General features: G+C 39.4%; 9 protein-coding genes and 1 long non-coding RNA gene across 16 annotated transcripts; 5 read left to right on the top strand and 5 right to left on the bottom strand.

Moving 5' to 3' along the window:
* Positions 1-84298: 84298 nt before the first annotated feature.
* On the top strand, positions 84299-110069 carry vwc2l (von Willebrand factor C domain containing 2 like). Of its 3 annotated transcripts, none has more exons than XM_035951220.2 (5): positions 84299-85336; positions 86051-86555; positions 92080-92193; positions 98063-98192; positions 106118-110069. In XM_035951220.2, the coding sequence occupies exons 2-5, from the start codon at positions 86142-86144 to the stop codon at positions 106267-106269; spliced, it is 810 nt and encodes a 269-aa protein (XP_035807113.1). In that variant the 5' UTR covers positions 84299-85336; positions 86051-86141; the 3' UTR covers positions 106270-110069. The 3 variants fall into 3 exon arrangements, with proteins under 3 accessions (XP_035807113.1, XP_035807114.1, XP_023132530.1); XM_035951221.2 differs by having other exon boundaries at positions 84302-85336; positions 92095-92193; XM_023276762.3 differs by lacking the exon at positions 92080-92193 and having other exon boundaries at positions 84316-85336.
* A 48-nt stretch (positions 110070-110117) lies between these two features.
* Positions 110118-142266, bottom strand: bard1 (BRCA1 associated RING domain 1). The gene is made up of 11 exons (XM_035951219.2): positions 142073-142266; positions 139985-140041; positions 139315-139463; positions 137619-138715; positions 136958-137038; positions 133730-133902; positions 127732-127864; positions 127466-127598; positions 125460-125552; positions 120554-120651; positions 110118-112616 (listed from the first exon to the last, which is right to left on the bottom strand). Exons 1-11 carry the CDS (start codon positions 142162-142164, stop codon positions 112269-112271), a joined length of 2454 nt encoding a protein of 817 aa, XP_035807112.2. The 5' UTR covers positions 142165-142266; the 3' UTR covers positions 110118-112268.
* Positions 113165-114427, top strand: LOC129350055 (uncharacterized). The gene is made up of 2 exons (XR_008603269.1): positions 113165-114092; positions 114207-114427. It is a non-coding gene; the product is annotated as an uncharacterized LOC129350055 (long non-coding RNA).
* A 1155-nt stretch (positions 142267-143421) lies between the features above and the next one.
* On the bottom strand, positions 143422-210649 carry abca12 (ATP-binding cassette, sub-family A (ABC1), member 12). 2 transcript variants are annotated; one of them, XM_035951214.2, is made up of 72 exons: positions 210379-210649; positions 210216-210268; positions 209830-209904; positions 209439-209532; positions 207225-207366; positions 206206-206336; positions 205359-205432; positions 203237-203407; positions 202868-203061; positions 202537-202655; positions 202197-202297; positions 201199-201345; positions 199441-199610; positions 198743-198876; positions 197749-197879; positions 196889-197050; positions 196194-196402; positions 195721-195854; positions 195434-195548; positions 191800-194418; positions 190745-190857; positions 190469-190536; positions 190070-190218; positions 189761-189885; positions 189399-189541; positions 187563-187730; positions 187121-187338; positions 185214-186152; positions 184958-185064; positions 183621-183727; positions 182055-182254; positions 181575-181651; positions 180212-180342; positions 179247-179417; positions 177995-178159; positions 177588-177783; positions 176702-176841; positions 175446-175565; positions 175193-175283; positions 174767-174946; positions 173896-174205; positions 172855-172969; positions 172267-172596; positions 171557-171626; positions 171328-171462; positions 169991-170155; positions 169642-169825; positions 168805-169023; positions 167771-167967; positions 166241-166398; positions 165043-165276; positions 164709-164850; positions 164036-164282; positions 162372-162461; positions 161211-161298; positions 160915-161042; positions 160127-160214; positions 159664-159772; positions 157699-157753; positions 155786-155963; positions 155478-155593; positions 152670-152832; positions 152221-152474; positions 151543-151747; positions 150778-150887; positions 149970-150120; positions 147375-147509; positions 146681-146784; positions 146412-146504; positions 146074-146179; positions 144787-144924; positions 143422-144301 (listed from the first exon to the last, which is right to left on the bottom strand). In XM_035951214.2, exons 3-72 carry the CDS (start codon positions 209893-209895, stop codon positions 144197-144199), a joined length of 13443 nt encoding a protein of 4480 aa, XP_035807107.2. In that variant the 5' UTR covers positions 209896-209904; positions 210216-210268; positions 210379-210649; the 3' UTR covers positions 143422-144196. The 2 variants fall into 2 exon arrangements, with proteins under 2 accessions (XP_035807107.2, XP_023132526.2); XM_023276758.3 differs by lacking the exon at positions 210216-210268.
* A 5548-nt stretch (positions 210650-216197) lies between these two features.
* pofut2 (protein O-fucosyltransferase 2) lies at positions 216198-223092 on the bottom strand. Its single transcript, XM_023276768.3, has 9 exons — positions 222901-223092; positions 221902-222155; positions 221584-221728; positions 221176-221286; positions 220372-220438; positions 219976-220101; positions 219699-219879; positions 219325-219448; positions 216198-218126 (listed from the first exon to the last, which is right to left on the bottom strand). Exons 1-9 carry the CDS (start codon positions 223074-223076, stop codon positions 217973-217975), a joined length of 1338 nt encoding a protein of 445 aa, XP_023132536.1. The 5' UTR covers positions 223077-223092; the 3' UTR covers positions 216198-217972.
* A 1990-nt stretch (positions 223093-225082) lies between these two features.
* Positions 225083-231992, bottom strand: LOC111572891 (tubulin alpha chain-like). Its single transcript, XM_023276765.3, has 4 exons — positions 231831-231992; positions 227351-227573; positions 226919-227067; positions 225083-226379 (listed from the first exon to the last, which is right to left on the bottom strand). Exons 1-4 carry the CDS (start codon positions 231831-231833, stop codon positions 225405-225407), a joined length of 1350 nt encoding a protein of 449 aa, XP_023132533.1. The 5' UTR covers positions 231834-231992; the 3' UTR covers positions 225083-225404.
* Positions 231993-236899: 4907 nt separating this feature from the next.
* LOC111572892 (tubulin alpha chain-like) lies at positions 236900-239553 on the top strand. Its single transcript, XM_023276767.3, has 4 exons — positions 236900-236917; positions 237204-237426; positions 237695-237843; positions 237951-239553. The coding sequence occupies exons 1-4, from the start codon at positions 236915-236917 to the stop codon at positions 238923-238925; spliced, it is 1350 nt and encodes a 449-aa protein (XP_023132535.2). The 5' UTR covers positions 236900-236914; the 3' UTR covers positions 238926-239553.
* Positions 239554-241814: 2261 nt separating this feature from the next.
* tuba8l3 (tubulin, alpha 8 like 3) lies at positions 241815-245286 on the top strand. Its single transcript, XM_023276764.3, has 4 exons — positions 241815-241975; positions 243313-243535; positions 243801-243949; positions 244135-245286. Exons 1-4 carry the CDS (start codon positions 241973-241975, stop codon positions 245110-245112), a joined length of 1353 nt encoding a protein of 450 aa, XP_023132532.1. The 5' UTR covers positions 241815-241972; the 3' UTR covers positions 245113-245286.
* Positions 245287-247886: 2600 nt separating this feature from the next.
* Positions 247887-258318, top strand: dnajb2 (DnaJ heat shock protein family (Hsp40) member B2). Of its 3 annotated transcripts, XM_055015409.1 has the most exons (11): positions 247889-248244; positions 249786-249881; positions 250342-250451; positions 250559-250612; positions 250905-251021; positions 251275-251352; positions 251923-252055; positions 252693-252763; positions 253266-253562; positions 257882-257953; positions 258102-258318. In XM_055015409.1, exons 2-10 carry the CDS (start codon positions 249817-249819, stop codon positions 257908-257910), a joined length of 954 nt encoding a protein of 317 aa, XP_054871384.1. In that variant the 5' UTR covers positions 247889-248244; positions 249786-249816; the 3' UTR covers positions 257911-257953; positions 258102-258318. The 3 variants fall into 3 exon arrangements, with proteins under 3 accessions (XP_054871383.1, XP_054871382.1, XP_054871384.1); XM_055015408.1 differs by lacking the exons at positions 257882-257953; positions 258102-258318 and having other exon boundaries at positions 247887-248056; positions 253266-257236; XM_055015407.1 differs by lacking the exons at positions 257882-257953; positions 258102-258318 and having other exon boundaries at positions 247888-248244; positions 253266-257236.
* A 452-nt stretch (positions 258319-258770) lies between these two features.
* Positions 258771-282671, bottom strand: ptprna (protein tyrosine phosphatase receptor type Na). 2 transcript variants are annotated; one of them, XM_023298541.3, is made up of 24 exons: positions 282210-282671; positions 278743-278793; positions 272111-272221; positions 271704-271821; positions 271396-271543; positions 271094-271289; positions 270804-270956; positions 270527-270652; positions 270330-270364; positions 269973-270244; positions 268945-269031; positions 268739-268818; positions 268508-268572; positions 266398-266607; positions 264946-265164; positions 264677-264824; positions 264411-264484; positions 264051-264128; positions 263689-263808; positions 261984-262150; positions 261079-261132; positions 260876-260940; positions 260003-260076; positions 258771-259884 (listed from the first exon to the last, which is right to left on the bottom strand). In XM_023298541.3, exons 1-24 carry the CDS (start codon positions 282283-282285, stop codon positions 259813-259815), a joined length of 2799 nt encoding a protein of 932 aa, XP_023154309.2. In that variant the 5' UTR covers positions 282286-282671; the 3' UTR covers positions 258771-259812. The 2 variants fall into 2 exon arrangements, with proteins under 2 accessions (XP_023154309.2, XP_023154308.2); XM_023298540.3 differs by having other exon boundaries at positions 264946-265212; positions 282210-282669.
* Positions 282672-288358: the final 5687 nt, after the last annotated feature.

The raw sequence follows: 288358 nt of genomic DNA, 5'->3' as shown, positions 1-288358 counted from the left end.
AGCATGTTTCCAGTTAATGCTTTCCCCTATCTCTAGCTCACAATATACTCACTTCGTTAAATGAAGTCAGGTTTGGTCGGGAAAATTGGAGTGTCTTTGTTCAACTTGTTCCAAAGGGCAGATTTTAGGATTCAGTCTAAAAGAGTAAAAATGCCACCTGTAACCAAAAGCTGAATCCAGATTACAAAAAACAAGAGGGCACGAGAAACACAGTGGTAAGGTTAAGGTAAGAATCCAAAAAAGCACATGAAGAAGAACAAGAACAAACAATTCAGGCAAGGAACTCAGAGCACAGAGAATCTGACAACTGAAAAAGGAAGACACAAAGGAATAAATCACTAATGAAACACCGGGGAAACAGAAAACTGGAAAGAAAAACACAAAGGCAAGAAGTCCATCAAGCGTGATCACATAAGGAAAGTCGTTTTTTAAAATCAAACAGAGAAACACCTACACAAAGAAGAACCAAACGGAATGAAGAACAGTCCATGATAAAACCCCAACAGCATCACGGCAGGTCTGCACACCATCAATAATAGAGAAACAGGAAAACAAATCTGATGCCAGAAATGATTTATTCACTTTCTGGGATATCTTACTGATGTAGTTACAGCTGCTGTTGTTTATGTAAGAAGCATAGTGATGCAGAGTTTGTGCACAGAGGAATTAGGATGTAAATGGACATGTGACAGTATGACTTGGGTTCAACAAGATTTGATATTAAATTCCTTACCAGGTGACATAGTGAAGTGGGGCCCTCTCCAAAGAGAAAAACAGTTTAAAGCCTGTTGACAAGCCCATATGATTTTTTTTTTTTTTTTTTTTTTTTTTTAATATTAACTAGAAGTCACATCATCAATCAACACTATTGCTAAGTGTTTTCTACCGGTGAACTGCAGCATAAAGATGACAGTCTCCAAAACACAGGTTCAGATAGACACATAACAAAGCTCAAGAGCCAATCCTGTTAACTTTGGGAGTGGAGTTCTACATATCAGTGTTCTTCGTGTTCTTCTAACGTGTTCAATTAAAATCAGTTTTATTAATTCAGCACCAATTCACAACCGATAATATCATAAACAGCAAAAACTCTTTGGTGGCAGTGACAAGTGATGTTGTTGTATAAATGTATGGAGAGAGAAAGAGATAAAAGTGAAGGGAAAGTGCTCAGTGCATCATGGGAAGTTCCTCAGCAGTCTAGGCCTATATCAGCACTGGTCATCCAATAACCATAAATAATGGTTAATAAAAAATGTAAACTTTAAGGAAAAGGAAAATTTTAAGCCTCGTCCTAAAAGTAGAGAGAATGTCTGCCTTCCGAACCTAAACTGGGAGCTGATTCCACAGGAGAGCACCCTGATAACTGAAGGCTCTGGGTCCAGTTCTACTTTTGGACACTGTAGAAAATTCTAGTAGACTCTGACAGTTAGTGCTCTGATGGAATAATATTGTGTAATAAGGTCATTAAGACAGTGGAGTTTAATCAGTAATTATTTTGTATACGTATTCTGTTTTGGATTTAACAGGTAGCCAATGAATATAAGCTAATACGGGCAAAATATGTCTCTGGAGGGTTTATGTCAGAATTTATTCTAACATCCTGATAAGAAGGAATTACAACAGTCCAGCAATGAAGTAGCAAATACACGGTCTACTTTTTCAGTTTTACTCTGAGACATGATGTTCTTGATTTTGACGACACTCCCCAAATGAAAGAAGATTGTTCACAAGACTTGTGTATGAGTTAAAGAACTAATCTTGGTTAAAAAGAGCTCTAAGATTCCTAGCAGCAGTACTGGAGGCAACTAAATAAGGTAACTATATAATTAGATAGTATCATATGTATGTCTGAGTTACTTCAATATTACAATTTTGCTTTAGGAAAAAAAAGAGCAAGATAATACAACAGCCACACACTCACTCTCCCTCTCTTCTTACTAAGGACTTGACAATACCAGTTATGATGGAAAATTGAATAACAAAAGGTGAAAAGTAAAGATGATCAGGGGATTTGTTTTTCATGTAAAAGACAAGGGGCAGTCAGATCTTATTAAAATGTGATTCTATTATTCAGAGCATACCTTATTTTTGTAAGAAGATATTAAGTATGCTCAAACCTGTTCTTCCCCACATGCCTACTTATACACTGCCCGTCCAAAGAAAAAGTCGCACACTCTAGTATTTTGTTGGACTGTCTTTAGCTTTGAGTATGGCACACATTCACTGTGGCATTATTTCGATAAGCTTCTCCAATGTCACCGCATTTATTTCTGTCCAGAGTTGGATTAATTTTTCACCAAGATCTTACATTGATGATGGAATAGTCAGACTGCTGCGCAAAGTCTTCTCCAGCACATCCCAAAGATTCTCAATGCGGCTGACGTCTGGACTATGTGGAGGCCAATCCACATGTGAAAATGAAGGCAGTGTATATTGGTGTATGTGTGTCTTGCAGAAATAAATAATCAGCTCAGATATAAGAGAGTAAAACAGACACATATGGTATATATCATGTCTGATTTTTTTTTTTTTTAGTCATCTTTGAAGAGTTATTATGTAACAATATCTTTTTCACTCAAGGCTCTGGAAACAGGTCTCAAAACTCCTTTCCCCTTTGAAAATTGGGGCCTTCCTGCTGTGAAAGTGAATAAGAGGAGAAGTCTCCCCAAAGCTGAAGACTCACTCTGTAGATAGTCGTGGCCCAGGCAAAGACTGCAAGGCAGCAATGATTAAATTTAGAAATTGGTGGGCTTACACTGCCAGGAGTGTTCACATTACCATGCTGCTCATTGAGAAAAAAAAATTCAGCTTTGAAAGATGAAATACGAAATAGTGCTTTTCCCCTTTCCTCAGCAGCCATATGTTCACAGTCCAGAGACAGAAACTGTGGATTGCTGACGGGTGTCAGATTAAAAAAAAGCATTATCTCTGTGCAATATGGCTGTAATTATCTTGACCTAATGTCCTCCTGCTCAGTCGGTTCTTTGGCACAGCATCATGGGGCCACAGTAATGGCTCTCGAATCATTTTCACCTTCACCACTGCCATGCTGAGAATTCAAATCACAAAAAGAAAGCCAAGGCACAGATTGGCTCCCAGATTAGCTGCTTATCCTGAATATCTTCCCTGCAACCTCCACAGGCACCAATCAGAGAAAAACATTATTTCCTTGCCTTCTTCTCAACCCTGCGCTATAAGTGCCCTCAATTTTACATTATCAATCCTGGATGAAATACAGTATTGAAAGATGCAGCTGTTCTTGAGGCCCTTTTCGCTAAAATGCATTAATCATTGATTTGGACAGAAAGCAGTTTAGCTGCATTGCAGAACATAGAATCGTATTTCATCAATGCCTGAACCTACAGAGCTTTGTAAATGTAAAACATTGACAGTTTTTAAATTTTAAAATCTCTCATGGAATAACTGAACCATTTCATTTTCAGTAATGCTGTAATGAGCAGTTTGTGGATATTCCTCAGAAAACTCAACAAAGAAATTATTAGCTTGATTTTCTAACTTGCACATGGAAAAGTAAAAAGTCAACGTTCAAGACATAGTTTATTTTGTTTCTTCCTTTTTTAAATTTGGGGTGGGGGGTGTCCTTGAGAGAAAGTATGGAGTTAATTACATATCTCAGTGGTTTTGCTCTGCACCTTGTGGTTTCTTATTAGAAAATCCAGCGTATGCGCACTGCTTATTTATAAACTTATTTGTTTACAGGACTTAATTTGCTTTATACAAAATTCAATCTAACCAGAGGCTAATCGGCTAACTGCCTGTCCTGGTTGGACTGCTTATTCACCTAATGGCTCCAGTCTATTTTGATTGAACAAATATTTATAATCAATTGCTTGGCAGCAAACCAGGAAATGATCAGATAGGAAAATGAGCTAGTTCGACCTAAAGCCGGTCTCTCATCTCTCCTGCAGGTTGCCAGCTCATTAATCAAGCTTTAATCACCACAGTGTCCATTTCTACTCCTCTTCTGGCTGTCAAAAAGCCATTAGACACTTTTAGATTGAGGGAAGTGTCTGGCCAGTCACTTGTACACTCGGCCACACTATCACATCAGCAGCCCATTTGAACATCTTGTGAATCTTCACTGACAGCCAGTGAAGTAAAAAACACCTGCAGCTGAAACTTGAAATGTCTCTACAAAGGGCCATTTGGAGGTATGGCATTCAAAAAGCTGGAGAGTTCTTGAAATGCTGTAGTTTTTACAGCTGATAACTCTTAAGTGTGACAAAACCATGCACCAGATTTAGGCAAAGCTTAGGTATCCAGTGGATATTTTTTTGTTCATTTTAGTGTAGATTTATTCAACAAAACAAAATGCACTTGAGGCAAGCTTTCATCAGTCTCATTCTACTCTCATCTTTCTTCTGAGCATTTTCAGGCGACAGCTGTCAGCATCCTTGTTGTGCACAGTTTCCACGGTTACAGGTGACATTCTTGTCTATGTTGAGGTTAGTGGAAAATGCACTTTCACAGACAAATTACTGCTGTGCAGTAATACAAGACTGACCCCACTGTCTGGGGTTAGCTAATTGAATAGCATTAAAGAAACTGACAGAATTCGACAACAACACCACTGTGCTTTGAAATCCATTACTTACAATAACTCGCGCTGTAACATGATGGTTTGTTGCCGTGTTGCAAAGCACATACACCACCTCCGATTAGCTGAACTTCGACCATTGTGCACTATGGCGAAAACCCGCCCATTCAGCCTGGCAGAGAGAGCAAAATGGAGGGAAAGCTTCGTGCAGGTGTCTGAAATCTCTGAATTATGATACAAATTTGTATTTGTAACAAGACAGAGGAAGGTGTCTTAATAGTTCAGCAGCTTGTTGGATTGTTCAATATGTGTGAACATAGCTTAGGTTTGTTATGTGTTTCCCCTCAGTAGTTTTACAGGCCTATTAAAGCTCCATAAATGAGGTAATGAGATACAGACATATAATTTTCATACAGTATGTTTTATTCATTAGTAGCAAGTGCAGGACATATCATGTTGCTTCTCAAAGCCCAAAATAAAGGGACATTTCTATCACTAAAAGTAGGGGCAATTTAGATGGACTGACATCTTTAATAGTTAATTATTAATTCATAGTACTGTTAGCAAAGAGCTTGGCAAATAGGTCATTTGTCATTTGTCTTTACCATCAGTAACAAGCAATCTGTAGTCAGGTAGGTCGTCCATGCATGCACCAATGAGTATTTCATATGTGTAAGTGCACAATGAAGTCTAAAAAGAACCTCTGAAATCAAGATTGTAAAACACCATTATCTATTTTTAACAATTACCACATAACAGTCATTATTAAAACACTCTTCCAATAGAATCTCCCAACAATACAGTCCACTGTTTGTGGAAGGAGACAGATGGAGAAAGAAAAAGTATCAGCTTTAGTGACAGAGCAGGGAAAAGAAGAAAAAAAATCCTAACAACAGCCTTATGGGCTGCAAAGATCTATTCATACCATGCACAAGGTTATCGCGACATCTGCTATTGTATAGAGATAATTCAGATCAGTAGCCTTAAAAGGCAACAAAAGATCATGAATATAGACCATGTAGGGCATCACATAACACCCAGTTAGCAAGACAACTACAAGAACAAAAGTCTGCTAAACTTAGATTTCAGCAACAACAATGGAAACAACATTTGCAGGGCTTTAAGGGGCATTTTCTGTGCACTTGTGTGTGTAAGAGGGAGCAACATAGAGTGTTTAGGCTTGATTACTTTTTTTTGAAGATGAAGTCGATGTGAGTAACCTTCGAACAAAGATGCTGATGACAGGATTGCAGCACTCCTGTGTCTTGGCCTTCATTTTTATGAGTCTCTCAATTGATATGTGAGCCAGAACTGAAAGTTTTCTTTGTTCCTTCCTGTTGTGGTTGTAAGTCTTTTTATGCTTTAAGGCAGAAAAAAGATCTTTCCACTGATGCCATGCTGACAGGAATGTTCATCACCACTTTCAGTGCTTTTATTTTCTCTGGAATGTCCTTGTCCTCAACTGTGTGCAAACCATATAAGCCAATGAGATCAGCCTTCAGCCTAAAGAAATTGAATTAACTGCCATATTTAGCCAGGCTGTTGTGTCATCAAAGTGGGCTGACAGCTCATTAAAGTTTTTACAGACAACGAAAGCTACCGACAACTGGTGCTGCCTGTTTCAAGGCTTTGTGTCACTAACACAAAAAGAGCAGAATCCTATGTCCGTTATCTTTGGTCCAGAGAACACCGAACAATGCATCTGTCTCTATAAAAATCACATTTCATACCATGAGAACAAAGCACGTAGAAGCCTTTGAAAGTCTGTCTTTCAATCCAGAGGCCATAGTTAGTGCCTCTCATCCCAGTCATCAGGATTTTCATGAATAAAGTTGAAGGAGCCCAGAGAGGCCTGTGGAGTGTGTCATTTCACCACGTCATCAGGAAGACATTTTGTAGACTTGTAGACTTCTTAAAATAATCTTCTTTGAAGATGTGACAGGATGAGGTTTAGTTTGTGGTTAAGTTTGGGAGTAAATATTGCTTTTGGGACATTTTTCTTTTTTCTGTTAAACCTAGTACATGTAACATATAGTTAGTTGTTGCCATCATTCTCCTGTCATTACTGACATCTTCTAAGTTTACAAATAAGATAATTTTTTTTCTAATTTCAATACCATACAATTTTAAATGCAGACATGATTGAAGTAATGCTTTGGCAGATGCTTTCCTCTGTAATACGTCATGCTTATATTTGTACATTCATATCAAATATGATGCTCCCAAACTATTGCCATCAAAAGTTGCAAATCCTTCTTAGGAAGTCCAGTGTTATTCATTCTAAAACTACCTGTATGTTTAGATTACAAACTGCAGATACTTTTCAAGCAATTTTGCTGCTGATGGTAACAAGTACTTAAGGGAAGCAGAACTTTATAGATGCCTCCAACAGGTGCAAGTGACATCTTTACTGCAATTTTTGAGGGGTCTGAGTGCGAGTCTCAGCCAGAAAAGCAAGAAAATTGCTTGTTAGGTGGTGTAAGATGGTAATGCAGGGAAGCATAATCTCCTGATAACACAGATGCCACTTTTGCTTCCCAATTTGCATGAATCATTGCGTTGTTTTCTCTCCCTTCCTTTCGCAGCGATCTGAAGCCCTAGTTCCTCTACTATTTGCCAATGGCAGGAGGCAGCTCTGGGCAGTGATTTCATGAAAGTTAAAGGTGCCTTGTGGAGTTTATAACTTATGCTGTGGAGACATGTCTTTTTATGCGTTGGTTGCCTTTTTGTTTGTCTCATACACACAAACACCTACATATGAGTGATGTGATACACCCCCACCAATGTTTTCACAGATCTTCAGGTGGTAGTAACCTGCCACGAGCAGTAGCAATGCACAAGAAAGGCAATCAAGGAGACTGCAGGTGAACAAAGATGGAACTCGATTTAAAATACTCAAAAATTCTATTTTGCAAGTTTGATATTAAGAAGAAAATGCGTTCACTATGTTAGTTAGACTTCAAGAGTACACACAATGGCGAGTACCACTGAATGTTAAACAGATACTTTTCTTATGAGAAAACTCCACAGGACATTTTTCAAGCAATGAACAATCTCTAGGTTTTCTTCATTGCATTTTTTTTTAAAACTAACACCAGTTTGTCTACAGTCAAACACTGTGACTTTGGTTTTATCATTAATGACCTTTAATTTCCATTTCTTGCAGAAGTTATGATCTATTGTTTTCTGTAGCCCTTCTTTCATTGTAGACATGAAATGTTGCTATCTACGGACATCAGTAACAAAAGCTGAAAATAGCTATTTATTATGGTGTCATCAAAATAGCCATTCTGTTGTAGATAGTCCTCTAAGTCTTTGATAAATAACGCAAACAACAGTGGCAATAAATTTTCCTATTCCTGCAAAACTTACAAAAATACACCACGTTATTTGATGTTTTTCTACATATTCATTACCGCAACCCAAAATGTAACATTAATACCTGTTTTTAGCTGTCTGTGCCTGAATGCATCCTTCCAAGGTGCATCAACTGTCTTTCTGTAAGCAATCTATTCTATCCAAGCAATCCAAATCAACAATGCATTTCAGTAAAAACATCAACTTTGAAGAAGTTCTCTATCAATTCTGCCTACTGTGGAAGAAAACATCCTCAAACTTTTTATGGTAGCAGAATTACTGACGTTAACCGTAATGTATTTCAGTCATGTCTTTCAATTATCTAAAAATGATGCAGCAACTTATCATATGCTGCTGGTTTCTGTTTGTTTATTCCTCTTTTCAATCCTTTATCTACCATATACAAATAAATGATACAATAAGAATGTGGTGAATAGTATTAAACAGTTGATGCATGTATGTCTAATGGTTAGGGAAAGCTTGCACATTCACAGCAGGTTAATACTGAAATATGGCTGCCCTCAGTGGCACAAAGCCCTGATTGAAGGCATTTGATAGCCCCTATTGATTCTACCATAGCGTGGCATTTTATCAGAAGACAAATTGTTTCTGCAGACAAGCTCCAGGACTCAGACGTGGCTGCAGTTAAAGTGCATCCGTGGAGCTACCTGCAGTAAGTCTATCTGCCTCCAACATACAGTACAGTGTACTATTCACTATCAATTGTAAATGTGTACGTATTTAAACTGTGGTGTTTCAGCATTATTCTTCTATAAGGTTATCTACGTTTAAAATGTAAGCTTGTCAGCTGCAGATTTTCTCATCTAATAAAGGAACATTTAACCCTTAATTTTTTCTGAAAATTTCAAAATATCACAGAAGAAGCCCTTCATCATTGAAAGGCAGAGGAAAGTCAGGTTACTCTTGGCTAGGGATCACAAGGATTGGATTGTTGATGGCTGGGCTAAGGATTTCTTCAGTGATGAATCCAATTTTCAGTTGATGCCCACTCCAGCCAACTTACTGGTTAGGAGAAAGCCTGGAGAAGCCTACAATCCAGACTGTCTTGTGAAGTGTAAACTAAGTTACAAATCAAGGCCAGAGTCTATGACTTGACCGTCTTCAAACGTCTAAAAAGTTTCTTTAAAGATCTTCAAAAAATCATCAAGAGAAGTCAGCATTCGGAGAGCAGCAGGATTTATTTGTCGACAAAATCCAGGAGTAATTCTCAGAAGTGAGTAACACCTCAAGAAGAACTGAAGATACTGAGCTGTGCACCGTCTTTATGCTCTCAGCGTTGGTCATTTTTCCACGCCTATAGGGCGTATGATAGGAGTGGCAGTTTTGACATCATTATACTTTCCTCAATCTACTGGTCAGATCATGATGTCAGGTTATCACATTTCACCCCGAGATCTCACTTTACAGAAGACATGTGCATTATGTTATCATTAGGTCATCTTTTACAGAGAACATGCTCAGACACATTCAAACTTTTGCTCTGCATCTTACCCTCAATATTTTGTGATAGATTTCATGCATATTATGCCATTATGTATTTTATACATATGTTTAACTTCCGATCTTCAGTCTAATAGCATTTGCCATAATTATATCATCTTTTACTTTTAGCACACCATACCCAAAAAATATTACACTACACTTGCCCCTACAGTAAAACATGGGGGTGGATCAGTGATGATCTGGGGTTGTTTCAATATGGGTGGAACAGGGCAAATGCAATTGTATAAAGGGTCAATGAACCAGGTCATGTACAGGGCTACTCTTGAAAACAGTCTTCTTCCATCAATTGGGAAACTCTTTCCTGCCTCCAATGACTGGATTTTCCAACCAGACAATGCACCTTGCCACATGGCAAGGTCAGTTAAAGGCTGGATGGAGAACCAGAACATTCAAATCATGCCTTGGCCTGCTCTATCACCAGATCTAAATCTAAATCTAAATTGAAAACCTGTGGAAAATCATCAAACGCAAAATAGAGAATCACAAGCCCGAAAACAAAGCAAATTTGTTTCAATTTGTGCAACAGGAATGGGCTGACAGCAGAATAATGTTTGGAGCTGGTGGAGAGCATGCCAAGACGCATGGCTACAGTCATCAAAAACAATGGTTATGTAATCAAGTACTAACTCCTGTGTGTATCACGTGACTAAAACAGACAGAAAAGAAAACATGGAATGCCTAAAAGCATTGTTTTTAGTAGTACAATGCCATTGCTATTGACGTAAGCACTTCAGTGATTTTGGTTATTATCAAGAAAACCATGGAAAATGGCTAGATATCAGCTCTTCAATTAAATACTTGTGAGCTATTTTTGTTCTTTTCATGATATTTGTCCAAACAAATGTTCCTTTAGTTGTACCAGGCATGAAAATGAACAAGAAATTGAAGAAAATAAGGATGGTCTAATAACTTTTTTCCATGACTGTTTATTATATCCTCATTATCCTGCACAAATGACAAATAGTTCAGTCAAATGTGTTCTTTCTACTGCACTGGGGGTGTGCCGGGCATATTTTGGCATCTCTTGCATCTTTGGCGGACTTGACAATGAGATGGAATTCAGAAAGAACATTGTCATACATTAGAATTGTCAGAAGCTGTGACCAAAGTCAATCACATTGACTATATTCTTACCCCTCATACACAAGTCATTGTGACACCCTGACAGTTTATGAATCCTCTGGAGATTTTTCCTCTGAGATGTGCAGAGATTGAAAAAATGATTGAAACTATGAACACAGCAGCTTAAATATGCTGCCAAGATGATGTCTCTTAAATTCACTTTCATCCACATTTACATTCATCTTCTCTACAAGCAGTAATAAATAATTCTTTTTCACCATGATCAATAATTTTACATGGAAAAATGATTGCTATCAATACCGTAAAGAAACAGTTGGTTGATTAATCTATATGTGACATAAATGTGACACCAGACATTATTAGGACTCTTTGAATTAGACTATTTTGATTCTGTGTATAAACCTTTAACCTGAATGATCTCCATCACATCATGTTGGTCATCACTGCTACCTGTAAAATATAAAGTTAAACTGCAGAAGTCTGCATGCTACTTTGTCCAGACTTGCAAAAGAGAGAATGTAGGTCTATTTTAACAGTATTTTGGGTGGATGCCGAACGGTTCTGACTAACAAGAACACTCAGCCAAATTCGCTCCAAATGGAAGAATGAAACTTCTGGCAGCAGAGCAAGATTTGTTCCAACTGCTCTCATGACTCTCCATCCTATCAATTTATATAAAATATATGTGGAATATATATGTTTCTGAGTTTTAATGGGAAGCATTGTAAGCTAATGCATCCATTGTGTTTTGGTTCTGTGCATCGTGTATGACCATTATTCTTACACTTAGTTTTGCTTTCACTTGCTGTTTGCTTTTGCTTTCAGATGAAGTTTAAACACCAAAAATGTTTGGCTAGATTCTGGAGAATATCACGCATACAACGATAGTAAAGACATGTTGATTAGAAACTAATTTGTGTCCCGTTGCAAAGAGATGTGATCCAGGAGAAAATACAATTCCCTCCAAACATAACTGAAAATGCAGCTGTACCAGAATGTAATTTTTAGGAGAAAGTGCTCTTGGTGGATGAGGCTTCATCTGTTATGTCTAAAAATAATAGAATCTCTTATTCACTATATATATTTATGTGCAGAGCTGCATGTTTAAAGAAATACTGCATTTCATAAATTCTGCTCATCTGTGTCTTTCCCAGACAATCTACAGCGCTTCTCTCCATCTCACCAGCTGAAATTTATACACTGCCGCAGTCCTCCTTCCATCTGCAGCAACTACAAAGGTAAACAAAGCAGTGGGAGCTGTAGGCTGGTTGCCTGACAATGAGAAAAATAAATGAACAACATGTTTGCCCACCATCTTCACAGCTGCCACCCTCCCACACTGTGAATTAACATGGCATACAAACATTTAGGAAAGATATCAAATACTATTGGAACACCAGTTGATCATCTGTATTTGTACATACATAAAATTGTGGTTTGAGAAGGGTTTAGAGTAGATCAGTCATTCAGCCTATTCAACATTTGAATTACAAATAATGTATATCGTGTGTTTTGATGATCAGACCAACAGCTGGTCTGCTCAGAGTACAGAGGTGGCTGAGAAAATGTGGGTCCAGAGTGTGGATGATTCATGTACCCACACAAATGAGTGGCACATGATTCATTTACAGCCACTACAACCCAAAGCTATTCTGGTGTCCTGTCTCCAAAGCAAGGGGCAGATTTACATTTATACTGACACATCGGTGACATTGAACAAGTTATCATTTGAATTGCTATGCACGTCTCGGTAAGTCAAACAGAAATTTGTAGAAATCATCCTCTGTTGCCTTTGCTCCTGACTGCTCATGCAAAATGCTGTTCACGACCATGTAGACTGAAAGTGTCATGGCGCCACCAAAATGTGCATTGGAGCGGACTGGAATAATATTTGCGATATTGAACATCAGTTAAATTTTGATCTGGTTATGGTAAAATAAGAACACAAATGAAACGCTTGCACTGATTTAGTTGAATGGTCTGTCTATTTAGTATTGACAAAGACATTTGTAGGACACATAGAACACAACTATGCCACTTAAGACCTAAAGAATATACGTTTCTATATGAATCTGCTTAATACACATATATTAGTTTTCTGCATATGTTCCAAAACCCCATCATGCCTGATTGTGATGCAATAAAGAGTTGAATTGATTCACTTATTCATGCAGCAGAGGCAGCACAAAGTGAAATAAAGTGAGTCACTCTCACACGGTTGTAGGTGTGCATTTTTGTGACTGACCTGAGTGGGTAAAATAGAATTAAGGACCAGAACAAGCATACCTTGCTGTTTACATACAGAATGTGCCGCAGACAATCTTTGTTTGCACGTGAGTTGCAGCTACAATGAGCAGGCAAACTGCACATTTGATCCTTATACAGTTCTGGCTCTTGTAAACATGGTAAAAATGTGTTTATTACTAGTATTACTATAAACCCCCATTATCGGTGACATGTAAAGTTACATTAAAACTGCTTTTCTTTCCATTCTATTAAAACCAATAATCATTCGAGTCAAGATTGCAGCAGTTTGCAGATATTGTTCTTTTTATGCATGTTGGAAATGAGTGATTTAGTTAAAAAAAAACTGTATTGAATCAAACAGAAATACTTAACCTTAAGACATAAGCTACATAAGTTTGATGAATTGTGAAATCAACATTGTTTATCGTTATTCAAATTCACTATGATAATTGTATACATGAGTCTCTCAAAAGTCCACAGGCAGCAGGAATCAACAGCAGGCTAAGCTAACAGGCTAACAAGCGCAGAGTCTGCCGTGTCTCTGCTACATGAACAAGTCCGATAGACTACATTCTTTGGAACATGGGCTGCAGTTCAGCATGCACGGGAAGTGTTGAGGGCTCCGAGTCTGTACGAGAGCAGGTGTCAACACGAGCCAGGGTGAGTGGAGCGCTGGACGGTACAGGTTTGTACTACTGAATAGTCTTAGTGGCTTTTTTACTGAACCCTCCAGTAACATCATTCTTAACCCTCAGCATACAGCCCTCAAGGAGTGCCAGCCTCTGCCGTGGCCTTCACACAGCCTTTAAATAAAACCAGGTGACTCCTCTTAGCACCCATACAGGTACTTCACTCTTCACTGGGCCAATTCAACAAGTACCGGACCAGTCTGTCACTTGAATGGTCCTTTACAGTCAGCCAATTTCTGTGTTTGCTTTTGGTCAAACAAATGTTGAAATGATTCATGTAAAACTGTGTTTTTTGGAAAGCAGCTGGAGCTCATGCTAGTTATTCTGACACACTGTTCAGACAATGTCGAGCCATAGTTACAATAGTACAAATTATGTGAATTATCTCTTAAGAGTCAGTGGATTATTATGCATGACAAAGAACTAGCAAAATCCAGTTTAAAGACAGTTGCAGTTTGACTTTTATTGACTTGCAGATATCCTCCAAACTCACATATATTTTCCACTCACAACATGCAAAACACAGTGTTTCTTTGCATGTCTGGTGACGTGAACTGACATTTTTTTTAGGCGCTTTCATTTTCCGCTGACAAATATGTCTTTTCTTGTCTGACGGATGGATCATTGCGAGCCAGAAGATGGAGCAAACTGGAGGCTGTGAGGAGAGTAATGACTTTTCAAGGACCATAAAGAACCTCTGGGGGACAGCTCTGTTGAGGATTATTCAAAAGCGTTTTAATTTATTGGGTAATTCTAACAGAAAGGCTGTCCTTATCAATAAAATGGCTTCAGTCTGAATGTGAGTCTTCTGACATTTAATTTGGTTCCCCCAGAGCTTCTGGTTTTAAATAACAGCAGTAGCAAAACTCTCAGCTGTGAAATCATCATTATGAGCAACATCGTCAGTGGATACCGACGCACATAGGAAAACACATCTCTGATTTTCAAAAGATGCATCAAATAGCGTATATAGGCTCATTGAAAACCTGTCCTGTTTGTGGTCATATTTACTTCGGGGCAGTGCTTTGATCTCAGACTGTCAGCCCCATTAGGGGATAAATATATAAAAGGTCATGGATGTGGCTAAATAACATCTGGAGGGAGTTAGTAATTTACATCAGATACTTTGATTATAAAATAGAGTTAGCAACTTTGGCTAATCAAGTTTGGTTAAGTAGTATATGGAGGGATATTGAAGCTTAATATGCATTTGATTGGAGTTCTTCATTTAACCCTCACAAAACCACAACACAAACCAGAAGATCAAAGATGCAACAAAGTGATTATTTGTGAAATGAAAACTTTACTCTTTTCTGACCCTCAAATTCCCTTGTGGCTTCCTTCAGCTTGTGATAAGTAGTCAAGCTTATGTCTTGATACCACAGACTGTGGTATCACAGCTGGTATGATGGTGCCCCCACTCTTCCATAATTACAGAAGATTTTTTGTTCAACAATGAGGAGATTTGATGTATTTTCTTAGATTGTTTGTCCAAAGCTTTGTGTTTCTAGTTGAGAGCGCACAACGAAATAAGTGAAAGTCTCACCTGAAATTTGAATAATGCCAAGAGAGAGTGCATTAGAGGGTGAAATTAACAACTTTCCAAAGTTTTGGGGGTTTTTTTCTGAACGCACACACTTATTTCGAGAGTATTGGGAAACAAACTATAAAATGTTATATTATTTATTTTTTCTTATTGGCCCCAGTGGATGCTTTTCTACTGGCCTCTTTCTCCCACTTTGCACAACAAAGTGGGTTAATTGTTCTAAAGTAAGTAACTTCTACCCTCTCATATAAATATTTTGTCCCAAGCACATGGTCTATCTATATACACCAATTTTGCTGCATGTCATACGGCTGGAGAGATAATATCAGCACATGAAGTTTTCCATAACTTCTAATAATTCCTGCATAGCACCCATCGTGAACAGACTTCTGATTCAGTCTTATCTTTCTGGCACATATGCATAGATATAAACTTTAGTCACATCATAACGATGTCATGAGAATAAATGGCTCACATAAATGCAAATGTGAGCCTCAGTTTTGCAGTGTCCGTCGTTCTCAGTGATTGAATTTGTATATTATACTTGTGTGAAAATTCTGTTGGATGTATGCAGTAAAATGAGCCTGAAGTCACCAATGAAAAGTACAACAAAACAATGAAGTCATAGAAATCACACATTCAGCCACATACTCCATCAAACATCCATTCTATTCAACTTTGCTGGTGTTACTACAGCAACGATATAACGGGTATACTTGAATATGTTATCAAAATTCAAAATAATATAGAAAGAAATTCAAAAAAACATCAAATTGGCAAAATTAATATTTGATAATGAGAAGGACAAAAAAAAATTTTAAATTTTAAAAAAGCACAACCATGGCTGTCTGCTTTGCGAGCTCTGGGTCTGGCCTTGTGCACTGACAACACAACAGAGCAGGACGGACTGTAGTCACACATCGTGACTTTCACTGATTGAAAATAAAGTGCACATCAAACTGAGAAGAGCAACAAATAAGTGGCAATAATGGCAGCAGGTTCACAACCCAAACCAACCCTGCAGTTGTAGAGAAACTGATTTGCAATCCAAACTATCTAAAAAGTATTGTTTGGAAATATTTAATCTGAGAAACCTTGAGATAAAGTTGTATGCAAATTATTTCAACTGAAGGCAGCCGACTATTCTGGAATTAGCAACCTGAAGGTACATCTCCAAAAAACACACCCAAATGAACATTAGTTATGTTTTTCATTGTGTTGGTTTCCCCTCTCATGGACATAATGTGCAAAAATAGCTATTTAATTGGTTTGAACATAATGTTTTTTTTCAGGAATAATGACTGACCTTCATTTTTGGTCAGTTTTGATTACATATATTACTGAATGCTAAACTGAGAGACGAGAGAAGAGAGGAGTATATTGCACTACCTAACCCTCACCCTGCTGATGGTCAGTTCTACTTCTATGTCAGAATTATTGTGCAAATAATGTAGCATGTTGGTATTGTTTTACAATAAAATGCACTTTCCCCTACCCTGTGGTACTTTTCATCCTTGCACAGCACACATGGTGCAAAACTGGTTGCCAGAATACTGTTTGAGGTAGAGTTGAACGAGGTTTTATATAGCTAAAAAACAATGTCTTTCATTCAAAAAGAACATAGCGACTCATTCCTCTCTAACTCCGTGTCAAAGAACTGTATCACTCCTATTTCATTAATATTTTACATTCTACCTGTCAATCAGATATTAAATGGAAGGAGGAAGTACTTTTCCTGTGATGTAATACCAAAAGTGTCTTTAGTGTCATAAATGCTTTCATAGACTGCAGGTGAGTGACAGTGACCTTGGCACGCCAGAGACAAGTGAAACACCACTCAGAATGAAAATGCCCATCACAGGCCTAATTAGTGAAGGGCAGATGACAACTCTGAAGGAGAGGTCACTTCAGTTCACTTTGGTGGATGAATGCAGTGAATTCTTGGTGATGTGGCTCGGCGCCCTGGGCAGAGATGAAGATCACATTATTTTCCACTAATCATGGTGACTTCTAATCCAGCTTTTGACCTGCCATTTATGTCTGTATTTACAGTCAGGTAATTGGTAGTTTTCTGTCACCACTGAGTAAGAAAAACAAAACCCCATTACCTCTGACAAAATCAATGTCTTTTTACATTGTTGATTAAGTCAAGACACACTATAGTCCCGAATTAATACAGCAATTAATTCAAAGATTTCTCTGGCAAACTAAAATGAAGCTTAATTAAAATGTAACTACTTAAAAGATATTTTCTTCACTTAGATTTCCCCTGTTCAGTCTTTCTCTGCCCTTTTCTCCACACAGCTTCGATCCTTAGAGATGTCAAAGAGATGAGTGGAGTCTCTCACTCCAAAGAAGCATCAGCATCGGCTCAGCAGGTAGGGACTGCCAGGGGGCAGAGGCCGACAAGAGAAACAAGCCCCAGAGCTTGTTGGATGAAAGAGAAAGGGAGTTAATGAGCAGCTACCTGGATTTACTGAGCTTATGCAAGTTTCGTGTTTTGTTTGTGCCCCCACAAACCTTCGCTGCCAGACTACAAGAATTCTGAGAATGACTGAAGAGGTTGGGTAGTTGACAAAGTTGTAAACAAAGGCAAATCTAGTGCTTCAAGACCCATGCTGACAAGTAGATGTTGCAGGAAAAATAATTCAAAGGCAATGCAAAACAAGCACTTAAAATTAACTTGCTGTTCTGGGGCGAAATGATATCTAACGTGTTATTTATTTCAGTAAATAGTTTTGCTACACTGTGCTTGTCCTTTTGTAAGTTCACCTTTGAAGTGTTGACTTATTCTGCTTCCACGGGGCTCGGTTTAGCCTCACTTGGTGTTTTTCCAAAAATTAAATGTTATCCAATTCCAGCCATATGTCACCGTATCTTTTGGAAAACAAGCAAACTACAAATGACTGGAAACGATGGCAGAGAGACAAATGAAGGGACTTTGCAATTAAGCCTGGAGATTCCAGTACACTTTAAGATAATTACATAATTAATCCTCCATCGGTCTCCGGTGAGCTCCACTCGCCCCTTTCTGTCATTGCCTTACACTTCTAAGGCTGTGTTCAAAAAGACATTAGCACTGCATGAAGAAGAAACCCAGACTTCTGATTCATTTTTACTGTTTGAGGCCACTGTTGTCGGCACAGCAGAGCCCTGCAAAGCTCTGGTAAAAAAATAATGTAATTTCTGTCTGACAAAAAAGTCAGACCTCTCTCAATTTTTGTTGCAGCATAGAACAATATAATGCAGTGGCCAATCAAATGCTTACAAGTGCACATGCCCAGTAGATTGATTTCTAATGCGGATGATGTTCTATTCTTCCTGGAAGCACCTTTATTGTGTTTCTTGAAGGTTGCAGTTTGTTGTTGGTGTCAGAAATGCAGCAGAGCAACACATTCAGGCATCTGTGCTGCTGAGCATCTGCTAATGACATACAAGCCTGTGATTTATTTAGCAAATGAAAAAGGAAAAAAAAAATCTTTGTTTGCACTTCCTCTAAATAAACCCACTGTTTACAAATAACAATGTTTCCGGCATTCCTCAAATTTGGTGGCAGAGCTTCTAAATTAGTTTCTACAGTTTTTTTCCCCCATTCAACCATCCATTATCTATACACTGCTTAATCCTCACTAGGGTCACGGGGGCCTGGACAAATCGCAACTCCATCACAGGGCTACACATAGAGACAAACAAATAGACTCACATTCACAACTACGGACAATTTAGAGTTATACAGTTCCTTTGTATATGGAAAGTAGAGATGGCCAAGGTTAAGCAACTAAAAGATGATATTGTTAAATGGTGAAAACTGTCACAGAATACGTTCAAGAATTGCAATGCAAACTTTACATCCCTATCCCCAATTTTCACAATCTGTTCACTACACATAAATGTCACACTGCTTCCTGGAAAGCCACTTATTGTTGTGCTGTTGTCGGTGAAAGTAAACAGAAAATGGACTTTAACTTTTTCCCTTCGTGGTTTACTAAGAACTTCAACTTTTATTCCAAGGACTCTTCAGTATGTGGAAAGAACTGAAAAATCAACAAAGTGATGAGCACACAACTGGCTCGACCACGTGAGCCACAACCGCCCACTGTGAGTATGAATATAGCATGAGAAACTCAATATGAACTGTAATAATGGAAGCAAACGAATAAAAGGCTTAAAGCACAGTTTTGATTTTTAACCCTTAGATGCACAAGTGATTGGACCCTACACTCTTCCATAAGTGGGTCACAAATGACCCGTATAAGAATCAATGTGTTTTTATGCCATTTTTTTTTTTTTTTGCCATTTTGGTTAAGAATAATAATTTGTACTGTTTGTATTATATTTTTTGTCCCACAAGAATGATTTCATGTTAGAAATGTGTTTATACTTCACTTTATAACAGATTTTGAACATTTTGATAACTGACAAACAAGAATATTACACAGAGCAGCAACAGGAAAATGTCAACATCCATTTTGTTGACATTTTCTACTCTTCCAGCTGTTGCTGCTCTCCGTCCCTCCAAGTTTGTGCACTGCATCACCACTAGTATATTATCAGTGATAAAGAGCTTGGGGTCATAATACAAATATTACAATTTCTTTAAAAGTATAGAATTTAACCTAAAATTTTAAATGGAATGGCAAAAAAATACATGTTTTTTTGAGGAGTAGCTGGAAAATGAAATGATAAATGTTTTTCATTACAAAGATATTGGAAGAAAACAACCTCACCGGACCATTTCTGACCCACTTATGCATCTAAGGGTTAAGGCACTTCATCAGGTTGTGCTACTGTCCGGTGTCAACTCAGTAGAAACAGGTGTGATGCCATGAGATCTAGGTCCATATAGGCAGACTGGTACACACATACTAAATGAGTATTTCATTTACACACGAGTAAGTGCAGTACAGTGCAGCATGCCAAGAGAAATTCAAGGACCTAAAGCACTATTACCAAACTTATTACCATCACTTCATAATATTTCCCACTTCTGCACGCTCCCAACACATCTCATAACTGCAGCTGATTGTTTTTTGCAAGTGAGACGAATCAGCAGAGAAAGAGAGAGTGAGTGACGGTACGGCAAGTAAGAGAGGGCAGAGTCAAAAATGAGAGCAGCAACTTCACAGCAAATTGACTTCTAACCCAGTTCACAAAAGGCTAAACAGTTCCACATTTTCAAAAACTGGAACATCATTTTTCCCGTGAATAAGGCCAGCCACACAGTGTTCCTGACATCAGCAATTCTGAACAAGCAATTAGCAAGAAACTAACAAACCAAACTTCAAACACTGAGATCAAGCGTTATGTTTTATAATGAATGTTGCTGTCATTTCATCAATAAGCTACCAAAAAAAGTACAAAGCAGAGTTAGTTTTTGTCAGCACATCAGTGATACCCAGTAAAGTTAAGCAACTATGATGTAAACTACACTCACAAGGCAACGATTAGACTTTTTTTTTAAATATGTGAGAATCTAGGCACTTTAGACCCAACTACTGTATTCTATTTGAAGTCCATCTGCTTATCTTTCTTTAAAAACTTGATGACTGTCTTGTCTCTCAAACGACATAAGAACCAGAGATGAAAGCCTTCCCTGCTCTGTCCTGCTGTGGCTGAGAGGAATGCCTTGTTTGTGATGTCAGTGGTTTCATCCACCTTCACTGCAACAAACTGTGCCACACTCAGGCCCTGTTTCATACCTTCCCTCAGAACAACAGCCAGCGTTTAGATCTTTTTAGATTGGTTTGATGTGCTGAAAAGCGCTGCGGATGATGCTATTTTGGGAGGCAAATTACCCTCCTTGTTGTTCATCAGGTGCATCAGTTCAATGCATTTGCCTCCGTTTGAGGAGCGCTGTCATTGTTTCTATGGAAAACGGGCTCCTGTTGACTAGGAAACACACAACATCAATGAGGCTTTTTGTAGATCATTTGGTATTCTCCACCTTTTCATTGTAAATGCTAAATGTAAGAGCCGAGCTGCTACAGATAGATATGGTGGTATTGTATACACACAGAAATGTACAGTGTTATGATGGTATTGTTTTGTAATATAAAACATTAGGGAAAAAAGACAATCAGCACGTTTAGGAAGGGATGACTTATGTCTAGTTTAGGAATCACAGAAAAGTAACTCTAAATTCACATTTGTTTAAACATAATGCATGTTTTCTAACACTTTAACCATACAGTTCTTGACATTTCTGTGTTTGTGAATTCATGTTCTTTTTTGTTGTTTTAGCTAAGAAGAGTCATTCCACATCTTTTGTCTCTGTGTTCAGCATCAACTCTGTCTTTTTGGTGGTGCTCTACATTCCACTCACTTATACACACTAACACAGGGGTCCCCAACCTTTTTGAACCTGAGAGCAACTTCAAGGGTACTCAGTAGTACGAAGGGCACCTTGTTTGATACAAACGTCCTCAACAGCAAACTTGTGCCATCATCTTTAAACAATAATAATAATAATGAAAATAATATGTTAAGAGACTGTCTGATCACATTTATGTTAATTATTCCTTTGAATAATTATTAACAATGATTTCCACAGCAACGGCAGTAGGAAACACACACACACACACACACACACACACACACACACACACACACACGCATATATATGGAAATCTGTTCCAATATTTAAAAGTCAGAGGAATCCCATCTCTGAAACTTTGGTAAATATCTTTCTTGACAGTTTTGTATGAATCAGCATATTTGCAGCATTTTGTTCAAAATCACACCAGTTACATTTCTGTGCAAATTATCACTTCTAACATTTTTAGGAAATCATTAACTGTCATCAAATCATGCTTCATTTGTGCAAACTACTACCTTTGTAACATTTTTGAACAATTCATGAACTCTGTCCCATGTTTGTACAAATTATCAGTTATGTAAGAAAAAAAATCAACTTTCACATTTTGAAATGAATCCTATCACATTAGTACTAATCACCAGCATTTTTCACCAGCATTGCAACATTTTTAACAGATATAACAACAAATCATTACATGTTTTCAACAAATTATTTTTCACATTTTTGTGTAATGGCACGGTGTTTTGAATGACAACATATGTTACCTCTTTCTTTGTAAATGTGTGTTAGTGGGAAGCCTGGCATTGCAGAGCTTATCATGTCTTACCTTTACCTTGCAGCTCACAGTTCAGATGGTTCAGTTTCCCAGTGATGTCCGTTAAAAATGCAAGGGCAAGAATCCACTCAGTGTCCTCAAGCAGCGAGGTGTCTTCCCCTTTGGATTGCATGAACTCTTTGATTTCGGTCAACAGTGACAAAAAACGCTGCAAAACTGTTCCCCTGCTGATCCATGGGGTTTCTGTGTGTAGTAACAGATCACCATGTTCAGCTGACAGCTCCTCCAGCAGCACCTTCAATTCACTGAAACAAGCTTTTCTAATGTTACATTTTTCTCCACGAAGAAACTTTTCGCCACGTAGTAGATGTCAAAGCTGCCGGGTCCCGGGCTTATCCTGTCCGTAGTGCGCATACAGTCTATGTGTGCTACCAGGTGGCTAGTTAGCATGGAAGCTATGTGTCGGCTAAAGTGGCGTCTCTCCACAACGTGCCGCTTTGCTGACGCAATAGTCGCCCCGCAAATAGGACACATACATTTATCTTTCACCGTCGTAAAAAAGAACTCTTCCTCCCAGTCATCGTGAAATCGGTGTTTTCTCTTTCCCTTCTCTGTCATGTTTTGGGGGTAAAAACCACGTCTAGCTTCCCAAAGTGTTTGTGCCCGGACGCTTCAGCGGCGTGACGTGGTCGTTTGACATGCGCAGTGAACTTTGACTCGGACACGGTCAAAGTTCATTTACACCGAAGACGTTTTTGTTTTAAAAAAAATTATAATAAATATTGTAATTTAAAATCTGCATTAATGTAAGTATTTTTGATTTAAAAAGAATAGCAACTATAATTTTTTATAAGGAATTTCATGGTGACTAGTGTTATTTTTAGAACGTGTGGAGGGCAACTCACATGGTCTCTGCAGGCAACCAGGCGCCCGCGGGCACCGTGTTGGCTACCCCTGCACTAACAGCATTGTGGGATGCTATTGGAATCAGACTGTTACAGACACACAAGAAAACTTCGCTGATGTTAAATGTCAGTTCGCGAGTCATGGCAGGTATTACTGTGGCACGCAGATAAGGTTATCTCAGGTTGTGTTTGGAGATTATACTTTCATTACAAACTGGGGTTATCAATTTTGAAATACATCAACAGATATAAGACATGAGGAATCTAACAAAAAATATGCTATTGACTGCACTGTGAGAAATGTGGGATTGATCATTTTTGGAGCTGACAAATACTAAGGTGTCAGCATATGCAACTTTCTTTGATGCTGCTGTATCATTTTTCAAAACTTTTCTCCAAACGTAAGCTAGTGTCTCAGTACATTTTGTTGATTATACATGAGCACATATAGCTATGCAGTATCCTGTTCATCGTGCTTGCAGATGAACCACTGCAGGAGGTAGTATGAAACTGCATTAGAAGGCACAAGTGTTCAGCTCAATTCAATTTTATTTATATAGTGCAGATTCACAACATGCCCTCTCACAGCACTTAGCATAGGTCTGTTGTGTTTTGGTATTGTTAGATCCTTTTGTCTTGTCCTTTTGTATAAATGTAGGTGATTGGTGTTTATTTACTCTAAATCATGTTCACTATTATTATTGCTTATAAATGGTAGTATTTTGAAGAAGCAGGAAGAACAGATTTAGTAGTAAGGAGTAGGGGTGGGATTAGATAAATTTCAATTTCTTCCCACTCCTTTTTGAGCAAGTTATTCATTGTCTTTTGTTGGTGTTTAATTTTTTGTTTTTGTTCAAAACAAACTTTCAAAAATCAAAGAAATGAATAGAAATCAAAAGGTACACACCTTATGAATTATAAACAGAGAAACAAAGAACAGAAAATCCAACAATCCAAAGCTGCCTTTGGATTCCCCATGAGTGGCAGTGAGAAGGAATGAAAAAACTCAAGAATAAGAAGGGAGGGGGAAAAAAACGTCTGACAGAACCAGGCTCAGGGAAGGCAGCCATCTGTCTCAACCAGTTGGGTGAGAGTGGGGATGAAGGGGGTGGGATAGCAGGTGGTGAGCCAGCGGCTGCAGATCTGAAACGTGTCGCTCCAGAAACTCAAAATGCAACAGAAGTATTCCATTTTGAGTTTATGTTAGTGGTGACTGTGGATGCCCTTCTGTGTGCAGTCTGTATGTTGTGCTTTTTCACGATACGGCAGGTATAGCTGATGCACTGATGGATCGTGGTGAATTTTTGAGTTATATGATATACAATATTGATGAAGGTAAATATATTGATATGACAACAAAAGACGAATTTTTGATTTTTCTTGTTTTGCTGCATTTTTTTGCACACTGTTTGTGTTGTCTTTCTGCTGTACACACAACAAAATATGGAAAACACTAACAGGTACTTGATAGTTTAGATCAGACAGCGTAGTATCTATTAGAGAATTTGGCAATCAGCATAGTCTATATTTAGATTAATTGTAAAACTGTGTCGCATGAAGGGTTAAAGAGAAGACTATTGTTCCTCAAGTGGCACACGAGGAACACACAAGAGAACATGACGCATCATGGAGCAAGCAGTGCTCCGCTGTGCAAATGTGATCTGGACATGGCTCAAGAACGCTTGTTGCATCCTACTGACACAATGAATATGCATCAGCAGGATGAAGGTACACTTCAACGGAGCCTCGGTCATCACTTGGGTAGCCTTTATCTTGACAACACAGAATCCTGAGAGTGAAATAATCACAATATTGTTTGATCTCAGCACCTCGGTCAGCATATATTAAAACTGGACAGTCTGGGGAGGGCGGCTGAATGTCACATTGTGATTCAGTATCATCCAAAAGCATGTGATTACTCAGTGATTAGCAAAACAATCATCTCTGATTGAGAAATTAAAGGGCACCAGTGAGTGTGAGAGAGGAAGCAAAATTGCTAGGATACAGTAATTGTGAGGGGAATTTAAGCATGTCAGTAAAAATTATTATTTCGATCATATTAATCATTTCCTATCATATCAGTCATTATTAGTGTGGTATTTTTATATTAATATCAATGCCTATGAAGCATCTGAGATTAAAAAAAAAAAAAAACTACAATTCAAGCTCAGTATCACATTATGGCATTATGTCAGAGCTAAAAAAAATGCTTTTGTCATGTCCAAAATGAGGATCTGTCACACTACATATCACAAAGAATGTTTTGTTCATAACAGTATCACCAAGCAATGTCAGGGTCATTTTAATAATGTTCAGTCATGTCTGCTACTAGTGTCTGTTTTAGAAGCAGCTGACAGTTCAATGGACTTTGGAGAGGAGTCCTGGGAAACTTATCTGATGAAGAAAAGGGAGTTGTAGAGTCATAGTCCACCAAAATGTAAACTTCCATTTGTTAACATGCAGCACTGTTTACATTACCTGCATCTAAGTCCAAATTAAATGCATTAAAACTAACATTTCAGGAATGTACTGAATTTATGTCATTAGGCATCATGTGTAGCCTAAGAAATAAAACTGAGCTGACCTCTAATTTTTAATTTTTATTAGCCATTTATTCTCTAAATATCTTTGCACTCCTCAGACTAAACCACCCAACTTTGTGTTGGTGCATTGTCATGAATTTTATAATTGCATCACACCACACTACTGATATGCATAAAACACAACCTCTGCATACCACCTCGCTGTCTGATACTCTGATAGAGCTAACAGTAAGCATGTTATTCTGGTGGAGTTACTATTTTGGAGCTTTAGCAAAGACCATGCCTTGACCTTCCTTAGTTAATAGAATGGTTTGGCCATCGCTGTGTACATCAGCCCACACTACTGCTCCATTCTCTCTAAGAAAGAAAACAGTTCAGGTGATGACCTCAATAATCTCATGAGCACTACTAGCCCATACCAACTTTAAATGTCAACATTATCGTGTTTCTTTTTTTTCATATACACACAAATATTTGAGCTAGTAGCTGTTTTGCACACAGAACTTGCACATATTGTTAGCAATGCCCATGGCATCTTGCTGTGTACTGTGATTTGTTTAGATGTCGAAAAAGAATCGTGTCAAATCTGTAAAGTCAAGCCGGCATTTGGCATTTGTTGAAAAATATCACTCCCACCAGCAAGGGAGGTAGACATTCCATTGTTGATTAACTAAACAATTTCCTGTCATTTTAAAACAAAAAATGTCAAAAACCATTAACTTCAACAATATAGCCATACCCACAAGTTATGTTAGATGCCATCCAACTACTGTTAAAGCTTAACATTGTAGCCCACAACTCTAATTTCCACTGCGCTGCCCTGTGTGATTGGTATTACCATTGCATGGTTCATACTCAAAACTCATAGATGTCTCTAATCAAATTACCACAAACTGATGCACAGTAAGTCTATATTACAATAGATAGTAGGTCACTGGTGCCTGGGGCCCTCTGGCAAATACAATAGATTATACAGTAAACCCTCAACTAAGTGACGGTATTGTGGGGAAAAAAAGCGACTGATATAGTAGGACCATTAAATATAAAATACATGCAAGCTACAAACCATTAATGCAACTAAAATTACTTAACTCTCAAACAAAATACACTGATTGATGACATGTTACATGACATATTTGTGGCAGTGTACACATTCTCACTCTCATTATATAAATGTGTTTCTGTGTTAATGATTGATTTCCGGGGCAGAATAGGCAGTGCCTTTGTTTTTTTGTTTAAATTTTTTTTTTGCTTGTCTGTTCATCTGGAACCGCACACAAGTTATCCTCCTCTGAACATCCATACATAAACTTCCTTTAATTATTCTGAAATATGCCATGATTTGTGGCTATGTTGAAGTCCCTTGAGACTGCAACTGAAGTGTCTTGATTCTTCTCCACTGATAATGCAAGTGAAAGGGATAATGTGTATTGACATAATGACATAATGCTGAGTGCAGCGCTCACTGTGGACTAATGATTGGCACATCTATGAGTCCCAGTGAAGCTGCTAACTGAGCTTCTCTTCATGGCCAGCTGCACGGATAGATGTCCAGCGGGCATTTAGAGATTCTGCCTTTGTTTGTGTATTCATGTCAAAGTCATTTAGGCCTTCTGATGACAAATAGATGGATCTTTACACTTCAATGAGTCAGGAGAATGCAGAAATGAGGAGAGCATCAAAAACACAAATTTTCAAAAAATGCATATTTAATGTCATACTGAAACCTCCAACTGGGGCTCATTCTTACGGGATCTGTATACACAGTGCAGTATTAAAGCATAGTAGGTTTTATATCAGGCAGGCAGAACATATTTTATCATTTAGTAATTCTAAATGAATGCATATTCTGCAAATTCTCAATCTATGAACCGTTCACTGATGTGCAAAGGTTGTGTAAGGCAGAATTTTGTACTTTGACACGTCAAATGTACAGTGGTGTGTAAAATTATGTCAACATGTTTTCATATTTTCAGTTTAAGTTCTGATGGAAATACCGTGGACATGGCTGTTGTATCACCAACATCGGTCTTTAAAAACCTCCTTCAGTGAAAATCTAGTTTTTTATCTTGTTAACATGGCCTCATGGTGGTTTTTTTTCTGTTAAAAGGCACAAAATAAGCAGTCAGAACTTTACATTTTCACCTTGAAACTGCAGTCTAACAGTTTCTCAAAAACTTGCATCCAGATGTCCAGGGTTTCATATGTAACATACCTCAAGAATCAATCCTGTCAATTAGCAGAGTGTGACGTTCTCTGCCATTTTTCTTCCTTGTTGGTTTCTAGTTCAAACGTGTGACTGACTTTCTCTGATATTACAACTTGCCATTATATTGTATTTTACAGTGTTGGAGGAGTCACTGGTGAGCTGGTTGGGCTTCACCGGTCATGTATGAGGAGGGTTGGGTGGAAACAGAGGCGGGGACTTTAGAGATCTACACATTTTATAGGAAGAAACAGTAACAGAAACAGTTACTGAGTAATATATAAGCAATTTTAAAGCAGGAAGGATCAAACTTTGAAATTTGCCACATAGCGGTGAGTTTTTAGGTGTTAAATCAATAATAAGGCAGTTGATGTGAATGACTTGGCATTTATGACTTAGAGAATCTACCATAATTCAAACAAGAAGTCCTAACCTCATTTTTTTTCTTTTGCATAACTCATGCAGAGTAGAAATATCTTAAAGGCTCTCATTCCTAACTCTGCAATGAGGGCAATCCCTCAGTGACCACCTCTTTAAGCACTTTGCGACAGTCCCTAAAGGCTACAGTCCAGCTTCCACTGAACATTTTACAGCACAGAGTAGAGTTGATTTCAACTAAAGCTGCTGACCTCAGCTCTCTAACCTTCCCCATTAGCAGCCTAGATATCTCTTTGCATTTACCATTCAGGAGCTAGCTCCAGGGTTGGTGCATAAATTTAGCGATGGTGGATGTTTGTTCTAATTAGATTTATGGGTAGGAAATGTTTGGAGAAGCAAGACAGCACTGTTTTATTATTAAGCTCGAAATCAGGTCAGATGAAATGAGCAGCAATGAAATGCACTTTGATATTTATGAGCACTGAAAGCGACACAAGGTACCCCGCTGTAAAAACTGGGGTGTACAGTCATTTTTCAGGATGAATAAAAACCAGTTTGCAAAAGTCTCAGGACAAAACATATGGAGATGATTTATCACTTCGAATTCATCAAACAAACTTCACAAAGGAAAAATCCTGGAAAAACCTATTAATCACCCCACAGTTTTATTAGTGATTATTTAACATCACAGGATATTATTCCTTGCATTTTAATTGCATTTCCTCAAACCATGCCACGACAATGTTTTACAGATTTCTACATCTTAACTGCAGGGTAAAAAAGAGAGAGAATATGCTGCTATACAAGCTTCCAAAGTTTTTCTATGTGTCAGTTTCTTATCTACTGTACCTTCTGTCCAGTAATAAATTCTCAGTATGATCAGACCTCCTGATAGCGAATAAAATCACTAGGAAAGCCTGTCACGCTCCCCTGCTTTTTGTGATAACTGCAAGTGAAAATAAAAGATCTTTGGGAAGAGGGCTTAAGCATAATTATTTTGAGCAGCCGTCTCGCTGCTTCTTGTCGTTCACAATCCCATCGAATTCAGCGCAAAAATGAAGTTTATAGTTAATTGACCTTGTGATTGAATTTAGAATGAAGAAATACGATTAGGAGCTGGAACGCATTCAACCAGCATAAGCTTATCAATTATAACACTCCTAATGAAATATGTGTATTTTAGGCAGGGTCACTGCAGCCATCAATCACCAGCCTCAGTGAAGCTTTCTTTTTCTTATTGGCAAAGATATGTTCTGTTTGATTACCCTGAGCATGAAGAGCATTACTAAGCTATACAACACCTAATTTCTAATAACACGCGGGTGGTTTTGTCACAGTAACTGCGTGCAGTGGGGTTTGCTGTGGTAGACTGAAATAGAATTACAAGAGTCCCACCTGGCTGTTGTGGGACTCAGAGGACTCAGCTAATTGAATAAGCCAAACACTCCAATTGAGTCTTTCAATGTGACCTCGTACAGTCCACGGCGCATCCATTTAGATTCCATCTGCTCTGAATTAAGGATGCGCACATTCTCATTTCTGTTCCGGCTGCTCCAAGCAAAACAACCACTGTTGATCAGAATCACATAAGTGCTGCCAACTGCCTGCATGAGATGAGAACAGCTGCCAGGGAGTTGCAGGTGGAATCAGACTAGATTACGGAGTTTTAGATATCAGTGAAATTTTAACTGTAATCTTTAACATCTGCCATATTATACAGTGCAGTGGGCTACTCATTAAATGTTCATTTATAGAAAATCAAGCAATGAAAACAGATATAGTTACTCATATTTTAACAGAGCAGCTGCAAGGAGAGGAAATCACAAGAAAGCCTCTATGACAGCTAAAGCCTAGGTTTGTTTGTTTACTACGTGTAGTAAGAAGTAAGACTGACAACAAAAAACTAGTCGAAAATCATCTTCTACATCACTCTATGATGCAAGTGTAACTTTTGAACATACAGCAATTATTCATAAATAGTCCATTTTAAGACAAGCCCATGACACTTTCCTATTCTGTTTCTCTACATCATCCACATCTTTAATTCTCTGACATTTTAGTGACTCTTTAGGCTCATTGGGTGTCAGATTCTTGAAATGTTACCATATCATAGACAAAAGACACCGTGCTATGTTATAATATAGATATTTATAGCAGTGTGAAATACTCATTTGAATAACACTGCATTTTCTTTATTTATGTCAGCTACCATCACATATGCAGGGTCAACACAGCATCAATTTGATGCAAGCGATCACATTTCCCTCCAACTGAGAGGAGTGTCACGCTCTTGACTTTGGTACTAGAATTTAGTTTCTTCTTCTTGCAGCTGAGTGCACAAAGCCTAATTACCATTACACTATGAATTATGAATGACCACAGAGTTCTATATAAAGGCTTATGTTATTCGTGAACTGTATTATTAAACAGAAAACTGTTTTGCATGCCAAGCTGAGGCAAGAGGGTTGCTGATTGCTTGAAGTCTTGCCATTATCTATACTACCTCTGCTATATGAATATAATGTACAGAGTAAACTCTCACAGAGCATTAGTAGGAGCACCTGTACACCTGCTCATTCATGCAATTATCCAATCAGCTACTGATGTAGCTGCAGTGCATAAAAAATCATGCAGGTATAGGTTTAGGAAATTCAGTTAATGTACAGAGCAACCATTAGAATGAGAAAAAGCAGTGATCTCAGTGACTTTGGCAGTATCATGATGCCAGACGGGCTGGTTTGAGTATTTCTGAAACTGCTGATCTACTGGGATTTTCACCACAACTATCTCCTAAGTTTACTCGGAATGGTGTCAAAAGCAATAAAAAAACAACTTCCAGGGAGCAGCAGTTCTGCAGATGCAATGCTCTGCTGATGAGAGAAGTCAGAAGAGAATGGCCTGACTGGTTGTAGCTGACAGAAATGCTATCCTAACTCAGACAACTACTCCTCAACTGTGAAAATTATCTGTGAATGCACAACCCATCCAACCTCGAGGCAGATGGGCTACAACAGCAGAAGACCACATCAGCTTCCACTCCTGCCAAGGACAGAAATGTGGGAACAGCAGAAGGAACAGGATCACAAACCTGGATAGTTCAAGACTGTAAAAACACAGCCCAGTCTGATGAGTCTTGATTTCTGCTGAGGCGCGCACATTGTAAGCTCGGAACTTGCCTTCCACAGTATGAAACCATAGAACCAACCTGAATTGTGTCAACAGTCTAGGAAGGTGGTGGTAGTTTAATGCTGTCAGGAATGCTTACTTGGCACCATTTGGGCCCTTTAAAGCCAGTTAAACATCATTTTAATCCCATAGTCTCTCTGATTAGCACTGCTGACCATGCGTATCCCTTTCCGGGTACAATTTAATCATCCTTTAATGGCTACTTCCAGCATGATAATGTATCATATCACAAAGTAAGTCATTTTATACCAGTCTCATGAACATGGATGTGGAACATGAGCTAGAAGCTTAAAGGAATGTTTCCATCACCTCATGAAATTCATGTCACTATGAACTGGGGCTGCTTTGAAAGCAAAGGGAGGTAGTAACCACTATTAACATAATGTTCCTAATGAAGTGTCTAGCGTGTGTACACCCACTACATGAGGAGGAATTTATATTGACTCCTGCTCATGCAAAAAATCGAGCTGACATCCACATCATACAGCTCATTTCATTTTTCAATGGTATTAGACATGGTTAAAAATGCATGTCATACAACCAACAGGTGTGGAAACAGGTTTGTAAGTTGTCACATTTCAAATTGTGCTTGTTTACATGAATTCCGCCTGATTACAAGATTTGTTTTTTTTTTAAATATTGAAAACATCTGATACCAAGGTGGTCCCTTGGAGTCAAAAGCTGAGGTTTAGATGGTTCTGAATACAAAGTTTCCAACATTTTAATTTTTTTATTTTATTCTTCTCTTTGATGTATCTATTTGTTTGTTTGTTTGTTTGCTTGCTTTTTTTTTATTGCTTTCTCTGTACAGTCAAGGCAAAATACACCCTTGAAGATCAGGAAGTACAGCTCAGGATCAATGGCTGCTGCCCCTTAGCAGGCTTCCAGGAGTTGGCCAATGGGGAGAAAGTAGGCTAGGAGAGAGGCCTTAGAGAGACAGGTTCTAAAGTAGCTTTTTTATTTTATTTTTTTGGACAAAGGATGAACTGCATAAGGGGCCAATATAAGATAAATGAGGGTTTTTTCAACTGTGAATCATACAAAGCTACTCCATTGGATTCCCAGAATAAAAAAATATATAGCTGGGAATGAAAATAATAAGCTCCCTTTAAGGCTACTAGCCCAATTAAAGCACTTTGCTACCTTCCCAGTGTCCCTTCTGGATCACTGGAGTCATTTGTCACGCCTGTGCAAACATAAAGGACAGGTTAATTCTTAAAATTACTTAACATTTAATTAGAGGAACAGGGATTCCCTAAAGGTAGTATCACTTTATGAAACCCAAGCCAACAGCTACACATACTGGCTTATTTTAGGAGCTCTGAAAATCATTTAGTTTGAGAGAAAATGGAGAGATTTTTTTGGGGGGGTGTGCCTGGTATCAACAGTCCCTCTCAATAGCTTTTCACAGCAAGTAGGATAAAAAGGCACTTGATAAATTTTAACCTGCCGCATCTTGAAAATTTTCAGGTGTTTTCTTTATACACCATATACTTTAAATATATCTAAGAACCCTTGGGAAAGCCCCATCGATGTGCAGGGCATTTGCACAACAAATGAAGTTGTCTTCACAGAGAGGAGTGTGAGATGGTGTCGCAGAAAGAGAGAGAAAATGGAGACAGTGAGTGGGTTGGTGTTGTCATTTTAATGTGTGGTGCTATAGTTCAAAAGTCCACACTCATATGCGCACACTAAGTTTGAAAGAATGCCACCCACTTACACATTTGGGAGAACGTCTCTTTGACTCATGGTCAAAGTGACCACATGAGTTAGTTGTTATCTAAAACGCAGCTGTTAAGCTACATGCAGACAGTCGTGGAAATGCATGAGGGACCGCATGCCAAAATAGCTGACAACAAACTGGACTTAGAGTTTTGGTTTCACTGGACTCTAGAATGAGAACACAAACAAAGAAACCACTCAACTGTACTGCTCAACTTTAAGGCTCGAGCAAAAATGCAACACAAACTGACAGAGCGTTCCCAACTATCTTGTTTAAAAATGTACAAGATAGACAATGACAGTTTACACTTGTCTTGTCTTCATACACTTGACTTGTGTGTACATCAGCATGACACGTCAGCGAGTGTTTGAACACAACCTCATTACAGAGCTGCTTCTTTCACATGCGCTGAATGCACCTCATGGATCCAAAGACTAACTGAATTAACACATTTGTTTACTCATTTGTACTTAGCTCACAGTGGTCACATTAAACCAGGGTCACTGAATCTTCACTTCTTCTGGGACACGGTGTTGAGCTCTGTTGTCTGTGTGAATGCATTACTATTACAAACTCCACGATTACGCATGCATGATACTCTATCAACTCCTTCCCTACATATATATGACACACTTTACTCAAGAGAAGGCCCAGTAATGGGTGAAACATGGGCAAAAACAAAAACAAAGGAGATCCTAATTAGTTAAGGGGGGATGCAAGATTTTTTTTTTTTTTTAAATTAATAAGAGGTAGAAATATATATATAGATACTCTCATACTGTGCGGTGCATCACATTATGATTCCCTGTTGCGTCATATTCTGAAAATGTCATGAGGTTAGGAAGGTAACAGCTGCACAAAATCAGCACAAACCTCCAAAAGCATGCTGGCTATGAAATAGCATATTCTAATAGTGCTCCGTTTTTGAGAAAGAAGGATTCAGATGACAGCACAGGCTGAGCAATGACAGATAGATTCAGCAGGAGTGAGTGCAAGTCAAGATTGTCTCGAGTGAAACATATCTCCTGCACTGGGAGGTGACTGGAGTCTGCCGTGCTGCAGAAGTGTCTGTGGTTCAGATACTTAGAAATGCTACATGTAGCAGCCCACTTTCAATATACCCAGTGGCTCAGTGAGTATCAGTCCGTTTGTTTTGATGAGAATGATAGATACACCCATATGCATTTCACAAGCTGTGTAATATGTGACTGAAATTTAAGTCACTACCAAATGTTGCACCGGAAATTCATGCTACAGGTGTTTAAAAGATAAATTCTTAGAACTGACCTGAATGTTGAAGTGAAAAAAATATTTTCAATACACTTTTTTACAACAGCTACAGTCCTGTGAGTAATAGTGCCGAGAGTGAGCATATACAGAAAAACTAAAAAGACCCCGAATTGGCCTTTGAGCTACTGAAACTCGTATTTTGGTTATTGAAAGAACATAGTTTTTTGTGAAAGCACAGACCTGTCTATATTTTACAAGACCACTTTAGAGTGATGAAGAAACTCAAAAAGTTACTATATCAGTCCTCTGAATGAATATGTCTCATACAGACACATAAAAGACTTTGAAGACTCTCAGTAGAGCTGTAGAAATGAGCACATTTTCAATAATTAGTGACAGATAATAAGTAGTTAAAAAGGAATTGATAATCAAAAACAGGCAAGGAACAACCAGAGAATGCGAGAGATATAAACTGGTTGGAGAAAAACTATCAAGCACATTCAGCTGAGGGTTGCTGATGGCAACTGAACTGCTTTTGAAGAAAACAATCAAACTTCTTGCAGTCAGAATTACTGGAAGCAGAAATACCCAAGGAGGTTAGAGGTTCACTGAACCACCAGCAGTTTAAAAAAAGAAAAAGAAAAAAAAATCTTGTTGACTGACAGCAGCGAGCTGAGAAAAGAATTATGGCCCAGAATATAAACAATGATGTAACAGCATACTATGCCATTCATTTAGTGCATACGGCACTAAGAGGGTTGCACAAAGACTTGTCACTTATACACTGTGAATCAGAGGGTTTGCACATTTGTCACTGTGCTGGCAGGTTGGGAAGAATGACGCTGAGGTTTGGACTTTGACTTTTGGATCACCTGGCTGCACATCCCTTCTCTGAGGCTGCATGTTGCACAACAGTACAGACAGATCAGGGTGGACTCAGTAGTGTATTATAGCGGGAAAGCGACACATAAAGTTGCTAGACTTGCTGGATTTTGCACACTAGAGATCTTCAGGTGCCAGGACTCACAAGCTTTGGAAGGGATTCATCTTTAATCTTGCCTTCTCAGCAGGTCGCCTATATCCATCACATTGCACCACACTTACAGTGGCATCCTTTCTAAGCAGAGCCATGCACGAGGAAGTCCATTCACTGGGCAGATTTATACTTTTAGAAATGCTGTTTATGTAGAAATGAGAAAATTCAATTAGTTAATGTTAGTCTGCATGCTTTGTATTTGTAGGAATAACATAGCAAACTGTGGGTTTCTCATGTGTTTGGGTTATTTGTAATTTTTGCAGCATAATCGGACCCACTTCTTCTCGTCTGCTCGATTTGGGTGTTTTGTATATTTCTTCTCTTCTCTGCAGTGACAATTCTGTGTGATTTCATTATTGCCCGCTGTGGTTTGTATGCAGTCCTCAGTAGTTCTGATCACCAGACTTTAAGGCAAACACTTTTGATGCACCCAGAAACGAGCAGAACAAACAGCGGAATCAGATGACTGGTGCCTCTGTGGATCTGAGGCAGCTGAGGAAATGTCATTGCTGTTTAAATTACGCATGATCTGATAAATGGAGCTGCTTTGTTGACATTTATGCCTTCTCTCATTTGGATTAAAAAAAAGAAAAAAGAAAAAAGGCAACCACTATTTTTGGAGGAGTAAATATGTCACACCCAAGCTGATGTTTACCAAGATTTTTTCTGCATTTGTCAAAGCTCTGTATCTTACATCTCTTAGTTGGAATCCATCTTCGATCAAATATAATCTGTTCCAACACAGCTCTCATCCCATAAAATAGCCCGTGAAAGACTCATTTTACGAATGAAACTGCACAGTGACAGAGTTTCCAAATTCGGGGTGACTGTAGAGAGTTTTCTGACACGAAGCACTTTTTCTGCTAAAAGTTCAGCACATTTCATCAAGTGCACAAATCAAAGTGGTCCAGAAAGAAAGCTACATTAAATTAGCGGAGTCGTGTTCATGTCTACTGAGCTCTGTTGCAAGTTTGAAATGCAGAAGCACCACTCTACACTTTGGCTGTTGATTAACGTGATTGGCTGGCCGTGTCTAATTGACATCATCCACCATTATGCACAGTACCTACATGAGGCACTGTCATAGATCATTACCACATAAAAAGACTCTTTGACTTTCATGTGTGAACGCCTCCACTGAGAGCACAGCACAAAATGTTCACAGAAGGAAAGCCTTCACCATTCTGAAAGCAACTTAAAACATTACCCTTTTGATGGAATTTAATGCAATCAATCCACTCTTTGGAAGAATTTTAGTGTGTTAAAATATACCCTGCCAGTAAATGATTAACAACTTAAACCACAGTAAATGAAGTGTCTGCAGAAGCATCCCAATGAGCAAGAAAAAAAATCATCTCACACACTCACGTTGATCAATAAACCGATGAATCCCCCTTTATGCTCAACAAGACTAAATTTCCTTTTAACACTGTCTTTGAATCGAAAGGGATTTACTCATTTAATTAAAATGAAGCGAAATGTGATAAGATGCTTAACAATTTCCTTACACTTCAAAAAACTTCCCATCATTTGGAAACGAAAAAAACAAACAAAAAAAAATTGCGATTGGACTTTAATCCTCTGACTCACCTAATAGCAACTTCTAACACGGGGTTGATCGCTGTCTTTGTGTAAGGCGACCTAGTCTCTAAATCTCCTATCACTTATTGTTCAATGGTGAGTCACCACAGTTTCCTTGAGCAGAAAAGCAGGGCTGATGTAGCCAGTCACTAATTATCCTGTGACTACCAGCCCAACGAAGAAGAAGAAAAAAAAAGATCAAGAACGCCACCCCGACCAACACCCAGACACACTTGTATACACACACTGCGATAATTAGCAGTCGTGTGGAAGACATTGCATGCACTGAAACATATCCATGCCTGACATCAGCAGCAACACTTCTCCCTACCCTTGAGCATTGTCTATTTCTGAGTTCCTCTAACAAGCTATCCGAGCGGGTGAGGTGAGGGTGTTGTTTAGATTATAAATTGGTGATAAGTCAGGATACAGTGATAACTGGCCTCTTCAGGCCTCTGCGCCCAATAGTGAGCCTAGCTCTTTGTTGTATTCTGATATTCACAGGAAACGCTAATGGTAACGATGGCAATGTTGAGCTTGTGGTTTTCCCAGTAATCCTAACCGCCATTTGAAAGTGATTACGCGATGCACAGCTGGAATACGGTGCACAGCGGTTTTCCTGCTCGACTTAGTTGACTTAATGTGACTGCTACCCAGCACAGATCCGTATGACCACACAGCAGGTGCTTAATGACATTTGCATGGAAAGGACATTTATTGTTTAAAAAACAAAAAACAAAAAACAGTGGTCACCTTGGAAACAGCATTTCTTGTGGATGGAAAAGCATCTGTTCATGAAAAGTGAGCTGCTGTCTGTCCAAGATCCTTCCCTGTATTGTTTCTTTTAATAACTATGGTATATATTTGAGACTGCTATTTTGAGGGGTATGTCAAAAGAAACATCTTCTAACCTAGTCTCATCTCAAGCGACAGTATGTCTAGAGAATGACATTGCTAATATATGTGAGGGTCATTGTTCAATGGAGCCTCATTGTAAGTAGGTTGTTTGAGACCCTGAGGATAATGGAGATGATTTACCAGGTTTGACAAGTCATTTTTGAGGGGTATTTCTGTTAAAAATTACTTTTGCTCATGTTTTTGACAGCTTAAGTTGAGGACAATATTTCCCTAAGGACCACAAAGGCCTTCATGACATTCTGAAGATTTTCTTCCTTGTCCTTTTAGGGGGAAATATTCCTTTTTTTGCACCAAAGAAGCTGCATTCAGCTAAACCTTTATATATGCAATAACATATTATTATAAACTACAGAATAATTTTTATTCTGTTTTCATGGCATGCGTGATAGGCTTCAGAGAAACTGAATATGGGGTTTTCAAGAACAAACTGTCTTCATAAAAACGTCAACATATCAGTAATTTGAGGAAATAAATACAGCTGGCCACCGCTGTGCTGGGAGAACACTGGTGTGACCAGAGAAAACTGTGCCAACAGTGTGTGTCTGTGAGATAAAACCTCTGCCAAGGAGGAATGGCAGAACTTATAAAACCCTCACATTTGAGAAAAGACACTCATAAAGAGGGTAATGGTCAGAGTCTGCCCTCTTGTTACTGTAGAAATAGAGGTGTTGAGGACAACAGGGGGTGACAGCTACTTGATGGGAAACATCACCTCAACTCTTGAAACAGAGAATACAAAAGAATACAAATGCGACATACTCTTGGATCTACAGTGTGTAGGAGTATAAAGGGAAATTCTACTGTTACATAATGTTAAAGAAGGAGCCGTTGTGATGTTTCTGGGTTTGGGGGTCTGTATTGCTAGAAATTAATGGCAGAGAAAAATTATTTTAGCATCTCCATCTTTAAGACTGACAGCTTTGTATGTCAATGCAACATTATGTTCCTGCACAACCAAACTGAGATGCCATTTACATTTTGAAAAAAACACATTTTCTCACTGAAGGGTAAATCTGTTGCACTGCAAGAAAGGGTTCCGGTTTAAAGTAGCCATAAAGTCCACAAACACAGGCAGGAGAATGCCAGCATAACTCAGCAATAGGCCTTTCACCCATGCGACCAGAGTCTACGTATGGCATGGGACTGTTTAAATTTTGTTTTCACCTTTTTACTTTTCATCAACAGTTTGGAGTGGTCTAGGTACCATCACTACAAGCTCAGGTTTGGGAAATACCATTCTTTGGTTGACACTTTCCCAATGATGTACATGTTACAATCAACTACATGTTAGAAGCTCGATTAAGTTTTGGCACCAAAATTATTTGGTTAGTTTTATCAAATTAGCACAGTCTGGGTAACAAGTACGACCCTTTCACAACATGTTTAATGCATATTCTCCATATTTTCGGTTATCATGTCCACTTCATTTAATATATGGTTGGTTTTGTGAAAAGATGCAACAGTAAAGCAATTTTTAAAAAAGGCAAAGGCATGTTGATAAGAAAGTATTGGTGATATATCACGAACAAATGGAATCTGGCAGAAACTGGCAGTTCTGCTCAAAACATAGGAAGGTAATTTTAGGAGACAGGGCTGGTCAATATAAATCTGTGCATATAGGCTGTAGGCTACACTAGGGAGCTGTCAGTTGAGTCAATTACCAGACCTGAGGTTAATTAGTCAGAGGTTGCTTTGTGCACATTTGATGATGCTTCAAGTCAAAAAAGTAGTTTTCCTCTTCCAGATCTTATTACACAGGGCTCAGTCTGAGTCTCAATAAACTGAGCTTCCCTCATTAATCATTTAGGTGCAGCAATTTGCACGGCACCTGTCCAAAGCAGGAGGCTATTAAGGTCCTTGGTGGAAGAGGAACCACAGACTGAATGGTTGAGGAGTAAAGCTCAATTACAGGGAGGTTTTTCTTACCAGGGAGTGCATTCGCATTAATTCAGTCTTTTATCTGATAAAGTTTTTGCTTAGTCGAGGCACAATGATTGTGGTGGTCTGTTTCACGTTTGAATTGTTTCAAATTGCGTCAGAAAGGCAATGCTGTAGTTGCCTAAATGAAGATCTAATAGTAGCAAAGCTGCATTTTGGTAGTGCAAGGTAGTATTTCAGTCTTTTATACTTGTCATATGGCTTACAAGAAAAAGCGAAGTATAGAATCTGTATTTGCGCAATCATCTCACTGCAATAGCATCATCTATTTTTTGCAGGATGCCAAGTTCGAGGATCAAAGTAATGCATTCAGGATTATGGTACTCTGATGCCAACTCTCTGAGGGCAGAGTGTGTTTCCACTGGTCAGAGTAAGTACACTATATATAGAATACACACAGCCCTGTGTTCACTACAGTCCCACAGTGCCAAACTCTTCTCAAAATGAATTTTGAGTCTTTCAGCTGTGATCTTAATAGCATGATGTCAGACATCCTCCTTTGCAACCATTTCTTTCCACAACGGAAATTAGACTAAAACCAAATGAAAAGGAACATTTAAAAAATCACGATAATAAAACAGACAACTGATCTACTGCTACTACAAATGTTTTAGTGCAAATTGTTACTTAACAACCTGCATGCATCTGCATAATCACACACTTCAGCCCAACTACTCTCTCTTACTAAGAAGATTTGATTCAGTTGCTCAACCTATTACATCTTGTTATCAGTAACATTTTTTTTCTGTCAATAATGTTATCTGGTGCTACTGGCTCCCGGAAGAAATCAATTTTAGGACTGAATTCGTTTACAATCCACTGAGAATTGCTCAAAATGTGGCAACAAAACAGCTGAGACAGACTATGGAAATACAGGCACCTCATTAGCTGATATAATAGTCAAATGCTATGGATGTAATGGTGAGATTACTATCAGTCCTCTCTCTGCTCTGTTGCTATGAAAAGGGACTAATACAAGTTCTACAAGTTATGTGGCAATCAACCATCTAAATTGTCTGCTCCGTGTCTGCAAAAGAAATATCCTCACATTAATGTTGTCCAACAGTGTTGCGTCCCCTCTAACCTAACCACAGACAGTGAGCAGTATTTTAGTGAACAAGTGAGTGACTCAGCTTCCTAATTACTAACCCTGCTGCAGTGGAGAGAACCAGGAGCTGCAGAGAAACACTAGATGAGCAGTAGCAACAGAGAGACTTTTTTCTTTTCTTTTTTCAGCCAGAGTTCAGAAAATGCTAACCTTGAAAATCAGATCATATGAAACAACATTATTATAGAGGGATCGACCTTGGATAACAGTTCAGAAACAGTGGCTCAGGCAGAATGGAAAGTCCAAACATAAGCTGGGTCTGAAAATCGCCGCAACTGAAAGAAACCACAAGAAAATAGAAAACCACATATCAGACAAAAGAAAACCAAGAACCTTTAAGCTGCTCCAGTTTATTGTAACTAACTGAATCACAGGCAACACTCTGAATCCAACCACAACGATGAGGGCTGTTCTGAAAAGTTTTGCAGGGAAGCAGCTGAACTGGTTCAGGCCATGAAAGCTGCAAGAGTTCACTGAGACTGTGCTGTATTCAGTGATAATAGAAATGAAGTGTTGCAAAACAGTGACTAAAGGTTTCCCGAATGTTATCCAAGAACTTTTAACAATTTATGCTCAAGTTCAGGAAAATGCACAGAAAATTTAAAGGTGACGATGAAGAAGGCTTGACGACAAATACAGCAACAGTTACAGGCAAAGTGGCATTTAAAGGAGCCCACAGCATTAATAGCATTAAAAACACCAACAACTTGCTGAAGGTGGAAATGGGCCTCTATAAATACAGAGGAAAGTGATGGGGAAATGGGGAATCGGTGAGTGAGTGGGTGTTGTGAATCAGGTGAGGCAGGATAGGTGGGTAAAACTGATGGACGAGTGAAAAATGTCTCAAAAATGCATCAGATGGAATGACTAGGCAGAATAAACCCAAACAAGGAAGGAATTATGACAAAATATTCTGTATGTGGAATCACTAAAGCATCACAGAAGATAACTACTGATACATAATCACATGCATACCACTGAAATCCTCACTTGTGTTCATACTTGTAGAAACAACAAAGAAGGATCTGTTTCAGTAGACATTTTCTTCATGTGCAGGTGTTATCTTATAAATTGTCTTATGTAATTTAGAGAATCATTTGATCTTATCTTCAAATAGATTCTTCAAGACCGAAGATACTTCAGATTATTGTAGGTGTACAAACCTGATGAATCAATAAATTATTTTCCTCAAACAGTTTGCAGTGTTCTTACATCTAAAGAGGTTACATATTATTATATTAAGGTCATGAAAAAAAGAAGTCCATCTTAAACACATTCATTCCTGTAATATCAAGACAATATACAACAACTGATCATTCTACAGTTTGAATAGAAAATAAATTAACAAATGTTTTTTGAGAATAGCTGCACATCTGGCTTTTTGAAAATTGCAAATCATCATCCTGTTCACTTTTTATCAAAGAAAATGAATGCAAATCCAGAAATAAAAACAATTCTTTTATTTAGAAACTCAGTTTTGCATTAGACCTGGCAGAATGTAGCAAATAATTGGGAGCACCAAATTGCTGATAGCATTTTCCACAGATTTGTTCAGTGCCATGATTAAGTTTTCCTACTGACAGTTAAGTCTAATTTTCAGCAAACCTTTGTTAACTCAAAACACATTTATTCAAAATCCCAGAAAAGCGTGACATTGAACCAGTATGTATAAAAGCAGGACACCTGTGCTTTTCCTGCTTTGACATGTCAAAATGAAAGGTGAGCAATATCAAAAGACAGAGTGAAAAATCTATTTTATGACTTGGAGATTTACAGTCACGCAGGCCAGCCGTGTTCTAAAGTAAACCAAAATCTCAAGGTAACTCAAATAAATTTCTGATGTAAAAATCTCAAAGTTTAAAACACTATTATGTCTATAAAATCCGCTCTCCACAATGGACTGCTGTAAATGCCAAACTGATAATGAAATGTTTCCTTTTTAACAGCAATAATCATAACTTGTTTTGTTTTGTTTTTTTTTTACCAGAGGCACTTAAGATGTCAATTGCAAGCTTTAAAGACTGCAGTTCACCCTTACTTGCTTCAAAGCTGTTAACCTTGAATACCAATAACACATACAAAATTTATACCTCTAATTTCAAAAGTATTCTCCTTTTTTCTGAAATGTAACAATAATTGATTGACATTTTGCTCCGGTAATATATTTGAATCTTCTCTAGTTGAGCCACACGATAAGTTGCTATTTGGCGTTCCCTGCACATCTCTTGTGATTGCATGAATATTGTCTTGCGTGTTAACTTGTCATATTTTTCATCTGACTTTGTTTAATCGCATAACAATCAGGCCACTATTCCCAGGAGACCGGGTTCAGTTTGAAAATGCAGCACTGAAATGGCCAAGGGACAATCAGCGGAGAGTTGTTTGTATGAAGAATGTTCACATGCTACACTACATTGTTTGCCAGGCACAATAGACAAAATAGAAGGGAGGTAAAAAGGAAAAAAAATCCTTTTTATTTATTTCTTACAGCTCATTCCCAAGGCTGGTGTTACTTACTTGTTATTACATGGCTTTTCAGTCTTCTCACAAATCTCATCAATGACACTTTTCAGCGACACTCAGGGACAACATGGGGTTTTTTTTATGTAGAAAAATAAATGAATTATCCTTACTTTTCAGTTGAGACAGAATATATTGTGGATCACAGTTTTCAAGGGCCCCTGAACACATAACCATTAATATAAATCTAATGAATTTCAAAACAAGTAGAAAGAGGAAATCAGCTCAAAATCCAACAAGGAGGGAAAGATTAGAGAAGTATAACCAGCGTGACACGCTCCCTCATTGTAATTGTCTCTGACTTACTTTATATTATATGGCCACTATCATGTTTGTGAAACCAGTTCTTTTGTTAAGAATGTAATTGGCTTTTTAATAAAGAATCAAGGATTGGAGATTTCACTGACTGGGTAATTAAGAGGGAGACAGTGATTTCATAATGTCTCATACAGCTGGAAACAAAAGACAGAGGAAATTAGCAGCTAATAGACTACCACAAATTCTATTGCGCTGTCAGCTCTGAGTGAAGCCAGTCGGAGAAACTGTATAATATCTGTGCAGCCATGTAATATAATAATCCAGTGAGGTCTGCAAACACAAAGGAGGGACTATAAAGTCTCCTTTTTTCCACTTCATTGTCTACAGATTGTGGGAAGACTCTCAGAATGTTGGTGTAAATATGAAACTGAACGGGGTAAAGCTTTAGTTTATGGCCACACATTAGTGTAAATACTGTGTATATACAGAGTAGCAATTAAATATGTATAGGGTGGATATCGGTGCAATGGAGGGGTAGCACAGGGGAAGTATGAGTGACACATCTAGTCTAACATGGCAATGCAAGTGAATTTTAAATTACGCAGTACATTTGAGATAATTACTGGGTATAGACAGGTAACCAGCAGGCCCACGAGGGACAGTTAGACAGTAGCGAGAGAGTTTTCTCAGACGTATTCCACATTTTGTCCTGTTCGTAATGTGTGGCCACAAAAAAAAAAAACAAAACAAAATAACTAAAACACAGAATGGGGAAAAAACAAAAACAGTTAATCACACTAGTCTGTAAACTGTATAATATGTTGTTCAATGAGCGTCTGTTTTCTAGTGAATTCATTTGGCTCCTCGGCTGTGTCTGATATCATGACAGGAGAAGTTTATATCGTTCATTTTGATCAACAGGTAGATAACACATTGGAACCCAGAACTGTATTTCTGTTCCCCAATATTTTATCTCCATTTTTGAAACACAAACATAACTGCTTTATAGCTATTATGTATAATGTATTTGTATCTGTAGCACTGTTCCCTCTGAGCTGCGTGCGTGCGCAATTGCGCACTGCTGACACGGTCTCCGCGCACAGAAAATCTGCGCAGCGCACAAAAAAAAAAAAAATCCAACCTAAATTGTAAATAAAATAAACATGTAACAATTCATTCTGTGCTATTTTTCAGTGTGAGTCAGTGAGTGACCGGTGACTGGCTGCTGCAGCCAATGATGCGATTCACATACGTATTTACCATAGACTGTATATAATGGTATTTACGCAGCTAATCAACGTCAGGCGTCCTTATGTGCAGCCACCTTGTTCTCATAGATATGAATGAGTAGGGGCTGTACAGTGGTGTAGTGGTTAGCACTTTCGCCTTGCAGCGAGAAGATCCCTGGTTCGCGTCCCGGCTTTCCCGGGATCTTTCTGCATGGAGTTTGCATGTTCTCCCTGTGCATGCGTGGCTTTTCTCCGGGTACTCCGGCTTCCTCCCACAGTCCAAAAATATGCTGAGGTTAATTGATCATTCTAAATTGCCCGTAGGTGTGAATGTGAGAGTGATTGTTTGTCTCGGTATGTGGCCCTGCGAAAGACTGGCGACCTGTCTAGGGTGTCCCCTGCCTTCGCCCGAGTCAGCCCCCTCCGCTCCGCCCCCCCGCGACCCTAGTGAGGATTAAGCGGTGTAGATAGGACACGCCCCTTTGAGCTGCGTGCTACAGCGAGGCTAAGCTAGTGGGGGCAAAGTTTCAGTGCATTCCGTTGATGTAGACGGCGTGAAAACGGAAACAAGAAGTATGCCGTCTCACTGTGCTGCATACAATTACACACTGCGTCGTACGATTGAGACAAGGAAACTTGGAATGACTTTTCATAGGTAAGAATAGTTTTTTCATTATGAAATCTTGTTGAGAGCTTCCAGTCTATGAGAGCTAACTAGTTAGCCACTAGCAAAACGCTAAGGCGAGCTAGCAGCTTGACAACCAAATACCAGACGATTAATAGTAGCTGTAGTATAGTTGTACAAGCAGTAGTAGTAATACTAAAAGTACAAGCAGCAGTAGTAGTATAAACAGCTGTTAGAGTCGTAGATAGGGTTGCCACCTTTCAGAAATGAAAATAAAGGACGCCCACCACGGCTGCCCGGGGCCACAGTTCAATAAAGTTGTAAAGATATTCACAGATTCTGACTTCCAGCATCAATAACTCAGATGAATGTTGTCAAAACATAAACGATGCCTCTTTCCCATCACTGTGAGGTAGATAATGTGCTGCAAGCCCAGTTTTATCAACAGTAGCTGTCTATCAAGTTGCAGGAATAACATTGGTGTCAACAGGAGCCAGTTGAAGGCTGCAGTGATTTTGGTGACACTACAGTGTATCAGAGTGAAGTTACTGAATATCTGTGTCTCTCTTCACTGTTGCAGCAGTTTTGCAATTTGCAAACGGTCCCTGTGCACTCCATAGACACCAATGTTATTTGCGCGGCTAGAAAGACAGCTACTTTTGAATAAACTTGGCATGTAGCACATTGTCTACCTTACAACGATGGGAAAGGGGCATTGTTTATGTTTTGACAAAGTATATCTAATGAGTTATTGATGCCAGAGGTCTGAATCTGTGAATATCTTTCCAACTTTACCATACTCGGGGTCACTACCACCCAAGGAGTGATATATTTAATTTTGAAAAAAGCATTTAGCCATACGTAATGCTTTAAGTGCTTTATTAACACGATACTAAGAGTTTTGTATTGTTTTATGATCACAGGTGTTTCTGAAAATAAGTGGCATTATTTTAAACAGTGAAACCAAACTAATGAAATGTCATGAGCAACCAGTGTGCAATACTATATTCTGCAAAAACATTAACAACTGAATGCAGAATACTGTACAAAGAAATTCTCTGCAGACAGTAGTTTTTCATCTAAATCTTATCTTAATACAATAAATGTATTGACATATTTATGTGTGTATGCATGTATTTATTGTTTTATGTAGTACTGTTAGCATATCAGAGTTCTGAATGAGTTTTTCTTTACATAGTCAAAGGCCATTTATTGATTACATATAGGCTATTTAATAAATGTTCATGAAAAACTATGAAAGCATTAAAAAATGATAAACAACTTAGGCATTTATTGAGTCACTAAAATACTGTAGCGTCTGTGGCCACATCAGTAGTATTGTAAGCATACTCTGGTAAATTCACAACCGTATACTGATGTCCCTTACCATACCAACTTCAGGAGAAGATTGGGGGATGGATAAACTGTGACCTGCTGGTTGGGTTCTCTCTGTTCTCATGTTTCTTACATGTTGGTCTCCTGATGCTACCTTACTTCAGCCAGTCCATTAGCAACAGAAAACACAGCTTGTCTCATACCCACTGCCAAGGGTTCGAGTCTTCCCAATCACGTCTGCAATTTTGAAAATGTTTTTGCTTCTCTGAACGTGGTGGAGTTTCGCTTGTAGACATTTTTAAACGCACCGGTGCAGCACTGTCTGTAACCAGGCAACCAGAGACAGGACCGGGTAGGACCGGGCACGCACAGAACTCTGAGATCTATCTGCTGGACCTCGCGGGTCATGCTACATCGGTCCTACGTCGACGAAATTGGCTGCCCTTAATATTTCCTGTGTTTTATTTTGTTCATTAAACAGTTTTGATGAGTGTGTGACTGACGTGTACGGGGCATTTATGAAAATACGGAACAATTTGCATCCCGTATTGATTCAATACGGGATGCAACAATTAATTGTCAAATAAAGGACGATTCCGTATTTTAAGGGACGGTTGGAAACCCTAGCCGTAGAAGTAGTATCAGCATTTGTAATAGTATTACAAGTTGTAGTAGCAGTGCCAGTATCAGCAGCAGTAGTGTACCACCACTACTAGTAGTAGTAGTCACATTGCTATTACTACCACCAATACTACCAATAGTAGTTATAAAGCCTAACTCATATATACCCAGATTACCATCTATGTTCTTCCTCCAAACCCATTTTATGATTGGGATTACAGGCAGTTCTTTAGGACTGCTCTCAAATAATTGAAATGTTACTAAACAAGGTTATACTTATCAAATTAAATAGCTCTGGTCTCCAGTATATTGGCGAATTTGGTTCTTTGTACTTAATTTATTAGCATGATTTCTTTTTTAATACGTTGTGTAAAGACTTAATTACTTCTCTGTCTACTTTTCTTACTCCATGTAGGTTTCCCAGAGACTATGGGTTGAGGAGGAATTGGAAGTTTGTCGGCTTAGACCTGTGTCATTCCATCAGTGTTAAACTTCCCGGCTCATCTTGGAAGAGTACGTGCCAGAAAGACCACAACCAAGCAGCCTTGAGATCTTAGGCAGCGTCTCCCTCAGGTGGGTGTCGACGGTGTTCACGGTCAGGTCTGTGGTAATCCCGTCAAAAAACAAAACAGAAAAAAATCTAGATTATAAATCAACATGTAACCAAAGCACTCTGTGTATAATGCCATAGTATAGGATGTAGTTCAGAAAATGTCAAAGTATAGTATACTTTACTCAAGAATAACATAGTATAGCCTGTAGTTCATAGTACAGCATGTTGGCAAGAAAAAAGCACAAAACATAGATTATTATGTGGTTCAAAAAGCGCAAAATGATAGGATGTTGCCTAAAATTGTCATGTATGATATGTGGTTCAAAAAATGTCATAGTGCAGTATATTGTCAAAATAGTATGCAATTCAGGAAAACATCAGAGTATGTCATCTAAAAAATGCCATAGAATAATAATGTCATTGCACAAGTAAAAGTATAGTAACTTTTAAAACTGTTCGAATTCTTATATGTTGCTAAAAAACCAAAAAAAACTAAAACAAAAAAAACGTCAGTAATATGTCAATTAAAAAAGCCTATAGTATAGCGTGTTGCCCAGCAAACATCATAGTATAGCATGTCGCTCTAAAAACGTCACAGTATAGCCTTTAGTCCACAGCTGTCAGTAGGTGAGGAGCAACACAAAAACAGTCCAAACGCTGGTTTCCAGAGGCTTAGATGAGAATTTATTTGAAAGAGTAACTTTACAACAACACAACATGTGAGGGGGTTAAAAGCAAATGGGTGTTAGTAAAATAAAAATAAATAAACAGAACTAAAAGTGAACTTCATGTTGACATTGATGGGCATTCCAACCAGGAACAAAGTAAAAGATAATCAATACGAAAAAAACTCTTCCTGTTCACCTCTTAAAACCCAAAAACACACTGCAGTAGCACCCTAAACTAAAACTACCAATGGGTTTCCTGTTTTCCTTTCTGAACAATTCAAAGGTTGCTCTCTATCTCCCCACACATCCACCAACCACTGGAACACATCTCCAAAGTTCTGCCGGGCCAGTTCAGCTTCCCCTCAGAAGAAGTTCAACCACCTGCCAGATGAAGGAGCCTTTTGAGAGTCAGCTGGCATCGTGATTGGACTGTACTTTGGTCTGTTCCAATCCAGCTTCAGCTCCAGAGACGGCAGGCGGGACGAGTCAACGGAGGCCGGGTGGACGAAGGCATGCAGCTGAGTACAATCCAGAAAACAACAGAGGAGGAGTGCAGGGCCAGAACAAACAGAGTAGCACATTGTCTCTTAGAAAACATCATATTATAGCCTTTGGGATGAAAAAATGGCATCATATACATCGTAGATTGTACAAATAACAAGTCAAAGGAAAGAGACATACATTGTAGAATTGTTGTAATTGTGGGCTGACTGATTTACTGATTATCAGTATTTTATTTTTTACTGATTTACGGTAATAAATACATTTAAAAATGGTGCTACTTTGGCTCTGAACCTTTATCCACCTGTGGTCGCTCTGTCTTCTGGAGTGATTTGATTGGTTATACGTAACGAATAAAACTCCTTTAACTTAACATCTGTAAACAAAACAAAAACGTATCAACAAAGTTTCCTGTTAGAGTTTGTGTTCTTCTAAGTTTAACTCAAGATTTTAAATACTTTCATTTACTGCAAATGAATATCTACTCCAAATGTCCATCCATCCATCCATTATCTATACACCGCTTAATCCTCACTAGGGTCGCGGGGGGGGCTGGAGCCTATCCCAGCTGACTCGGGCGAAGGCAGGGGACACCCTAGACAGGTCGCCAGTCTGTCGCAGGGCTACACACAGAGACAAACAATCACTCTCACATTCACACCTATGGGCAATTTAGAATGATCAATTAACCTCAGCATATTTTTGGACTGTGGGAGGAAGCCGGAGTACCCGGAGAAAACCCACGCATGCACAGGGAGAACATGCAAACTCCATGCAGAAAGATCCTGGGAAAGCCGGGACGCGAACCAGGGATCTTCTCGCTGCAAGGCGAAAGTGCTAACCACTACACTACTGTGCAGCCCCTATTCCAAATGTCTCACTAATAATCATTATCAGCCTTAAAAACCCACAAAACACCCCTTTATACTCGACCACACTTAGTACAGTCTGGTCCCCCCTTCTATAAATCTGCTTGGAATCGTCCACTTCCTGTTTGTCAAAGTGGCCTTCTACCTGGACAGGTTTTGTTGGAGCTCATGCAACAAACATTTTGGGTAACTGCACTTTAATATGGATGGATGACACTGAATTAGAGTCTGTTTTAATGAGACTTAGTTAAGATGTGTAGCTCTGTCATTAAATAGTAAATTATTTCTCAGAATTCACAGAGAAACGTCTGAAATATTTGCTAGGTTAGCGTCCCACATGTTCTTTGGCTCAGCTAAAGCTAACTCTCTCCAACTTCTGGATCTCTTGAGTTGCTTGTTGTTAAATTATCTTGCTAGAGGTGCTGAAGCTCAGAAAGTCTGAGATGTTTGTTCAAAATGAGCTCATTCTCACATCTGAACTGTCCTCTTTTGTTTGAACTTTCCCTAAACTTAGGAGTTAATGACAGAGCAGCACATCCAGACTCAGTCTCATTTATGTAGAGATTAAACTTCAGTGTCATTCATTGATGTTAAAGTGCAGTTTTTCAAATGTTTGTTGCACATGCTCCCGACCAAACCAGTCCAGGTGGAAGACGATGTGAAGAGAAAGCTCCAGAGGATGAATATCACACATTTACGTTGGAAATAAATGTCCTTTAATTAGACGTTGTCATGCAACAGTTGGATTTCCCTTTAATGATGTTCAAATCTTTGTTGAGTGTTTTGTTGATGTTGATTTCTAAATGTTTTTTGACACTCGGCCCCAAAGATTAAACCTTCTACGGCTCACAATCTGCAACAATTCACACATTATCAACTATCTTTCTGACTAAACTAAGATAAAAAGTGAAAAACTGCCTGATTCCTGCATCATGAATGTAAATCTTTTTTGTTTTTATGACCGTAAACTGAATATATTTGGACTTGACATTTTAAAAACCAAAACAAGAAATGAATTACCGGAGAAAACGACAGATTAATGGACAAAGAAAATGTATTTTCTAACATATATGGCTGAATTACTCCAACATTACAAGATACATACAATTTTAATTTAATTTTATTTATATAATTCCAATTACAGGTCAAATTGTCTCAAGATGCTTTATTTTTATATTTTTTTTGTCATATTTAAAATATGACAAAGTAAGAAATTTAAACCTCTTGACTAATCCAATTTATCATTTAGTTTTTAAGAGACTAATTCACAATTCAAACTTTCTCCACTAAAACTAATAAACATGAGGTCAAATAGAAGGAACAGTTTTAAATACTGCAGTCCCACGATGACAAGAATAAAGTGTCTCAGCAAAAACTAAATCTGCTGGTGGATTCCATTAAAGTCCTAATAAAGGATAATAAAGTGTGATACTAAAGGTTTGTGGTGCTAAAAATGTCAAAGTAAAGATATCAAGTTGAACATCTGGATGGAGGTTGATAAAAGTTGACCTCCCTTCATTTCTCTGGAGCCGACTCCATGGATTTTATGGATGGTGGTTAAAGACCTGCGCTTCTCGTCGTCTTCTTTCTAGTCGCTGTAAAAATTCAGTCCATCCTGGCTGACTTCAACACCTCTTCATGACAGCTTGTTCTGCCTCCGACCTCATGGAAACTCAAGAAACTCGGGAAAACCTGTCGCGACTCGAGGAACTCATCGAGACTCGAAGAACTCGTCGGGCGGGGGAAGGTGTGGTGGGTGGTGGGGGGAGGTGGGGGAGTAGAGGGGGGAGGCCGCCACCCACCTCCCCGCCTACTCTCCGCCCTGACTCCACCCAGACTCCGCCTTGGCTCTGCCCATGTGGTCAGTTCAGGAACTACGATGCCAAAGGGACGACGAATTTATTTCTTTTCATCTGATCTGTAGCTCAGTGAGTTAAGGATTTGCCTATGGAGCTGCAGGTCGCTGGTTCAAGACCAGACACTTCTTAAATTTTTCTCAAAATCCTGACAAAGACAAAGAAAGAAAAGGCCGGTGGCGGGTCTTGAACCGGCTACCTTCCAGTTGGTAGTCCGTCTTCTAACCCCCTGAGCTACTTGCTCAGATACTAATTCTTCTTTTTTTTGCGCATTTATCATCTATTTTTTGTCGTTTTCGAGTTTTTTTTTTAACTCGAGTCTCGACTCGACCGTTTTTCTCAGGAGGTTGGACTTCAGCCTTTGTGCTGGAGGGTTGAACCCTCAGTTCCAAGACTTTCCAAAGCCTCCACACCTCCCGAGTCCTCAGGACCTGAGCTTTCAGAGAGTCCAAGGACTGATATCTTCTAAGTTCCTGAGTAGTTCTCTGTTAGTTTGAACCTTCAGACAGTCTGAGGGCTGATATCTTCTAAGTCCCACAGTAGTTCTCTGTTAGTTTGAACCTTTCGACAGTCTGAGGACTGAAATCGTAAAAGTTTCTCAGTACTTCTCTGTTAGTTTGAACTTTCTGGTTCACAGAAGCCTTAAAACTTGTGACCATGAGTCTTGATTTTACATTTAGACCATCCATCTGAGTTCTTCTCATACCTTCACCTGTGGGTTTTTTAGAAATCCTGAACAAACTTTGATTCTCTTCACTGAACAGTAAAGTTTGTGGAGATCAGAAGGTAACATTAGTTTGATAAATGCCTTCAACTACTAGTAGACTTTATCTGGAAAGCAGTTTTCTGAAATGAGTTCTTAGTAAACCTATCCACAATCAAACCAAGAACACAGAAAGAGGAAATGTTGAATTATCTCATTCAATATTTTGTCTGTTTAATAGAGTTAAACATTAAATACAATTAAATGATATTACACAGACAAAATATTGAATAAGATAATTAAACAAGATACAATACATGTCATTATGAAATTAAACAAAATTTTTAAAATACAAATATTAAAAATTACAGATAAAATATTTTCCATAATTAAACATTTAAAAAATACAATTAACAAGAAGAATATTCAACATTTAAAAAAAATGCAAAATTTAATTAGATTATTAAACCTTTAAAAATACAAAACATTTAATTGAAAAATTAAATGTTTAATTAGAAAATTACATCTTAAATTACTTAAATCTTTTTAATAATAAAACTTCTTAAAAGTTTTACTGTATTAAATTTTTTTCCTTTGATTTAATTGCCGTTTGTTATGTAGTTTATTTCTTTAATCTTCTTTTTCTGTCAATATTTTAACCCCAACCTTAAAAATGAAATAAACCCTTAAATCACAATGAAAATGCTTCTGTTGTCACAATCATGAGTTAATCAATTATTCAGTTTATCAATTCAACTTTATTTGTTTAGCACCTTTTACACAGATGACAAAACTAAACAAGCAAAGAGAAAAAAACTACACTAAAATTATGATTAAAACTCAAAAACATTTCAAAAGAAAGATTTAACATGGTAATAAAATATGTTGTGTCCAGGGGATGGAGGGAGTTTATTGAAGTCTTCTTGGGCTCACATGGTAAATCATTTAAAATATAAACTTGATATTCAGTCTAAGGAAACTGCAGAGCGACAGAAGAACCAACAATATCTCCTGTTGTCTCCTTTAATGAGTCGATTCTTGTGCTTTCAGACCAAAGAACTACAGACTCTTCACAACCTGCTCAAACTCTTGGTACAGGACCTCACCACACAGGTAAAGAAGGTTTCCTTCTCATTTCTACTCTGAAGCTCACTTTCTCCTGCTCAAACTGCTGACAAATGTTTCTGCTGCTCTAAAGTCTGGTCTCCAGAACTTCCTAAAACTCTCAAAGTCTCTTCTGCTGCAGGTTGCTTTGTAGAATTGTTACAAAAAACCTCACTAAACCACATGGAGGGGCCTCAAGATTGTCGTCCAAATGAAACCGTACAAAAACCAAACTCGTACAACCCAAACGCTAAAGTCTCCTGCAGCCTACCAGAGAACCTCTTTAAACAGAGAATCAGGACAGGAACTCTTACCTTCTGGACAACCAACACTGGTTCACAAACAAGAATACAGAATGTGTCTGACCAAAAACCTCTAAAGACTCACTACAGCCAAGATAAAGACACAACTCAGCTGCATCAAACCCACTAATCACTTGTTAGCACCATGTGCTAACTGTGGCTAAAGAACCACATTTACCAAGACAACTATGCAGTACAAAGCCCTAAAACACACCAAGAAACACATTAAAGTCTATTTTACTGCTGGAAGCTGCAAGCCAACGCCTAAAGAACAAACTAAAGCAATGATGCCAAACCCAGTTCACTGGTGAAGAGAAACAGAGGAAATGTTTGCTGCAGCTAAATAAAGCAGGAGGACACTGAGCTGCTCAGGTGTTCCTGATAACACCAAGCAGCCACCTGGACAGCCAATAGGAACACAGCTTCCTGGAAGTCCAGAGGGCTGGCTTAGTGAAGGAAATTTAGTTTAAAGTTGAGGCAGAAAGTTAACAAAGAAAGTTGAAAACCACCTTCTGATACCTGAAATATCTGAGTTTTCACACAAAGAACACCTGAACATGTCAAACTGGTTCCATAGTAGAACCCTCATTGTAAAAATGTCATAGTATGGTGTGTTGCTCAAAAAACATTACGACCCGGCTGTCAGGGGACAAACATGTAAGAAACATGAGAACAGAGAGAACCCAACCAGTAGGTCACAGTTTATCATCATCTAATCATCTCCTGAAGTCCATATGGTGAGAGACATCAGTATCTGGTTGTTCATTTACCAGAGGATGCTTATAATCATGCTGATGTGGTCTGTACTCTACAGTATTTTAGTGACTCAATAAATGCCTAAGTTGTTTTTTTAAAAATGCTTTTTACTTTTTCATAAACATTTAATAGCCTATATGTAAGCAATAAATGGCCTTTGCCTATCTTAAGAAAAATTCACTCAGAACTCTGATATGTTAACAGTACTAAATAAATCAATAAATACATGCATACACACATAAATAAGTTAATACATTAACTGTGTTAAGATAAGATTTAGATTTTAAAAAGTTGTTTATGTTTTTGCAGAATCCAGTATTGCTCACTGGTTGGTCATTACATTTTGTTAGTTTGATTTCACTGTTTAAAATGATGCCACCTCTTTTCAGACAGAACCTGTGATAATAAAACAATACAAAATTTTTAGTTCCGTGTTAATAAAGCACTTAAAGCTTTAAGTATGGCTAAATGTTTTTTTCAAAATTAAATATATCACTCCTTAGGTGGTAGTGGCCCCAAGTTCAGTAAAGTTGGAAAGATATTCACAGATTCGGACTTCCAGCATCAATAACTCGTTAGATATAGGTTGTCAAAACATAAACGGTGCCTCTTTCCCATCGTTGCAAGGCAGACAATGTGCTACAAGCCCAGTTTTATCAAAAGTAGCTGTCTTTCAAGCTACAGGAATAACATTGGTGTCTGTGGAGTGAACAGGGTCCATCTGCAATTTGCAAAACAGCTGCAACAGTAAAGAGAGACAAATATTCAATAACTTCACTCTTATACATTGTAGTGTCACTAAAATCACTGCAGCCTTCAACTGGCTCCTGTTGACAAAGTGTTTTAACAGAAATGTAAATGGTGTAATTTGATTCTTTTAATGAACCATGTAACTTGAATGGATGTGATGCTGGTGTGACCACAGTGCACACGTCTGATGTTGCTCACAGTGGTCCAAGGGACGCTGAGGGAGTTTGTGTGTTTGCTCTGACTCATGAAAAATTAGAGGGAACATTGTGTAGTATGCTCCTTAAAAATATATTGTAATACTGCATTTAAATGTATTGTCATATTCATTATTATCATTTTTATTGCACTATCAAATGTTAACCTAAAATAATCTGGTGTTTTTACTCTGTAATAATATCATTGTACCCTGACAATAAAATGGTGCAATACCTGATTAAAAATGATGTCTTTACTAATTAATAAGGAGGTAATGAAAGCAGTTTTATTAATCAATTTTTACATATGGTAATTTGGATGTTTTGCATAATAACTCTCTGGGCACTAAAGTAATAATGTTTCAGGTACGATTAATCGCACGGACATTTTCTCCTGACTTGCCTCTATAGACCCCAGGTCAGTACAGGAAATATAAATAGGTGTTCTTAATCCACAGAAGCCCTTGTTTGCAATAGCAAGATTTACACAGCAGGATTAATGGTAAATGCACAATAAATAAGGATTAAAGCCTAAAAGGACTGAAAACAGAGACTGTAAGGCTTCTAACAGCTGCTGCTAATTGCAAAGTGTGGATGTTTTCTTTCTAAAACTTTTATTGTGCTTTACAAGAAGAAAAACTCACACACGAGTTGGAATTACCGGAAATGTAAAGCTTTCAATATAACGTTGCCTTAAAAATCCAGCTTTACAAAACACAAATTCCACAGGGGACTTTGTGACAAGGCCATCTTAATGCAGTTTGGTTGTTATTTAACAGCAACGTCACTAATGCACTCACTCGGTGGCACCAGACCCCCTTTTTTGGCATCTGCATATGCTGCTGAGTGCTCCATCGACATTAATATACAATGCAGACGTTGAGTCCAAACTGAGGTTTTGTTAGGCATTAACAGTTAATGCAGATACGCCAGTGTCACATTTTCAGGGATGTCCCTGTCTGCACAGCCAGACCTATCATCTCTTCTGGCAGACAGGAGCCGGACAGAGCCCAGAGGAAGGAGAATATTAATTCACCAGCCATTGCGCTGCCAAGCTGTCATTAATCTCCATGCTGCTCCAATGCTTTGGTATCAAACATTTCTCCCATTTGCATACAAATCAGAATCCCAGAGAAATCTAATGTCAAAGCCAAGGCTGCGGTAAAAAACTTTTCTTTAAGCATCGCTGAGGATGAGGCTGATGTCATCATTCAACGCAGCCAGTGATTTGGAATGAGGTCAGTGGTGTCTCTTGTTCTGTTGAGCCCCCAGCCCCCCACCTTCATCCATCATCTAATGACCCGGCGGAACTTAAAAATGACACACTGAAAGTCAGAATTTTGTTCATGAAATTATAAATGGGATTCAGGATGTTTGTACATAATCACCATCGTCTTTGTTGATGTCCATTAGCACCACTTAGCATGCACAGGTTGATGTATGCATTTGCACTGCTGAATTCAAAGCAACTCACTCACTTCAGTGCATTTCATTGTCTTGGATTCTCTTCCACTCATCACATTTCATTTTATTATTTAGCATATTGTATACCCACATTTGTAGTGACATCCTCCATTACAGATGTACTCAGCTCCCTGATGGATGACAAGTGAAAGGCAGCCTGTCACGAGTCAAGAGGTAGGCTAACGAAGTCGACAGGTCTCCCTGGCGTGTTCACGTTTCCGATCTGCAGTCTCCCCTAGAGGTTGGCTTGTAAGCAGTGGCCTGGTCACGGGAGATAGGGGTGGCAAACATGTAGGCTACCATGGGAGGAAAATTGCGCAAACACAGCAGGACAAACAGAAGCAAAAAGGCTGTGATATTCCTGGATTCTGCTGAAATGCTTGGCCAGTGACCCTTATGAATTGGACATGCTGCTCTCCAAAGCTTTTAAAAAAAGTCCTTTTGGCTTGGTGAACAGGTGAAAGGATCAACATGTTTGCTGTATGTCCTTTAAGTGCAAATCTGCAAAAGCTCAAACTGTTGTAACTTTTTGGGATAAACCGTTGGATTCCGCTTGTTACCGTGAGACAGTTAATTCAGTTTTCCCCCCATCCTGCCCTATAAACACCCTCATGTTTATGTGAAATCAGAACCAGAAAATCTTTCATGTAGCCAAGCAGCGGTTATAATACGAAAAATATCTGAGATTGTGAAGACATCTTGACACAAACCTGTGCCCTCAGTGTTCAAGGCTTGTAAATCCATCCACCCTTAATTGCTGCAGAACAACTTCATGTGAACATAATTGAAAAAAAAAAAGTAAATGAGGGCTTCAGGGTTGTTTTTTTAATTTTAGTTATTTATTTATTTTACCTTGAACTAGAGCATTACCTCTTAAATAAATCCTCCTGGAATAATTTACCTTCAGCAGATGTGTGAAGGTCTAGCTGAACAACACAAACACACACAGAAAAGACTAAACAAATGCTGAATACATCACTCAGTACTTCTAAGAAATTCAAACTTTGCATTCATGTCCCCGTTTGTGTTGCTTTTGCCCAGTTTACGTGGCTGTTGTAGTGGATTTTGGGGGGGATTTCAGAACTGAGGAAAATAATGTTCTACAGTGTCTTCACAGCCCATGGCTAAATCATCAGCGGGCTTAGCACGCTTTGATAGCTGAGGTGAGGCTGAATACAAAAGCAGAGCCCTGAAAGGTGCACACTGATCTCTTAAAGTCATACTGATGTGTTTTTTTGCAGAAGTTCAGCAGCAGTCATTACCAGCAGCAATCCATTTCATTTTATACACTGCTGGTTTCCCCTGTATTTGTTTCCACTTTAACAGGCCTAGTTGATTGGTAGAGAGCACAATGGCATCTGTTTACATGGTTACATGGTGTTTTTGAACTGCCAGCACTGAATCACTTTAAGTATAACTACTGCCCACAAGATACCTCATTTATTCTAAGTTTGCATTGAGAACAACGTATAATTAACAATAAATAAGAAAATTAAATTACTGGGCTAAATGGGAAAGTTCCTCACAAAGTGATTTTAAATGTAAAAATGAAATAATAAATTTTTAGCATAGGATGTACATTATTACTTTATAGAATTAATGATTTGACAAACTATTTCTCCTATCAGTATTAAAGCAATATCATCATGTCAAAACAATATGTGAGCTCCTCTGCACTGACTGACACTTCTTAACCCTTTGATGCACAACTTGGGGCAAATGTGACCCATATTTAGTGGAAAATGGGTATCTCTTGATGCATGTTGTTCATCAAAGGGTTAATGGTTTAGTCCATTGTAGCAGCAGGATGAATGAAAAATAATCCTGCAGGGCTACAGATGAACTTTGAACCAATCATGCCTTATAAACAAATCCCTATTGTGCAGCTACAGACAATCAGTAACAAAACCTATTTTCTTTTTACATAAGTATGCATATTTATTCAGTTTACAGATAATGTCTGTACAAGGCTTGTCTAAGCCTAAAGGAACTGCATTTTCATTCCGCATTCATCGCTTCATACATTTTCTCAAACCCATGAAATGAGTCTCCTGTGTCAACCCTGCCCCCAAATAAAATGAAATATAGATAATTGATTCTTAGAGGTATCAGAATTTCCTTTGTCCTCTCGTTTACTGTCAATTTACTAATATTGCTCATTACAGCTCTAAAATCTTTTGTTTATTTACTTACTTCAATGACTCTCAGATTTGCGCTGCAGCTATCCAATCCACCTCAAAAGGGAATATTAAAATCTCATAGTTTAGCTTTGTTTTGGTTCTCTGTCATTACATAATTAGCTGCAATTCCAGCATTTTGCTCCTTTTCATGTGTTGTACCTTTACTACCTTCTCTGCATTATTATTTAAGCCACTGATTTGTTTCTGTATAAATCTGTGTAATTTCCCCGACACAGAAGTAGTCACACAATAGCATTAGACTTTTTAATCCTCTCCAAAAAAGAGGACCTGAATGACAGCAATTTCATCCTCAGCTCCCTCTCATTAGTGTTTTAATCACAATGTGATAATGAAGGGAGAAGAGAAAAGAGAAGACAGGGTGCAGCGAGTCAGGAAGATAATTTAGTCAACCTCCAAACAGCGTTATTACGCCGTGCTGTCTAAAACAAATTTTTGGGACCAAAAGTTAATAAGCTTAGATGAACAGACTCGGACGAACACGTTTCATGTTCATGCCAGCGACCCATTCAGTGGTTTTATTCAGCAAACAGCACTTCCAAGCAAAAGCCATTCTTGTGTCTTAAAACAAATGTTTGAAGCAACTCAGTGAATTTCACTTTTACATGTTGTGAATCATTTTTTGGTGGGTTAACTGATAACTGCTGCAGGAATAAAGCTCTGGAGACTTGAAATTAAGAATTAACACCATTAATACTCATTTATGTTGATTATTTCAAATGTAAAGTTATGCCCCAGTAATACAAAATCTCTCTAGAGGCATATTTTACGGCTTGGAAATATCTGTATTTGTTAGTTCCTTTTAATGTCCTTTTCAGATTTCGTTTTAGGGTAATGCACATTCATGTATAGCATTATGAATTCATCAATCTACAGCACTTAGAAGCTCCCAGTGATGCTTGTAATTTATAAAATTAGAAGCCCGAACAGAGAATTTTGAATAACCTTAGGCTCGCTATTTTATTCATCCAAATGTGTGCGCCTGCAATTGTCTGGGCATAATGTATGCATGAGGTTCTTTGGTAGGACCAGAATACAAAATATTGGAATACTTGGAACACAAAGGTCTTTGGTGAAAATCACAGTGGGATAGAGCACTTGCAGACACACAGTGATGAGACTTCTAATAAGGGCTGCATGAAGTCAGCTCCTCACTCGGAGCGAAGATGGTGCATGATAAGACAAAGTGGCTTTGACACAAAATAAACAAGGTGATTTTCTCTGACAGTGTTTTCTTCTTTGTATGAGTTAAATCAGGCCTGACTTTGCTGAAACAAGTTGACTTTAAAGACCTAATATATTTATGGACATTCAATTTAAAAGATGATAAGGGATTAATCGTGATGAATGCAGAGTGTGTGGGTTGCACACCAACTTCTAGCTGTGAGAAAAAACCCTCAAAATAGAACTGCATACTGTAAATCTATTCTGTTGGCAACTTTTTAAAAAAAATATAAGGTCTATTCTGGAACTACATGCCCATGGATGCTTGCATTACATGTAGCCAACTGTAGATTTGACAGATGCTTACTTTGACCTTCATGATGACTCAGAGACACTGAAGTTTCTCTGCCCTTTCAGGCTTTGGAATACAATAGGTTATCATTCAGCAAACTCTCAACTTGGTCCCCTTGGCAAATGCTCCAGTGCCTCCTGTGACAAGAATCTTCTTTTATCTAGAGAACCTTATCTTTATGACTCATGCTCTGTAGTGGGGCATTCTCCACACAGTCCATTCAGTGCTGCCCCAAACCCAGTGGGGTCTTCAATTAACGGCCAAGCTCACAGGCATTGTACCTATCTGGAGCTGAGTGGTGTGGAGTCCTGCCACTGTTTGCACTCGAGTTTCTGAGCCTTGATACATTAGAAGCCAATTATTTCACAAAACGCAAAGTATCAGCTCGTCCATTGGTTTCACCGGTGGTCCGAGACACCAGGAGTATTCAGAAAGCTACTTAAGCACACATGTGATCCAAATATTAAGACTACATAATGCAGCCCCCAACGAGGTTTATGCTTCACAAGACTTCCTAAAATGTGAAGGTTTTCACAGATGCATCCCAGAAGAAGACCAATGCAAGATAAAGGCAGTCTGCTGGAGGAGGATGCAGCTGTGCTTTACTGTCAACGCTTCATGTCACATCAGAGTGGAACGCATGTGTTGTGAGGACATACAGCCAGGAAAATGGCATTTCTACATCAAGGGGAGATCTTGAGCTGTTAATCCATTCTCTCAAACTGAGAGCAGAGCCATGAGTTGTCTCACCAGCTGCTCGTGACATGAAAGTACGATGGTATGCTCGAGTACAACGCTTAATGCTGCTCCAACACAGGCTGGTCACCATGCTATTGTGCCAAGTCCTGTCTCCTTGAAGAGCCATTCACTAGATACTGAATGGCCTTGACTTGAAATTTTAATAGACTCAAGAAGCAGAGACACTTAATCCTGAGGGCTTGCCTCCAGGAATGGATGCTGAGTAGGACAGAGTACAACGCCTGCACTCGGGTGTTCTGGTAAACAAAAACACCAAAATGCTGTGTGAGCTTAATGTTGCTCTAACTGACAGAATCACTGAAAACAGACTACTGATTTGATAGAGCTTTATTCAATAAAAAGCATGTGTGTTTAAACAAAATGCCTCTTTAAAAATCCACTTTATGAATGTTTCCACATCATATCATACATTACAGCAGATGTATATGGTCTGTGTCCTGCGATGACATGTAGCATGTAATTAGCACGTAGCACTGGTATAAAGAAACCGTTGTGCAACATCTGTGCATAGCTCGGCAGTCCTGCTGACAGAACTACAGGAGTCTGATTGGCATCTATTCATTTCCTCTGAACTAGGAACAGACTAAATCAGAGTCAATCATTGACCCTTTCAGACTGATACACAGGACTGAATGATACAGAGGATTAGCAATCTCTGCCATTGCCTTGTTTATCTCACGTAAGCCAGAAAACAGTTTCATAAACTGCATAAAACCATTAATAATAGCATGCAAGGGCGTTCATTTCCTGTTCGGTCTCTTAACAGAAATCCAATCAACAGTGGATCATAATTTATTCACACGAGCTGAAAATCCACTTTGAGTGTATGAAGACGTCTCATTATATGAGCACACACACGCACACACACACACACACACACACACACACACACACACACACACACACACACACACACACACACACACACCCACACACACACAAAGCCAAAGTCCACAATATTGTTGTAGTAGGTGACAGAAAGGAATTGCATTTTCAATTTGATTGACAGAGAAACTAGATAGGAGATTAATTGTCAAATTCATGTTCATTAGTCTTATTCTTTTTGTTCTGCAACAAAAGGATGAGGACGCTTGTGTTGACCATGGTTAATGAGGTGACAATGATAACCCACTGAGTCATACATCATAGGTTTTCAAGGCAGCAACTTGTAACATGAATGGATTTAAATGTAGGATATATACTGTTTAAGATGTGGGATAATCGCTGGTGTATTTGCTACCTAGCATGTCAACCAGAATAGCACTTAGTACTGCTTTTGTAACAGTTCGAGGCATGTTTTGTTCATTAGTTTGTTTGTTTTTGGTTGTGCAACAACAGGTATTTTAGTATATTCTCTATGATCATATAATAACTTTTTTTTTTAAAAACATTTTTCACTTGAAGTTGAATAATCGACCATTGTTTATTTCTTTAGCTCTAATTTAATATGACAGCAGTATTATTCAAAGGGGTTTTTAAGTTAGCTCTTCTAAAGAGTTCATAGACTCTTTGCTCTTTTGTGTTGTTTTTGTTTTATAGAAGAAAAGGTTTGGGAACAGAGGGCTGTGTGTTTAGCAGCAATAGCCTCAAACGCAGCAATGAATGGATGGTCTACAAAGGTGACCTGCCAATTATATTACGTGGCCGCCTCCGCTGTTTAATGATACCATCTGCCTGATCCAAAAAAAAAAAGAAAAAAAAAAGCTACAATTTTTAGTGATTGGTACATTTATTTCTATCCTTTTTATTGAATTCTTTAAAGGTTTCAGACTAGATTCTAACCATAGATGCATGAACTGCATATTAGATGCATTAGAGCTTATGTTTGATCATTTTCATGAAAAAACGATAGGTAGTGTGGAAGAATAAACTTAAGAGACAACTATGCTAACCATATGTTCACATATGTTAAAAATGCATGTAGAAGTAAGTAATCACACATGCTAAATGCAGCTACATGCTTCATTTTGACATTGTGCTATGACCCAGTGTTCAGGTCACACAATAGAAAACTCCTGACATAAGGGGAGAATCCCTACCTTTATTAATCCCCAGAGGGAAAATTCTATTTTTCGCATATCCCCCCAACTGGGAGGGTTTGCCATGGTACGGCGTCCCTGGAGCAGGAAGGGTTAAGGGCCTTGCTCAAGGGCCTCAGTGGCTGCATCGGGGTTTGAACTTCTGACCTTTGAAACAGTAGTCCACAACTTAACCGTTGCACAACCACATACACTGGTGAGCATATAAGGCATGTTGGGAAGGGTAAAGAATTATATTTAAGTTAATGCACTTCATGGCCTTAAACGGTTGACCTTAAAACCAACACGGTTTTGATCTAAACCGAACAGTGGACTCTGAGGGTCACTGCTCATTTTGATTCCTTCCTCAAGTGTGTTCAAATATTTCAACAGTAGAATAATCTGGGGAATGTGGTCGTGAGATAAATACTCCACAGCAGTGCTTGCGATGCACTGTGTCAGTGCACGTTGTGGTCCTGGATTCAGCTCTCCTCCTTTTATGTCATGTATTTGCGTTTGTAATACTGTACATTTTCTTCAGTAAAGACTTCCAGGACAAGAAATGATGAGATGTACATCCTTTGCTGAAAATGTGTTTATCACAAAGCAGAGATTTGAAATATCGACAAGATTTTCAGGACATAAAGGTCTTAAAAGTGGAGATGTGTTTTGAAATGTATTAACCTGTGCCCCATTAAAAAAAAATACACACTCGGTGCATTCTGCAAAACAAAGCAATCTTTGTTAATAACTTGAGTGGGGGCTGAGAAAGTCATTTGCTTCTTTTTCTTTCATCTCTCTCTCTCTCTCTTTTGTCCGAGTTGCTCTTCAGCATGAGTAATGATGGTGTATGTGTTTGATAAGCGCATTTAGTGCACCTCTGGTATTAAAAAATCAACTGATGCATGAAATAAACAAAAGAGAGACTATGATATGGCTTCTCTTTCCCAGCAATTACCAAGCAATGAAATGTAGCATCCATAATCAGAAAGATGCTAACATACATCACTAGCGTTCCGTGGAGTAAACTCCCTAACAATCTGTGAGAGATGTGAGGACACCGATCAGGTGGATCAGATGGACACCACTGATTTACTCTGCAGCTCTAATAACTTTATGGACCTGTAAACTGTCCTACAGCAAAACACAAAGACATGCAAACTACATTTAAATTCCCTTGATTTTCAAAGCTTGTCACAGTTTTATAACTATGCCCCAAAACCATGTTTACAATAAGGAAAAAGATACATGCAATGTTCTGATTTTCTTTTACTGAAAGGGTGACACTTGTGGTTCAAACAGTTTGTGATTTAATTGCACTAAGTCTGTTCCAGTTAGTCTAATAATCAACCCTTTTCCAATCATATCCTTAGATTCTCAAGTTTAACGCTGCCAGCCTATGGACAAATGCAGTATGTCTCATTGCACCAGCAACAATGTGAGTATATAGTGTAATGCGTGGCACTGCCTCCACAATTGAATTGTGTTTCTCCTTTGAGCTATGACACAGAGAGAAAGGAAACTGAAAACAGTTTAAACTCACACCTCTATTGATTTATCCTTTATTGCTTGAGATTTATGAATTATTGTAAATCTGATGGTGTCTCTCATAATACTGCCACAGGCTTTTTAAATCAAGCTGACAGGCTTATTATTGAGCTCTGGCAGAGAAGGCAGCGTAGCATGGAGGAATGTACCATCCCTGATCCAGGAGGAGAAAATATTGCCCCACACTCCCTGGTGGTGAGAAGTTGTTGCATCAGAACCACATCCTCACACAATTGCCATGGCACTCTCCATCACTCATATCAATGAAATAGCACGGGCCTAACAATAATGGCATCTCGAGCCACTCTCTATAGATCAGTCCCACCATCTTAGCTGACACTAATACACTAATAAATATTATAACAGTACTCTCACACTTTACCATGGAGCATGAATACTCTCGAATGCGCTTGATGATAATCTATATGGAGTCACGTAAGACATTAATAATGAATGCAAACTATGAGGGAAACAAAGTAAAAGGCAATATGTGAAGTTACGGTCACTTTCCTGCCCACAGTAGCAGTAACAACAATATAAAATAGTGTCTCCTAAGTAGCAGAATTTCACAGGAGAAAAGTGACTCACCACATCATGTAAAAAAAAAAAAAAAAGTAATATTACATTTGACAAAAACTCTCAGCAGGCAAGGGAGAGAATGAATGTTATCAGAAATACATCCAATAATCATCAATGTTTGAACAAGAAAAGAATCCGAAAAGTGACTCTCTTACACAGCCCATTGCTGTGTGCTTGAAAATTCCCCATGCAATGTAAGTGCTCATCTTAACTCCGACGAACAGCCTAAGCTGCATGCTTCATGAATAAAACTGTGGACTTTCAAATGTCCTTCTCTCACTGCTCTCTGTCCTTCCACTCTGCAATTTAGGAAGTATTTTTAAAACCGCCATTATACCGCGGTAGAGGGAATATGCCTTGGATTCTAATGCACCAAATCTACCTTTTATGCTGTATCTCAGTTTTATCTCTGGCAGTACCAAAAATGAAAATGTGTCTGTATTTTTGTGAGCTGCCACTCAGTTTTATCAGAACCACTCAGCTGCCCTGACAACACTCCACCATCCAGACGGTTTGATAGTAAAATGTTATTTTTTTCCCGATTCTAATTCATGAGCTCGGGCTGAGATTAAACAGATTCAAATTGTCCAAGATGCATATTCCAATTTAGGGAAACACTACAGATAAGATGTGGCTGCAAAGAGAGAATAACGATGAATTATTTGGACACAGCTGAGACCCCTCTTCTTCCAACGTGAGCTACCGAACATGGCATATTGATGAATCTAGTCCTAAGATATAAAATGATCACTCGACTTCGGTTGAAACAGGACCAGAATAAAAATATGAATTCATGCAGTTGGAAACATTTGTCTGGTATAAGATAAGTGTGGCATTTTTGATTAATGCTGAGGTGTTCGGTGGTGTCAGTGGTTTGTACTGTGGTTGCAGATTAGGTTACAACTGTGTATCTGTACAGGGTCGCTGTTTCATCGTCCTCATGACGAGCTACAAAGCTGTCAGGGAAAGATATTTGAGAGGTCTGTGCTGCTTCCTGTAAATGGATAAACAAGCATGCAAATCAATCATTTGTCACGCTGATAATATCACTGATGAGATTTCTCTCCTGGGTTTGTCATTTAATTTTACTGAAACATTGTCTGATTTGACTCTTGAGGTCCTAACAATGTCAGCAGGCTGTACTGCAAAAATTATTAATTGTTACAGTCTTGTCTAGCGATTTACTTTTGCAATGTTTGACTTTGTGCTTGATTCTGAGCTCTTTTTGGGTCATTCCAGACATTTCGCATCCCACCCATCAAATTTCAAATAATCCACGTACAAAATAATATGCAGTTGTGTAAATTTACTTTTTTTTTGGACCAAATCTAAAAAATAAAAAAAAAAAATAGGAGAAAATGTTTGAAAATATTTTTTAAAATACCAAATAAGTCCCCCTAAAATGCAGTTTTTCTTTTGTGTAATGTCACAACATTTTGCAGTGACATTCATGGTCCCCACAGGATAAAGCCAAATACTTGTAGATATTTTTCAAATTTTTCTTTCTTGGGCTAACATGATGGATTACAGTGAAACATACATTAATGTCCCAATGAGGATGAACTATAACTAGCAGTGATACTCTGGTGAATTTTCTGTCATCAGGTCAAAATGGTCACACGTGTAACACTTCGGGGCACTTTTTCAGTCATATTGAATATAGATTTGCTCATGCACTCTTTCAGTAACCCTAAAATAAAATGATGGTGAAACTTGGAAATGCAATAATAATAAACAGAATTTTATGATACAATGTTGTATGATTATTAGATTCAATGTTTATGTTTTGTTATGAAGATAAATTGACAATAGTGTGTCATGCATGGGACTGTTGTGCAGTCAAAGTATGATCAGGGCATGGCGTGAGTGTGGAGAAAAGAGCACAAAGACAACCATTTTTGTGGCTGCAGAGAAGCAGTTAGAAGGAGGAGGGGTTTGCAAAGAGCAAGATTTCAGGAGATTGCAGGAGATGCATTCGACTGTAATAAATCTAGAAGACATCTCTATAATATAGTTTTGGATGACACCAGTGTTGTATTTTTAGGGCAGCAACAGCAAGCAGAGCAAGATGTGGCATTTCTACATCTTGAGCCAAATAAATACAACCCAAATCATTTTACTTGAAATCACTGTAAATGCAATAATCAAAATAACAAGTTCACATTTTGCTATGATGGTTGTTTGTTGGAGTAGCTTATTGTTGGGTTCCCCAGTTAATAGTCGTGTGAAAAACATGTTGGTAGGATGAGGGTTAAAGTGTGTAAAGGCTTAAAGTTATGCATCATTAAGAGTGCAGATGCTTTGAATGACGTGTGTTCCTTCACTGGTCACTGAGCTTCAAAACCGCTGCTGGGTAAACCTGTGGGCGACGGTTTGTCCATCTTTATTTACAGCCAGTGTTTATGACCAGTTCGCCTCAGCAGTACTTTGTGTTAGTGCTGATTGTACTCATCGTAAACATGGTAACACACTGTGATAAAGTAAAGCTTCACAGATCTGTTAGCACGGTCGTAGTCTCTTCGTTTTGTTGTGTTTACTGGCAGGTTAAGTAACTAGTCCCAAGGATCGCTATAATTCAACCTGCCATACATCTGCTCCAGATAGCATTTGACCTCTGATAACTGCAGTGTAGTCGTGTTGATTTACAGGTGGAGTGACACAGATGCAGTGATAGAACAGTTTGAAATTTACATCTTAAACAGAACAGTCCATGATATATCCAGGGAGCTCTACACGCTACACTGAAACACAACCTGTCACAGCTGTATTTTTTAATGAAGTATAATTGGTGTTGACTTTTAGAAGGAAGATTGATTGTGCTGCCTTTATCTATTCTTGCAGAGAAATTGTATAAAAAAAAAAAGAAAAACTACGCAGCTATTGAAAGGCCTTCTGTGTGCATCAGTAATCACTCTGTCCTCTTTTTTCATTGGGTCAGCCACAATGCTGGGGGTAGAGCAGCTAAATGCTGATGGGACCAAGCGGTGGCCGCAATCCCATCTGAGCAGTCACTGGTACTTTGCCTTAAATGCTTTTCAATCTGCTGGAGATCACATTAGGCGGCTGCTTCTTATCGACTCATCTAAAGAGTTTATGTCTTCATCTAATTAAGGACAGTGCTTCCTTAATAGCTCCATGCTTAGGTTGAGTTATTTCATAAGTGCGTATCTTGGCGGACAGTCTACTATCTTCTACTACACTGTCAGCTCAGAATCATATTTTAACACTACCTGAGTCTGTCTTGTATCACGGTTGCAAACATAGTTATTGTCATGACAGACAGAGAGCAGCGAAGGATATTCATTGAAATTCTAGTCATTAGAAGCTTTAACAGAGAGAATATTTAACTGGTGTGCTGGTATGAATTTTTAGCCATTCTAATCTGGACATTTGTAATGTAGGTTTACAGCCATGAGAGTCGGTTTCTTGATATATTGCATCTCGCATCTGGGAGGCTTAGTGAAGCTGACAGGATCACAGTTCAGGCATATATTAGATAGATGCAAGGTGTCCACTGCCAAGGCCTGCCATCTCAGTCTGTTTCCCTGCTGCTTCGTGTGTCACGAGGGCAAGCCTCCTATTTAGACAAGGGAATGAAAGATGGGCCGGAGATGTATAATGCATGTGAATGCAGAGGAGGCAGGTATCTGCTCTAACAAGCCAAGTCACTTTCACAGGCCAGCACACTGGCCTGTCTCCCCCCTTCACAAATATAGACTAAACCACTGTATGTAATAGAGTTGATTCCCTCAAAGCACTGCAGGGAACACTCAACACATTTGTTATAGTAATTGTTAAATTCTCAGACGTGGTTAATTTATTAAGGATCCGCCACCAATAAATATGACAAGGGGATTCCACTTTTTGCAGTTATATTGACTTTTCCCACTTAGCTGCATGTGTTGGTATGACAACACGTGGCGTAGAGAGGTAGAAACGTGAGAAAAGAGGGGTGAAAGTGGTGTCGATTTCTTTTGTTCCCAGCCTGCATGTTAAATTCTCATTTTACTTCTGTTAGTAGAGGTGAAATACCATCACTTGAAGCTGTATCGTTCAAGGGGGGCTTAGAGATAACTTATGAACCTGAAGCCAGGGTGCATATTGACGAACAGTAAAACAAACATTACGCACATATTTCACTGGTGGCTTCCATTTCATTATCAGTAATTGAATTTCCTCCCCACACCAGGTCTTAGTTATTTAGTGGAATCCTAATGTCTGCAGGGTTTTTCTGCCAACCACTGACCATCCCAGCTTAGTGAGATTTAAACCACATATCTGTTAGCCCCATTTTGCTGCATTTGCACTGGTTTGCTGTTCTCACATTCTACTGGCACAAGCATCAAAGCACCAACTACCTCTCAGGAATATCTGGATTTCATGCAGCTTATTCAAAAAAATGAATTAATAGATGAGATTATTACCAAAGAGCTTTTACATGTTAGCATAAAACATCTGCATTGGGCACCTTTGCAGTGTGTGAAGTCAAAAGCCTCTGCTCAGCAGGATTCCTTCAAATGGATTTGAGAAGTGTCTACTGTCAGCCAGTTGGGTCCACTATTGTGACTGTTTTGCCTGTGAGGACTTGGTCGGTCATCACATTTATATAATTAATAGCCCTTCAACCGAGCTGAATTCACTTGCAGAGTGGGCTGTGTCCCAACAAAGGCAGAGAATAAAAGCAGCAATAAACCATCCAAACCGTCTGTCTTTAAGAGATTGTTCAGAAGAGGAGCCAATCTTCCCCCCTCTCTCTGTTTGTTGCTTTGATGAGCCTGTTGCTTGTGTTGTGGCCTCAATCAGTTGACTGCAGATCAGCCTCTTTCAAGCCACACTTTCATTTTGGTTCACCTCATCTGTTTGATCTTCATGTTTTATCTATACAAATAAAAAAGGGGGAGAGCTATGCCACTGGAATGTAAGATGACCTACTTTGAAATCTTTTTTTAAAAAAAACTGCTGCTGATGACAGATCATTCTCTTTCAGTGGTCTGATCATACAGTTAATAGACACGACATCCAGTTTCTATTGATAGAATAATTCCAAACCTTCCAGATTGTTATTATCCACATTTACTACTTTTTTATATGTCTACAATGGAGAAATGATGCGAAAAACAACCCAACACAAAAGCTAAGGAGTTTATTATGAGCTATTTACATTTTAACAAGCTGTATAAACATTATTGGATGATGTGAAAACATGGAGATAAATCCTAAATCAACACTGAAAAAACAAGGATATAGGCAGATACATGTGGTGGAAGTGTGAAGACATGTAGCTTCAAACCTGTTGTAAAATTTTAAGGCCCTGTATATTCTTTAGACAGACATTTAATTGCTAAATGATGATTTATTGCATTTGATTTAATGCTGGCTGTGTGTATTGTGTATTTATTTGTGTGTGTGAATGTATGTGTGTGTTTGTGTGTATTTTATTTTATTTTTTCATAACTCATGCAGCCTGTTGTTTCAGTTGCACTCTTCCAAAAATAGGGGAACAGTTGATTCATTTCTTTTTGTTATTACCATATAGAAGGAGCACTGAGCGCTTTATTTCATTAGGAAGATAAAGTTGTGAATAATTAAGCAGTCTGGCTTTTATAACATGCATTCTCATTTCAACCAACTTCAAAACACTAGACTGGCTCTATTCACAGGCAGGCTTCATATTAGAACCCTGTTAATGGTTCTGCATCCATTTATGCAGTGCAAACACAAGACCCGTGGAATGCCAAAATAGGAATTAGGAATTAATTTGCAGGATCATTGTGATGCAAATTAAGGCAGATGTCTACCCCAAAATGAAACTCACTTTTGCTCTTCTTGTGATCTTTGGGCAGCATTCCAATTGCCAAGAGTGATACAGATTATTACTGAAAGAAAAACACCATGTTGTCTAGCATTAGCATCGGTGATTATTAGGAACATTTGGGAACAATTTGTGGACCGGACCAGTTTTAGATTAGAGTCTAAAATGCTGAAAATTGTAGTCTTACCTGAGAAACTGTCTCAGAGATGTCTCAGATTCAAAATAGTTGAATTATATTTTGGAATGGGCTTCCAAATTATTATTCTTGGTTCAAGAGAAAGACATTTTTGTATGGTATTAGTATTCAAGTCATGCGTAAAAGATACACCCCAGGAGACAGCATTAGGAGCACATTGTACAGCCAAGTGAAGAATTAAACTCCATGTCCACTCTGGTAGTGGTTAAATTAACGACTGCATACATTTATTTAAGAAAACATCAGTTAATTCTGTGTTGTGTGGTATGATGATTGGATTATGTATTTAGTAAAATATGAGGAATAATTAGGAACGGTGGCTGTTGAATGAATGATATCAGCATAAATCCATTCTTTAGCTATACTTGCTTTATTCTGCAGAGGATTGTGTGGGTTGGAGCATCTTTTAGCTGACATTAGGTGACCAGTTTATCCCAGGGCCAACAGAAAGTGACAAACAACACGCTTATAATTAGACAAACGGGCAATTTAGAATCACCAATTAAGCTAACACATGCATCTCTTTGGTGGGAGAAACCCCGTGCAGGCAGTGAGAACATGCAACCTCCACACAGAGAGTATGCATCTGACCAGCAGGTTCAAACCCAGAACCTACCTAAAGTAAGGCAACAGTGATAACTACTGGCTCACTGTACTATTTCATATCCGAAATCCGGTATCCTTGTATAACTGAGGCTTCTATTTATGTGGCATCCAAAAGACTAAGATGGCAGCAGGCTATTCGCCCAATACCGTCTCGCTTCAAGAAAACACTGAATCCCTGTATTCACATTCAATAGCAGAGTAATAATAGTAGTTCAAGAGAATGACGCAGCAGCATGCTCCCTTACAAAGGAACAAAAAATAATGTTCTTTCTTTTTGACTTTGTAGGGCACAAAATGCTTCTTGACAAAGCAACTCAAACAGCATGATAGACTTTGACAGTATATTGCTTTCACCATTAGAAAAAATGCAAAGTTTCTCATTATGATGAGGACATGTTTAAATTATAACGACACAAAGATATAAAAAGTCTGAGGACTATACATTGTAGCCTATAAGAAAATAGCACTTGTATAAATGAATCAGCTTTTATTTCATGCTTGGGATGACACATGTTGAGTTTTTGCTAGTTCTGAGCACACTTGATGTAAGTATGCTTTGTCTTGGAGTTTTGAAATAAAGGAGTTTTACCACAGAACATCAGTCTGATCTGTTAGAGGTAGTGTCAGATTTCATTTTTTCAGCAAGAGGGACTCGGATGGATGAAAGTAAATTATCAGGGGTTATTGTATGAACATTATTTTTGATCCTGTGGGACACGTTAAGACCATGTCAGCATCAAAAAATTCAAATGAAAATAAAAATGCTCAAATGTGTATTTTTTTTAGTTAGCTAAAAGCGCTCACAGGAGTGAACATTTTGCTGCTGCATTTTGAATGGCATGTGCCTGGCTACTTATTGTTTGATAGCATAAAGCCTCTTGATTCAAACCGAGAAAAACATTTGAAGATAATACCCCAGCAACAGCAGCAGCAGCAGAAGCAATAGCTTCTTACCTTGTAATGAAAGTGTGCACACAGCAAAACTGTCATCTATAGCGAATCACAATGTATTTTTAAGTGTTAAAAAAAAGAAGAGGGAGACGGATGAAAATGTTATGGGGTTAATGACTTATGTCATCATGATGCATTGGAATGTGCCTCTTTACAAAAGCATTAACTGTAAATCTCATTAACAAATGTAAATTGCGAAAACAAAACAGAAAAAACAGCAACAGTGAATGAATACAGATTAGCATCTTGTGGTATACAAGATAAAGGGATCCCATATTGGTATGTTTTCGTTAATTTTCATTTTTCCAAGACCCTGGCTCATATTTTGTCATGCTGGCAGCAATAACGTGCTGCAGTGGACAAACACTGAGCCAAATTATGAATTGTGACCTCCATCGATTGGGAGCCACAATAATATGTTTGATGTAGTTCACCAACCAAAGCATTATGAGTCATGATATTGGCCTGGACCTCTATAAAAGTAGTGGTAAAAGTTTGAAATCTCACTGTGCTGTACATGAAATCATCAAACCTGTGCTAATGAATAGGAACGCTATTATAATGTTGTGCTATTGTATAAAATGCACAGTAAAAGGACATCCACTAATCAGCTTAGTATCAAGCTGTCAAAACAGCTCTGATCCATTGATGTATGGACTCCACAAGACCTCTGAAGGTGACCAGTGGTTTCAGGCACCAAGATGTTACTAGCAGATCCTTTAAGTCCTGTAAGTTGCAGAGTACATTACATAGATGCTTTGGCAGATTTAAAAATCTTAGACATATAGTGCAAGTCATCACTCCGAACTCTTTGTCATGCTCCTCAAACCATTCCTGAACAATGTTTGCAGCGTGGCAGAGTTTCCTATCCACTAACATCAGGGAATATTGTTGCCATGAGTGGGTGAAGGTTATGTGGTCCGCAGCAATGTTTATGTAGGTAGTACGTGTCAAACTAACATCAACAACAATGCCCCAACCCAAGGTCTTCCAGCAGAACATTTCCCAGAGCTTCATACTGTCTTGTCCGGCTTGCCTTCCCATAGTGCACTTTGCCGCCATCTCTTCCCCAAGGAAACAACCCACACACACCTGTCTGTCCACATGATGTAGGACAAAATGTGACTCATCAGAGCAGGCCACCTAATTTCATTGCTTCCAGTGGTCTAGTTCTGATGCTTATGTGCCCATTACCAGAGCTTTTAGTGGCAGACAGGAGTCAGCATGGGCAGTCCCACCAGTGAGCAGAGTCACAGCCTCTGGTGCAGCAAGCTGTGTGTTCTCACACATTTCTATAAGGACACCTGTGACCCTCACATCCGTTTACCCGTTGTTCTTCCTTGGAACATTTTGGCAGGTTACTGCTTTCCAGAATTTCCCCACAAGACCTGCTGTTTTGGAGATGCTCTGACCCAGCCTTACAACCTTCACAATTCGACATTTGTCAGAGTCACTCACATCTGTACGCTTGCCCAATTTTCCAAGAACCGACTGCTCACATTCTGCCAAATATCTCCCACCTCTTGACATCTACCAGTGCCATGCGATAATCAGTTCACTTGTCAGTGGTTTTAATGTTGTGGTTGACTGGTGTAGGTAGTGAATATTCAGTCAGTGGAGCAGAGAGCTTGCCTTGTTCTCACTGTAGTTAACCCAACATGGCAAGAAGTAAAACCTATAGTAAGCACTGACTTTAACATTTTTTTTTTAGTCAATTGTGCAAAATCATTTGGGGAAAAAAGTATTTGTATATTTGAGCTTTTACAGAGCAACAGCACCATTCATTTGGAGTTGTGTATGTGTTCACCTGCCACATGCAAGACCAATATTCATTCTCTTTCTCTCTGTTGTAGGTCTCTACTGGGATAAATATTTGTCCCTATTGATCTGTAAAGCTGAAGGAAACTGTAGACTCTGGTGATATTTCTCTGCAGGGTCACCGTTATAAGTAATCTTGCCATTTCATACATTATAACTATTAAAAAATCAGCTATGGCCACTTTAATTATTAATTCTACCATGTACACCACACACACACTAACTTACTAATATTGACTCTAATGGTGCCACAACAGCAGTTTGTTCAGTGTGTTTTGTGATAACATACAGCAGTCCAGTAATTATTACCCTACATGTAAAATAACACATAAAGCAGGTTGCCTGTTGACCTTGTTCATTATGGAAATAGGGTATGGCTCGCCTGGGGAAATTCTATTTGTCACAGTTTGCTCTCCAGTTCTTGTCATCGCTCCACTCACTAAACAATTAGTCAACAAGTCAGGAATCAGTGGGTGTGTAAGTTTGGAATGTACTTTCATAAGTGGAGAAGGGCATGAATATTAAAAGCATCCCAGATGCTCGGCTTGCTGCACCTTACACACACTTTACAGTTAAATGGGTTTGCATTTCATTTGCAGGCCCATTTAAAATGCAGCATCTCTTGTGGTGGAACACCTGGTCTTATTAGTATAGCACACAAATCCACATTCTGCCATCTGCAGCAGTGATGTCAGCACCTCAGTGGGCAACTATTCCCACCTCGACATCTCGCCGAATTGGTGATGTTAGATGGAAGAAAGAGAGCTGATGAAGAACGGAATGAGCAGAATGAGGGATAGAGGAAATCCCTGCAGTGAGAAGGGGCTTAATACTGCTGGAAGCTCCCCTGAGAAACAGTGTCTGAGCAGTAGAAAACAGGGAGGATGGAGAGGGGCCATGTGCAGTAACTCTTCTCCATGCTACTGGCTAATTGTCAGTGCAGCAAGGAACAACCAGCTGTTCGCATCCACCACATGCTATTAGACTAATACCACACATTAGTATGAAGAATATTCACCTGCAAACCTGAAAAAGTGAGGTATTTGTAGAAACTAAAGGGTAAATTGACATCAGATGTGCTGAACTGAGGCTAATAGGTGAGATAGCTTGAGAAAGCTCTTGTGTAATAAAAGCAAATAAAAGGGATATTGTGAATATACCTATTTTTAGTTTGGTTCCAGGTGCTTGTTGTTACCGTTTTCAGGCAATCGGCACATTTTAAATGTCAGCTCAGACTCATCCGGTAAATTTTCAGGATTACTTATATTTGTTCTATTTTTTCAGGTCATGTCAGCTCCGGTGAGTTTTTGTTTTGTTTTCTATGTGACATTCATCGATTGCAGTGGCTTCCTGTTTTTCAAATCAATGCGGACGGCTTGTCAACCATAAACAGATACATCACAATACATTGATTTTGTATTTACATTTCCAGGAAGTGGTCTACATGTAGCCCCTGTGGTGGCAAACTGTTGTTTGTGCAGTATTTGCCGACAGAAAAGACACATCTGACGCTGTCATCTTATTAGAGCCCATATGGACTTGGAAATTGATCAGATGCCAGTTCACTGGGAGGTTAGTAACAGCCCCATATGGCTTGTATAGCAATAAAGAAAACATGTAATGGAGTGTAATTGTAGAAAGCACCACATTACACAGTAAGACTAAGTCTTTTTTTATTAGTTCTTATTATTTCTTATGCTAAACATGCTGCAATGTGAGTGGTTTTCAGAGATTTCTATCAAAGTTTTAAATTGGAGACACTACACTGGTGGTTAACAACACTGGAGCTTCATAAAATGCAAAAAGATGCAAAAGTTGCACCCCTGAGTTTTTTTTATTGCAGGCATTGTGTATTTTTTGTGACAACAGAGAGATTTCCCTTTCACAGACACCAAGGCCACAATTCAGTAGTTCACATCCTCAGGGGATAGTGTAATTGTAGATGATTGCAGCTGAATACATTATGCCCGTGACTGACATCCTTTGTATGTAGTGACAATCAATTTAATTGGCTGCCAAATGCCAGGGAAGCACTACACCTCCCCAGTGCCTTATAAGTGTTGTGGAATCAGAGGAAGTTCATGTTGTACCACACCACGTCACTGTGTAAAGCTGACTCAAAGCAGGATCGTTTAATACCTGACTCAAAGCAATTAATACCGGCAATCATGACTTGTCCCCCTGTAGCAGCAGTGCTCAGACTGTACAGTAAGCGGATACAAGGTGGCACACATGCGAATGCTTTTAAGATCATTGTTTGAAATGCCTCACGCAGCTTGAATATGCTATATGTGTAATAGAGGAAAGTCCCCTCAGTGAAACAAGGCTGACTGTGACATTTAGCAATACTACTGTGTGTATATCAGAGTACATGCTGTTCTCTGTTTAACATATACTATTCTCCATTTATTATACTTGCTGCCAAAAAGATTAAATACAGATAAGTGCACACTTTTGGCCAACTGTTTACATGAAGAATTGGCAAATGGTTTTCAAATTGAAACAGAATGGAAGATAAACAAAACCTGGCTGGCGCATATTGCAGTGTGGCCAAGTATCCTCCAAGGACTGGAACAAATACATGTTCAAAATAAGTAGGGAAGAACCTGCACAAAGGTAATACTCTCAATTGTAATGTAATTTACATAACAAACGACCACCACGCTGAATCCTGAAATGACTACAAAGGCAGTACTTCATAGTCCAACTTAAGGATGGAAATATCCTTCAGTATGCCCAACAGTTTGTTCCAGAACAAAGACATTACAACAGTAAAAACACAGAAGGCCATTAGACTTAGACAGACTTTATTAATCCCCAGAGGGAAATTATATTATATTTGGCATTATATTAATGGGCTCCACGGATGAATTAATGATGAAAAAAAATCTCTCCATGATTCAATTGGCAGCCAATAGTTACCTTTAATTTACCTGTTTAGACTTAAAGTGAGCAGCTTTTTTGCCATCATTTGACAGGTTTGTAGAGAGGCAAATAGGAAAGTAGGGGAGAACAATGGGGCAGAAGACCTGCAGCAAAGCCAAGAGCGGGAACTGAACCCATGCCACGGTGTTTATGAGTCTCCCAGTCAACCAGTTTAGCTATCTGGGTGCCCACTATGCAGTTTTTAAAACAAAAAACATGAAGCAATAGCAATTTTTCCACTGATTTCTTTGACTCAGTGCAATCTCAAAACCAGTATTTCTTCCATAGGTTTTTCTAGAAAAAATGAAGCATACTGTAAAGGTTACTGTACACACGACAAATTGGTATCCACTACAGCAGGACAACAACAACAACAACAACAAAAAAAAAACAGGAAAAATTTACAAAACCAGAAGGGTAAGTACTTCCGTCATTATAAAATTCATCAAAGCTTTGTAGTAGATTTATTTTTTCCAGGTTTTTAGTCGTAATTTCTGCAGTAGACTGCTAGTAGACACATCTCTGAGGTAACCTCTCGTGCAAAGCCGCTCTTGCTCATCCATAGTGTTGGTCTCACAAGATTGTAGGGCTTAACGATGCTCATTAAAAGCAACTAAGAATATTTAAAATATTAAAATAAAAACGTTATTGAATAATCTTTTTTTTAACTGCAACACTTACTTAAGCATATGAAGAAAGCTACATGACAACCTGTTGAGAAAGTCCCTGGTTGGATCTTCACTCATTAGCATTGTTCCAAATGTCTGTGGGATTTTGAACAGTTTTATTTCGGGTCGCTATAAAACATTCTTTCTCATTTGGGGGAAAAGTTAATTTCATAAGCTGCATAAATTACAGAACTCTGCATTGCAAAATTCAGTTCATGGGGATCATCAGTTGATGGTGGCTAATGTGTTAGCAACCTTTGAATAAACATACTATGTAACTGACATTACTGCAGCAGTTCACTGATTTTAATTTTTTTTCTTGATATGCTACCACTTAACTATCATATGCTTTAACATCTCTAATAATCCTCATATGAATACTTTTGGGAGAGTACAGCCATTTGCATTCTTTAGTTAGATAACTAAATGGCTCTTATGTCTGTGCTTTGAGTGTGAAGTTGGCACCAAGTGGCAGTTTGTTCAGCATTGCATAAAGAATGGAAGGGCAGACACGACTGATCATTTTCTCCTCTTAGTTACACATCAAATACGTGTAAGACCCAGAAATGTCAAACTATTAAAGGACAAGTGTGCAGAACCTTAGTTAAAGTCCATTGCTAATGCACACACGAACAGCTGCAGACGCCACAGACATGTACCTGTTCTTATTACATAGATGCACATTAAATCAGTGTCTACATGTTCTACATATGCCACTACTGATTTCTACCATGTGCAAAGTATAAGACTGGCCTCAGTGGCATCTAACAGTTGGTTGCAGATTGCCAGCTGAATGGTGGCCACTTCAAAGGCCCATTCTAGAGCCAGTGTTTGGTGTTTCTGTTCTTGGCTACTGTTTGAACATGGCGGTGCAACATGGCAGGCTTTGTGGAGGACAACCTATCCTTTCTGTAGCTATGAAGAATTCATTCTAAGCTAATAAAAATGCAACAATTCTTATTTTCAATTTTTGTACACTGAAAACATAATTCTGAATATTCTATTCTGTTCCTACTAATAGATCCTTGTAAATCCTACACGCTGGTCTTTAAGTCTTGATTTCTATTAGGGACTAGCAGATACCATAGGGTATTATGGTATCAGTTTTCAATTCATTATGGCAGAAATTCATGAAATTTGCGCTAATTAATTTTGCTGCATGAAAAATTTACATAAGCCTAAGGAGGCGAATACCTCTCGCACACGGACGGAAATCTTGCATCATTATTCATGATGAACATCGTTGTTGTTGGTATTCAATTAATGCAGTCATTCATTCATACAACTTAGTTCCCATATTACACTATAAAATCCCATATATTGCATTTGATTCATATGGCAAAGTGTCCCTCCAGGCCTTCTCTCCACTTCAATTCTATTTGCATGTCTGAAGCAGCAGTCTTTAAAAGGCAACCAACCACAGCGACACAGTCTCAGAGCTGAGTATCTCCCTGGAGCTGCTGAAGCATCGACAGACTTTGGAGAAAGCGAATCAGAGAGTCTCTACAGGTCCCCTATGGGAGGAGAAAAGAGCTCTTATTCTAACTTGGTGGAAAATGCCAGCACCCACAGGGGCACTGTTACACACAGCTGGGATAATAAGTATCACAGGGAGACCCACGATCCACCAGCAAACTGAGACCAGCACATGGATTTGTTCCCTATTCACCATTGCCACCAAGCTGACTCATCCCAAAAAGCCAATGAATCTCTTTCCCCTTGCTGTTGCAGGGCTATTTGAATGTCTGAATCAGTGTGCCATGTAATACAGGATGTGGTTTATAGGACCACAGGGTAAAGTGGATGGGGTGAAACAGTGTGGGGATATGAGATGCATAGTCCGGAAGGCAGCCTTGAATTGAAACACTTAGGCATACAATTGAGAGAGACCAGAAAAAACTTAGTAATTTGAATTTATTAAGCTGTTCTACACATTCCTTAACCCCTCAACACGCAATTTTTTGACTTTTATTTCCTCATTACACAGCTCTAAATCTTCTTATACCCTATTAAAATGTTATACATATTCCCCTTAAATGTAGTTTGACTTTTATTGTATATTTTGAAATTTTCAGATCCAGAAATCAAATAATCCTTAGGAATGCTTCTCATTTCCCAAATAATCCTACTCCTAAGGTTTTTTTCTTGTGAATCCTCTGTATACTGACACCAAGTGCAGAACAATGTTGGCGTTTTCGATAAAATCAAGATGATTTGTGTGCTAATGCATTCATCATATTAAGATGACTAAATCACTTCTCTGACTCAAAGCAGATTCCACAAGACTTTTTTTTAAAGTAGTGCGTGGATCAGCCAGAGAGACATGGATTCACATTGTTATGCAGTCAAATCAGCAGGGGATTGCTGAAGCTCAAGCCAAGGATTACATTTGTCACAGTAAAATTGTACTACTAGTGTTAATTTCAAGCCATGAACAGAATACTTAACAAGTGAGAGTCATACTGCATTGTTAAATGTAAAATACCCTGCTAGAGACATTAACACAAAGCCTTCGTTTTATCAAGCATAACCCTTATTTCCATGGAAGAGGAAAAATATATGCCTCACTTACACAAAGGTCTGGTTTCACCTGAGGCTCCCTTCCTCCTCCTTCTCCTGTCCTAGTAGCAGTTTCTTGTCTTTTCCCCCCTTTATTCCACTAGCTCACTCTGCTTTCTCCCTCTCTGGCATTCAGTTTAATAAGTTAGCGTGAATAGCTGTGACCGAATATAATGCCTAAGACCTGCTAGCAGGCTATAAATGCAGCCCTAATGGCAAAACCATTACACATTTGGTACAGACTCCTACTGTAGTGAATGTGTTGCTGCGGGAAAACAGAGGTGGTGGAAGGCAGGAGGCGAGGAGGAGGTGGGGGGATGAAACGCTGCCTTTCCATTAGCTGATTGAATTGGACCTCAGTCTTGTGGGCTGGCAATTGTTTGCCTCACATCAAATACAGCTGAGATGTAAACACCTCAGTTAGGAAAATATCATAAGAGAGTGTCGTCTCACCAACGAGACTACTACTCCAACTAGCAGTAGGACATAAGTAGTCTGTTAATAGAAATGGCAGCTCTAGTCCACTTCTCAGTAGTAGTGATGTTTTGTATCATCCACCTCATGTTTTCTGTGAGCCAGAGTGAAGGCCTAATGGACCATAGCGTGCTGGAGTAGCTGGCCGGCCGTCTTAGACAACACATCTCACATTAGGATCCAACATTTACCCAAGTGCAATGTCAGATTTAATAAATGATATATATACTTTTACAGGCTCTGCTGCGGGGGAGTGGTGTGAGAAGAGAAGGGGAAGATGAGAGGCTTTACAAACCATAAGTGCTCCCTTTTCTTTGTAACCAGGTCAACAGCTGAGATGTTTCTGCACCGATAGTGGGGGGCGGGTTGGGGGGAATGTGGGAAAGAGGTGTGTGGTGCATATTTAAGGACACAGTGGAGTGCATGCTGGAAAATGCTTTTTTTTTTTTTTTTTTAATCCTGGGTGAAGATGCATGTCTTTTGTAAAGTCTGGGAGAAAGTCGTGCATTTTGAAACCACGGGGAGTTGTTTTGTTTTTTTTTTTTGTTTTTTTTTTTTATTTTAAGAGTTTCCTAATCTGGCATGAAACAGATGTGTTTATGGAGGAGGCATGACTTAAAGGAGGGGAGAGCGAGAAAAGGGGAAAAGAGTGAGTTAGGGAAATGCAACCCACATATGCAACTTGATGAAGTCAAGTGTAGACTGATTGATGAGAGAACTGCAGTGAGGGCTAGAAAAAAAAACAAAAAGAAAATGCAAACACCATATGAGAATCTAAGGAAAATACGCCCTTAAAGTTTCTGTTTTTAGCACAGGGACAAAAAGTTATTAGTGGAACCTCAATTTTGTCCTCATGCTAAATGTTAGAGCTGACACACTAATTATCCAGTTTAAGAATGTTAGCAGGAGTTTGACAAACCCCTGCTTGCCACAGGTTTTGTTGTGATGGCAGCTTTGTCGGCATCTGCATTTCAAAAACCTGCCACATTTTAGAGATAACTAACCCCCACATGATCCCTGTCACTGGCTCTGGCTGCACTGACTCACAACCTGAATGACTTAGTGCCGCACTCACATTCTATATTATTTAGTGTAATCAAATACACATTATGAGTCAGATTTTTTTGGAGCTTTTAGATTCTCTAAGATTACAAAATGATTGTTGGAGTTTTGCTGAGAGGAGCTTGCCCACACATTGCTCTAAGGTTATGGAAGTTTTATGTCATCAAGCATGAGACTGTTGCTGAATTTACTTGAGTAATGTTACCAGAGAGCAGGCTTGCTGTGTGTAGCCCAGAATCATATTCAGAGGAGAAAAGGCCCAGGATATGTCGATGCATTAATGAGCATCCACTTCATATATTCACGGCATCTTCTTGATGTTGAGCCATAGCCTTTCAGTTCATATCTTTCCCGTTTTAAACCTTTACTTCGCTAATTTTACAGTTTTTCTTTCCATCCATCTCCCCCATGTGATTAGTGAATATTTAATAAAAGGAGTCTATGGCGGCTGGGAAGTTAAACTAGGTTCACCTCACCAGAGAGATTCATCATAGGATCTGCAGGTAACTCTTGCATCTGTTGATGTCAGAGTGCATATGTGTACTTACACAACGAGATTTGACCTGTATGGAAAATGTACCAGGAAAAAAAAAGCCTTTGTTGTCCAAAAAGAACATTAGAGCCAAGACTACAGTTTGCCAACAGGGAAAGAGCAGCTCTTTTGGAAAAATAGAAAGACAGAATGATGCTCAAAGACAGAGTTGTCTGAAAACAGTGACAGCTGTGGAGCATTGTGGTCAAAATGGGTTCAAATGAGGTCAAATTTTCTATGGTGTTGTTCAGGTATACCATCTTTATCTGTCGGGAATGTTTCAATGTCAAAAAAAGCCAACAATTTCCATGAGATGTTCTTATTTTTTCACCTGCCTATATATCTCATGAACACCTTAACACACATCTATAGTGTGTACTCTCTAGAGCCTAAAACAACACCTGCAGTAAATACTCAACATGCACGCCTTGACACAGTCATTGAATGCATTTTGTTAATTAGGCTGCTTCCGCTGGATTTTGACCTTCCATAGTGGGTTAAGCATGCAGCAGATGGAGATGTGTACTTAAAGTCTTGGAGGTGAGTTTTGAGCCAAGTTACCCTGGGGACTGACAGGCGTTCCAAGCAAAAGAGCCCCTATAAAATAGCAGCCTTCAATTATTAGTGAGAAAAAGACCATGAGTGCATAGTTATACTTGTTTGAGATGGGCCATAAGGCTGCAGTTGATAAGATGTTCATGATTCCTCCTGGGGATATCTAATTAAATGATGGCCTTGTGGGTCTCTCTCAGTCGCCTGTGCTCAGACTTTGAATGTAGTCAGGCAGTGGCCCCTATGGGTTACCATCCGTAAAACAAAGCTGATCTGCAAAAGCCACACTGTCATTTTCTGTTGTTGTAGAGGCTGAGAAGTCAGACTCCCCCTTTTTTGCGTTGCACCACAGAATAGTGCTGCAAATGAGTGACTCGGGGAAACATGCTGCAGGTCATGTGTGGAGACACTGGCACGCACAGGAACACGTGTGCAGGTGCGCAGACACACACTGGCATAATGACACAAACATGCACACGCGGGCACACCCGTTCTGCAGACACAAGCAGGCACTGGCATGTACAGAACCAGCCTACCTCTTCAGGTTACCAGTTGCTCCTGTTGGAACGATTCTGACTACTTATTTAGGCGTTTGGCTCGATTTGAGCCTTGCCAGACGAGTTCCAGATATGCAGTTGTGCTCGGATCGTGGGCTGTGAGTGTTGTTGTGACCGTGGGTGACGGAAGGGGACGTGGGGGGCGCTCTGCTCAGCTCAGCTCAGCGCAGGACGCAGGAGATAGTCGCTCTCCAAGGTGCTGAAGTCGGAGCGCTCCCTCCTCACTCTCGCCTCCCGACGACCAAATGACTGGCTCCAGCCTCGAATGGTCTACATTTTTATACTCTTTAACTTCCTCACACGTGGATTTTTTAAATTATTATTATTCGCTGCGCAACCCACTGGATGTATACGCACATATGTGCAACAAGACTCACTGCTGCTTTCTAATATCCTTCATTGGGAAATACTGAATTGACTCCGGATTCTCAGGGAACGCTATAGAGGATTTTTTCTTTTCTCTCCCAGCAGTTTGTTTTCTCGGTTCTCTTGTCTGCACTGCATGCCCCCGAACTGCGATATTCTCTCAAAAAAAGGTGAGTCCGATGAGGATAATCATGAAGAAGACCTACTTTTACGTGGATGTCATTTTCTTTGCACTGGGAAGGGGGGAACCAAACCTCCAAAAGGCTGGTGTTTAATTGCTTTTAAACCCCATCATCACGACGAGAGAGGAAGACAGAGAGTGTGTGTGGGGGGGATTACAGTATCTGGCTGGAGCCTGGTGAATTTACCTTCTGGATGGAGTGAAGTTTCCAATACGCAAAGGCGACTATCTGTAATCTGCTCTAACCCTCTGTGTGCTGGGTTCCTGGCTTCACACTCTGTGGATATCAAGCAATTTCAACGCGGTGAGTTTTGCTCTATTGCTTCATATACATCACTGTTATCACTGGAATCCCAACAACACGCGCAGATCTAAAAATATCTGAATGCCAGAAAGAAGAATATTTACCTTCAGATGTATTTTAAATGTCTGGATTGTGTATGTATGTGTGTGCGTGGTCCCTCCAAATGCGTTTTGGCTTAAATCGTTGCGCATTCAACAATGTTCTGCATGTTGCACGGTTGGTTTAGTAAGAGCAGATTTTCTCAGGGTCCAATACCCGAGAAGTCGTTTGTGTGATTATTGTATTCACAGGATGAACCTGCATCAGACTAAAGCTACCTGTTGTCGCTTGGTGCTGCTCATAAAGTTTTAAATTGTAATATCTAATCGGTTGGGTTTTTATTTGAACAATGTGGGGAGCCCACTCCACCCACTCCACATAATACATTTTATAACCCTTTCCTGTGTTGTTGGACGTCTGGCTGTTGGTGTGATTTTGGAAGCACACTAACGCACATACAGACCACATGCTTCTTATGTTAACAAGGGTTCAGTAATAATGGCATCAGCCTGTTGAATGAGCTGTAATCCCGTCTGTCCTTGCAGATAGATGAATAACTACATAAATGCACCAGAAAATAACACACACAGGCCTGAGCAGAAATGAAAAGTAGTGGAGGATGAGGTTGGTTTAGGATCACCAGCCATCACAATCTCTTATTCTCTCCCACTGCAGCCTGTTTTCTAATGATGGTGATAATGAAACGCCGGACGCATCTGGAGAGGATACCTGGAGCTTAGGGATGACATCCACAGAATCGTGTTGAATGTGGATGTCAACACCGCGGCGAAGGATGGGCCCTCTCCTCTCGGCCGCCTGCGTCCTCCTGCTGGTCCTGCGCGCCGTGTCCGCGGCCACGGTGGGTAACCCCGAGGATTACGCCGCGGACGAGGCGGAACGGACCGCCGGTGAGAACATCGTCTTCGATGACTACCGGGGCAAAGGATGCGTGGACGACAGTGGCTTCGTGTACAAACTCGGGGAGCGCTTCTACCCGGGACACTCGAACTGTCCGTGCGTGTGCACGGAGGACGGGCCCGTGTGCGACCAACCCGAGTGCCCAAAACTGCACCCAAAGTGCACCAAAGTGGAACACAATGGATGCTGCCCCGAGTGCAAAGAGGTTAAAAACTTTTGCGAGTACCGGGGGAAAACGTATAAAATTCTGGAGGAATTCAAGGTAAGCATTTGTTTATAAATGATCCAGACTCAGATTGAACAAGAAACTCCATGTCAAAAAATATAAATGCCCCTATCAACTATACACCTTGTCTGTCCTATGGGACCAGTGATGAATTTTACTCTTTCCAGTCTGTTGTATTCATCATACAGTTTACTTTTGAGCTCCTCTGGGGACTAAGACAACTGATGCTCATGAGTTGGATCCATGTTGCTAATTTGATTCATTTGGTCTCAATCAAAGCCTAATTGAAGGCTGTTCAGTTGAATCACATTAAATCACATGAACACTCCTAACTGCACTTCCTTGTTCATGATTAGTTGATAACATAATATAACATTGCATGTCACAGTGGTGTAATTCTGACAGAAACAGTTATTTCTCAAAGCAACAAAGCCAGTCTCAGGAAGTCAAACACCTAAATGCTGCTTTTTCCATCTAGCAAAAACTGCTGACAGCATTCCTCTTTGATTATGTTGTTGCAGAAATGGCAAAAGGAAAATAATAATTAAAAAAAAAAAAAAAAAAGCAACAAAACAGCAGCACAGACTTGTGAATCACTGGGAGCTGTTAGGGGTATAGTAATGTTTTGAGTTTTGGTTTTGATCAGGAAAAAAAAGTGTCATCAAAATGTGCTTATTGGCAGAGAGCACCAAGATGGCTGCCTCCCACAGTGATGTCATCCCTCCTCCCTGCCTCATCAACCGAACATTCACCCAGCATTACTAAACTGACAGATGCTCTAACAGCATTTTAATACTCAGATTTGTGGACACTGAGTCATTGCTGGCGGATCCAGTTTCCCTGTGTCTCCTGCAATGGGGTTTCTACCCTTCAGACCAGTGTCTCAGCAGTTGTTAGGAGCATGACAGTACTGCCTAATTATAAATGACACTGGGAGCATGACAACTACAGTCTGTGTTTAAACTGTTGCTGCCCATGAGGAAACCTCCTCGTTCGCATTCCCCACAAGAGGACTGAGGCTGTAAGTGATTGAAATATAATATGACACAGTATAGCCTAAACAAGGGTATATCTCTATGGGTAATCATGACATTTGTTCATGTCTGTGCAAATATATGTGTAACTTGTGTCAGCCTAATGCTAGAATCCTCCAGTGGAGAACTTAGAGAGATCTGAATTGAGAGCATTTAGGTTTGATTGGAGGCTGTTTTATAACAGTTAGAGCTATGAATTTATCCAGTTTTGGATTAAATGATTACATGTTATGAAAAAAGGCTGAAAGTAGGAAGCCTACATCCAGCCAGTTCAATATTTACAAAGAGAGACAAGTCAAAAAAAAAAAAAATGTGGTTATGAGATGACATGACTAATATCCTGGCAATATTTCAAAGCTCTGCCAAAGATGCAAAACAAAGCCTCATTCTTAAAGTACAATAAATGTCCTATTTTATTACAACAGACTTTTCAGGAGCTGATTTATGTGGACAGTTTCCCTCCCCACCACAGAAACAGCTGTTTAAAAAATTAGAGGCAAAGTCCAAAAATAGCTCAGTGAGAAATGGGCTTAGTAATTAGGGAAATCACAGAAAAGGTTTTATGTGAACATGTCAGTGATAGAGAAGATTTTTCAATCACTGAAGCCTTATTTTGCGCAGCCAACTTGAAAGGATAAATGTCTCTTACCAAACCAGAGTAAGGGGTGCAGAAACCCCTTTAAAGAAACTCCAGTGCAAAATACGTGACATTCTGAATACCTGAAAATTAGCCATCTCAAAAATAGCCTACATTGTAAGTGGTAGAGTTTGGTCACTACTGTAGGGATACTGAAGCACCAACAATGCAAAGACTAGACTGAAACAGATATACAATGTTACATCTGCTCGGGAACCTTCATGATTACAAACGGCTTCATCTGATTGAATGTTTCTCATCAAATTTTTACAAATGTTAACACAAAAACGACGACTGTTGAAGTGATTCACATTTGCGCCAAACCCAAGCAACAAGTCTGATTATGCTGCTTCATATAAGCTTTCTTCTGAATTATTGAAGCACAAAGACATGTAAAACTCAAATCACTGCAGCTGTTTACTACTACATATGTTTCGTTAGAAAACAGACTAGATTAAAATATATGTACACTAACGTTCAGAAGTTTGGGGTCACTCAGGCAATTTTGTGTTTTCCATGAAAACCCACACTTTTATTCATGTTCTAACATAATTGCACAAGGGTTTTCTAATCATCAATTAGCCTTTCAACACCATTAGCTAACACAATGTAGCATTAGAACACAGGAGTGATGGTTGCTGGAAATGTTCCTCTGTACCCCTATGGAGATATTCCATTAAAAATCAGCCTTTTCCAACTAGAATAGTCATTTACCACATTAACAATGTCTAGACTGTATTTCTGATTAATTTAATGTTATGTTCAATGAAAACAAAATTGCTTTTCTTTCAAAAATAAGGGCATTTCTAAAAACAGTAGTGTATATATATTTTGAAAGATTAGACAACATTCCATTTGTTCATGTTGCATTCTTTTTTTCATGACTTGGAGGCAGTAAAAGAAGCTGTAAAAGGAATACTAATCATCACCTTATGAATATGTTATTTTGCAAAGTTTCTCTGTAGGTGTGTCACTTTAAACAGCTCCTTTCACATTGCACAAAGCTTTCTGACCCATTTTTCATTAAAAAAATTGATTATAGTTATGGTTAAATAACAAAAAAGTTAAGGGTGACTGCTACTAGTGTTGGAGGAATATTAGCATGACTCACCGGATGTAGATTGTGGGTACAAGTCTGCCATTGGCGACACATTTCACACGGTTTTGTCCTCCACTTCCGCTGTCTACCTGTCACCGTTTTCAAAATCACCTTTACTATAGGAAACAACAGCGAAAACCTCTGGTCCAGCAAGCTACCACATCAACAATATCAAGTTTTGCAATGGATGGTTATCAATTTTCTTTTTTTCTCCCCAGTGAATTAGCTAATTTAATGACAGTGCTCGCCTCCCCACACGCAAATGTATCACCAAAATAATTCCCATGTCACTATTTGTAGGGGGCGCCGTTGCTTCATCCTTTGCTTAGCTCTGCCCAATACCATTGTGATTGGTTTAAAGAAATACATACAAGCCAGAGTGTTTTTTCTTTCCACTGTGAATACTAATGAGGTGCAGTCAGACTATTCTATGCTGCAGAATTGTCTGGCTATGCCAAATGCCTAACTAGAGGAACATGAACCAGAACAGCCTGTGTCAAAGGCGAACACCAATAATGCCTGTTCACAAACTTGCACAGAAAAGTTGCATGTAAACATAATCTTAAGTAAAACATGAGTGGGAATCTAAATAGTTGAGTGTATTGGGTTTTATTGAAAACCTCATTTCAGTGTTGATAGCTAGAAATATATTCCTCACTTACTCCAACAAATGTAGGGAAACCCAAGATAAAGAGACTGTCCTCCCGTGAAAATAAAAACAACTCCATAAGCTGTGCACGCAAACAGCAAATTACATATTACCGTATTTACCATAGTTGCATTTTATCATGACATTGACCTCTAGTGGTCACTGAAGTCATGATATGAGCACATGAGGCAACACAGATAGAGCTGTGCTTTACGCAAAGATCTTCACCATCATATCCTGAATGAGCAAACAATCTGTCACTTGCTGTCTGCTCTTCTTTATCTGTCATGCAAAGCTCTAGCAGCACTTCTTGTCACCTGTAGTGTTTTCACTTTTAGTGTAGCTTCATGATGTCATCAAGATCGAGCAACGAAACTTCTGGTCTAGTTGGAATATTGTGCACCTGTGAATATTAGCATGGACTGTGAACCAAACTGAAGCAGGCAGGGGGCTACACAGTGAGTTAAGCCAAATAGGTAGGTGGACAAGAGTCATTATTTAATATTCTGCTACGGTTTATCTGTGGAAATGCAATGTTTGAGAAATCAGGCAAAACCGGAAAGAACCAAAAAATTGGAGAAAACATGCCCATAGTTCATCCATCAGTTGAAAGCATTAGATGCTTTTCATTTTCACTGGGATGCATCTGTCTTTTCATCTGCATAGGCAGAGAGGTATTGCATCAAGCTTTTCTATTGTGAAGGGTTTTTATGCCTCTAGGAGGGAACATTTCTGAAACCATTAATTAACTGATTAGTCAATCACCATGAAAATGAATAAACGATTTAGAAATGCAACTAATCATCTAGATCCAAATACAAAATATTATTGGTTACAACCAGCCCGATTGCTGATTTTATCATTATTCTAAATAGAACATTAGGATTTGAATTGTTAAATGGACAAAACAAGCAATTTAAAAATGTTCTCTAATGCTCAGGGAAAATGAGGATGCCAATTTTTAGATTTCAACAATGTTTAAATGAAATGATTAGTCAATTAACCCAGAAAAAAAACTGATCATGAAAACAATTGTTAGCTGCATCCCTACATTATGCGCGGGCACATCAGCACAAAAGCGACATGATGTTGCCATTAGTAAGGGGTGTGTGGGATCAGCCCATTCAAAACGTATGTACTTAATCTGTACTGATTGGTGTTTTTGCACGTCAGACAGAATCAAGATCAGTCCTGCATTGGGATGCAAGCCCACAGATTGCATAAGCCTCGCAATTTGATGTGAGATCAAGTCCATCAATAGTGCAGCTCACCCCCATGCTAACCTTGATTGGAGGCATGAGGAGGACATGATGTTTGGGCATTTTTAAAAGAGAAAAAAATAATAGTTTTTTAGTTATTATTACACTAAAAATGGCATGTCAGTAACAAGGAAAGAGGAAATCTGGGATACAGGATGATCACTCTCCTCTATAATGGCACAGGTAGCTGCAATGTCATAGTCCACTTTGTGAAGGTTGGGTCTCTTAAATGAGGATGTGAAAGCCTCAGAACCCTGCAGTGTTCAAGGAAATCAAAAGGCGTCAGTATCTGCTATGCAGACCCCTGTTTAGAGATGCCGACAGGTTAACCTTTGGTGTGGGCCTCATTGGCATTTCCTTTGCAGTGATGGTGTTGCATTGTGCAGACGTTTGCATTTATATTCAGTAGGAGATGATGGAGAAGAAGCACAGAGACACATCATTTCAGAGAGGTAGCGAGAGAGATGTGACTGTTTAGAGCTGCTGGGAAGCTTATAGAGAATTGTTTTATACAGTGCACACAGTACGGCATCTCAAAACACTTGCCAGTTTGTTTATGCTAACAATCCCATCATGCAGTAGGCCAGTCATTAAGTGTCTCGTTCATAGAATATGCAGTCATTGTCTGCCAAATAGTACTGGGCATTCATTAAACACAAAGCAGTGACATGTCAGCCTGTCATTTGTCGAATCTAATGCTGGTTTAACTCATGCATCAGCAACCTGACAAATAAGTCCACACTATATGGTTCAAACCAACTTGTCCACATGAGAGTATTTATTTTTAACAAATAATTTAATGTTGATGAAGAGTTAGCAAGAGTAGATGCAGTATTTTGTTTTGTTGCCCTGTAAGCAAGTCATGCCACTCAACCTTAGTAGGTGTTTCACCTACAGGGTTTCCCATCAGATGAGGAAGGGACCAGTCCACCCAACATGGCTGCCGGTGTGCCTCTGGCCTCAGCGCAGCTGCAATCAAGAACCAGGAGATATAGGGTGAGTTCAGATCCCAGATCTTCAGGCTAGGGCTGGGATGTGAACTCAAATGTGAACAATCCCGTCCACGCTTCCTGCCATCCCCCCTAGGGAAGGGATGCAGAGTTGAAAAAGGTCGGAGGGCTCCAACGTTTTCAGTGATAAAGGTACACACAATAGATTTTAATCACCACTTAAATCATTTCTCATTTAGAGGCAAGTAATGTGAAATGATAAATTTGCAAGTGATACAACAGTTAAACATGCAGCTCAAATGCTTAATTTCTATCCATAATTAGTTCAGTTTGCATGACACAGCTACCAGTCCATCCAGTACAGTGCAGTGCAGTTGGGCTGCACTGCTCCTCAGTAAGCAAATTAATGAACTCTTTGCTTTTTATCAATCTGCACTAGTAATCAATACAGACGATGGAAAAAGCTTGAGTTTTCTTGTGATTTTTGCATCCCTAAACTTCCGCAGCAAACCTCATTGCAGACAATGATTTACTGTAATTATATAAACATACTGTGAGGAAACCTGTACAAGCAATAACAACAAAAACAAACAGCATGCACATAGCGTGAGCTGCCCACACATCACACACAACAGTAGTTAATGGTACTGCTTTTCAACATACCAATGATGGAAAAGAGCTATAAAAGTTGTAGAAATGACAGTCCAAATTGATTTTCCCATCCAATTTGCCACAGGCAACAATAGTCCCAATTAGCAGGAATTGTTAAGTGCAGACAATTTGGCCAGAAAGAATTTTCAAACACATTTTTATGGTTCGAATTTAATTGCACTTGCCGTATTGCTGGACAAATGTCAAGAGTGTTTCAGCTAACAACTCCCCCACACCCCCACACCCTCACACATCCACCCACCCTCATGTCTTGCCTCCTCTCTCTGTATTCCCTGACCACTGGTCAAATATTGTTTTGACTTGGACAACAGCAGCATGCAGTTTGACTGTCAACTCTTTCCTGCTACTCCTATTAACCGCATGGGTGAATTTCCTGTGACCCTGTTGTCCAGCCTCAAAGTATTTTTGCATTACCATTTGCTCCGCTGAAGGTTATTTGACTATTCATTGCTTCCCTGCCCTGTCTTTATTTGTCTCAGTTGGAATGAAGAGCATGACAGTCGATTCACTCTAATACCAAGCCAATAAGATGGGGACAACATGAGTTTTTTCATCACCAAAACATCTGGCAGCATGTCTAAATTCAGTGCTAGTGCTCCATTTTCTTTTGTGAGTCGGGGCTAAGGCATGACTGATCCTCTTCACGGTAGACCTCACACAAAGGAACGCACTGAAAGCACCAGGCGCTGCTGAATACACCGAAGGAGCCTCTGCTATGTGTCATAGGTGCATGGAGTAGTTTTCTTTTCAAATTGCATTTTTAATATACTTCTTATAAAGTGAGTGCACTGGCAAACTTCTACCTGAGCTGCTTCGCGGGCCAATCTGCCAGATTAACCTACAAAGAAATGTCACTTCAGCTTTGAAATGATTTATTTTTTAAAGGCCAGATGTGATAGTGAATAAACACTACTGTCTCTCATGGCCACTCCTTTAGCTTGTGCTTTATCAAAAAATGCATAAATGAAGTGATACCGGTGAAATCTACACTTTTGGATAAAAGAAAGAAAGAAAAAAAACATCTGAATTTGTTTCCCAAGAAGCAAGAAAAAAAGAACGAGTCAGAAAATATGAACACACTCCTCGCCTTGTTGATTCTGGGTACATTCATTTTCAGAAATATTGATTGCATCCCATTCATATTTGTGCTTTATTTTTGATGAAGGTTTGCCATTTCAGATTAACCGACCATCTATTACTATATAAGGGCTTGATTAAGGAGAGACTTTGTTTATCTGTCACTTTTATTATCCCTGAAAACGTGACTTTTTACAAGATGTGGGGTTGTGATTCTCTGCTTAATTCAGGTAACTCCTCCTCTGCTTTCTGAATACTGTGCTCTTTCAGCAACTAAGCATGAATCTATTTTTCTCTCTGGGTGCCAGAATTCTGCTGCATTTTGGTTGCATTATCTCCATCTTATCAGCTATTCTGAAGGATTTGAGAAACAATACAGTTTATCAGACTGTCTTGCTAAATTTCACTTTTTCTCGTTTTAGCATACGGCTGTAAATCATTTCTTACTTGTTTTGCTGACCAACTACTTGAGCTGAAGAGGATATGCTTACATTAGAGACATTGTCTGGCAACTGATATAAGGTGTTTACAATGGCCTTACCTCAGGATTACCCATGTGCAGCTAAACAATTTGTTACTGTGAAACAAAGCAGTTCCTCCCTGCAGGTTTCCTTTCATGCTGCTCTGTGAACATGAGTCAGTTTACAGTATGTGTCAGATGTTTGACATGAACTGAAATTATTGCACTGTTATTACACAATATCTGAAGTCCTGTCTTCCTGACTGGATGTGCACAATAAATCCAGTTAACGTGTATACATAAAGGTATTAAACAATTTTGATCCACATTTGTGCTTAGATTAAGAGCCATTTGTTCTGTCTTTAAATGCGAAGTAAATAAAATTAATGACACCTCATTAGTAAAAAAAAATACAGAAGAAGCCTGCATATCCTCATGTTTACTAATGTCCTTGTGTTTTAATGTCAATTATGAAAACCAAAAAAAAGACTACCAGGGAAATAGAGCGCTTTAGTTTCTATGAAATGCAAATTATGTTATTTTAATTTTTGGTTGACCAGGTTGGGAATCTACTTGATGTTTCAAGGTTGTGTAATGTCATTTGGATTTTGCAGACTACATTAAGTTTTAGTACTTGATGGTACAGAGGAATATATTTTAGTCACAAAGGACTTGAACCCACACTAAAAAAAATACAAGCGGAACAAACTGAGCCATTGTTCAGCAAAGTTCAACCCAAGTCTGCCGAACGTGTCTATAGCACAAGGTCAAAAGTTCTAGCTGGCTTTGGTTGTCCCGTGTTTTTTGCTTTTATTCTATCATATATTTGCTATGTGCTGCTCTGTGCCCATAAACATTGAGCAGCAGTTTGTTCTTTGCATGTAAGTTTTGTCAACTGATTTCACCTCTGCTTGGTGTCTAGGGACTTGTTTCAAAGCTGTAAATAGTTCTGTTGACTTGACTTAAGCTTGCATCTATTTAAACAGGGTGCAGCTCATTATCTCAAACTACTGAGGGTTTAATTCCCTGATGCGACGTATTAATTATTACCTGACATAATCTTGATTCAACCCTGGTTTCTTTGGCTGCCAGTGTCAAAGTTAATTGCATTTTCACCGAAACTGTAAATGTAATGGACTGCAAAGCTACATGTGTTATAAATATCTTTAGTGCCACTATTTTGAGGGGACATGCTTGCTGTATACGTGGCTTAGTTCTGCTCAATATGACTGTGACCGGTTTACAAGAAATACAAACAAGTCAGAGCTTTATTTCCTGTATAGTAGAATGATAATGTGGTGCAGCATCCTGTGCTGCAGAACGGTCTGGCTATGTGAGACTGAGGTGGTGTTAACAGAAGGCAGTGCGAAAACTCACAATAACCAAAAGGCGGCTGGGAAGTCCTACAAAAAATAATCCAACAAAATAAATCCTAAGAAATATGAGGGAACCAAGAGAAAAACAGAAGTTCAGGGGACACAGGGAAAGCACAGGAGTAGGGAGTTAACACAGAACTAACTAAGGCACAAAAGCAGAGGACCTGATGACTGAAAGAGGGAAAACACATGGTCTAAATACACAAGGGAACAGTTAGGAAGGAGCAGACATTCACCAAACACTATGACAACGTGGGCTTTAATGTATTATGTTTGGAATACAGGCAGACTTTCAGGACGCATATGTTATGTCTCTTTGTTATTATGGAAATAAGCTTTGTATATTATGCCCTTACTGTAAATATGTATAGAAAAATGAGATTTCAGTGTTTTATGTGTGCAATTTGACTTGCCAGGACTAAATGGCAGCATATGGCTGCACCCAAAGGAGTTTAACTCAGTCCCAACGTGAACCATAGTTCTCACTGTAACATGGCACTCAGTTATATTTGTAATCATATTTATTCTTCATGTTATTATTATTATTATTATTTAGTGTGAGAATTTGATGTAGTTGTGAGTTTAATGCTACAGAACTTTTACTAACTTTTATGAATTCATTTTATGAAACTTACGTTCATTTTGCATTCACATGGGGTGCTACATTACAGTTAATTATAGTGGTGCTTTTAATCACCCTAAATTGTAAGTCTACCAGATAGTTTTCTGACACATGTATCAGAGAAACCACATGTGATCAAATTTTCCATCACAAGGAAGGAAAGTGAAATAATTGTGGAAATTTTGGATACAGTTAAGTGTTTGATTTCACTATGGATTTTGGAGACTGGACCCTTTCTACATAGGCTCAGGTGCTGATGAAATGGGTTACATTTGCTTTATTTTGTACTGTTTCCCTTCATTTCCTAATGTTGCTCGTATTCAATTCTGTAGTTGCAGTGCATCCAGACTAGTATAAATCCCAATAAAAACACAAGCCTGACCATTTCTTCTTTTGTGCCACTTAATGTATCCTGGCCAAATGGGCTGATAGAAGTCACATTGAATCATCCAGTATTACCGTCGCCCTTTCACTTAACTCTACACAAAACTGGATTATGAACTGTAGAGATGATGCTGTTGTGGCTACAATTTCAATTGGAGCAATATTACTGGAAGTAATGCGGCCGGGATAGTTGATGGCATAACGCCAAACAGAAAAATCATTCATTCCAACTAAGTACAACATCCAGCATTTAAAGGAATCATTTAACAAATTGGGGAATAGACTTAGTCACTTTTTTTGCCGAGAGATTTTATAAGAGCAGCTGGTTAGCTTGACTTAGGATGAAATATACCCAGGATTTAAAAAACTAAAAGTGTGTAATAATATCTGTTTTTCATTGTATGGACCAGCTATGTGCCCTAGACCTACAACTCCCCCGAGTCTCCATCAGTTACCTAGCAACTAAACAAGCAGGATAATAATGTGTTAATTAGTGAACTTTAGAGATGCTGGTAGACCTTTGAACAGATCAAGGCAATTTTCCCTTGAATGTAAACAGCTCAGACCAATTTTCCAAGTCTAGCAAAAAAAAAAAAAAATAGACTGAAAAAGGGGTCATTTGAAACATTTCTACCCTCTAATGTTGAAACACAGCACTGAGTCACTGACCGAGCAGACTCAGCACAGATAGACCCGCAAAAAAGCTGTTTACTATGATGAGCAGAAAGAAAATCTAATATGATGAACAGTTGACCTTTTGTGATTTGGAAACAGTTTGTATTTTTCCACTCCATGTAATTGCATTACAGTTCATTTTCCGGTCAAGAGACTTTGTAAAGACAGAGTCAAGTAAGAGGCAGCGGCACAGAGAGCTGCATAGCACTGATTTACATGTTGCAGAGGTGGTGAGATAAGCCTCTGAACTGTTTCCTGAGGCAGGCCACAGCAGAATGCAGCAAAACACTAAATATCACCAAACCCCACTTTATAGAGTCCCTTATTAGTTATTTCCAGAAATGCTATTCAAAGTCAGCTATATAGGCAGCTTTTGTTATGATGCAAATACCCTAATAAAACTGTGGTTGTGAATAATTTATTGACGTGTTTCTTTGTTTATCAGGGCAGTATGAGATGCATATAAAGATGGTGGTGTTGTTTTTTTTTTTTTGTTTTGCTTTGTTTTGCATAATCAGGAAAACATTAGGGAATGCATACAGCAGCAAACTGGTGCTTCAGCTGGTCGTGTTGGGTGCACATGTAAGGTGACACCCACCGAATCATCTAACCCCAGTTCCCTGTCTCTGTTCCCCTCCTCTGCCCACAGCCGTCACCCTGTGAGTGGTGCCGCTGCGAACCAAATAACGAGGTGCACTGTGTGGTGTCCGACTGCGCCGTCCCAGAGTGTGTCAACCCTGTGTACGAGCCGGAGCAATGCTGCCCCATCTGTAAAAATGGTAAACACTCATCTCCTCTGGAATTCTACGCACATTTTGCAGAAGTTATTAAATTTTAAATAAACCAATGACAGCGAGTTTATCTGTGTTATCACCATTTGATGGCCGCATCTTTAGAAGATGAGGATGTAATTGATGTTTTATGAATTAAAATTATTACCTTGGGCCCGTTGGACACTAATGAGGAGCACTAGTTTTAATTATAAATGACACACTAAGCAGCGTAAACATTAGCCCATTGATTAAAGGCATGGTAGGAGGGTCTAATGGGTCCTCGGAGAGCCTTTTATCTCCCAGTGCCCTGACGCCCTTGTCACACACAGCCAATCCCTAAATTAGAATTATAGGATTCCAATGGTTCATTGACTATTTACAAGGCGAGGTGGGAGATTTCCCTTTGCCAGCACCAATCCTAAGGGACACATGGAGCTTTATGAGTAAAGTACAGTAACTGTACATGTGCTATGTGACCCTGGGTGGAGTGATCAACAGCAAAGAGTCCCTTAGGGTATTATCAAATTCATGGTCTAAACACGATGTTGCGTTTGCTAAACAAAAGATTTTTATTTTATCATTTCTCCTGTTTTCCCAATGATGAATAAAATGCACTCTCATGATGTCTTCTTATTATGTAGATCATCCCATCAAAAATATCTGTAACCCTCACCCTATACCTTTTCATAAAGGGAAAAACAAATGCTTGTGATATTTTTTTTTTCTTTCCAGCAGCAGCTGACCTATAAATACAAAGAGAGCAATTTAGTTTGAGGCAGATGCTAAATGGCCATTTCGCCACAACTACCCACAATTTCTTTCACACCTCCTCCTATTTTTTTTCCTTCTTTATCACCATTGCTGACTTTCTTTCATTACGCCGCACACATACACACACAGAAACACCCACAGTAACAAGGCTGCAGAAGCTGCTAGGAAAGAACTAATCCAGGCTGACAGGACACAGTGACACTCTTGGCATTTCAGGGTAGGCCTGTTGTTTCTATGTTCCCCAAGGGTGGCTGGTCAGGCTCTGGCAGCCAGATAAATCTCTATGGGAGTGGATGGCTGAGGGCTGTGGGGAGAGGACAATGAAGGAATGCTGTTTAGCTCATTTCTGGCCAAGGGACAGGGGATTGTGAAAAGAAGATGTCTAAATGTGCTCCACTCAGACATGCAGTCAGTGGGAGTCATACATTTGTCTTTTACTTTACCTGCTACAAGTTTCACAAAATTAAATGAGACAGAGTTGGGGTGCATATATTGTAACCTAAATCAAAGTCCAATGCACAGAAAATGAAAACTGTAAACACTGTACACACCGTGTTTACTTGGAGTTTAGAACAAGAACTTATACAGACTGGAAAGCGTATAGGTCATTGAACGCAATTTGTAATCTGTAATTCAGAGAAAGCCTGGATTGCAGATATGCATGTGTATATATATATATATATATATATATATATATATATATATATATATATATATATATATATATACACACACACACACATACACACATAGCAATGGGCCTACTACTCATCCATGAGGGACACTGTTGTGTATCAGCTGATTTCAATTATTTAACAAAATGTTGCAATCAACAGGATCAAAAATATCAGATAAAAGTGCAGCAGAGTCTATTTCATTATAATTATTCATATCGAGTTCACAGGATCATCTACAACAGCAGCAGTAGCAAGCAGTTACTGCGTCATGAGACTGATAGGTCATCTGAGCTGATCTTGAATGTTGTGGCTGAAGGACACTATTATCCTCCAGGAAACCAGCAGTGAGTTGACATGTGATTCGAGGATTTCACACCGACAGGACAGCGTGGATATAATTCAATAGATGTTAGGGTCACCACTTTCACGCAATGCAAACACCTAAGCAGTCTTACAAATTGAATGGACTTTGCCTGAAGCAAAACTTTATGTAAATACATGCACAAATTATGCAGTAACAACATGAACAAGAGGTCAAAACCCTCCTCAAAGGAGTTTTTCTGGTGTGTAATACATGCTATACCTTAGAGCATGTGACAAGTCTGACTGAATTGTTTATACTTAGAATAATACTGTGACAGGGTTCTCCTTTTCTTTCTATTTTAACCAGGCTGAGCCATGCTAGTGGCTCTGTGAGCTTGTACTCTGTGCTAAATACAAACGTAAATATGTTGACATACTCGCAGGAACAATATTTACGTGCTGAGATTTAGAGGGTACAATGTTTACCATCTCCACCATCTTAGATTAGATAATAGAATACAAACATGTACTAATTAGCACGAAACACAAAGCACGGCTGAGACTGACAGGTCAAATGAACAGGCCTACTATCTGCCTGCTGTGGCTGAAGGACACTACTGTCCTCCAGGATGCTGCGTTGTAGTGAGCTGATTAATGGTTTTGGGATTTTGGACAGCCAGGACAGGTTGGCTATAGGTCGATGGTTGTTGAGGTCACAAATGTCACTACTCTTATGGAATGGAAGCACCTGACCAGTCAGATTTAGTGAAAGTTACATTAAATATGAAGTGATAGCATGAACACAGATCTGTTGGTCACATTATCATCACCAGGAGGCTTGGTCCTGTTCAAGCAATCAGTGCAGCATATGCCTTTGGGTATGTGACAGGTGTGACTGAAATTTTGCATGTATGAATTGAGGATTGGGGGGAATCGTTTTATGATGTTGGAATGTTACTCCTGACAGAACTATATCATAACATGATGCAGTCACTAATAATAGAAAACATTTCACCTTTAATTGCTGTGGAAGCAGAAGCAAAGGACTTCTTATTTAAGGATTTTACCAACACCCGAAATGCAGTTCTATTTCCACTAAAGGCAGATGGATCATAATCTGTTTACCAGCTGATTGTGGACAACAGTATGTTTGTAACCACAAATACGCCACAGTCACTACCTCACACCAAGAAGCTATATATTGCTACTGCTTTCATTTTTAGTCAGATAATTTTCTTATTACCAAGGCTAAGACTAAATAGGCTCTGTGAGGTTGTGCTTTGAGCTGAATGCTAACATAAGCATGCTAATGTGTATACAAAGTCTAAAATCTGCCATTTTTGATGAAAGTTTTAATCTAATCTAATCCTGAAAACCAGGACTCCAATAAAAGTGAAAAAGAACATTCCCTTAAAAAAAGATGCCTGCAAACATTTCACTTTGAAAAAGATGAGGTCTGCTGTGTATCAAAATGTTTCCTTCATACTTGTATTCTGCAGAGGTTCAGGCTTGTTGCAGAAATCACCTGAAGTCCTGTTCTAAAGTCTGTTGTAGCAGGTTGTTTATTGGTATTCTCCTCTATAGATGGAGTGAGCTTACAGATACAGAGAGTGATTCTGGTGAGATAAGCCGACCCATAACACTGACGAGGGGACAGCCCTTAAAAAGATGATGAAAGGCTGCAGACAGTAAATACCATGATGATCAGTGACTGGAGTATGGTTTGCGTGTAAGTGCTCAGGTCTGGTAGACAGTTTATATTGAAAAAGGATGATGGGATTAAGGTGTCTAACAGACAGGGGTGTCTGAATGAGTGACAAGAATAAAAAGTCAAAACACTAGTGGTTATATCGTCTCCAGGCATATTTTCTAGTTGTACACATGAATTTAAACCTGATGATTAGGAACACCATAATAACGAATGTGTCTTCTTCAATAGTACATACTGTATACATCAGTTAAATGTGTGTTCTTCCTGATGTTACTGGATTTTCAAAAGCAGGAGGAAAAGTACTGAACAAATGAAAAGTTGGGAAAGTTTATTTCATTTCTAAAACAAACTATTAGATAATATTTATAAAAACTGTTTTTATAGGTATATTGTTATACCAGCTCTTATGGTGGGGTAACATGTATCCATGAGCTAAAATGTGTCTTTGAGATCATTTCATAAAATTTTAAGTGACAATATAGCTCCAGAGATGAAGAAGCAAACACTACAATACACTACTGGATTATTCACATTAGACACAGTTTTGTTGTTAAATGAGCTGCTGCACTTGCAGACAACTTTGAGGGAGGTTTGGCTGTATCTCTACATGGCATTTGCACAGGTGACAGGCTTGGCCAAACCCTTCCTAAAATACTTAAAGGTTTTGTTAGGTACTTCAGGTGTAACTTTTGCAACCATTGCATGGCGCTATAGAGCTCCAGGATCTCAGACAACAAATAAAAAGTTACTGTCAACTGAAGTAATGTAAACTTACCTGTCTGTCCTTACCTTTGCTTGTCTCTGTTCCGCTCTGTATGTGTTGGTTTTCATGGTCCATCGAACTGGAGCAGGCAACATGTCCACTCATGGACAGACCAGAGGATGAATGGACTGGAGTAGACCTGTGTGGGTAAACAGACAAACAGAGAGCAGAGTAAAACAGATATATGCGAGAAAGAGCTGCAGAAGAGAACAGCAAAACAGCAGTAGAGACTCTTACACTGAGCTGAAATCGAATGAGTGCACATAAATTATGTAAATGACAGTATTAAATACTTAGTTTTTAAATTCTTTGGATTTTTAGGGCACTGGCTAGACAGCACTTTTGCAGTGCAAGAGTTCACTGTCAGTCCATTTCTAACATTTGGACTGAATGCTACTTAATGTAGTTGAAAACTGACATTTTTTAGCAAGATTAATGGCTGTATTTCAGTGTCCCAAGTACCTTTTGATACCTATAAATGCTTCAGCTAAATGTAGCCTGGTTATTCTCATGACATCTGAATGTCCTTTCACTGTTTATAAGCATGGAAAGGGCCAACTGTTTCAAAGGGAGGGTCTCACATGCACTAATATGCACGTGTCCAGATTAGCTGCCAAACCACAGAAAAGTCAGGATTGCAACACACTCAGAGGGAGTGTGACTTCATTCTCTGCTAAGGACTCCATTACTCCACCATGTCTTTGCATAGCAGACAGCTATTTGTTGCAATACAAATGCTATACATTTGCTATGTTCAAAATCTTGCATATTGTATATGTGAAAAAAAGTTTTAGGGTTATTTAATTTTTAAAACCAATCAGAATTTTCTAGGTCCAACCCTAATTGCTAATGGTTGAAATGTTAATGAGAAATTCTCCCTAATTAGCTTCAATTAATCACTGATTTGGTGATGTTAAATTGACACCTACTTGGGATAGAATGTCTCCTAATGTGGTGGAATGGTGAACAATTCTAACAGGATTAATTACTATATTTCAAAATGCCAAACATATTTTGACATTGAAAAAGTTTTCAACTAAAATCGAGTGCCTGATTATGACATTAATTTCTGGATGTGTTTTTTTCTTTTTACTATGGTTATCAATCTTTTGTCAAAGCTGTACATTATAGATGTAGCTTTTCAGTATGTCTCCTTCTTGGTGTTTCTCCCTGAAAATGCCAACAGAGAGCAAAAGGCAGCACAATAGACTAGTCAGGCAGTGGGAGTGCTTATCTCTGAGCCCCACATTCATTCATTCCAACTGATTCAGCTCTAATCTTTATCGTGAATTATATAGTGTAAATTCATCAGGGAGTATGCAATTACATAATACTCAGGAAGTAAATGATAATGAGTAGTAGCCTGGAAATGGCCAGTGTTTCCTCGGTATAACAGGATTAATCCATTTATAGATCTGGCATGTCTTATCAGTCTCAAGGCTGTCAGTGTGTGTGTTTGTTTTTTTTTTAACAGACATATCATGGAGTAGCAGCGCCATGGAGTTGGTAACATATTCAGTTTGTCATATCCTTTGAAAAAAGCTGCAGTTTAGATTGTAGGTCCTAATGTATATTCACTCCTTAAGCTGTAGTCAGGGAAAGTATGCTGTGCTGAGACAGTTTTGATACGGGACAAACATTTTCTGACTTCACTAAATCGTATTGGCCATAAATTGATCGCAGGCTTGGACGAGGGATTGCCTGTCCTTCTCATGGTGACAGAAAGCTGAAACTGCGTCCTGGTGTCTCCAAATCTATCTGGCAATAAACAATCACACTTGGCAGCGGCAACAGTCACCCTCTTCCCTCATCAACCTCTACTGAGTTTGTCCTGTAACTTGTGCCAGGTGTCCGGAGGTAGATCAATGAGAGTTAAGACTTGGCAGGTGCTCTCAATGTCTCCTCTAAGCTCAGATCAAAGGGCTTTTATCAGGTCCAAATAAAGCATAGGATTCATCTATGCCGAGGCAAAGGATGGGGATACCTGGTAGCCAACAGCTCCCTTTGTCAGTGTCACACAGATATTTATGGCCTCCTGCACCTAATTTTCACTCATAAGCACTGTGGGAAATTGAACCAAATCCCTTAAAAGTCTGTGGCCAAAGCTTCTAAAAATATTGGGAGACATCGGAGAGCCGTATTTGCCTATCTTTATGCTCTTAAAACATTCTGTTAAGCTTAGGTAAAAGCGGTGTTCTTGATGAAACATTGAAAAAGTCACTGTGCCCTGTATTCTGCTGTGAGTCAGGGACTTAAATATTTAACCAAGATCATGATCTTTATCTAACCTTCATCAAGTGCTGTGAGCTGCGGAAACATTACCATAGAAACATTAACAAGCCTTTTTTTCATGGCAGACACAGGTGTTACTAGTAACATTAATGATGGCTCTGCTGAATTCAAGAGTCCCTGAAAGCCATGACAGAGAGACATGAGCCAGCATGCTCAATGGATTTCTGTAGTTATATATTTGATTAACTGTGACTTGTTCTTGCCCTACTCTGACATAAGACAATGCTTTTTCTTTTTCTCTGCATATTCCATCCAGCCAGTGTAGGAAAATGTCCCCTCTGTAGCTTCTCAGGTTGACTAACCATACTGCTTTACATTTTCGTTGATAGCATTAAGTTAGCCCACCCTAAATCAAATTGACTGGGGCACTAAAATGTCTGTGAATATTAGCCGTGAAAGCTACTGTGTCTTCAAGAGTTATGGGACATATGAGTTTTTATGACTACTCATAGAGGAGTCTTGAATCTGGCAGGTTTGACAGCGCTGAATGCTGAGAGCAAGCCAAAGTCACCGTCACACCAATTGAGCGGCTGATTGCTTCATTTAAATCATTAAAACTAGGGTGAATCCGCAGCACCTTCTGCCTCCTCCATCTCAAGAGGTTGAGAAAGAAATAAACTACCTCAAATCTCCCTGAGGCAAAGAGAAACAAATTAGATTTAATAATTTCAGGTGGCATTTACCAGTAACTACACCACATTCTCGCAAAGGTAACAACATTTTTGGCTTCCTTGAAGAAAGATTCAAAATGCATCCAGGGTAATCTGTCTCTGTATCTGCTGCATTTATCAAACAAATGGGTATGAAGTGTTTCAGCGGTACACAACATGTATTAGAGTTAAACGAATCTTACCAACAGAAAGGGATCCTCAAAGTAAATCCTAGTGTTTTAAGGATGAACCAGATGTCAAAATTAATCTGGCTTCTTCATTGATTTGGAAGTCAGTGTGTGTGTGTGGAAAGAAACTGTGTGAGGAATTGCTAAGGAGTTCTGTGGTCTTTTCATACAGACCGAAGTGATTAACACCATCCTCCCTACTGCCTCTCAAAGCAGCTTTCTCTCTCTTCCTCTGTCTCTCTCTGTACTCCAGCCTCTCTGTACTGCCAAGCCAGCGCCTGGCAGGCTTCTCTGCTCGCGGCGCATTAGGATGCAAAGCGCTCCATGTTGAGGGAGAAGGGGAGACTAACAAAAGCGCTTTAGTGTTGCAAAAACAAGCCCATCGGTGCATGCCCGTGAAAAGATCTGTACGTCTGCTCTGACTCCCCTAACTCCCTGCAGCTCTCTGCATCACTCCACCACCCCTCTGCAAAGAGAAGCTCTCAGGAGAGACACATCCATTTGTTGTCGTTCTCATTCCTTCTTTCCTGTGTCTTTCTCCCTCCTTCCCTCCTTCTCTCCCCTCCCATGCGGCAGGTCCAAATTGCTTTGCTGGAACAACGATCATCCCAGCCGGAATTGAAGTAAAGGTGGACGACTGCACCATCTGCCGCTGCCACAACGGAGACTGGTGGAAGCCGGCGCAGTGCTTGCGGCGGGAGTGCCTCAACGGCCAGTCGTTGTCATAGAGAGACTCCACCGAGGAAGGTGGAAAAGCTCAGGCAAGGCTCTGCCTACTGCGCCATTTTGTATGATTGACAGGGCAGGAGCACAATTCCTAAAAAACCTGAGATGGCATAGAATCGAAGAGATGCTCTCACAAGCTTCACACAAATACAGATTTAGCCAGTGAGAAGAAGACGGAACTTGTCTCACGGCTCTTTCCACTCTCCAGTTTTAATCATCCTATATATTTTCAGAAGTTGACTTGCTTGACTTGCTGCTCTCACATGAAAAGTTTCTAAGCTCCTTGAACTCTTTCCTAACCATTGGCAATGTTGAATTGCTCATGTTGATTTCTGTATGTATGTCATCAGCTTGTTGTGTGTGTCTGTCACAATCACGCAGGCGTTGTAAAGTTCCAGTAGCAGGAGAAACAAAACGTAAGCACACTTAACAATGCTTTTTGTTTGTGTTTTTGGATTGACACCAGTTAAAGCATCGCAAATGTGTGTTTGACTTTCACAACTTCACTCGAAGAGCTTGTTTACAAAATGCACATAACACATAAATGTTTGTGTCTTCATGAGACTTTTATTGTTATGGCAAGAGCTCACGTCTAACACTTACATGATGCTACTGTCATATTTTATAAACTGCTATGGAAACCTAAACTCTTCTATTGATCATCACACAGTTCAGAGTCATGTGTCTACACAGCAACAGCATAGGCTGGGTGGGTTGGTATTGTAGAAGTACCACCAGTAGCTTAGGGGCATGAGAGATGGCAGCCAGAATTTATGAGATCTAGCTCCAGCTTAAAAAAAAATGCTGCAATACTGCATCAACAAGAACAACTTTGGGCAACACTTCCCACCTCAATTGGTTTTATTGTATTCTCTCAGAGGTCCATATCCTCCAGAATATTTCCACTAACTAACTACTTGAACTTGTTATCAAAGCAATTAGCGAGCCAAGAGCAGCCTGCTTTAATTTTCCTTAATCAAGGAGTATTCTGTGATAAATCATCCAGCTGAGTGCTTGGCGCTGCTGCAGCCTGCATGCTGGGCACATTCAGCAAGAACCAGCAGACAAAAGGGGGGAATCTGCATATGTCTAAATGCTTTTAAGCAGCATTCACGAGCTTATTGTCCATGTGAGCATACACAGGCACACCATTCATCCACAATCTCAGGCACAGTATGTTGCTCTGCACCCAGTGAGGCACTTAAACCCATAAGGCTTGTTAAGAGACAAAGCTGTTACATTATACCACTCCTATAGATAATGGAATAGATTTTCAGTCCCTCCCTTCTGTTAGAATAGCTGAGCCAGTGTGGTGTGCGACTACGGCCAGTGCTATAATATAGAGACAAGTTAATGTATTGCTGTGACATTTTTTCAGGCCAGAGTGGTCCTCAAGTAGTCCAGTCTAAAAGAAAAAGCATCCAACCAGGGCCCAAAACACGATGTTTTTGAGATGATAAATACTAGCCATTAATTCAAAGGTGAATTTCCGTAAGCTCATGCCATTCATCAGTAGAATTTTTTCCATTTCCAGAAAATCCGCTCCCGTTAACCTTTTAGACCCTATTCCTGGGCGGTGATGGATGGGCTGCTTAATAGCAGCTCCCAGCACTCTGTAATGAGACAGAAATGAACATAGGATAAAGACCAATGACTAAAGAGCTGTATTACCTTAAAAGACACTAAAACTAATTTTGCAAGAATCTCTTAGTCTGCAAAGTCTGCTGCATAGCTGCATCACATGGGCAATGGAGAGAAATCACAGAATTGAAATAACGTGGGTGAAGTTCAATCTTAGGTGCAACAATGGAGTTAGGGTCATTTTCATCATTAAGCTGCAGTGATTTAGTATCTTTCAGTGTAAAAAGACAGACCTCATCTATCTGGCTTGAGGTCTGCAGGCTCATAAAACAAAACTGACGTGAATGGTTTATCAGTCACAGCCTCAGTGCTCCAGACATTTTAGAATTATTAAAGGAGCTTCATTCATCTTAATTACTTTAAATGCCACATAATTATTCAGCCTATACATGTATCCAAAAAATAAATAAAAAAAATTGGAATTACTTTAGTGGGTAGCAACAGAGAAAGACTGAAGTGAGTGTGCCAGTTGACAGGGCTCAAAGGCATTGCTGCCGCCACAGATGCCTTATTGCTACTGTTCCAGATAAGATTCACAAAGCATGGCCTTCGGCATCATACAGTTCCAACAGCCCAGACTGCTTTAAGTGCTACTTTGGTTCACTTCTTTGTGCGGCGGTTTACTGTTATGAATGAGCCAAAACTGTTTATTGTTTTATCCTACGACATTCCACAAACAGCCAGCAGGGTGAAGACGAATACAAGGACAAGTACAGTTCAACATTCACAGCTAAAATGTAGAATTGAATCCACAGATGGCCCTAAAAATACACTGTCACGTGATCGGAGTAAAAGGAGAAGCAACAAAAATGGCAGATATTCAAGCCAAAAAGAAGTACCCTCGCAACTTGATCCTTATAACAATGTGACATTGTAGCTCATTGGACTGGTTGTTCCGATACAGTTTCCTCCATTGCTTTGCTGAAATGCATAGCATTTAGTAAATTTAACTGGGAGAGCCGTGGCTGCTCGTTCTCTCGATTTTTCAAGCTGCTTTCATCACCCGAGTGCGAAAGCAGTAAATGAACAGGGTGAAATGGTTGTCAACAGAAATGTGACAACCTTTTCACAGTCAAGACCTAGATCAACTGTCCCTCCACATGTCAGAGCTGAGTTGTGATGATCCAGGCTGCTAGTGGGAAGCAAAGCATGAGAAATGTGACATCAAAAAGCAGATCATATATTCAAAGTTAGTAGTGCAGTTAAAGAAAATTTTTGTTTCACTGCAGTATGTCAGAAGTAGGACATACTAGTGCATATGTCGCTCTGCATTTTAAGTAAGTTGCCTGAAAAAGGAAAATATTATTACTATGGCTCTCAGTGAGAAGGAAGCAGGAGGGATTTAAAAACCACATGCATTAACATACAGTAGTTGGCTATGTGTGCCGTTAATGAGAACAGGCTGCCTTTTAAAAACACAAGAGGTGTTAATGCAGCACACATCCACTATAGTCCACTGTGCGCATTTCAGAGTCTCTGCTGTGCAAATCAGGGAAAATTACATTTCCCCTTCCAAACACATGAAGCTGCACAGTTTCAAGGACAGATCAGCTGCACAGTCTGTCTTTGTTCAGTTTCTGCCAAGAAACTTGAGTCTTTATGTCTGTCTGTGAATGTCTATTCAAATGACCCCATCTGTCCTCCTATCATTCAAATCACGAGCTTGTACATGGGCTTCTTCCACGAGACACCGACTTACTGTAGCTGGAAACTATGAAAGATTGTTTTTTTCCCCCTTATGTTAGTTTTTTCTGCAACAAAACTGCTACATAAAGTGTGCCTGAAAACCAACACAGAGTACTATCTGGTAAAGGAAGAGAGAATCACTGTTATTATACAATCAACTGTATTATTTTTTGGGGGGGCACCAAGGGTATGTTCACGTGTGACTCAAATATGCGACAATATCATTTCTGTAACAAATCTGAATTTATGTTTGAAATCAAGACCATCTTTGATTGTATATGAATTCACGCTCACACAGGTTCAACCTAAACTGTACAACAAAGGGCCCATAATTCAAACAACTAAACAACCCTTGGTGCTTCACACGCTGTTCATATGTAAATATCTTCAAACGTATAATGTGTATTCTGAAATATGAGGTGGAGTAAAAAAAATGACATAAGAAATAAGGAAATGTGTATTATTCATCGAGACAAAAGTATTTTGTTAAATAGACTTGAAAAGAAGTGTTATTCAGCAAAAGTCAGTGTGGAATTCTTCTTTTTTTATTATTATTAATTATTCCGTTTTGTTTACATCAGATCCTTTGAGATGGAATGAAAACACATTAACAACACAAAAATGTGCAGCATGAAAAGCACAGCATTTCTTGACATCTGCATCAATTGCAGGGGCAAATTCAATTGAAACCAACTCGACAAATCTCCTTGAATTCAGCCAAATGTTCTATGTGACAAAAACAACATACAATTCACTGAACCAGGGCACAGCAAAGCTTCAGGTAATGCGGCTAAAAACAGAGCATTTTAGTATAAATATAAGTACAATACCTTCCTGACTCATGGTTGTGTGAGAGAAAGAATACTGGTGCTTAATGGTTTCGTAATGCTCACTGAGTTCAAGGGCATTACTCACAGGTTCATTCCTCCATTCCATTTCATTACAAGTCAGCCTGGGCTTCTATCTCGTCCACACTGCTAATTGCCTTCTCCCACCTCCCACCATGGACAAGAAAAGGGAAGCAATTTTATGCAGCACATAGCAATCAATAGCAATTAGGTGCATCCCTGACTAATCCCATTGAAAATGGCATCTTGGGAGATAGCCAGTAGAAGACCTTTAAAAGCACAAATACCTGCAAAAGTTTTGCTTTTTCTTCACAGCGGGTGCCAGCACTGTGACGGAACAATTAATTGCTCTGTTTTCCTATTCTACACTTTATATTGAATTTCCATCAATCCTTTTCAGGACCCACCATCTGCTTTTGTGTCAAACAGACATTTTCAATTAGATAATTATCTTTTCCTGGTAAATCCATGCATATTATGTAATGTGATTTTTCTCTAAAACCACTCAGATGTTGCAGCATCCAAAAAAAATGATTTCAGCGTGGTACATATATGACACAAAACAAAATGCCAGATGAAGTTTGTGCAACAGATGAAAGCTCTTAAACCGAGTTGATCAACAGACAGAAGGTTCTTGCATTGGCAGTGAAGCAGATTTTATACTGGAGGGTTGTGAAGAGGGAGCAAATTGCAATCTAATTTCAGTCAATCTAATTTCCCACCATCACCTACGGTCATGAGTTTCCTTTACAGGCTAGCTGGGCTCACCCTCTGAGATAGGGCGAGAAGTCTGGAGCAGAAGTACTGCTCCATCACATTAAAAGGTCAGTCAGTTAAAGTGGTTTGGGGCATCTCATTAGGATTATTCCCAGATGCTTCCCTGTGGAGGTTTTCCAGGCAAGTAAAACTCAATGAAGACCCCAGTGCAGACCCAGAACATGTTGGAGGGATTATATACCACACACAGTCTGGCCTGGAAATGCTTTGAGCTTCCACAGAAAGAGCTGAAGGACATCGGTGAGGCAAGAGGCATCTGAAATGCCTCACAGCCTGCAGCTACTGTGACCCTTGCTTAGACAAGTGGCTGACACCAGATGGATGGTGTTCTTTAAACTGCAATGAAGTGGAAAAAAACCCCAGCATAACGGTGTGGCATAAAGTCATCAGACACGTCAACTAGCCGAGATACCTTGTCTAGTCACCTTACTGTTACAAAATATTAGATATAGCTTTAAATTCAAATAAGCACTTTTTGATTATTATGCATTTGGGTTATACTTGTGGCTCCTAACTGTTTCAACTTGTTACCCCCTAAAATGATTTTGTGTTAACTTGTAAACTCTTGTCGCTGGACTGTAAGTAAGAGACAATTTCACAAAATGCTCTTTTTTTTAATTTCTCCTATTGTGTAATTTAAATAATTTTAACAGGTCAGGTAACGTACACCCATCCAACCTCATACAATAAAGTTGTTGTTTTTTTTTAAAGCCTCCCAAAAACAAAAAATTGTGTAGCAGAATTTTATTTTCTGTTGCTTCTGTCCATTTAATCATGTTGCTACATTTTGTGCCTCTCTGAAGCATTTAATTATGGGTTTATACATAAAATTGTAGTAATGTAGGATCAATCTTGGATAACAAACGTAAAGATCGTCATTCTAAATTTACATTTTAAGCAAAAAGTATTCAAATGAAGGTAAATTATTGCTTTATTTTTCTATATGTGATTTCTTTCAAGTTAATCACCACAGGAATGACGATGTTTAAGGGTAAGTGAAATATTGCTAAAAAAATATTATTTGTTATAGTAAGGGAAAAAGAAAAGGTTTAAACCAACATTTGAGGGTCTGCCACTGGGAGGAGGCGGAAGGCTGCAATGCAGTTGATGATCCAGGTGGAGGGAGCTGACCACACCTTGCCTCGTCTAACCACTGCAGGCTTGTGAGGGCCCTGGGGGTCAAAGATGACGTATTGGGTGCAGAGGGCCTGGTCAGAGCCCGGCAGGGCGTGGTAGGCTGCAGCGCTCAGGGTTTGTGTCACGTCGCTGTCTGGCTTCGGCTGCCGGCTCAGGAGCTGACCTCCTCCCTCCCGGATCAGCCTGGTGAGCTCGTCTTTGGCGGGAGCCTTAAAGGAGCCGAGCAGGAAGAAGAAACAGCCATCGAAGAGCGGCGGAAGCTACAAAACAAAATGAAACTCGTACATTAGTGAGAACTTTGGTGATATTCTCATTGCTTGATGAGCTCCCTGGTTCAAACTAGTACTTTCTTGCATATCAAAAGCCTATCTGAAAGGACCTGTTATCTATCATCTTCAAAAAAACAAAACACGTTCACTCACTCAGTGCCAGGCTGAAACTTCAACCCTTGAAATGTCAGTGGGAGAATAATTAAGGTCCCCTCTTTTGTTTCCGATGAAAATAAACTCGGAATACTATTCTTTGTCACTAAATCTAGGCAAGTGTCTGCGGAGATGCTTTGTTTTTACTTCTTTGCTGCAGAGCCAGAAGACATTTTTATAAGCACCATTCTCCAGACAAACACTGAACCACTTAGCATTGCTGTTTAAAGCAGCAATGAATTATGCCACCGGAGACTGTTCTATTCACAGCATCAATGAAGTCAACTGTTGTGGCGCGTAAATTATGGAGGACTAAAAGTGCCAAAATTAAATAAATAAATACATCATTAAATAATTAATTAAATATGTCATTAATTAATTAAAATTGGAATTAAATATTTCATTAATTAATTAAAATTGGAATTAAATATGTCATTAATTAATTAAAATTGGAATTAAATACTTAAATGTGTTATTAAATAAATATATCATTAAATAATTAAATATGTCATTAATTAGTTAAAATTGGAATTAAATATGTCATTAATTAATTAAAATTGGAATTAAATACATAAATGTGTTATTAAATATGTCATTAATTTATTAAAATAACAATTATTTTAAGTAAAAAACATATTTCATTATTTCACGATTTAATTAATTATTTCATGGTCCTTGTGTTGCAGTGGATCATGAATTAATTTTATCTGTCAACCTCGCCCGTCAAAGTCGGTGGGCGGATCCTAACACCTGATTGGTTACCCTGCACATCAAGTCAAGGCAAATCGATTCCAGATAATGGATTGACGCAGAGCTTGTGAACACATTCCGATACACTGGGTGGCGCTATTCACCTCTACGTTGGTTTGGATACTCAATAAAACAAAACTTTATTAGCAACCGCTAAAGACTCGGTCCTCTTTCCCAAATGTTGATACATGCGGTGCAAGACAAATTTTCCTTTAGCATTTCCTTTAGCATCTACTCGGCGCGCCACGGCTCGTCTCGGTTTAGTTGTTTTTCCATTACATTGAGAACCACCTCATCGTGGGTGGAGTCGTCATAGCACGGCGGTCCGAAAGTCCCTTACCGTCATTTCTGTGCGACACAAACGCAATGCAACAATGTACATGGAGGCGATAGTACACCTGCTGCTCGGTCTGTGGCTTTCTGTCAGATTCAGAGTAATAGAAGAGTCGGAGAAAGCTGAGAGCGACGAGTCGAAACACTGAGGAGACACACAGGAGAGTTTGGGAGGCGATAAAGCAGTATCAAGCCGAAGACAAGAGGATATGAACGAGACGACATATGAGGGTAAGCTAATGCTAGTTCGCTAGCTATCGTGTATCAGTCCTGTGAACGACCCTGTAATGGCTGCAGTTTGTCACTATTAGGTATTAAAATATGTATGCTGTGTATGTGTTTCAGATGCTCTCTGATGAGACTTCATGGGATTTACCTGAAGCAGCAGCACATGAGCCTGCAGTGGCACAAGGTGTAGAGGAGGAGGACAGAGATGTACAGGATGCACTGATGCACTACGTGTCATGCAAAGTTATTCTTCTTGTTATACTTCTGTTTTTCGGTCCCCGGACCGCTATTGTTTTCTTTAATGCAATTCTGACAATAAACTTTTGTAGATGTGTCTATACTATTGTTTGTTTGTGAAGGTTAGCAAGATTAAATAAAAAATTAAACGCCAAAACATTAAAACAGCTGTTTTAAGAAAATTCCAGTTTGATAAATCAGTATTGCTTTGGTGTAATTCAGTCACCGGAATTATGCACCATAAAGGAGTTTGTGTTAAAACATGTTAAATCCCATTAAACACAAATACATTATTAGGGAATATAGAATTGTTTGGTTCAGACTGTTGACTCTTTTTCTACCAGTGTCTTAACAGACAAAATGAGAAGTTATGATGCAATCACATAAGTCACAAAATAGTTTATTAGTCAGCAGCAAAATCAAAACTATTTACAATGTGCAAAGTACAAACTGTGGTGGGCCTCTCCTACAGTGGAGGACTAAAAGTAAAACTATATACAACTACAGGTGCTGGTCATATAATTAGAATATCATGAAAAAAGTTGTTCATTATTTCAGTAATTCCATTCAAAAAGTGAAACTTGTATATTATACTCATTCATTACACAGACTGATATATTTCAAATGTTTATTTCTCTTAAACTTTGATGATTATACCTGAATACTAACAAAAATCTCAAATTTGGTATCTCTGAAAATTAGAATATTGTAGAAAGGTTCAATATTGAAGACACCTCTAATCAGCTAATTAACTCAAAACACCTGCAAAGGCCTTTATATGGTCTCTCAGCCTAGTTCTGTAGGCTACACAATCATGGGGAAGACTGCTGACCTGACAGTTGTCCAAAAGACAAGCTTTTTCATGATATTCTAATTATATGACCAGCACTTGTAAATCTCAAGTCTATGGGAGGTGGACTCGCTCACACTCGCCGGCTGCCCACTGCCTACCCAGCTACCCCAGCACACCCAGGAATGACTGGTTGAAGGCAGTATTCTGGGCCATCTCCTCCCGCTGCAAGGCCGCTTCATTCTCTCTTGCCTCGCTGAGGAGCAACCAGATGTTCTCATCATGCTGGGCATGACTCCACTCCTCCTCAGCCTGCATCTCCACAAGTACGCTAGGAAGGTCCAGTTTTCTGTGGCCCCCTTTCCTCTTGCCTAGACCAAAGACAGAAAAGTGATCAGAGTCAGCTTTAATGGCCAAGTAAGTACACAATATACACGGAATTTGGTTTCGGCTGTTGGTGTCATCCTAGGAATATGGAAGAGAATAATAAAAAATAAACTATAGAAAGAGGAACAGGGAGGAAAAAGAAATAGTAGTAAAATAGAACACAATATAAACAGAAATGTACAGCTAGACTGGAATGTATGAACACATTAGCAAAATGGTAATTGCTATAAACACAGTAGTGGTGATTTTTGTGTACAGGGCTCTGTAGTCCAAATGTCCAGGGTGAGTGGGGTCTCTGATGATGTTTTCTGCAGTCCGTACTATGGGCTGTAGTCTGTTTCTGTCCTGCTGTGTGGTTGATCCAGAGGTGCACAGGACAGATCGGATGACTGCAGTGTAGAACTGGATCAACAGCTCATGTGGCAGGCCATGTCTCCTCAGCTGTTGTAGGAAATACATCCTCTGCTGAGCCTTTTTCAGGAGGTCCTGAGAGATTGTAGTCCCCAGGAGCTGGAAGGACTCCACAGCTATGATGTGATGTGTTTAGCCACCCGTCCATCCATTTTCAATCATGATCATGTCTTTGATACTTTAATAAACTTCTGGCACTCTTCGCTTTAACCAAAGCACAAGCAGTAACTCCTCCACCACAAACAAAAACGACGTGGTGTGAACTTCATTTCATCCTGTGCACATTTTGGAGTTGCTAAGAAGAGCTGTGTTTTCTCATTTTTATGTATATTTTCATTCAGTTTCACAGCTACCTAGTGACTATAAGAAGAATGGTTGCAATACTACACTGCACCAGAACGTAAATTAATTAGAGTGACTTACTTGTTAAGTCAATGGAAAATAAATGCAGCTGCATGTGTTCTGTTTATGTGTCACTGCAGCTACATGTAGCTTTCATCAGGCGTTCCTGAGCTGGCTGCTGCACAGTTTGCATTTACACCTGCCTGAATTCTTGGTCGTTGGTCTCACTGTTCTGATCATGCTTGCAGGCATTTACACCTGTAGTAATAATAATAATGCGAAAATCAACCATGCTCTCTGTTTACCGTGTCTTACCGGTGATAAGACGGTGCTGTTGACAGGGTCGGTGTCGAAGCTGGTGCTGGAGAGGAGCTGCTGCTGGTGGTGGAGAGGAGACAGGGCAGCCGGGGGCTCCGCGACGGAGGTGGAGTAGGCTTCGCATGTGGAAAGGGATTCTTGAACAGAAATAAACACTCACTCTAAGTACAAGAAAAACACGGCATGCTGACTGAAGTATTAGCTTCTGAGAGCTAAACGTTAGAAACAGCAGCACGAAATACAAGCAGAGCACGGAGTTAGCGCCGATGGCTAACTAGCTATCTTATTGTCTGCTCCAGGAGACAACGACGTTACTTTCTAAAAATACTTGTTTGCTTAAAAGAAGCTTGCCACCAATGGAATAAATGATGTATAAGTTTCTTGAAGTCACAAAACACTCACCGTTCTCGAACGTCTCCAACAATGCAGCGGCTGAGTCTCCCTCCTGTTGCTCGCCGGTGCGGTGCCAGTAAATAGCTTCCATTAAACCTCTTCCAACACCTCCTGGTTGACCCACGCCGGCCGTTGTGGTCCTGGGTGGACCGATAGTCACTTTTGAGCTTTTTCAGCTTCTCCCTACACTGCTTCTGTCCTCTTTATATACAGTCTACTGTATATGTGAGCGGCCATCCGCTCAGAGACCTCCTGATAAACTTTCTCCGTCCAGCTCTCTCTGTATTCTTTGGTCCACCACCAAAGACAAAGTCTCGACCTCTTCATTCACCCACGGTACAGGTCTGGCTGTCACATTAAAATTATGAAGAACAGAGAGTTTCGTGAAGAGCAATGCACACCGTCGCTGTTTACAGTCATTTTTTAATGCAGGATTTTGTTTTCGTGCTGAAGTTGCTCTGTGTCGTCACTCCCTGTCCAATCAGTGGCCTGCACTATGTAAACGCCACATTATCGGCTCATCTCAGCTCGCTGGGAACCTCAGCCGAGAAGGTGCTGAAAATTAGTCCGTATGGAAACGCTCGCTAACAAAGATGAGACGAGCCGTACCGTGCCGAGTAGATGCTTGTGGAATCGCGGCTAAACAAAGACGAGCGGAGCCGTGCCGCGCCGAGTAGGTCCTAAAGGAAAAGCGCTCGACACTCCGAGCATCGCTGCAATTTGACAGGCTGGTAATCCACAAAGAACGTGATGTTCCAGAACTTCCCTCGGTATGCCAAACGCCCTGGTCCCTGTGTGTGCTCCTGTTGCACCCTGGTACCAGAAAACCGGCGGAGTACTTCCTCTAAATTTGCAGTCACTCTACGGTCAACATCTTGGTCGGAAAGTGCGGAAATAACTTCAACAACTTCAATAAATTCCTCTGCTTTACACGCTACATGCTCGCGGTCAGCAGGTCCTGCTTCCACATACTCTGCAAGGTCTAAAAGATCTCTCACCAACTCTCTAGAAAGTTCACAGCGACTCTCCCTCTACACAGCCACCATGTTTAGAAAGACTTCTACTTCCGGTTTCAAGGCAGACAAAAGCAGTGGATTAGACTAGATTCACGTTAGTCCCGCCCACGGACTTTGACGGGCGAGGTTGACAGATAAAATTAATTCATGATCCACTGCAACACAAGGACCATGAAATAATTAATTAAATCGTGAAATAATGAAATATGTTTTTTACTTAAAATAATTGTTATTTTAATAAATTAATGACATATTTAATAACACATTTATGTATTTAATTCCAATTTTAATTAATTAATGACATATTTAATTCCAATTTTAACTAATTAATGACATATTTAATTATTTAATGATATATTTATTTAATAACACATTTAAGTATTTAATTCCAATTTTAATTAATTAATGACATATTTAATTCCAATTTTAATTAATTAATGAAATATTTAATTCCAATTTTAATTAATTAATGACATATTTAATTAATTATTTAATGATGTATTTATTTATTTAATTTTGGCACTTTTAGTCCTCCATAGTAAATTAGCTCTCTCAAGAGTTTCTAGTAAGAAGGTTCTTTGACTATACTTTGGCTGAATTTCACTTTCACTGGTGTGTGTATGTGTGTTTGTATCTCCTTATGATTATGATTGAAATTCTCATTGTTTTTCAAGACTGAACATTTATCCTGCATAAGAGGGAAGAAAATTTCGAATCCACAAGAGAACATGATTATTATCATGGCTGTCTATCCAGGATCATCTCAACAACTAGCTCTATATACTACTCTGCTTCTCAATCTTTGCATTGGCACCATCCTTCAGGGAACAAACAGTTAATCACTTTAGCATGTACAGTGACTATAAGCGTATTTACTATTTGTTCAGATAATGTTGTTTTGCTGCACTGCATCTTAAAGAGGCTAATGATTCTTTAATGTCAAACTGTAATCAAATGTGCACAAATTAGACACCTTTAGCAGCAAGCAGAGCCACATGAGTGTGTTAGGTTTGTATCAGCTCTGCCATCTAGGCAACGCGGTGCCCTCATTCTCCGTAAAATGGCACAAGCTCTGTCAAGTTTCACGTCGATTGGCGAGTCAGCTGCAATTTTGAAGCCTTATCGAAACTGTCTTGTTTAGACTGAGGTCATGACTTTGACTTGGCCACTGTTGGACATTTATGTTGCTTTTGAGGTTATTTCTGTGTAATTTAAGCTTCACTTTGAGATGATGCCTTACTGATCTTTTTCACTCTGTTCTTCTGTGTCCATTGCAAGCGGTCGGCAACACAACCAAAAATATGCAGTATACAACAGATGTGAGTATACAGCTGTATAATATCAATTAAATGTCAAATGATTCTAGAGTGTCTCACCTTACAGTAATTGCATTGCTTGTAGGCTGAACAGTAGGGCATTTTCTATCATGTAAAATGTAAAAATGAAGTTTAAATTTACATACCTCGCCCAGTAATGCTTTTCTTTTTTTTCTTTGGAAACTTGTGTTATTTTGGTGGTTTTCTCTGAAGGGCTATCATGCTACAATATTCCTTTTCTACAAAACTACTGTAGACTGGAAGTCATCTTGACAGCAAGTATTTTGGTTTATCGAATGACAACCATGGTGTCACCTATAAATGTCGCCTCCCCACGATCTTTTGTACTCATGCAGCCCCATACCATTACGTTCCCACCTCATTGGTACACTGTCAGGACTACGCATTAACTGTGGTCAGATTCACATTAAACACACACCGAATCTGAGGTGAATACATTTATTTTGAAGATGATCCAACCAAAGAATGTATTCCCAATTCATCAGACTACTTTTAATGTCCTTTAGCAAAGTTTCACCTTGTACCTTTGTACCAAACTGCAGGAAAACGTGTGTTTGATTAAACGGAACCCATACCAGCGGACTGTCATTAACAACTGCCACAGGGTTAAAGACCATGTGCAACTATGTTTCAACTGATCTGATCCTTTTCCATCACTGTGAAGTCTCACAATCATATTTTTCAGTTTGTTTGGCAATTATTTTTCTGTCAAGCACATATGCAGACATGTTGCTAAGTTCTGGTGTTCAGAGGTCATTTTGTACCCATGATCATGCAGTTAGGCTAATTGGAATTCACAGCTCTATTCAGTTTTGTTTCAAGGATCACAGGTTCTCAAACTCGAGTTAGTGATCGTACATGTATTCACTTTTGTTACACTAAGCTTCAAAATCTATTCCTGTATTTTGAATATAATCTTCCTCAAGCGTTTGTTTTTTATTGTTGATGAGAAGAAACACTCTACTTACCAACTTAAAAAATAGTAGTTGGGTGCATAACGGGGAAGAAAGTATTCCTTCAACTCAGTTGAGATCGATTTGCATTTAGGAGCTTTAAAATACACTATTTTGTTTTGATTACTGCCAAAAAAAAGAGCAATTACATCGTGATTTATGATTTCAAAACACAAAAAATAAACAGAAGCATGTGCCACAGCTTGGAAAAAATGAAATTTTCCCAAGGACAATTGATACTCTTCAGTTTCATGTCTTTGTTTGTGTGCTTCTCGCTTACCAAGCTACATCTGTTGATGCGACTGCGCTGGGGGCCTTCTCCTGCTTCATGCTCAGCTTCAGGCATCCATTGCCCTGCCTGCAGACATGCCTCCACCCCTGGCATCAAAGAGAGAGAATGAAAAAAATAAATTAAAGCTACAGCTAATTATGCTGACTTGAAAGAGTGTGACAAGGCAATTGAGAACAGAGGATGACAACGCTCATGTCTGCTTCAAGTTGGACGATTTCAAGTATTGGCAAAGCTGCGGTTGTTGACAGAGAAAGATGCCCACAGCATGATAGAGTTAATGATGCAACCCTCGTTTTAAGTATTAAGCAGAATTCGAGCTTCGTCTCCTTCTGTCTCCTGAGGTTTTACGGAGTCAAATTGGAACTGTGTGACAGCCAGCATCCCGGCATTTTTTGAGTTAGAGAAGAAGCTTTTGTTCTAAATCCTTAAGAAGAGCTTCTCGAAAGACAGAGAAGTTTTGTTTTTTTTTTTTAAAGTAAAGGCAGATAAGAAAAAAACTGCACATTTTAATGACCTCTCACTGTCACAGATAAAATACGCCTCTGAACACAGCGCAGATCACAGTGCCATTGTTGTCAGTAAGCGTTCTATTACTGAGCATCATGTTGGGGATATATTAAAATAATCCAAACTCACATTTAAAAGTGGCACATCTAAACATAGTGAAACAAGATTTTGCTTAAAATCTAACAAGCTAAATGATGTCAAATAGAGCAATACACCTGAGCATAAAGCTTGGCGTGAATAACTACTTTCATTAGACATGCTGAGACGTCTCACAATGTTTCCAGCCGTGTGTTCAGCTGCATCTTAGTCTCCTACCTTCAAAGTATGGTGACATGAACGGATCAGGCTAAATGTGTCTGTATGTGTGTGTGTGTGTGTGCGTGTGTGTGGGTGTGTGTGCGTGTGTGTGTGTGTACACCCTGTCACAATAAGACACGTACATACACACAGTCACTAGTGCATGAGGTGGAGGGTAATTACATTTCTTCATCCCCCTTAATTACAGCTTTCTTCTTAAGGGACCCTGCCAGAGTCTTGGGCAGGGAAGTGAGGGAAGGAAAGATACTGGGGTTAATCGCTCCGGCCGATGGCGCTTAGTGCCGAGGAGTCATTAGCATATTTGCTAATAATGTTCACAAAGAAAGCAGAAAACATCTCAAACCCTTTCCTTCCCGAGTCAATGAATGAAAGTGCAGCAAGATGAACCTGCTTCCTTGATTAACTATGAATCCAACTGGAACTGTGATCTCATTATAAGCACAAGACTAGGATAAGACTAGTCTTTGCCCACATAATGAGATAATCATTGTACTTAAGACTTGATAAAAGTTTTAAAGGCCAACACTGACACTTAAGGAGTGAGACAGGGCACAGCAGCTCATCCTTTTTTGATAGTCAACATCCCCATAACCAACTATTTTCATGCTTTAGGAAAAATAAGAAAACAAGTATTCATGGGCACACAGTAACAAAACACGAGCACTCTTGGATCCAGTCTGTGGCAGCTATGCCTCCGGGCAGCAGCAGTGACAAAATGTGTGGAAAAATTACAATAAAAAAAGAAGGAAAAGGGATGACAGAAGCAAGGATTTCAACTAGGCTTGGGCAGCAGGCCTATCTATTCCATCTTATCTTCATGACATTTCACTATGGTATAGGGTAGGCCATCTGCGTTTAAATATAACGCAAAAGCTGAGCTGCTGGCGATAGAAGTCATTGTAGCATTTCTCATAAGTGCCTTTCTTCCACAGATTCTTGCTGGAGGTTCTGATGACACTGACACTTCAGAGAACTGAAGGGTAAAGATGTGTGACTGGCAGTGGTAGATTGACAGTCGAATGCAATTATGTGGCTAATAAACTGCTTTTGTAGTTTGCAGATGTCAAATAAAGATGAAGCTAGAAAACTTGCACTGACCCCACTGCTCTCAGCTGCTAGTTATACATAACTCAAGGTCAAGTAAGTCGGAATGGCCATGCTTGTAGCGTACTGTGAGAAACATGAGAAAACCATGCCTGAATAACTTCAGTTTGCTGCAGAAAATGTCAGGGTGTATTTAATTATTAGCTACTTTCATACACAGACATAAAAAAATACAATTGTTGCAAGGAGAGAAGAGAGATAACTGGATAAAATTGTACGATGGAATTTTAGAATAAGAATTGTCACAGTCAAGGTTAAGGTGGGGTCAGTTTGAAGTGGTTGATTAATGTGTGTTTCTGCGGGTGGAGTTATGGTTTCACGTGGTAAGGGTGAATATTAAGAAACCCTGCCATGCACATCACTAATCAACAATGTTCATCCTTTGCAGTTTTTTACTAGACCTGTCACATTTCCACCAAAAGAAACTGATATCTGGGGGTGCATGCTGTGCACTAGACTAAATTATCCTAACATAGCATCTAAATATCAGCTGAATAGAAAGAGAATGATCAGTACTAATAATCATATTTTCAAGATTTCTAAATACCGTGGTATACCGTAACACCTTGAAACCGCTCAAGCCTAATTTCACCCTTCATCTCTTTTTCTTAAATAAAAGCTTAAGTAAGGCTTTTAGCTAAAATGGAAACCTTTTAGAAAGGATGAAACAGGAAAGCTGCTTTTCCAAGGAAAATGCAATGCAACAAAACATTCCTGATAAAGACGTAAGCCAGGGCTTGGCCTAGTTGACAGCAATGGCGTACAAAGGCAGGTGACAGGGAGAACTCAGCTGTTTGTGTGTGCTCGCACACATACACAAGGACAGAAACAGATAGGATGCCACAGTGATTGTCATGAGGGAGACAAGCTGTGTCAAGTGCTCAGCCTGCGTGGAGAAAAGAGAAGGGGAGGGGCTGAATCCGGTCCAAACACACAAAATCTTCCAGTGACACAACCACACATATTTAAATTTGAATTGGCTCACTGGCAGAGACAGAGACAAGCAAGCATGGCGTTGTACTCTAAACACACATGCACACACACACACACACACACAGTGAAGTGATGCTACTGACAAATACACCAGCCAAGGGCACACCAAGGTGCCAGAAAACTCTTTGACAGCAAGTCTCTTTTTACTTCCCCTGAAGCTGACTTCTTCTGAATGTCTGCTTGTTGACTTGGTTCAGGGATGCCGGGGAGACTGGCTGAGAATAGTAAAATTTTTGCTAAGTATTCATCTTGGCAAAAATCAAACATCTTTTCATCGGTGGTGATATTGCCTTGTGGCACGCTGATTCCCAGATTCCATCCCCGAGTCATCCACCCACTCCATTTGGCTGTCAGGCATGTAAGCAGGTGTGGGCACACACTGCAGCAGGCACAAACAAATGATCTGAAAATTGCCTGTTGCAAAATATTCTTTTAATGTTTCCCAGGACATTGCACGCTCTGCATGAAGCAAAAGGTACTTAGCATTTAGAATTTCCCATCCCAAAGACAGAGCCTGATCTTACTTGAAAGCTTGCCGAGAGGAGGAAGTATGAAGGTCAGAAGTCTATGTCTCAGAATCGACTAGCAGTGAGGAGGAATTAAGACTGAGGCCTTAGTGGGACTTGATTACAGAGTAGGAAATAGACACACTCCCATGCTTTTTATTAAGAATAAGATAAACAACCAAATAAACTAAAATGTTTTAATTTTTCCTTTAAAGTTTGGATGCCACAGTAACAAACTGCAGTTCTATGGTACTTTTAGAATAAAGGTGGCAGGTAAAATGTTCTTTGGGATCTAGCAGGAAGCATAAAATCCTTAAAATGACCCCAACCAGCTAGTGCAGCACAATCCATTTGTTCTGTGCTGCGGTTCAGTGAATCCAATATTTACCTACCAGATTTTTCATACTTGTCCTAAACTATGCCAAGAGTCACCTACGGTAGCAAACATAACTTCAAATGCAGATGGAAATATTGTTTCTCTGGCTAGAGCGCCCTTGAAAGACTCGGTCAACTGTAAAAACAGACGTATAGCAAGCAAAAAACTCCTGCAAAGGTTAACTTGCTTCCTCCTCCACTGCAGCACAAAGTACCAGTCTACCACCTGATTTTAACATCAAATTTACTTTTTAATAAAAGGTAACTAAATAAATGACAAATTCAATCACGAATGCTCACATGTAATTTAGGAGCTTGTGAGGAACACATGAGCAGCACATTTCTTTTACTGTTTCCAATAACTATGCTGAACTAAGCTCACCAGCTGCAGGCAGTAGCTTTATATTGACCAGATATGACAGTGTTATTGATCTTCTCGGCTAACGCTAGCCAACAAGGACAATCAGTGTACTTCCTAAAATGCTGAACTATTCATTTAAGGCTATGAATAAATGAGGCTAACAGTGCAAATTAAGCCTTATTTCATAGGGGAAATGCTTAGTATTCTACCAATGGAAAATAGACCAACAACTGCTGTTTGTTCTCTTTTGTATAATGATAGTCAAACGATAATAAAGCCAAAACCATTCAAACTATTTAAAACCTGGATTTTCTTAGAGCTAAAAAAAAAGCAATCAGTGACAAAGATTTCTGATGTTTATCCACAGTCATGATGTCATTCAATCTAAAAATATTTTATTCACAAATGACTGTTAAGTTATTCCAGGGCTACAGTGATGGAAGAGAGTATTAAAGCCATCTACGCTGAATTAATGATTGTCATGAATTAAAGGAACTGAGCACAATAGATATCTTAGAACAATAAACATAAGTGCTATATATTGTCAAGGTGAACTCGAATCTCTATACAGAAGCTCTACAATGGAGGAGATATTACATTTAACCTTCAAGAGATTTTGGATAAATTCTGCTTTGGTGCCACTGCAATAGGAAGTTACCCTCATTCCAACAGTTTTATACGGCACTCAAAAATAGCATGTGTTCCAGACGACAGCTCACTCCATACTTACAGCTGTATCTGACAACCCAGCAGCCAGCAAGAACACCCAGGAGGGTGGAGTAGGTGGTGGGCATTTGTCCTTCTGGCACCACAACATGGCTCACTGGAAGGAAGAAACAGACACCCAGACAAAAATTAGTCACGAAAGAATTGTACTATACATGCACAAATAACAGCTGCATGTTGTTGTCCTCCTACAGCGCAACAAGGCAATGTTTTGACAACATTACAACTGGAAGCCTTTAATATGTAGTTGAGATATTTTAGACATTGAAGACCCAAGAACAGCCCAAGCAAGGTCCTAAGTCTGGGATGTGTAATGTGTGTGACATCAGTATCAAGACAGTAGGAAAATAAGAGAGTCAACAGCGAGGTTACATTTCAGCAGTACAGTGTGCTTCATCAGAATAGCTTGACGGGTGATAGAATAGTTTTGGGGGACCCCCACAGCTTTGTAATGCTGGAGGCGGACACTGTGTCCAAACAGTTGCAAAACCAGCAATCTGACATTCACATCTACCTCACACTGTGATTGACCAGCTGTGTGAATGCGAGAAAGTAGCCAGGCTTTTTTTTTTTGTTCATTACACATCTATTTCAGTCACTTTCAGACGTACAGTGTGCAACACTCGGAATGCCCTTAAGGAGGAAACTGTTTGAAAATGTGCACAATTATTAGCGGTTCTCGCTTTCTGCCTTTTTATGTGACAGCAGGCTTTTCAAACTACTTTGAAGTGTTGCAAATTGGAACAACAAGAAAATTAACTCTAATTACTACCACATATCATTATAATAAATCCAGGTATATATATTGTATCTTATGTATTACATTAAAAAAAGCTATTAACATGTGCAGGATGTAACTAATAACAGTTTTGATAAAGGATGACACAACAAAATTCCACTTCAATACCCAAATATTGTTTTACCAACACTCAAACAAATACTGAGAAAGACTAATATTTATGCTTTCAAGTCCTGATTTATCCAAAAAGTCTAGTGCATTTCTCACATTGTTAATAATTTGCTCACGTCCCTCACTTTGAGTGGGTGAGCAGGTATGCTTACTGCAAACCTGTCAAACAATCCATGGCAACACAAGAAAAGGCCATACAGAGGCTTATTTGACAAAAGACAGTGACACATAATTATAGGTTAATTAAAATTTAAATACAAGCTTATTGCCTGTTCATTCAACAAGTGAGCGCAGTTGACAAGAACACAATTAACATAATTATATCTGCAGGGCAAAGCATTCTTATTCTGTGCATTGACCATGGATTTGGGTGGATTTGCAGACTTCGGCTCAAAATGTACAAAACATTTTCCGAAAGCACCAACTTTCACCCCTCCGGCCAGATGAAGGAGAGTTGTGAGCAACACTTCTGTTTTTCATTAGTGTGTATTCATCACCCTGACAGTACCTCCAAACATTTTATGAGGAATGATTTCAATTACTTGCACTCGCTGGTGTTCTTCCAGCCATTACTATGCAACAGTGAGGGAGCTGCTGTATCACAATGATGTATACCGTTCTAAAAGCTGCTGTTAGCTAAGGCTGAACCTTTGTGAGAGATCGTGCTCAAGCACCTACTGTTGGCTTTTACAACACAAACGGGTCTGTGTTAGATAGTACAGGCTATAAAGCTTGGCTCTGTAGGAAAAGGACCATTTTAAATAATAATCACACATGTAAGGTGGTGGAAGTATTGCACAGCGATTCTCATGACAAATATCAGGACCAGGACTAGAGACTACGTCATGACTACTGAGCCACGTTTACCCTTGTAACACTTCTTTCGATTATCTACTAGAGTATTTGGCAGCGAACAAGCTACTAGCAACTGGCGGGTAGTTGCTGTTAATTTGTGAGTTGCTGAGAGCCAGTTGTGACAAACATTAAAAAACAATCATGTGGTGTATTCTAAGGGGCTTTGCCTGGAACACTGAAGAGGTAAAAAAAAAAAAAAAAAAAAAACTCAGAGGAGGGTGGTGTCTGAATCACAAAAGCACTACCTGAGCCAGAAAAAGCATCAGCCGTCCTCCCTCCCAGTAGCGGTCCCAGTTTGGCCAGCTTATGTTGCTCCGCCCGTGACAGCTTAGTGGCCAAAAACATCACGCTTTGATCCCTCCTCACACACTCGTTCACCTAAGACAGGGGATAAGAACACAGGTTAGAAATGCCTAGATTATTTAATGCAAGAATGTCAGTACTCTGGGGTTAACAATTTCAAAAGGAAAAAGAAAACAAAAAGGTTATTCACATGTCCATGTAGACGTACCACAGTTAGGCTGGCTGAAGGGCTACGAGATGTATGAGCATTAGCATACTGGGTTCCTTCTGAGGCTTCTTGGAAAATCTCCAGCATCTCCAGACTCACTGCATAATCTGCAGGGCGCTTTCCATACAGATTGCTATGAAGAGGAACATTCAAAAGATAAAACGTGTCAGTGTCTCACTGTATGTGTACATGTGTATTTACGAATTTGCAGCAAAGCAGACCATCTGGTGACCAAAGGGACAGTCAGACACAACAAAACTGAAAAATATGACAGCACACTATCAAAAAACAAAACAATAACTGATACTTTAACACCAATAGTCACAGAATACGCTGACACACTTGAGAAGTAGGGTAACAATGTGGAGCAAGGTATTCTAGGTTATTTACTCATGGTGGGTTTGAAATGAGTCACTACAGTTTTTCTCTTCAAGCATACAGTTGGTTTTCAATTTTACGGGTAGAGAAGCTGAAATTACAGATCCCTTCCTTTTTGGATTCAGATATATTGAGATGTAAAGCAAACCTGATTTTGCTTTGCAACATATTACATAGAGTAGTAATTATATAACAATCTTTCTATCTCAATTGACCTTAAAGTATTTAAAGCAGAGAAAGTAAGAAAATAGCCCTTTTTGGTTTCTAAAATTTCACTTTGTCAAACACTGTTCCAATTTACAAAAGTCATAACAATACCAGACATCTTATTTTCTGAAAATATTTTTTGAAAAACTAATTACTAAGTGTTGTAAACAAGGTGTCAAACTGACAAATGTTTATAAATACCAAGCAAAGGACTACATGCTAAGCCAATTTGAATAAAATAGATTAGCACAAAATCTAGTGAATGCAAATAAAGACACAAAAAGGAAACTCAAAACTCAAGAATACCATATCATATTCTGTCAAACAGGTTTTGAAAATGACTCAACTGGCCATATTTCTGGAGACTTGACGACCTGCTTTCTTAGATTGCCTGCAGTAGTCTTGAGGAACTTTAACCTCTGGAACAAACAGAAGGTCTCTGTCAAAGGATTCTTGTAATACTTCCATGCTTTGTTTTATTTTGAAGAAACCTGCCTTTAGCTACCTCATAATCCAGTGTTCTGGCTGGTGAGCCAATATTATATTCAAATTCTCTCAAATTACTCTCTACTTGATCTTAGCAACCAGTACCAATCAACCACACAAATGTTTGTAACCCTCTGTGTCCTCATACAAAGAAGCATTCATGTTACTATGTGCAGTTCAAAGAAAAGTCCTCTCAAACAAGATGATCATTCCATCTTATCATCCCATCGCAATCCATGCAAATTGGGGTTGTTTTTATTTCTAGCCAAGCAGGACACTAATATTCAATATTTGCCATTGCAGAGCTCTGAGCAAAACAATCTGGCAATGTCACACCCTGCTCGTTCTGTGAGACTGTGCACCCATGTGTGTCATTCACTTGTTGGAGCAGAATTGTTTGATGAGGTTGAGCTGAAATCTGTGCCCCACTTCATTCAGAGGTCATATAAACTAACCGCATGCAAAAATCCCACTAGGGGGCTGCAAACTTTTCAGAGAAGAGCTTATTTTTTAGAACAAAAGCTTTGTCAATAACATGTGCATACATTTATCTGATGAGAAGACTACATTGCCTTTACAGATTCAGGACTTATTTTAACCGTAAGACACTCTAACCCTTGAGATTCTAGTCTGTAATAGAGGTCTAACGTCATCTCAAAAGTGGCATTATGCCCAAAGACTGAAAGATGATGAAGCAGCAAGAATCTCAAGAATCTTAAAGTATGTATCTTTAAGTTCAAGGAAGCTGCATGAAACAAGAGGTCACCTTCAGGAAAGGAGGGGAGGAGAGAGGATTGAAGAAAGGAGGAGGAGAGGAGACGAAGAGTAGAACCAAGCTCAGCAGGTCGTCTCTAAAAGATTAGGCGTCAGCAAAGATAACACCTGGGGGACAATTAATAGGTCCACTGGTCCATAAAATATTTCATTTGGATTCATACCCCCAGTCCCATACACACACAAATACAAACAAACATAAAATGTCCCTGACACCTTAGACATATGCGCACACACAAGCTGGTTTAAGCAGGAGCATGTGAGAAGAATATCTAAAAAATGTAGAAAAAGTTGTGCAGGTGGTGTAGTCACAAACACTCTCCCACAGGCCGCTGCTCAAGCACAAGTGGGAGGAAGGCGGTGGTGGTTCTAGTGGGTTCCCACTGCATCCATGACTATTCTTCTAACCACGGCAAGAAGACTCAGATGTAATGTTGAGCTGAACACAAAATACAAAATGTTGTATGCCACAACTAGTTTATACCTTACAGCATTTTGAGCTTTTCTAACAATCTTTATGCCTTCTTTATCAGTCCTAACATAACAAAAAACCAACAACGCTGATAACAGAATTAGCTCTTTTGCCTAATATTTGATACACAACTTAAAATAGTGTAAACTACTTTATATGTCCCATCAGATCACACAAATTCCAGTGGTACAGAGTTTAATTCAAAATTCAAACCGAGCTCATGATCACTCTACAGCTGACAGAAATTCTAGATCAGCAGTAAGTCTGAAAAGGATGTCTCATGATAGAAACTCATGTCAAGCAACTGATGAGGCAGCGGGTAAAGCTCGAATGCATTTTTAATCAAAAAGTTAATTAGTTACATTTCCTCTTTAAACAATCCACTCTGGATTTGTCCTGATGCTTGGATCAGCTGAGTGTTACAGCTTATCTTGGTGATATATGACTTAGCCAACACCTCCATTTAGCTTTGGAAAAGTACTCTGGCTGTTGTGCAGATGCCCTTTTTTAATGCCAAACTGCAATCACACATAATGTAGAGAAGGACTTGCAACATTTTGCATAATGCTTCTTGCAATACCTGTATTCAAACTGCTGACAATATTTCACGCTTCATCCCTGAAAAAAATGGATAGTCTAGTGTGTAAGAGCCAAAAATCATCAGGGCACTTTGTTTTGACAAGAGAATGAAACTGCAAAACAAACAGTATACATTATGGAGTACATTTCAAAGATTGGAAGAACCAGGGAAATGACATTCATTGTCTAGAAAATGACACAGCCACATTATCTTAAAGGTGCCCTGTGAGGGTGATTTTTTTTTGTAAACAAAGTTTCTGTTTACACTCAGTCTTACTCATCATTGTGTATATCCTTGAGGTCTAACAAAATGCAGAATAAGTTTCCATCCAATTTTAATGTTTGCAAAGCTGTTTTCTGAACATTTGAACCATGCATAGTTTACATCCATGCTTACCATCTTCTTCACTGCCTGTGTTTTTTCACTGGAACAGCGTAAAAAAAACAATTGGCAAGAATTTAATTCCAGAAACCCACGTGCTCGTGCACATGCGTCTTAATTTGGGTGCACAGGAGGAACAAAGTGTCAGAAATCAGGACAGACTCATTACATATTGCTAATGTGGTCATAAACCCCATAGGGTGCCTTTAATGAAGATAAGATATGCTAAAACCAATTAAATCTTAGGTCGGTGTTTCTTTGCTGCTTTCTGGATCAAAACAGGATGTTCATACAGCCACTGTATTTATGTCGTACCACATACAAAATTGTACAATTAAGTGTTGGTGTTGTAATAACAAACTACCAACATTTGGTGACTGTCATCACTCATTTGCAGGATGCTTCTGTGTCTCGTATAATTATAGCAATCCAGTGTAATGGATTGGCACTGTAGTACACGGCACACAGGTGATGTTAATTAACGTCTGTATGGATTCAGTGCTTTGGGCTTAAGGCAGTCATTAGGAGTGAGCCAACAGCCAATTCAAATATATTGGATGTCTTGTTTCCAACATCTCATTAACACAAATTCATTTTCATACTGTATTGATATGCACATAAATCGTGACATCGAAAAGCTTACAGTAAGTTTACCAACATTCATCCTGCAAGCCTCCATTTAAAATGTCCAAATGTCCTGCGCTGGCAGATATTTATGTTTACAGCACTGATCAGGGAACCCAGCTGTGCATGCTGTGTAGTTGTCTCAGAAAATGCTTAAACCTGTTGTGACATAACAGGGGAAGGGGTTGACGGTATTACTGGTACTCACTTCAGAGTTTGCCTCTTTTAAGATTTCCCTCAGCATTTCTGATATCTGCCCAGGCAGTCAAAAACTTGAGCGAGATAGAAACCCTGGCAGCAACTGATTTGCAGAACCAGGTGTAAACAATGAAAAAATGCAGCTGAGCCATTCAAATCGAATATGCACGCGCTCACATACACAGAGGAACAAAAAAGATCTACAAAATCTGTACTTCTAAAGCCCAAGCTGTGTGCCAGTGATTCCATTAGGGATTGCATTGGCAGATGTCTTGGTTTGCCTCTTGTGTGTGTGAGAGTGTGTGTGTGTGTGTGTATGCGTGTGACTGTGCGTGGTGAGGAGGGAAAGCTAGGACAAGGAGTCCTGACAGACGGTCCCAATCGCCGCCTCTTTTTTGCCTTGCAGACAAGTAATAGGGTAAAGAGGAGAAATATAAGATGCTGCAATCAGGAGCCGTCAAGGCAATAAGACAAATACAATGAAATGAAGAAAGCGCACAAAGCATGATGGGAATTAAATGATGGCAAAAAGAGACCTTACTGACCAATATACTTACCCAGATCAACTACTGTACTCATCATAATGATAATGCAACATCCCCTCCTTCAGTATTGACAACGTGCTATATGTCTACCTTACCTCCACGACAGAAACGCTGATGCAGCAACTGATTGACCAACAACTAATCGCTATCGGTCTTACGACTGTCCACCTACGTACTGCACTAACTCAACCTGTTGTTAATTACAAAATGCTGAATGCCTGGTACGATGACAGGAAAACAGGCACTTCACAATAAGTGCCGGTCCAGGAGGACAGATGCACCTCTATGATGTAATGCACTTAAATAGGATAGGCACACAATAAATATTAACTGTATGTACGTACGTATGTATATATAAAATGAATAATTTCTGCTTTACCAACTATAACACCAACAAACATTCCAACTGCGTCAGACAACTGCAGTTGAAGTTAAAGTCCTAAACTTGTACTGCAACAATTTATATCTTATTGCACGACAAATTCTATTCTTCACTTTTGTTTTTTATCTAATATATATTTTTAAAATACTGTTTTTATATATGTGTATGGATCACTCCTCCCCCTTAGGGGATCAATAAAATACTCTAGCAAAAACACCGAAAACACTTCACAGAGCAATGCACTGCAATCCACTGCCACTAAGTATCTTTCTGACACAGTCCCCAAAACTGGCTCCCAAGTAGCATTTAATACATGATTGTTTATAGTAGTGCACACCATGCAGAGACTTCACACACAAAAACTGCCTCATAATCTCTATTAAAGGGTGAATTTGATCATTGCATATTCTTGATTAAAATAAGTCTGATTAAAAACACAAAGTCACAATTTGAATATCTAGGAGAAACATGCAGACTTCTTTAGAAAAAAAAAGATGATAATTCTGTCCAGGAGTGTGTCTAGAAATATTTAGACCCAGCGGCTGTTGTTGGCAAATGATGCAAAAAAAAAAAAAAAAAATAGAAGAAAGACAAGAACAATAATGTTTTCATATACAGGGTTGTATGGTTGGATCTGATGATGCAAACTGAAAATGTGTATATGTCAGATTGCAGGTCAGCACTTGAAGATGGTCACAAATGACAAACGCCAAGTAAAACATATCATCCTTTCAGGTAATCACTGGTACGGCTTCAGGCCTTTCTGAAGGCTTGACCCCTATTATATGAAGAGGTCTGACCCTGATCTTGTGGTGAGTCACTTTGTTGGTGTGTCTGACATATACAGTAGCAACCCATTATGAAAGCAACACTCGGGCTGCAGTGCTGTAAACAAGACAAAAAATCCTACAATGTGACTACAGTATTCTACCTGAAAAACCAAGAAACTTCAAGTATGTAAAAACACTTACAGGACATTCTGCGAGGCACCAAACTGCACAAGCAGTTTCACAATGGCTGGATGTCCATTCCTCACAGCATCGTGGAGTGGAGAGTCGTTTTCATAGCCAGGCGTGTTCAATAGGGCTCCTCTTGAGATCAACACCTCCACAACTGCCAGGTGACCCAGGTTACATGCTTCATGCTGAAACAAAAAGCAGCAGTGGTCAGAGGTCATACTGCTCTGCTCAGATCTGGTTTATCTCTGCTTTCTTGTTCTCTCAGTGTGGATTCTAAACTTATATCCATTTTCAATTGTTATTTATCTTTTTCCAGCTGATGGTATTTTAGTTGAGGAAGATGCATCAGGAATTGCAAATAAACTTCATTACCAGTATGGTAGCATTTCTGATCCAACATGTGCGCCATCCTATGGATATTTTGAAATGTGGTAGTCAAATAACTCAACATCACAGCCAACCAGACATTACAGCTTCATCACACTTCATTAATTTTGTAGAAAACAACTCATACAGAGTAATACCATCTGAGGAGATAAATATTCCCTGCCCTACTTTTCTACTTTCTAAAATTAACACGAATGGTGGATATAGCTGAATAAAAGTGTGTTTTTAAACTTTCTGCCCGCAACCCGAACCAGAAATTAATTTGACATTTTGAAGTGAAAGTTCAAATGAAGTTCTGAGAGCTTCATTTGGGAATGCAATTAAGACACAAGGAAACAGTTGAACAGTATTTCAAAACACAGTATCTAAAACAGTGATGCTTGAAATAAATTGGGCAGCAAGACTTTTATTGAGACGTTGTTTTTGTTCTAGCTTAGTTACATTTAGGTCACGGTGTTTAAACTATTAAGAAAAAGGCTGAGGAGTGATTTCCCCTCCAGCAATTGTGTCCAAAAATAATAATAATAACTGTATCTGCCACATTTGCTAAATTAGCAAATATTAAGACAAATATGGAGGGTATCATATTATTTGTATTTGTCTGGAAAATAAAATTAGTCTCTTAACATTCCAAATTCACAAACTAAAAGAAGGGTGTATGGAATTTTTTTTCGAGTACTGTTGGGATGTTTCCAAATTTCTTCAGTGCTGACCATCTGCAGGAAACAAATGTTTATTTTTCTTACAGTTTATAACCAAATTCCATGGATTTGTAAAGCGTGCATCAAAATCTGGTTCTTATTGTTTGTTTTAGACTCGACAAACACAGTATGACCACTGACAGGTGAAGTGAATAACACTGATGATCTCATCTTCATCGTGGCACCTGTTAGTGGGTTGGACATGTTAGGCAGCAAGTGAACAGTTTGTCCTCAAAGTTGATGTGTTAGAAGCAGGAAGAATGGGCAAGTGTAAAGACTTGAGCGAGTTTGACAAGAGCCAAACTGTGATGGCTAAACAACGATGTATAAATCAGGCCTGGAAAATACCCACCAGGGAGCACAGGTTGATTGTACCATGACTAGTCAGACAGCTTCCAGCCTTCTCAGTTACATACAAGCAGATATATATGACTGTTTAAAGATTTAAACTTATTGATAGCAATTTAAAAGATGAGCTGCAAACGGCCAAAATTCAAATCGAAAACTCAATGTGAGTGCAGCATCTTGACAGCTACTAGCCACATGAATAAAGCTAGAGGCAAACACACATTCTCAAAGGAAAAAAAGACTCGGGCAACAGTGAGTAGAGGCTTTTCCAGTTCCCCATGTGGAGGCAACATCAGGCTAAGAGCTCAGGCACACACTTTTCAGGGGAGACAACATGCATAAAACAATGGAAGTACTTAGAGTAATAGACTCACACAGGATAAGAATTAATTTCTGATGTGATGTACTTTCAAACTTGCACTCCTTTCCATTAATCTGATGGCACCTGAACATGTGTGCATCATATCTGAAAGAGTATCCTGGCCACTTTTCCATAAACGTCACCGTGGCAATCTTAGTAGGTCGCACAAAGTAGCATTTACATTTTGTTTTCAACCCAATTTGTGAAGTTGTGCAAAGCACTGTGGGTAAGGCCTTTTCTACAATGAACCACAAATGTTGGTCCAAAAACACCACATAAAGCACAAGAGACAGAGTTTGCATGCCAAGATCACAAAACACCTTTCCCATTCATTTTGCTCTACATTTATATCTACTACCAACTGAAATGTTCATAAAAAACGTAATATAATGTAGACAGACTGCAACAGGTATGATTAGATTGAGACTCACCAATAACAAATGTAATATGGGTTAACGGTAGCTGAAGTTAAGTATGTTGCTTCCAGCAGTTTGAAGGGGCCTTTCCTGCTTTATAAAGCATAGTTTATAAAGTATGTGCAGCATCAGACAGCTGCAGGATCCATATGAGTGTCTCCAAAGTAAGCAAAGCATGTGGCACAACAGCAGTAACTTCATTAGTCAATTTTAATTATAAATTAATCTTGACATGGAGACAGGATCAATAGGGATCTAAAGGCAGGTCGCACAGCCTACTTTTCCTAATTTCAGACAAGTGAGCTGTCACACTCAAATCCCAGTTTATAAGGTGCAGTTAAATCATTTGTTACAAATTGGACATCAAGCTGACTCCTGAGCTCTATCACAGCCTTTAAGATATTCTTATTCTACTGTTAGTAAAGTGGTAGTTAGATTACACACATGGATGCAATTTCCATATATTATAAATACACCAGGCTCTTTGTTGTTGTGTTTCACATTGATTTGAACAGTACGGATAGTTTACTTTATATTTTAAAAAAGTCTAAACTAAAAGACAAACTTAATGCTTGTAGCTCAAGATTCTCTTAAAGCAAAGAGAAATAGCAAAAACAACCAAATGCATAGAAGAAACAAGTGTGAGGATGCAGAAAAAATTTTTAACTTTTAGCTTGCGTTCTAATGTACCACAGAGTCTGTGCATGTTGGCTTATAAGAGAACATGATACATGTTAAACAGCAAAATGTAACTGCAGAAGAAAAGTCACAGTGTATGTGAAAAACCTATGTGTGGAAAAAGCTTTTCTCTAAATGTCTGGCAAACCATGAAATCGCTGTGGGTAAAACTGACAATAGCTCATGATATTGACAAGAAACACCAGAAATCTCTTTCATCACATGAAAAAAAAAACCTTGATAGTGTAGAAAAACGATTACACCTGAACAACTGCTGTTTTGTTGATGAAACATTTTGTCACAGAGACATTTCCACTCAAAAGATAAAGCTTTGGTATGTATCACTTACCAGAGGTGTCCACCCAGCGTTATCTTTCAGGTTGGGGTCAGCCCCCTGGTCCAGCAGTTCCTTGACAGCTTCTACATCTCCCTGCAGGGGCGAGAGAAAACAAAAAACGTGAGGTCAGAATTGCAGACCCTTAAATGCAAACCTTCAAATACAGCAGCTGATCCCAGTGAACCAAAGCTCCACAATTTATCAATCAGATTCCACAGTAAGCCATTGATTACCTTGTCGGGGATCCAGGGGGGGGGGATTACGACTATGTTTACAAGGATTACTGTAAGACGGTGTATTCTCAACACGCACGAGCACGGCTGTCTGATCTTTGAAAGACTAAAATGTTCACCTCCACAGGAAAGGAATACATTTAATTATTTTATTCTATGTAAAAGAACCTAAAAACAATGAGGAATATAAAAGGCCATGTTTGTAGCCTGCATTCATAATTCATTTTCATCATTCTAATTGCTGTTGAACCCTACGAAGGACTGATTAAACTAACTTATTTGTCTAGGTTTACATTTAAACACCCAGTTTAATTAGAATGTAGTGCATACTTGCTTTGGTTCATTTTGCTGTCATTCTACCTCAGAAAAATTTGCATTTCTAGAATGTAGCAGGAAATAGAGTGAAGTAAATAGGGTGAATTATTCAAAAAGCTCTTGACCTTTATTGCAGCCAGATGCAGCGGGGTCTCTCCCTTGTGGTTCCTCTTCATAACTGCAGGGCTTCCCGAGCTGGGCCGTCCACCAGATGCACCAGGAGAACAGGGAGATTTTCTGTGGCTTTCATTGATCATGATGTGTAAGGCAGAGGGGCTGCTTCCCACTTCTCCTCTAGAGGTTTTGGTATTCTTATCACACCGGGGGCTAGTCAAAGATAAAGGATTAAGGACAGCTGGAGACATCTGACCCACTGATTTTCTCCTTCGGCCTGGAGAAGCCCTTGGTCTTTTTGGAGTGCTTTCCAAGGTGCAGTTTTTCTCCGCCACTCTGGATCTTTTTGAGGAAAGCTCTGTTGGAGATAAGGTGCCCTGTCTTTCGGGACTGTCTTTTGGGTTGGGGTCACTTGCTGACACTTTGTCATCCTGAACACCACTGTTCGACATGCTTTGTCCGGGCTGAGTTTGGTAATTCAGTACAGTGATGCTGCCCCCTGAGAGACTCTCTCTCCTTGTGCTTCTGGTAGGACTGAGTTCATTAGCACTCCCCTTTGCCACTTCAGGCTGAGGCTCATCAGAGGTGACAGGAGGGGTTAGAAAAGAAACCCTTTTACTGGACCTTCTTGCCCCGTCAGCACTGGGCTGCTCGTTTTCAGATGAGGCATGTACCTGCTCCGTAATTCCCCATTTCTGGTTTATAGCCTCAAGCATCTTCTTCTTCATATTCTGCTTAGTCTGTTTACGTGTGGATCTGCTGGCTCCTTGCACCACCACACTCCTGCTGGTGTCATTTTTCTTATTTGACCTCTTCTTCCTGTTTCTGTTTTCGCTGAGGCATCTCTGAGAAGAAGAAGAAGAGCCGGAGTCTTGGGAGGACAAGGTGAAATTGAAAACTGACAGGTCCTGCCGTTGAGCAGTAAGGGTGCTTAGCTGTGCTGCAGCTGTTTTTCCAGGAGTCCCGCTGTCTGCTACAGTGGCGTCTGAAGGCTTCTCCATGGTGCAGCGTACCTTACGGCTACGGGGACTGAACCAGATCTTGAAGTTTTTCTTATTTTTAAAAATGGAGCTCTCAGGCTGTGTTTGAATCTCACCCACAGAGGAGTCTGCGTTGAAATACGAAAAAACAAAGGAAGAAAAAACACATTTAACACAAAACATTCCTTCATTCTTGTATATCAGTTTTCAATGTGAATTGCTGCCAAAAAAACCTTTTGTATTTGTAATAACACCACCCATTGAGACTAAAAGACACAACCCCACACTTCATTATGCATAGTCAACTAATAATACAGACATCTGACAGAAGCAGACCCCATTATTTATGTGCAAATTTCAATAGCAACCTGCAGATATGTTCACATTTTAAGTATGGTGCTTAGAAAGCTACCCTAAAGTTCTTTATTAAAGCTGAGATCAACTTGCAGACTAAACACTAATGTGGTTATTTGTATTGCATAGTCACTGTCATTACCTGGATGCTGGATGGGCGATAAATACAATAAACCAAGGAGCAAGTCACTAATACTGTCATTCAGAGATAAGATTAGTGGAGGAAAATGTTTAAACGTTTCGGTCAACAACTGATAGAAAGGGGTGTGGGAAGATGAGCGTGGTGAGAAAGATAATGAATGAAAGACATGGATTTGAGATGATAATTTGTTAATTATGCGGTCGAGCCACAACATATATAGCTAAAATCTACCTGGTTGTTTTACGGGATTGAGCAGGGACTCTAAATCACAGAAGAGCTGTACGATGCTGCTGAGTTGCCTGTTGATTTGGATGTCCTTCACCCACGCAGGACTATGACACACCACGCAGCCATCTCCTGCCTGGAGGCCAGCACAGGACCTGAGCAATAAACATATCTGAGATTAGGAATTCACTTCACAGCTCAGTAAGAAGAAATACAGTGAGGGTATTGATTCCCCTCTTAAGTAGATTGAGCCATGAAAAGAAAGCTATCGTTCATACCAACAGGAACATTAATTGTCTACAGAACTGCAAACCACAAGAAACCACATTCATTGCCACAGTAAGTGTAGTGTTTCATCTCCACAAGAAATAGTCCTGCTGAATTAAATCACTCCTCACGTCTGAGAGAGGAAAACAGGACTATTCCCACAGTGGGTATTTTGATTTGTCATTGCAGAAGAGGCATACTGTATGTTTTAAATACCCATTAGGAGGCCAGTTTGCCCTGGCAGTTATCCTGCATGCAAAATTCCATAGTCCTATCAGTCACACACCTAAATGGAATGGATTCCCCATCATCCTGATTACACCAGTGTTCAACAAATAAAAATACCCACAATAGCAGATTTCCACTGATAATGAGCACATCATAGTAGATTACACTGAAGTTATATTACCTGCAGAGCATATGCTCACACATTCCCAGACAAACAGGTTCCTTCATTAAACTCGAGCTGGAAAAAAAAAAAACAACACACAAAAGATTTATAAGTAGTCAGTACAGTCAGAAGAGGCAAGATCACCTCTACCATACCAAGCATCTGCGTTGACGAGGGCTGTGTGCCATGTATACCTACAAGCGGAGCACCGGCAAGATAAAAACTCTTTTGCAATTTGTTTGATTTTGTTACTTGCTTGAGTCCGAGGATAATTAATGTTAATAGCCAAAATGCAATTTTATGACAAACACGCAGTTTGACATATATTTCTGCATGGATTTTGCATGTTCTCCCTGTGCATGTGTGGGTTTCTTCCAGGTACTCCGGCTTCCTCCCATAGTCCAAAAATGTGCTGAGGTTAATTGATTATTCTAAATTTGGCCGTAGGTGTGAGTGCGAGTGTGATTGTTTGTCCTGTTTTAAGTTACTGCTTTGTTTTTAAGTTATTCTCTTGTTTTTCACTGTGAAGCACTTTGGTCACCCTTTGGGCTGTTGTAATTGGCTATAGAAATAAACTTTGATCGATTAATTGATATACACAAAGAGGGATGCATGACATTGGATTTTTGCTGATAGGCTAATACTGATATACGCACATATATTTTTTTCACCTAATTGAAGAGAACATCACGTTTCTCCTGTCGTGAAATTAATCACTATTATTAAGATAACTCAGTGACAGGTGCAGACATTAAATACAAAGTCTTTTATACACTACCTGGAAAAATTAGAAAACTATTTTAAAAATGACATGATACTTTCATGGGGCTGCACAGTGGCTGGTTGTTAGCACTTTCGCCTTGCAGCTAGAAGATCCCTGGTTCGCATCCCGGTCTTCCCGGGATCTTTCTGCATGGAATTTGCATGTTCTCCCTGTGCATGCGTGGGTTTTCTCTGGGGAGTCCGGCTTCCTCCCACAGTCCAAAAATATGCTGAGGTTAATTGATTATTCTATATTGCCCGTAGGTGTGAATGTGAGTGTGATTGTCTGTATATGTAGCCCTGCGACAGACTGGTGACATTACATTAATACATTAACCAAAACTGCTGCATCTGAATAGCCACCAGGCCCATGACTGGCCCCTCCTTATTGTCTCACAAAGTCCTCGGATCCCTGCTATATGTCTCAAAAAAGGAGGGACTGAAGCATCCTGGAGTTCTGATTGTGTAACAGCTTATTCCTTTGGGCAGTCAGGTGCCTCCACATCCTACTTCATTCAGAAACACTCATCTGAATTGAATCAACCCACCCACCCCCACTGTTGCACAAGCAAACAAACACTCAAACCGTAATTTGCAATAGCACCTTGCTGGGAAGTATTCTTTGGAGTCTGTGGGTTCACTTCACTTTATGCTGCTATTTATGACTTATTGTACCTTGGAATTGGTTTGCACAAAACGCCGGCATGTTGATTTTTAAGGCTGCTCTAGCTGTTATAGTAACGTACTGTACACTGCAATTTGTTGGGCCAAAACAATTGTTTGACTTACCTATAATTTATCAGAAATTTCACCTTATACTGCCTTTTGTCACGGCTGCGCAATATTTTTCTTAAATCCGCCGTACTACGGCACATACACTAAATACGAATGAACTATCAATAAGGACCTAGCTTGCTACTAGCTAAACTTGAATAAAAGCTTAACCCATACCACAATGCCGAGAGCCTTCATTAGCTTTACCATTGAAAGTTGACGATAACAAACAAGTGACAGCATTAAAGTCGTTTGTATTTTCCCAGTGCACTTTGCTTTTTGACAAAATTGTTAACGGTTTGTTGAATAATAACCTCGTAAAGCCGATTGCCAATCGAGCAAATATGATTCAGCAAGCTAACGCTGCCTACCAAAAACATCGATTAGTCTGTTATAGTTAGTTGCGTAATTAATTTTGGTCCAGCAGGGGTTTAATTTACTGAAACTACGAAGTTAACTGTCCATACCTAAGTCATCTTCTTGCAGCAGTTCAAAAAACACCAGTTTGGCATTACAGATTGGTGTTTGGCAGAGGTTTACTTTAACAACTCTCTACTGCAGTTAACTTACCATTTGGAACAAAGCAGCAGTCGTCGAAAGTTTGCCACCGCCTCCTTAGTGTTCTCCCAGTCCTTCATCTGCACGCCGACATTATCATCCATTCTTAAAAGGATCGTTTTGTGGTATCCTGGCTCTCTGTTATGAGTTTGTTCCTGAAACAAACCTCCAAAACAAGCAGAACTTGCTTCCTGACTTCTTGCATCTCCCGCCAACGACATACGGAAGTGATCTATATGACGGTGGCAATACCCCGGTGATGACGCAATTCTGGCCCGCCCACATGCATGACGTTAGGAACTTGTTTAGCTCCAAAAAAAACTTCAAATGCGCATTTATATATTTAATGACATAAAGCATGTCGAAACTGAGTACAGTTAGTTAGTTTTAATTTGGTTGTTTTTAAACTCCCATTTGTTCTATTTCTGTATTTGTACGTGCATTTTATACACACCTCCTCATCACTGTCCACATTGAAAATGTGTAAATGTTGCTTTATGCATTGCATTATAAAGATTCCTGATGAGACAGTATTAATTCGCTGAAATCTGACACTCTCATTTTATTTCTGCATTGATATTTACTGAATCAAACTATTTGTCTAGCAGTTTCCATACAGATAGAATGTATCACACAGTGCTTTGATCATATGAAAAAAGGGGGGTAAGCTATAAAAATGTCCCCAACTGGATCCTGACCCCCATCCACCAACAAATGACGATTGCATAAATAAAAAAATGAATAAAAACAGGGACAGAGGAAGTGAGGAAGCACTATTGTAAAAACAAAAAAAAAGAAAAATCCTGTTGATTTGCAATGAGGGAACACCAGAGGCAAGTGAAGTCAAAAAATCAGAGAGGTAAAATAAAATAATATATAAAGGCAAACAGACTGGCATGTATAAATAATAACCACAACCTTACACAGTAAGCAACTTTGGATGCATCTGTGTGCTTACAAATGAGCTTGAATCAAACACTGTGAAGATGTATTGTTATCTTATAATGCCATAAAATTCCCTCCTGCTATTTTTGTTGCTTATTTTAAATGTATTTACGGTAGTCATTTTGGATTTTCTCGTTTTAGCTGTGACCTCTGACTAGATACATTTGGCTCTAAGAAGTCTTTGTAATTATCCCACATATGTTCTCTTCATCGGGTGACTGAATTTTGACAAAAAAAAAAAAAAAAAAACATCAGGCATGATAGACTCAGATGCTTCATCTACAGAAATGCAAAAGGACTGAAGTCAGATCAGTGCTAGTTGTATAGGTCTACCAAAGCAGCAAAATCGAAGGCCATGAAGGTGACCCACTTTTGAGACATAAGAAAAGCACGTACAATAGACAAATGAACAGCAATTGCACTTGAAAAATAGCTTTAATACATTTATAAAAATAGGGTTGATACATTCAAGACCATGTGAAGCTGGTTCATAAGCCGGAAAGTCCATTAAATATTCAGTATATTCATTCCAAAAGTTAGCAATGCCCTTAGAGGTAGTGTTAATGAGAAGGGAAAAGTGCATATTGAGCTCTGAGTGAATATTTCTTTTGTCAGATTTCATGTAGTGGGCCTAATTACCTCAGATTAATAAATGTACTTCCTCACACATGATATATATTTATTGAGAGGGTGCTTGAAGATGATTTAAATCATGTTTTGTCAGCATTAAGCTCAAACTAAAGTAACTGTAAATAGAATGAACCATTTTGTTTTGCTTTGGTAAAGTATTCTAGTGGTGAACAGTGCCGCAACCACAGAGAGAAAATATTAAATTACACAATTAAGTTTAACCTTCATAAATAATAAAATCTGGAGAATTAATGGTAAACCTACAAGAACAGTAATGTGATGTGTAAGAAAAGGGAAACAGAAAATACACATGAAACTAATTTATCAACTTCATCTATGCATGTATGCAAATGTGCATGTGTTTGATTTGGTAAAGATAGAAATGTCATTTTCCCCTTCATATGATCATTCAAGGGACTTTCAAGATATAATCATTATTTTTACAACATGAATGGTTTAAACTGCTATTTTTCACATATATCTTAAGGGCAGATTTACTTTAAGCAGACACCGTATTTCACCTCACAGTGGACAAAGTGTCTGAGGAAAGATAACAGACTTCTATGTTTGTACTGCCTTAATGGAGTCGAAGTCATCATATTCATCTTCGTTGTCAACTGGTATGGTTTCCTTGCCAATCTTCCCCATGGCAAAATTGATGAACACCTGTGGAGATTCAGTAATAATGTAAGACCAATGCCAATATTGCAGGTACTTACTCATCTCTCCATTCTGTAATTTTAGCAAATTAGCTGGTCAGCTTTCCACCCCAAACCCCCTTTCCTTCCTCTGCTTATGGTATCTTCCAATCCCACAGCCCCAGAGGGGCAAAGTAGTTGAAGAATATCAGCACTGGCTGCATATAAAGCTTGTGGATTCTCTCCCTAACTCATATTCCATTTATTTTCCCTCAGGCATACCCTCTGTCAGTTTCCCTCTGACTCTTTTAAACTTTCTCTACTCTGTCTTTCACTCCCACTCAGCTTTTTTGCTGCCCCAGCTTCCCCTCCCACCCTCTCTCTTCTCTCATCTCCTGTCCCTTTTTTTCCACCCCTTGCTACTATCTACCCTTCCGCAACAAACCTCATACGAGTTCTCACTCTCGGTTTATGTCCTATCTTTTTTTCTTTCTTTTAAAAATTTTGTCTCACCTCATCCAGTGTGGTCTGGCTGACAGAGAAGTGTTTGATCTGCAGAGCAATCCTGTTGGACTCCAGCCGGTCGAAGATGTCAGCCACCCCTCCAGGAGCGAACGGCACGTGGTACTCCACCATGGTGGAGTGCTGGTCCTGTATGTTGGGGAAAAAAATGCACAAGTAGGAGGTTAAAAGTTAACCAAAAAAAAAAAGTCACAATGCTCTTGGTGTAACGGAAAAAAAAAATCTGTAAAATACTGAATATTGCAAACTGAGCACGCTTAACATCATCACCAACAAAATAAAATTCTCAGCTTACTCAATCTTACAGTAATACAAACATTATTTTCTGGGGGGAGGAAATCTACTTTTTTTTTTTTTTTTGCTATTCCATTTATAGCACACTGTATAGACTCTGAACTTCTTGAACAAGCCTGGAGCACAACATGGTCTTATATAATGAGTTGCCTTGTAGTCTTGGCTGCAAAAATCTGCAGTTTTGATGAAAATATACATAGGTAGTGAGGTATTAATGTCAATAACTCAAGGATTCTTTCAAGCTGAACTAATCAATATTCTAATATTAAGTGGCCCAAATATGCAGACAAATAATTATCACCAGAGTCTGCAGATACCACCAGTCTTTCCTATTTTAGTTCACTCTGACCTTCCTGCTCAGCCTAATTCTAGCTACAAAAGGCTACTGTTTTTTTGGTTCTTAACTCAGATAAATCCAATTGTGTGCAACCTTCCAAGTACCAAACACATGAAAGACAAAGATTTCAACCAGCTTGGAAATAAAGTAGAGTATTAAGCAGCTGAAGAGCCAAATGCTTCCCTCAGAAGTTGGTGAAGACAAAAATAGACTTAAAAGAGGAGTGAGGTGAACAGAAACAAGACTTCAAATTAGTGCTTATGTTGCTTCTTATCTGCCGGATGTGTGAATAAGCAACAGCTTTGCAAAAAAACACTGATTTAAATATTTAAAAAATACAAATATAGCCTGGCACTGGACGGGCACCTGTGGTATAGGATTAAACGGTATCCTTCTGTCTGATGATGTGTTGCACAAGTCAGTCAGGTATATTTTGAAAGCAGTCTGTAAACAGTGCCAACAAAAGGCTTTTATTTTAGGAGCATTTTGCCTGAAAATATCATTAAGTAATGTTCCCTGCACTTTAGAGCTTTAGCAAAAACACTTACACAAACACATATACAAAAAACGCTCCACTGCAGCATGCATTTGTTTTGTTTTTCTCTCTTGTCTAGTCTTGACTTCTTTGGATACCTTACAAAGCTCACCTTGAGATAGGTGCTGGGGAACATGCGCTGCATGAAACCAGTGATTGCCTCGGCGTCGCAGGAGGCCTCGGCCAAGTACATCTTCACAGTGAACCCACTGCCAAACCTGCACAAAGGAGATTTTACGAACAAAGCAGCGTTATTACATGTTTGGGGTCTAGGGGGTGAGGTGAGCGTCTGTGTGTGCATTGAGGGGGTTGGAGGCGGCCCTGTTCTTACAAGTAAAATTGAGATTTCGGGTGCACAAAGGACCACAGGGGGGAAAGAATAGGAGGCTGCAGAGGCAGGGTGGGGAGAGCAGTAATAGCTGGACTGGAGGACGAGCTAAGGTCACTAACCTGTTCTTAATGTGCTGCAGGGAGCCCAGGCATCGGAACTGACCTTTCACCATGATGGCAAGACGGCTGCACAGCGCCTCACACTCCTCCATGCTGAGGTATGGAGACAAAGAGAAGAAGATAAAAGGTCATTCAAGGAGCCTTTGATCTTAAACTGATTAGCAATCCCTAGCATCACATAGGAGCAATAAAAGTGCATCCAGTATTACAATATACCACATCTGTCAGTTGTTTTCAGTAAAGAATAGCCAGTCTGTGGTTCTTCTAACCTGTGTGAGGTGAGGACCACGGCACATTTTCCTTTTACTTCTTCAGAGATGATTTTCCACAGGTGTCGCTTGGTGCGAGGGTCCATGCCAGAGCTCGGTTCATCCTGTGGAGAAAGGAGGAATGAGAAGAGGATAGCAGCATGTTTACATAAGAATAGAGAGGTCGCAGGAAAACAATGAATTAAAAAAGGCAATATGCAGCAAATAGAGTGTAGTACATACAGCAGAACAAGGGCAAGAAAGGGGTGAGCAAGAGAGTGTAGGAATGGGGATGTGACACCCATTGTTACAGGCAAAGCAAAACACTGGAGGAGAAATGAGGACAAAAATACAACAAGAGAAACAGGAGGTAGAGGAAAAGTTCAAGAAAGGATGGGGAAATTAGGACGACACAGAGAGGAAAGGGATGGAGAGAGTCGAGAACAGCAGCAAAGGGAGAGAGAGGAAGGCAAGAAAGGATTTGATAGAGACGTGAGGTAGAAACAAAGCTACAGGGAAGACCACACTTGGGTAAGCTTGAGGAAACCGACTAATTAACTGTATGAGATCTGTCAAGTCGAGGGGATCAATATCTACTTTACTTCAAAGACCATTTCAGGAGGAACAGTGTACAGTTAGTTTAATATTTGTTGTCTGGTGGCCAGTTAGGCAATTAAATGTGCAGCTACAGCGGTGTGAACAGGTGTGTTCTCACCAGGAGGAGGATTTGTGGATGACCAATGAGAGCCAGCGCAGTGGAGAGCTTCCTGCGGGTGCCGCAACTGTAACTATCAGTAATGATCTTTCTGTGGTAGTTCAGCTCCAGCCTCTTCAGCAGGTAGTTCACGAGCTGTAACGGAAACATGCAGGGGATTAACACAGTGCATGAGCAAAATAACAAACACCACACGAGTAAGGACTGGTGTTCACAAATCACAAGCTGAACTTTAAAAGTCTTTAGACAGCACCTACTTTTACGTGTAAGCTTTCAAAGCAGTATTAGTCACCAAATGAATTATTCATCGTTGCGTGGACGAACTTCTTTAAATAATTAAATCATATTTACATTTGAAATTAAATACACTCTCAAGCCATTTACTGAGTAAAGCAGATATGCAAAAATGTTATCCGGTGTGAAAAGGACAAAATGTAAATGATAGAAAACAACAGCACTTTAAGGTAATAATATGATATTTCAGTTTTTCTCTTCCAAATATTTTTGAATCCCAAAAAAGTAATGGAAACCTCCAACCCATAACTGCTGTAAAGTGTTCATCAGTGCAGCGGATGTGTAGTGGTGTTGCAGGCATATAATGGGAGTCAATAGGTCTAATGATCGCTCTCCACGGCTGTATGGCCATAAAGGAAAATAAAGGAAAATGAGACTATTTCATAGATTAGTATGTTAATTCCTACTTTCAAGTCCAGCCTCACTGTTAGCTTCAGCAAACCAAAGCAGACACTAGACCCTAACAGAGTGATTTTCTATTCCTTTAATCCATCAAATGTATGTCCACTGTGGAGGTCCATTATGCCACTACACATACTTCAGTGCCTGTTCAGAGTAGGGAATTGTGGATTTACAGGGGCAGAGGGCAAAGGGTAGCCCTGCTCCTTACTGGCTGCTTGATATTCATGTTCTTTCTGTAATTGCCTCCCCCTATTCTTTCCAGCACAGCGACGCAGTAAATAACTGAGGCATCTATCGGTCCCATTCCCATGCATATTTAATTTTGTTTGCACAACAATGATGACTTTACCCAGTGACTTTATTCTATCTAAACTCTCTGCAGTCCTGAGGCTGCAGGAACCGATGCTGCATAATGCATTTGGTGCATGTCAGTTTATCCTGTGTGCTAAACCGCAGTGAAGGCAGGCATTAAAGACCCTTAATGACTCATAATCATTTCAGTCACTTAACAATCTCTATACTTGCCCATTAATCACATGAGATGGTGTGCTGTAAATATCAGCTCAGATAGCTTGAGGTGATTTCTCATCGGTAAGCTTTGGCCTTTTTTCAACATCAGTAGGCAAATTTGGAAACCGGATCAATGAAGCAAGTTAATGCAATAGGTACCTTAGTTCACTTAGATTCTCTGCTTTTCCTTTGTGAAAGGGTTTGCCTTTAGTGTTTCTCTATGATTCTTCTGTGTTCAGGTTAATACTACATACTTAAGACAAACACACAGTATTCAGCTTCTAATTTTAAATAATTAGTACAGGAACCATAGCATGTACACATTAAAAACATGTTTTCCTCTCATAAAAGTCACTTTCTATCACCTTTGATGTAACACCTCATTAAGCCGACAAAACCATGTCAATGCAAAATGACCCCATTAGGGCTTGTCTCATTATCCACAGCTAGGGGACTGTCAGTGGGCGACAACATAAAAGGAACACTATATATAACCTCATCTTTGTAAATTAGCCTGATGTCGATGCTGTAGCCATTATAACCATTGTTGTCACTAGCCTGACCAGAGAAGAGGGGCTGTAACAACAGCCGTGATGGCGATTAGTGCCAGAAAGATCCATTTCTGTGCTTTACTGTCTACGTAAGCATGCGTGTCTGTGTATCTACGAGCACATTTGGCAATGTGTGCACTCCGTTTTGTTGATAGCATGACTCAGACTGTCAGAGACGATCAATGTTTTTGTGTCTCTGCATCCCAAGCCGAAAACGGTGTAGAGCGAGAGAGAAACGCAGGCAGATGTCTTTATGCATAAAATCCTGATTTGTCACAGCGTTTTCTACAAATTTTCACACTCTTCAAAGCTGCTAATTTTCCCGTTTCTTTCTGTTAGAAAAAAAAAACACTGAGAAGGAAAATCAGAAATCGCATCATCTGTTGATTGGCTGCTCTGAGAATTCCTCTCATGTAGCGGTGACAGACAGCCTCACTTAGTAATCACCGGAGAAGCAAGATTGATTAGTTCACCGAAAGATAAATGGGAAGAACGGGACTAAAATGACACGTCAGAAAGATTCTCCCCTCATCAAAGTATCATTTAGATGTACATTTGTCTGCGCCGAAGCGTGCGGCATCAGCTTAATTTTGAAGTTTGGACCGCACGAGCTGACAACAAAAGCTTTTTCCATTTCGCCTCGGATTGTAACAGCTTTCAGCACACATCATTCAACACTTCACACCCTCTGATTCAGCATGCATGGAAGCAGCAGTTACTAGTCCTGCAGTGGGAGTGCACCTTTGAATTCATATCAGATCCGGTGTCATTTTGTGGATGATGTTGTCACTACCCAAAGCTTTGAAAGGCAGCGCAGAGTCTGCAAGCTCTTCCTTACCCCGTCTATCTGCCTCTTTGAGATGCCACGAATGCGAGCGTAAAAGTACAAATGCTCCTCCCCAGTGAGCAGACTGTCCAGTGCATCCACCTGGGGACAGTAGCCGATGTTAATTCCCTTGTTACGGCACTCCATGATGTCTACCAACCGCCTGGTGAGAAAAAACACACAAACACATAGATTCTCTTAAAAGTGCATGCAGTGCATTCCAGTAGACCTGCTGCCTGCAGTGTTCTGTGCTGGGAATACCCTCGATATAGATAGCAGTAATTGGAAGCTGGTCCCATAAGTACAGTGCTGCTTTATATTAGCAGATTTAAGACACATTTTCTACTTGCTAAATCTCAAAAGCTCTATGATTAAATTGACAAATGCAAAACCATACCATCCTTCATTTGTGGATATGTGAAAATGCTCATTTAATTGAGCTTGGATGCATTAGTGATACACAGTGCAGCTGCGGCACCTGCAGAAATAAAATGCAGGCTTTGTGCTGTGGTAGGTTTGCTTCTCTCTTGGCCATTCTATAATGATTTGCAACAGTCATCTTTAGTTTGCAGCAAGTACCAGTATATTCACATATTTCTCCTGGCACATTCATATATTTAAACTAAAGTTAAGATTTATTTGTGACCCAAAATAAGCAAGGTAAACTCTCTTTCAGCCAGAACATGAGGAAGTACAAACATGTAAAAAATATTCCCTGCACAGTTGATACAAGCAATTGCAGTATTTGAGTCAGAATGCAAAAAAAAAAATACATAAAATGCTAAAGTTATGTGAATAAATAAATGAATGTACAGCTTACCCATCCCTGTCCCTGATTTGTGCAGTGCCATCAGTAGGACTAACATCTCCAGTCAGCATCTTGAAGGTGGTAGTTTTTCCTGCTCCGTTCTGTCCCAACAGGCCGAAGCACTGAAAACCAACACTCCTGTTTTAGTCACTTCAGGTGATTGAACACTATACAGTACTGCAATACAATAATGGGCTTTTTAAAGATCAGGTAGATGATTGTGTGAACATTCAGAACAACATACAAATATAGCAAATGGGCACATATAAAGATCTAAGTATTGCTCTTGTAGCCAGCCAGATGAAGTAATACTAGACGTCATTTTTGGTCTTAAGCTATATATTGTCAACTCTGACATAACAAATGTTCCATCTGAGAGACCAGTCTGAATATGCTTCAAAGAAAATATAAATAATATAAAATGAAAATGAAGCATTCAATTTATCACTTTTCAGTGAGTTCAAAATAAATGTGAACCTACTAGGTTGTCTTTTTTAGTCTATATTTCCATATGTACAGCAGCTAACAGAGCCTTCAAATCCTCAGATGTGTTTACAGGTATATGGATCTCAACTGTGTTCAATTTAAAAACACCAACAGTGAGCTGTAAATAATTTAAGTTCAATCTTTGTCTATTCTATTACACACAGTGAACAGTACAGTCTATTATGTTCCTGTCACAAAAGGGTTAGTCATTTTTAGCTCATTTTGTTATCATACAGCCTTAGACTGATTTCACTGTGTTAATAATCTGACTTCAGCATCACCAAGTCTTACCTCTCCTGCAGGGATGCCCACAGACATCCTCTTTACAGCGGGGACCTTCCTCTTGAAGCACTGATAGACCTTAGTGAGCTGGTTGACTTGCAGTATGTCTGAGTTGGCTGCTCCACCGGACACCCGAAGGTGCTCGGCCACCACATCCTCATCCTGGTCATCACAAGACACCTTGGGTATGGCCTTGGTGCGGCAGAACAGATTCCTAACATGAAGAAAGATTTTATTTTATTTTTTTAATATTAGCTAGAAGGTGTAGAGGTTAATGTGAGTCAATGGGGTTACATTTTTTTTAATGAATTTGGATAATCATCTTGGTCCATTTAGATAAAAACCATAACTGTCATTTTATGTGTTATTGTCTTCTTTAGGTTTTCAAAGTGGCTCTGTTACATATTTAACCACTTGTTTGCATCCTATGTAAAGTTAAAATACTGTATCCCACTTTCATAATCTGGGCTCCAAGGAGACTGCAAATCTTTTTTTTTTTCAGTTTTAGCATAAAACAAAACTTTTGGATCTGCAAAATTCAGAGGAAACTCGAAATAGATCTTCATTCAACATTCTGTTCATACAGTATTTTCTCAGTTAGATGGCAAGCCTGGATGTTATGTGTACACAGGAGTTCATGATCCTACATGGCACTAAAACACCAGTTCTGGCTTCTGATTTCCCCACCTGACGCTGCGCATGATAGACTTGTTGAGCAGGAGGCGCAGGGCGAAGAAGACTGTGCCTTGGATGAAGGAAGAGATGAACATCCAGCCCAGGACATCTGTGGAAAACGGGTTCTTATAGGCGTCAATTCCATAGCCACTGAGAAGCTGGACCTCAACGTTCATTCTAGCCAGGTGCACCATGCCATTCCCAAAGTTGAATTGTGGGAAGATGAGGAAGACGTGGTTCAGCCTGTTGAAGATGTCCTGGATGATCTGAGAAGAAGTGAGGATACAGAAGTGAGCGGAAGGTAGAATGAGAGTCTATCCTGAATAGTTTACTTTGCAACTCACGGTCACCTTAGCCACATGTACTGACTGGGTTTCATTCAATAGTTAGTGAAGATATCAATGCACATTTAGCTTTCAGAGCTAACAAAAGCCATCTCATCTCCAGCAGCTTATTCTGACCTCAGGGCTGTGCGTTGAAATTTGACTCAGGAAGAAGAGGATGGAGGTGGACATGAGGGTGTTGACACTGATGAAGAGGTTAATGCACACGTAGCCGATGAAGGCCATCTCTGCATCTTTGAAGACCGCCGATAAGAGGTACATCCACGGGAAGGTAGCAAACCTGAGGAGGTGACAAAGACAAGATACCTCAAACATGGAATCAACTAATAATAACTCCACACATGCATCCTAAAATAGCCTTGCTGTGATCTGTTTGGGCTGGCTTCAAATTCAAAGGCAAACACACAGAGTGCATATGGAAAATTTATAAAGTTCTCCTCACAAATGCACTTCCTGAAATGAAACAACGTTCTATTTTTAACAGAAGCGGTTGGGGTCTTTACCAGACTAAACAGAGCAGCTGTGAGCCTGATGAAAATAGGCACGGAAGAAGGCTGAAAAGGGGAAGGTGGAAAACAAACCACACCACGAGGAACGTAAACCATTCAGTCATGACGCAAAACCAGAGGAAGATAAATTACTCCTCTCTTTTTTCCCCCAGGTGGCAGAACATCTTCTTCCATTTTTTTCATTGTCTCTTTTCTCTCACATAATCTGCTTGTTCATTTTATTGGGGTGTCTGGGTCAGCAAGGCAGAGGGGAGGAGGAGAAGGAGGGAGGAGGCGATGAAAAAGAAAAGAGCACGGTGAGGAATGAAAGAGACAGACACAAACAGATAGAGCCAGACAGAGACAAAGCATCAGCGTGCCATGGCCAAAAAAAGGTGCTTGGTAGGCAGACTGTGGGTGCCAAGACATGACAAGGAACAGAAGCAAGAAGCCTGCAGACCAGACCAGGTGGGTGCAGCCTGACAGATGGAGCGCTGCGATTACTCATTGCTTGGGAGGGAGACATCTGTCTGATAAATGAGAAGCGCAATGCTGACGTGGCCTTCTAAGATACCGGGCTCAGGACAAGACCTGCAAACACAGGAGCCTAAACCTCTGCTACAGCTGGGGAGAGCTGTAAATAATCCCAGTAAATCCAGATGAGAGAAACATGACACATCATTGCGTTTGATACCTTCCCAAAATCTAAATCTTATTGTCGGATTGGTTTTAAAACCTTGGTATTTGGAGATGATAGCTAGCCTCTATCTCACACTAAGTCATATTGTTATTGCCATAAGCCCTGTTGCTTCCTGATCCCCCCTTTCTCTGTCTGTTTCTCTCTCACACACACTTTCTAGCGTTTTTGCTTTGGCTTGAATGGGATAAACAAGTTGGCAGTGATTTTTCTATCAGCCTTTCAGTCCTACCGCCATCTGTCTTTGCAAGACATTCAGAAAAATTTAGCTGTGTTTGCATTTGAACAACAGCGGCCTCCTTATGCTTCATGCTGTAAATCCAACCTGGCGGCACACAAAGCAACGTGCAGTACAGTCTGCAAATCACAGCGTGTATGCGAGGAGAGGAGTTTGAAAACGTAGAAACATTTGACTGATCACGTGACTTTGAAAATTCCTCGGCATGAAACACATAGTAGCTTTAATTGATCCAATTTTCACTGTTTGGCAGCAAAAATGTCTCAGATGCTCTGGCTTCATGCTGAAGTTGATGGTGATGATGTTACAAGTATGAAGTACCATTCAGCTGTAGCGTACTAAGGAGCAGAACATTCCAGAGAAACACACAAAGATCCAAAGACCCTCTCCCAAAGCCGTAAATTTGGTAAGACCCCATTTCCACATGCTTCTGGACATAAATCATGCAGTTGGCAGTGACATCATCTATGCAGCCAAACACACCAGCGCTTTAACACCACCTCCTCCATTTTTGACAGATGTGATGGTGTGCCTTGAATTAAGTTATTTTTGCCCAGCACATGTCTATTATTCAGTTTGACTCAGGTTTGAATGTTGTGGTGAACCTGCTGCCTAAAGGATGATAGATTACATTTTGTTGTAGAGGTTGAAAACAAACCACAAACACAGGTTAGTTTTCTTAACTTATTTGGGAAACAAAACAAACTCAGACAGCTAAATTATAACTCATTGTATCATTCATCTAAGTTTACAGGCTAACCAAAGCTGTCACAGTTGTGTTTTTGGAATAATTACTGACAATCTCTTCCAGTTTTATCTCTAATTGAAGTGATAGCTGTTTCAACCAGATGTAAGTTGCACATGCATGAGTGTATATCTTATGTAACAGAAGTTATTTGGTTGCACTGAGAAGAGTTCTACCCATGCTATGCACAAATTCATTACCACAACCATTTTCGATTGTGAATCACATGTGGCAGTGACCAACATCAGGTAGCGACAGTAACAAAACTGCTCGGTTTCAACTTCTTTAACTGTTTTACCGCTATGTTTACTGACTCTTTTGACATATTTTTAGTAATATCACCATGTTTTCAAAACTTAACAACTAGTGTAAGTGTGATTTTTTTTATCTGTGATCCTTTTTCAAGCTCTCCTGTATCCTCACTCCAACTGGTCAAGGCAGATGACCAAACTCCCTGAGCCTGCTTCTGCTGGAGGTTTTTTCTGTTAAAGGGGATTTTTGAATTGAATTAGCGAGTATACAGTTTTCATAGCATAGAACGATTTTTCCTTTCACAATAGTGCAAACTGATTGCATAGCTAGTGTGGTGGTTTTGTCTCCCAATTATATATTTATAACTTTCAGTCCCATGATGGCATGACTCATCATCACAATTTTATCAACATCATAAATAACACAGGCCAAAGAACAACTCAATACAAATCTACAGTATATTTATATCAGACTTAGCAAATCAACCTTTTCTCAAATTACTGACCCGAAGAGCACCAGCAGGAGTGAGACGGCAGCCAAATTCTGTCGATCTGTAAATGCTGGAATCTGGAAGGCAGCGATCACACCAATGGTCAACGTCACTGGGATCAGGTAGACGATCTGTGGAAAAAGGTCAGACATGATGCATCAATACAAAGGCTGTTAACTGTGACTAAATATTCTCTGTTTTAAAGAAAGGTGTTAATAAACCCCACATATCTTTTTTTTTTTTTTTTTTTAAGGATACAATGAGCGGGGAGTGTCTTTATGTACAGTTATGATCTAACTTCTTGCTTTTATTTTGACAGTTACCATGTCATAAAAGAAGTTCACAGCCCAGTACAAAGGCTCACTGATGCCAGCGATGTGCTGGAGCCTCTTGGACCCGCTGTGGTGCTCATGAACCACATAGATGGCGAAGCTGGCTGTTGTAATTGAAAAACCTGCCAGCACACATATCGCCACCATGATCTGGAGCATTCCCTGGACGCTGTAAGAAAAAGATAAGAACATTCAGATGACATGATTAATTATCAGTTATATCCAGTATTACAGAATTATTCATTCATGACCACTCTGCCCATGGGAAAAAAACTCCAAGGCTATATAGAAAATATGATGTACTGTGCTTCTTTATTTTATTTTAAATTTATGTTCTGAGCTTTACTCTGAGTTAAGACTTCAGTGCTACAGTAGAGAAAACAAAGTAGGCAAACAAGTCAATATAGTCTGGTGTGCTGGGTCACTTTGAATGAGGCAACCTGGTGTAAGCTTCCTCTGAAAACAATGGCCCATTTCAAAGTCTTGCTACAAATTATCACATCATTCCCTGCTGGGACCTGACTCCTGTGAACTATTGAAGTGACTCACAATAAATGGAATCCCATTAATAACAAACAGCTTTGTAAAGAAGAGATCCTTCTGCCTTGCCTTTGACAAGATAATAACTGCAAAAAGAAACAGATGGCTTCACGTGGAGAACAACTTCACACTGCTATTGCTGTACAGTCAGTAAGCCGGTGGTGCTGCTGTGAGGCTGCAGAGCCTATTGTCCAGATTAGACCCAAGAAATCAAGTCGAAGCTTTGATCCCTTAGTTGCTCTTCAGCCCTATGTGTTCACTGCAACATTTGTGATGCCAGGCCAGTACATGTCCATCTCCCATGCTCTCGTCTACCTTATGTGCTACTAAACTACTTCAACCGCTCCCATCTGGCCAGAGCTCAACGTCATCCTTCAGCCAAATAGAATAAGCTGCATGAGGCTGAAAAGAGGGTGAGGTTGAAGCTGGCAGTGTGACCGAGTGGGCAGGAGAAAGAATAGCAGAGAGGGACATGTGGTGGGCGTTTTAGGGCATCACTAACTACAGAGGGTAGCCAGGAGCGGCAACTACTGAGCAGGCTTGTTATCAGCACAGCGAAGATAGCCTTGGAGTTTCTCCCATGGGCAGAAGCTACTACATTGTCAAATACAAGACATTTGGAGCAGTAAGTCTGCTGTATCTTTACTATGGCTCCTGCCAAATCAATCACAGCCAAGTGTTGCCCAAGAAGGAGGGGCAAATGTGCTCTTGCAGCCTCTGCAGCAGCTACAGCAACAAATATTACACAAATTCAGAAATGTGGAGTATGTGTGAAAGTAACGGCCAGTAACAGCGAAATGGCCACTGAGATGGTTAGTGCTAATAAGGCTCTCGAGAGGACGGACTTTCATGAGGTCATAAGTTCGACCCAATCCACTCTCACAATGATTTATCTGATGTGATCCTCTGAAACGCACACACTCGCCTGCATATAATACATGAAGCACCCATTTTGCCGTCTGAGTCTCTAAAGCAGAATGTGAAGTATTTTAAATAAACTCATTTTGGGAAGTGGAGCAGAATCAATCCACCTCAGTGCCACCTTCAGGATAAACACTCATTATATTGGGACTCTGATCAATAGCGTAAGCTCAGGGAAATCCATTTAGAAAATCAAATATGGGTAAATACTGCTGTCATGTACCTCCCTGCCCTGAATCTACCCCTACTTTGATGTCCTGAATTGAAAAGCAGGATGCTTTCATAATTTATCTCAGGTCAGCCAAACAACCAATGCTATTCATAATGATGTGATTAATTTTGTAGTACTTTCACCAATTAGAATGCTAATACAGAGTGCAGCCATTTGTATCGTTGCGTACGAACAGTCAATTCAGCAGAGGAATTTCAAGTATAGTCCTTACACTGTATCTTCATCATCCGCCCGGCCAAAGTAGGGGTGGCTGGAAACTGAAATAGCTGTAATAGAAATAAACAGAATATTATGTTAGCGACAGAAAAACAACAGCATACGAGCCATTTTTCAGCACAGAAACCAAATGAGCAATGATATTCTCTTAGCCTGGGACACAGTCAATTGAAAAATATAGTGCAAGATGATTTCATTTGCCGGTGCACACAAAGGAAATTGAATTTTCTTTATCATTTTTTTCTGGCTCTTCTAGATGCTCACAGACATGAACTGCTCCCGCACATGTTTCTGTTTATATTTCATCAGATAGGAGAGGAAGAGGTCACCTAAAGCTCAGCAGCCCCCAGAGCAGGTCAGGGGGATCAGTGCGTTGCTCAAGGGAACATTGGTGGAACTGATGAGTACTTCTAGCTAATAACCAGTGACACTGCATCATTGCTGCCCTGAAGTTAGATGTCCCCAGATCTGTTTTTCTATACGGCCCAATGGGAGACAACTATAGCTGCAACTAGGAACGCGATTCATTATGAAATTACCTGACAAATTCAGAATTAATCAATAAATCATTTCCAAGATGATGTATCTAAATTGCTAATGTTGTTGGCTCTAAACACAAAGACATTAATTATGTTGTCATAGAATATTCAGTCAACCAACAAACCTTCTCATTTCAGAAGCTGGAAATCATGAATTTCTGCCTTTTTTAAATTTATTTTCTGTCAGAAAATTACAATTGATTATTATTGCTTTCTTTTTGTTAACTGACTTGTAGGTCAACTGAAAAAATTTGGAAAATCTATTACGTTTACAACATTTAAGTTCTCAATGACTCAAGATGAGAGTGTGTGGTATTTTATAAAGTATTAAATAAGGTTTCTTTTCAGTTCACGCCTTCTGCAGGTGGATTATTACACAGCTGATTAACTGTATACTGTCTCTGGGGGACGGGTCACAAAGACTTTCACTACACAGCACTGTTGCAGGTAGGAGTGATCAGAACTCATAGCGTGGACAGTGGAGATTGGTGGACAGGAGTGTGGTGGTTCATCTGCAGCAGTGGGCGGTTATGATCAGAAATCCTGCGAGAGTGGGATGAAAAAACAGTTTGATGCAGACATCTGAAGGGTCCCAACCCAGAGTCGATACGGTAGCACACAATGCGGGGGTTAGGGCATAATTTTTGACAAATAAACCCGTCACCTTGAAAAGCAATCTCTGCAGATCTCCACCCCTGACAACCCCCAGCTCCGCTGTGAGTTTGCTGGTAACATTTAAATCATTACACTTCACCCTTGGACTTTTTTTTATCATCTACTGGGGAATAAATATGTGTGTCTGATCTCTGGTGCGTGTACTGTATGTTTTTTAGGAGCTTTTCTTAATGTGCATCTGTGTGTGTCTGTATTTGTGTAGTCCTGCACGGAGGCAGATGGTCAGGGTGATACTCAGAGCTGAAACAGTACTGCAAACGTGGGCCAGCCTCATTTCTCTTTAACATAGCTCCCCTGTGAGTGGCACTCATCAGTATGCACCATGCATAGCGATGTGAGTGTAAGGACACACAGCACCCTCTGGCTTTAATCCAATGAAATGAACCATGAGTAAACACACTGTTTACAGTTCCTTTATATTCAGTATACAAAATGCACTGTCTGCTCAATCAGGAGCACCTTTCCTTTTTTCTTTTGGGTGTCCTGTGCCCAGAGGAAGAAAAGACAATCCCAGCAAAATAAAACGCATATACCCTTTTTTTTTAAAAAAATCTTACAATATAACCTTTAACAAATGTATACTCCAATGTCACAAAGCTAGATAACAGTGATCTTTACTGTTATTGCCTCTGAACGTATAGGATCCCTGATCAGTCAAAACAAACTCTCCGAGGGTCTTCTTCACTTGTTAAAGTTTTACTTTTTCCTTGAAACTCTTTTTTTTTCCTGCATCGAGTCTAGCTTACCATATTTCCGTGGATCCTTGTCTGCAGGAAGATTGGAGCGTAGGATGATGTTGCTGAGGCTGTTTAAGTATGCTGGCATTGTGTGATGGCCCTCAGGATTGAACCAGACCTACACCCATGCACCCGAGCACAAACACAGACATGCATAAAAACATCACTCACGCTGCTGGAGATCAGGAAAAGTAAGCCTGCTGCATCTCGACAAAAACCCGTTAAAGATACAAGGGATGCAGACATCATTATCTGGAAACATTTACGCACTAAAACATTGGCACAATTGCCGCAGTACACCATATTTATGATGACACTGATGGTGTGAAAATCCAGCTCCATCTGCAAGGATTGATCTCGCAGCCAAGCAAGTTTAGTGAGGGTGTCATGTTTTTTAACTTTTAACAACTCATCAGCGCAGCAATTAAAGCGATAATGAGACAGGCAGCATGGAAGCAGGAGAGAAAGATACCTTAGAGAGCGTACGGTTTTCGGGCACGGCTGTGATGTCCATTTGCAAGTCAGGTGGGAGCGGCACGCCAAAAGCAAAGCCACCATACCTGAAAAAACAAAAAACAAAATTGGACATATTGATCAAACATGAAGAGCTGCCATTGCTGCTGAGAAACTACATGTGACACACTGCTGTTCAATTGCTTGTTTTTCTTTTAATCACAATAATTATCCAACATATGAGTATTACTGATGAGAAGAATTTCAGGGTAAAAACATCTAACCCCATGTTAAAAGTATGACTAGCATTATAAACAAGGTACTAAAGGCATCAATATGAGCTACAAGGAGAACCAAGCTTTTAGGCATCAACTAACTTTTTTTTTAATATTTGGATTTCTGCACATCGATCTTTAACAAAACACCATTCCTTACAGCAGAGACATAGTGAATTGTAACTACTTAATGCCATTTTATTTAAAAGACTGAAAGGAATGTAGGATTGAATACTACAGCATTTAATTTGGGGCAATCGTAGACTATGAATTAATAAAGCATAAAGACAGAGAGAAAAAAAAGGCCCATACATTATTTGAAAACTATCTCATACTAGGTTAAGTCATCAAAATGATGTAATATTATGAAATATAGAAACATGGGAAAAAACGTGTAATTCAGCTGGTTGGCTTTTATTTAGTTCATGCATTTAGAGTGTAGTTTTACTCCACCACCGAGAACCTAGCAAATTATCAGTAAGATACGGCTACAATTCAACATTAACCAAATGGAAACATGAACTGCATTCACCTGTTCCTGATGAAGTCATTGGCCGTGGACACCAGATATTTCTCCACATTGATGCCACTCAGATTATAAACAATCTGAGATGAGGGGATGCTCCTGTGTGGTGGCTGGTAGCTGTTCACATCACAAATCTGCAGTGTGGATAAAAATGTATTAGACTTTACCTCAAACAATCATGGCTGTGAGCACAGGAAGATACAGTCACATGCCACATACAAGTGAGAACACGAAAACTCACTCTCTCACACACACACACACACACACACACACACACACTGTTCTTGGTGACCCAGTCTCACCTGTTCCGTTTGGGTGCATTTACAGACATTAAATGATCTGGAGTTGTTCCCTCTGGAACTCCAGCTGTTTGTGTTTCTTGTGCAGACGCTTAAAAAGAAAAAAAAAAGGTGAAATGGCAGCTCAGTGAAATGATGGCAGTCGGCACTGTGTGATAATGCCCCAAACCCATCCCCAGACAGACATCGCAGGACCCATCTTGAAACTGAGTTGATGTGATGGCCTGAATAATGCCAAAAACTTTTGTACCTTTGAGGGCAAAAAAATAAATTAAAAAAAAGTTCAAATCTGCAACTGTTCATAAAGTATATGTAAATTTGGAGTTTTTTTTCCCCTGATAACTAGTTTTCAAAGCTGTTTAATATGTGCTGTAATACCATATTGTGTGAAATATGTGTTTGTGTGGGCCAATGTTCAACGCCCCCACATTGTGCTTTCTGCCAAATGCTTTCAGGGACACTTTACCGAGATTAAAAAGAGATTGTAGCAATATACACAAGCTTGCACACCTGTTAGAGTAGATATAAATGAGTCAATAATGACCATAGTCAGGGGACTATGCAGAATATTTTCTATATATGTGAATGTGTAAAATGTATAATTACAACGTACAGCGTTGGACATTGTCATATTGCAATTACAGACATTATAAGCAAACATACAAGGCCTTTTTTCAATATGTGATCTGTCACTCTCTCTCTCTCTCTCTCTCTCTCTCTCTTTTTTATTTGGCTGAGAAATTTAAAATGCCTCCGAGGTCTGGTTCATGAGTGCCAACATTGATTTGAGTGCCTGCAAGGGGAAAATCTCCCCTATAAACACGAGGTGTTTATGGAATACAGATGATGCTCTGACATCGTAGAGTCCCGCTGCAGGCTTTTAGCCACATACGTTGAGCTGAGCAGCGGGAAAATGAAGAGGAGGGACATGAGAGAGAGAGCAGAGAGAGAGCGACAGGAATTGGAGTGAGTCAATCTAGTAAAATGAAACAAGGCAAAAGCGAAGGCATGGAAAGAATGACAATGAGTGCGAAAATGAAATTGCTGTACATTAGGAAAAGAATTAGACGAAAAGACTGAATGCAGGAACAAAGAGTATCACTGACATTTTCAGGGTAAAGAAAGAAAAAAGAAACAGCTGGCATTTGAAGTGTAATTACGTACAGGTTATCAGACTTGTCGAGGCAGGCATTATCGATCCCTGGGAATGACATCATGGTGTCCACCAGATGGCTGGAGCTGGGGTTTTGGTTGCTGTGGAGCCAGAAAAATAGCCTTGACTCAGAGGTAGCCCAGAAATTTTACAAAAACATGAAGCAACACGGACAAAACGTTGTCTCATACGGCTCTAACATGGCGTCAGTAGACAAACAGACTGATGCAACAGCCAGACAGCCAGGCAGATTTTAGTTAAGTTATGATGGATTTATTCAAATTGATTCTTGGTGACTGAGGTTTTAAAAATAATTAGAAATAAATGTTGGCATTTGTCAAGTTGAATCTGGCTTAGGAGCAATTTACTGATTCACAACATTGTCACTAAAATGTAGGAACAATCAGGCTTCTAATTGAACATGGCTATTGTGAGCAACTGGAGACATAAAAGAAGAATACATTTTACTTTCCACTTTAGATTTAAGTTAATTTGTTATATTTGAACTATTCCCAAGCTTTAACCACACACAGACAGACACTCATAAATAAGCACTCATTTGCACTGTTCATAAAGACAGAAAACTCACTGCTCTGTAGAAGTTCAGTAGAAGTTCATAAAATGTGTCAGTCTAGTTACAATCTGTGGTTGTACTGAGAGAAAACTGAAGCATCTTGGGTCCTACAGTATATATAAACTATAACACCTCTCTGAACTCCCAAATCCAATCCTGACGCTGATCGCTAAAATAAATAATTAAATAGCATTTTTTCAATCTCTTTTGTATATCAAGCTGAAGAGCACCGGGAGGAGAGTCCATCCCGCCTTTGATTCAGATTGGCACCTCAGCATTTTTTTCCTTGCTATATATCCCCTTGATCAAACCAAGAGCACATCTTGAGAATGAAGACATCTCGCAATCTCCTGACACTCTTAATCCCTCTCACTTTGATCTTGCATTGCGGCCGTCCTCATCACAATCATCTTTTACCCTCACGTTCTCTCTTTGCTCGCTCTTTCTCTCTCCTTAAGGTCCATCTGCCCTTCAACAAACTCCAGCCTCAGATTCATTTTATACTGAGCGTGACATGTGACCCGTAAAAGGATGCAGGAACAGAGTCTGCAGAAGCATCAGCTAACGATTAGCATTGCAGCTTTGTTGCAGTTTGTGGCTTCATGGTTTCAGACTCTTTTACTACAGTAAAAGGCTGCACAGTGTGACAAAACATAGCACCATCCACTTTGCCGTGAACCACATCAGTTACAGTAAAAGAGTGATATGACTTGATATACACTGTGACAGCAATGATGATGACATTTTCCTTGAGCTTTTGCAATATTTTCTGTTTATAAAATACCTCAAATAAGAGGTTTAGGGTTGTTTTCTGTTGTTGCTCTAACACTTTTTTTTAAATGATCTTGGACAAAAGACACTTTCCCAGACATCTGGATGTCTTTATCTGTTGCCACAAATAGGCTTTCACTTTATCAGGATTACAATTAGGATTAGTCTAGTCTGACTTTGCCAAATGAGCCAAAATAAAAAGGCACAGCTTCAGAGTTCATCCTAAATGTTGCAGACATGCTTGGTGTAACCACACCCTGATTAGCTTTGTCTGCATCTGTGTTTCCCTTCCCAGTGTTTCCCTGTATTTTCTTCGCTATGGGGACTGACCTGAAGAAAGAGTAGCTTGGCCCGATGTTGTAGAGCGCAGGGCTGAGCTCCAGCTCGGGATAGTGACGCAGGTCGTTTCTGATCGAGCCCAGGCCCATGGAAAACAGCACAAATAGAACAGGAAGCAGGATCTGGGATATCAAGCCCTTCCAGTCTCTGCGGCTGTGGTGGAACCTCTTGATCAGCATGGCTGACACCTGCTGCCAGGCCAGGGCCATGCCGCGTACCGTGGATGCGCCAGTGAGCTCTAAAACACAAAAGAAGCAGATTGGAGACAGGAGATGATAGTTTTGGGCTAATTCAATCATTGCCTTGCCACCGTGATGATGCTGCCTTTTTCTCTGCAAAGAACATTGAGCTAAAGGTTATCGGGCAGATTGTATCACAAAAGACATTTGTCAAGATGATTGTTCCAGGTACAGAGGTTGTAGAACAAAGTCAGCTGAGTGTTGGCCAAATATTTTAGGTGATGTATGGAAATGCAAAATTGAAAACAATGAATTGAGATGAAAATAGGATGTTTCATCATATTTTCATTCATTTTAAAATGGACGTGATGTGTGCAGGTGATAGAACGGAAAGTAGAAGGCAGAGATAAGCAGAGCAAAGGAAGGAAGAGAGGAGGAGGAGGAACAAGACGGGGGCCGGGTGAGGAGAAACTGAGTGCACTCACTGATCTTGTCACCGAAGCTGGAGCCACTTTCACTGTGGTCTGAATGGAAGCTGTCGATGGATACAGTGTCAGAGACCGTCTCTGAGATAGACAGAAGGCCATCTTCAGCTTCTCTGTTTCCATGAGTCAATTGGAGGAACACCTACGTAGATAAAAACAACACATTACCATCTGTGGACTTTAAAGAGCCTGTCAATATAATTTGATGATATGCTTAAATGTCAGGCTGATAAAGTTTAGGATCACTGGCACATTTGCAATTTCTTCTGCTTTTGGCTCCACTGTGACTGTGCTTTGAGCCTGTGTTTTTGTGTGTGGGTGTGTATGAGTTTACCTCCTCTAGTGTGGTGTCGGAGATGCCATAGCCCCCCAGCTGTAGGGCGTCCAGGTTGGAGTCCAGTGCGGTCAGCAGGGAGCGGTATGAGGAGGCGTTGGATGAGGTGAAGGGAGGCAGTGAGTAGACCAAGTCGCCCCCCTGGGCCTCTTTCAGCCGTGCTTCAGGTACATGGCTTTGGATGAAGGCCTTAAGTTCAGCATTGTCAATCCGCTCAGATTCTGAGTTTTGAATCTGTCAATAGAAAAGCATAAAAATAAAGTTTGCTTTTCTCCAACTGCTAACTCCATCCAATACTGACTCTCACAGTAAATTAAGTAAAAGTTCCCCAGGATCTATCCACTTGTTGTGTCATGATCCTCACTTATAAGACTCTGGTCTTGTTTTAAATTACTTCATTGTCTGAATAAGTTGCCTGACTGAACATTCAGACATAGAACAAACTTAGGAAACTGGCAAAACATTTTTTGACAGTGCCTGAGGGTTTCTGCTTCTAGGTTGTTCAAGTGACTGACACAGAGAAGGCTTTTCATACATCTTGAAGCAGAAAAAATACAGAATACTGAAGGAAACTTTAGATTTGACCAAAATACATAGGTGGCACGTATGAAACCATAGTTATTCATGAAGACGAAAAAGAACTAACCCAGCAGGCAGCGCCTGCAGCTGGACATTACAGTCTGCTGAAAAATTCAGCGGAGCATCATTCGTGTGCGGATTTAGTCCATCTGCCAGTTTTTCAATATATCTGATACAAATCCCACAATTGCAATATGTCCAGTGTGGCAAAGATAAAACCGAGGATTTATTTCCGCATGAACAGTCCAGCTCCTCCATAATAACGTACTGTGAAATGTAACAATTTATGCTGGCCATGTACAGTCCAAGATGTATCACTGTTAAGAAGCAGTCAGAGTAAAATGCATCCAAGATATGCTGCTACTCACTCACTTTTGAAAAAAACATTGTGGCCGACAGTCAGTTAGCATTCACATATACTAAAATGCTAACATGTATGACTGGAGCCGGTTGTCCGCAGGGATGCCATGGAGTATTAGACTAATGAATAAATATATTAAAGAGGAAAATTTGATCAAAATTTCATGCTGTGGGAAAAACAAAGTCAGCAAAGGCACTTCTGATGCTGTATCACCAGTCACTACTGCATTTGGAATTGGAGGCCTGTGAGGATGATTACCTTCTTGGTGAGGGTGAGTTTGTAGCCTTGACCTAGCTTGTCTTTCAAGTACAAGGGGGATCCACAGCATTTTAATCCTCCCCTCTCCAGGAAGGCAATGCGGTCGCTCAACACTTCAGCTTCATCCAGGTGGTGGGTGGACATGATGATGGTGCGTTCTGAGAGGACACATTCCGTCATTTATTCATGCATTGTTATACCACTCTCAGCAGTTAACTGAAACTTTAATGGGATCTTATGTAATGTTTGTGAAAATGTACGAATTTACTGAACAAAAATCATATGATTCCATATCAGTAAAGTGCACAGAGTGAGATTACCAGCCAGCCAAGCCAGTCTGCAAAGCTTTGTCAGAGCATCACGGCTCTGACAGCCTCAAATAAACAAGCAAAAAAAAAAAAAAAAAAAAAAAATACAGACATTACAAAGACAACGGTATACACACAAGATATGTCAGGCACACAAACAAGCAGCACAACAGAAAGGTTATTTTGAAATAGATTCTCTTGACACCAAAAATGGCACCAAAATCTGAGACAGTGCCAATTATGTGATATGTTTCACATCCACAATCATATGACACTTAAAAGGCTCCCTGCCATTACAGCTGCTAACCTAAGAGAGTCTTAAGAAAGAAAAAATAGTTGTGGATTAGTTTTAGATTAATGATATGCTAATTTTCCAGGCAGACGAGTGAGCAGGGGAAAACCCAATAGGTTCTGTTTCTCCTCTCTATTAGAAAATAGATGTGAGGTGTCTTCAGAGGAAAACACTAGAGCGGGAGAATCATCTGTGCCGTGTGAATGTGTGAATTATAGATGGTGAATTTCTCTCCCAGTGATTAGACTAACATTGTGAAATCCAATGTAATTAATCACGTGTATTGTGTAGCTGTTAAACACTGAAGTGGTTCTTTATTGTAGTGTAATAGGTTTTCGGTTTTAAACTGAATAATGTGTGTAACATAAATAAGCAAGTAAATTTAATTACTATATGACCTTAAAAAAAACATGGTGCTTCAGAGGTGCACAGAAAATATAATACCATAAAACATAACCAGGAGTTTGGCAAAGAGTCCAACAATAAAGCTAATTAAAAGAACAATATAAAACACTGCGGTAATAAGTTATGCCAGGAAAACACCAGGCAACATGGGAGGGGTTTTAAAGGGCTTTAAAAGCAATCAACTGATCATTAAACTGGATTTTAAAACAAATAGGGAGTCAGCCAGGAGATGTTTTCTCTGCTTCTAGTGTTTGCCAAAGTCCACGAAAGAAGAAATGAGGCTGTGGATGAGTTACCATAATAACCACTACAGATGTAGTTATTTGTACAGACGTGACGATGAATGAATTAAAAAGGTAAGAGGGGTCCACTGAGACTGCTTATTTACACTTCTCACATTTCTGTGCAGTGTCACTGGGTAGCAGTAACAGTAGTGGTTAACAGCAGTAGCATTAGTGTGGAGTCCTTAGTTAAATCAAGTTAACAGGACTTCTTTTGTATTGTGAGTGTATCTGTGCGACGCACGTTTCTTGTGCTGGATAACCATGTCCCAGATGCTGCGCCTGGAGCACGGATCGACTCCTGTGGTGGGTTCATCCAGAACCACCAAGCGAGAGCCCCCTATGAAGGCGATGGAGATTGACAGTTTGCGCTTCATGCCGCCTGACAGGGTGCCCACCCGCTTGTGTCTGTGAGCGTACATGCCTGTCTCCTCCAGAATCCTGGTAGGGGGTTCAAAGAAAAGCATTTAGCATGGAGCTCATGTTAAGATACTTTTTTTTTTGTTTTTTCAAAATGCATTACAGCCCAGTTTCTGAGGTGTAGTTCCATTAGTTCCATCAGTTACCCAGCAGGGGTTTCTGAATTCCTGGAACCAGAGGAGAGATACACTTTCCTTGCCTTTAGGTTCAGGCTTATTACTGATCCTTTTGTCATGTGGGAACCCTCTAGGAAAAGAACCTACAGCTTAACAACGCCACAGGATGAAAAATGAATTTCCCACAAACTTATCCAAGAAGATGCAAAAGGACAGAGATGAAATATGTTCTATATAACACAGGAAAAAAATATTGCTCAATTTTTCCCTAGATTGCTTGGAGAACATTTGCATTTTAAACCTGCATTCATGGCTGTAGAAGTAGCACTTGGAGTACAGAGTATAGATTTTAAGGATAAGAGATGCACACATTTTTTTCTTGTGATTAATTCACAAATCACAATTATATCCATAAAATCGGTTTGACAACAACCATCTGAACACTATTTGCATATTTTCAGATTCCCCCATGCAGCCAGTCACTCTTGTTGATTACTGACTATTACTTCTTATGAAGCCCTCATAACTTCTACACATACTTCCGTTTTTATTTGAGGGCCCTGCCATCAACAGAGCAAAGGACACGGTTTAATGATGTCTTAAAGAAACAGATTGTAAACAAAATCACTGCAACCGATGATATGGTAGCACTATATCATGTAGCATAAACCTTGACATCATCTGTAAGCCACAGAGATTTATAATATAGCAAGTGTTCCACTCCGGATGATTGGTCACTCACGTGCGGACTTGTTCACGTAGGTCTCTGTTCGACCAGTGCGGAGCCTTGATCTGGCCGTACAGCAAAAGGTGCTCCTTGGTGGTCATGTGATCAAAGAGGACGTCATATTGCATGCAGACACCCATATCTTTGCGAACAGCGTCGACGTCCTCCTGCATGTCTCTGCCATAAACCTCAATGGTGCCCGAAGTGGGGACAAAAAGGCCCGTCAGGAGCGACCTATAGACAGAGCATTTTAACCATTAGATACGTAACAATACTAAAATGACTAATTCCTAAAGTTGTATGATTCTAGCTTAACAGCTCACAGAGTCTTCTCCATTCAGAGTTGCTCATATTTCCATCTGGACATTAAAAAAAAAAAAAAAAAGCTGAAAATATCCTTTGTTTTTGTCCCATTTGCAATTTTTTTGTTTGGCACTTTCCCCTTAAATGACGGTCCCAGAAATAACAGGATACAAAATCTCTTCCTGTTTTTTTTGCGTCTTTCAGCATTGTTAAATCATATTCTGCTGCTGCATTCATTATATTTTACCCTGGATGAGAGCATCAGCGAAATGAGTCACATTTAAAATGTAAATGTAAGTGCTCCAGTTGATGAAGACCCGTCAGGCTAATCTCTGGTACGGTGCATTTGCTGTGCCAGGTTTGGACAAAACAATCTACTTGTCAGCAGCAGACCTTTGAAATGATTAAAGGGAAGCACAAATAATACATGGAGGGCACATTCAGTATATCATGGTCAGTATGCACGTGTATTAATCATAATCTAGGGGTGTGCTGATATGAAAAAAGAAAAAAAAGAAAAGAAAAAGAAGAAATTCATGGCCCACATACATCGTGGTGGTCTTGCCGGCTCCGTTGTGACCAAGCAGTGAGGTGACATGGCCCTCATAGAAGGAAACGTTAAGGTTTTCAATGGCTGCTTTGTCACCGTAGATCTTGCTCAGACCGTGAAGGGAAACGCCCACTGGGAGATCTGAGAAATTCTCACCCATCTGGGAGGATAGATTGCTGGTATCTGAGAGAAACATGGCGACAGAAACATGTAAATCAAACCAACAGCAGACAAGAATTAAACGAAGAGTGAGAGGAAATATCATTGTAGTGAGGTGTCAGGGTCCTAAAAAATGACACAGTGAAGACATCATGATTCTGCTTGAACGATATCTTTTTTTTATTGTACCTTTCCCCTTGTCATCGGAGAGAACAGGCTGGTTGCTCTGCATGATGTTTGTGAAGAGAAGTCCACTGCCCGCCGCTCTGCTCTTTGACTGACTGCAGCAGCACAGGTCAGCCCAGAAAGAGAGTTTGAAGGGGAAGTACCATGGGGCAGGGATGCCATATTTTCCTGATTGATCAAGAAAAATGCAAAGAGATCTCACACATGATACATGAAAAATATTTACAGATATGTGTACTAAGCCAGCCTTTCTGCATTTGCTTCAATTAGGGGTTGAGTAAAATACAATTATCTTGATATTTTTAACCATCTGGACCCCAAAACCTGTTATCAGGTTTGACAGGCATGTTATATTTTTGAAAAGACATCAGAACCTTACCATTTATCAAAGCCAGATAGTCAGACTTTCCTTGGAATACTCATCTGTTGTATGCCCTTCCATCTTTGAATGTAGCTAAACCTCTGCATAAAATGTGATATTTGATCAAAATCACTTTTTTATACATGTCTAAACTGAAAACTTGCCCAAATTTTTCTCTAATTATATTCTCTAAAAAATAAAATTGAATTCTACAGCCCTTGATGCATCGGTGAAGCTACACGAGTGATTCGACTGCGACCAACAGTCATGTGACAAGAGAGAGTTTTCGGCTGAACTGCAGGATGTGTTTCCACAGAACAGGGAGGAGACAAGTATGAAAAACTATTTTTAAAAAGTAAAATATCAATCGTATGAGAAGTAACCATTTCTTCCCCCCCCAGGGTTGGTAACACCCATGGGCACGAAATGGTGCACATGTTGACTCAAGGTTTTTTCAACTTCTGTTAGCCAGAGAAATTCAACTAATGTTGGTCATTTTTTACTTGTGGCTTTGCAGCTTTGTTATACTGCACAAAAGACATGTTTGAGTTCCCTCCGCTTCTAGTGATGTCTGTGCTGTTTCTGTAGAGATGCAGGGCTTTAAATTGCAGTGAAAAATTAGTCCACAGTGAGCAAAAATGCCCAATAATTGCTTGGGGCTCAGATGGTTAAGCTAATGCAATTCGCCAGGAATACAAAACGAAAAAAGAGAAACCAGACTATTTTCTTCAGTAGATGTCAGCATTTTGGTGTCTTACTCTCACAATTTGACAAACATAATGCTAATTCTAATTTTGTCATGCTATGATAACATTGCTATTGTGTTTGAAGATCAGCTGACCTGACAAAGAAGACTAGTAAAAGCAAAATCCAACAAAATGCAGGCAAGCTTGGCAATCTGTGTCTGATGTACTCTATTTTACTATCAATATTTGGATGAATGAGGGAAGACTGGTGATTTTTCAGTCCTACAGTTTACCTGGAAAGACCATGCGGATGTAACCCCCGATGATGAAGTAGAGGATGGAGTCAATGAGCATCAGCCAGCACAGCCAACCAAACGAGGCGGTATCTCCAGCCAAGGGCGAGGTGTATGAGTTGCTCCACTGAATTCCTAAGCAGGTTAACAGAATGAAAGTTTGATGTAGTCGTCCACTGATTCAGTTAGCTTACATCTAAGTAGTAGTCAGATGTTTTTATGCTTGTACCTTCTCCTTGGGCCTCGTAGCGGGAAGCATATTGACTGGCATAACTAAAACAGGTCGGCGAGAACAGACTCTGCCAGAAAATCAGAGAGAAATTAGACAGGATGAAAAGCCGAGGTGAGAAAAAGAAACCTCAGAAGTATATATTTGTAATGTTTTTCACAATACTCTTCCCTCCCTTTGTATTTGCTCTTGACAACTCTGTGTAGTATGAAGGGATAAACTGCACAAAAGCCCTCTTCAACGTGATATGAAAAGTTTTGTTCAAGGGAAGAGAGGCTTTAGATGTGTGCAATAAGTGTACAGCAGATCAAAACTGAAATGTCTGACCTCAATTTTATGATCATCAGACAGCGACGACAAAAATAAAAACAATTTTCAAAGAATAAAGGTGTATTATGCAAATGTGTACACCTGTGTTCAGCAGATTTAAAAGGTTTATCTTTACTATATCCCTACTTGTAAACCTCACAACAGTGAGTTATTCAGACATTCTCATTAAAGAGCTAATATATTCTGAATCATTGTGTTAGTAGAATAGCTTTCCTAGGTGGATAGAGTAAAGAACTGTTTGAAATAAAAGGGAATGACATTTTATCTCCTCCTATATTATCTCTCCAGAGCAATCTTCCATTATGTGGTATTTAAATTACAACACAGTACACACATAGGTTTAATACACATGACAAAAGGAGGTTCAGAGGAATCCTTACCATAGCGCTCTTCTGGGAAAAGGTTAGATTAGTCTCCATAGCCATGACTATGATGAAGGGGAAGAAGCAGAGGACGTACAGGAGGCTGCCGCTCAGGCTGGCGATGTAGGTTTTGTCAAAGAAGGAGCTGACCAGGTAGCTGAAGGCCAGGATGCTCAGGCCGTAATCACAGAGGTACAGGAAAATTAGGAAACCGTCACTGTTGGCCAAGATGTTGCCATACTTCAGCACCAGCGTGAGAATGAAGATGGTCAACACCAGGTAGGCGGCACACTCCAGGAACCAGGCAAAGAAGTGGCTGAGTGGGTTCACTCCCATCATTTTCATGTACTATATGACAGGTGGATGAGAAAACATGCACAGGCCAGTTAAAACACAGGACAGTGGAGGAGTGTATAAAACAAAACCAGAAAGTATGTGAGAGGGGGAAATTGAATTAAAGGATTTGTGGCTGTTTTCAAAACTCAAACAGAAAGGTTATGCATATCACACTGTCAGCAGCTCATCAGAAATAATTTGCGTTTATCACTGACTGTGGGTGTCTAATTACATTTTAGAAAGTTATAAAAATAAATAAATAAACATTACCTCATGCAGTCTCATCTCTCTCTCATGCACCAGTTTCTTCACAAAATGGGCCACAAACAACATCCAGGCAATCATCAGCATGAACGGGAAGACAAAAGAGATGGCCGTCAGGTACCTAGGGAATACAGACATGCCAGCTGTCAATCACACTCTGAGAACATCCAATCACTGTCACACAAAAATAATAAAAAAAAAAAAAAACAGATGAAAAAGCCTATCATACAGTCACCAGCTCAACAGGCAGTGGAAGAGTAACACTGGTGAAGGTTTGGGAGATTTTGACAGCTATGTTCTGATCCTTGCATTATTTCTACAAATAAATGCCCGTCTATTATTATTATTATTTTTTTTTAACCAGTTATATCTGGATATATAGGATTTTAGTGCTTGCTGTTTTATATACTATGTATCCATATTTCACTGCTATCATGTCAGGATTTGTGGGATTGAGCAATAAATCAGATGGAAGGAGAGGCAAGGATCATCATATCTTATAGCTGGTCACACGGCAGCCAGCCAGAGACAGAGGCCCACTGGTGATTCTTAGATGAGATATCAGCATTGTCTTAAGTCACACTTCAGGACAAGCGGAAACATAGGCATTAAGTTCAAGCAAGATTTATTAGAGACAATGTAGTGTATCGATGGGCAGGATAATGCCAACCCCATGCTGGAGTGGAAATATACTACAGAGATGGGTGGTGTTCTTTATAGGTGGATATTAAAGGGCTGAGGGGTGTTTGACTGTATGTGTGTATATAAAATGAATGCACAATAATAGTGAATATTCATGCACACGGTGCAGAGCCAATTATAATGTGACAGGTTTCCGAGAATGACTACTTACTGTCAGTCCCAACTGGCAAATGAATAATGAGAGAGCATGCATTATTCCACATCAATGCTTGTATCCCCTCTGAGACACTGTGTATCCTTTCAAAATTCTAAGCATGCATTAATATGGGAGCATGTTTATACTGTATGTGGGTGCTTTCGTTTGTACTGTATGCGAGTGTGGATTCAGTAATTCCGGAAACTCACTCATCTCTGAGATAGCATGGATAGGGGAAGGGCTGCAGCTGCACAGCTGTGTCTGTGACTCTCTGCCCAGTCTGGCTCTCAATGATAGCCCGATCAATGTTCTCCTGCAGGTAGACAAATCCACGGTTGTAGCGCATCCTATAACCTTCTGGGACGTGTGTGTCTTTCGCAAAGAAAGGGGTCCTAGCTCTGTCGGTACGCATGACGTTGTCCATATGCATGCGGATGGTGTAGCTGACTTTGGGAGGCAGGGAGGATGTTGATCTGGCCTTCCTGGATGAATCCTCCTTTTTAAGCTTGAAGATGACACCTGAAAGACAGATTGTACCATCTCACTGCACAAACTTAAGAACATAATGCAGCACCAGAGTAATGCTTCATCACCCCAGATAAACTGGTGCAGAGTCACATCTCCTGTAAGCGTCCGTATCTCAAATCATTACCAACAGCCTTTACAAAAAGCACAGCCACTAACGCTGACACAAGTCCAAAAAAAAGCTGTGAATTACTGCACAGTGAAGAGGAAATTAACAACTTGGGTGGTTGTAAAACTGAGCTGTAGGCCTCTGTTGTGCAGAACCTAATGGCTAATCTACTGGGATTCTCCTTATTATGAAGGGGAAGTTTAATCAATATCATAAGGCCTTTTTTTTTTTTTACTGTATTACAGTGGGTGGAGGTGAATTAAGACGACATGCACATAATTTAGCTGTCAAGGAATGCAAAACCAACCAAAATGAACATTCACTCCAGCAAACTGGAAATCGCTGCCAGACCTACATGCATGTTACACTGTTCAGTGGATCTGTAGGACTGAATGAGTTGGTTCCTTTGACAGATATCTGGACGAATTCAAACAATATTTACTCACTTGCATAGAGATCGCGGTTTTTTGCAAGCTCCTGAGCTGCAGAGTTGAGCTGGTCGGCAGAGTCAAAGCCACGGTAACGGTCAAACTTGATACAAGAGGAGAGGCTCATCATTAAGGTGGACAAGGTGGTGATCTGCTTCAGGATGTGTTTGTTCTGCTCCAACATCAGCGTCATGTTAGCTGTGAAAAAGGAAAGATATTCACACGATGACCGATAGGGCTAAAACAACCCTAAGTGCAATTTAAGCTTTGACTGCTGTTAATCCAAATGAAAATAACTTTAGTTGTGCCTATTATGTGTCAAACTCTGTTCTGTTTCATCTTAACATAGACGGAAATATGGTCTGACAATACAAGTAATCAAATTAAATGCACGTATGTCAACGGCAGATCTTGTAGAAAAAAGACCTTCAAATGCTCACTCACAGAAGTTGCTGAGAGTCTCCTTCATTCTGCCGACATTGATGCCTGTCTGCATCTCAATGAAATTCTTCACAAAGGAATTGCCGAGGGAATTCTGGCAGAAAGGGGGAGAGAGTGGAGGAGATTATGAACAACATCAAGATTCAGCTGCTGAAACTCATTGAAGACCACTGCAAAGTTTATCTCAAGATTTTCAGACAACAGCGAGCCAGTTAGAATGATCAGGCACAAAGAAGACAGTTCGGAGTTTTCATACCTGCAGCATTGGCAGAGTGTGGCTGAGGAGTTTAGCAGACTGTATGATGTAGCTGGAGGATTCAATCCAATCCTCGGAATATTTCCTTAGATTTGCAAACTCCTGCAAGGTGCCGTTGGCCTGGGCAATGTTAGGACAAGGACAAGAATGTGTGAAACGGCTGGGTATCAGGAAGAATTCATAGTCTGGTGTGTGTGTGTGTGTGTGTGTGTGTGTGTGTGTGTGTGTGTGTGTGTGTGTGTGTGTGTGTGTGTGTGTGTGTGTGTTTGTGTGTGTGGCTGTGGGAACTGCAGCATGCTGAAAACAAAGTCAAACTTGCTCAAAATAGAACCACAGCTGAAGATGGTGGCGCATACAAATATGTGTACACCTCAGTTAACTTTGATTTTCTTGTTTACTACATGGTGGTGGAGGTGCAGGAGCACTAAAGAAACAGCTAAAACCATAAAAATCTAGAAATAGCAGTGACAATAACATCTGCAAGGAAAGTGACAAAGTCAAATGAGAGATTTCGAAGAATTAAATAGAAACTTCTTGGAGCTCATAAAGTTGCTAACCTCCAGATCACCCGGAAAACAAGGGTGCTGAATCAGAAAAGAGTGCAGAGATGGCCACACACAAGGCCAAACTGTTGCAGTCTGTAGGTAAATAATTCAAGCAGCTTAGCCAGCAAACCTGCACAATATTGCCAGTCGGCACTGTAGAGGTTTATTGATAGTATAATAATTAATCAATAAACGTGCAGAGTAAATCGTAGAGGTGGTAACTTATGCATGAGTTCTTTTAGAGCAATGGTGTCAAACTCATCTTAATTCAGGGGCCACATACAGCCCAATTTGATCTCACGTTGGTCACACCAGTAAAATCACAGCATAATAACCTCTAAATAACGACAGCTCCAAATTTTTCCCTTTGTTTTGGGGCAAAATAGTACATTCTGAAAATGTTCGCATATCTTTTTAAAAGTCATTAATGAACAACCTGAAATTTCTTAAGAAAAATAAGTGCAATTTCAACAATATTATGCCTCGGTTTATCATTTACACATGTGCATTCCAATTAAAGACCACAGAGTATCTGAAAAGGCAAAGAATACTTTCAAAATAGAGGTTACGTTTATAGAAAAATTGCAGTTGATGTCTTCTCTGTAATTTATACACTTTACAAAGTCATCCTGCAGGTCGGATCGGACTGTCTGGTGGGCTGGTTTTGGCCCGCGGGCCATATGCTTGACATCCCTGCTTTAGAGTTTGTACCTTTTCCATGATGTCCCTGGTGGTGGGTGTGTCTGGGGTGTACAGGATCTGTCCCATCAGCATTGGTTTGAGGAAGGCCCATGCAAAAGCTCCTCCTGTGGTGTTGACCATGTCCAGGTACAAGTTCTGACAGAAAGGAGCTACACAAGGAAACACGAGAGGAGAAGCTTTAGACATGACGTGAACGCTTTTATTTGTCCAACAATAAATTATAGCTTTAAGCTCATTTTTGAGCTGAAATTATAAAGTTGGTATTGTGTGATCTTTTTCTTATTGTCAGCAAATCCCAACTAACAAAAAGCCCCTAGCCCATTCATTCCTGATTAATGTGATAGTTTTGGTCTTTTAATTGGATTTGCTGATTAAGAAACAAACAGACTGTCTCCACTCATATCCTTCATCCTCATTTCTTCACGAACTGTAATGCAGGCAAAACAAAACTTCCACTGGGAGCAAAGAAATCAAAATGCTTAGTCATCATAGTGGAAAGCTCTCTAGCTACTGGCTCAAATTGCTGTTCCACTTTTGAGCTTTGAATCTTCACTTCTTGTGTGCCCTCATATCAGAATTTTTCAGAAAGGTAATTTGGATAAAGGTTTTGTTACTGACACTAAATCATGCTTTAGGCTGAGAAGAAAAAAGCTGGTAAAACTTTGGAAAAATCTCTTCGAAGTGTATATATGGAATGATATTCATTTTTAACTGTGTCTATTGTGACTACCTTTACTACTTTACTAAAACATACATAGACACCAAAACAAATACTATAAATGCTTTTGACAGAAAACAAATCACGTGATAAACGCTGATTATTAAAACCAAATATACATAACTGCACTGCTTATAGATTTCAGTTTGACACAAATCTGTCCACCTCCCAACTTACTGGCATTTCGTGGAATCTTGAACCTCTCAATCATCTCCTCCCTCTCTTGGTTGTTGGAGAAGTAGGGACTTGACTCTGCAGTGGTAGGGAGTTTGGAGATCCCAAACAGAGCCATGATGCCGTTGTTACACAACGCCCGAGAAAGGGTCACGAATGTAGCCTGGGTAGAGATGCTGCTCCTCTGTCCTCTTGTCATCTAGGGGGCAAAAGATTGGAACGTTTTCATCTTTTTAACAATGATTTGTTTGTCTCATGTAAATGAAATTCAAACTGGAGGCTCCCTGGCATCAGTAAAACAACATGTTGTTGACTGAAACATTTCAGAGCACTGAAAGCATTCCTCGCTTTTGGCTACATGTAAGCGCAGTCACCACACAAGCAATTGTGTAGTAGTAAAGTGAACACACCTGTCTAAATTCATTGTTGGCGACCAAGTTGAGATCTTCGATGGAGATCAGGTAGCTCTGCAGTTGACTGACAGCAGGAAGAAAGTTGTCCATCATGTCTGTTATAAATTCAGTCATCTGAATCATGACTCCCACCAGGCTCTGCATATCTTCAGACAACACAAACTGAAAGAAAAGTGGTGACATTCAGACATCTTTCGATCGACAATGAGAATTTCTGAGATATAATTATTCACCTCAACATGCCAGTAATAAATATTTAAGACAACCTTTGATGAGCTGCAGTTTCTCCCATCTGCTCTTTACTTATAAGTGTGTCAGAAACATTGGTAAACTTTTCAGTAACTGAATTTTTGCACTCTTGGGGACCACAAAAACAAGCTGTATAAACACAACACTGGCATACTATCAGCTTAGGCTTGATATGGGAGAATGTAAAACCAAAATAATGAGCTGAGAGGAACTGCAGGCTGGTGATAATCCTCTGTAGGTTTGTCATTATGGGTGACAGGGTTGAAAGCAGCTTAAAACGCTGCTAAAATCAAACAATCAGAGGAAAATGAAAAACACTAGTTGCATCTTATGTTTGGTTTTATGACTTTGCCACAAAAGCTGACCAAGATCCAATATAGATGTAGGAAAGGCGTGTCAACGGCAACATTCCACACAAGCAGGGTCACATATGTAAGAAAATGCATTTCAGATCCGCTGTTTCAGGTTAATTTGTCACAATTGAATGGAATTTTGTCTAGATTCTGTTTGGATTTTTTAATAGAAAGATATGTCAAAAGTCTGCATTAGGTCAGATGAAAAAAAAGGTTGAAAATAACTAAAATTATCTTTGATAGTTGCCCTGAAATTGATGAGAGAGTTTTCGTAGTATCAATCTGTGTAGTTAACTAGAACTGCTGTCAGTAAGACCCACATTCAAATATCAATTGTGTGCTGGAGCTTTTTGGGATGGACAGGGGGTTTGGTGGATCAAATAGAAATACATCAGTTATAAGAAAAAAAGTTATAATTCAGAATGTGTCAGAAAGAAAGAGCTCTGTCTAGTGAACAAAGGCATTTCTTTCTGACTCACATGCTCCTCAAACAAACACTGTCAAAGGAATGCATTTTGTGAGCGGCAACAGAAATGATTCACGGTCTCATTACAGAATAAAGTGCAGTCACAGGAGTCACACGTTATGTGGTGTTTTTTAAAAAAACGATGGCGAAAAGTACTTTGAAAAAAGACTCAGGGCCTTACTCTGTAGGCAACTTTTTCCAAGTTCGCGTGGCGAGCCATCAGCAAAGCAAATTCATACCACTGCTCCATGGACATGGAGCAGAAGGTCTTCAAGATGGTCGCACTTGTCTGACTCATGTTTGCAGATGGTGTGGAGCTGCAGTGACGCAGGTTTACCAGCCAGGAAAGGATCTGTTCCAAAAGCATTAAGAGAGGCACTATTGTGAACAGGAGCACAGGATGACATACATTGTACACAAAACAGATAAATATGAGTCATGGTCTGGTTCATATCAACAATACCAAACTCCTACTTCAAACCATTCATCAATTTATATGATAACTAGGATTCTAAATCCCTATGTTAAAGTGGTGATTTGGACAATGTTAGGTCAACAACATGTAGCGTGTTTTAAGAGGTAACCATAGATGAAGGTGAATCAGAGGAAGAAAAGATCCAATCAGTCTGAAACAGCCGGCAATCAGGGAAATTAGTTCCAACTCACAGGATGTGTGTGGTCCCTCAGTTTTTGAAGTGTTTTGAGTTTAGTCCTCCGTGTGATGTGCAGACGACCATGTTTTACCTCCAGTTTCTCTCCCTCTCTGCACTTTTTCCTACCTAATCTGCAAGAGGGCAGCCTTTTAATCTGCTCTGTTGAATGGCTGCCCTGGAGAAATGCTCTGAGTACAGTGACCAGCCACTGACTGATCTTGATTAGGATTGCAATTCAGTTCACTGTACTGTAAAAGCAACAGCCGGGTTTATTTCAGCATCGTCACTAATGTGTTGAATACAACAAAAGTTAGATTTAAGCTGCACCCTGTAGCACCGGTCTTAGGGAACATACACTACAACCACAATAACGCAAGCCCACATACCGCACACACATCTGTATGTATATAAAAGTTCATAGGATGATTTCTCTGCACAGCTACCCGCATTGAAAAGGCAGCTGAGTTCGTGATACGTACTGTCCTTGACTCACCTCTAAATTATTGTTTGGGAGAGTGGTATTCATCAGGAGGTGAAGAGCTGCTGGAGCAAAATTCATGTGTTGTTGAACGTCCAAAACAAAGGCTGTTTTATTCCTCAGCATATCACCGACTGTCATCGTTCCTGGGAAACAATAGAATGTAAGTGCTAGCCAAGTAGTTTTTGTTAAATTTGTTTGTATTAGGTAGAACCCGTATATCTATTTTTGTTCAAAACAGTGGAAGCTCTACACAGTCTGAATTTTTGAATTTACCTTTTTTTAATCAGATTTTTTAATATTTAGCGAATCAAGGAGTTATAAATCAATTTTTAATGTAGTTCTATATACCAAGTGCATCCATTGTTATGGAACAGATTCACAAATATGTTCACATGCAGGTTTATAATGGCAATTCCAAATACTGGTTTTATATACACTACCGATGAAAAGTTTAAGGTCACTTAGAAATGTCCTTATTGTTGAAAGAAAAGCATTTTTTTTCAATGAAGATAAAATTAAATTAATCAGAAATACAGTCTAGACATTGTTAATGTGGTAAATGACTATTCTAGCTGGAAACAGCTGATCTTTAATGGAATATCTACAAAGGGGTACAGAGGGACATTTCCAGCAACCATCACTCCTGTGCTCTAATGCTACATTCTGTTAGCTAATGGTGTTGAAAGGGTAATTGATGATTAGAAAACCTTTGTTCATTTATGTTAGAACATGAATAAAACTGAGTTTTCATGGAAAACATGAAATTGCCTGAGTGATTCCAAACTTTAGAACGGTAGTGTAAGTGTGTCTGTTTTGGCCAAAATGACACATTTAGAAGCTAAAAAGTACAATGCTAAGTGACCTCAACTGTTTACCAGTCAGTCGCAATCAAAGAAACAGTAGCCGCAAACACGGACCAAGTTAAAATGGAGAAATGGAGCCCTAAAATAATTGATTTTTGTCACATTCACAGCAACAAGCAAAGTGTTGTCATCAGATAAAACTGAGCAACATACAAGCTGAAACGAGCAGTCTGGTGTCATGAAAAGGTTTCTGATCTGCTATTCTCTTCTTGTAGAGTCTGCTTTTGTCTTTTTTTATGTTGTTGTTAATACAAATGTGAAAAAAGATTTAAACCTGGATTCTGGACAGTTCATAAAAGATATAAACTCTCCTTCTTTCATAAGTCTCCTTCCCACCAAGCAAACAAAACAAAACAACATTAGGAGTAACAAGTACAGTGTGTGCCGAGATAATGACATATAAGACGGGAAGGTCTGGCACATCTATAATGAAAACTGCAGCATTAGTGCTGGAATGCACAATATCGCAATATTAAAAACCGAAACTGCTGTGATATATAAAAATGTCTCACCTGGGAAGGTGACGTTAATGCTGAGAGACCTCAGGCTGCTGGTGTTAAAGCCCAAACCTTGAGTCATCACAGAGCTCCTGTATTCACACACACACACACACACAACACAAACAGACAAATCCACTTTAATCAAGAAACATGAAAATTATTTAACACCCTTCATTTCTGTCGCATAAAATGCCACCGGGCACCCTGCGGGCTAAATGGACCCAGGTGAAAATTCAGTTAAAAGAACACAACAACCAAAACAAACAGCAAGAGGTCACTTTCTGATTTTGCAGACTTCAATACCATTAAATCCTGCAAAGGGGAGTTTTGCAAACTGCAGGAGCTTAAAATTATACTAACCGGATATGAGAGGTAGCGATCTAAACAATGGTGAGAGCAACGTTCTTCGAACAAAGTGCTGCTCTCTGCTGTGAAAACCCCACAAAGACAAACCTTTTATAAAGGCTAACTGAACAATGAACAATTCTGTACCAGTTTGCATGGAAATTGTAGTTCATTGGGTCTCCAATGACAGTCTGGAAGATGGCATCGGACATAGTGCTGGTGTTCATTTGGAGACTCTCGACCAAGACTTCCAGAAGGGGAAGGAAGGTGTGACAGAGCTGGCCAGGCATTATGGAGAGGGCCTCCATTACTGCACGAGCAGAGTCCGTTTTCTCCAAGACACACACCTACAATAAATCAGACATTTAAATATTGGTTTTGGCTCTTTATTGACAGTGACAGTGTAGAGAGACAGGACATTAGAGAGCAGAGGATGATCAAATCAGTGCAAAAAGCACAACATATGCCTTTTTGGTCGAATTTTATGATCCAATGAATACAATAGAAATTAACTGGTGAGCCAAAAAATATGTCCTAACATGGTATGGGAATATTTGACTTGATAGTGGACAAAAAAAGTCTCTCTGTGCTTCAAAGAACTCTAAAAGAATTTGACTGGGGTTTTGGTAGGCTGTTTGACACCGATAACAAACAATAGCTTTTGGCATTTCATTAGAAAAGGACACATCAGCATCACTGTCAACCATCAAAAAACCCTTTCAAAGAACTCAGTGTCATAACCACAAGAGAGCATGAGCACCCTAATAATGTACATCTGTACTACTAGGAAACGATAGCATGAATGTGCATCAGGATCTTGTAGTTACAAAATCTTTCAAGATAGTGAATTTTTCAAACAAATGCAGACTAAAAAATAGGCATGATTGGTAGCATACAGTGTAACTCACTGTATGGATGTACTGAGGCTAGAAGAGGAATGTTTCTGAACTGAGTATTTGCTGGCTTTTAATATTTTTTCAGTATAAAACAGTTCCACCGATAGTTGTCGGTACATCCAACAGTAGACAAAAAAAAAAAAAAAAACTGTCAAAAGCTAATTTGGTGTGCTATATTTTTTCAAGGATTCAGTACCTGACCAAACGTGAACAATAGTCACAATCGTCCTTGTGTTTCTGAGTTATGGCACTGAATAAATCAGTATAGTGTTTTTGCTAAATATAATGATATCACAATGAAACTGACCTTTAACATTATGGATATTAAACAGTTTTATTCTATTATAGTATATGCATATGAAATTTTAGCATAAATGGCATATGAATTCTTGAGTTATTGCCAAAAACCTCTTTTGTGAGGTTACAGTGATCTTTGACCACCAAAACCACACCAGTTCATCCTTGATGGAACATTTACATTCAATTTAAAGAAATTCTCTTGAAGCATCCAAGAGATATTGTGTTTATGAAAATATTATGCCTCAAGCCACATCTGTTGCCGGTGCGGAGGCATAATCATGTCATCACCCCTGTCCTCTGAAGTAAAGCAATGATTGATTAACATGCTAAAATCTGCTCATAATAATGAGATGTTTTTCTCGGAATTAGCAGATCTTTTATGTTGGAGAAAAAGATTTGAAGTCCCTTGGATGTTTTTTTTCTTCCTTCTTTGTGATTGCAAATGGTTTCCATAGCTTTTTTCATTTTAATTTGCCATTTTTCCTATTTGGACCGATGATGAATGCGTGAAAGAGACCTGTGATCTCAGGTTGCCCAGTTGCTTTGTGAATCGCGGGTGTGTCAGGTCGATCTTAAGGAGGTCGGCGGCTGTTTGGTAGGTCTGCTGCATCAGTATCAGGCTCTCTGTGAAGGGCGGGAGAGGAAGAGAGAGAAGCAGAGGGAAAGAATGAGAGCAAGAGCGACGCTATTAGAGTCTGGAATCTTAGAGTAAGGTCTGTAAGGTGACAGAATAACATGACATCCCACTGGGCTTCATTACGACGCGCACCATTACAGGGCATCGTCGTCAGGCAGCGAGCAGCAAATGATGTGCTTAAAGTGAAGCCCTGTACGGGACTGATGGGGCCAGAAGGGCCAGTAGTACTAGATGCTGTCGTGCATTAAAACACATCTGACAAGCCCTAAGAAAGGCACCACCTCAGGCAGCAAGATGTGATGACAGAATATTTAATTAGTCCAAAATTAGACAATGGCAATGTTTAATCTCAGGCTGCTCAACACCTAGAGGCCTTTGAAATCACAACAGTGCACTGTGTGTGTGTGTGTATGTGTATGTGTGTGTGTGTGTGTGTGTGTGTGTGTGTGTGTGTGTGTGTGTGTGTGTGTGTGTGTGTGTGTGTGTGTGTGTGTGTGTATGAAGCATATGAGCGTGGTTGCAGAGAAGTGAAGCTGCTGCTGCTGCTTACCAAGTGATTCTATGCACTAAAAACATTATCACACAAACACAGACGCAAATTAAAAGGAGGTCATAGATGTCCACTTGTGTGAGTGCGAGGGGAGACGTTTAGCGAGGGCGGACAGGATAAGTGATTGAATTCTACTTTGCTAATGAGATTTAAAAAGGTGCTGAGTGGCTTTCTGCTGGAGAAGGGCCATATGGCCTTGGGCTCTTTGGGAGCTGAAGCTAAGCCGGTGCGAAGTCTTATTCCTCATATCTCCAGAATGAATCTTGCAGCACTGTAATCATGTATACAGTAATAACAGCATTAACTAAATGCTTTATGGTGTTCCCGTGCTCTCGCAACAGCTATCAAAAAGTTCGAGAAAGGGGTGGCAACCTTCCAAGCTGTGTGACTGTCTAACTGTCTGTGCTTATGCCTGCATACTGTCACAGTAGGAATGTAAACACAAGCTGCAGCATTAGTGTGAGCTCTTTAATGCAAAAACAATTAAACTAAGCATGAGTGGGAGGGAATTCACTGTGGAGTCAGTAGGCAAAGTTAACATTCATTTGGGGATTCTTCATTTAACTAATGAGTGCACATTTCGCTTTATAAAGCTACTCTTGGACCAAGAAGCCTATAACTGTCCGGACTGAGTGAAAGAGACGGTATATCCGAACCACTAAGTTACCTTGAGATCCATTGGCCAGCGCTCTGATCATATCTTTAATCACAGAGGAGAATGGAAAACCTTCAGGGAGCATATCACCAGCATTCATCAGGACATCTGGTGGTGGCCTGAAGAAAATGAAACAAGGGTTGTTTATGAAACAGAGCCCAACATAATGGTGAACTATAAAGCGCACATTTGCAAGATGGAGAGCAGTTTGCACATGTTCTGGTCAGTTTCGATATCAAGCTAGATATTAAGCAAAAGTTGAACTTACATAGGAAACGTGTCATGGACAGTAAGGGAGGCGACAAACCCAAGGGCACCGTCAATGGTCTCTTCTCGAGAGGTGTTCATGCCCCATGGCATGTCACTGCTGGCTACCTTCACAACAATGGCAAGATCAGGATTGGCAAAGAACGCGTGAACTGTCTCCATAACTTCTGCAGTGGTAGGAGGGACAGCGAGGGCTTTGAACATGGTTTGGTAGTCAATGTCGATCAGGTCTATGAAGTCATCTATTGTGCCTCTCATCTTCATCACATCGCGTCTTTGTCGAACTCTTAGGGTGTGATTGTTGCCCATCATATCTGACTGAATCCTGGGATGTTGGTTCATGGGGGGCAGAAGACCACCGGTGCTTACCAACTGTTGCAGCATTGCGATTATGTTTTCAGCTAGACTTTCAAACAGTTCCACATTTGCTTGCATGTCCATACTCATCTTGGCCAGGAAGGACAAGAGAGGCTTGAGGATGTCATGTATTTTGGGCAGAGCCTGACTCAGCAGATCCAGTCCAGACGCTTGAGTGGAGGCCAACCACTCCACCATCTCAGCCACCTTCTGCACTATCAAGCTTGTGTCGTTGTACGCCAGAAATTCCTCCAAGGCTTGGTAAACCATTGGCGCATCCCCCAATATCTTCATGTCGATCATCAGTTTGACAGCGTCCTTCATCATGTCAGTCAGAGATGTCTCATTAAGTCCAGTGAAATTTCCCCACATCATGGGGGGGATGTCAGATGAGGTGATGTTTGCAGAGGTCAGGAAAATCATTGCTGCTTCTTCGAAGAGCTTCTGGGATGAGCTGCTGTCTTGAATGCGATGAGAATTTTCCAGGATGTGTCTCAGTGCTTTCATCATAGCTTCAATGTACAGTTGTAAGTCAGGGGCCATACGAAGCAACTCATCTGAGAGCATTTTCATGGAAGACAAACTGTAGAGGGAAGAAATTCATTGAATTTGAGATTAAGTTCATTATACTGATATATGTTAAAAAAAAAAAAAAAAAAAAAAAAAATATATATATATATATATATATATATATATATATATATATATATATATATATGATCTAAAAATTGTGAGATGATTTTAAAGCCTCAAGCACTTCTGCGTGGACTAAAGACTAATTTTCCCCAACTTCTTTAATGCAGTGCAGCCCCAGCCCATGTTTTTATCCATTTCCTTAACAAAATGATACCATTCCATTAATTTCTCAGATTTGGAAAGAAGGGATATTTCCTCATCATCACCATGTATACTTACTCACAGTTTTCCCGTTTTATCCTCGGTAATAAACTGTAGAGTCTTTTCCACTGTGATCAGTGATCTGTAACTCATGTACTGAGACCTGATTGATTTCCTGCGATATGCAGAATGTGATCCTTATCACCAAGCCAGTCTCATTATTGCAGCTGACATATAAAGGGAAATCAATTTTAAGAGGATGTCGCGGCTAGCTGAATCATAGTTAAGCTGCTATCTGCAGGCCTGCCTGTTTTCAGACAGACCTGCATTAAATTAATCAAGCTGAATGCAAATGTGATCACTCCAATTCCTTGTGTAATTAGGTGTGATTCGGATTGGTTTGACTGGTGCATTGTGGATAATGCTGCAACAACAAATGGATTGGTAAGTTCAAGGTTAGTTCATGAATTCTGTAGGTGAGTGAGTCTGTGGGTGTTTGTGGAAATGCAACTGATTTATGGCAGAAGTTCGTGGAAACGCAGACAGTTTCCACACTCAAATAAAATGCTGTTAAATATCATTAGACTGCCGTGTTCAGTGGGTTTTTATTTGATGCTGCACAACATTTTGATATGACTCTCACATTCTTCTGATCTGTCTGATCTAGTGAGGAGCACATTGTGTTAGCACTGACAAAGACTGACTGTTGCTGACCTGTTTTGCAACTGCATGTCCTGGAGCTGCTTGTACAAGTAAAGCTGTTCCTCAGGGCTCAAAGGCTGGCTTGTCAGTGTGGCGAGCTGGTTGCTGAAAGTCATGACGAACTTCTCTATCACAACTGTGTGGTTGATGTTGACTTGGTAGAGAGACCGAACAGTCTTGACAATCCTGGCGGCTGTGGAGCTCACACTGATTGGTCCCACACCCATGTGCTGTGCAGACAACATACAGCAAGACATGGACTATTAGCCATTTGCAACTTTCTGTGTATGTGTCAACACTGCCACCCCATGGTGAAACTGGTAATTGTTACTTGGGTAAGTGTTAGGCCTTTAGCACACATTTTACTATTTATTCTGATCAGAGAGACAAATATACTATGCTATTCAATTTATTTTTTAAAATTTCTTATTTGCTTTGGCATGTGGTAACTCACAGTTGTGTTCAGTTGGGAGTAGACAGTCTGGGCTGCAGCATGGGCCTCCAAAACAGGCTGCAGGCTGATGTTGCACCACATAGCCATGGTCACATGGCTTAACCCTGCTGCTTCTCTGACAGGCTCCCATACTTGGAGAACTTCACTGCACCTTAATGTGCCATTGGCCTTGAAGCGGGGGAAAAAAAGACAAACGTCTTATCACATTTCATGTGCACTGAAAAGAAAAACCTGTTCAGCTTGCAACATAGTGATGAAAATAGAACAAAGTGTCCGGGAGACAAAAGGCGGAATCACAAGGGACATATCTTAATCGCTCTCTTCTGACAGTTTTACAGAGAAGCAGAGAAAAGGTCAGAAGTCTCACACAGGTATCATCACATCCCATAAACTGGTGCACACCCACACCTTCTGTATGTATATACACAAACACTGCATCAGCTATAGAATGTCTGCCACGTCAGACAACTCTGAAAGGCCTTATGAAAGCTCTCAAGCTACAAGAGAGACACAAACACTTTAAAGTAACTTTGTATGCTATGCAGTATACTTTCACGTGGATTTTTAGGACTGACGATGATATGTTGAGAAAAGCATGTTCTCAGGCTGGGTTAAGTAAATAAAGTAGTAAATATGACAATTGGTTATGTAATTGTACATTTAAAGCAATATTTTAGCTTTTGGCAAAGATACCAGGAAATGACAAAAATGTCTGTATGGTAAATAAGACAGCACAGGGTGAACTTAGCAACATGTTCTGGTTTTACAGCATGCAAAATGTTGATGCTCATTTGTGAGCCTTAGAGATGCTGGTAGGTGGACTGAATAACCTTTGGGCAGAGACAGGGCAGCTCTCTGCTCTTGCTTCTAGTCCTTGTGCTAGGCTAAACTTCGCAGCTGCTATTGGTACTGGGGCTTCATATTTACTCCATAAACAGAGTGATGTCTGACTTGTCATATAACTTCATAAATGGCAAAACATTACATCAAATGTGAACCAACACAGCAGTAAAATCTACATTTAAACTTTTTATGTGTTGAAAATTTCATCAGTAGCAGTGGACAAAACATTAAAAACCTCCCAATATACTTTTGTTTAATTTCTGGCATGTCAACATACACACTTCTACAGATATATCTGCGATAAGTTAACATTGGCAGATAATATTTGCCTGACAGTGTATGAGTCACGCCCAGGTTTGAGGAAGAATACAAGCGAAAATCAGACAAGCATTTAAGTTGTTTTCCTTGTCATTTTTTTTCTTCTTTCAAAAAAAAAAAATCCCATTTCTTTCAATGGGATGGCTGTCTTTCAGTGTGGATTAGAGCAACACTTTGCACCATTTATTTTTTACCGCATGCTGAGGTATATTTTGATATGTGGCATTAATAATTTAAAAACAAATCCCAGCCTGCATCCAGTCAACAGCTATGTCCTGATAACGTCATTCAAAGTGTTCACTGGGCAAGTCAGACCCACATGTTATCTGTGTCCTGGTATGAGCATGTTGTCTGTCTGAAAGTCTATTTGAAGGTAAATAAATGGACAAATTCCTCTGCAGGTAGGTGGGACAGACAGATTGAAGTAGAAAGAACAACACACCTCACATTTTTCTTACATCTGTCAAGTGTTTTGCATACAGTTGATAAATTAGGTATGACGGCAGGACGAGAGAAACAGCTATTGTTAATTGCAATTATGCATGAAGATTTGTGTAGTGATACAGTAGCTCTCTTCTCCATGTCATTCTCACACACACGCAAATATGCCTACAAAAATGTGCCAGCAATTAATAAAGGCCTACAAGTGTTATTCTTGAGAGAACAGCATCTAACCTGTTGAGCTGCTTGTACTGTGCGTTCACTGGCGACCTGCATTCTTTCCGAGACCTCAGACAGGTTGAAATGACTGCTGTTCACAGACTGTGCCATTTCTGTCATCAGAGTCACCACGGGCATCTGAAGGCTGTGTATCATCACTGAAAAGGACAAGACAAAGGGTTTGTCCAACATAAATGGTTTTGGAAACTACTTCAATGACACTAAACTGACAAGTGCAGTACATGTCAAATTATTGTGGTATTTGTTATGTAATGCACAAGTCTGGTTTATTTTTGCTATGTTATTTTGGTGCCTCTGCATCACTGAACCGTCTCCTGATGACGCAGATGTAACGCAACATTTTTGCTTTTTCTCACCGTTCTCTGCACGCATGTTCTTCACCACACTTTCAATGACTTTTTCAAACACTTGGATAACAGACTGGTCCAATGCTTGTTCTCCTTCAAGAGCTGACAATAGAGCTTTCAGCATCTGTTCGAATCTGTGACAAACACATTGTATTTAGTTTGGGGCAATCGCAGATGTAAATAGCAATCTTGTGGAATAAATTGCAAACATACTATGATCTCACTACAAGGCAAGCAATTTAATATGAAGATGTTATCTGACAGCAATGATAATTACTTGTTTGGTTGGTTTCCATTACCCTTGGTAATTGAACTTACTTGTCCCATGTGTCTTGGTCTGCCTTTCCAGTCATCACCTGCTGTATTACTGGAACCAGATGTGTAAAACCCTCCAGAGATGGAACAGTTGCCGGTGAGCCTGTGCCTCCCATTACAATCTGCCAAACCTTGCTCAAGAGTTTGATCATCTGACAAATAAAAAAAAAAAAGTTTAATTTTTCAAACACTTATTTCATGTGATCTGATGCAAAACCACAACATTTGTAAACACATAGCCAAAATAAAGCATGGTAACATAGCTTGCATTTAACTTTCTTTCATTTCAAATGCTTTAATTTCCACATATGAATTTACACTAATTGCAGTTTTAAAAAAGATAACAAAGATAATGCACTTTTGAGGTTCAAATACATGCATCTAATAGTACATAAGCTTTACCTGGCCAATTATTTGTGGCAAATTTTCTACTGTTGGATTCTCAAAACTTGCCCAGAGACTCATGTTGCCTGAAATCATAAGAAACCTTGATCACAAAGCAGACCACAACTTTAATATCCAACATACAAGCATAATCCTCCATTGAAACTGGAAGGAGAGCAGCTTCTCCTTACAACAACTTGAATACTGATATGCATATTGTGCCCTCCACCCCATCAGATCTTATCAGGATTCAACATGTTGTCCTCCTACAGTGATACTGAGAAGCTGACTTGCCTTGGCCAGACTCCAAGATGAGATGAGTGATGTTAATGAGGACAGAAACGTAGGCCCGGGCTGTGGAGTTTGGCGGGAGGAGGCTGCGGACTGTCTTCATCTCATTCAAAATTCTAACCAAACAAAGCAAATCAATATTTCACATCTGAACGTGTCTCATCAAAAGGTCATCATGTTTTATCAAGATTACAGAGGATGCAAATGCACGCACTTCATCCTTCCGTCCGGTTTAAATTATCCATGTAGATATAACAATACCAAGGACCATGTCACTTCTTTAACAAAGATAAAATACATCCCATCTAAAATGTCCATTTTATTTCCTATACATATGATAAATAAAACCTGTAGGAAACAATGTTTTTAGCCACTTTGGAGCAGCAGAAACAAACTGTGAATAACAATCATATACAATCTTCTGTTACAGCCGGAACAGTTACAGCTTACAGAAAGCAGAGCAAAGGCGGCAGGTAGGGTACTGTCTATTTTGTCTATTAGAATAAAGGTAGACCAACACTTGCCACAACAGTACGTGACAATCATACAGATAAAAACAATCAGAGCGAGCAAAGTTTGTAAAGTTGTGGGCTGAAAAAACAAGATTATGAGCTAAATATGTTAAAATGCTCTGTGGAGTTGAAGAAACTGCAGGTTAGGGAGATGTTCTCTTAACAGAATTTAAGTCATGTACCATTATAGCTACCGTAAGTTTAAATTTAATTCCTTTTTCGTTGCATTCTATTTCTCTCTTATGATGGCGTTAGCATAAGCTAATACCATGGGACTGCATTAAATGTATGTATGCATTTATTTTAAGATTACATTTACTCCAGAGCACAATTTCAGCAAGTTTATTATCTTATGCCCTGTTTAATATCATTACCTATGTCACACTGCACTAAAATTTAGAAAGTATCTAGTAAAGTAATTTAAAGTGACAGTGACATTTTTCTGTGATTATCAACATTATTGATAAGTGCTAATTACAAGCCCTTGTCAAACGCAAAATACTACTTGGCCAATGAAGTATTAGCAAAAATAGCAGCATCACTCACATTTGATTCCAGCTGTCTGGTCCACTGACTTCAGAGGTGCTCTCAAAATATGTGGTCACAACCGTGACTCCAGAAAGCAGGTATTCCGCGAACATTTCTGGCACTATTTGTTCGATGACTTTCTCCATTCGCTTCAGGATGAGGAGGGAGATGTTACGTGATGAAGCAAAACTCATGTTTTGATGGACAATGAGATTCAGAGAATCTTGCACAATTCCCAGGATATTCTGCTGTACAGGATGTGCTAGTGGAGCTGTGACATTGGTTAGGAGCTGCATAGCTTTTTTGACTGCTTCCAAGATGGCCGCTTGGAAGTCTTCACTCTGTAGGCCACCAGGTTGCTCTGCCACCATTAAGGCTTTGCTCAGGGACTTGGTGATATTGTCAGTTTTGGAGAGGTAGGTCACTTGATCTTCACTGAGATAATTAGCAATCGTCTGAAGCAAGTGCTGGATGTCTGTCAAAGGGGTAGACGGTGTCATGGAAGAGTTTCCCCATTGGAGCATACTATTAAGGACCAATGAGACATTGGGCTGTGTCATCCACTTCTGTATGTAGTCAAGGTAGACATTCATTTGGTGTCCAACGGCATTCAGAATGGTTGTGTTGAAAACCTGAAAACCTTGAAACTCATTCTGAGCCACTAGGTTAAACTTCATCAATTCCCAGTAGTGCTGAAGAATCTCAATTATTGTCTGGTCAATTTTAGTCAGTCCCGCACCATCTATTGGGTACTTGAGGGTTTCCATCAGAAAGTCAACCTTGTCACTGATAAACAAAGTGAAATTTAGCTGTGCCAGCTGTAATATCACTTGCATTTGTGCCATGTGGAAAAAGGGTTGAAGGAGCTCTGACACTGAACTGTTGTTGGTGATATTTTCTAGTCTTCTCAAGTACCATCCCGCAAGCCGTAGATACTCTTTTTGGGCATACAGAGGGTTAACCAACACGGTGGAGTTGAAATTCTCATATGGCTCCATGTCACAAATCAGTTTTATCAGACGCTCCACTACTCTGATTTCTGTCATGATCTCGGGAGTGGCCAGGTGGTTCAGCTGAAGGCTCATCTTGATATTGGCCAGTGTGCTATTCAAGGTCTGTGCAACAACTTCGTTAGGACTGGAGCTGAAGTTAACGTGGTTGATGTCACTTACAGTTTCATTGACAATTACCGGGATGAGAGACAGGGTAGCAGTGTGATTACGGAGTGCAGGTAGATGTGCCAGAAAACCGCTCATCCCATTTATCAACCCCTTAATACACTGGGATGTCACCATTGTGTCATTCTGAGGTTCAAAACAGTGGTGGACGTTGACAATCTCCATCATATTTACCATCAGGTCATTTATGTTGGAAGCTCCAGCTAGTACAGTAATGTCTTTCAGATCTTGAACCGTTAGATTTGACTGCTTCAGGGCATTCTGGACATCAGATACTGTGAGATCTGGTGTAGCCATGACTAATGTGATGAAATGAAGGGTCTGTTTAAATGTTTCCACATAGGCGGCGTCATTTGGTGGGAGGAGGAGTGGGAAGAACAAGGATGCAATTTCTTGACGTTCAAGTCCCCCCTGGACAGAATTGGTTAAAGCTATTTTGATGGTGACATTGCTATTTGCTGAGAGCACTGTGTCTAATATCTGATCCAGGAACTCAAAGATTTCTGAAATTCCAGCCAAACAGTTCTGGCCTGCTGCACATTTGGTCATGTGATACTGCAGTGCTTTGAAATCCTGGAGAAATTTAGTAGCATTCTGTTGGACTTGAGGTGGTAGGAATGCTACAAACTTCTGGATAATAAGGTCCTGGGCAGCATCTGGTCCAGCCTGAGTGAGGTTCTGGAGGCTCTCAGGAGTGAAGAGTCTGATAAAGTCCATGGAAAGCAGATGAAGGTCAGTGACTAGAGCTGAGCTGAGGTTTCCAGTTGGTAACAGGTGATGTTCAATTTTTCGCAGTCTATAGAGTGAAATCACAAATTCTTCAAACTGCTGTATGTACCCAAGAATGATGTCAGTCGGGTCACCGTTTGCAGCATCCATCAGGTTCTTAAGTATCTCCATGGCACTGAGGATGGCTTCTACAAGGCCAGCTGAGGTCTGGTAGGTAAAAGGCCGAATGGCTTCTCTGAGACGGGCAGCCTCATCAGGGTGGAAGTAGTCAGAATAGGTAAGCAGAGTTTGTCCCATGATGTGGGAAACAGGCACTGTCAGGTTCCCCTCTAAGGAGAGGAAGTGCATTACTAACCGTTCCAGTTCAGGCATTGTTGGATCTGTCTCATTAAAGGTAAATATGTGCTGGTTGAGCCTGCCAAGCTTTGAGGCTACTTCAAGCAATGTGGAGATATTAACAGGACCGTCATTTAAGATCAAACGCAGAAGTGGTGTCAGACGTGTGGACTGTAACAGGTTACTGATGAGTGGAACAACATCTTCAGTGCTGTTTTGGTTTGGAAGTTTGGAGATGTTCTGGATAAAGCCATCCAGTTGATTCATCAGGTTAACCAGATTGGCAGAGAGGGCATCTCCACCTTTGATTTCCTGTTTGAAAAATGATTCAGCCAGATGTTTATAGGTGCCACCATACACCTGCTGCAACAGAGTCACAGTTCCTTTGAGATGGCTGCAGAGAAAAGAGAAGACTGTCAGTTTTATAGACTTCTAAGAGCTATGTATATACTGTATAAAAGTTATCACAAAGAATGGGAACGGGATGAAAAAGCCTGCCTGGCTCTGTCCAAAGTTGACCAGCACCCTTGAAACTTAATAATTAGAACACTGTATCCATTTTGTTTAATGCGACCAAAAATGGTCCTTCACAGTGACCCTATGGAGAAACCCTTACCAAGACATTTGCAGAAACGACTCTTTAAAGAACACCAAAGGTGTTTCAAAGACCCATCAGAAAATGGGAACCATAAATGGCGCTCAATGAACATTAGTAAATTTAGTTTTTAAGTACCATTTCAAGTAGAAAAGTAAAATGCAAGAATCTGCCATATTTCTGGGTAATAATACATTGAATATTTTGGTTTCTGGACTGTTGGTCGAACAGAAGAACATACTACAAGATGCCAGTTAGGGGTCTGGGGAATTGTGACAAGGAGCAAGTGATCAACAAATAACTGAGAAAATAATCAGCAGATTAATTAACAATAGAAATAATCCTCATTCCAGCTGCAATTTTCTGTCACCAAATCAAATACCTCCAATAAAAATGAAGAAACCTTAAGTGCTTTAAAGAATCACATAAAGTAGGTGAAGAACCATCCACTCAATAAAGAGGTTCTTCAGTTGTGATGGCGCTTTGAAGAACCAGAGAGTCATCTGAGGAACCATTTAAGAACCATTCATTTTCGGGTAGTGGTAGGCAGTTTTTTTTCTTTTTCTTTTATTTTTTTTACCCTTTAAAAAGGAAAACAAGCAGTTCGTCTGTTTCCAGCCTTTATGTTAAGCTAAGCTGACCGTTGACACAAAATCAAATTAACTGATTATCCTTTTACATAACCGTTCACATCGTCAATGTACAAGTAATTCTTGAAAGTCAATAACAGACAAGGCAAATAATTCCTAAGCATACTGAGGGCATGAAACACTCCCACATTCGAAAAAGACAAGCAATCTTTGCTGTCACTTACTTCAGAAGGACATCTTCGCTTGTTGACATGAGAGCCTGAGTCACTGCTTTGACAAACTGTGGCCACTTCAAACCAGTATCACAAAGAATAGCCAAGGTGGACATGTCCACAGAACCTGAAGGACAAGGTAAAAACATTGCACAGTTATTACAAATCGGTTGTGGTTATTCAGCTGCTTTTTTGATTCATTACCTGTTTTAGGGTACTTCGGTGTACATAGGACCACATGAAAAAAACACTTCATTTTGTATCATTTTGTAAGAGAAGAAAAGAGAATTTGGACTCACAGTTTGCAGGCTGAGTTGTTACACCAGGCCTGTAGTTCAATATCCAGTAAACCATGTGGAAATAGTTCTTTACTTCAGGCCACATCTGAGTCTTCTCAATCTTTTCCCCCAAATCCACCATGACCGAGAAAACACTACAAGCACAGCAAAAGCACAACACTGTTGAAGCAGTGAAAAGATAACACACACCATAAAATCAGACATTGTGCACATTATCTAAAACACACCATGGTGTAAAATTGATCCTCCTATTCAGCTTTTTTTCCACTTATTTTCCTCCACTAAATTTATTGAAGTAAAATTTAAATGTAGCTTTATCACTAGAAAAATAGTTTTTAGTGGAATTTATTTAATTTGCAACACTTTGAATGATTTGACAGCACAGGGATCAATCATTGGCTGGATAAAAAGCAGACATGCAAAGCACTCTGCAATGAAACCCTGTAGTTACACTATCAACACTTAGTCAAAACCTTTGTTGAAGAGTTTGAACAACATCATGGGTATTGTTGTCAGGCATCCAGTTCGTCCAGTATGTTCCACCCAGCTCAGTGGCGAGTCTGTGCCAAAACACTCCAAACTGCAGGCTGGTATTTCTCAACTTGTGCCACTCGGAGAGAATCATGGGAAGTGTCACGTTGTAGTCTGCCTGGCCTGTGAGGAGGTTGTACACTTCTATTGCCTAGGGATTGTAATATAAAATAGGATGAGAGTTAAACCACAAGTTATGTTGACTGAATCACAGTTACATTACATTAATAACATTAACACTGTTAATGACTATATATATATATATATGTTGTCAATCACTTTCTTTCTTAGACTCTAATCCTTTCTCTGAATACCGAGTTTTGTTTTATCTGGAGCATCAGAATCTTCTTTTGGATGCTTCCTATGTTTGCCCACCACAGGTTCCACCTTACTCCTATTGGTTGGAGCCTTCTTGGTCTGAATGTAATGTAGTGTTCTTGTATATGTAAAAGTCTTGCACTCCAGCTTTAACAGTAAACAAGCTGCAAATGGATCAAGTTTTCTCGAACTGTTTCTTTGTAAAGAATATCTTGCTACTTGCTTTACCAATTAAATCAAGCTATGTACACTCCAAAATATTGAATATTATATGAAAGAAAAAATGTACAGCATATTCTTAAAATGTAGTAACTTTTACCTTTTGAACCAATGGCATCCAGTCCATCAGTACAGCTTCTTCCAAAGAGGAGTTGATTTTAGGGCAAAACATTGATCTGAACACCTCGATCTTTATACTCTTGGTGGAAAGGAGCCACTCGAAGGGATCCAGAACTTCTTTACATGTTAAAGCTTGTGGTCCCTGATCAAACAGATAGAAAAAAAACTTTGAATGTGTATGCTTAAATTTAGCTGCAACCTGTGACTTGGCCAGTGTCATTGCTAAGAATTGTGACTGCAACAATACTGGCAGTTATCGATGCATTACCAGTCAGATCATCAAACAGATTTCCAACAATACGAGTGATATTACAAAAGTAGGGTTAAGCTCGGAAAAATAACTCTATTGTTCTCTCAAGACATTCATTCAACCTTGTTTAAACTCAGACTACATTGAGGTGTGGAGGCCTCATTGACAATGGAGCCAAGTAAGAAAATTAAAGACGTAGGCATACAAATAAGACACTTAGATACCAATAAAGATATTTACAAAAATGTTAGTAAAATGTTAAGTTTTAAAACCAAAGAAATCAACAAAGACAAGAACAGTTTGAAGTAAAAGAAGATAAATTTGAAAAACCTGAATTCCCCTGAGCATAAAAATAAGCCAGAATTGTTTTGCAGGTTATTCCAGATTGCAGTGGATAAAACTGCACAGTAAAAATACAAGTTCATGGGGATTATAAGGTATCACCAGTAATAAATCTCATAGCAGAATGACAAATGGTATCCAAGGGCTTAAGGTTTACAGCTGATGAATAGATGTTCAAAATGTCATGGTAATACAGTACTGATAAACATAGTCTGCCATTACTGTCAGTTGAAATACTCCCAGCATACCTTCATAATCACCTCCATCACGCTGTCCAGGACACGTGTGATCCAAGCGCTCGCCTCAGATGTGTTTGACAGCAGCGTACGAAAAGTCATCTTCAGTTGATCGGCATCTGTTAGGACATTGCTCATCATTTCTGCAAAAGGATGCAAAGATATAACAAGAAAAAAATTAAGAAGGGTCATTTGACTGCATGTTCAATGAGAAAATAACCTGGAAAATAAAAGTATATGTTATTAAAGAGGTACTGCACAGTTAAATGTGTCTTTTTGAGCTGTTAATGTCAATGCTGGTGGTAATGTTTAGATTTCTTATGAAATGTATAAAAAATAGACTTCAATGGGTTGAACATTGCTCAACATTCCATTTTTTAGATCATGTTTTTAATCATTCTAAACCTTGCACGGTCAAGTCAACCATTTAGGGTTGATTCACAAGAGCGTATGCTATTTTTAACCCACTACTTAGTATTTTTTAATTTTGGCACAGTGGTTGACAGTTGTGTTTCTGACAGCTACACAACCACTACCAGACCACATTTTTCCCCTCCAGACCTCCACTTCACCCTCCCTCTTACTAACATTACAGTTTCTACAGTTTCTCCCCCTCAGTCCTTCCCTCACCTACTTTAAAGCATTTTTCATAATTCTACAGAGGGTGGATTCAGGCTCAGAGCTTCAGGTGACGTTACTCCCTGAAAGAAATGGACCTTTCTTTGTTAAGTCAAAAACATTACTCATACGTCTCTACAATACAACCTGAGTTTTTATTTTTACTTTTGTGTGTGTGCATAGCTTTCCAGTATGACAATTCCTCTAGTCCTACTTTGACTTAGCATTTTCTTTCTTTCAGCGGACCCCTGAGAAAGGGTGTCAACTTGTGCCATTAACCATTGCTGTGCAGGTTTCTGACTTTCTTATCAAACAAAATCTCAATCAATTTCACCTTGACAGAAATTTATATTTCTGAGTTTCTGAACAAAATGTTTTGTAGTCTTACCTTCCACAATGTCTAAGCCCACGGTAGCTGACTCCATGGACTGTAAGCCGCCTCTAAGGATTCTCTGGACAACCATATCCACCTCAGGCACAATTGCTATCAAGTCCATCACCACCTGACCAACGCCCAAAAACCTACAAAAGCAGAAGGCCAGACTAAAGATAAGCTGTTGACATCACAGTAGCCACAAAACTAGGGGAAGAAGTTACTGATTTGTGTACAGTTCTCTAATATTCAGGCTGATACATGCAAGAGGAAATTAAAAATTCTAAATTGGCTGACTGCAGAGCAGAAGCTGAAAAAGATAAGCAGGCAGGAGAAGACATAACAGGATTTCAAATTATAAGGTATCAAATCCAATAAACAATTACAGAAGCAGCTATACAACAAATGATTGAATCAGTATAAAAATGACTTTAAACATCCCGAAAGACTATCTGTAAAATAGATTTTCTCAAACAGTATCCCAGAAATTTTAACACTGCTGTTTTTTGTTGTTTTTTTTAAACTTTGATTAATACTAAATAAGATATAATCCGGCACCCAAATAGAAATTTTACATTCTCTAAAACTTGCTGTGACATTCGGAAAGTCCATTTATTTTCTGCAAGCCAATTTGCTCTTTTAGCTTTTCCAACATTAATAAGTTTGAATATCCTTGATGGATTTGCGAAGGGAAGAAATACAGCAGTACTTACAGCTCCTCCTCGATGTTTTGTGGTTGTTTAGCTGTGCTGCGCCGGTTCCTCGTGATGTTGGAGCCTCCATGTCCACCAGAAGGTGAACCTCCTCCCATCACACTGTGCAACAGCCCTTTGGCAAAGGACACATCATGAGGAGCGACAAGCTTGCTCCATGCCAGGAGAACCTGGGAATAACATGATTAAAATGAAAAGGGATAAGAAAGTTCTAAAGGATTTAAACTATTTTCTGTCCGTCTCTCTACTTCACACTCTTTTCTTGAACCACTGAGATAAAATTAACGCTGCACTCAGACAACGTTGGAAGAATAGAAAAGAGCTGGAAAAAAAACACCCTTAACTCCAGTTTGGGAGTGTTCATGCATTATTCCAACATGATTAGAACTAGTATTGACCTTGTAGTTGCCCCAGATAAGCAGCCTGAATTAACTTCTTTGTTGTGATGCAGATTTAAAACAGTTTGTTACAAAGTGAGACCAGATGCAAACACTGTCTCTCATAAAATTAGCTGAATTGGATGTTAAATTACAGTTACATTGGTATTTGATTGTATTTTGATGCAACTATGGTGCATTTGTAGCAATTCTGCCAGTATGTCTGTAGTTCTGTTCAGCAATTGGGAGACACTGCCAGGGTCAAAAATGTACAATGCATCTGATTACATTTGCAAGCCAAAGGCTACTGTGGAATGTTTTTTGCCCATTTTGCAACACATAATTATGGGCTAAAGAATATGATATGAACTCAGCATTAAACCAGCAAGCAAGCAAGAAATGAGCCACTGAATTGATACTTGGAAAAAGCATTTTTGTGGAAATCTTCTTAGTTGTTGATCAGTTGTATATAATTTAAATACGTTACACATTGCAAAATTGTGAGTCTTCATTTAACTACTCTACTGATATTTGTTTTAATATTCTTTGAACAGTAGATTGCACCAGATGTGTTTTGGTTTCTATTTTTAAACAGCAAAAAAGCAATTTCTATCACAAGTCTTTTGGTATTGTGTATGAAAAGTGGACTTTACTTGTTATTTAGCAATATTGCATGTTTTGATTTAAGAAATGTTAAGTGCTATGAATATTAAATACTAACACTTCAGCATGCAAACCTTAGCAAGTTTTTTATAGCTTACATAACTTAATCATTTGGGGATTTTCAAGTATACAAGCTGAGACCAAGGGTTAATTACTAGCACTACAGCACATGTCATTAGTATATGTGCACCGTGCCAATGAATCTACAGATGACATGTCAGACTACGATGACATGATTATGACATAATGAACATCATTTCTATATGGGAGTCTCAGACGACTAATTGATGTCCAGTTGACTGTTTGAGTGAGTGCACAAGGTGATGACGGTGTTAGTTAACAGCTTCTGATGGGGAATAGTCTCGTCAAAACATGCATACCCCCATGGCAGAGCTAATTGGACATCCTTGAGGTATCTGTTTCCCAGGTGCAGCCTGGTAGTTGCAGTTGCTTGTTGCCATGGCCAACAGCTTTCCTGCAGCTATGGACTAATTATTTGGTATACTTCGAATCTAATTACTTGTGAAGGTGGCACTTGAAACAGCAAATTAGGAGCAAAGGCAGGAAAAACACAGACGAGCAGCATGAGACAGTGAAAAAGAAAGCCGAGACAAGACTTGAGGAAAAATGCACCCACACGCACATCAAGTAGCAGACTCATTTCTGACGTCTGTGATTCTCTCTGCTGATGTTGATAAGATTCAAGATTCTATCTTACCTGCTTTGCAGCCTCGTCGGGGCTGATCCAACTCAAAAGCATGTCCACAGTGCCTGAACTGCACCCTGCTGCCAGCCACATTGAGTTACTGGTGTTGTCGCACAAGTACGAACGCACCATGTCTTTGTCCATCGTCAGGCCAATAGCCTAAGACAGTTATAGTATTTATAATGGAACAGTGGTCAAACTTAAGTGTTGACTCATTTAGACATGCTGATAGGAGAACAGAAGTAACTGAGTGTATGTGGAACAATCAGTTAGGCAAATATACCTTTAATATTTGTTGTTGCAAAAAGACCACTTTCAAATGTGCAGTAAATATGAAGCTTTAACTAGGAGATGGTTAGCTTAGCTTGACACCGAGACTGGAAAAAATAGGGAACATATAGTCTTATTTATTTACAAGGGTTTATGTAACAGGACCAGAAACATCACAGGAATCTCTGCTGGCTGACTGACAAGAAATATTGACAAGTTCTGCAAAAAAAAAAAATTTTTTATTCCCAATTCTTTGTTCTAATTAGACAGACAAGATAGAAAAAACGTTAATGATGTCCAGTAAAGAGGGTTTTGTTCCCTTCAAACAGACCTGTTTCCCTCTACAGGAAGGTTCATGTGAGAGTGGAATCATTCTGGTCACTCTCAGCGAGAAAGTGAATGTATGTATAATATTTTAGAATGTTATGAAAGCAATTTCTTGACAAATTCATATTATATTTTCCTGCTTTGAGTCTGGTTTCCTCACTCAGTCTGGCAGTGAAATGTGGCACATGAGACTTCCATATTGGAAAGCAGAGTGATAAGACCAGTTTGGCAACCCTGAAGGCGAAACTGGTGGTGATTGTTTTATATTACACATGTAAACCAACAAGACTGCAGCGGGAGTGTAAAATGACACTGTTTTGCAACCACTTTTGTCCACATAGCAAAGAAATGTGCTGTGTGGCATGTCTATGTCTTCGGCACACTGCATGACAGGAATTTACAGTCAGACGTACCTTGTCCAGTGGTATCTGCACCTCTTGAAGAACACGTTTCACGATTTCACTGAGTGAATCATTCTTCAAAGTGACAACCTCTCCCAGGGAAATGTAAACACCTGAGCAGGAATAAATCACATGGCAAGAAGTCAGTGCTCAACTTGATTTGCGACATTTTCTTCTGCTATGTTGATTTTGAAGAGGAGTGTAATGCGTTGTGATTTTCCCCAATTTGCAAAACCTAATGTTTTATTGTGTTTGTGCATTTAAGAAATCAATAAATGTATGTCAATTTCAAAAACAAAACAAACAAAACTCTGAATCGGTGCGTGCAGTGAAATCGATGGCACCTAGTTACCTTTTCCAGGCCAGTTTTGAACATAGTGAATCAGGTTAATGCCTCCAGCAAGCAGTGGTTGCACCATGGAGAGTGTGGCACCAGTTTCAGGGAAATTGCTTTGGATGACATGCATGGCACTAAAGAGACCAGGATGAAAACATTTAATGTGCAAAACAGGACAGAACTCGTAGCAAACACCCCACAGAGCTAGTGATTAAACACTCACTTTGCCCTGCTGGTGGTCTAAACCCTTAAATCCCTGGAGTCACTAAGGGTTGGGTTTATTTTACTGCTGCATACAGCTTCCCTTCATTCACTTTGCTTTGTCCAATCACTGAAAATACATTACCCTTGCAGTTCTGTGAGCAGGGCTTCTGTGCTGCTCAGCTTTTCGTCAACAGAACCTGGAGAGAAGAGCTCGGGAATAGCTAGGAGGTTCTCCCACATCGAGGTCTCATTCTGCATCTGGTCGACCAACAGCATTACTTTCCCAGCCAGCTTCATCATCTCATCTGTGTCTCTCGTCATCAGCTCCGTCAGTTTCTGATAACCACAGACAACATTTCTGTCACCAAAAGCTCTCTCGATAGCAACACTGTAAATTTGCCTCACATTAAACAGAGTTAATGACAACCCACTGTGCTAATAACAGCAAGCTGACAGATGCAGGCTTGAAGCCACATACTGTAGAGAAGCAAAAAGAAGAGCAAAAACATACCTGGTCCGACAGGGTGAGTAAGACTTCCATTACAGTGTTGTTGCTCTTGCAAAAAGTGACCATAGCAGAGGTGAAGGCACTGGGTGAGGTTGGATGTGTCATGTGCAGAGTCATAGCACAGATGGCCCGCTTCAACAGGTTCTCTGAATCCAGCATTTCTCCCAAGGACTCCTGCAAGGAACACGATTTATGGAAATTCAAGGTTTTATATTGAGGCATATATTAAGCAAAGGCATGAATCCAAAAGATTAGTTTACATTTATTATTAGAATTTCTGAACACAAATAGAGATTGCATCTTCAAATCATACTGCTTCCAATATTTCCTCTATCAACTATTAAACCCAAAGCTTCATCTCAAACTCTTGCTGAAAAAAAATCTTCAGATTTAGTCAGATAACAGCCTTGGGTTTGATAGATAAAAGACACTTGAGAGAATTTTGAAATACAGGAAGTCTCCATATTTATATCACAAGGCAATGTTAAAAAAAAAAAAAAAAACTCAGCAAAAATTTACATTAATTCTCCTTATTCTTTCCAATTTGATGCAACAAAAAGGAAGCACAACAAGATTTACCATAGAAAAGGATGATTCATGCTGCACTTGTCCATATTCTGCAGCACAATCATGTGATACACCTTTTTAATTTTGCTTTAGGTCCTGAGATTAACTGATTACATCGATCAAGTGTAGTTGTGGTGAAAAAAACAAATGCATTTGTGTATTTTTTTTAGTGGTGGGATGTGATAAAAAAAATTTTATCTAATTAATTACAGGCTTTGTAATTAATCACAATAATTGCAGTTTTGTCAAATAGCAATATTTGACACAATAAGTGAAGTTTTTCAATACAAATAAAATTGTGGTTGACAGTTGAATCAATGAATAGACATATACGTGTTTATAATTTAAAATTTATTTAAAAAAAGGAAAATGGGGCATATAGAAAAAAATTATTTTGATGACTTAAAGCCTGAATTTAGTTGTTTTTTTCACTGTATGGCACATAAAATCATCATAAGTAGTTCAAGGAGCTTCAGAAAGTTGAAAATCCAGAGATTCATTCTGTTTTCATCTTTTCTGGGTCTGATAAATGGTGTCATTTTGATGGTTCTTTTTATAGGAATATCAGTTTTTATTCATGTAATTTTTTATAAACAAAAATTTTATAATTAAGTTATTAAAAGAGATATTTTGTTGTTTAGGTTATTCCTCCTCCAAGGAGGCAGAGCCTCCACGGAGTAAAAACTTAAACCACAAAAATGTTTCATTTCTATTTATCTACATTTTTCATGTCTGCTACATTCACAGATTACTGCAAATCTAAGTGCAATTATAGCGATTTTATTCAACATTTTAAGACTTTCTGTAAACTCAAGCACTGTCTAGAAAAGTGGTCTATTATGGGATGGCTACACCGTTAGCCGTTAGCATGACTCGTAGCTAACGTTAGCTCTGGTGCTAACAGCAACATGTTTTACATTGAGGTGATACCGTCGGCTTGAAGAGACGCAGTGATCAGAAAACTCTTTGTTGTACAATTTGCACACAACCAGGCTTTTATCCAAGCTGCCTTCGGGAAGATTTTTAAAAGGAAACTTTCTGCCCAACAAGCTGAATCTCGTCTTCCTTCACTGTTCACCAGTGCCTGACTTCACTCAGTGCTTCCTGTGCTTTTCTTCATGGCTACAAACAGACTTCAGGTTCATTACCGCCACCTACTGGGCTGGAGTGTTCATCAGAGTTGCCGGTGTGCCAGAAATGAGGGAACTGAGGAGGGTGCAATTAATTGCGTTATTATTTTTAACGCGTTATGTTCGCCGTAATTAATTGGTCTAAATTAACGCGCTAAAGTCCCTGCCCTAATTTTTTAATTTTGCTTTGCTGTAGGCTTGAGGTTTAAATATGATTTAGATGCAGGTCACCCACATCGGTACTTTGCTACACTTGGACATGAACAAGGAGTTTAAAGCAAAAATCTATTATCAGTTCCTTCTTTTATCCCTTCTTGCATTGCCATTTAATAATTAGTTGACTATTGGCATGGAATTAAAATTAATTTAAGCTGCCCTACTTGTTTGGAGCATTTTTGTTCCATCTATTATACCTTAACAATACCCACCTTGTCTTGCCAGCCAGTGGCATTCATGACACTCATGAAAGAGACATTTTTAGGGCTTCCTTGGTAAGATGAACCTTAAACACAAGAAAACATGATTGAACATTGCATACTTTTGGAGTGACGTGATAATATGGTCACCTTATCATTTAAACACGAGGACAAAGACTTAATATAATTAATCAAATTGTCAAAAAAATCTTTTTAGTGTGGTTTAAAACAGTATTTCCGTGTGTTTTGGAATTATGTCTTTGCTCTCTTGCAAACAGCTAGATGAACAGATTGTTGGCCCTACCAGGAAATTATTTGCTAACCTGAGCCTACAGATTGTTTCCAAAACAAACAATAAAACTCCTCCAACTAGTACCTTGAATTAAGTCACTCACACAACTCCTTTTTTAAAATCTGTAACAAAAGTGGACTCCTTTGTTTTCAGAATAAATCGAGTTAGCTGTTTCCACCCTCTAAGGCATGTAACTCCAGCCTCATATTGAACAGGCACGTATTGATCTTTTCATCTACCTCTCAGCAAGACAATAAACAAAGGTAATCCCCAGAATGCCAATTCTTCTTTAAAGAAGTTCAGTGGGATGCTTCATTGTGTTTAATCATTTGGAAATCCAAAAATCTACACAAATTTACAAATGAAGAAAAATCTATTGTTCACTAGTGTATTCTTAGTAACATGTGACATGTCTACCATATTAAATAGGCCTCAGTTATGAAAGAGTGTCAAATTGTTGTTTGTAACACAGTGTAAAAAGGTAGGTGAGAACCTTTATGTGAAACATATGGAAATGTTAGCATGGTGTATAGAACAGGAAGGGATCTGTGAAGGGGGATAACATACCCAGCATGCTTTTCCAGACCTCCATCAGGGCTGCAGGATTTTTGCGGGAGTCACTGGAGAAAGAAAAGTTGAACAAATTTCCCCCTTGAGCCAGGTTTACCAGCGGAGAAGTGTTTTGCAACATGGCCGACCTGTTACAGAAGGATCAGATGAGATAATACAGATTTTCAACCAAATGTACGTACCAAAAACGTTTTCAGCCATATTTCTAATTCATATTCAGCTGTACGGAAACAGACCCGTAGCCAGTCAAAGACTAGTAGCTGAAATCAAATATATAAATACACGTTGTTGTGTGCTAACAAGACATTCATCATTGCAGTTTGGTAAAGTGACAAGATATTCAACATTTACTACAGTGATCATATTTAGACTGAAATACACAGAAAACTCTGGGAACATGATGCAAAATGGAAAAAATGTTCTGAATGTAAAATCTGCTGATGTAACACTCTAGTTATCTAAAACAAAAAAAAAAGGCTTGTTGAAAAGCAACTGAAGGGTGAAAGATTGACAAATAGGTTTTTCTACCAGCCACTATTATTCCTGTGTGTGGAATTTAAATTCTACAAACAGAACAGCACCTTAAAAAATGGTGTCATTTCCACTACCTGATGCGGTTTCTTTTGTTTTTACCACTGAAAAAAAGCATACAGGTGCCTGACAGATTAGTTTCTAAGAAAGTACATCAGTCAACTTCTGCTTTACAATGAAATGCAGCAGGCTGATGCACTTCCCTTCCTACACAGAGGGAAGCCTGTTGTTGTTATATTTCCATGATAACACTGGCTCATCATCTCCTGTGCTGCTGCCGTGCTGAGGTGTGCCCCTCCTTTGTGACTTTAGCATCATCTGCACCTCTTTTTTTTCTTTCAGTCACATGACACAGGCCAGTAGAGACATATAGTAAACATATGGGAGTTGCATGAAGCAGTGCAGATGCAGGGTTGTTGACTGAAATTATAACTTGGAGGTCAGATAATAAATAATATACAGTCTGTGCTGGTGAATGGCTCTACCTTTTATTGGTAGATGACTTTGTTGTTGTAATTGGGTCAGGCAGGTAAGAGTTGTTGTGACAGTTGCTGTCTGTGTTGCACATGAGGGTCTGCAGGAAAGGGAAGAAACCCGTGCTGGGGAGGTTCCGAGGTCCCACATAACCTAAAGGAGACATTCAGAATTCTTTCAAAATACTTCATTATGTAAATTCAGCAAACACTAAGTAGCTAACTATCATAAAGTTCAGGACAAATATTCTACGTGAGCCGTTCAGCAACAGCTATAGAAAAAGAGGAGAATCTGTCAAGTTGTCTGTAGCGCTGTAAGTTCATTTTTAACCACAGGATCAGAGGGCTGTTATCATATCTACTAGGCTGTATCAGTGTCTGTGTGCAACCTATACATCTATTGTCAGACAACAATCTCAGCTAATGCCTACATTCAGCACAAAACAAAAGCAGAGCTTGAAGATCAAGTTGCAGTCAAGCAATTTCAACTTGACTGCCTGCACAGAACACAGAACATTGCTGTGTATTCATGCAGCAAACAGCAATTGTCTAATGACAGCCATGACATTCACGGAACTCATTATGAAAATAATAGCATAGAAGCCACCTTTGAAGACTTGGATTACATTTGACATCAAAGTCATTTATACAACCAGTTATATGAAATAAATGTATAGTTTACATACCTGGAGGGAAAGCAGTGAAGTAACAAAACAGTGACTCATGAGCATTAAAGGAGAAGAATGAAAAGGCATGTATTTGAAGTGGCACTGGAACCAATGGCAGGTTTGAAACTAGTCAGTAAGACTGACTAAGTAATACTTAGTAACACTGCATATGTATTTTTTGTACATATTGTTGCCTTCCCAACACAATACTAACATGTCCACAAATAGAACAGGAGTCATGGAAAACAGCCACTCCACATTTCTATTATATATACATATATGTATATAATACATATAATCAAGGACTATCAAACCGAAATCCATATTGGGTTGAAATTTTTAGATTCCTTTTTATCTAGATGTCAGTTACACTGCCTGAAACACTACGTAATATGATTCTAGGTTACTGCTGGTCATTTGGTCTGATCAGATACTGAAGATGGTATTATCCTGTTTTGGGTGCGGTCAAATGCTGCACCTGTTCCCAGTAGCTTCTACTGTTTCGATTTACTGGGTAGCTTTTATACTGGGACACAAGGAGGGGTTATTAAATTCCAAATAAATCCCAGTTTCTTTAAAATGTGGTTCATCAAAAAAGGCTTAACAACAAAATAAGATAAGTCCTTTATTTCTCCCCACGCCAGGGGAAATTCAAAATGGTTGTTTAGAAGCACATTTAGTTTTCCAGTTCAGGTTAGAAGGTTGTTTTTAGAATGCAACAGATTTGTTAAAGAATTGAACGTAACTGGAAGACCGCTGTTATATTTTTCTGAACAAACTGGTTGCAAATTCTGCCCCTCCCAACATAAATTAAGTATTCAGCCAAGGGTGTAGATGATATAAATCCCCCTTCACCCACATTCATTACAAATAAATGAATGCGATCACACTTAGTGGGGCTTAAAAAAATAAAGGAGTACAAATACCACGTCAAACGTGTTGGGATAGGCTCATATCTGAAGGGCCATTGATGTTTGAGTTTAATTCTCCTTTTGTTTACTTACTTAATGCCTCTTATTGTAAAACTGCTGACCTTTAAGATGCCAAACAAAAACCCTGAGGTCCATTTCAGGCCATTTTATCGCAATGCAATGTTTCAAAAACTGTCTTTCTCCTAAGTTCCACAATTATTGACACTTCAAATATCATGAAACTTCTTTGATGACTGGTTTCGAATGTTTTCAGAGCAATATTCATTAAAATACTCTGAAAATACAGAAACATACAAAATATCATTATTATGTTCATAAAGAAAGTTTTCATTGGTTATCTTTGCCCTGATAAAGGCTCTATCTTTGGTAGTGATAGGGCAGCTTACAGGCACGTTTTCACTATTGCGTAATGAACGTTTATTCTGTTTTCTTGCACTGTATTTGGTTTGTCCATTATGCAATATCATTATATGTACATATGATTTAACAATAGTAAGTGTACTCTTTGTAAAGACATGCCATTGTAACAAAAGGACATTGATATCATTTATCAAATATGGTTCCAGATCAACGCCCTGTATTTTGGGGAAATATTTTTTTTGTTTGTTTTGTTATTTTACACTCACATGTGTCTGTTATTACGGGAGGGAAGTGGGTGCGGGTCACAGCAATTAGGATGAAGATGATCAGGGGCCAGACGACCAGAGTCAAGGACCACAACTGCAACACAAGGTAAAGTACAACTCAGTGATAAAGAAAATAGTTTTAGAATTCTACAATTCAAACACTTTTATCCAAAGTGACGTACATCTGAGAGTCAATACAACACAAGAAGGATCTAGTCAGGAGAAACAACCTGAATAAGTGCCACAAAACAAGAGTTTTCCAAAATGATGCCGTTTTCTAACTTAAGGGACACATTGTGAAATTTTCCTGGGTATTCAGCTGCTTCTGAATTCACGCCATCTTTCAGAGGAATTTAAATAAAAGTTCCCACTGCACTTGAACATCACTCACCGGCTGTCTGATGACTGCCAGCCCATTTTTCCAGAGAAGAAGTCGCAGCTGTTGGAAGAAGGCCATCACTAGAGGCTAGAATAAAGACATAGTATGTGAGAAATATGGCAAACACTGTTTGTTTTTTAGCAAGTGCCACACGCTGAGGCAGGCGGAATGTTTCTGGTATAGAGATCATCTGGTTCCAAAAAAGCAATTTCAAAAGTAAAAATTCATGAAGCACCTATAGAAAAGATGTCCCAAGAGTCTAAGGAATTCTAAATTTTACATTTACTTAACATTTGATCAACTCCTTTGATTGAGGGAAATGGTATATTATCAGAAGTTGCAGAAAACCAACTGTGATGACTTTGTAACTAATGTCTCTCCAGCATTAAGAAACTTACTATTAAGCTGAAGTGACAGTAACTGTAGAGTCTCAGGAGACTTTGCCTGTAAACTAAATGGCAGAAAAATGACTTCATGTAATCACTTAAATGTCATCTCTGAGTAGCTTTACTGTCTGAATGCTGCATAGTAATTATTAATAATATATCAATGCTGACCTACCTGGTTGCTGCCGCCCTCTTAATTGATCCAATTACTTGTTATCTGACTGTAGCTCGCAGGTTGATTGTGGAGGACATTGCGCTAGGTGGTGCCTAGCAGGATTCCCTTTCCATCGGTTGGTTATGAGAGTAAAATCAGAACAAATTTACACGGAGAAACAGAGAGAGAGAGAGAGAGAAAAAAATCCTCCTTGAACAACACGGCAGGTTTTGTAACAGCAGCTCCAAGCTTCGCCTCTCTGCTGTCTCCTGTTAATGTGAGAGGCTCCTCCTGTGTGTGAGGAAAGTCAGTCTGTGAGAAAAGGGCATGTTTGCCTCCTGCAACCTGCCTGTCCAAACAGGCGGGTTGGGGCGGCTCCCCGGAGAGCCTGCCGCAGCTGCTGGGAAAAAACTTCGAGGAAACACTGTACATTATTATTATATTATGATCATCTTTAAACATATATTTCACTATGTGTTTATCATTAAAAGAATATTGTAGTTTTACAGATGTTTGCTGGTAATTGGGGGGGGGGGGGGGTATTTTAAGTCACATCGAGCTTTTAAAAAAAAACTATAAAAATATATTTTCTATTTCATTCTGTAGTTGCTAAAATGCTGAAGTTTGCCTGAATGTAGTAAATTATATTAAAGGTTTTCCAATAATTTTAATTCTTAAATCACATCCGTTTGTGTGTCACGTGAATTTTGTCCCTTCCCCTCTCGCCATAATTACAAGGCGTGGACACCTTTCCCTGTGGATTCCCCACACGGTATTGTGACTTTTCCCAGTGGAGACACTACCTCCCCGGTATTGTGACTTTTCCCAGTGGAGACACTACCTCCCCCAACAACAGCTTGCAAACTTATGTAACTGTATAATGTGACGCTTGTATTGCTTTGCCATCTCAATATCATCTCCATATTCTAAATGCAGAACAATAATGTAATTGGATAATTTGTAATTTTGCAGCCTATGATTCAAATCACAGATTTATTGTTCCAATAAATCTGTGATTTCAATCCAAACACTTTCCAAAGCAGTGCTCAGAGATGTATAATTTCAAAATATACTATGTTACTTTGGTTGTACTGCAAAAGGTAAATTGGCTGAACCCCATCATTCAAGGATATATTAGACAAAGTGTGAGATTTCAAATTTAAGCCTTGCACATTTTATGTAGAGGTTGTAGTGTATACACTTAAAAAAATCTGTCAAAATGTAGAAGTGGTGAGAGCAAAAAACTTGTAATACTCTAACATTCAAAAAAGGGAAATATCTGTAGAATAATGGTACTTTTTTAGCTGATTTAAATACAGTACAAGTGTCATTTTAAGGTCACACATAGTATAAGAATAAATGACTAAAAAATTTTTTTTCATGTGGACATTATGTGCAATTTTGACTTTTTTTACAGTCAACATGTAAATTAATACTCTTTATGTGATTTTACTACATATTGTGTGTAACTTAACACAATGAAATTCTATAAAGTGACAGTTTACAATTTACCATTTTATCAGTCCTTATTATACTTTTTTCCACACAAATGCCTGCTAATATCTGTAAAACTACAATATTTTTACAGATAAACACACAGTAAAATCTATAAATATTAAAACACTTTTGTAATACAATGATATAATTTGATTATTTTATTATCAAATGTTGTAAAAGAACATATCACTATCTATAAAAATACAGATGTTTAAGGCAAGGTGGACATTCTTACCATATGCAGTTTTGGCCGTTTTTTTGTCTGTTTGTCTGTTTGTTGTTGCTGTTATCGTGTAAATTCGTACTTCTTTTCTCTGATTTTACTTTATCAAAACTGGGAAAATCTGTAAATTAACTGTAAAAGTACTGGCCAGTTGAGCTTAGCTGTGGCAACCAGTGGTTTGTCAGGAGTCATTATTTAATTCAAAAGCAAACTACAACAGAAACAATATGGTATTGACCTGATATTGTGCAGGTGATAAGACACTACAAAAGTTCTCTATATGCTTTTTCTGGGATTTTACTGGATATTATCTCTAATTTAACAAAACACTGGAAAATATATAAAATAACAGTTTAAAAGGGATTTACCATTTTTTAGTCCTATTTTTTTTCTGAAATTGATAAACATTCTGTATGAGAAATACAATGTTACTTTTGGCATGACTGCAAAGAATTACCGTATTTTTCACTGGGAGTGTGAATTTTCTGACAGCATGAACATTCACTGACACAAAAGCCTGTAAAGTCTGTTTTGTCAGTAACATCTGTCAGACAGGCAGACCATTGTGTGAAATTCTTTCCCTTACTAAAGGTAAATACAGTTGCAATGCAATGGGCAGGAAGCTCATGGGTTGGACCAAACAAGAAGGGCATAGGGGAAATATGACACTAATGCATTGTTAAATATCAATAAGAAGTCAGTCATAAAAAGTTGTCATACTGGTTTTCCATCTTGATAACAATATGCAAAGCTAAAGTGTAGTGTACACCCTCTACCACAGGAGGCACATTTTATGAATCTAGGATCCTCAAACAGACCCTCTTCTTCATTGGGGAAACATTTAAATAGAAAATTCATCATCTAAAATTACATGATTTCTCTGATAATGATGTTTCTCTGTAACTAGAAACATCTTGCTGGTATTGGGATTCTGAGAAAGTCTAATATGTTTGACATACAGCATACCACAGAATTGAGTACACCCCTATGCAAGATCATATAAATGTCGAATGATTCAAAAATGTATCACTTCTCAATAAATGCATTATTTACGATTTCAAAAGTAGAGTATACCCTCTAATGAACAATCAAAACAAATATTCAGGCCCCAGAGTGGAACACACCTGTGATCACTGACAGACACGATAGAAAACTTGTATCCATCTGCATGTCTGCATCATAGCTACTCATGGAAAAGATTTACCCGAGGATCTGAAAAATCTGATTGTGAGACTTTACAAAGATGGAAAAAGGAAGATCAGCTGTGTTAATAATAATAATCTGCCTTTATTTGTCACAAATACATTACAGCACTGTGAAATGTTGCTTTTCACCTCTACCAATTGGGATCAGAGCACAGGGTCAGCCATAGTACAGCATCCCTGGAGCAGGAAGGGTTAAAGGGCCTTGCTCAAGGGCCCGACAGTGGCTGCATCAGGGTTTGAACCTCTGACCTTCTGATCAGTAGTCTAGAGACTTAACCATCGTGCCACCACTGTCCCCCTTCTTTTTTTTAAAAAAATACTACTATTTTATTTTTTTCATTTTTTTTAACAGTATACTTTTTGCACAAAATAGCTCTGAAGCACAAATGGGCCAGTGCTTCAGATATGGTACAGGGCGTATCAATAGAAATTTGAGTTTCTGTGACAGCTCAGATGGAGTGAAGAACATTGAATTATGTCAACCTCTATATGGCATCCCTAGATGACCATTCAGCACAAAGCTGCAAGATGGAAAATTTTGCTAATGATCATGAGAAGACGCCTGATAAATATTAGGAGCATGTTCTTTGGTCAGATAAGATAAAGACAAATTTGTATGGCCAAGAAAAGGTCAAGCAGGTTTGGACTACCACAGTGGATGCATAGTCCCAACAGTGAGGTAAGGAGATGAGAGTGTGATGATATGAGGCTGCATGAGTACACAGGATTATTTAAGTAGTATTACAATCCAAAGCACACTGCCAGAATCAGACAAGAATTTATAAAGAACGATAAAGGGATGACTATTCCCTGGCAAAGTATGTGGCCTGAGTTTAATCCAAAAGAAAACTTTTAAAGTATCTTGAATAGGAGAGTAACACAGATACATCAGCAAAAAGCAGCTGAAAAAAAGAAAGCAACACTGGTATCCTCCATGCCACAGAGCACTGAGTCTGCCATTAAAAGTAAAGTTGGGCCTATAAAGTATTGAAAAATTAAAAAAATTTCAATCTCAGTAATGAAAGATGTACCAGCTTCTTTTGCATTGAATTCCTATACTGTGTAATGTTTTTTAACATAGTAAATCTAAACTGTGAATTTTTTTTTTATTTTACATAAGAGCAAATACCCAATTGTTCAATTTAGATGTGATGCACTTATTGTAAGGTGATTCAGTTTGGAATCATTTGACATTTAAGTGATAATACATAGAGGTTTTCTCAGGTTTATTGCATACTACAAACCACTGCTTAATTCGCCTACTAGTGGTGGAAAAAATATCACATAATATAATAACATTTAGATTGAATTACGATAAAATTTTAATCAGACTGAGCTGTGCTAATTTTCACTCTGACCTCATCATTCCCTGTGCATTGGAGTTTTACTAGAAATCAACTTCATGAGGGAGTGTAACCCTTTTCTCATGACATGTGCAACTACTAGCAAAAGCTGTTATTTATAGGTGCTATAAAGGAATGTGTGGACCACTTAGAGGGAATATCCCAGGTTCCCACTATATGCTGTGATGCAGAAATTGGTGTTTCCAACAAAGAACCAGTTCAAAGCACAGTGGCTTATTGTCTGCCTTAATGCAAAATATGGGAATAGCAGAATAGCAGATGGAGAGCAGAAAAGCCATGTGTAAAAGAACAATAAACACTTTCAAGAACAGTGAGGCTTGTGATTGCAGATTAGAGGCGTGTCGCTCCTGATCCAAAGATATCGATACAGAAGACAAAAAAAACAAACAAAAAAAACATGTGAGAGACAAGACAAAAATTTAGTGACATGCAATGGCGGTATAAAAATGTACTGAAAGTGAAAGAAAGAAGAGTAGAAGAGAGGTGGTCAGTGAATGATGTGTAGGCCCACAGCAGCCTGTATCTATGACAGCACAACTAAGGAATTGTTCATGTCACCATGAGTCAGCACTAACTATAATCAAACAGGAAAGTTGCAAGCCTCATCTTAAAAATACAGAGGTTGTGTGCCTCCCATACCCAAATCTAACAACTGAGGGCTCTGCCTCCCTTTCTGCTTTCGGAAAATCCAGGAACCACAGGTAAGCCTAGAGGAAAACAGGGTACATTGAGATTTTTAAGATACAGTGGAGTTTGGTCATTAAGAACTTTGTAGCGAGAAGAAAGATTTTAAAATCTATTCTTGATTTTATAGGGAGCCAGCTAGAGAAGCTAATATGGGAGAAACATGATCTATTTTGTTAGTCCCTGTCAGAATGCAGTGTATCTACAGCTAAATACCATATCTTCAGTTTAGTCAAAGTTCAGAAGTAGAAAATTGCAGGTCATGCAGACATTCATGACCTTAAGAAATTCAAATATGTAGCAAAATAGGTGATCTATTGTCAATTTCTTGTTTCTAAAGTCGCTTGTTTGCTTTCATGTGAGTGCATGAGTTGATGATGATAATGGAACAAGGAAATGAAAAAGCGGTTATTTAAATGAAGTCATCTTTCTGTCCAGAAAGATTTGAGGTGTGGAAAAGATCCCCTCCTTAACTCCAGTCCCATTACACAATTAAAACACTGAAACTGTGTGCACAATGATTGGCCTTAGCTTAACTAATCTGTCCTGAAAGCTTCGATGGAACTCAGGATTCACCCAGAGAAGCTTTAATACAAATAAACTGTATAAATCTGGAATCTATGTGGGACAGCTGGCATGTCGGCTGTGTAGAGGAACACAGAAGCGTCAAATCCTGTATTAGTGAAGCTAATACCACTGTGCCACGTGTGTAAATGCACATATAACCCTCAGTCTTAAGATCCACTTATCATTTCTGCTGCTGTGTGACGCTGCAGGCATTTTAAAAAGTCAAAGGAGAGAATCTGCCCCACAAAATGCAAAGTTACACATTAAATAAATTACAAAATAAAAGGCTGAGACACTGGAAACCCTCACTGTAACTTTACTGCATGTAATACATCCATTGGCTATACAGCATTGTGAAAATATTCCAGTACAAGTAAAAGTCCTGCATGAAAAAATGTCTTTAAAAAAAATTAAGTATCTGCAGCAAAATGTAGCTAATGTATTAAACTGTACCACTTTGGTTTCTCAGATCAACATATTCTTCTAAATGTTTGAACTACTTTAATTACAGTTTTATATACAGGGACAGCAGATAAATCTGAGGGGTTGCCAGGTGATAAATGAGAGGGGGAAAAAAAGAACAAAAAACCTTGGTGTACAAATCTGTTTTCAATGTTTTGGACTTTTTCTCCAGCTTTTTTTTCTAAATTTAGTTTATAAATTAAATCTGGTTAAGTTGCAACTATATCTGTGTACAAATATACTGTGGTGTTGGTGGAATAGGAACTCCATAAAATAATACAAACAACAGCAAAGTTTTTTTTTTTTTTTAATATTCTACATATCTATTTTCTGTCATTTAAAAAAAATCTGCTAAAAATGAGTTTTATGTAAAACAAAAATTACACCAGTTAGATCAGCGGTTCTCAATCTGGGGGTCAAGGATGAGCAGGGAATGTTAAATGGATTGAAAGTTCGTTTAAAGTTGATTATGATTTATATGGTGGCATTAACTCAACAAGATTCTGCAAAATTGCTTGGTTGCTAGCCAGGCTATCTTGCCAATCAGAATCTTTTGTTTATTTCAGTCATTTCAGCTGATTTTGAAATTAAAGCTGCTTTAGCTGGTAAAGTGAGGGAGCATGATTTTTTTTATGCCCATACCAAACAGGTCTTGTCAAAATTTGTGTATCCTCTAGTAAAAATGTGTTTTGTAAGACAACAAGCTTAATGGCTGGCTAGTGTTGTGTGCCTTCTTTGTGCCACTTCATTCCCTTTCAGGGGAATTATTAATATCATTATCATGGCAGTGGACTATGCCAAATATGTAGCCTATTGTTTAAAAAGGCAAGTCTGAAAATCCTCGTAATAATGTTACTTACCATGACATCTCCTACTATTTCATCATCAGTAATTCTCTAATGCAACGCAATTTGAACCATATACTATTTGGATCCTGCATAAAAATACACAAAAAGTAAAAGTTGTGCTGTTTTATGAGGGAAAAATATATTTCATTTATCAAACCTCTGTGCTTTTTGGTAAGAAACACCAACTGCAAGCTTAATCTCACTGGACTACCTGGTAGACTTTGGATCAAAAATACATTATAGATAAACTGTGTTCATGATCCCTGAATGCTATTTTATACTGTCATTTTTGAAGAAGAAATCTTAGTCATATTTTCAAAATTACAATATCCAAAGGTTAGACACCCAAGCACTGAACACAATCATTTCAAATGAAATGTAAACTGAAAAAATCCCCATAATACTGTCTGCTGCAGTCATTATAAGACACTTTTCACCAGTTGTGCTGGCGTCACAAGATAAATATAAAAAAGTGTTACCTACCAGGCTGTTGTGAAGGATCCACATTCAACATACAACCTAAAAATATATGGAGATTTAATTGCTGAACACCACAGTAATACATGTTTGGTATCCTGGTCTTGGCCTTTTCAGCGTAAAATTGAGTCACAGTGGTCACTACAGACCTGATTGCACAACACTGAAACCATAAAAAGTAAAAAATAAACCACAAAACAATTCAAATATCTTCTATTTTCCATACAAATAAAGGTCACCTTTAACGCTGCTTTTGGCACTTGTGTGTCAGGAAACTCAGGGGTGACATTAATAAACTATTTTCCAGTGTGTGGGCTGTTCACATTCTTTCTCATTGTCTCCACAGAAACGGTTGTATGTAGTTTTGGGGTCGAAACCCAGGATCTCTCTTTCTTCATGGATCCGGAAAGAGAAGGTGGACACTGATGTTCCTATGAAGAATCTGGAGACAAACAAACAAATACATAACAAAAGAAAGCCAAAGTGGACAGTGATGGAAAAGATTTCGACAATGGAAAGTTACTTTGGAATGTGGCATGCAATGAGACAGCACGAGTCTCCCTGACTAGTTGTTCAAGAAGAAGCGTTTTCACTGGGCAGGTATGACTAACTGCAGAAACATCTGAGTCATTCAGTGTTAACATTAGATAACAAATATTCTCTCAATTTTTTTTTCTATCATATTTATCTCTGAGCTATTTATAATTGAAGTTCTTTGTTTCTTATACAATAGATTATGGAAAAGCGACAAAGCAATAACAGTTTATAGTCACAACTGTAAATTGTTGCACAGTGGTGCTTTGAGCTAAATTATATCTTGTGCCTGCCAAAAATGAATGTGGCTGGTGTTAGAATTTTTTATTTATCTATTTTTGTAAGTTGAATATAAATTGACTCTGCACTGGTGTGAACTGCCAGCAGGAAATAGCCACACGCCGCCACTCCAAGTTCAACATTGACAGAAACTTTTGCTCCTCGCCTAGCTCATTAAAATTTAAATGCTATCAAACAAACTGCCATCCATATATATTCAAGATTTATGACCTTAGATAGTGTTGCAAACTCACTGGGCTACTATGTGACAAAGTTTAGCTTTCTTTAAGCAATGCAGGTAGTGAGTGATTGAAGCATTTTTATGCCTCACTGCTGAGACTGCTCAGTAGTTTAGAGAGGTGTACAAAACCCCAAACTGAATACATAAACTTAATATACACCCTATATTTAAAGGTTCAGAGTTGGTATATGCTGTGGTAAAATAAGACTCAAACCTAACAGCATTAACATGCACCCAATGAAAATGCTAACAAGCAGGTTGCCATGGTCATCACTGGGTGAGGAAGATGGTAATGTCACTAATTTGGCCAGTATTTGTTCACAAAGCAAAAGATTGGACAAAAACCATTCACCTGCTGATAGTGTTTAATAAAAAAAATAAATTTTTAAAAGGGACCACACAGGCTAGAAGAGAAGTGGTCAAACAGAAAACACTGAAAACTCTAGAGTTTGTAATGAACAAACAAGCCATAGACATAGAAAATGTGTGCTATCTTCTGTTATTATCTGAATCCAATGAGCTGTCTAATAAACTTCTCTGCTAATCATCACACATGTTACATGTACTGAACACATACTGTATTTACCTTGCATGGGCACATATCCACTGGTCAATGATGGCCACTCCTCCATCTTTAAAGAGCTCCAGGTCCTCTGCGGATGGCTCATACCGCACCATGTCTGGCAACAATCTTTTCAGCTCCTTCAGTTCTACAAGATTACATACATTTTGATTTATTCTTGTTACTAGTACCTTGTTTCTTTTCTATTATCACTATAATACAGTGAATACTTATCTTATTGTGTCAAATGTTTCAACATACTTGTAGATCAGATTTTTTTTCAGGAAAATTCAAAATGTTTTAGTTAGAAAATAGTGGCATGACCCAACATTTCCACATGCTCTAGGATCATATGACTACAACAATATTGTAAATTGCCTCTAAATGTGCTGGTGTACCTTCATCATCTGCATCAGTCGCAACAAACACTTTGTCAAGTTTGTGTTTCTTCATCAAGCTGCGCATTTTCTTGACTGCCCCCTTAAGGCTGGGAACATCCTCTCTGTGACCCCAGATAAAGTCCTTCCTGCGCAGGTGGACCCCCAGATATGACCCGCCTTTAGCTGAACCAGGCTTGGCCTACAGAGAAAATAAAGGAACACAAAAGCAATGCTTAATTATTGCTTAAAACCTGTAAATGGAAGTGGTTCCACGATAAATACTCCAGTGGCCCACCTTCATGCGAGTCCAGTCCTCACTGTATATTGTGTGGTCTCTGTCATCTGTAGAGTTCAGGTATTTTGCTCTGAAGTCGTCTCCAATGATTCGCAGGTGCTTTGCAAAAACCATGCTGCGTCGGGTCTACATTCAACACACACAATTACAAAGATTTGTACATCAGTTTACAGACAGCAAAGTGTGCCTTTAAGCGTTGTTTTAAAATTCAAAAATCCAAGCCTTGCTATGAGAACTCAACAAGACTATAGTGTTTCATTACATCTAACAAAAGCCTCGTAACAGTGAGCTTTAGTCTAACAATAACACTGTAAAAATGCAAAACAAAAGGAAATATGTCACCTAACTCGTGACACCAACATCTCAAGTACAGCTATTACATATAAGCTGACTTACGTCCCAGTAATCCTTCCCAGCATAATGGTCATGAAGGAGTGTCTCCGCTCGGTCAAGCATAACTGATCTGCAACATAGCAAAATACAAATGAGTCTTTCTCTGTATGTGTCACCAATCTGAGAGAACAACTGTAACTAACACCACACTTAAACAACAACAAAGTAAGATCATCTTTCAGTCACTCAAACAAAAGGATCAAAGACTAGGTACTATTTTTTTAGAGGTTTTTAGGCTAAATACACTATCATTTTAGACACTTTTTTATGTCAACATAGTGTTATTTTGGTAGTTTGTTAACTCATCTGTCATCTGAGGCTTTCCTGAAATGGTACAACTAATTGAAAGAGCCAAAAAAAAAAAACTGTACTTATTCAAGATGTGACACAAAAGACATTTCCCACTGTCACAGTAAACAGAAATAAATTAAACTAGATATACTTCTAAACACCAATCATTGCTAAATTTACCGGCAGACACACATAAATCATTTTTTTTCTTTTAATTTTAGATTTCTATCTTCTTTCAGCTTTGCAGGTATAAAGTATACTTCAATTCATTTAAACAAAAAGTGTTCAATTAAAAACCTATTATAGTTAGTGTGACAAATGTGCAGAACCTTTCTAAATACAATAAATAACCTTGACTTATATGTCTTAAATAACGACAAAACTCAACAATTATAATATTGATCTATCTCCCACAGTCATTTTTTACCAGCTATTGGTATCTGACAGATGACAAGACACTATGTGTACTGTATGTGTCAGTAAACTTTACATCAGTATGTTACTCTGTGGACTCACATCGCTGTGATGTTTCTCTGCAGAACTGGGGCCATGATTGAGGCGTGACCTTGGGCTGATATACATGTTACATTTCGAGCTCTTGTCTCCTCGTAGCCCCAGAACCAGCCCCTTGGAAACAGACAAGATAGATGAGACAGTTCTTGATGAATGATGAGATGTCAAAGAAGGAATACACAGATGAAGTCGTTCCCCTATCATTAGAATTAAGTTTCTTTGGTGAACTCTTTATGCATTCACCACCCTGACTTCCACACCTTTACTTTTCACTGTGCTGTCAAAATGTTGAAAGTTATATCCTCCTTAAATTTTGTATGAAGAAAACACGAGACAAATATGACCTGTTTATGCTGCATCATGCTAGTTTTAAATGCTATTGCTGCCTGTACACATAGAATGTTTTGTTACCTGTAGTAGCCCTGTTTGTCTTTGGAGTACATCAGCTTCTCAATGCACGGCCGCTCATCAACTTTTTCCTCCCATTTGCCATCAGTCCATCCCTCAGCATAGTTTTGCAGAACCAGAACCTGGTCTATGAATGGGCCTCCATTCTCTACACCCAAGGAGAGAAATGATGAGTGTTTGGCTTCAACACATTTAAACTGAGCAGAGTTAACAGCTGTTAAGTATTTATCTAAAAAGCTTGTTGTATTTATAAACAATAGATAAGCAATGAAAATTTCAGAAAATGTTTTCTTGTCTTAGTTACTTAATCCATAAGCTCACCAGCAACAAATTCTTCATACTCAATGACGGGGACATTGGCCTGCAGGCTAGTGAGGCTGAAAAACGCTCCCCACGGGATGCGGATCTGGTGGATGTTGGGGCTCTGCCAGTGGTAGAGGCGACCCCAGGGGGGAAGCACTAATACCCAGTCGTGACCCTCCTTCCTCAAAGTTTTCACCAGGGAGGCCATGCGGATATAGACATCTCTCCGCAGATTAAAACCCTCTGGGGGGTTTACATCATACAGAAGGTACCTGGGATGACAGGAGGGTACATGAGAAAAAGATCTGTGTGGAAAAAGGTAGCAGCAGACTGTTTGTTCACTGCACACAAGGGAGAAGGCTCGCTGGCTTTACTATACATTAGACTAACCACATGGTAATTGAGCAACCTTGAGCCAATATAATATGTCAGGGATTATTTGTGGGGAAAAAACAGTGGGTTTCTATCATTATGTAGGAAGTACCTTGGTCACACATAGTCTCCTCATTAATGTGTACTACTTTAATAAATAAAGTCGTGCAGATAACGTTACTTTTAATCAAATAAGGTCTCACAATGTTTTGGTCAACTGGAGTCGTTAGAAGTCCTCAGAAAAGAGGGAGGAAATCTAAGTGAATAAAAGAGAATGTAACTCTTTAAAGTGTTGCTTAATGAACCATGTATACGCCGAACTTCGCTACAGCACCACAGTGTTTTGGAAAACCTATTAATGTAAAGGTCTACGACGAATTTGTGGTTTTTATACACACGAAGTCATTAAATTGACAACTTTCACAACGGAGTCTGGTACATCTTTCGCTGCTCGCATTCAAGAACACAGGGCTTGACACAAGCGGTTAAGTCTGGCAAACGGGATATAAACACACACTTCGTTTTCCAAAAGCTAAAGTTGTAGTTGCCGTAAAAAGAAACATGACTCACAGTTGACAGAAATGAATAACTGTAGCCAAACGTACGTTAGCATTGCTAGCTAGCTAACCGTAACAGTGAACTTACCGCAGATCCCGAGCGACGGCGACGGGTGCAGTAGCCGTTTGGCTGGCACTGAACACATTGTCACCGTTTACTGTTTCAAGTGCTGCAAGAGCGAGAAAAACGGACAAAAAGAGTGCACTAAAAGAGTAAGTTGAGGTAAGGAATATCACTGGTATATGCAACGCTCTGTGCGCCATATTTCCTCTGAGCCACGCACATCCGGAAGCCAAAAAAGCGTCTGCACGGTTGCCGAGCAACCAGCATCCACATGCAGCCAGCAGAGTCCTGATATTTTTAAATAATGACGTTTGTGAGTAATGACATTTGTGAATGATGACATTTAAACGACTTTGATGATAGAGAGTGTGTAGCAGAGGAGGCAGCATTATCAGGACCGCATTTCTAGGACTCTTGTGTATCGTTATATCTTTTTTGGGCCAGACAACATGGCACCTCTTGGTTCGCCAAAAAGGAGCTAACTTTTTAAGCTCACAGACACTGACAAAATTACATTTTTGAACGGAATAAACCTTTAAACCCATAAATTGCTAGTTAGAAAGTATTGTATGGGTGTAACAAACATTTTAAACAATAAATACTTGGACAGAAAGTAGTATTTTGGGTGGAATACACCTTAAAACCATAATTTGATTGCTAGACAGTGCTCTTTTGGTGAAATAAACCTTTAAAACTATAAGGACGTGAACAAAAAATAATATTTCAGGTGGAATAAACCTTTAAAAGCACAACTCATTTGTTAGGAAGTACTATTTTTGTGGAATAAACCTTTATAATTATTAGTATTTAGACAGAAAGTAATATTTTGAATGGAATAAACATTTAAAACTATAAGCACTTGGACGGAAAGTAGTATTTTTTGTGGAAAAACCCTTCAAAACCCCAACTAATTAGTTAGAAAGTGCTACTCTTGGAATAAAGCTTTACAATTATAACCTGTTTGTTGGAAAGTGCTGTTTGGGTGCAATAAACCTTTAAAATGATAAAGATGTGAACAAAAAATTGTATTTTGGGTGGAAAAGGCCTTTAAAAACACAACTCATTTCTTAGGAAGTACAATTTTTTAAATAATCCTTTAAAACTATTAGTATTTAGACAGAAAGTAATATTTTGAATGGAATAAACATTTAAAACTATAAGCACTTGGTGAGAAAGTAGCATTTTGGGTGGAATAAACATTTAAAAACAGACAGAAGTAACTTATTCAGTAGAAACCTCATCTCACAGCATCCATAGTTGGCTTTCACAGTGTCATAAGCTGTGACTAATATCTACTTGTAACTACAGGGTTAAAATGAAATTTGCTGGACCCTGGTTTCTGTGGTTTATTGCAACGCTAGGCAGAGTTTTCAATACAAAGTTGCACTCTTCACATATTCATGTGTGATTGGGATAAGTGGTTTTCTAAAGGCCACCTGATGAAGAGGGATCACAATCAAGCTTGTAGTCGCACTTCTCAAAGCTGGCAGTGTGTATGTCTTAAGTGTGTGTTTGTGTATCAGGTTCAATCATCTGTATTTTTTATGCTGGGTCCCCAAATATGTATTGCACTAGTATTGAGATTCACTTCCTAAGGACACAGTACAAAGCACAATATTCACAATGTTTTGTTTTGTGTTCATGTTACATTAGATGACTATAAAAACTGGATAAAGTAGCCAACATACTGTAGCGCTACCTTCATAAATGAACTGATAGAAGGCCTGTATGTGCAATATATCACAGAGATTTTTGTATTAGCTGAATTAATTGTAGGCTACTTAATGAGCTAAAAATAGCTGACCTTGGTTTTAAGCAAAGCATGGCCCACTGAATAAGTTCTATCAAGATGACTGGGTATTTTTTTAAAAACAGGTACAAGGAACTTAACAAATTAAAATATCATACTAGATAGCTCTGAAATCTGTTCCCTCGGGCTATGGTAAAAGATACTGATCACATTCTGTTCATGAAAATTGTCATGAAGTGGATGTGACAAGGCCCTAGTGGCAGAGTATAAAACTACAGAGGTTAAAAATGTGAGCATCACTGCCATCTATAGGTATGTCATACAAAAGTGAGACTGAAATTGAGAACAGAAATAAACTGATCATGGCTCAAATAATACACCTTATATTTCAAAGTTCCCTGACTTACAGAAAAATTATTCTTTTTCAAAGTCCAGAAAAATGAAAAGAAGGCAGTGGACTTTTGTCAAAGGATTTATTGAGCAACAGTGCAAGGTTCAGAACCACTTTATTGCACAATATTTTTTCTTTTGATACAACAAATGAATGAAAATAAAAGCTGTCAAAAACAAAAAGAATTGATGGCACAACATAGAAATAAAGTCAGTTCCTGATGGTAGATTTTTAAGTTTTAAAAAGGTAAATAAAAACAACCAAATATTTCAGAATTAGAAACCAACACACAAAATATGTTTTTGTTTTGTTTTTCTAAGATAAGTTCCTAATATCCAAGTCTGATTTTGTCCCTGAAAGTAACTGGTAAATGACAATTAAGCCTGCTTAATACTCCTCTCCTTCTTCATCCTCTTCAAATGAGTCGATCCCCACCTCTTCATAATCCTTCTCCAGGGCAGCCATATCTTCTCTGGCCTCTGAAAACTCTCCCTCCTCCATTCCCTCCCCAACATACCAGTGGACAAAGGCTCTCTTGGCGTACATGAGGTCAAACTTGTGGTCCAGACGGGCCCAGGCCTCAGCGATGGCTGTGGTGTTGCTCAGCATGCACACAGCCCTCTGCACCTTGGCCAGGTCTCCACCAGGAACCACTGTTGGAGGCTGGTAGTTGATGCCCACCTTGAAGCCTGTGGGACACCAATCCACAAACTGGATGGTGCGTTTGGTCTTGATGGCTGCGATGGCCACATTCACATCTTTGGGCACCACATCACCACGATACAGGAGACAGCAGGCCATGTATTTACCGTGACGGGGATCACACTTCACCATCTGATTGGCTGGCTCAAAGCAAGCGTTGGTGATCTCAGCCACAGATAGCTGCTCATGGTAGGCTTTCTCTGCAGAGATGACTGGGGCATAGGTGGCCAGAGGGAAGTGGATACGAGGGTAGGGCACCAAGTTGGTCTGGAACTCTGTCAGGTCAACATTCAGGGCTCCATCAAAGCGAAGTGAGGCGGTGATGGAAGAAACTATTTGGCTGATAAGACGGTTGAGATTGGTATAAGATGGGCGTTCAATGTCGAGGTTTCTGCGGCAGATGTCATAGATGGCCTCGTTGTCCACCATGAAGGCACAGTCAGAGTGCTCTAAGGTAGTGTGGGTGGTCAGGATGGAGTTGTAGGGCTCCACCACAGCTGTGGAAACCTGGGGGGCTGGGTAGATAGCAAACTCAAGCTTGGACTTCTTACCAAAGTCAACAGAGAGTCTCTCCATCAGCAGAGAGGTGAAACCAGAGCCGGTGCCTCCACCGAAGGAGTGGAAGACCAAGAATCCTTGGAGACCAGTGCATTGGTCAGCCTGTAGATATGGGCAAACAATTAGAAAGACTGTAAGATAATAGAAAATAAACACAGAGCTGTAACGTTTACCAAAAGCACATTTCTAAAATATTTGCTACACTGATGCTGAAGGTTACACATTACAACTGAAGCTCTATAACCAGGTAAATAGCTTAGTGGTCAGTGCACATATAGTATCTTCACATATGCATTAAAATTGCATGCATGTTGTCAGCTGATCAGGGTTAATCCCTGTAAAGCCTACAGCCAAATGCTACTCAGACATTTAGGGCATTCACTTACCCCTTAGAACCCCACGGAGAGGCAATGTGTCAGAACAGAGGCCATACAAACCAAGCTTGGCTGCAGTAGTTCTGTAAGTCACTTTTAAACACTGACTGCAGAGTGTGGTTTCAATGCCAGATTCTGTGCAGGTCTGAATGGTACTACTGGTAATCTCTGATTAGCTGAATATGTTTTTGCAAGTTTTTAGAACAAGGCTTCATGAAATGAGAGGGTATGAACTAAAACATGGTGATTACCCTTTAAGTGCCTTACCAGTTTGCGGATCCTGTCCAGGACAGAGTCAATGATCTCCTTGCCGATGGTGTAGTGTCCTCGGGCATAGTTGTTCGCTGCATCCTCCTTTCCTGAGATCAGCTGCTCAGGGTGAAAGAGCTGACGATATGTTCCTGTTCGCACTTCATCTGGGAAATCAAAAGAGCCACAGGTGAGCATACCAATTCATTCGTTACAGGTAGGTTGATTATTTATATACACACTGAATCATTTCTCAAGCTCGCTAAATCTCCTCACTTTATAATGTGTCATCGTAGAGTGATGTGTCGAGGACAAGATTATATTCTCAGTTTCTACCTGAAATCTGTCTTATAGTGGCAATGCATTACACTTATTACTGTGTCACAAAGGAAGATACGACCTTCTGAAATTGCTCATTCTCAATAGTTAGTGCAATATCTTAACACTGACCAATGACAGTGGGCTCCAGGTCAACAAAGATTGCTCTGGGGACATATTTTCCAGCCCCAGTCTCACTGAAGAAAGTGGTGAAGGAGTCGTCGTGGCCGCCTACAGGCTTGGAGCTGGGCATATGGCCGTCCGGCTGGATGCCGTGCTCTAGACAGTAGAGCTCCCAGCAGGTGTTCCCCATCTGGACACCAGCCTGGCCTACGTGGACAGAGATGCATTCACGCTGCAAGAGATGAAAGGAAGAGGGGCACATGATGAGATAATAGTGAAAGGGAAAGGCAGAGAAGTTATACCACAAATATGGGGATAATCAGAGTTTACACAATAAAAACTACAGCTGCTTGAATCCAAGGGAGTCGTTTACAATCTTTGCCACAAGGTGGAAGCAAAGAGCTGTATTAGCAATGAGAAAGAAGGTTGAAGGTGAACACAACAGCAAAACTAATACGCTGCAGCTGTCACTGGATCTCCTCATGTGACTGCCAGGCGCAGTCATGAGTTCATGAGCCTGTTCATGAGATGAAATGGAGGCTGAGTTCAGAGAACTACTGAGCATTTACTATGTTTACTAGGAAGATGACTTCAACAATAAGACTGCAGGAACATGGGATTGTGAGAGTTGGAATGTGGCGCATCAAGTTTGAAAAGATGCAACATTTAAATTTTGTTTCTGCTTTCAAACTGGCCCCTTATCTGATGTTTTTTATTGTAAAACAAGATACTCTGTTAAAATCTAATAAACTATAAAAGCTGACTTTATCAACAAAAATCTAAATCAATTCTAAGTTGTTTTATTATTATTATTATTATTATTGTACTCACATATACATTAGACATTCGTTTTTTTGACACACCTGATACTGATGGAAGCAGAAACTAGGTCAAGGTCGTGTAAGATACACCTTGAGATGAAGTAAATTTGTCAGCCATCATTGATCTCTTTCAAATGTCTTGAATCACTTTGGGAAATCTAAAAGGCAGACTGCTTTGTGGCAATGCTGGATTTTTATACGAAACAATATGATGGTTGCTGGAATTGTCAAAAAGATTTTTTTTTTTTCTGGTTAGTGTAGTACATTAACAGTTTTTAAATGAATTAACAGCAAATGTTATCTGTATCACCCACCTATGCCTTAAAATAGTAAAAATATTCACACACGTGATCCAGTCAAGTTACCAGAGCATAAAGTGATCCGTCTTAAAATTGCTGCAAAAATGTAATCTCATGTATACTATTACTAAGCCAAGAAAAGCAAGCTAATATTTGTATTTGAAGAGACGTAACTTAGGAATACTTGATTTTTAATCGGTGAATTATTAAAACCAATGTCATTTCCCTGTTAGTTAGGCTAAAATATCTCTGTTTGGGTCATGAATGTAAACAGGCGCAGTTAAAACCACCCTCCTTTCATTTCATCCCGCTGCACAAAACAGTGACAACCTGTCACATATGGTACACTGTATTAACACCCTGGTTGCTATTTTTACACAACCCCCAACTTTCCCCTTCTCAGTGATCAGGTGGTGGGCACAGGTTGGGTGTCAGTGGGTGAAAGCGGTCTAGAAAGTCTGTTGTTTTTCTAGTGTGTGTGTGCGCAATACATTTTGATCAAAAATAATAAATTCAATACTTTTTCTTCTTGTTCTCCAGAAGTGTGGCAGACATTTCTTTGCGTTTCCTGTCCCTTTCAAAGACGTTTCCAGGTTAGCAGAGCCCTGCGCAGCAGCTATTTTCGGTTCCCCATGCTAACCTGACACCTAGCTGGAAAGGCTGACTGTTCCTGTAAACACTGACTCTCAGCTTCTGAAACAGTGGTCACTGCTGGATGGAATTTTACTTGTGGAACGTGTTTATTATAATTACTATATTACTCGAATGCTAACATATTCTTTCCTTATCTGTGCATCTACAAGCATATCGCAGTAATCCAGGACTTATCTTAAAGACAAAGCTCGCTCCAACTGTCAAATTTTCCATGTCAATTAAACCTGACAGGGTGTGTCTGTCTGTGACGGCAATAAGGGTTTGTCTGAAGTGCCATTACACTGACTTGAGATTCCAGTTTTGTTAGTGACTACAGAGGTAGAAATAAATACTCAGGATTCTGCCAGAGACAGATTGAGAGGAAGCAAACGTAAAAGAGATAAAGACAGCAATCGATTTGTTAAAAGCTTTTTTCAGGTCAGCAGGCATTGGAACAGATATCCCTTCATGCTCCATTGTCACATTACATGTTGGACATAATGCAGCATAAAGCCGAAGTGATGACAGATAACTGTCTACTGGAAATTTGGCCACATCCAAACTGTTATGTATTTAGTTTATATGTTGTTTAAGACTAGTTACTTATGCATGAAGAGCAAAAAAAAAAAAAAGCCATAATAAACTATTCTACATGGTTACCTGCCTATTAAAATCCTTGTTATATAATTTATTCTGGATTTCATTTTGGTCAGTAGTTTGTCTGTATACAAATCTTAGTCTAAACCAACATGTTTAGACATCTACAAGCCATTCTTACAAGATCTTATGTGTGGCGTGTCACATGCCTTTAAGGAGGATTCACAATCATTTCTGAGACTCAAACATCTGCAGGTTTCACAGTCGGATTAAAAAAATCTGCCACTTTTCTGGCCAGTATCTGACTTTATGTCCAACAAGTCGATTTGTATATATTTGTTAACTGATATTCACCTTCTTAAATGACCTGCTTCTCATTGTGACCATCTCTTGATGTGCATTCTGTTTGCACTTTTAGCCCAAAACATCCCCTTGAAAATATATAAAAAACACACTGTGATGTAGTGTAGAGGAGTTGTGCTACACACTTTAATCATGATGAACTCTTCAGCTCACGCTGCTCTGCACCTCGCTATCTGAGAGTCCTCAAAGTAAAAGGAAAAACATTTTCACGGCCCTCATGTTATCCAATGTTGCTCGGCATGTTTGCTCAATAAAGGACTTTTCCCCAGTAGTGCCTTACATCCAATTCTAGCAATTGCAGACTCTTTAAAAACACCCAGAAGGCAACGCAATTTGATCTGAACACTAAGATTTAAGGTTGAACATTTGATTTAGATTAATAATACATTAGCCAGGTCTTTTCCTGCTGTGATGACCACGTCTGACTCAAATGACATGGCTACACCAGTTTCTCTACAGGTCTCTGTTGCTATTTTTACAGTAAACTGCACAAATGACATTAGTTGACCTAGTTAAAAAGCTACATGCTAAATATTGAAGTAAGTCATAGAGTTTGATGGTGCCATAGCCTGCTTGGTTCAGTGATACAAAACTGGAATCACATAGTAACAGCCAGCTGTCAAGACCTTTGCAGAGCACATTCAGCTCTCTGGGTACACCTTTCTTTTGAATTTAGTACTTCTGTGACATGTCTGGATGCGTCAGTGTGAACCTGCCTTCCAGCACAATGGCACAGTTTGTGAATTAATTATATCAGTCTTACATATACTTTCATTTAGGGTCAGTCAGGGTCAGTGAACAACCTTCACTGTGCAGCTCAGTACCATGCATTTAGTCTCACTTCTTAGATTTAAAATGGTAAGACTTAAAAATACAACTGTGAGCAACAGGAACTAAATTTTACGCATCAGGACTATTTGATCTACATGGGTGCAGTGGTGTACTCGGTAAACAGGGATGCCATTTGGTTTTTATAAGCAGCACTGGCAGCGCTAACAAACTGTGTTTATACTACACAGTGCAAACAGAACACGGAGGCCGAGTGTGTGTGCAGGCTGAATTTCCTGACCAGATGAGAAACTTTTATTATTAACAGCTTTATCAGCGATAGACCCAGACACAGAGGCTGCAAGATTATCTCTGCTTCAGGTGTCAGGGATTAAAGTAACTGCTCTGAGTTAACCATGGCTGTTTGAATTTAGGTGGGAAAAAAATTTCCTGCTCTGCAGAATTACTGGCCCTGACTCAATCTGAACTGACTTGTTGGCAGAAATGTTTTGAGACACACCTACATTCCTCACTGACACGTATGTTTGTAGTCAGCACACACCTGGCAGTGTAGAAATACATTATAGGTGTTTTAAAATGCCATTTGAGATAATGAAGCAGTACTTCTTCCACTTTAGTTTGAAAAATACTGGAGTATTAACAGAATAACTGCAAATGTATTGCATCATCTGTGTCATAATCTATTTGATTTGTGCGTTTTCTCTCTTGTGCTGAAAATCACCAGCACCTGCTCATCCAGGGCGGCAGCCAGCTCAGCCTTACTGCCAGTCAAAAAAAGCAAAAAAAAAATCTATTTGTGACACAAGGGGTCCTGCTGCAGGAGGCCGCACAGGGAGCAGCTCAGAACTGCTGCATCACTCGGTTAACCTGGCACACTTTTCAGGCACATTTAAATAGGCTACTGACGCACACTGTGCAAAATGTAGCTGCTAAGGAAGCATTTGTTGGCAGAACTTTCTCTACAGTATCTTACAGAATTCTACTCACCATTGTGGAGTTTTTTGGAGTGACCTCTGAGAGAAAAGCTGCTTGCAGTTGAGGTTAGCTGGAGCTGCTCACAGCGGCCGCCTATGTGGTCCGGGTGAGTGAGTAATGCCAGGTGGGTGCCGAGCTGCTGCGATATATCCAACACTAACCACTCCCACCTGTCTGCCTCGCGGGGACGCGCATCTGGAACGCGCAGACCACTTCGTACATCCCAGATACTCATTGTTTTTTTGTTTTTTTTTACTGCAGCCATAAATTGTGTTGTATTGCGTTGTAATCATAAAGGGAAGATTAGCCGAGGACAGTGACTTTCAAATAAATTTGGTTTACTGTTTAAAAAATATATTTTGCTGGATTTTACAGATTTTTAGACAGTAGTTGAAAGTCAATAAATACATTTAATCAAATGCTGTATTTGAGTACAATTTTGAGACACTTGTACGTTACTCGAGTTTGATCCACTTGATGCAACTTTATACTTCTGCTCAGTGGTGAAAAGTAACTAAATATATTTACTCAAATACTGTATTAGAGTACAATTTTGAGGCACTTGTACTTTACTTGGGTTTGGTCCACTATATGCTACTTTATATTTCTACTTGGTGTTGGAAAATATTTTTTACTTAAATAGTCCACTTAATGCTACTTTGTACTACTTTGTACTTTTATTCCACTACATTTACCTGGCACTACTTTAAATACTTTTAAGGTTAAATAGATAAGACTATTAAACCAGCTTCAACCTATTTTTTGGCTTCTTACATCTTACAAAATGTAGTGTGTAATCAGTGTCACGTTTTAGATGCCTATGAGCTGTTAACAGCTTCATCAAATAGTCATTTTTCAATCTTAACTTCTCACATTTCAATGAATGATCCAATACCTTGCCAAATATCAAGATTATTCATCCCAAGATCCCTTGTATGTAAAACTGATCATAAGGTAGGTACAACTGAGTCAATCTGCAATGTATCAATCTTGATCCATCACTATTAATAATCTCATATAGTCAAATATAATGCATTACTTACAGGGACCAAACAAGTCCTTTAAACATTTTAACTACATGTAGCAGGTAATACTTATGTGCTTTTACTTCTGTGATCTTTTTCATGCTGGAGCTTTACTTGTAATGGAGTATTTTTACATTTCTGAATTTTACTGAAGTAAACAATCTGAATACTTCTTCCACTGCTGCATTTAGGTCATCGCTGTTTAGTCATTCTATGCGTTCAGTTGCAAGACAAACATTAATAGACATGTTGGGAGGAATGGTGCCAGTGTTTGCATTACAATAATATGTCTCAGTACTCAACCAAACTTAGCTTTATTCAACACAATACAAAGTGATCCATAACACATAATAAAGCAGGGTTGTGTATACAATACTAAACCTGTTAATGCAAAGAACAGATGTGCAGTTTTAATATTTTTGTTGCAAGGCTTTGAATGTAATATTCAGTTAATACTATCACCTTTTCTCTATTTTAATTTGCCAATACTTTATTGAATTGACATTCTTAATGCACAGTATTTTCAAAACCACTACAGGTTTAACTTAAAATACTGTAAACTGATACATCAATGCCATTAAAATACCTCCTCCTCAGATAGTCAGGGTAAAGCTATGCAGTCAGTTTCCTTGTCTTTGTGTGGGCAGGACATCCTGCAAACCAATTCATTACAACAACTCTTCATACATTGCAATTTCATTACATATGCCCGCAGTTTAACATTTTGAAAGCTAGAGGTCGTAGTTGCTTCACTATGAGTCATTGAGTGAGTAAGTCAGGCAGTCCATGTGACATCTGAGAGTGGAGTACATTCTTTCACCACCAGACTGCTTCCCACAAAATGTTTTTGTCATTATGTCATCCTGCTACTATCCTGTTCTTTACGTCAAACTGAACAGTGTGTTCTAATCTATAGAATTATACAGCATGTGGTTTGCTCAGAGAGTTTACAGCATAGATTCAGCTGGGTCAAGAAGTATTTGAACGGTGACATAATTTCTGTAAGTTTGCCTTTGTATACCACATTGCATTTAAAATGAATCAATCAAAATGTGATTGAAGTGTCGACTCCCAGCATTAATTCAAGAGGTTTAACAAAAGCACGCTGAAAAGTTTACACACATAATTAGAAATATAAGGTTTATTTTTAATGTTTTACGGCCGATGACTGTCTGAAATCTGATCCCAAGAACATTATCAAATGCTGAGCTTCCTCCTTTGAGACACTTTTCTAGACCTTTTCAGCAGCTACCTTCAGTTGCTGTGGATCTTTCTGCCTTTAGAGAATAAAAAGGCGCTCAGTTTGGTTAAGGTCAGGTGACTGACTCAGCTATTTAAAAGCATTCCATTTCTTTGCCTTAGGGGTTGCTTTTGCTGAATGTTTTGGGTCATTATCTATCTGTACTGTGCTGTCCTATAAGTTTTGCAACATCTGACTGAATCTGAGCAGAAAGTATCTCAGGATTCTATTCAGAACGTAAGCAATCATCCTGCTACTTCTATCAGTTGTCACATACAGTGGACATCTGTGACCCAGTTCCAGTGGCAGCTATACATGCCGGTGTCATACCACTGCCTCCACCATGTTTAACAGCTGATTTGCTTTGGATCATGAGTCCCTCCTTTCTTTTGCAATACTCTTTTCTTCCAATCATTTTGCTACTGTTTCATCTTGGTTTCATCTTGTTGCAGAGCGGGGCAGGATTTCTTTCTTGTCTTTTTTTCCCCTGCAAATTCTAATTCTAATCTGGCCTTTCTGTTCTTCAGTGTTATCTGTTGTTTGCACCTTGAAGTAAATGCTCTGTCTTTACATTCACAAAGGGGTTTCCTGATTGTTCACCTTGACAATGATACCCCTCACACATGGAGAACTTCCTTGAATGGCTTTGTGAAGTTTTTTTTCACTGAGGAACAGTTCTGCAATCGTCTACTTTAGCTGCCTTCCAGGTATTTCAGTGTTTCTAAGGTCACCAGTGCATTCCTTGTTTGAAAGAATGTGAAAGATGACTGCTTTGGCCTCTACTAAAGTTTCAGCCTTCTCTCTGGTATGTCTGTTTTCTTGCTTTTTCAGCTTACTACTGACCTGCTTCACCTGAAGCAACACCTCTTTGGACTACATATTGAGAGTTCCCACAAACAGCTAAAGAAATCAAGTCCAGACCTTTTATGTCCTCAATTCATCATCAAATAACAATAAAACAGGCCACACCCTGTTATGAAAGTCTTTTTCATTGAGTCTAATTACGTTTAAGCCTGTGAAAATTGAGGACTATGTTAAATTGTCTATAACTGCTAAACTGTTAATGCAATATGTGCACTTTTGTCAAACATCTTCAATCAAGGCTGAAAGTCTACGTTTCAATCACATCTTGCTTATTTCATTTTCCACTGTAGAGCTGGACCTGAGTGGATCTGTCATGACCTCAAATGGTGCAAATTATCTATCCATCTAATTTTCCCATTCAGCTCTTGGTCTCTGTGTTTCTTTCTCTTCTTGCAGCACTAGCATTGTTATCACCCATTAGAGAGAAGACAAAATTGTGTGGCGCTTGGGACTCTCACACAATGAAAGTAGGTCATAGCTTTATGACTCAGGCAACACCTTTGAGGGCAGTACACTTGAAAAAAAAAAGACAACAGCAAGGCGTGTGCTTTCCCACTGATATTGCAGCTTATGAAACATTAAACATAAAGATTTAATTTTTTAAAAAGCAATTACCACAATTTATATGGTCTTAAACACATTATAAAACAATGTGTTCCATATGTATATATTTAACATGGTGTATAATTGCATACTGTTTATACCATAGTGCTTTGTGAGGTGTTTGTGTTAGAGGGATGTGATATCAACATCAATTACTGTGTTGGTTCCCAAAGAGTCTCACAGCCTCAGGAGAGAAACTGACCTCAAAATGAGCAGTCGATGCTATGGTATCACTTTTGGCCTCCCAGCTATCACAGTTATATTCATGACCAACCAGACTTGAAATCACCTAGGTTGGTTTCACATACTTGCAGAGAGGTTGTTTCAAGACTGATAAAGATAACAAGGAGGGATTCCACACAACATTTGTGAGTAAAATGGATACAGACTGCTTCAGTGTTGTATCACAAAACTGCAGAACTTACTGAACACATTCCCACGTGGTTTGAAGTCATTAATGTTCATGCCTGCTGGTCTTGAAAGCAGTTTAACTTGTTTTAATTACCACAGAACATTCTCTCTTGCAGCCATGGCATGTATCAACAGTTTAGGTTATTCCTGCCAACTGAAGGAAGCAGATACTAACAGGCTACCTAATGGAAGATCAAGCTAAAAAGAACTATGATCATGTGAACTATAAAACATACTGGATACAAATGGCTTTTGAAGTTCAAAATCTGAATTGACAAGGACATGCAAGTGTTCTGTGGCTAAGTCTGGCAGTTGTAGTTGTTTGTACCATGTAGTCAGCTGATACCTTATGAGGGGATTCACAGATACTCTGTTTCTCTCTTCCAAGGCGCTGATGAGCTTACAAAGAATCACTAGCAGGTCCCATATAAACAGTATTGCATAATTTTAAATTTCAAACAAAAAGTTTAGTGTCTCATCTTATATTTTTATATCCATATAAATCTTCTTCAAATGCATAACAAAAATGAATCTGCTGAAGATGACAAATATTTGCTTTGATGCGTCCTATCATTAAAGTGGAATGAAACAATAGATGGACTCAGAAGATGCATTCAAATTACAACACAAAGTCATGAATTTGCAACTGCCAAGCCAAACTACATTATTCCCTCATCTGGTGTTCTGCTTTATGAAATATGAGTTGCTTACACACTGGTACAAAACGCTCACAAACTCACACAATGACTAGGGTGGTGACCTCTTTTTGCATTGTGTATATGTCTGTCAAGTGGATGATCTTATCCTGGTCCCATCAGTAGGTTCTCTGATTACAGCTCTGATCAAATCTCTGCACAGCTCAAGCTGTGGGTGTATAAAAGCAGAGCATCACGGCTGTCTCTGGCACTACATCTTCTTACCGATACCTTGACATTGGAGAAGAGAGATAAATCATGGTAAGATATGGTTTGCTTGTGTGAAACCTACTGAAAGTGCATGTTACTGTGTTTAGTCACAACTGTGAGATATTCTGTATTTGTTCAGAGTTGAGCAGAGTTTTCATTAAACTATGAGATATTTATGATTAAGTCAAAATGAATCTGTTTTTATCCGCATCAATCCATGATAGACGGAGTGAGGTACAGTATTCTAACTGGATAGAAGTAGTTAAACAAAATGTGTTGCAGAAATGCAGAAAGTAAACAGATGCTTCTAGTAACTGAAGAGTGTTACTCTCTGCAGCGTGAATGTATCTCCATTCATGTGGGCCAAGCTGGGGCTCAGATTGGTAATGCATGCTGGGAGCTGTACTGCCTGGAACACGGGATCCAGCCCGACGGACAGATGCCCTCTGACAAGACTGTTGGAGGAGGCGACGACTCTTTCAACACCTTCTTCAGTGAGACGGGAGCAGGAAAGCATGTTCCCAGAGCCATCTTTGTCGACCTGGAACCTACTGTCATTGGTCAGTGACAGTTAAATAGCTGATTATCTTACATAGATTAGATGTTTTTATGTATTTCTGTAGGTTAATTATAACAGCGCTTTATATTTTTTAAGGGCATTGGGATAAGGATTGTTGCATTTGGCAGAATGGGATTGGGAGATGGCAATGGACTCCTTATAAAACAGACCTTGTGGCTCTGTAGAAATATTTCAATACAAAGCTGTTAGAGTAATTCAACATTGGGATTACTCATTCAGTGACTCACTACTGTTGTTTGGTTGTCCAGATGAGGTGCGTACAGGAACCTACCGTCAGTTGTTCCACCCTGAGCAGCTGATTACAGGAAAGGAGGATGCTGCCAACAATTACGCTCGTGGACACTACACCATCGGCAAGGAGATCATAGATCTTGTTTTGGACAGGACACGTAAACTGGTGAGACTTTGAGAATGCCAAGGATACACATTTGTATTACGTTCAACTGTTTTTGCTTGAATAAATTATTAATTGACCTTAACATGTGTGAACTATTAAATTTCCAGGCCGATCAATGCACTGGCCTACAGGGATTCCTCATCTTCCACTCCTTCGGTGGAGGCACCGGCTCTGGTTTCACCTCTCTGCTGATGGAGAGACTCTCTGTTGATTATGGGAAAAAGTCCAAGCTTGAATTTGCTATCTACCCAGCACCGCAGGTTTCCACAGCTGTGGTGGAGCCCTACAACTCCATCCTGACCACCCACACCACCTTGGAGCACTCTGACTGTGCCTTCATGGTGGACAACGAGGCCATCTATGATATCTGCCGCAGAAACCTCGACATTGAGAGACCAACATACACCAACCTGAACAGGCTCATTGGCCAGATTGTGTCTTCCATCACAGCCTCACTTCGCTTTGATGGAGCCCTGAATGTTGACCTGACAGAGTTCCAGACCAACTTGGTGCCCTACCCTCGTATCCACTTCCCTCTGGCCACCTATGCCCCGGTCATCTCTGCTGAGAAAGCCTACCATGAGCAGCTATCTGTGGCTGATATCACCAACACCTGTTTCGAGCCAGCCAATCAGATGGTGAAGTGTGATCCCCGTCACGGTAAATACATGGCCTGCTGTCTCCTGTATCGTGGTGATGTGGTGCCCAAAGATGTCAACTCTGCCATCGCAGCCATCAAGACCAAACGCACCATCCAGTTTGTAGACTGGTGTCCCACAGGCTTCAAGGTGGGCATCAACTACCAGCCTCCAACAGTGGTTCCTGGTGGAGACCTGGCCAAGGTGCAGAGGGCTGTGTGCATGCTGAGCAACACCACAGCCATCGCTGAGGCCTGGGCCCGTCTGGACCACAAGTTTGACCTCATGTACGCCAAGAGAGCCTTTGTCCACTGGTATGTTGGGGAGGGAATGGAGGAGGGAGAGTTTTCAGAGGCCAGAGAAGATATGGCTGCCCTGGAGAAGGATTATGAAGAGGTTGGTGCTGACAATTTGGACGAGGAGGATGATGGAGAAGAATACTAACTTTCCTTAAGCCTGCATTTAAGACAACATACAAATCTGTAGTTGACGAAAATGTATCAAACTATGAATACACTAACAAAGTTACAATTTGAATTAGAAAATAATACATTGTATTAATCCCTATTAACATAAAGTAAGAGTAAAATGGAGAACTAAAAATACAATGATATGGTTAAACTGACAGTATTTTCTGCTTACTGTGTAATACACTGACAAAACAAACCTAATCTCAAATCTTAGGTGAACATCTTAAAACTTGAAAACATGAGGTTGACAATTAAATCATTTGTTCTGCCAACATCTGAGCACATTGCATTCACACTGAAAGCAAAAAAAAACTTAGCTTTCTTTGGGTGTTTAATGGTCGCTTCTTTCTGCAGTTAAGACAGAGAAATTTAGACCAAACCCTCTCTTCTGTTCACCTCCCCCAACATCCTCTCCCATGAGGAATGTAAGTTATGAAAGGGCTCCTATGTCAGTTTCTATATACCATTCAGCTGTGACTCTGTGAGAACGAGAACGGGAGAAAATAACTGACAAAGTCACTGACTGGTGTTGTTTGTCTAGCTCATACTCAGACTGTGGCCTGCAGCAACAATAGGATCCCAGTTCAGCTATGTATGAGTCACAGCGCTGTGATTCCAACAGTGCCGCTGAAAAGTTGCACTTAAAAAAAAAAAAAAAAAAAAAAAAAGCAGAACACTGGCCTCAACATTTCTCGGAAATTTTGTTTGTCTTTTACATTTCAGAGGTGTATCACACTATAGTGGTTGCCGCTATAATATGTCTCTGTGTGTTCTGGATTCTGTCATTATATTGAAATATTGCACAATGCCATATCATTTTATGTAACTGGACTCTTTCTTCTCATCATTTACTTTTCCTACCATTAAAGGACTCAATGATCAGATTAAAACATTTTACAGACTTGTGCAATTATTCATTTAATGATTTAACATACACTAAATGAGCTATATGTGTTGGTGATCGTGTGGGTGCACATGCATGCATTAAACAAACATTATTAAACTCTTGCCCAGGGTCCTTGTTAGAGTATATGAATGTAGAAATGTGTGGGGGTGAGCAATTTGCATGCTACTGGTAAATGCATAAGCGAGATAAATGACTCACTTAAGGTACACTGTATGCAATTCAACTACTCTGGCAACAGTCACAGATATATGCATGCAGTTCCAAGAAAAGAGGGGGAAAGTGGTTATGAAGGACACAAAGAGGGATATTTTTCATACATAATGCTCTAATCTCAAAGTGACAGACAATGCAGATAAATATGACAGCAAAAAACCCAACAGGCAGTGTTATGACCCAACCGCTAGAGTCAGCTGGGTGTAACAAAAACCACCAGCTGTCGTTGGTTTAGGTAAAGCAATGTATTGCTCAGTGACAAATTTAACACAAAAGTGATCAAACAAAGACAAACAAGACTGGTGGATGTTGCTAAAACAAAGCACCAAATAAAACCAAACAAAGGCAAACAGAGATTTTAAACTAGCTAAACAAAAACAAAGCAACTAAACTCCTTAGCCAAACTTAAACACAACAGCAACACCCACCACAAACAACAGAAACCAATACAAACTAGTGACAAGTGCACAGAATTAACAGGAAAAGCACTCAGAGAGCGCAGTACTCCCCCAAGGCTGTTCATTCCTCCAAATGCCACTGTCAGAACCGCAGCATGTTTTATTAGTTATTGATGATCAGAAATCACAGCAACATAAAATGTGCCCATTTAATACAGATGTACCCACAAACAAAATGACCATGCGCTGAGCACAGCCATGTGTTATGCATGCGTACGTTATGCACGGATACCAAATCGTGTGACCTAAATGTGTAGCAGGCGGTGGGGATTGAAGGGACTTCGGGAAACATCGTCACAATTTAATCAAATGTTCCTTGTATCATTTCCGACAGATAAGTCCCAATAAGTCTGTAGCCGTGGATTTGTAGTAGGATCACAATCATGTGATCGTCAGCAGGCAGTTGATGTAGCGTTCACTTGTTGTCAGAGTTACAGTGACACTGTGCCGCTATCTCACCATGATACAGAAATCTTTTTTAAAAAATCTGTGGATCCAGATTATAGGCTGCAGCACTGCCAAAATCTAATGAGGTGATCTTGTGTCATTTCTGACCTTCTCTGAAAATGTCATCCAAACCTGTTAGTCCACTTTTGAGTAATGTTGTGTACAGTCAAACGTGCACCGATTGTCACATAACTCCGCCGCGTTCCTTGGTGGAGTAACTAAATAAAATTGGTGCTTCAAAGCACACACATTTCTTAACAAGACACAATACGCGAATAAGTCACAAGCAGCTTCTCACCAAATTAGCGGGCTGCTAACATGAGCCACAGTCTTCACCAAGATTGGTAGCTCCTCATCGAAATAGCAGCTGTTAACAAAAGCTCTAATTTCCATTTAGCCACCCCTCAGTGGCTACAGAACCTACGGAACCTACAGACCACACAGAACACACGAAACACACAGACACAAGAGGCACTAGGGCAAATTGGTCACACTAAATCCAAGCTGCCCCGACTGAGAGTTTAGTTGTAGGATTTATACACAGGTGTGGTGATGGTTAGGATCTTGTTGGAGGAGGAGTTGTAGTCGTGGACCAATCCAACGTGTCAGGAGGTGTGGCAAACCAGGGCTGAGAACAGGTCTGGAGCTCCAGGTAAATCACTCCTGATGACTTTCGGGTGGGATCTGGAGCTCCTTCTTCAGCCATCTGTAAACAATATAGTTTCCACAAGCCATCCAAACACACACAGGCCCTACAAAGTCCATTACCAACCACATGACTAGCAGAGGACATAACAGGCAGTATAGGGGACTTCCCTCTTCTTTTTTTTTTTTAAACTGCCGCTCCCTCCCGCCAATGAACTATGCAGCTGCTTGCTGTGATTTTCTGCCGGCCCCCTCCACTTCCTTGCCTATAAAAACCCTGACTCTCCCTCTCCTCCGCACTCCTGCCTTGTGTCTGAATCCTCAACGTCGGTCGAAGGACAAGCAGACAAAATGGTGAGTAACTGCTTATCTGATGACGTAGCCTTGAAATCTCCATTCTCTCTCCCCCTTCTGCCTCTCTTTGTCTCTCATTCTTAGCATTAGATGGAGTAAATACCTAGGCCTCTTTAATGCTCATAAGGCCTCTGCTGTGGAGCTGGAGCTACAAAAGCAGCTTTATTCTATTAAATGACAGTAGTTTTGAGCTCAGTTTATGTAATGGAACATTTTGGGCATGCCTGTTGAGAATTCAGGGAGAGGACTTCACTACAATAGTTACATGTGCCTACAAGACAAGTCTTTTCTATACTCTTGTCAATCTAGGCCAGATCACAGAGAGTTAGACTGCTGTGTCATTTTCAAACTTGTTTAATGTGCAGCTAATCATAAAGCAAGAAACATATCAACTTAAAGCAAGACATGATCAGTCTCAACCCTCTGTTTGTTTCGGATTACAGTTTTCTTGACTAAGGAGTGAGCAGGCTAATCGTGGCAGTGGGGGGATGGATAGAAAGAACAGAGAAAAGAGGAGTGGTCTGGCCTAGGCAGTATGAGTTAGTGGGCAGCCATTTTGCAGCTGTTAGGAGTTTTTGGTTGGAGAGATGTGGAGAGAGAGCTAGGAGGGAGGGAGGGAGAGAAAGAGAGACATCCCTGACTGTTACACAGCACTATGCAGCTGGACAGGATGGGGGGAGGAGAGAGACACAAAGAGGGAGGGGATGAGGAAAGGGAGGAGATACAGGATAGAGAGGTGGGGGCAAGGTTTTCACATCTTCCTGAGGCATGGCCTTCCTGTCTGCCACATACTGCAATTGTGTGCTGCAGTTTTTTCCCCCACAAATCCACAAAACCGGCTCCTGCACACAAACGGAGCTTTTAGTTATGTCACATCTGTAATTACATTTTACTGCTCATCAATTCTACTCAGGCAACCCTGAATTCAGACTCTACTACCTGCTTTACTTAAATGCTGGCTTGCCAGTATGTGCAGTGCATTACTGAAACCTTCAGCATTCTTGTCTGGCACAGAGTTTCCTGCAGTCAATATTTTTTCCAAACTATGCCGTTTCCTAGCCAAACCAAGTGCAGATGTTATATAAAGATTGTCATTCGTCTTGAAATTCAAAGGAAAAAGGGGGGGGGGGGGGGGGGGGGGACCATATCAATTGCTCCACACTGTAGAAGCAGACTAGTGTTTAAAGGATAGACCGTTATTTTTGTAATAATCGATGCTGAGGCCAAACAATACTTTTACAACAAATATAGAAGCACTTTTGGGTGGTAAATGTGTTTCATGTCTGACAAATATATGAGTTATCGGCCTCTTTTCACCAGTTTCTTTTTTATTTCAGCGTGAGTGTATTTCTATGCACGTCGGCCAAGCCGGAGCCCAGATGGGTAATGCATGCTGGGAGCTGTACTGCCTGGAACATGGGATCCAGCCAGATGGACAGATGCCCTCTGACAAGACTATTGGGGGAGGAGATGACTCCTTCAACACCTTCTTCAGTGAGACAGGAGCAGGAAAGCATGTTCCCAGAGCCATCTTTGTCGACCTGGAACCTACTGTCATTGGTCAGTTACTATCTTGGACATGAAAACTGCTAAAGATTAAATAATTTGAATAGATTCAATATTTGTCATTTTCATTTGTATGAATTTAAGTTGTGCACTTAAAAATGTGTAAACATACAGTACTTAAACTTGGTTATTATACATTATAGTTAAATGTTTTTCAGTATTTAATTTCAGTATCTGAACAAACAATGTTTAGAACCTGAACATTCTTCAGTTAGGAATACTAGCTCTAACTTTCTTTTTTTAACTGTCCATTTTACAGATGAGGTGCGTACAGGAACCTACCGTCAGCTGTTCCACCCTGAGCAGCTGATTACAGGAAAGGAGGATGCTGCCAACAATTACGCTCGTGGACACTACACCATCGGCAAGGAGATCATAGATCTTGTTTTGGACAGGACACGTAAACTGGTAAGAGTTTGGTTATGTTAGTTTGCTGGACAGATTTAACATTTGAAAAGATTTTAAGCTCTCCAAAAGAACAGTTTTGACTTAACTGTAAATATATGTACAATGTACCAACTCTTCTGGCTATAAAAAGATTATGTGGCTGGAGTGGGATTTTAATTAATTAAAATCTTTTCTTTTTTTTTCAGGCTGACCAGTGTACTGGCCTACAGGGATTCCTCATCTTCCACTCCTTCGGTGGAGGCACCGGCTCTGGTTTCACCTCCCTGCTGATGGAGAGACTCTCTGTTGATTATGGGAAAAAATCAAAACTTGAATTTGCTGTCTATCCAGCCCCCCAGGTTTCCACAGCAGTAGTGGAGCCCTACAACTCCATCCTGACCACCCACACCACCTTGGAGCACTCTGACTGTGCCTTCATGGTGGACAACGAGGCCATCTATGATATCTGCCGCAGAAACCTCGACATTGAGAGACCAACATACACCAACCTGAACAGGCTCATTGGCCAGATTGTGTCTTCCATCACAGCCTCACTTCGCTTTGATGGAGCCCTGAATGTTGACCTGACAGAGTTCCAGACCAACTTGGTGCCCTACCCTCGTATCCACTTCCCTCTGGCCACCTATGCCCCGGTCATCTCTGCTGAGAAAGCCTACCATGAGCAGCTGTCAGTTGCTGACATCACCAATGCTTGCTTCGAGCCAGCCAATCAGATGGTGAAGTGTGATCCCCGTCACGGTAAATACATGGCCTGCTGTCTCCTGTATCGTGGTGATGTGGTGCCCAAAGATGTCAACTCTGCCATCGCAGCCATCAAGACCAAACGCACCATCCAGTTTGTGGACTGGTGTCCCACAGGCTTCAAGGTGGGCATCAACTACCAGCCTCCAACAGTGGTTCCTGGTGGAGACCTGGCCAAGGTGCAGAGGGCTGTGTGCATGCTGAGCAACACCACAGCCATCGCTGAGGCCTGGGCCCGTCTGGACCACAAGTTTGACCTCATGTACGCCAAGAGAGCCTTTGTCCACTGGTATGTTGGGGAGGGAATGGAGGAGGGAGAGTTTTCAGAGGCCAGAGAAGATATGGCTGCCCTGGAGAAGGATTATGAAGAGGTTGGCACTGACAGCATGGGAGAGGAGGATGAAGAAGGAGAGGAGTATTGAGGGTCAAACATCATCAGGCATTCCAAAAGCTAATGTGAACATAACGCATTCCCAGCAACATTCTGATAATCTGTGGTGGTGATTTGTCAGTAATTCATTTTAACTGCCCCCTGGGGAGAAAAGATTTCTGATTCTGAATGTATCATCAATAAAAGTCCTGATAAACATTTTAAATGAACTTGTGGTCATTCTTGAACTCTTTTTGCATAATCTGAAGGGCAAAAAGAAATATTTATTAACAGTTAACACAAATAATATATTCTATAATGGATATTTCATTATATTTGCTGTTCATATAGAGGTTTTTCATTTGTGTTTGCTTGCAACTCCACTTCATTTACTGACTGAACTGGCTTGGGTCTTGCAGTTGCTTTTTTTTTTTTTTTTTTTAAGCCAGCAGATGGCGCAATGGGACCAGCAAGGGAAGTGGAGTGAATTGTTTTTTGTTCGTCAATACAGCAACTCAGACTGCACATGGAGGGTTAAATGCCACTCCTACAACTCCTACAGTGTTCAGGATTTAATGTAAAGCGAACAATTTGTGGTTTTAGGAGCAGTTATGTGCTACAACTATCAGCTGTTTGCCAAGAAATAGGCTAGTAACAACTCATAACTCTCTCAGGCTATGACCTGTTTTTACATTTCTGTTTTAGTTAATTTACAAATAGCAGACATGTGAGTGGTATCAGTATTCTAATCTAACTCTACAATAAAGTGAAATGTTCCAATTCTTGTAATTTTGCACTGTTCTTTGAATGTTTTTAATGACAGCGGTGTATTATTTTTTTTTTTATTTGATCAAATATCAGCTGGGATAGTGGATTGTTCTGGATTCAGAACAGGAAACGTATGATTACTTTTAACTTATTTCTGCCTGACTGTGATTTGATAGGTTTGTGTCTCCATCATCAAAAGCTTTTTATTCATCAATTAACCAGTAACTGGAGACCCATTGGTTTGAGAAGTGGCCCACTGAACCATTTAGCAACATCTCTGATTACCAAAGGGATGTGTCAATATGATATCAGACTTCTCATCTTTCTCTTGAATAAATCACATTAGAAAATCACGAGGATCAGGTTGACATCATTTATCTCTGTGATAAAGAAGGCTATTATCCACTATGTGCTGAATAATAAATGGATTATGAGGTATTTTTAAAACATTGTGGATAGTACCATTACTAAAGGTTCTATTACATATGGTAAACAAAAAAACTCTGGGATATGGAAAATTCCCAGGAATTTCACATAACTTTCCCATATGGTTCCTGGAAAATTCCCATAAAATCTCGGGAAAATGAAATAAAAATCCCAAGAAAATCTCCATGAAATTTCAGGAAATTTTAGATAAAATTCCTGGAAGATTGCTGTAAAATTCCTGGAAAATTACAGGACAATTCCCATAAAATTGCAGGGCAATTAACATAAAATTTCAAGAACAGTCCCATAAAATTACCATAGAATTTCTGGAGAAATCCTGTACATTTACAATAAAATTCCAAGAAAATTCCCATAAAATTCTAGTAAAATCCAATAAAATTTTCAGGAAAACTCCAGGAAAGTTTGAGGATATTTTCCAGAAATGGAATTTATTCTATTATTTACAAAAATTACAAAAATCTGTAATCAACATGTACAATACTTTGTTAGTGCCCCAAATGTGTCAGAAGCATTTGGTAAGTCAACCTAAATACTTATTGTATACATTGTATGCTTCATTATGCATCAGTGAATCATGCTCTATATTGTTTCTTTAATTTTAGATGTAGATTTTGAGGGGGAGGCAAGGGATATGTGTCCCTCAGTATTTAGAACATATGGTAGTTTTTCTTCAGCACTTTTTACATTTTTTTTCTAGAATTTAATAATGTAGACAAACCATGGATTCCCGGATCCCCTTGTTTTTATGGATATGGTTTTATTTTTTATTGTATTTTGTCTGAATTGCATTAGCCATGGTAGAGATCAGTGCATTTCACTGTGCATTATACTATATATAATTGTGTTTGTGATAATTAACGGTTTTGAAATGAATGATTCACAAATTTGTGCAAAAAAGTGTTTGAGCTCAAATTTTCTTGTGGTTGGACACCCAGAACAATACAACAATAAAAACGTGTTACATACACATTAGATTACTTTCATTGTGCACATTTGCTGTTGCTGTGACTTTAAATGTTAGACATACAGAAATTATTTTCAATTTTTTAAAACGGTTTGATTAATGGTAATATATGCAGAGTTCACTTGAAAGGGACTAGAGTTACAACATTACTCCTTTATTTTATTTTTAAATCACTGACATTAACGTTGCTGAAATAAAACCAAAGTCCAATCAACAATCGGCAGCGACGCTTAGCAACAGAATGCAAGCTAGCTAGCTAGCTAGCGCTACAGGAAGCTAATGTAGCATAACGTTATTAGCTTAGCATAAAGTCGCCTAGTTAGCCTGTAATGATAATATATATTTTTAATTGCGTTAGTTACTGTATTCAATGATGTTGTACACAATTTATCAGAAATCTAACATTAACAAGACTTGAGTATTAAAAATCATTCATGACAACAGTTTTTTTTGTTTGTTTTTTTTTTTTGTTTTTTTTTACCACATATCAGCACTTTCCAAATGTGCTGGGCTATTTAAAGGTTAGCAATGCACCCAAGAAAAGACATGAAACGAAAAGTGAAAACTCTCAGGAAAGGATCTGGGGTGGGGGGGATTCTTACCTCAGGGGGGCGTCCTTTATAAACAGTCGGTACGGTCTGGTCTCACTATCAGGGAGCAACAGGCCGGCGCGGAGGAAGGGCGGGTCTGCTGACAAACCCCAGCAGCTTCTAGACGCTCTATTTTGTTCATCCGCCGGGCGGCTCAGAGCAGCACTGAGAACTAACAGGGCGGACTGTCCGCATGTTTTCCTGGAGGGGACCGCAGAGGGATAACGGTACCGTGCTGTGATACCGTGTTGTTGGGGGAATATTGGAGTCGGGGGTCGGTGGAGAAGCTTGCTGAAGGGGGTGGAGGTGGCTGTGCGGCTGTCACGAACAGGCGGTATTCAGAGGCGAAGCTATCAGAACTAATTCATTGTCACTCCAGACCGGTGGACTCACGGCTAAACTGCTAATTCGGACGGTAGGTCCAAAGCTTTAGCTAGTCCGAACAAGTTATACCCACCTACGCCCAGTTGCACGTAATGTAGCTGCATGTAGTTTATCACGAATGTCAAACTTTACCATAATAGGAAATGTGTCACAGAAATACCGTATATTCAATACTGTACCGTTAATGTCAACGGTACGTACTTGAATAGCACAACACCTGTGCCTCCAAGTGCATCTGCTGTGTGTTTAAGCTTGTATAGGCCTACTGTCATGTCAGCAGCAGTTGCCAGATGCCTTGTCGCTAGAAATAACATAGTAGTAATACTTGTGTGAGCGCATGGCTGTTCCCGAGAGGACGTAGAAAGTTAAGTTTAGTCATTTTATGTCAGTTTGGAAGCCCCCTTCAGGCCCGAAACTGCTGCAGCCCACTAATGGGATTGGCATGGTGGCTAGCATGTTGTCTGTGGCTATAATGGAACTAATGACTGGACTGAGGTCTTCATTTCAAGGGCACAGCATTTGATACTTTCAAGTATTTATCCTAATGCAGTTTGTTGAATGTTGATATTCATTAGTGATTTAATGAAATTAACTGATCAGTTTATTAATTCACTCAATCAGCAATTCTCTTAGTCATTGTAGATGCATTTGTTGACTTAACTGAACTGTAATTTTAAAAAATCACAAATATAGAAAAATGTCTAAGGAACTGTTTTGAAATTAAAGTAATTCACATTTATTTGGCTGTATTTGAGTTAGAACTCTCCACAAACTACTTTCAACTTCTACTTTGAAGTTACCCATGGAGTCTCGAGTACTTTCATTCATGTTTGTGAGCTAAATCACTGATCTGTTCATGGAACTGTTTGATTCTAGTCAAAATCCATGTCACAAATCATCACAAAAACTGCTTTTCTTCTGAAGGAATGCTGCTTTAAGAGGCAACTGTTTAACCCAATCAATCAACACGTCTCACAAGTAGTGGACACACAGAGCAATACTGTTTTGGTTAATTTGTACCTTTAAAACATCTAGATTTTGAACTTTTTAATGCTGAAATGTCTGACTCATCTAGTAAAATGTCCAGTAACCATGTATTTTATCATAATTTTGCATTAATTGGCAAAAAACATTTGAGGTGAGATTATTTACATGAAAATAAAAGAAGATGAAACAGATATTATCTCACAGGCATGCTGGTGCTTTCATTTCTCCTGGGTGGGGCATCAGTTTGTAGATCCTTTAACTCATAAACATACACTTCCATACTCTGTATTTCTTAACTCTACATTGTTAAGAAAATATAAGCATAACATCACATTTACCTTCTTAAATAGTTCCTTGGATAACTCCTGTTCTGTCTGACTGAAGTGTTGCAAACTTGTCTGCAAATTAAATATAACATGAGTCTGGAAGTTACTTGTTTTCTTTATGTTGAATCTGGAGTTTGTCACTACATACCAAGGCTCTTTGTCATGAGGGGTCATAATTTAATAATGCAGAATGTGTGCATCCACACACATCAAAATTGACTAGATGTACTGACTTCCTTTTTACTTATCTTCAATTTAGTGTGGTGTTTTGAGGAGTGACAGGAGGCGACATGGTGGACTACTACAATGTCCTGGGAGTGCCCAAAACAGCCTCTCAGGATGACATCAAGAAGGCGTGAGTATGCAGAGATTATCTGAAGAGTTAGGCATTGTAGTCTTATATAAGAAAGAGAAAGTTTGCTTGAGTAGAAAATGTTTTATTGAAAATATATTTCATGAAGTAATCACGCATTGGCAGTTTTAATTTTTGAATTTATTGCATTTCAAAACAAGGAAAAGTCTTTGCAAAAATGACAATAGTAAAAACACATTTCATCATTGCACATTGCAACTGAAATAGCTTATGCACATAAATAGAGGTTTGAGAACCACCGGTATGAAAAATACAGACCTCTAGATAATACAGAGTAGTGTCTTCTTTCTTTTCCAAGGCTTTGCGATGTGCTCTGCTTGTTGTTGTTTCTAAGGAGTCATACATTATGTCAATTGTTAATACATTACACACTCAGCACGTGTTTGGTTATATGCATGTGTCAATGTTTATTTGTGTCTCTGTTTGTGTTTGTTTTGTTCAGATACAGAAAACTGGCTTTGAAATGGCATCCTGACAAAAATCCAGACAACAAGGAGGAGGCAGAGCGAAAGTTCAAAGAACTTGCTGAGGCCTATGAAGTCTTGTCAGACAGTAAGCTACGACAGATGACAATTTGTACGATAGAGAGTGTATCTGTGTATGTTGGATTTTGCATGAGATAAAAAGACATGTATTGATACAATTTTCCTTTACAACAGAGAGCAAACGTGATGAATATGACAGATATGGGAGTGACCGAATGCGACACACAGGTAAATAAAAAGTCTGCTAACATCGTTTGTGTCCATCGTAGTATTAGTTTTGAAAATCCAACGACTCAGGCTCATGTTCAGGTGTATGTGAATGGTAGTTGCTATTAATACTTAAATTGTAGGATTGACTGTGTTTTAGGATTTAGTTTTCTCCATTTTCTTTCTATTGCTGTAACAGTTACTCTTTCTCTCTTATTCTATTCTCTTCTCTACTCTTTTCTTGCTTTCTTCCTTGCTGTCTATTCTTTCTGTTCCTCTTTATTCTCCTGACTCTGACATCTCCATTTCTCAGGTTCGTCCAGCTCAGACTTTTCATCAGATTTCCCAGGATTCACCTTCACATTCCGCAGTCCAGATGAGGTGTTCAGAGAGTTTTTTGGTGGGCAGGATCCCTTTGCTAGCTTCTTTGGTAAGTCATACATAATATGCAGCGCATGTATTTGTCTAGTATCCCTATATATTTTATAAAATTAAACTGAGCAATGTTTTGACATATGATTAATAGTGAAATTAAACCATTATGGTCACAGTAACTGGTCTCATGATTATTCTAACTGTCATATTGGGACCTTTACTGCTTGTCACACCTCTTTTCTCTTGCTTCATTGCCATGTCCCATGGCCCATTTACATTTGCACTGTGTCTCTTTTTGTGTCATTCAGATGATTTCTCATCTTTTGGAAGCTCATCATCTCATCACCATGGCCCTAGTCGATTCTTCTCTTTTCCTTCAACAGGAGGTAAAGAGTTACATACTGTGAGAAAAGTGTTGCACGTACAGTGAGTAGAGTACAGTGTCTAATCAGACATCCTGTTGTTTTATACTGTAAGCAAATTAAAAATATTGTCACTGAACATGTTCAGATTTTATCATAGCTATACCAATTTTGACAATTTACTGTACACAACTTTAATGAAGCAGGGACAATAGATACAAGGTGATCAGTAGTTGTCACTGAAATATGAAAACATAATATTTTTCTGATTTTCCACTGTATTTAAGCTATTATATTGTTTCAAAGATAAAAATCTAACAGGTCAAGCAGGTGTATAATGTATTGATTCCCATGTAATCAGAACAGCAATACCTGGCCTTCAAACTATGCTACTGGGTAACTTACTGGTAAAACTTACCCAACCAGGGGTTGGTGGTTTTGTTTACAAATGATTTTGTCAAATATGTTCCTTCTTGCTTACACTTGCTGCTCTAAACCATTGGAGCGGTATTCTCTCAGCACAAACCGTTTTCTGTAAAGATGCATGAAACTAAATGAGTCTCTTCTTCTCTTTCATCATCTGCTTTTCTGCAGTTGACTTTACTTCTTTCTCCTCTTCCTTCGGTGGTCTGGATGGGATGGACAGCATGGGTGGAGGGATGAGCAATTTCAAATCAGTTTCTACTTCCACTCGCATCGTAAATGGCAAACGCACCACCACCAAAAAGTATGTAATTTCCTCCCTCAAAAAAGTTTAAAATGTAATATTTTCAAGACAAAGAAGTGAACAGTTGATTGAAAAATACCAGCCATTGTTGTATAGTTTAACTCTCCAATGCTTTTGAAAGCTTTTTATTGTTTGCCAGGCTGAAACAAACATTAAAGAAACATTGGTTTGCAGGACCATGGTGTGGTTATTCATTTGAAAATTACTCTTTGATTGCTAGTGATTTATCTTACCAAGGGTGTGATGCATTTTGCATACAAATATTATACAACTGCAAAATTGACGTGGTGAAAATTACATTTTCTAGCTCAGATTTAATTACTTCTTAGGGTCTTATTTGACTGTCAAGTAATTCTAATTATTGTGTATAAGCTACAAAGTGTGGCTGTAAAGGTGTCATTCTAGTCCTTGTAAGTAAATGCTGTTTGCCTGGTAATAAAAACATTCTGAATATTTGATTAATTACTTGAAGTCTTAATACAGGGTAGCCTTTACAAAATTGAGTATGATTCTTTGTTTGACAAGAGAATGTTTCAGACACAGGCACACACATGTACACACAAGACAAACAATGAAAAACACAACCATGGGGATATTTTGATAGTACCATTTATCTTTGCATTTGTCTTCCCTGCAGGATAAAAGAGAACGGGCAGGAAAGAGTAGAGATTGAAGAGGATGGGGTGTTAAAGCGTGTTGTAATTAATGGTAAGACTATGCACACTTAATGGGAGGAAACAATTTTAGGACACATTAACTTGAGACTTTTGTACATGTCCTGCTCCCTCATTTCATTCATGACACCTATCAACAACATGTCAGCACTTTCAGTAAATGTTAGTGTTCCTGAACTGAGCAAAATTCACCTAGACTGACATGACCTACTACCATGAATACATGTAGGGCTTCAAACCCAATATTTAAAATTTTAGTAAAACATATGTTGTTTTAAATGTGCTGTATAAATGATCGTGGCATGATTTCAGTTAGTATCAAAAATGTAATGGATTAAACAAAATTAGAACAGATGCTTCAAGTCAGGCATTGGAATTTTTTGTAACTATTCAAACATGAGCGCTAGTTAAAACTGTTCAACGTGACAACCCTACAATATGTACCTGTTGTTTGTGGTTATGTATTTCTGCATTGTATACATTTTTAATATGTTGATTGTGCACAAACACTCTTGCCTTGTGTGTGTTGTCCCCAGGTGTCGAAGATGAAATGGCCCTTGCTCTGGAGCTGAGCCGGCGAGAGGGACAGCCCCGTCAGTCTCCTCACAAGCCAGGCATCCAGAACAGATCACCTGCTGAGTCTGACAGATCCCGGCCAAGCCCTCACTCTGCAGCCACACACCGGTCGTTCAGCTCTGCTCCTTTCTACCACTACAGCGTTTCAGGAGGCAGCGAGGAAGATGAGGACGATGAAGACCTGCAGATGGCTTTGGCATGCAGCCTGTCAGAAATGGAAGCCCAGCAGAGAGCTGCAGCTACTGACTTCATATCAGGTGCTGGGGGTGTGGGCAAAGCCACAAGTAGCAAAACTAGGGTCTGTAAAGGAGGCAGGGTTGTAACCGAAGCATTTTTGACTGTGAATAGTAGTGAAAAGGTTTTTACAGGGCAGAACGATGCACAGGGTCAGTTTAAAATGGGCTCCGGGCCTGGAGATAAATGGGAACAGGAGGGACAGGGCACCAGAGAGCCAGACTTCTCTCCTGAGTCATCCACAACTGCCAGCACTACACCACTAAGCCAGTGCAGTGACGACAGGTTTAAACCTGCGATAAAAAATACTGATGGCTGTACAAAAAAGAAAAAGAAGTGTGGGTGTGTTGTGTGCTAATGCAGTGTCTGTGTGTGTATTTGGGATGCCTTATTATGCGTATACTTACCTCAGTGTTTTGACTACAGCCGGACTCTAATGTAATGCGATTGCGCAAATCTTTATATGAGGCAGCGCCTAAACTGATGACAAGACTTTCATGAAGTCTTAACACCCCTAAAAGGAACAAAATCGTTCACAAAATTTTTGATTTATTTTTTTGCTGATTTTCATTTTGATGTCTAACCTACATGTTTACATATAATGTGCCAATACAATTAAAAGTTTGAATTCTTTTGTTTTATGCATGTAAAGCAATGCAAAAGATTGCTTCTAAATGTATGTAAATTTGCCAAATATTTACAGACATAAACAGGATTAAGCAGGTATTTAGACCGAGTGTAGAAGTAATAAAGTCAAATTTTATTAATATACACTTTTTAAAACAAAATTGCTAAATACTGAACAGTGTAAACATGCAGAAAAGTTAACATACATAGAAAGCAATATAATTGTTTTTATTATTATTATTATTATTATTATTATTATTATTATTATTATTATTATTATTATTATTATTATTATTATTATTATTATTAATAATAATAATAATAATAATAATAATAATAATAATGAAAGCCCTCAAAGGGAAAACGAGTCAGTGAAAATGGGTTTTGAAGAGTTTTTAAAGCCATTTACAAACACAGCTGATGTAAAAGAGAAGGGAAGACCGTTTCACACAGACAGGGCCCTAACAGCAAAAGCACAATCACCTTTGGATTTGAGGTGGAGGGTATAAATAAGAGACTTTGGTTGGATAATATGAGCAGTCTCGTAGGCTAGTAGGGATGCAAGAAATGCATCGAGGGACAAAGCCATGGAGATAATTGGCCTTCTGTTTGATAAACGTTAACCTGAAATCCCTTCTGTGCTTTATAGCTTGCAAATGAAGGGACCTGAAGATTGGTATGATGTTGTAATTGGTTATCTGTCTTGCTGCTTATACAGGAAAAAAAGCATATCAGTAGCTCAGGGCACGAAAATGAAGGAATGGATGAATTCTTGATCTCTGGTTAAAAGCATCAATTAGCTTTTTTTGTAGTGTTGGTGAATTGAAAAGGAGCAGGTATGTAGAAGCTCGTTGATGTGCGTGTGTTAGAGTTCAGCCCTGGTTGGTAAATGGTAAGGTTGGGGTCTTTTGCGAAGACGAACGTGAGTTTTAAACTTTGGAACAACATTGTTAGAAAGTGAAGACGTTTTGGCTGGTCCACTTTGAAACCGAGCTTGGAAGAACTGTTGAGAGTTACGACATGATTTTAGGATCGACGTTAGAATTAGGTTAGGTTAAGGATTGGGGTTAGGTATTTAGTCATGAAGATTAAGATTAGGATAAGAAACTAAGGAAAGCGTTATGTCAATGAGGGTACTCGTAAACACAGAAAGACAAACAAGTGTGTGTGCTTGTGTGTGTGTGTGTGTACCCATGAATTCCTGTGTGTGTTTGGGTCAGTTGAGACTGCCATAGAATTTTCTCATTCAGACTCTCTGGCAAAGGGAATGTATCAGTACTGTGTGACATTCATCCCAGTGTGAAACAATAGATCAAAATCAAAAGTAGGTCACAGAAGTTTCTGTGGTGATGTCTGTTTACTGTTGAAGCTAATAATTTCTAGATTATACTGTATATAATAACAAATAGTTGGGTGAAACGCACACTCACACATTTTGCTAATGAAGTACTTCATAGATACACAAAGGCTGGCCGGAATAGTCCACACAGGCAGAAAAGTTACAGTAGTGAGGAGCTTATCATTCATTTGAGGTACACAATGTCTGGCCTTAATGCACTTTTACAAAAATACATCACCCTTTATAATCAGATTGTAGATTGTAATGTGGGTTTTTTTGTAGTTAGCAGGCAAAACACAGCATAGAATGTAGTGATGGCAGCAATTACATGTAATCATTTAAATCTTTTAGTGCCTTTTCACATTTTAACTAATAATATGTTTACCATATTTACATTACCGCTGCAAATGTGCCAAATGAATTCTCTGTTACCTTCCTCAAATAAAGGGAAATTTGCAAAGCTTAACATTAATGAGTGGGAGTGATGTCAGGTGCCTTGGGGAACAACTGAGTGGGTGTGATAACATTTATTTTTGATGGTAGTGTGACAATTAACAAAAAAGTTTTATTCCAGTTGGATTGGTAGAGGAGCGGCAGTAGCAAAATGTTCCTATCAACATTTGTTGAAGTGCTGCTGGTACAAATACTAAACCCCCACCTGCTGCAGTTCAGTTTCCTTGTGTGCAAGATGATCAGGAATGTACTTTAGGGACAGCTCCATAACCTTCCCTCCACCCACACTGATTTTCTCCACGCTTTTGCCTGAAATGCATTGAAGAAATGCTTTAAGAGATAAAGATGAATGATAGAGAAGTAGATTGGAATAATTTGAATATGTTTTGATTTCAGACTTCCAGTCACAAGAATATCAATGTCAAAAATTGGTATATCTGCACCTTTGCACTCAAGCTGGATATTATTTACAAAGTGGCACATTTTTTTTTACATAGATAGATGCATCTGTCTGCACAGTCCTAGAAATGCAAAGAATAAGCAAACCGCTGAGCTCCACAGCCACTGAAAGTTCTTCATGCAGATGTGTGTGAGAGAAATTAAGTCAGTGAATCGCAAGTTAGTTACTATGGTGCTCCTGGACAAACCCAAACTTGCCTTCCTGCAGACCTTTAATAAAGGAAAAATAGTTGTAGTGTTAATAAATGAACACGAATAACTGTTTTAAATGTGATTGTTGCTATATTTGTGAACATGAAGCTTAAAGGAACAAAATTAAGTTTTGTCGGTGCCAAAAAAAATTTACTACTAGAAATAATATGTAGTAACATGTTCGATACATGCCTGTCTTATTAAGTACAGGCGTTGTCCCTTTGCCTGTCTTGTTTTCTTTATGCTGCTCATACAGCGCAATACATTTGTTATTGAGTTGTTATATACAAGACATTGCCATGTAGTTTTCATGAGTGCTTGATTTAATTTACTTTGCATGAGTTTTGCTTTTACTTTATAGTGTAACTATTGTCAGTGGCAACAAGTAAGCACAGCTGTTACAGCGTAATTTCAAACAAATTCAATCGAGATGAATTGTTTTGACCTCTCTAAACTGTTAATGTTCTGGAGAGGGAATGAGAGTGAAAGAGGCAGATGGATTCTTTTAAAAAAAAAATATATCGGCCTGTATTATATGTACTACGTTGCACTGCCATGTGTTAATGTTCTTTTTATTTTCAGATTGTTTAAAAGGAAATAACAAATAAAGATTGAGCCAAAAGATGAGTTGGGATATTTTATTTTTTCCAAATATGGCAGTTACAGTCATGTATATTTCACTAATTTACATGAATTTCACTACTAAAAGATATATTTACTGTGCAACAATTATAGAAAATAGATAGGATGTCAATCCAATCCCTCAGTACATAGAATGTAAACAAAAAAATGGTATTTATTTTGCTTACAGTTATTTTAACTCAATGTGATGTTAACCAGTGTGTTTCCATTTATCTTTCAAATACTCAGAAACTGCCCATTTATGTTGTTCATTACAAACCTGTCTGCATCTGCAGCCCTTTCCTCTTCTCTCTTTCCATTTGTTCTGATTCATGTGTGTGATCATGTACATCTCATTAAGAACCTACAACCATGTGTTAAATGGAAACAGAATTTAATCTCACATACTGCTATTAAACTTTAAAATAGTATGTTTATTTCATTTTGCTTATCAGTAATGTTTATTTTGCATTGCCGTGTTAAGCATTCTTGTTCTCATTGCCGATTCAAATAAATCAGCTGTTCAGGTTTTTATTTTTAATGCAGAAAACGCACATGCAAACATCTCTGATGTCCATATCTAGTAGCGTATTATTGAGACGTTAGTTGGAATTAACGGTTTTGTCTTACACTTGGTGCTTCCTGTTTCAGACTCAGACTTCGAGGCCTTCACAAGCTAACCTGATTGGCTCATGCTGCTCTGTGCCCTAGTCCTGCCCAGAGGTAAAGAACCAGTGTGAATCTGAGGCTCCCTGAAAGTTGTTCAGTCCTTCCTTCTGATGCCCCATAGACTCCATGTAGACCAGGTCAGATGATGCCTATTTGCATAACTGATAAAGTGTAACATATCCTTGTACATCTACTCTTACAGGTCAGTTCCCCACGATGCACTTTTGTCTCTCTGCCCACCAAGGCTCCTACCTGCTGAATGACACTTAAAAAAGGCGTGTATAAAAGACGTGTATTTAATCTGTGTGCGCGTGTGTGAATGTGTATGTGTGGAGCAAAAGACTGGAAATTTTGTATTTTGAAACCCAAGGAAATAGTTCTAATCATCTCTGCATTAAACAGCCATGTTTTATGTTGAATTTGAACTAGTTTTGTTCTGGGAATAAGAAATTATTGTACACAGATTATTAAATTACTACAATGGAAGAACAGTTATTCCTGCTAGTTAAAAATGGTGCACAAGGCAAAAAGAAAAGTCTTGAAAAACAAAGTAGAGAAAATAAAATATCTCCCTCTGACTACTCTTAGCCAGTCTGTGCTAGTTTATCACTGCAACAAGATGATTCAGAGTTAACATCAAAAAGGTAATAGAATGACAAGTAAACAGTTTGAGGCAAAAAGAATGTTGACAATATTGTAATAGTTATTTTTGACTTTTCCATGTTTGAGTTTTAAAAGGCAACCTTCTGAAAACTGAAAAACATGCAGATGGAATGCTGTCTGGCCTCGTGTTTGTTTATACAAGAAACCAGAAGAAATAAGTTGATTTTATATCACTTTAAAGCACCACCTGGAAAAAAGCACTCAAGCCTTTTATGTTTGTTTTCTGCTGCATCACATCACAAATTTATTTAGGTCAAGTCAAAAATACATTTTTATAGATATTTTCTGTCCGTCTGCTACATGAAATAAACACAATCATCAGGGTGAATTATTTACATTAATCACAAGTCCGTACATTGAGTGAGACAGCAAAAGAAAACAAGATTACTTTGGTTGCAGAATGAAAAAGAGACGGGGATGTGTACCTCATGGTCAATGTACAGCATCCATTACAAAAGGAGCAGTGCTGAAAGCAAACAATCATGTTTTCAAGGCAAAAACAAGCCTCACAAACAAAAACTTGCCAGAACTCAACACACACTAGACAGTAGTATACAGTATTCTGTTGGACACAAAACACCACATTCAGAGAGTTACAATGGAGAAAATCCTTACTGAGTTTCAGTAAGATGGATGTCATAGAAATGTGAAGTTTGTAAGGGGATTTAACACTATTTTGTCATTGGTCCAATTGTAATGTTTATCACAGCAGCCAAAACAAATCCTCAGTGTTTGTGGTAAATCATCTGTCGGTGCTGATTGCTCATTTGAGGTAATCATGTCCACTGAAAGGCAAAAGTTGAATGAGATGGCAGTAAGATAGATACACATTGTCACACTTTGATATTCAGCCAAATAGTGTTGCAGTTTCATCTGGGTTCACACAGGCACAAAGGTTTTGAATCTGGTAATTTCACCTGTTTTGGCCGGATCCTTGTGTAATTAACTTTAGAGAGCAAAGACAGAGATCAAATTGATGCCACGGTGGTGTAGAAATTTGACCTCCTGTTTCATATTTGCATCCTGCCAAAAACCATTTACTACCCTTTTCATAAAGTGAAAAAGTTTGAAAAACCCAGAGAATGAGTGGATTGGAAAAATACTGCAGGTCTGACAGCAGGAGCAGCAACAGCTCCGGGTGTGGCCGAGCAAGTTCTTATTTACAGTAATGGACATACGTGTGTCCTTCGGGCTGTGTGTTTTTCTGTGTATGTCTGCGTTTCATCAGCGTGTCCTTCAGCTGCTGCGTCTCACTGTGGCAACGCTTTCAAGATGGCATTCACCTCCTCGGCTACCGCGGTGAGAGCAAACTCAAACTGGTCCTGATCAGGGAGAGCAGGGGAGAGAAGAGGGTGGTTAGAGAAGTACAGATGATGAAGGTTCATCCTAGATATTAGGATGAAAATAAATACCGCACAAGGACACACAGATAGTTGGTACCTTGGTGCGGACCAGGCCTGGTCTCTGGTCTCTAATGTGCTCCAGTGTGGCGGCAATGTCAATCTCCTTCACGCCTAATGACAGCGAGAACAGCATTATGACTAGCTTTTCAGACTTCTTGACACTATTTTGGTGTCAAGCACAGTCTCTTTAAATCCACTCAACCACTAGAAAAAGTATATAAAAAGAGACAAGACTTTTAAGCTTCCCTTTGTTGCCCAGTTCACTTTCTGTGTTTCAGATTTGTTCATTTAGCTCTAAATAATAACTAAATTCTGACAACTTTCAGCTCTGTAAAGAAAAGAATTAAGAGAAACAGATCCATTTGTACCAAAAAAAAATCACTGTTGCTGACAAAGAGCTCACAAGTATTACTACAGGGATATGTCTAATCACAGGGAGCAATCTAAGACAACAACTTGTAATATTATCCACCACCCTTTATTGGATAGAGAGGGTAAAAATGTGCCATCTGACTGGCATTGGTTTGGCAGCAATGCCAATTGATATATTACTATATTAATATAATCTTAAGATAAATGGTGATTTTTTTTAATGCATGTCGACATTTCAAAACATAGTCAAACTCCAGCGTTTCACTGTCTTTTTTTTCTTCAGTTAACTTACTCAGCTATGGTTAAATTCACCCTAAGTAGCACATCCACATGTGCATACTTTAGTGCGGGATAACAGCCCAAATGTCTGTCAAGTAAAATTATTGAACTACATTGTAACTATAGCCCCCTCTGGTGTCCATGATACGTAGCATCACTCAGCCTTCACTCTTCAACATCCACTTTCCCAAGTGTTTCACTACAATTTTGCTCATCTTGCACCCTATCTGTGCTGTATGTATCTGTATAAGTGACTCACCCTTAGCCATGCGGTTCAGCACCATGTCGATGAGGATGTACGTGCCGGTCCTGCCAGTGCCATCGCTGTGGAAGTGACACAAGAAAGCTGTCAAAGCACACGTAATACTTCAACCCACTGTCCCCACTCAACATTAATTCAGTATATTGCTGGTGTGTCATAGAAATCCATGACCCATTCAGAAGCATTTCTTCTTTATTTACCTGCAGTGCACAATAATTGGACAGGATCGGCCTCTGTAACATTTATTCACCTTCCTGAAAAGCACGAACAAGGGAGAGCAGAGAAAGAAAGGAGAACAAAAGGACAGAAACAGTGCTTTATTGTACATTTTTTAACACAAACTTCAACAACCATTCTTGTTCACAAAGTTAATAAATATGCATAAATAACGGCAATTAAGAGATTACTAAATTCATACAAGACACTTATGCAGCTTTGGGTACTTGTGGGTTATGGTTAAATGAAAGGAAATGAGAACAAAGCAGGTGACCAAGTTGGATGTATCAGGGATGGAAATATGTGTTAATGACAGATTAAAAAAAAAAAGACAACCATATTAGGAATGAGGAGAGGTTTGACAAGACAGGAAAAGCAGGAGCTGCGTGATGAACAGTGAGATGAGAGTACAGGAGAGAACAGGTGGAGAGGAAGCCACAGATTCACTGTCCCTCTTGCAGTAGCCAGTCACACCTGCCAATGCTCATTTTTGTGACTATGCAACTGGAGCCAGAGTACTAGCTGCAAACCACAAAAATGACACTGGGAGATGTTAAAATACAAACCTATCAACCTGCACACTGGGAGAGAGGGAGAGGGAGAGAGAGAGAGAGCCGAGATGATGGACGAGGCATGAAATGATTGGCGTGGACGTCTTATTTGATTACACACCGTGTAAAGGGCGGGGAACAAAGAAAAGAGATGGATGTAATGAAGGCCATCAGAAGGATTCAAACCCACTGATGGGACTATTGAGTCAACATAATATTTCACACGCTGCATCCTGACCAGCTGGTTGCTCCGTTTTGTGTTTATTTACAGAAAATGACTAAATCCCATGGAACCTGTTGAAATGAGTGTGCGTGCGTAACGGGTTGTTTTTCATTACCTGCGGAAGTCAAGCAGCGGTCGTGTGGAGGTGGGGATGCCGTCAGCCGGCCAGCTCAGCAGGTGGAACTGCGTCAAGGTTCTCGTCTCCTGCGTCTGAACATTTTTCAAGTAGAAGCTGCGCACCAGAAAGTCCTTACACCAGATGTGCTCCGACACCAGGTTCACCTGAGAGAGACAAAGGAAATAAAGAGAGGGAGGGGTGGCACACAAAGATAGACGAAAGGGTGAAAAGTGGGACTTTGTGATGGAGAGTTATTCTCTACACTGAAATTTGCAACCTCCCAAAAACTTAAGAATATAGCAATTCAACTTGCTAGCTTTGTGCAAGTTAAAAATTCAAGGGAATAATAACAGGAAGTATGGGCAAAAGGTAACATTGAGGAGATCAAACACTAGAATACTAGATATAATACTAAAATAAAAAAATACTAAAATCATTTAATATGTAAACGTAAAATATAAATCATGTTCGAGTACACACAAGGCACAGAAACACTATTTTATTCACTATTTACTTAGTTCATTTTCACATCGATACGACTAATGGTAGTGATAGCATGGTGCTCCCTTTTGAACAGGAATGTATAATGTTTTTTCCCCAATTTTTGATTACAAATCTTAAGTTTCCTTTAATCTCAGATATCTGACTTCAAATGGTGCAATTTGCAAGAGTTTAAACATAAGCATAGCATTAATATAACAGCAAAAAAAATCTGCTATGATGTAAAGAAATAGTGGAGTAACGGCAGACAACAGTTACACTGTGTGTGTTAAAATCTGAGCTTCTCTGTTCTATGTTTTGTCAGCTGGTCCAGCTATATGTGCATGCTAATGCATGTGAATCCCACCCTTTGAAACTGTTGGCCCTCCCCACATTTACAAACGGGTCAAGCGTGGCTTCCAATGTCACATTTGAAAAGTTCAGTCCAGCATTTAGCAAGTGCCAGTTTATTTTATGTGTGCTATGTGTCTAATTTGTGTGTACTCCTTTGATTTGAGGCCAGCGTGAGAGTATGTGTGGCTGTACTTTGTGTAGGTCCATACCAGTCCAATGGACCATGGAATCAGACAGTCACTATAGCTTATAACACCTCTCTACAGCCATTCAACATATTTGACAATACCACCATGGTTGGGAAAATTTGTTATTGTCTGTCATGCACACAACCTCTCCAGTTGTAACTGAAAGTAAATTCTGTTTGTTTGGGTCTGGGATGCTGGGGCTAGGGCACAGTGATGTAGCGGTTAGCATTGTTGCCTTACAGCTCAAAGGTCCTGGGTTCGAATCTCGGCCTGGGATCTTTCTGTGTGGCGGTTTGTATGTTCTCCTTGTGCATGCATGGTTTTCTCTGGTTTCTCCAGCTTCCTCCCACAGTCCAAAAACATGCTGAGGTTATTTGGTGATTCTAAATTGTCCATAGGTGTGAATGTGAGTGTGGTTGTTTGTCTCTCTGTATAGCTCTGTGATCTGTCGAGGGTGAACCCTGCCTTTACACCTAAGATGGGATAGAGTCCAACACCCCCTACAGAGGATAAAGGTTCTGAAGGTTGCATGTAGAACTTTTAATCTCAGATATTTACAAATGACTCATTTTGAATTAAGCTACTACAGCAACACAGCTAATGCAGGGGAACATCACACTGAATGATTGTTCTGTGCTACATGTGAAATTAAAGCTCAGGTGTTACAACAGGAAATTAACCTCATAAATATGGTAGAGCGATGAACCCTCATCAGGCCAATATCGTTCGCACTGCTTCTCTCCGTCCTCCACCAGAGCTGTCATCATCACTATCACTGTGCAGCCATTCTCCCACACCATCTGGAAGTTGAACAAAGCAAGCGCACACCCTCACAAATATGATCGTCATTTGATTGTTAGTAATTCTGAAACTCAGGGCCATAACAGGACAGATTCTCTGTGGATGGAAGGCTTTGGGCCAAAGACCTGTGTTGTTATATTTTTTCTATTCATCACAGAATGGAGAGTAAATTCAGTTACTTGCAAGGAAGACGGAGTGAAAAACAACCAGTAAAAGAAAGCAGAGAGAAGATTGCACTGACCTGCCAGAAATCAGCAACAGTGTGTGGCAGAGGTCCCTGTGTAGCGATATAAGCTGGTTGGCGAGGGTCATGATCGAACTGTTGATTAGAAATATTTTAAAACAGCAAAGGATTTCTTAAATTTCCTGCACAGAAAGTTATATATACAGCGAGTGAAGAAATTGTCTATCCAGCAATTGAATGTAACTCCCAACCAATACTTGTAAGTACGACTGATTCAAAGTGAATTACATATGAAAACAATTAAAGAATGGTGTTTATGCAAATCTTTAGAGTGGTTTGGAGGATTAATCACAAAGTAACAAACTCTTAATATCTTGACATATTGTAAATGCTTGGGATTGTTTGAAGAATTCTTACAATGATGCTTGCATTGATGTAATCTTGTTTACTGGGGTTCACTTCAGTCTTCAGCTTCACTCGAGAGTGATCATCTGGAAGAGAAAGCAAGTGTTTGAAATAATAAATGGATAACACCGCTTAGATTATGTCATCATTTGAAGGACAGCCTGTTTAAAATGATCATACTTTCTACTTTTTACTTCAAGATTCACTTTGCAGGTTAAGTCTATGAAAACCTACAAATGAGATAAATGATTAAAAGTGAGAATCCTAGATGCACTAACAGGGGAGGGACTCAGCGTGTCTGTTCTTGTCCATGTTGTTTGGGACTTGAGCCACAGCTACTGAGCTGGGTTCAGCCTGGTATGAGCACAGAGCCTCCCACTCCTTCTGAAGGCGATCCTTATTGCGCAGGTGATCCTCCATATATGTCTGAGGGAGCGACAGCACACAAGAAATACATATTTGCTCAACAAGGATTACTTTTATAGCAGGAGAATCCCTTGCTGCACTAGAGAGTCGATTTCCTCTCCACTCTTGCACCCTCACTCACCAGTATCATGTGACCAGTAGAGATGTCCATGTTCGACTGGGCTGGTTCCTCACTCCAGGACGGGGTGGAGCTGTGGGTGGAGGACGGGCTGTGCTGTGGACCGTCGCTGAACTGGGAGGAAACGCTGCTGACGCGGGACGTGTCCGTACCCCTCCGTCCACCAGCACCTGTGCCTACAGCGGACCCCGCCACGCCACCGCTCACCCCTCCCACACAGTCCTGGCGGCACAGGGAAGATTTAGATGCCATGTGCTGCCGACATAGCTCCTGAATGGGGAAAAAAATGTTTCAAAAGGGTAAAAAAAAAAAAAAAAAAATCGACCAAATTCACGGCAGGGTTGCAAGTATATATTAGTAGTTACTGTTATCGGTTGACAACTGTATTAACCCAGTGAAAAACAAAATCCATCAAAAACTGGAATGTTATAAATCTTTTACAAAACCAGAAAATATTATATTTGTCATAGCCACAAGCTGTTAAAACAGAAAGAACTGTCTGATTTTCAGCTTTCTGCCGGTCCTTAAATGCATCATGTGTGACGTGCAGTTCCATCAGGAGAATTAATCAATTCTGAGCTTAAAATCATGATATTTTATCAAAATCAATTTATCCTACATGTCTCATCTAAAAATGTGCTTTAAAAAAATAACCAAAAACATGTGCATGAACCAGACTTTGTGAAAAATAGAACATTTTGCACTCCTTAGCAAACAAGCAACTCAGCTGCAACCAAAAGTCATGTGAGAAAAATTCAGAGATTTTTTTAAGCTGGACTGGGTTGAACTGCAGGTAGTGTTTACACAGAGCAGGTAGGAGGCAAATATGAATGTAGAAAAGAAGAAATGTAAGAATGTAAGTAGTGAAATATACATGGCAGGTAGAGATATTATTTTTTCAGTACTGGTAATGTGTCGGCACCTGGAAAATATTGTACAAGTTAATTCCAAGTCTTTTAAATTTTTTGTAAAAAACAAAAATAATTTTAGCTTTCTTTTTTTTTCTTGCTTTCTGACATTATAACTTAACTTAATTTTTTTAGTTCTCTCTACTCCCTGTGCTTTCCATGAAGGTGCAGGACTTCATATTGCAATAAAGAAATCAGCATACATCAAGTCAAAATGTGACAGGAGCACAAAATACTCAGACCCTTCTTGTTTTTCAAAAAGTTTAAAATGCTGTTTTGAGCATTTAATGCTTATTGCATCATTCTTACATATAATATGTATTACCTGCACACAAACATCTCCTTGATCTATAAGACAGATTTTCAGAATATTCCGTGCTATCAATAATACATGTAAATGTACACATTTATCGCCCTTTTGGCCTTTAATTCATTATATGGCTTCTCATATTTGTCCAATCCATTATGACAACATTGTCATTCTTAAAAACTTTTAAACCCATTTTATATGAACATGTACATGCTTTTCTTAGTTGTGTTGCCTTACCTGGTAGTCAAAGTGTGTTTCTGCTCCTCCCTCTGGCCCCAGGCCAAGCTTGCCATTGGCCACTTGCTGAGCATAATGCCTTAGACAAGCAACGGCCATGGCCAATACCAGCACGCCTCCAACAACTGCCATGGAAACAAGGGTGATCACTGTCCCACTGGAGCCCTGGGAAACCCTGGTTACCTGAGGGAGACGCCGTGCATCTGTCCTCTGTGAAAAACGACAATCACATAGAGTGGTGAGTAAGATATGGGCAAAGGGGAAGGAACGAAAAGAAAACAGATCAGTATCTCATGAAAGTGCTGCCTTTTCAACATGCACATCAGTAGTCAACCCAGGCTAAGCTGCTCCAGGGAATTTCACCCTCACCGCAGTAATTCAAAGGTCATGCATTTTGTCTAAACAGTAAATTTGTTTCCCTGTAACTGCACATGACAGCACTGTGTGCTCAATGAGCAACTGAAGTTGAGATTTAAAGACAGAGCTCTGAAAGGTCAAGGTGCTACGCCCCAGGAACAGAACCCATTAAAAAGACAGCTGAAGTAACATGGAGATCAGCCAACCATTGCCTGGGACACGCTACACATCACTGCTGTACATTGTAGTCTGCCCCAGAGAGCCATTCCATCTATTCTCATTTTCTTTTCTGTATTTCAAAACTATTTTTACTGCTATGTTAGCTGCAACTATGTTAACCGCAGCTATAGAATTTACCTTGAACATTTTGCCATTTTAAAAGATAAATCCTTATGTTGTTACTGTTCACTCAAAATCTCAGTGCAAAAGAAACTGCATCTTCATCATTAAAGACAAGAAGCAACCACTCCTGAAGAATTCATTCTAAAGGTCAGGCTCGGAAAGTGACTCATGAGATGCAAATGAACTGGATTTTGATGTATCGTATAACAGAAAGACTTGAATATGTAAACAGAAGACAGGGATTATATTTTAAAAAATAGCTTTGCTTTGTCCTAACTTTTATTCTATGATTATTTCTGAGACATAGACTCTTAGAACATTTAAATATTTTGTTAAATAGCAAAAGAAATTCACCTAAACTTGTAATTTATCACCAGGAAATGCATAAAATCATCAGAAACACTGAATTTAAAAGACAACTTCCTTGTTAAATCAGGAACAAAGACAACAAATCAAGGCGACAGCTTGCTAACAACTAACAGGTACTTCTAATAAGTAAAAACATCACTTTTAGGTGATTTAAAACAGTCTGCCATCTGATCACATGAGTACCACACACGTACTGGTAGCACAACTGCAATGTTATTGCCCTCCTGAATGCAGTCAGTGTGCACGTTATCCCAGTGTTCAATCTAAACGGGCATTTCGTTATCAATCCATTAGACTCAACGTGTGAGATGTGGGTGATGAGTCAGAGGCTGCCTGGAATCACGCTGTTTGTGTGAACGGCGAATAATAAGGTTAATGACACATGTGACTGTTGCCATAGCACCTGGGACCTGGGAGCCACAGCTAGGAAGGGGAGGCAAAGGGATGAAACGCCATGGCAACAAGTGTAACGCTGGTTGTTGTCAAGTGTTGTCTCGCTTATTCGTTCTGGCCACAAGGTTTACACTCACAGACGTACAATTACACACAACATTACAACACAAAGTGTAGTGGTGGATGGTAAACAAGCTTTACAGGTGAGATAGATGAACTGTTTACATCTGTGCCGCTGTGCAAAGGCTACTGTATATGACTATTAAGAATGAATCAAAATATTCCCTCTGAGCCATATCAAATCTACATTCTACATTTGGAAAACCAGCCGGATCTGAACTATTTTTTTCAGTACTAATCTAGTTTAACAGGATCCATCCCCAATGTTTCAACAAAGGATTGACACAAATAAAGCACATCCCGACAAAAAATACAAAATGGCCATACTGTGAAAACAAGACTGCTGGGATTTGACACCAGCAAGTCTAATAATTTGTCAAGCCAGGACACATTCATGACTCCATTACAGAGAAAATGGTAAAGAATAAAGAAGAATGATTATATCTCCGTTGCCTTGACAACTGTTCTATATGTCACTGATAGGAGGGGCTGTCAAAGTGTGTCAGTGTGAGTGTGTTGTATGGAGTACCTCTCCCACACCAGTCTGTACGATCTTCAGGCCTGTCTCCGACTCCAGGAAGTTCTTTTCAGTTACTGCAGGGGTGAAAAACATTTTATTACTGGCTGTAAAAGGGAAAAAAAGTGTTTGAGGAGGACACTGTGACAGTAACAGAATGATGTGCCCACGTACTTTTTGCTCCATGCTTGTGTATATGTGTGGGTAGGTCGGTGTTAGTGTGCGTGTCTGTCTGAGTCTCACCAGCTTTAGCAGCTACCTCTGCAGCCGTCATGTTGTGCTCATTCTGCCGGATACGGAAAGTCAACGCAGGACCAACAACGCTGGCGACACACAAACACAAGAACACACATGTTAGATGCTTCAGAGCGGTGAAATATAATATTAGCATGTTTACTAAAACAGTACGCCTGTGTGACACATTGCAACGCACACAACTGTGGTGTTACCTGATGTTGATGAAGCTGCTAGTTGCCAAGTGTATTTTATCAGCCAACAGCTCCAACAGTTTCACTCCATCGTACAGACTCAAAGGACTGCAAATGAAAAAGCAACATTATCCTCCTTGGAAACACCATGTTTAACCCAAATAGCATGTTTGAAAGGCATGTTATTTGCAATAACCAGCAAAAAGGCACCATTTATCGGAGCTTCAAACTGTAAAAATATATACAATCATCAGATTTTCAACTTTTTTAACAATGGTCCTCATCTGTAATGTACCATTTTTTCAGAAAACTAGAAATCTAGAGGTGTGATATTTCCAGGGTTAGGGTTTAGGGTTGCTACTACTATTACTAATCCTGACCTGTAAAATTATTTCACAGAAATAAACCATATGGGTTAACTACATTCAGTAAAAACTTAAAATTCGGTGCTCCTTGGCACAACTGTGAAGCCAATAGTGACTCAGCTGGGACAATCGTGATGAAAATTCAATTCAATACTGTGCAAATAGAAGGAAAGTATTGAAATAAATTAAAAATGTAAGTAGTGAAGTATGTAGAGTTATCTATTTTTTTCAGCATTGGTAAAAAACCTGTGGGGAAAATGTTGTACATGTTTTTTTTCCATTTTTAATTTTAAAAAAATTATAAAGAAAAAAACTAACTTTTGTTTTTTGCTGTTTTATGATTTGGCAATTTAACTTTGTCACATTGCACAAAACACACTCTTGAGTTCTCTCTACTTCTAGGAATGGTTGTGTTGTCTCCATGGAGGTGCAGGATTTTATCAATGTTGATCACTGAGCCCAGAATGAGTAAAAATGTGACAGTAGCAAATAAGGCCCAGGAACTACATCAATTTGAGGGTTTGCTTGCAATAAGATATGATCAGTGGAGTGAATTCCCTTGTTGTCAGTTCATGACAGCATTTCTTTTACATTCTCAGACTGAAGGAGGTTTTTCCTTATCATGAGCTCCACAAGAAAAAAAAATTCATGTTTTGGGTTTGTTGAATTTGATCCGGTGCTGACCTCTGGTTGGTGACAATGTACCCATACTCCTCTTTGGCTCCTGTACCCTCGACTAGTGGCAGACCCTGCTCCTTCAGGCCATGTCCAGCTTCAGCAGGAGCGGCCTGTGGAGGCTGGGAAGCAGACAGGTGGAGGTTGGCACTCTTGGCTGGAGGTGTGGCCAGGACTGAGGCAGAGGAGGGGGCAAGAGGGGCATTGGGGGGGCTGGGAGCAGGAGCAGGAGCAGGCTTCTCCGGCTTGTTGGACACGCTGTCTGTTTTTAACAGCTGCATCTAAGTGGGATGATAGAAAAGCTGTCAGTGTAAAAAGCGTATGATTGCGTTTTATAATCAGAGCCAGCAACAGACGCTGACATACCTCCTTGAGGGTGATGAGGTCTTTCTCAATTGGATCTGTGTTGAGAGACAAAATATTGCTTTTAGATGAATAAAGCAGGAAAACAGGATTCAAATTGAGCATAATTTGCTTTTACCACCTACTCCAATCATAGGTATTTAGATGTAAATATATTTAAGATATTCAGCTCAAAAAATTACCAGTGAAGGGACACCTACCTGCTTTGTCTTGGGCCTGCAGCAGCTGCAGTATGAGGGCCAGTTTGTAGAGCTGCTCCTGACTGAGCTCTCTGGGGTCAACTCTGTACTTCTGCAAGACTCCTGACATCCTCTGGAGCAAACCATCTAACACAGAATAGCAAAATTAGTATTGTATTTCCACTAATACGTGTAATCACATACTATGAAACTGCATTTATATTGAAAATGTGATGCTATGCTTGTGTTGCAAGGAAGACATTATCAGAATAAGCATGAATTAGTTCCTTATTCTTACCGTTGGTTCCAGACAGCGCACTTAAAGCCTGGGGAACTTTCTTATTCTGCAGGGTTTGTTGTCTGCCTGTGGTACCAAGTCTCTCCTCCAGGGTGTAGTCTTCCACATAGTCCACTGGTATCTCCAACTCTAAGTCCTCATAATAGGGCAAACCTGGTCAAAACACCAGAGGTAATGACATTAAAAAGAATTTTTTGGTTGTATTTTACAAACTGCTTTATAGTTGTCTATTTATATATGTATTTCTGATACTTTCAAATTGAATTGTAGTTCTGTTCTGAACCTTTTACCTGCAGGAGTCATGGAAGCAGCCCCTCGGTGGCGATAAGACGGCTGTGCAGACGCCAGATAGAGAGACAGAGCCTCCTGCAGCAGCTGCCTGTCACGCTCTCGCTCTCTCTGATTGGCCTGGGACCTTGAAGAGGGGCGGGCATAACTGCCTCCTGCACCCAGAAGAGATCTCTCTACATCATCTTGGTACCTGTGCTGTGATTGGCAGAGATAACACACTATTAGTTGTCATATTAGCATGGGTTTTGATAGTTAGATAAGTCCAGATTTCACATGTTATATTTCGTGTGTGTTTCCATACCTGGTGATATGTGTATGGGTCCATAGATGCTGTTTGCATGCGTAGCGGGGACTGAGGAGGCTCAACTATCATGTAGTCCACGTATTTGCCACCAGGAGATGCGGACCGTGACTTAGAACTTTGGTGATGAGGGATGTGCTGTTTTGACCTGGCAACCAGCAAAGAAACAGAGACAAAGATTAAGATGGATAAAGAGGTTGGATATGAAAGGAAAGGTGGGATGAGCACCTGACTTTGTCCTTTGACTAATTGGTACTGTGTAAATGTACATTTCTCTTTAAATGTCACTGCAACTGGGGCAGACTCACTGAGACAAGTGCGAAGAGAAGGATGAAGAGTTTGGCTTCGAGGGAACGGTGGTGTGGGGAACTCGCTTCAGCTCCTTTGACAAAATGTACTGGGTGATGTCATCCTGCCATGACAGCCCTGCACACACAGACAGACACAGCCATTAAGGAAAGCCACAAAGTCTAAGAGCCAAAGTGAATAGAAGGAAACAGACAGAGAAAAAGCCTCTGAAATCAATGCTGCTTCTGATACACTCTGATAAGAGTTGTAATCAAATGTCCATACTATGAATGGACTTCTGCCTTAATTCATAAAGTATAGATGGGTGTGACAATGTGTTTTATCATAGCTACATTCTAGAAAAACAATAAGCTTTTCACTTTAACAGTTTTAGCTGTATCAATACATTTCTTATGTTTTGTCTTACCTTGTAGCATGAGCTGTTTGAGGACTTCCTGCATCCTCTTCAGTACAGGAACCGACACCTGGTACTGAACTTGGTCCTGCTTAGAGGTTCGACACTGACCAAACAATCCATCTGGAATAAACACACACATATGCAAACAAAAGTGTAAGTACTTCAGTACAAATTTTTGCCAGTGCAGACACCACAGATTTCTTTCCAAAGTCACTCTTGGTCAATATTTCAACACAATTTACTGACTTCTTTTTCATGAGACACATTTTGACATGCCACAGTAGGAGAACAGAGGTGTAAATAATAACATTTGGCTGAATTCCATTCCATATCAGCCTCAGAGGCCCAGTGCATGCCGGATCAGTGTGTCTGCAACACTTGAACAGAAGGGAAATGTTATTTATGTTATTTGTAACACTTGTGATTTGTGCTGTTTGTCAAGATGTCTGCTGTGAAGAAAGAGCACAAAACAGCAATGACGCAGTACCATTTAAGAGAAAATATCACACTCTCTCTTGATTGGCCTCTGAGACCAAACCCATTATTTAACATGGCATCAATAGAATTTTCTTTTGATTTTTCACTGTATCTGTACAGATTTTACCATCAGTGTTTCAATGATGCTATCACGCACAATGCTTTGCAATAACTGTAATTCTTATGGTAGCCCACACCACCCTAGCCCACAGCAGTGAGTCATAGTTTTGAAGTACAGCCCACACACTTATATTGCTTGTCACAGTCCTTTTGACAAGGTTCTGCCACCGCCAGTGTGTGCTTTTGAAATTTTTTAACAGTGTCATTCTGAAACAGTTGCTAACTCACAAACAGCCGCACGGCAACAGAAATAATAATAGTATTTACGCAGTACAATTGTCTGTCTAATCTATTTTTTTAAACAAATACACAAAGAAATACATTCAGTTTCTATTCCATTTTATTTATCGTAAATAGTAAGATGAAGACCTTAAAAAACTACAGAGAAGCAACACAAATCCAAAGTTTCTTTTGAATTCCCTTTGAACAAGCACTTGGCAACAGTGGGGAGAAAAAAACGAAGTGCACACATTTTGTACATTATGTCAGCTTTAGCCCACGCAATTTCATGCATCTGCACTTCAGCCAGAAAGAAGCTGATGCATCATTCTAAGATTGACAAAGCTAGCGTTTGATGTACTGTACGTTTGTTTGCATTACATTGTTAAAAACTGTCAATGATGAATGATAAATACATAATTACAGTTTAATACATTTTGGCATAAGCTACAATGAACGCTATCTGAAATCACAGGATTGAGCACATTATACTAAAAGTACTTCACTCCAATGATCCACTCAGATATACAGGATTAAAGAAGAGAGAGACGCCTTTCAAAAAAGGAGGGTATCTTAGTGAGCTATAGCATATAACTGAAGTCATTAGACTCCTGTGCAATGCCAAATGATTCCAAACTGCATCCTGGTTCAATAATTGCATTATTTCTAAGTTGACATATAGAGCACTTCCAATATCAAACAAGCAAAAACAAATACTTAACAAAGACTAAGTTGAAAATACAGGCCTAAAGTAGGGATTCAGCACAACAGTGAATGCACTTGTGATCACTGACACACGAGTCAGAAAATCTGTGATCACTTAAACTAAGTGTGTATATGTGTAATGTATACACCTGTTATTTTCAATTTCTCTAATCACATGGACATGGGTTTTAAAATGAACTGTAAACCCCAAAACCTGCTCAATTTTTGGACCTTGGATTGTGTCTTTCCCCATGTCTGCATCATGGCTCCACATGCTAAATCAAGACAACAAGAAATTAAAATTTCTGATTGTGAGACTTTATACAGATGGAAAAAGACAGAGGAAAAACTGTGACCAACTAAAAATCAGTCAAAATACAGTTTAATCAGCAGCAATAATCTCAAGGTATAGAACATGCGATAGTACCACTGATCAGAGCTGCAGCAGTCGTCCATTGAAAATTTGCTGCAGACTATACACTGCAGAGCACTACTTGCATAACGTAGGTCTGATAACAGATGGGAAAGTGCTTCAGACTTGGCACAGGGGATATCAATGGAAAGCACAGTTTGTGTGGCATCTTACACAATGGGAAGGACAGTGTATGACATCAACCTCAATCGACAGCACCCCGGAAAAACACTCTTGCTTGTTGTTTGTTAAAACAGGATGGATTAAACTTTGCTCATTGACATGAAAAGAATGATTATCTGAGGCACATACTTTGGTAGATGAGACAAAGGTAAATTTGTTGGGTTCAAATGGGGTCAAGTATATTTGATATGAGCCTTGCTAAGACACCACAGTGAATGCACAGTCCCAACAGTGAAGCACGGAGGTGGAAGTGTGATCATATGTGGGTGGCTGACTGAGTGCAAAGTTGTTGGGGAGAGGATATTTATAGACAGCACCATAAAGGCCTGTGAAAATTACAAAATACTGACAAACAAGATGACTCTGTCTGCAGAAGCTCATCAGATGAGGAATATTCCAGCCTGATAATGATCTAAAGCATGGTACCAAAATCACACAAGAGTTTCTAGAAGAGGAAGATGAAAACTGGGACTTAGTCATCGGACTTGAATTTAATACAACACCTTATTGCACAGGTGTGTACTCACTTCTGTTATATACTACTGGCACATTTTTAACTGCATTGCAGAGATATAAGTCTGACAAGGTAAATGACTCTATAAGGCCTGGTATTTTACTCTGAAAACTCAGTCCTTGAAACAAGGTGTATATATTTCCTAAGAGAAAACACTGCCATACTGCTATGTGACGTGAATAAAGATAAAGCAGAGGAACATTATGTTTTATCTGGTGCACCGATGAGTCACCACAATCTCTACACCAGCAAAAATCTCACACTACCCAATCTGCCACAGTGAGATGGTGATTTGTTATAATGAACAGCTTAGAGAAGATTAATGTGTTTTTATAGCCACACATTTTACATGAAACAGCACAGCTTATTTTTGGCCAAAATGTCAGCAGCCAGGTGCATGTGTGTCACGTACCAGGTCGGATACGACTTTGAAAGTTAAGTCAAATTTGACATGAACGCTGAAGTGGTTGAAGCCGAGTTCCTCTTCAAGCCCAAAAGTCAATCAGTTTTAGCTGCAAAGTGTCAGTGACTCACGGATCAGGATGATTTTTTTAACAGCTGCTTTAATTAACGGTGAAGAATTTGCAGGCAATTACAACAAATGATTTGAACGAGGAAAAATCTGGGCCATTCTTATTAATGTCAAGTCAAAATCATGTCCAGAGCTTTGAGTTAAGGTCTGTCAGACATTAATTGCAGTTAAAACTACCGTTAATGATTTAGTTTGTAGCCCAGATAATCGACTCTCACAAAAGGCCATTGCACTCAAAGCACTTAGCAGAAATTGTGGAAATTGTATCCATCTTTTATCTGTCTGTCTATTTTGCTACTCAGTGTGATGAAGAATATGTCAATTATAGCGCCTTTATATCGTTTCCTTTTTGCAGGAGCAGCTCCTTCTGGGCAGAAATGTTACTTTTATTGTCCCAAAATGATCCACAGTCTGATAAGAAATACAGAATACCAGCAAGATATACAGAGAGATACAAATACAAACATTTACATCTTTCCCCTACTTAGAGAGACACCGAATGTTTTCCTTTCATATATCACATCCCAGTCACTACAACCCCTTATCAAATTACAAATAGTTGATGCTGATGATGTGATATGACACCGGATATTGTATCCTGGCAGTGTATTGCTCTGATAAAGTACATAGTTCCTGTTATTCCTGCTGAACTGGCTGATGACAGAGAGAAGAGTGGCACGGGAAGAGAAACTGGAAGATGAATACAGAGAAGACAGTAAACTGCATGGTTTGATTGGATTGGGACTATTTTGGGAGCTTAGGCTATTTCTATAGATGTCATTTTTGTTCAACGGGCAAAGTGTATTAAATTTTATGTTGCTGTGCAGAGGAATCTGAGAGATACAAAAGAAAGCACCATGTTCTGCTTAAAATGATGGATTTACAAAGTTCACCAAATAAACTGGTCTCAAAGTAACTGTGGTTCTACGCATCGGTGTCAATCTCTGCAGCATGTGAGGCCATTTAAGTCCTGGGTACAAAGGTATAGGTGAGATCATAACCAAGCTGCAAAACCAATCCTATGACTTAAATGAATAGCATAGTTGATGATAGTTTATTCATGACGTTTTTTAAATGTTTTTTAGGTTTGATTGGTTTTAATCAATACCTTAAAACCACCCAAATATGAAAACACAGGATAACAGTTTGCCTCCTATAACCTTCAACAACTGTCCTGGCCTGACTCCTTACAATTCTTTATTCTGTAATCCTAGAAACCTCAAGCAAAATCCAGAGATGCAAAATATTATATAACACAAATGGTTTTGATCTCTCTGGGTATTTTTAGTTTTTTTACCATTCAAGTGTGAATTGTTATATTACTAACCTATGTAAATTGTATTAAATTTTAAAGATGCATCATTTATGGTGTGGCTGCTTTGAGTGACAGGTGGGTAATGTCATGGGACAGTCCGTCTCCCACCTGAGCTCCAGTCACGCTCATCCTTTTTGCTCATTTTAATTAAATGTCAGTTGGGAGGAGGGCTAAGACTGCATTGGCCTGGGCAACCACACTGAGCTTCAAAATCGCTGTTTAATGAACCTATAAGTGATCTTATGGACGATTCGGCCATCTTTATGGAAGGTCTATGACTATAAATAGTATGCATGATTTTCACAACCAATATTTTAATCATGTAAACACAAGCTGTACTCTGATCAGTTCATATGTTTGCTCTGGGTGGCACCCGGCTGAAATTTGCATGTTCTGCTACAGTTACTCACAGCAGATCCCTGAACCAGTCATACTGGGCTGCCAGATCCCTGCTTTACACTGACCTGAAATCAACCAGCAGTGTAACAAGGTCAGGGTGCTGCACCTGTGCACACACAAGTCAGCTGATAGTGTATGACATTGTTAACAGGCTCCTAACAACATTAGCAAACCCATCTGACTGACCTTTCAGAACACTATAAACAGGCCAACAACAAAACCTGCACTTTTGAATGTCTTTGGAAGGGGCAAAGCAGAATAGGAATCTCTTACAGACACATACAAGATAAATGTGCTCATAGGGAATCTTTAAACACTTCTGTCTTGGAGAGACTAACTTCAGTAAGAACTACAGACCTCAGCACGAAAAGCTGCACACTCCACTGCTCGCAACAAATGTAGGGAGACTGGGGACAGTGACTGCTTGGTATGCAGGCAATCCTATAAGGGAGAGTCACACATCCTGCCACAGATACAAATAAACAGCAGCTGTAAGTATTTAAAGAGAAGTGTGCATTCCATTGAACACATCGACGTATACAAGACAGGATCACTATTAACTGTCAGTGGAGGCAGACGGCAGGCTTGAAGAAGAAAGATGGCTTCAACTAAAACAATCCTTGAAGCCTGGAGATTTACTGCAAAGAGAGAGAAGGCTGTGTGTGCAGCGAGCAGAGTTTATTAGACATTTTAGACTAATTATTGCTCAAAGGCCCATTGTGGGTGCACTACGGTCATGGCAAAATCAGAAGACTGTAAAATCAGCTCTTACTTTGCAGATCATCAGCTCAGAAAAAAAGCAAAACAGAGCATCAAGCATTTCAGCTATGACATGTTCAGCAGATAATTTAAAAATTTACTCTGAAAACAGATAGTATAAATGGAAGGGATGGTGTTAATTAATTAAGGCCCACAAGAGTCTCAGTGTTTTGTAATGTCTTTATTGTTGTTTCTAGTCATCACACACAGTCACACTTCCTTGACCTCTTCATCTAAACTCAATACAGCCGCTGTATGTTCTTTATATAGGGTATGAGTCACTGCTGGACCTGTATGTGTCTGTGGAGACTGTGGTGGTTACGATCTCTGTGGCGTTTTTATCTTCAGCAAACAAAAACTGAGGTCAATTCGTCTCAGTTTGCTGTCTAACAAACCCCCATATTGTTTCCAGCTTATTTGCCGTTGCTGATTCTCGAGGAGACGCAGTGACAGAGAGACAGAGGGCTCATTACAACCAGTCACACAAGAAATCTTCACTCTTTTCTCTGAATGTTTTTCCTCCGTGCTCTGTGGACAGCCAGATATCTGCCCCGTGCGTCTGCTGCAAGTCCATTTAGTATTCTGTCCAATGATGGCGCGCGTGCGTAAGCGCAGTTTCCACAGAGAAGAACGTAAGCGTGTGTCAGTGACTCATCACTGTATTAGCACAACAACTGTGGGGGTGTCGACCTCACCGTGATGTCAGTGTTGCCATGGAGACAGTGGAGCGGGGGAGGGGCTTAGATAAAGATGAGGGAGACGAGAGGGGCAGGTGACGGAGAGGCAGCGGCACATGGGGCCGAGGGAGGAAAAAATCCTTGACTTGTGTATATTTTTATACACAATCTGTGTGTGAGCATGAGTCCAGTGACATACAGTGTGTGTGTGTCAGGCTGCTGGGTTATTCATTTAATATGCTGCACAGACACAGCGTCTTAAAAGTTCATGATCAAGTGCAAAAACAAAAAGGAGATTATGTTTGATTGCGCTTGTGTGTCGTACTCACCATCTGAGCAGAACTGATCCCGTGTGCACAGTTGTCTCTCAAATAGGCAACCTGAGGTGGAAAGACAAAGAAAAGGCTAACAGGTACTCAAGATAAAATCTATCACAGTGATTTCCATGGCAACAACCGGTGTAACTTTAGGGCAGTAATGAGACAAAGTGTGCTTAACCTTGTCTCACTCATTATAATCAGCCTGAAACATGCTGCACAATGGCAACTAAAACACCAGCAACTGTCACCCTGGTTTCTGTCTTCAAATGCTACTATTTCCCAATGTACATCGTTCTTTTCATTTATGTGAGGTTATGTAATGGCACGGAGGCATTTCAAAAGTGTCCTTAACCTAATTAACCGGAAAAGAATAAATTATCTTGTTTTCATGTGGACATTTTTTCCCTGAATAAACAAAGTCAAATTGTTATCTATGTTTCCACAAGTATTCCTGATAAGTGCAACAGAAGATAAAAGGTTGACCTAAAATCTTGTGGATATAAAATACTCATTCATAAAAGGGTGACTTCCTTATTGTGCTGTTTTGTTAATTGAAGATTACTGTGATTTAACGGTGGCACAGATATGGTGCTGTCACTTATATTTTTGGTTATTCTTTTGTGTTTCCTCTCTAGTTGTTTCACTGTTTCCTACTTTATGCCTGTGAGCAAGACCTTGGAGGATTGTGGCAATGTGGGAAAGAGCAGGTGGCCGGCGATAGATAGGAACCTAACACAGCAGAATATGCATGAATAACTCTGTCTGCCTGTCCGTCTTTCTCTCTCACGTCACAGCTCATGTCTCTTTCTGCTATTCATTTCTAAAATTCCCTATGTGCATCAAACAGAATCCAAAAGAATATATTAATAAATAAATAGCAAAGAGATATGGCATGAATCTGTGTGGGCAAAGTGGGTGTCAAAAATGAATTCTTAATATGGCAGTTGAGTAGCTGGTTGGCTGCGTGTTTGCTGAAATCCAAACTTGAATAAAGAGGACTGAGAACTATTTTCTCCACCTTTAAATGAAATGACGCAGTACCTAACAGTGAGTCACCTCTTAGAAACAGGCATACTGTACGCACGTAGTGCAAATATTTGGTATTTCTGAGATGCTTTCTCAAACTTTTAGCCCTGAAACCATTTTTTAAATATATCTTACATACAAGTCAGATGCCTTTTTGCCTGAGTGGCAGTAAGAATGTTAACATAACCTCTATCCAAGAGATCAAGAATCTCTGATCTGTTGTTTATATGTCTTAAACTAGGTTCAGTAAAAATAAAAAAGCATCTAAGCTAAAAGTACCTCTAAGCTACGAGGTCATTATATAACACACTGGCTTGATCGCAAGACTCGGTGGGTAAATGACGGTCCTAGTTGTCAAATACTGATTGGCTTTCCAGGAAAAGGACCACTGAGAGTGTACTGGGCCAACAAGCAACAGCCAACTGAAATAAAGACACATTACCATGAACATTTTAATTGATATTTCAACACTGACAAATTACATTTCTGTCTATATATATATGTATATATATATATATATATATATATATATATATATATATATATATATATATATATATATATATATATCCTGTACATTATGATTGTCAAATGCAACACTGAGGGTGATGTTAGAGGTCTGAACAAGACACCCACTCATGTTATGCACTTGTTACATTACATTAGCATCACTCAGTTGCTTTGATGTCATGATAATAAGTCAGCTTCCTCACCCCAACAGTCAGGTCGGTTGCAACCGGAACGACAACATAATGATATAGTAAATATATTAAAAACCGTAATTATTTCTATGCATACAAACCGCAATAAAAATGTGTGACAGAGCACGGTAAAGTAGTGCAATGAATTCTGTAACTTTAGCGATATAATCTGGGGGAAATCCTCCCCTTCAAGGATAAAACTGGCTCCAGACACGAACATCATACTGTGTGTGAGGATGGACAGTCAGACATACGGATGGACGGCTCATTAAATGAACAGATGGACGGATTCATGTGTGAAAGAACAGCGATGAAACCAAAGAGGTGTTAATGGAATGAATGGACTCGGGGAAGCAGCAGTGGTTTACTGGTTTCTCTCCATGGTGCTGAAATCGGAGGCGCTCGCAGTATGGCTTCTCATTGTTCATTGTTCATTGTTGTTTTTTTAGGCTGTCTCTTACTCTTGAGTTTTCTCAGGGATGTATGTTTGTTAATGCCAATCTGTGAAGCAGCAAGTTATTTATTTATTATTTATTTATTTATTTTAGAGAATAAATCAGAGCATGTTATAGTTCCTGCAATTTTAATGCTGCTTTAGATGTAATCAACTGCTGTTTCGTTCACTTTAAAGATAAAACTGAAGTAATGAAGCTTAAGATATGCCTTAAATAATTTACAAGGCTGGATATATATATATATATATATATATATATATATATATATATATATATATATATATATATATATATATATATAGGGAGAGAGAGAGAGAGAGAGAGAGTGCATAAGGAAGTTGATATTATTGCTCACTTGTTTTTTTGTAGAAGAAAGCCAGAAAGAGAGAAGAACGTTTGGCCTTTGTTCAGTCTGAATTTGAAATCTGTTTCACAAATTTTTTACTTAAATATGTCAGCCTGACTCTCAGTCTTTGTAAGAGTAAAAAATTAACACGGGAAAAAGAAACTATAAAATCCCTCTTTGGGTGTAAATACAAAGGTGTATAAAAATTGACTTGTTGCATCATTGTGGCATTTGCAAATTGAATGAAATGCAAAAATCTTCAACAGGAAAAGAGTCATCATCACCCAGTTTTACAATAATAAAAATGATAAAAGCTGAAGCTACCACTGCTGCCACTGTCAATAATATTAACACAACAGCTTATGCTGCTGTCATTTCTGCTGATGAGAGTGGAGGTAGGTTAGTGAACTGATATTTAATCTAAATCTAAGGTGGAATTTGGTGTTCAGTGGAGTTAGTGTGGAGAATTTGGTATCAGAACATTTAGTGACTTTTTGCTTTTTATTACATGTTGAAATCTAGTTTAACCTCATTGTAAACACAGGCCAGTGTGGGTGTTTTTGTTGCATTAGTGACAGATTTCTGCTTTTTCCTCTCATAGTAAAAATAGGACTAAAGCTCAATAATCACTCCCATAAAATCATTATTTATTCCACCAGAAACAGAAATGAATCACTGTTTCCTATCCACTGTCTCTCCCTGTATCCTCCATTTCTCCTCAGTGTCTGTTTAATCTCATTTGACTACCATCTTCTATATTCACCCACATATCCCAAATCTCTCGGTTAATTAAGTACAACGTTACAGAAATGCACTCACTCCAAGCCCACAACGGGCAATAAAGTATCACCTAAAGCAGGACGATATCACCATCAAGTCTGCTTAGACGCACAGTGTAACTGGAGTGTCATTTCTGATCGGCTACTAGCAGTATCAGCATTATCTTACCGTATTTGTCAGAGATCCCCGGGTGGCACAGCGCGGTCAGGAGCAGCAAAGCTCGCCATGGCTTAAGGTGTTGCATGATCCTCCGAAGCCTCGCAGCAGCAGCAGCAGCAGCGGAGGAGGAGATGGACAGAGAAAGATGCGGAGTCCCTGTTTTTTATTATTTGCTTTTCCTCCCGCCTTCAAATCATGATCAAATGAGCCCTCGCTGTGCCGTGTGTGTCGATAGCACACACTGAACCCAAACAGCCCATGTGACTGGAAAAAAAATCTTTAAAAAAAAACTGACGAAAAAAAGAAATAAGTAATTCTTCACAGTGACCAGGCGGGGCGCGGGGATGGAGAGAAGGAGGGACACGGTGTGCGCGTAAAATCGACTCACGACGGCACAACTGCGCACATAACGTAGGCTCCGGTTTGAGTAGAAACCGAGGAAGCTCTCTGCGATGGAAGGGATCGACCTGCACCTCCGTCATCACGGCTTTGAAACAGAGGGGGGAGGTGAAGGGGAGCGTTAACTTTCATATTCCACTCACTCATAAACGTCATGCGTTCACAATCCATAATGCATGCGCCAAAACGTGGATATGCAACGTTTTCGTTCCATCTTGCAGGTGTGTAGGTATCAGTCCAGTCTAAACTCAACTTATATACAAACTTTTACACAAAATCAAGCTTAGTTTGAACTTCAGGTTTTTGTTTTTGCATAAATATGAGCATGTGTTGAATCCGATTAGCTAAATGATCACAGGTATATTCTGCAAATGGCAAAAATTATTAGAAATACTAATAAGTGACTTGTAAAGGATCCTGCTTTACAGTTGCAATAATTTTATATATTGTGTTCAAACTGTGAAATGAGATTGCCATGGCTACAAACCAGATACCTGCTAAAAACAAAACCACCTATGACAAGTGTGATGTTTTTGTGCACACATTTTGTTCCAAAACCATTGCAGTTGTCATGCAGAGATTAGTTTCACAGTCTCAAGCACATTTTACTTTTGCCCTAAAGTTACTTTATACACTTCAGGAAAGCCCAGATTGTAGGTGCGATCATTTGATGAGTTATAACTAATTGGAACATATGGTGCTGAGCCTCTTTATCCCCATGAGGTAGTGGTGCCACAGCAGTTCATCTCCTCTAGTTGTCCTCTTGCTCCCTCTTGTGTCTGTGAAAACCAGCTGGTTGGAAATGATTCTTGCTAAACACCTGACACCACTGCTGCAGATATGCACCTTCTTTTTGGCACTTCAACAGCTGAGTGATAAGACAGATCATACATACTCTCTCTTCTGCATAGGCATGTGAAGAAAATATCAAGGACATAAACAAAACTGAATGCTATAGCATATGATATACAAGACACAAAGTTTTACGTGCCCCATGTTGCAGAAGACTGAGACACATTGAATAGTCATGCCAGTTTTATTTATACAGCCCAGTGGTGACTAATCACCAGTTTGCCTCAGGAGGCTTTACAATCTGTTCACCCTCTGTCCTTGCAAAAAAAAAAAAAGAAAGAAAAAAAAACAGACAAAAACGTAAAAACTTCAGGAAGAACAGCTGTGGAGGGATCTCTCTCCCATGACAGACCAACACACCATAGATGTCTTGTGTGCAGAACGGCAGTCAGTGGTCCCCCCTCTCAGCCACAAGTTTACAAAATAAGATTAATTATAATATTAATAAAGACTGCACAGTAGCTCAATGGTTAGCACTGTCACCTCACAGCTAGAAGATTCCCGGTTCGCATCCCGGCCTTCCCGGGATCTTTCTGCATGGAGTTTGCATGTTCTCCCTGTGCATATGTGAATTTTCTCTGGGTACTCCAGCTTTCTCCCGCAGTCCAAAAACATGCTGAGGTTAATTTGTGATTCTAAATTGTCCGTAGGTGTGAATGTGAGTGTGATTGTTTGTCTCTATATGTAGTCCTGTGATAGAAAGGTGAGCTGTCCAGGGTGTCCCCTGCCTTCACCTTAAGTCAGCTGGGATAGACTCCAGCCCTCCGTGATCCTAATGAGGATTAAGCGGTGTATAGATAATGGATGGGTAATATAAATAATCAGAAAAACAACCTATGAAAACATTCAAAATAGAGCAATAAAGCACACATGTGCCTCCTGTAGAGCTTTTGCATGTTCCTCAACAGCTCAGCCATTGTGTTTTAAGTTGTCAAGTTAAACAAAACATCCAATGAAGGTCTTACAAAGTTATAGAATCAGCATTAAACTCGTGACATCTTTTTTGTAGTGAATATTAAATTGTTCTCATTTTACTGACAGAGCTGTAAAATGAGACAAAGCTGTTTTATCAGACTGGGGCAGCCTCAGTCTGATAAAACAGCTTTCCATCTAGTTCAGGGATAGCCAACACGGTGCCCGGGGGCGCCTGGTTGCCCACAGAGACCATGTGAGTTGCCCCCTCCACACATCTTCTAAAAATAACACTAGTCACCATGAAATTCCTTATACTAAATGATAGTTGCTATTCTTTTTAAATCAAAAATACTTACATTAATGCAGATTTTAAATTACAATATTTATTATAATTTTTTTTTTAAAAACAAAAATGTCTTCGGTGTAAATGATCTTTGACCTTGTTCGAGTCAGAGTTCACTGCGCATGTCAAACCACTACGTCACCGCTGCTGAAGCGTCCACACGCAGACACTTTGGGAAGCTAGATGTGGTTTTTACCCCCAAAACATGACAGAGAAGGGAAAGAGAAAACACTGTTTTCACGATGACTGGGAGGAAGAGTTCTTTTTTACGACAGTGAAAGATAAATGTATGTGTCCTATTTGCGGGGCGACTATTGTGTCGGCAAAGCGGCGCAATGTGGAGAGACGCTACTTTAGCCGACACATAGCTTCCATGCTAACTAGCCACCTGCTAGCACATAGACTGTATGCGCACTACGGATAGGAAGAGCCCGGAACTTAAAGGCAGCTTTGACATCTACTAGGCGGCGAAAAGTTTCTTCGTGGAGAAAAATGTACCATTAGAAAAGCTTGTTTCAGTGACGACAGATGGGGCTTCTCCATGACGGGTCGCCATGCAGGCTTCGTTGTACGATGCAGGGGACCAGTTTTGCAGCGTTTTTTGTCACTGTTGACCGAAATCAAAGAGTTCATGCAGTCCAAAAGGGAAGACACCTCGCTGCTTGAGGACACTGAGTGGATTCTTGCCCTCGCATTTTTAACGGACATCACTGGGAAACTGAACCATCTGAACTGTGAGCTGCAAGGTAAAGGTAAGACATGATAAGCTCTGCAATGCCAGGCGTCCCACTAACACGCATTTACAGACAGAGAAAGAGGTAACATATGTTGTCATTCAAAACACCGTGCCATTACACAAAAATGTGAAAAATAATTTGTTGAAAACATGTAATGATTTGTTGTTATGATCTGTTAAAAATGTTGCATTGCTGGTGAAAAATGCTGGTGATTAGTACTAATGTGATAGGATCCATTTCAAAATGTTAGAGTTGATTTTTTTTCTTCCATAACTGATAATTTGTACAGACATGGGACAGAGTTCATGAATTGTTCAAAAATGTTACAAAGGTAGTGGTTTGCACAAATGAAGCATGATTTGATGACAATTAATGATTTCCAAAAAATGTTAGAAGTGATAATTTGCACAGAAATGTAACTGGTGTGATTTTGAACAAAATGCTGCAAATATGCTGATTCATACAAAACTGCCAAGAAAGATATTTACAACAGTTTCAGAGATGGAATACCTCTGACTTTTAAATATTGGAACAGATTTCCATGTATTTGTGTGTGTGTGTGTTTCCTACCGTCATTGCTGTGGAAATCGTTAATAATTATTGTAAGGAATAATTAACATAAATGTGATCAGACAGTCTTTTTACATATTATTTTCATTATTATTATTATTGTTTAAAGATGATGGCGCAAATTTGCTATTGAGGAAGTTTGTATCAAACAAGGTGCCCTTCGTACTACTGAGTACCCTTGAAGTTGCTCTCAGGTTCAAAAAGGTTGGGGACCCCTGATCTAGTTCATGAAACGTGACACGGTTTGATTTGAAGTCTGCTGTTCCCTGTTTCAGGCACATTGTGCTGCTGCTGGCTATTGATATCATATCTTTTCTAAGATAGACCTAAAATAGATCTGGAACAATTTTCCTTGTACCGGTTTTTCCATGTTGTACACTTGCATGCAATCACAGATATGCAAACACACACACATGAATAGTCCCTCTACTCTCTCCTGCTCTCTCCTTCACTATCATCCTTTAGTCATGGTGTCACTCTAGAGCAGCAGCTCAACTCTTTGGCATTTGTGTATACATGTTTGGTTGGTTACCTGGCAACATGCACTCTGTGTGATGAAACCTGCTGTCCCCTCCTCACCTATAGGTGCTATTTAAGTCTTACTGAAACACAATAGGGTCATTTTTTTACCGTCTTTGACCCTCATTACATTTCCACTATTATCACATTGCCACACAGCTCAACAACATGCTAGACTGGTGACTATATTTGTTTATTCACTTCTGCAATGTTTCATAAAAAGTGAGTCCTGTAGATTCAGTTACTGTTGCTTCTGTCTCTTCATATAATCCCAGGCTATCTTTATGATGTTATGTTCAAGGGAGTGGGTTGTGGCTGGTGGGTGGAGGTTGCATAGGGACCCAGACCATCTGTTGCAGGACTTCCTGCTCTTCTTGTTACTGAAGATAATTTTTTATGACTCTGGCTCTATGTTTGGCCGCGTTGTCATGTGCCACAGAATAAATTCGGAACCAATCCTCCCTGTGGGAGTTGCATAATTGATTAGAATCCAGATATGGAAATGTGGCTTACTCATTTTGTGATATTCTGAAGAATCCAGACAGAGTAGAGAAAAAAAAGAGATCTATACTATGCAATATGATCATGTTAATTCATCAAATTAACTTCAGTGAACAAAGCTTGGGGAATTACATGCTGTTATTTTTATGCTGCAATGCTACATCCTCTTCCCAGAACAGAATCATGACATGGCTGAGTGTAGGGTTTGGCTGCTATGTACTGTTGATATTCTGAGACCTGATGCGTGCATGTCTGTGTCTGCGTGGTAACTATTTTCCCAGCCGTCCCGGGATCTGGGTGTTAATTTCGGAGTCTCTTTTCTAGGTTATGGGTCGGGGAGTATTGGTTCTGAGTCTGGGGTGTTTGGCAACTCATAGGTAGCTCACTTTCTGTCCTGCACTTTTCTGTCCTGCAAGTCAGTGCTGAAATGCCAGAACTGCAGTTCCTTGAATGACCACTTGAGGCTGGCTCCAAAAGTGAATCAATCCCTGCTGACCCCACTGTTAAATGTTCAACTTTACTGCAGAAATAAACATATTTACCACAATCATGAGTGCCATGCCATGTCTCCCTACTGTCAGTGGTGAGAGTGTGTGTGTGCGTGTGTGTGTGTGTGTGTGTGTGTGTGTGTGTGTGTGTGTGTGTGTGTGTGTGTGTGTGTGTGTGTGTGTGTGTGTAGTCGTGTGTATATATGTAGTCGTGTGTATATATGTATATGGAGGGAGGGAGGGATGGGTTTTCTTGTTTTTAATGTTTTTAAATGTTGTAAAGCACTTTGTGTTGCATTTGTTGTATGAAAAATTCTATATAAATAAAGTTTGATTGATTGATTGATGTTTACAGCCTGGAACAGAATATCCATCTACAGCTGACTTTCCTGTTCGTGAGAACTGTATGGGGGCAGAATTTTTATACAACGCAGCAATTTGAATAGTAATAGTTGTCTGACAGGAGTGTCATCATTAGACAGTCCATGACTCAGAGATCTTTACATGACCCGCCGCAACTCCACTCATGCTCCCCCTCTTTGTTCTTTTTTAAATTATCCAGGATTTAGATGGAGTCAGTCCCCGCCAACGTGGCGACGGCCGGAGCCACCATGCAGAACTTCAAAACCACTCCTCAAGAAACCTATGAGTGACGTCACGGAGGATTCGTCCATCTTACTATATAGTCAGTGGCTCTTAATCACTATAAAATGACCTGACTTTGACTGACGTGTAATCAACAATTTCGGTCAAATCTTTTTTACAATCAATATTTGATTGCAACTATATTTATCCCAGAGTATGTCAGTAAAAGTCGACACATTATTAATTTTA

This window comes from Amphiprion ocellaris, chromosome 11 (assembly GCF_022539595.1).
Source record: "Amphiprion ocellaris isolate individual 3 ecotype Okinawa chromosome 11, ASM2253959v1, whole genome shotgun sequence".
Taxonomy (NCBI): domain Eukaryota; kingdom Metazoa; phylum Chordata; class Actinopteri; family Pomacentridae; genus Amphiprion; species Amphiprion ocellaris.
Note: the sequence above shows the minus strand (reverse complement) of the source record. Positions and strands in the feature narration are given on the sequence as shown.

Coding starts and splice junctions, on each gene's coding strand:
- abca12 (XM_035951214.2), bottom strand. CDS start 209,895: ATGGCCTTCTTCCAACAGCTGCGACTTCTTCTCTGGAAAAATGGGCTG. Junction 178,160..179,246: donor TGGAAAAAGTTGCCTACAGA/GTAAGGCCCTGA, acceptor CTTTTCTTTCAG/TTTGTGTTGTCTGAAGATAT. Junction 150,121..150,777: donor CAAATCAGGGACAGGGATGG/GTAAGCTGTACA, acceptor TTTTCTCACCAG/GCGGTTGGTAGACATCATGG.
- vwc2l (XM_035951220.2), top strand. CDS start 86,142: ATGTGGATGTCAACACCGCGGCGAAGGATGGGCCCTCTCCTCTCGGCC. Junction 92,194..98,062: donor CAAGAACCAGGAGATATAGG/GTGAGTTCAGAT, acceptor CTCTGCCCACAG/CCGTCACCCTGTGAGTGGTG. Junction 98,193..106,117: donor CTGCCCCATCTGTAAAAATG/GTAAACACTCAT, acceptor CCCATGCGGCAG/GTCCAAATTGCTTTGCTGGA.
- tuba8l3 (XM_023276764.3), top strand. Junction 243,536..243,800: donor CCTGGAACCTACTGTCATTG/GTCAGTTACTAT, acceptor TCCATTTTACAG/ATGAGGTGCGTACAGGAACC. Junction 243,950..244,134: donor TGGACAGGACACGTAAACTG/GTAAGAGTTTGG, acceptor TTTTTTTTTCAG/GCTGACCAGTGTACTGGCCT.
- pofut2 (XM_023276768.3), bottom strand. CDS start 223,076: ATGGCGCACAGAGCGTTGCATATACCAGTGATATTCCTTACCTCAACT. Junction 221,287..221,583: donor GACAAACAGGGCTACTACAG/GTAACAAAACAT, acceptor TCTGTTTCCAAG/GGGCTGGTTCTGGGGCTACG. Junction 220,439..221,175: donor CAGAGAAACATCACAGCGAT/GTGAGTCCACAG, acceptor GCTATGTTGCAG/ATCAGTTATGCTTGACCGAG.
- LOC111572891 (XM_023276765.3), bottom strand. Junction 227,068..227,350: donor CCTGGAGCCCACTGTCATTG/GTCAGTGTTAAG, acceptor TTGATTTCCCAG/ATGAAGTGCGAACAGGAACA. Junction 226,380..226,918: donor TGGACAGGATCCGCAAACTG/GTAAGGCACTTA, acceptor CCATATCTACAG/GCTGACCAATGCACTGGTCT.
- dnajb2 (XM_055015408.1), top strand. CDS start 249,817: ATGGTGGACTACTACAATGTCCTGGGAGTGCCCAAAACAGCCTCTCAG. Junction 249,882..250,341: donor CAGGATGACATCAAGAAGGC/GTGAGTATGCAG, acceptor TGTTTTGTTCAG/ATACAGAAAACTGGCTTTGA. Junction 250,613..250,904: donor TGACCGAATGCGACACACAG/GTAAATAAAAAG, acceptor TCCATTTCTCAG/GTTCGTCCAGCTCAGACTTT.
- bard1 (XM_035951219.2), bottom strand. CDS start 142,164: ATGGATGATAATGTCGGCGTGCAGATGAAGGACTGGGAGAACACTAAG. Junction 120,652..125,459: donor CTGGGTTGTCAGATACAGCT/GTAAGTATGGAG, acceptor CTTTGATGCCAG/GGGTGGAGGCATGTCTGCAG. Junction 112,617..120,553: donor GCATCAACAGATGTAGCTTG/GTAAGCGAGAAG, acceptor TTTGTTTTGTAG/CTTCCGCCGCTCTTCGATGG.
- ptprna (XM_023298540.3), bottom strand. CDS start 282,285: ATGCAACACCTTAAGCCATGGCGAGCTTTGCTGCTCCTGACCGCGCTG. Junction 269,032..269,972: donor TACATTGTCACCAACCAGAG/GTCAGCACCGGA, acceptor TTTCATTTGCAG/TCCTTTGAGTCTGTACGATG. Junction 263,809..264,050: donor CTGTTGCTGATTTCTGGCAG/GTCAGTGCAATC, acceptor TTCAACTTCCAG/ATGGTGTGGGAGAATGGCTG.
- LOC111572892 (XM_023276767.3), top strand. Junction 237,427..237,694: donor CCTGGAACCTACTGTCATTG/GTCAGTGACAGT, acceptor TTGGTTGTCCAG/ATGAGGTGCGTACAGGAACC. Junction 237,844..237,950: donor TGGACAGGACACGTAAACTG/GTGAGACTTTGA, acceptor TTAAATTTCCAG/GCCGATCAATGCACTGGCCT.